Here is a 288,358-nt window from a genome sequence, read left to right on the forward strand (position 1 = left end):
AGGGATCAAGAAGAGAACATCTAGTTAGAAGGGCTGTGGTTCAGGGGGAGGATTTCATTGGCATTAGTGGGGTAGGATAAATAGGTAGGATAGGGACAATAACAATTTATTCGTGTACTATCACATTTAACATCTTGTATATAATAAAGTTTGATTCAAAATCCTACATCACCTTAGTCAAGAGTGCTACCATACTAAGGTCCTATTCTTTACCTATACTTATACTATTTTTACAGACAGATCATACCAGTGGTCACCTTTTGGGGGAAAGATGGTGGAACTGAAGCCTGTGGTTCAGAGGGCATATCTGACCCTGGTGAAGTGGACTTCCTGGGGATGTCCTGATCCAGGCATTTGGGAATCAGGAGGTGGTAATCTCAGAGACACAGGAACATCACAAGTGGTGACAGTAGTGGGGGAATTTGAAATAAAAGCATTTTATTTCGTGGTCAGCTAGAACCTACTGAATGAAAGAGAGTCTTGTTTAGTCAGAAGGAGATGACAGGCAAGGAGTGTACTGGTGAAACAATATATCAAACCCTAACCCAGCTGAGAGAAATTTAAGTTGAAACATTGTCTGTAAAGCAGAAAAAAAAATTCTTGGGAAAACAAAGATTTTGTGTATGAAGAAAGTTGGCTTGATTGATAAACATACACTGTTACATCTCCCCTATGAAGGAAAGTCAGCAGATGAATTAAACCTGATGTTATTAGATTACCTCAGAGGTAAAAGTGCTGGGGAAGCCGAGGGAGTTACAGACAGACCCACACCTATGGAAATGAATCCACAATATTTGGAAACTTCAGGTGGAAATGCAGCAAAAAGAAGCAGAATGAAGCAAATTGAAGCAAAATGAAGAAACATTAAGAGCTGAGTTGGAACAAAAAGAAATGGATAGACAGGTCAAAAAATAAAAAGAGCCAGAATTGAACTTTCAAAGGCAGATGGAGTTAGAAAAACTAAAGCAAAATAAAGAAAAAATGAGAGCTGAGTTACAACAAAAAGGAAAGGATAGAGAATTAGAAAAACTCCAATTTGAAAAAGAAACATTGCTGAGGGAAGAGAGAAGGAGGGCTGAGGAAGAAGCTAGACCTCCAAAAATATCTCCTGAGAATTGCAGCCAGTATATGGTTTCAAGGCCAGTTTAAAACTGTTAAAAGCCTAGGAAGGGAGAGCAGGAGGGGCCTTGAATATGCAGACTGAGCAGGCCAGGGACACAGGTCACCTGATCACAGTCGTCACGTCTAGGGTGAGATGTGTTGTATTTCTGCTCCAATTATTTTATTATTTGGTGATGCATTTCCTCTTGGTTGGTCATACTGCATAAGCGGCCACCCCACATGTAACTCCCCCAATAGAGCTTTTTCTTAAGTTTAACTATTATCTTACTCTGTATGACAAGAGGACTGCACACAGTGATGGGGTGGGCTCTCCTCAGCACTTGGCTTTGAAGTCCACAGTAAAAGGACAAGGTGATGATGAGATATACTTTCCACGTTAGTACCACGAATATACAGCATCTAAAAGATAGAGAACATATAAGCCACCGTTTACCACTTTCCCATCCCACCTGTTAACAACATCTATCTGGTGGTGACCAGATGAGTAATTAGGAAGACATGGGAGACTTTGGGGGGGGGGTTAGGGCCCTAAGCCAGTAGTTTTCAAAAGGTTTAGACCCAGGGTCTAACTCCAACCTGAAATATAATAATATAATAGCAACTTTTATGATTATTTTTACTGTTTACATGTGCCTTCCTCCTTCTCTCTGTCTTTTTTCCTCTTTCTCTTCCTCCTACTTACTACCAGCCTACACAACCACCTGTGATGCACGTGAGAGCATCTTTTAAAAGCTCACTTCCTGTCTCTCCTGAATCTCTGTGGGTAAGTCTCTCCCTCACTCTTTGATTCTTTCAGTCAACTAGGTTGTCGACTATGCTGTATCAGCAGAAGCTGGTGGGATGGAGTAGGCAGTGCTTACTTGACCTCCTGGGAGCGGAGTCGCTGCTGCTTACCAGGAGAGACAGTGAAAGGGGCACGGTGGTAGGAAGGTTGGCACTATGCAAACACACCAGCAGGAGTGCTGTATTGTCTCTGCCTGTGCATTTGAATAATGCCAACCGCTTCACCTCCTTGCCTCTCCCGCTCTCCCTCCCAGAAAGTGTATCATTCTTCTGTTAAGCTGTTGGTGCAGCTGCCTGATTCCTGACTCTGCACACAGACTTTCTGGGAGCTAAACCACAAGAGCACATATGCTCCCCTTAACCCACACATAAGCAAGAATATTGCGTGATGTCAGAAGTCCTTAAAGATACATTCACATCTATCACAATAGTCCCAATATTCTTGTATGGTGGCTTAAGATGGTGGGGAAATTTGGCAAAGCTATCTGATTTGCACTTTCTGAAATGATATGCATACTGAAACAGGGCTACTCTTCAAAGTTTGCATTTGTGTAAATTTTGTCATGCAGTTCTCCAATCATTATGTATAAAAATGTGTATATTAAGGGAAAGTGTGCATATATTCGTGAAAATAGCATCTAAAAATGCATTGTAGTAGGGAAAGTTGCTTGCAAATATGTGCATATTAGGAGAAAATTGCATTAAAATACTGATCTTTTAATCACAAACTGATCCAGAAATATGTAGAGCTGAACTTGAGAAACTGAAATTAACAGATCCGTCCATCCCTAATGGTGGCCAATCAGGGTATGACAAACCGCCTGTTTTTGCTGCTTGCCAGGAACTGTAAACACGCCCACACCACCAGGATGTGAAGTCACTGTCCAACTCAGGCCACAATGGAAAGCATGAGGGCTCCATCCACCTTGGTCGTGTTACATCCTGCAAACTGGGCCTACTGTCTCCTGTGCTTGCATGTGCTGTCTTATTCCCCCAACTCTCTTTTTTCCTGAAAATAGACAATAACAGCTTGATGAAAAAGTCACTTGCAGTTCTCAGCTTATGCAGGCAAATGTAAGAGGTGGCCCCTCAATGAAATCAACAGCCCTCCTCCCAATCCCCCCCATTATAGCCAATTCACCACCATCCCTGAGCCTTCTCAATACTATGTCTCTACTAAGGACCACCACTCAAAAGCAATTTGATCACTGTTCACTTATACAACCTTCCAAGTGTGATCAAGTTATAGATCTTTGTCTGCAGAAGACAAATAGTCCTGATGGTCTACTAACAGCCGAGCGATGAAATCCAGGACCAACTTTATCATTAGGCAGAGTGAGGCAGATGCCTTTGGCACTAGATTTTGAGTGTCATGAAAAGGCAGCAAATTATTAATTGTAATTTGTTGTTGTTGTTATGTGCCTTCAAGTCGATTACGACTTATGGTGACCCGATGAATCAGCGACCTCCAAGAGCATCTGTCATGAACCACCCTGTTCAGATCTTGTAAGTTCAGGTCTGTGGCTTCCTTTATGGAACCCATCTCTTGTTTGGAATTGTAATAATATTTATTTACTTGTTGTTGTTGTGTGTTTACTGACAGGGAGGGGCAAGGTGCTTTGGGGATTTGCCTGTCCTTGGGTTTTATGCATCTAGGCCAGCGGGAGGGGTGAGGGAGCAAACTGTCTTGGGCCAGCCCTAGTAGGATCTTTTGAAATGGTTGAAGAACAGGGAGCATTTACCCCACTGACTGCAGTAATCCTTGGCAAGGTCTAGCTAAAAGGATTACAGTTGTTGAACTGAAGGGGGTTTGGGGAGCTTTTGGGGTCCATTCATTTGCCAAACAGAAAGAAGGTGTTGTATAAAGCAAGAGAACATGATGAAGTTAGTATGAAAGTCTTGAGTTAAAATAATATAGAATCTGAAGTGGCTCGTTAGGTGGGGCAGAGCTGCCCCAGTGCCCCAGTACCTTCCTGGCAGGTGGGTTGCTGTTGCTTCCCGGGAAGCAGAGGGAGAAGTAGCAGGGAAGTCGGTGCAGTACAAAGGCATGGGCAGGAACACCAGATTAGCTTGATGGGTATGTTTGCTGTGTGCTGGCCTGTCCTCTGCTTTGCCTCTCTCCCTCTCAGTAAGCAACCGCAACCCACCTGCTGGGAAGCAAGGGTAGTGGCTTCATTCACCCAGCGAGTCGCTTCAGTATATAATGTAACTATATGTAATCTCTAGAGAAGATCCTTGCTTGCATACATAGTGTATGCAAGATCATGGCCTGAGTAACAGTGAGGTTTGCTTCTATAATCTCTTTTATGCCAATATATCCAAATGGCACTGAAAGTAAATCTTTTTTGTTGTTGTTCATTGCTATGATACCATGCAATATAAATAACTACAGCTTCAAACTGGGGGAAATCATTTTATTTATGCAAGGCACCTTGTGAGCCCATGGGTGCGTGGGGGCTAAAAGTCAGAGTACAGATATTTAATAAATAACCATTTCTGGCCTGATTTTCAGGTGTTCGGTACTGTTGCCTGCCAACCTGCCCTTCCCCTTTGAGGCTGGGGAGTGAGGCAGAATGGGGATCACATTGTGGTTGACAAGCAACCACGATTTGGTCATTCCTCCTTCTGCCCCCCCCCCCACGGCTCATCAAATTGACCTCACTGCCCGATCATTTGACAGGCTAGCAGAAGATCCTATTGGCGAGATCAAGCACTCTGCAGATGTGCAATATTTCTTCTTTTATGGCATTTTTGTTTGTTTCCTGTGCTTCTTTCCAGGAACTCGGGTTTCCCCATGGTTCACTGTCCCCTGTTTCAGAGATGGCCAACATGGCATCCCCAGATGGTTTTGGACTCCAACTCCTTTCAGCCCCAGGCAGCATGGCCAATGGTCATGGGTGATTGGCCTTATAGTTCAACAACATCTGGAGGCACCACATTCGCTGTCCTTGCCCTATTTTATCCTCACAACAACCCTGTGAGGTACGTTAGGCTGACAGACAGTGACGGGCTCAGATTCATGCAGTGAACCTTATGGCTGAGTCGGGATTTGAAGCCAGGACTCCCCAATCCTAGTCTGACATTCTAACCACTATGCCATACTGGCTCTCTCAAATATTTTCTCATCCCAAGCGTCTCCTCTTTGTTTCACAGAAAAGTAAGGGACTCCACAATGAAAAGAGACAGATTGACCCCTTCCTTAAATGTGCAGGGAGACATCCCAGAAGGATTCAGATTGTGTGGGAAAGATGAGGAGTAAAGCATTCTCTTTATAAAGATCTTTATATGCTTTTCACTGGTGCCCATTGGGGAAGAACGCAGGAAATCCAACAGTAGGTGACAGACAGAGCTAACTAATTCTGGTTTTATCCCCAGCCTCCTCCCTGCAGAGTTCTACAAAGGCAACACTGAGACTAAGGAGAACGAGGAGGAAGCTGACAGGCAGTGCCACCCCCTAGACTGATCGTAAGTAAGGATGTGAGCAGGTGAAGCTGCCTAAAGCGCAGACTGGCCTTTGGGGGGTGGTGCCCTGCTTGCCCTAATGGACCGGCCTCCTTGACTTTTCATAGGGCAAGTGCTGCAGTAAGGATGTATACACCCTCCCTGCAAGCATCTATAGAGGCATGTCAAAATCAAACAGAAACAGTTCTTTCTCTGCAGATGGAGAAAAAGTACAATGTGAATTCAATAGGGCTACACATATATGTTACATTGCCTTGAAAACTCTAGAATACAATTACTGGGGACCATTTGATATGATTTTTAAAATATGTTTTATGTAAATACATATAGCTATAACCAGAGTTTAACAGGACAGTAAAACTGCAATATTATTATTAACATTTTTTAAATCCCATCCTTCCTCCAACAAGCCCAAGATGACATACAAACTTCTCCCTGTCCCCTTTTAGGCTTACAACAACGCTGTGAGGTAGGTTAGTCTGAGAGACAATGACAGGATCAAGGTGACTAAAGTCACTTTATGGCTGAGTAGGGATTTGAGGCTGGGTCTCCCCAGTCCTTGTCTGAATACTTTAACCACTACTTCACACTGGCTTTTCAAGATTCCAAAAAGAAAAAGTTGGGATAAATTCAAATCAAAACAATAATTTAAAGAGAGCTTTAACTTTCTCACCAAAACTTGATTCATAAAAGGAGATCACTTTGGATTTGAATGAACCAAACCTTGTCTTCTTCTTTTTTTTTTTTTTACAATAATTTTTATTCAAATTTTCATAAAACATACAAAACAAAATCATAAAACATTCAAAGACAAAAAACAAAACAAAACAAAAACGATTAAACAAAAAAATAAAATGTTGACTTCCCATTTGTCGCCGATCAAATCAGTTATAGGTCTACAATATATAACAATCCTGTCTCTTAAATTATATTATAAAATCACTTTCCTCCAGTAGTTATCTTAATTAATCATCAAATCTCATAAACATTACTTTATTCTTTCCACAAAAAGTCAAAGAGAGGTTTCAATTCTTTAAGAAATATATCTATCAATTTTTCTCCTAATAAACATGTCGATTAATCCATCTCGTTAATAATAATAATAATCTTATTGTCATAACCATAGTCCAAATAAACATATCGATTAATCCATCTCATCAAAATCTGTTAGGTCCAATAATTTCAATAGCCATTATTCCATTATCCATATTAATTCCATCTTCCATCTTCAATAGTCCTGTTAAGTCCAGTAATTTCAGTGTCCAATCTTCCATTATCAGTATTCCATAATAATCTTGCTGTCATAACCATAGTCATATAATAAGAGTCTGATGGGAATTTCCTCTATCCCAAATATTTTCTTGCCATCAATTCTGAATAAGTTGATGAAATATTGTTGTAAAGTCATATCTCTGTTCTTCTTTTTTACAAAATGCACTGGCTCATCTCTTGAGAGTTTTTCCATTGTCACATGGCTGCAGTTAATTCCATAGATTTTCTCTATATCAAGCTCCATCACGTCATTCCAGTCCAGAAGATTATCCAAGCCATTGATAACTTTATCTCTAATATCTTCATTAATTTCTTCAGAGATAACGTTAAATTCCAAACAGTAGATTTTATTTCTAATATCCATAAACTCCAGATCTTTTTCCAATTCCACATTTGTTCCAATCTCCAGGGCTTGTATCTTCCCTTTATTTTTTCTTTTCTCATCTCTGATCTCATTCTCCTCTCTCACAGGATCCCCTATTTCTTTAAGCTCCTGCGTCATTTTGCTCAGTTCAATTTTCAGCTCCTTACTGCCCTGTCGCAGGGTTTGTTTCGTTATCTCAATCTCATCCATTATTTTCTGAGACATAATTACTTCCAGATTCTCAGCCACTTTCTTGATTGCCATTTTTAAAACCACCAAAACAAAACAAAACAAAAATAAAGAAGAACCACTTCTTATTTCAGCAACAATTGGGTTAATATTCCAGGCTTGATGACATCACAGTATAAACAGAGCAGCCTGCCTTATCTCTCTATGTTCAAGAATACAAAACAAATTTAGTTCCCAGCATCAAAACAGTTAGTGGCGTCGTGAAGAAGCAGATTCGTCAAAATAAAATAGACCAAAAAGAGAATAGTCCCAGACAATATAATGTTCCTCGGAATAGAAATCCCTCTTCTGTTTATATCTTTAGAATGCACTTCCAGGACAGCTTTTTGCAATAGAAACAGAGATAAGCTGTTAATTTCGTGAATAACAGAGAAGAGTTATAGCTCACCCAGAAGTTCTTTAAAGCTGATTCATTTGACAAATCTCTTTTTGCTGCAACAATTTAAACCAAGTAAAAAAAATAATAGAAAGAAGGGTGCTTGCCTGTTAGTCCGTTTTCTCTTTGAAGAAAAGATAAACGTATCGCATTAATCAGATAGAGCTTGTTCGGAAGTCCGTCCGGCATTGCTGGCTGGACCTTTTCTCATAAATTAATGAAATCCAGTCCTCCCAACAAAAACAGGCTTTTGAGGTTGATCTCTACGTTTCTCCCTGCCCGGGAGAAATTTCATCAGTCAAAAAAAAAAATGTTCTGACTGATTTATATCTGAATAAGCTTCTTTTGAGGCGGGAGCCCATCTCAAAAGCAGGCACAAGCGAAGTCACCCTTCCTGGAAGTCCAAACCTTGTCTTCTTTTGATGGATGTTAATCTATTCAGATGCTTTTTAACATGTGGTCAATTTTTTCAAACCTGCCCGTTGTAATAAAGCGTTAATATCATCAGATCTATACACAGTCATTTTTGTGGCTAGCAAGGGATTCCCAATCAGTTCTTGATACAAGAATCCATCCAAACAACTTGACTCATTGACAACATGCCACAACTATCCTCCTTTTGAATGATGTTCTTTGAAGAATGTCTGCATGTATGCCAAGAACTTCCCAAACCAATTCCTCTCATCTCTAATTTGACCATGGAACAAAGAGACATTGAACTGAACTTTTTGGACCGAGAGACATACAATAAATAAAGAAGACAAATTGGGGGGGGGGAGGGAATGTAAGGGTGGAAAAAAACTGCTTAGATCAAACAGAAACATATTAACTACAGCACCACCAAGTGACCACATTTAAAACGTCACATGCAGATGTTGCAAAGAAGAAGAGGCAAAAGTTGGCCAAGACCTGAACTGTTTGCTGTGTTTAAGCATCTAAAGAAAATTTATACTCCCCCAGTAAAATTGTACTGGGGGGGAGCTAACAATCAAAAGACTGTGCATAAGAACAGAACATAAGAATGAAATAAGTACCTAGGGTCCATCTAGTCCAGGATTGGGGAACATTCAAATATCGTTGGTCTCCATCACCCATCAGTCCCAGCCACATGGCCATTGGTCAATGGTCAGGGACAATGGGAGTTGTAATCCAACAATCTCTGGAGGGCCACAGGCTCCTCATCCCCACTCTACTTGAGATTTTATGCATCTATTGAGTATGGGTGCATCCCATTTTATGAACAAGCTCAAAGAATGCCTCTAGGTTTTTCTTCCTCAGTGAACAGATCTTGCTGGGAAACTGGTACTTGAAGCACCATCTTGACACTGGAGCTGTTCTCCCCTTTTCTTATTGCATTCCTGTTCCTAGCTTTGCTCATACTTTAAGTCTCTTTCTGGTTCTCTTGACTGGCTGCTTTTGCCTTTCCCTTTGCCTGTTTTAATTCCCCACCAACCTCAGTCTGCCTTCATCCAGCCCCCAACTTCCTGCCTTCTTACATCCACTCCAGGGGGTGGCACTTCCTGTGGCTGCTTCCTCTTCCTTCATCTCAGTGTTGCCCTTACAGAACTCAGCAAGTGACAAAACTGGCATTAGTTGGCTCTGCATGCCATTGGCTGTAGTTGTGCCTGTCATTGGCTCTGGCTTCCCCTGTTGTTGGCCTTCTGTCTTCTGCCCTACCAGTCACAATGGGTACTTACTGCCACTGTCTTGCCTGTTGACATTTGGTTAATGTGGTTCCTATAATCGACTTGAAGGCATATAACAACAACAACAATGTGGCACATTGTCCTTGTTCCTTTATCCTTGGGGCATGAATGGATTTTACAGGACTAGATTGCTAGGCATGGAGATCACCGTATTCCAGGACCCTATATGCTGTGTTCTCTGTCTTTCTTTTCCATTAGCAGACTCACCCCAATGAAGTATACTCTTTCCTTACATGTATAATAACCTTATCCTGTTCTGTTCCTAAAATATTTTGTACTACAGAGGATACTCCTCACGTTGATTAATTCCCCCCCCCGTCTTTGATCTCTAACTGCAACTTTGACTGCCTTGTGACAAGGGAAGACCTATTATGTTTTAGGATGTGTGGAAACTCCCAGATAATCATGCCATAGCAACATCTCCAATTTGTATTGAGCGGCGGGGGAGAGAATAGCAATGCAATAAATCTGCAGCTCATTTAGCATAATGATTAATCCAGCCCTTCATCCTTGTCCTCATCATTTATGCTAACCCACTATGATCTTGCTGGCCTTGCCGCTCTGCACACTCAGGCAAAACTCAGGTCGATTGTGGCAGTTTGAGAGCAATATCTGAGGAAATCATGATGAAGAGCACCTGCATATGTGAAAACAGTAAGTGAACAGCATTTGATTTTCATCTACTTTTCTGTGCATTGTCAGTTTGGGGACAGAGGTGCAAGAATATTTTTAGCCAGGCCTTTTATAGTTTGGAAAGCGAGGTGATTGATTTAAATAATCTCTCCTTCCACTTAGTGAAGACCTTTCTTCATGTATATTCTGCAGTGATGGAAGTTCATTTCTCTGTCCAGATGCTGACATGTAGGGTGAGCATTTGCTCTGAGGAAGGCATCCTGCTTGGAGACAGGGCAACATTTCACTGTCCCCTTGGGGCTATGGATCATAGGAAGGCAGGCATCATAATCAGCCTCTGTGGCAGTTCCCAAGGAGTCAGCTACATACTGATCGCTTGTCAACATCTATCATGATGTCTATGGCCTCTCTATCTTTTTTTTTCAGGTGAAGGAAAGAAATGGGGTGATTGACAGATATGGAAGACCTTTCAACATGATATGGAGTAAAGCTGTTTTCTCTTAGAGCTATACTTGATCTCTGCTAGCATTAATCCAGCACCGGTGGTAGCATGGTAACCTATCCCCACGTGACAGGAGGAGGCAGCTGTGCTGCAGACAGGCATAGCGCTCTGCTGAGGGTGGGTTGGCATTACTCCTGCTTTCCTGGGGGTCTACTGGATGTTCCCTATAATAATGTCATTGTGATAAACCAAATATTAGCCTGCTAATTTCAAAGTGTATATGCATGCATGTACATATGCATGTATACTTTGGTTGAGGCTTACAGCAGGATAATTTTTTTAATCAACATTATTATATGTCTTCAGAGTGATATTCCTTTTGACATTAGTTATGCGAAGGAGCTAACAAGACTGTCAATGTAACAATGAGCTTTGCTCTGGATATAGCTAACACTTGCACTTTTTCCTCCTAACCAAATAAAAATTCTCCTGATTTTAACAACTGGCTTGTAGGGACATCATCAATAGCAGATGGCATGGGGGGTAGAAGCATGCACAGCTGAGTCACTGCAGGAGCACTGCATTGGCTCCACCGGTGCATTTGCACCATGCCATCCTCCCTCATGATTCAGTTGTGAGAAGGTCAGGTGGGTGCCATCACCCCACCACGCTGTCTGCTATCGGACACCACGGGCTCCACATCTATGCCTGGACTTAACTTTCTCTCACACTACTTACAATCAGATGCTGAACATACCAAGGAAAGGAAAAGAAGAGGCCACTGTATATATAGAATGGCTTGCTTGGGCCTCACAGATGAATTGCGATTCAGTTGGCTTTCCTCTTCCTCTGTTGGGCCAATGGAACCAGCAGAGGAGGCTCCACGAGTGTGCTGTGGGATGGTTTCAGGAGCCCCTTGTCTCCCTCTTCTTCTTATGGAAGCTATCAATGGTTACTCACAATGATGACCATGCCCAATCTCCACTGTTAGAGATGTTAAGCCTCTGAATAATAGCTGCTGGGAAGCACAACTGAGGAAAGCACAGTCGCCCTCAGGTCCTGCTTATGGGCTTCCCCCATGGGCATCTGGTTGGCCACTATAAGAACAGCATGCCAGGTTAGATGAGTCTTTGGTCTGATCTAGCAGGGCTCTACATATGATCTTATGACAATTAGAAAAACCAGCAGCTGCTGAGAGACAGGAACCAGGAACAAAGGTCCAAGCCCATCCCAGAAGTCTTAAAGCCTAGGCAGAAAGCAGTGGGAAGGCAAACCAGAAAAGTCAAACAAATCCTGAAAAAAACCTCGAATCTCTCACTCACTGTCGGAAGGCAGAGCTGGGGTCCCAATCCCGGGGAGCTGGATCCCGGAGAGTTGGGAGAAGAGTATTCAGATGGATGGCAGAGGGAAGGGGGAGGAACTTCCCCCCTTTGGAGCGAAGACGAAACAGAGGAACTGCCAGTGATAAGGTCGCTTAGCAACGGGGAGCCTGAGCCCTCCCTGGACATTCTCACGCCTCCCCCTCTTTCAGGCTCAGAGCAAGAGGGGGAAGAGGGAGGGCTGCTCACAGCCGAAAAGCGGGGAGGCAGTTTACCATCAGCCCCTCCCCTATCCCCCATCCTGGAATCGGAAACTTCAGAAGAGGAGGGGGTGATGCTTCCCCCCTCACCGCGCACACGCAGACAGCTGAAAAGACAGGAGAGAAGGGGGGGAAGGCGGGCAGTACCTGAGGGGCAGTTAAGGAGGAGCGAAAGATTGCGCGCCCATTTGGCCCCTTCTTAAAGAACAGGCGGGAAGAAGTCCCTTGCTCTGTCAACTTTCTCCCAATGCCGCAGGACCTATATCCCTGTATTGATTCATGAGAAAACGCAGCCTTTGTTTGGACATTACCCTAATAAAACACGAATTAACTACAATCGTTGGTCTGGTTCCTGAGTCACATCCTGGGCCTGACACTCACAAACAGACACACACACACACACACACACACACACACAGAGGGCAATAGAAAAGGAAGCACAGTGTCTCTCTGAGGCAAGAAGAATGGAGCCCCTTCAGGGCATCTTCCTTCTTTTGGCATCAGTTTATGATTGATGTCCACTCTTTATTCAGTGCGAAGGCTTCATTCTGCAGCTGGGACTGAGGATGGCACGGTGAGATCAGGGTAGGGCTCCAAATTGTCTTGCTTCTGCAAAGGAATGCAGAGGCTTGCTTTGAGGCTCTTCCCGGCTCTGACGAAGAGTCACAGCTGAGCTGCAACAATGCCAATAACATTTCTTCTGTCCCAGAAGAAATATCACCTTTTAAAAAATTTGCTACAACTGTCATTCTCTGGAAACAATAGGGCAACAAATCTCTGTGGAACTGATAGGATGTTTTATTAAGCACCACTGGAAATCAATACAGGTTCAGGAGCTAATAAATTCAGTGGGTTTTTTTTTTAAAGCTACCCTGTAGGTGGAGCTACTCACTTAGCTATCTTACAGCCTCTTTTATTGCTACATGGAAAACACTGACACTGTCTAATGGGCCTCACAGAAGATTTACACTAAGTATTGGCTGAGAATCAAACTTATAAACTCTGTCATATAATGAAAAATTGAAATCTGAATACCAATCTAATTGAATGGCTTAGTAAATGCTGGATGATTTTTCTGGTATTTGTAATTATGAATCTTTATGTTCCACGTTCACAGCCCATAAATTGCAGTTCTGCTTTATTGCAGGGAGCAGATATGAACTTCAAACACTAAGAAGGCATCAGCTGTATTACCATTAGAATGCCAGTGAAAAGTGTGTCGTGTCTAGGAATGTGTGTGGAAAGAGGCCCTGCATATTCCATTGAGATTCCTCCCAAGGATTCCATGCCACCCATGGTGGGTCAGCTTTGACTACATTGCAATGTTTACTACACTTATATGTCACCCAATGGCAAATGTTCTTTTGGGTTGCTAACAATAAAAGTAGAACAGTTATACAGTAAAGGGCAAAACCATAAAATTATGATGTTTAAATAATGGCAGCAAAGGATAAAACCGACATAACAGGGCTAATGGCAGCAACAGCATTTTCACATGTCTGAAAAACTCCAGAAATATCAGTAGGTTTATAGTTCACTAGAAGATTTTAGGATTGGAAAAAATCTGGGAAATTTTTTTAAAGTCTTTATCTGACCCCCAAAAGAGCAAAGGGCAGGCGCCAGGTGAACCTTCTTGGGGAGAGCATTCCATAACTGGGGTGCCACCACTTAGAAGGCCCTGAAGGGTCTTTTGTTAGTAGCCACCTGCTACACCAAATCTGGAAGGGAAAATCAGAGAAGAGCCTCAAAAGATGATCATAAGATCCTGATATGTATATATGGAAGGCCCTGAATGCTGTGCTTTATTTTCACCATATGAGTAGATGGTAGCCATTCACATATTTGGAAGAAAGTAAAGGAATGCACTATAGGGGTGGAAGGTCCTGACCCTTTCCCTGATAATCCCAATGTCAGTAGGGCAATGGTAAGCTTTTACACCACTCTCAGCAATTTTCTAGGTTGAAGATACCTTACTTTGACCCATAGTAACTCAGATGCAGCCACTGAGAATAAGACCATTCTTCATTTGCATAGTCATTTACATGCTTCTGCATATCACCACCTTGGGTTCCATTTCTGCCATGTGACAACAGAGCATGATGCTGGGGCAGTTATTTACAGATTGTATATTACAGAATCCCAAGCTTCCTTCCTACCTTGAAGGCTTTTCAGGTGATGCTTAATGAGAAGATTACTATCAGTGGACAAGCATTCCTGAAAGACAGCTTCCATAGCAATACCAATAACGACTGCTGTGCATATGCACAGGGGAATGTTGGATTTCTTCTAGGATACATTATCAGCTCATGTAGGATTATGGTGAGCACAGTAGGTTTGGCCAGCAGCACCTCAAAGTGTGTTTACTTCTAGGGTCCATGTGCATCCTAGAAGATGCCCAAGAATTGTCGGAAGGCAGAGCTGGGATCCCAATCCCGGGGAGCTGGATCCCGGAGAGTTGGGAGAAGAGTATTCGGATGGATGGCAGAGGGAAGGGGGAGGAACTTCCCCCCTTTGGAGCGAAGACGAAACAGAGGAACTGCCAGTGATAAGGTCGCTTAGCAACGGGGAGCCTGAGCCCTCCCTGGACATTCTCACGCCTCCCCCTCTTTCAGGCTCAGAGCAAGAGGGGAAAGAGGGAGGGCTGCTCACAGCCGAAAAGCGGGGAGGCAGTTTACCATCAGCCCCTCCCCTATCCCCCATCCTGGAATCGGAAACTTCAGAAGAGGAGTTGCTCTGTCAACTTTCTCCCAATGCCGCAGGACCTGTATCCCTGTATTGATTCATGAGAAAACGCAGTCTTTGTTTGGACATTACCCTAATAAAACACGAATTAACTACAATCGTTGGTCTGGTTCCTGAGTCACATCCTGGGCCTGACAGCTTGACAGAGCCACCTAAATCACCCTCAACGCTCTCTTCACTTGACTGGGACAAGATGTCAAAGGGAGCAGCGGGGGGGACGAACCCCACTTCTGAGACGGAAGAAGTGGAACTCCTGAGGACTAAGGTAGCTGATTTGCAGACGGATGTTCAAGCCCTGCTAGCAGCAGTCAAGGCGCTGAAGACGGATAATCAAACCTTGAAGGCCACGATAGACCAGATGCGAACAGCCCCTCCAGCTGCCGTAGTAAAGGTTCCCATTGGATTGCCCCCAAAATACGCGGGACAAAGTGATCAGTTGGCAACCTTCGTGGCTCAATGTGAGTTATATCTGGATGTCAGGCACACAGAATTTCCAGACGATGGGGCTAAAGTAGCTTTCGTGATTAGCCTCCTGGAGGGAGAAGCTGCAAAATGGGTGACTCCGTATCTCGTGAGAAAGGATACTGTCTTAGGAAGGTACAGAGGATTTATACAGGAGATGACCGAGATGTTTCAAGACCCGCAAAGGGCTGAAACAGTAGCACGGCAACTAGGCGCTCTGAAGCAAGCTAAAGGGACTGTTTCCGAGTACACTAATGCTTTTAAAATTCTGTCCCAGGAAACTGGTTACAATGACGCCGCCCTGATGTTTATGTACCGGAGTGGATTAAATGCTGAAATCCTGGATGAGTTGGCCAGGACCTCCCTCCCCCGCTGACCTACCAGGGCTCATCCGGCTATGCCTACAGATAGATCACCAGATGGAAGGAAGGCGCCTGGAAAGGAAGCAGGAGGTCCTGAGATACTCAGCCTCGGCATCCCACAACAAGACCCTTCCCACTGCAGGGATGGCAGGTAATGCAACTGAGGGACAGGGAGGGGCTAGGCCAAGACTGTCGGAAGAAGAAAAGGAAAGACGACGCCGGGAACGTTTATGCTTTTATTGTTCAAAGCCGGGCCATGTGGCCAGAGACTGTGGACTGAAAGGGGGGAAAGCCGAGCCGTCGGGAAACTAGAACACCCAGTCCACGTGCAGGCCAGTGGACTGGGGGCAGCGTTGTATAAAGGCCCCCCAATGTTCCAACCTCCCTCAAAGGGGGTGTTGGTCTTGCCTATTCGGATTACAACTTCCAGAGGAGTGGTGTTTAATTCCACTGCCTTAATTGACAGTGGAGCCTCCACAAATTTTATTGATGCAAAGTTAGTCAAGCGTCATGGAATTTCCCGGTGGAAACTGGACGCTCCCCTAGCTGTGGAGACTATCGACGGGAGACCCCTGAAGTCAGGAGGGGTGACACAAGCCACGGAGGAAGTGAAACTTCAAATCCCTGGGCACAAAGAGTTCATTTCGCTATACATGTCAGATCTCTCGAACTTTGAGGTGATTCTGGGAATGCCCTGGCTAGCAAAGCATGAACCCAAAATAAGTTGGAAGGAGGCGGTGGTGTGGTTCACCTCACAGTATTGCCAGGAGAACTGTCAACCTGAAGGAATCAAAAACACCCTAGCGGGGGCAGTGCAAGAGATCGAGCAAGTGACCCTGCCGCCAAAGTATGAAGAATTCAAAGATGTGCTTGATGAAAACGAGGCAGAGACTTTACCCCCCCACCGCCCTTACGACTGTGCGATTGACCTAGTGCCAGGAGCCAGCATCCCATCAGGGAGAATCTACTCTCTCACAGAGAATGAGAGGGAGGCCCTGAAGGAATTCCTGGATAAAAACCTGAGGCGAGGATTCATACGCCCCTCACAATCCCCTGCTGGAGCACCACTATTGTTTGTGAAAAAGAAGGGGGGGGACTCAGACCCTGTAACGACTATCGCGCATTGAACCAGATCACCATCCCCAACAGCTACCCGCTGCCCCTGATCTCAGAGTTGCTGGACCGACTGCGCTCTGCAAAAATCTTCACGAAGTTGGATTTGAGAGGAGCGTACAATCTGATCAGAATGAAGGAGGGAGATGAATGGAAAACAGGATTCTTGACCGCTTACGGACAGTATGAATACCTGGTCATGCCGTTTGGGCTTTGTGGAAGTCCAGGAATTTTTCAAAAATTCATGAACGACGTGTTTAGAGACTTGTTGGACACGTATGTAATCTGTTACTTAGATGATATCCTGGTGTTCTCAAAGAACCAGGAAGACCACGACCAGCATGTGAAGACGGTGTTGAAGAGACTGAGAGAAAATCACCTGTATGCTAAATTAGAGAAATGTGGATTTGACCTCAAGTCTCTAGACTTCCTTGGATATCGAATCTCAGCGGAAGGCGTGGAGATGGACCCAGGGAAAGTAAGCTGCATATTGGACTGTGGCCAACCTGTCACCAAAAAGGATGTACAACGGTTTTTGGGGCTTGCCAATTATTACAGAAAGTTCATTCCAGGGTTTTCCAAATTAACAGCTCCTCTGACTGACTGTTTAAGGGGGAAGAAGAAGTTTCAATGGACAGAGAACGCCACCGAGGCCTTTGAGGAGCTGAAGAGAAGGTTTGCTACTGAGCCCATTCTGCGCTTTGCTGATCTGAACCACCCTTTCGTAGTGGAAGCAGATGCTTCAGATTTTGCCATCGGGGGGGTCCTGCTACAATTAGACCAAGAAGGGAAGGAGCTGCACCCCTGTGCGTACTTCTCTCGGAACTTAAAGCCTGCAGAGAAGAACTACACAGTTTGGGAGAAGGAGCTGCTGGCCATCAAGGACTCTTTTGAAAACTGGAGGCAATACCTAGAGGGGACCTCTCATCGAATTGAAGTGCGCTCTGACCACAAGAATCTTGAAAGCCTCCAAACCGCCAGAAAGCTGAACCAGAGACAGATAAGATGGTCCCAGTTCTTCACTAGGTTTAACTTCCAGATTACTTACCATGCCCAAGCCAAAAACCAGAGAGCGGATGCCTTATCCAGACAGCCACAATACAAAGAAAGTGAATCCAAGGACCAGCCTCAGTACATAATCCCGCCAGAGAAATTAACGTTGGGAGTATGCCAGCCTTCATGGGAAGAGGAACTCAAAAAGGCACAACAAGAAGATGCAGACATGCTAAAATATCAGCAGGAGACGGGACAAGGTCAAGACTCAGACGTAACCTTTCACTGGAGAAATGGACTGTTATGGTTCAAAACCGCCAGATATGTGCCAGAAGGGGAATTAAGGCTCAGAATCCTACGCCAGTGTCATGATTCCATCACAGCGGGACACTTTGGGATTTACAAGACCATTCAGAACGTGGCCAAGGACTTCTGGTGGCCTAAAATGCGTCGGGATATTGAGAGTTATGTAAAGTCCTGCTCTGTCTGTCTGCGAACAAAAACACAAACAGGGACACCAGCAGGACTGTTACAACCGTTGCCTGTCCCACACGAACCCTGGAAGGACCTCTCCATGGATTTTATAACTGATCTACCCAAGTCCCAAGGAATGACAGCCATCTTAGTAGTGGTGGATCTACTTACCAAAATGGCACACTTTCTTCCTTGTGCAGGGGCCTTAGAGGCTAAAGAAACGGCCAAGTTATTCATAAAAGAAGTCTACCGGCTGCATGGATTGCCAAACAGCGTAGTCTCAGACCGAGGAACTCAGTTCACAGCCAAATTTTGGAGAGCAATGTGGAAACAGTTGCAGACGGAATTAAAACACTCCTCTGCCCATCACCCCCAGACAGATGGGCAGACGGAACGCTTGAACGCTGTTGTGGAAAGATATTTACGAAGTTATGTGTCCTATCAACAGACTGACTGGGTATCATATTTGCATTTTGCAGAGTTCGCCTACAACAATTCTCTGCACTCCAGCACTCAACAAACCCCGTTCTTCGCTAATTATGGATTCCATCCTAAAGTCTTTCCAAGCAGCTCAGAAGGAATGCTGGTACCGGCAGCTGAGAACTTCCTTAAGGAATTGCAAGCGGCGCAACAGACACTGAAACAGCAGTTAAACGAAGCCAAAACGGAGTACAAGCGAGTTGCTGACCTGTACAGGAAGGAGGGCCCCCCCCTTCAACCGGGAGACCAGGTATGGCTGTCCACCCGCTTCTTCCAGATGCCGGGCAAATGTAGAAAATTACAAGACAAGAGGGTGGGTCCTTTCGAAATACAAACTCAAATCAATCCCGTGGCGTACCGACTGAAGCTGCCTGACACGTTTAAAATACATCCTGTGTTCCATCGATCCCTCTTAACGAAAGCCGCCCCTCCCAGTGAGTTACGGCCGGAGGAACCTCCCGGAGCTCCACTCCTGGTAAATGAGCAGCTTGAGTTTGAAGTTGAGGAGATCTTAGATTCCAGGATCAGACGCCACAAGCTGCAGTACTTGATTCACTGGAAAGGCTATGGGGTGGCTGACAGATCATGGGAAGATGCAGCTGATGTGCATGCTCCAGAATTGGTAAAACTTTTCCATCAATGTTTTCCCCACCGTCCCAAGCCAGACAAGGGGAGGGGGGCACAGCCTGGGAGGGGGGATGGTGTCGGAAGGCAGAGCTGGGGTCCCAATCCCGGGGAGCTGGATCCCAGAGAGTTGGGAGAAGAGTATTCGGATGGATGGCAGAGGGAAGGGGGAGGAACTTCCCCCCTTTGGAGCGAAGACGAAACAGAGGAACTGCCAGTGATAAGGTCGCTTAGCAACGGGGAGCCTGAGCCCTCCCTGGACATTTTCACGCCTCCCCCTCTTTCAGGCTCAGAGCAAGAGGGGGAAGAGGGAGGGCTGCTCACAGCCGAAAAGCGGGGAGGCAGTTTACCATCAGCCCCTCCCCTATCCCCCATCCTGGAATCGGAAACTTCAGAAGAGGAGGGGGTGATGCTTCCCCCCTCACCGCGCACATGCAGACAGCTGAAAAGACAGGAGAGAAGGGGGGGAAGGCGGGCAGTACCTGAGGGGCAGTTAAGGAGGAGCGAAAGATTGCGCGCCTGTTTGGCCCCTTCTTAAAGAACAGGCGGGAAGAAGTCCCTTGCTCTGTCAACTTTCTCCCAATGCCGCAGGACCTGTATCCCTGTATTGATTCATGAGAAAACGCAGTCTTTGTTTGGACATTACCCTAATAAAACACGAATTAACTACAGCCGTTGGTCTGGTTCCTGAGTCACATCCTGGGCCTGACAAGAATCCTCTGAACCCACAGAATCCACAGCAGATGCTGGTGGGCTTCCTCGGCAGAAAAAATGAATGTGGAAGGGATTTCCTGGAGTTAGAAACTTTGGAGGGGGTAACTGGAGGTGGGAACTTATACATGTATACCATTACTGAAAAACAAAATGTGGGTCATACTGTATGTAGTATACAAATTTCAGCATACACTGACAATACAGTGTCTTGGCCTAAAAAGTATGGCTATCGTGCACAAATCTGCCTCATTTTTGTTGAATCTGTCACAGATTCATCCTGGAAGGAATCAGGTTCCATGTCTCAGCAGCATTGTAGGCTCCATAGTTATATTTAGATCCCTGTTCTAAATCATTGCACACAGAGGAGATTCCTCTCTTCAAACCTTTCCCTCCAACTGTGAGAGGATGCTGCTACAATCACATAGATGAGAATGCCTGAAGAAGGTTTGTATAACATCTGTTTTCCAGACCTGGAAGGAAAATAGGAGACACAAACTGTAATAATCTAGACAACTTATTTCATGGGTCACCACCACTGTAGTGCCTGTGGGTGCTAGTGTGCCTGCCAGTACTTCCCAGGTCTTATTGAAAGTAAATCCGCTCAAAAGCAGGAATGCCCAAGAGACTATTTTCTCTTTCTGTTCAGTTCCTGTGTGCACTAGCTTGGCCTGTCCTACATTGAACATGGCCTCATTTCATTGGATGCCAGGATTGAACATCCTCCTTCCCTTCCATTCAAACAGAGGAGGGGTGCAAAGAACTTCTCTATTTGAATGAGCATAGCAGTGGCTGATGTGCTTTATCTATTGATGGGGGTAGCTGATGGGGGCATGTCTGCACAATTTTGTGACCCTGTCTCCTTTTCTGCTTTTTTAAGATGTGCCATCTGTTTTGTTTATGCCACACACCCCATGGCAGCCATTTTGTGTTATACCACACCCCCATGGCAGCCATTTTGTGACTGGTGCCCATTGCACATTCTCAAAATTCCGAATGTGTTCCCTGGTCCAGATAAGCTTACTTTGTAACATAACACTATTGAATATTGAGATATTAGAATGAAACTTGGTACTCATGTTCAGGGCAGAGATCTGTTTGGAGTTTGAATACCCATCTGACTCCTGAACCTATTTTCAGACTTGGTGGGTTAATTCTACATTTTTTCAAAGACAAAGCATAACATGACTCCTGCATGTGTTTTTATCTCTTGAAGACTGAAGTATAGAATGAACTGTACTAGTGTTGGTGTGCACATTCAGAGTAATATCCTGCATTTTCAAGACTATCTCCAGCTTGACTCCCCACACCCATTTTCAAGGGGCCCAGGAGTTATGTAAAACACAATTCAGTGAAGCATCTTTATTGAAGACTGGGATATCAGAATGACAGGTAATAAAGATGTTCAAGAGGACACCAGTAAATGTTTCAGCTTTGAAGATCGTACTGACTACAGCATCTTTTGTCAAAGGGGGCTAGGAACAGTTCAGGGATCACAAGGGACTGGCACTCAAGAAAAGGGAGATTGACTGCCCCCAATGAATATCATTTGGCGTCCCCTTTTCCAGTCCCCCAAGGCTACAGTGAAACACATTCCAGAACAATCACAAACGTAGTGCAGTCTTAGATGTGGTAGACACAGGTACATTATGTTATAAGATGTAATAATTATTTGAATTGTTCAGTCCAAAAGGAAGAACAGAGTCTTTTCAACAATGGACCTGGACCTGTAGAACAGGCTGTAAGAGGAGGTATGTTTCCATAGCTCATGATCATTACTTAGGAAACTGTAAAGCCCATCTATTTAGACAAGATTGAAAAGTGGTCCGAGTGCCTGTTAATGTTTCTTGAATTTTAACTGATCTGATTTAGTGCTATTATGACTACCAGCACCAGCAGCAGTTGCATTACGAGCATCATTATGTGAAACTTTAAAGGCTAGCACTATTGCTTTTGTTAAAACTTTTTCAATGAAATTGCGACCTACCTTAAGCTAGTGGATTGGTGGGACAGAAAGATTTTTAATCAATCAATCATGTTACATTCCATTATGTTATTTATTAAACCTGGTATAGTTCGGTATATACAACTCTCTGAATCACTATCTGAATCTGATCCTGTTGTTTATAACAATGACAGGATTATTATTTTGCACGGATTATTATTTTGCACGGATAATTTCTGGCATAAAACACATGCGGTATATTAAAACATTTGTGGGTGCATGTGTGTGTGTGTCTGTGGGTCTTACAGAACTATTTAAAATGTTACATTAAAGAAGAAAATAACAAAAACACTTGGTATGGGAGTAGCCAACATGGTGCACTCCAGATGTTGTTGGACTCCAATTCCCATCAGCCCAGTCAGCATGGTCAATGGTCAGGGATGATGGGAGTTGTAGTCCAACAACATCTTGGGAGCACTCACACTGGCTGCTGCTGCATTTGAAGATATCCAGCAAGCAACAGTTCAACAGGAAACAACAGTTCTATGTATAGTACAATTTTCAACAATTACTTTCTAAGAACGTCAGTTCCTTTAAAGCCAACTCTTAAGAAGATTTCAATTTAGAGTATATGCAGTAGCTAATATTGAGGCAACAATTTAATCTCACCAAAGATTTAGATAATCTGCAAGCACCTGTGTCTGCTATTTTTCCATCTATTGAATATCCATACCTAAGGGATAAAGGTACAGTGCATTTCCTTTTATTTGCAGTTGTGGCCATGCTTCTTTGTATCTGGCACCAGTGACATTGGTAACAGATGACATTTAATGTAGTTCCAATGAAATATGGGTCTATTGTTCATTCTGAACCATCACATTTCAGCATCCCTTTAAGGACACCGTAAAGATTCAGAAAATTTCCACAGTTCAGCTATAAATTGTACCGGTTCAGAATGCAGATTGGACACTAATTAATTGAAGGAGTGTTAGACTTAGGCAGGGGAGACCCTGGTTTAAATCCCCACTCAGTCATGAAGTTCTCTAAGTGACTTCGGGCCAGTCACTATCTTTCACTCTAACCTACCTCAAAGGGTTGTTGTGAGGACAAAATGGGAGGGCAGAACTATGTGCACTACCCTAATATAAATAGATGATAGATTGATGCAGATGTAGATACACCTTCAAGCATGTCAGGGAGAATATGCAGCCTGACATGCTAGTTTTCATCATAGAGGAAAGGGAAGTTTCTTACATGAAGGAGCATTCAAACAGATGATCCTAAGTCTTCATTTTTGAAATTGTACAGGTTGTACTGTGTGGTTTTTCTGAGCATGTAGATTGGCTCTGAGAAAAATGGACAAGAAGTGTATGTCAATAAAATCTTAACTGGTGACTGGGTGTGCTGTTTTGGACTGCTGCAGTACAGTGGGGCAGAGTTCACATCCACACAGTTACAGCTCAATGCTATGAATGTCTGGTCAGAAGTAAGTTCCATTGAATTCAGTTGGACTTACTTCCAGGGAAGAGAATTTGATGTTTGTGGGTCATTGTGTTAGCTGAGCAGCTTGCATGGCTGAATCTGCAGTGCAGAGGTTGTGATTAGAACGAAAGACATTTGTCTTCCCTGTGATCCATGCTGCATATGCCTATCAGAAATGGCAAAAATATACCTTACAGCTGTCTCAAAATTTGGAATTCTCAGTAATGTAGTTCTGAGTAAGAAGAACTTTACAGAAAGCCATTGGGCAGCCCTGGGTTACTATACACAGACCCCTGTACTTGACAAGATCCCAGCACTCTCATTTTTCTCCAAATACTCCTTGTGGCAGCTGCTATTCCCACCACCTCCACCAATGGGATGGGGGAGAATTTTGATTCAGTTCACATTTAAAGCCGAATCTACCAAATTCACACTTTCCAAAGCAATGTGAAACCATCCTTAGAAATGTGCACTTATCTGAATTTTGAGATGCAGTTTTCCAACCAAGCAATGTTTACAAAAATGCATATATTGAGGAAAAGTGGGCCAAAAAAAAGAATAGTGAACATACAAAAATGCAATATATTATGAGGATTTGCTTGCAAAAACGTGTGCGTTAGTCAAAACTGCATACAAAACAAGTGTTTATTAGAATAAATTTGCACTAAAATGCAGAAGAATTTTCATGAGGATTTTTTTTTTAAAAAAAGCTGATTGCTGCAGAAACATAAACTGAATTTAAGATTGGAAAAATGAGACAATGAGAGAATCAAAATTAACAGATCCTTCCATCCCTCACACATACCCCCAAACATACACAATGCCCCACAATGGCGATAGGCCTAGAGTATTGTGAGGGGTGCAAAATGGTGAGTAGGCTGCTATGTTGTTGTCACTTGCAGTGGCAGGAAAAATAAAATCGGGGGGGGGGAGAAGCTGTGCTATTGGCATCTGCTCACTGTGAATCTCACCCCTGGGAAATTGTCAGAGAATTGCTCCTTCCCCTGGAGAAATTCAGTGAAATGGTCTGCCCAATTTATCTGTCCACAAGTAAGGTGGAGAATTTCAAGATGCCATTTGCACACAGCTGTAGAGGAGAATAGGCAGAGAGAAGCACTGAGCCCCTCAGTGTCTAGAACAACATTGTGTGGTTAGTCACTGCTGCAGTAGGAAAGACCGGATTATGCTATCTTTGGGGAAGCTCAGTAGCAGAACACCTGCTTTGCATGCAGAAGGCCCCAGGTTCAGTCCTTGGCATCTTCATGTAGGACTGGGAAAGAACCCTGCCTGAGATCCTGGAGCGCTGCTGCCAGTCAGTGTAGACAGTACTGAGCTAGATGGACCAATGGTGTGACTCAGTACATGGCAGCTTCCCATGTTCCTGTTCTCAGTGGTTTGAATTGTGTTTAATTATGTTGGAAGCTGCCCTGGTCCCAATCACATCTTGGGATGAAGGGTGGGATGCAAATGTACTTAAAGAATGTTCATGAGGATTTTTTAAAAAAATGCTAATTGCTGCAGAAATGTGAACTGCATTTAAGATGGGAAAAATGAGAAACCGAGAGAGAGAAGACGCACAGGCAAGAGAAATATGCATGCCTGAAGTCTGAAAATGTTTGAAATGCTGGGAGGGAGGCAACTACTTTTCTCTGCTCTACTAAAGTCACATTCTTTCATTCTCCCTCTCCTCTCTTTCCCCTGTATTCATGGCTAATCCAGTTTTACCACTGAAAGGTTTTAAAGGGGGAACAATCAAATGCAGAACTTTCCTTGCAGAACTACTGAGTAGTATACAAATCTCAGACTCAGTCAATACAATGTAACCTTATCTGAACATGCGTTTGGCTCTTCCTTCTTGCCTGTAGAATCTCACAAAGCCCCACGTGTCTCCTTAGTTCATGTCTCCACAACAGATTTCCTTCTAGTCACCACAAGTCAATCCTCTGTGCTAAATCTGCAGCCCATTCCAACCCCCTTATACCACATCACCATCAGTCAAGGAAGGAGCAGCTGCAGGAAGATTATTTACCCCTCTCCCGGCTGGAAAGAACACTCTGCTCCAGTTGCCCTGGGATTGCAGAAGCAAAGGGAAAGGTCACCCTGAACCCATCCATCAGCCAAAGGAACAAGAGCCACCAACTACTAGAACACCAGCAAGGGAAGATCAGCCTGGCCCAAACTGGATATAAGTGCTAATACCTCACCAGTTTGCTATGGCCTTGAAGTATTGGTCTCCCTCCTCTTTCCTCTTTTCCCCTCCTCTTCCCTTGGGTCTCTTATCTTTTTCAGTTGTAAGCCTAGTGGCAGGGCCTGACTCTCTTTGATGTGAGCCATTTGTGGAGACAAGTATTATCTGAAAAGCAGGACATAAATACAGCAAATAAATAAACCTGTTTACTGCCCACCGCCTTGGTTCTGTCTGCTTCCATCTCATGTGGGATCTGTAACTGTAGCAATGACAGTTTCAAAATTGCTGTAAGAACCAGAAGCTGTCAGATATGCAATAATCCCTGGTCCAGATCAGCATTTAGGAACCAATGGGATTTCCCTCATCATTTATGGAAATGGAAGACAGGAGCAGTCCTACTGACTTTGTTAAGTCTTCAGTTAGATTTTTCTAGTGACTCAAGCATGGTACCTATGATGTTTAACTTATTCTGTTTAACATATGGAGTTCCTAGCCCTCATGGTGACAGAAATGTAGTTTAAATTATTGTTGTGTGTTTAAATGCACAGAAGTAGGAATATGGGTTAATAATGGAATACAACTTCCCAGAAACAGAGAACTTGGAAGGAATATCAACCAAATTGAAAATTTGGGTTATATCAGAATTATCCAATTATAATATATTGGGATCAAAATTGAAAAAAGGTGATTTTTTTTTAAAAAAAATGCACCAACTCAGTATAGCTCAGAAACTAATTTACATATACAGATGAAAACACATTTTAAAAAATGCTCCTTAAGATATTGACTCTGCATGTTCATACATTTGTCCCAGTTCACTTTGTTTTGCAGTACCACTCTCATGAAATCTGCCATATTGGGTGTACAAGGTGCATGATTTATTTCTAAAACCACAGAATCACATGATTGTAGCTGTGATAGTAATGCATTACAGGCTGTACATTCACTTTCACACATTCTATGAGATATGCATTCAGAAATCACCACAACAGCAAAGCAGCTGGCTCAACCTGCAGAGTGAATTATCTTAAGCTATTGCAACAGACATATTCTTCACTTGGTCATATCATTTTCATAAGACAGACAGCATCTTCAGTATGCATATAATATAGATGCTTTGTTGCTGTTTTCCCCTTGGATAATCTCATTCCTGTCTCAGGCTCAAAAACCTGAGCTCTATAACTTTTAAAAGGGCAAAATGACATCAACTTACAATCTGACTCTTTGCTTCTCTTGTGCCATGATTCATGCTGAATGCTGTGCACTTTAAGGGCAGGAGAGAAGGCCTGCCAGGACAGAAAGCAATTTCCCATGGCAGGTGCAGGGAGCAGGTGGTACACAGCATTACCTGCAACAAAAAAGGTAGCTATGGCCTATGGTTTTTTTTATAGATATATAATTTAACATGGAAATCTTATTGCATCCTGAGCCACTCCTGGTGAGGTGCCAAAGACCCCATGTCTGCAGCATGATTTATTATGTGGAAATACCACCAAACTAATCAGTAGAGTTACTAATTAATACAGATCTGCATTTTTGCATAAGCAATTAGTGCAAAGAGAGGGCGCCCTGGAAAAAAAGGAAGTTGGGCTTGTTTAATCTCAGCACCTATTCAAGCGAAAAGGCCCACCAGGGCAAGGCTGAGGCCTATCCACATTTGGAGTTGCTTTCTTTTGATTAGTTAAAGGAACGTAAAGGTCAGATTATCAATATTTAATTCAAATGGAAATGAGTTTTATTAAAGAGGAAGTTGTTAAAAAAAAACACCACACACAACACTTTATTTAAAGAAGGTGAGACTCTTGGTTAAAAGCCTGGATCAAAAATAATGAGATTGTCTAGCTACAAATCCTGTCTGAGAAGAATCCTGGTTCCTAATAATAGAGAGGGTTGACATCAGTGAAAAAAGCTGTTAGAGAGACAGGTTTTCAGACAAGGCCTTGAAACTCTCTACACATAGATAGATGTGGCACTTGTTTTTAGACTATTGTTTTATTTCTTCTTCTTTATTTAATCAAGTCAAATCATTTCAAAAATGTGTTGTGATTCCATAATTGTGTGTCAATGACCAAAAGGCTCACTTAGCAAGCAGATAATTAAAACCTAGGTCCAGATGTAATTTCCATTAACTAAACAGAAGTTGTCATTTATAAAATTAAACAACATTATTCAGCAGGGGAGGGGAGAAAAGGATATGGGTCATTAAAATGAAGATGTCATGGGGATGATTCCACACACAGACCTATACGAAGGTCTTCTGAAACTGCAGTCTTAAATACAGGTAAGACTCATTTCTGTTTCAGTTTACTCACTTCTGAATCATTTTTGTTTGGCTGAGTGAGCTTACTCTAGAGAAAATATTTCTAAAACTGCTGCCTAACTGTGTTTAGGATCACACATTTAGTATCTTGGCAAATTTGTAATACAGTGGCCAATGCAAACAAGAGCAAATAGGCATCTGGGCATAAGTATGCAATATTTATAACACACACATTCACTTTTTATAACACACACACACACACACTTTTTCCTCTTCATATTTCTTGTATATGTATGCAATTTATCTACATGCAAATCAAAATTACCAGCAAAAATAAAAACAAGGAAACTCGTCCTGATTTGATGGTTTTGAAATTCTAGAGATGAAATGTGGATACAGACAAGATTCAGAACAAATTCAAGGTGTCCTTATTAAAAATGTGTTTTCTTCCTAATTTAATGTCACCATGTGCTATTTGCAAATTTTGCATACAAATGTTATGTGTGGGTTTACCTAATGGAGCTGTTGTGCCTTCAGGAGCTGATGCAGGGCTTCGGAGAACAATATTTTTGCGTTTTTGTCCTGAATAAAATAAAATAATAAAATTCAAGAGAAATATTTAATCAAAACGTCTGAGAAACAATCTATTGTAGACCTTCTTTGGACTTTGACGTTTCCGTTTTTAGCAATGGTTAGCCTCTGGAAGAAATAGGCAGGGGCCAGAGCGGATACTGACCTCCACTTGTCATTTTTTTAAAAAAAATCCTTTTAGTAGTCCATCATGGACCTTACAGGTCATTAGAGACTTCCTAACGGCAAGCACAGCGGCGCCGGAAAAGCCTGTAGCCGCAGGACAATCCGCGACGCTGAGCTGTCCAGGGTACTGAATCTCGGCTTTCGCTTCCTTTAAATTGCTAATTAGCTGGCTGACTACAACCGTTGCCCACCAAGTTAGCTTAGCCCGGGGTGTTTCCAAACCCCCTCCCTATCTCCCCAATTTAGCTTGTTGGGATTAAACCCAGCCAGATCGATAGGTCACCTTTGTTCGTTGTCAAGGCCCTCGTCTGTTACCTGGCTCCGGCTCTCCTCAATCTGTTTCTATGGCGAACAGGTGTGAGGTTTATTTATTTATTTATTTTGCTGAAACTCGTTGCAGACACGGGCACGACTCCATCTACTTCTTGGCCAAAGCTGGATCCCCTTTTTAATGAGCTGGGCGCTTCATTTGGCAAAATCTGCCGGCCTTTCATACATGTATATTTCATATAGGTATATATTTACATGTGTTTTAATCTTTAAAAAACCCCAGAGAACCGAAAACGTTCTGCCCCTGTTGAGCCCTCCTTGCTCTGTGCAAGGGTTAGGAGATTCAAGTAAACAGGAGGCATCCATAGCTGCTGCTGTCGGTCGCGGGTCGTAAATCACTCGATATAAGCCAGGCTTCCTCTTTCCAATAGCTTGAAGCTATGACTAGGGGGAGAGCGGGGGGGAGCAATAAAGAATCGTTTTTTTCCTCTCGTTCATTCTCGCAGGTGCAATATGAATCAATTATCTTAATTAAGATAATGCCGCAAACCCAAGAGATTTCCTTGGGATGGATTTTGCACTCTGGACAACTGTAAAGCATTTTAATAGCATTTCCACCTCTCCCCACCCCGCCTTCTGTAGATCTGTAAGGAAAGAGCAATTCTTTGCAGGTTAGGTCATCGGTTTGATGTCCCCCCCACCTTAAAAAAACAGTAGAGGGACCCTACCCCCAACAGATTTTGCAAATAAACAATAGGTTATTTTACATCGGCTTCTTCATTTGGGAATTTAGATGGAAAGCAAAAGGTATTTTGACTTCAGACAAAAATGGACTGTGTCATAAGAGCTCTGTTTGGGGTACAACAACCCCCCCCGGGAAAAAAACGCGGCAAGTTGTGGGAGAAAACGCGCGCGCACACACACACACTTCTAAGAGGATAAAATGCCAACCGTTTAGAAAAATCTCAATGCTTTAGGAAAGCCACAGAGAACAGAAAGGAAGAAAAAACACCCAAGCATTTTTTTCTTTTCCTCGCGTGCTTCTTTCGATCTGTCTGTGGACTGCTGTTGGGGCCAAGAGCCGGCTGCGGCAGCTGAGCTGGAAGCGGGCGGCAGAGGGGAGAGCAGATTTGGGACGCTGCAAAGGGGCAGCCAGCCGTGAAAGAGGCTTTTGTTGACAACGCGTGCAGCTCGCGTGCCGCTTTGCAGACACCAGCCCTCAAACGGCGGCGGCGGGGGGGGGGGGGAGAGAGCGTAGAGTGGGCGGGGGGGGGAGGAGGGGAGAAAAAGGAACTCGGGGGTGTCGAGGAGAAATGGCTGTCTTGTGCTTCATAACGACAGCGTCTTACTGTGCGTGCTTTTAAAATTATGGGTGCTTATAGTTTTTAGTTTTAAAAGGTGAGGAATGGTGATTGAGGGTATCTATGTCCCTGACCTAACAACCAGAGGCCTCTTAAAAGGTGATATGGGTTGCAACGTATGTTTATGGACGTGACACTGGGGGTGGTATGCGTAACATTCAAGGATTGGTTATTTCTCTGGGTGTGCTAGCTTATGACACAATACGCTATCTTTCATGTGTATTCAGACGTTCGGGATTAGAGACGCTTCGACTTTATGGGCCTAGACTAAAGGCGGGATGGGGTCCTGGCTATGGGTGTTATGGTGATGTCCAGCGAAATGTCAATTAAGAACTGTTTAGTATTTGAGAATATTCCTGTTGGTAGTCAGTTAATGTACAATATATTGTATTCGATCTTAAGTAAGGTAAGTGTTTATAGTACTGTTTATTAGGCATGTGGTGAAGCTTGTTAGTGGAAATAAGGTATTATGTCTTGCTACATACATTTATAGTTTTTCAAGAATATTCATGGTTTAGATATTGTTATGGTTATTATACATAATATGTCTTAGAGAATTATGGTATATATTTTAATAATATTCATGGTGTAAGACATATAATGCAATGGCAAATGCAATTCAATATAAACAAGTGTAAAATTATGCATATTGGAGCAAAAAACCTTAATTTCACATATACGCTCATGGGGTCTGAACTGGCGGTGACCGACCAGGAGAGAGACCTCTGGGTTGTAGTGGACAGCACGATGAAAATGTCGACCCAGTGTGCGGCAGCTGTGAAAAAGGCAAATTCCATGCTAGCGATAATTAGGAAAGGTATTGAAAATAAAACAGCCGATATCATAATGCCGTTGTATAAATCTATGGTGTGGCCGCATTTGGAATACTGTGTACAGTTCTGGTCGCCTCATCTCAAAAAGGATATTATAGAGTTGGAAAAGGTTCAGAAGAGGGCAACCAGAATGATCAAGGGGATGGAGCGACTCCCTTACGAGGAAAGGTTGCAGCATTTGGGGCTTTTTAGTTTAGAGAAAAGGCGGGTCAGAGGAGACATGATAGAAGTGTATAAAATTATGCATGGCATTGAGAAAGTGGATAGAGAAAAGTTCTTCTCCCTCTCTCATAATACTAGAACTCGTGGACATTCAAAGAAGCTGAATGTTGGAAGATTCAGGACAGACAAAAGGAAGTACTTCTTTACTCAGTGCATAGTTAAACTATGGAATTTGCTCCCACAAGATGCAGTAATGGCCACCAGCTTGGATGGCTTTAAAAGAAGATTAGACAAATTCATGGAGGACAGGGCTATCAATGGCTACTAGCCATGATGGCTGTGCTCTGCCATCCTAGTCAGAGGCAGCATGCTTCTGAAAACCAGTTGCTGGAAGCCTCAGGAGGGGAGAGTGTTCTTGCACTCGGGTCCTGCTTGTGGGCTTCCCCCAGGCACCTGGTTGGCCACTGTGAGAACAGGATGCTGGACTAAATGGGCCACTGGCCTGATTCAGCAGGCTCTTCTTATGTTCTTATGTTCTTATGTAAGTCGGTGGAACTGGTTTGTATACTTTGTAAACTGCTTGGAAGCCTTTTGCAGCGGTGTACAAATAAATCACCGATACATCCCCAGCCTCTCTCAATCTCTCTCTCTCTCTCTCTTTCAGTGAATATCTATAGTTACTTGGAAATAAATAAAATAGAATGATACCCCGAGCCTCCTGTTTTGCTCCTTCTCAGGCAGCATCCTTACTGACTCCGAAGGAAGCGGACTGCGGTCTAGCCAGACTGAGCGGAGGAGGCGCGGGGGGACGCGGAGGCTGGAGGTCAGTGGGAAGGAGTCCCCCTCGTTGGCTGAGGAGAGCCTAGTAGCGGCGAAGTGATGGGACGCGACAGTCCAGGAGAACAAACTGGAGGCCTACGGTCATGATCTAGGCATGTCTGCTCGGCAGGAAGTCCCATTGAGTTTAACCTTGCTTACTCCCTGGCCAGTGGGTATAGGACTGCAGCCATGGGCACTTCAACGGGTGTGCGGCGCTACAGCTCTTGTGGCGTGTGGCCTTCTACCCGACACAATGCCACAGCACGCTCCTAAACATGACTACTCAGAAGAAAGTCCTGTTGGATTCAGTGGGGCTGACTCCCAGGTAAACGAGGTTAAGAGTGCAGCCTCATTCCTTAAGGCACCCTGGACTTCTCACAGAAAGGGATCGGGACCCAGAAATAGCGGCGCCCAAGTTCAACCGCTTACGAGACGATCTGAATCCGGGCCCAAAGCGAGCCGTTCGTTTAAACTCGGGTGAAAAGCAGGTGAATCACTCCCAATGATATGCGAGGGGGGATTTCCTCAAGAGGATTTGGCTGAACGGATGAGAGAGCGGCGAAGGAAAAGAAAGTTCGGGGTTGTGGCAGAAGCACTAAATTCCCAAGGGATGAGTGGAGAGGAGAGCCCCATCCCGCTTCCATCTGACCTTACTCCATTGCCACCCCTCACTCACTCAGAAATACCTTCTAACCTCCTGCATCTCTCCCGTTTCTTCTCATCTGCGCATCCCCTCAAAAAAGTTGGCCTCTCCCAACAGACTATTTATTTATTTATAAATATATTTGTATGCCGCTAGTTCATTTTTTTAAAGTGGTTTACAAGTTAAAAAACAAGGGTACAACAAAAACATCAAAAGTACAATAAAAACAAAGGTCAGCTATTGCGAAAAGACATCTTAATTGCCTGCATAAACCTGGGGGAACAGAAAGGTTTTCAGCAGGCGTTTAAAAGGTAAAATAGAAGATGCCTGCTGAATCTCTGTTGGCAGAGCATTCCAGAGAACTGGGCCGATGATGCATTAGGCTCCATTGTGTGTCAATATTAAACGACCGTGGCCAACTCCAGGGAACAACCCACCCTCTCCCTCAGCACACACGCAAACCCAGGCCATTTTCTCACTTGCCAAATTCCAGGGAAAGAGATGCTTGTTCAAGGGAAGCCAAGCATATTAACAAATATAGCAGGATGACCTCTGTTTATGACCTGGGCCACTTTTAATTGCCTTCTGTCCCACTTCTTCTTCCCCAAGCTGGGTTTAGATCCTCTCCTCGGCTCTCCCCGCCCCCCTCCTTTCAGAGGGTATGAAAGTGAAAGAGGGAGGGGTGGCTTCACCTGCAAAAAGCAGGCAACTCCATCCAAAGCAGACATTGGAAAGGATTCTGTTTGAAGGTGTGAGCAGCAGGCTGTCAGAGCATGGGGATCTGTCATTCCCATCAGACCAGGGTCCCAGGGGTCTTAGATCCCTTAATTTTTTGGGACCAGGATCCCTATCTCTCCATTCTGCTTTCCTGCCGATTAGAGCTAATCAGACTGAAAGGAAGCCACCAAGAAGATACTTCTCAGTAGCTAACACATTGTCCTTTCATGCTGATTGGCTCCAAGGGAGGTCTGTTGTGGGAGAAGATGCCTGGGGGAAGGACTGAGGAGCAAAGATGGAGACCAAGCAAGCAAGGGAAAGTGGAAAAGGAGGTAGGGGAGGGGGGAACTTGGACTGAAGGGGTGTCTCCCTCTCTTTCCCTTCTCTCTCTCTGTTGTAGGGCTTTTCGTTTGTTTGTTTGCTAACAAGGATCTTATTCTCAATGAAGCAGCAAGAAAAGGCCACACCGGAGAAGATGTATGGTTTTGTTCCATTCCCAAAGCCATGAATAGTAGGGGAGGAGGAGGGAAAGAGAAAAAAAAATACATGGGGGGGGAGAGAAAATGTGTGTGTCACAGCATTTCAGCTGTTAATGATATTCTATATGTGCGTGTTATGCATGGTAAGGTGAAATGCAAATGAACATGCTGTGTGTGTGTGGTGCAGGCAGCACCAAAAGTTAAGATCAGGAATTTCCATGCTTTCCTCCTAAAACACATAAGGTCTGCCCAAATGCAGTTACTCTGAATCTTAGTGTGACAACCAAGAAGAGAAACTCAGCAAAGGAAGTTCCTTACCTTACAGCATCTTAGCACATTTGCCCATGTATGGGCACAGAAAATAGCTGAAGGGCAACACATAGAGATCTACATTGAGGGAGAGTCCTCCAAACAAAATAAGAGCTTGAAAGCTCCTATTATTGTTTAATCTTAGAAAGGGGTGTGGCTGTGGGGGGGGCGGGACGTGGCTGTGCAGCGGCGTGGTGTGACTATCATGAAGGGACCCTGTACTTCTGATTTGTCACTTTACTACCGGTTAGATTACTGTCGTTTCAAAAAGAGCCGGCTCTTATATTCTTATGTAAGCCTTCCCAGTTTTGAGCCAGCGAATCTGTAACAAAGGGAAGGATCATCCAGACAAGGAACTTCTTCACAAAAAATGTGCCTAGAAAAAGCTGATAGGAGAGCCCTCCAGATCTAAAGAGGGTCTGAGCAAAGCTCAAGAGTGAGGTGTTCTGACTGAGAAACAGCAAAGACCACTTGCATACCAGAATTTAGATTGCAGCTCTGGGTGATATTTGCAGCTCATATTTATTGGTCCCCATTGTTTTCTTTACCTTTTTAGGTTGAACCCTAGAGCCACCGAGAGTGTGGAATTTCGAAACAGCCTGGGGCTGGGCACGTGGGGACCTTTCCGGTTTGCGGTGAGAGAAAGGGAGCGATCAGTTCCTATCTCGATCGATCCATGGATCCATCGATCTCTTTCTGGAACGTTTTTAAAAGCAAGGAGATTGTAGCAGTATTTTCCCAGGTGAAAAACTTTTTTGAAAAGAAACTTTTGAAACTATCGAATGTGGTGATGCGGCTGTGTAATTTTTCGGAATTCATTCATTCATTTATTATTTGATTTATATCCCGCCCTTCCTCCTGGCAGGAGCCCAGGGCGGCATTTGGGATTGCGGTGCGAGGTGAAGAAGAGAGGTGCGTCTCTGCCACAAGGCTCCAGAGCTAGAAATATGATATACAAACCCACCAGGAGATGAGCCCCTTCACAGGCTCTCCTCGGCTTTTTTTTTATTTAAGGGCCCCGAGAATGAGCTGACAACGCTGACCTGCTGCTGAAGCTGAGCTGCGGGGAAGGGATCATACGGGAACAGATTTGACCTCTTTGAAGAAAGCGCTGAGGAGAAGCGCACGAAAACAGTCCATAAAAGCTTTCTAGGGATTCCAGTGATTTTCTCTCTCGCTGTAGGCCAGTGGCAGAGCATGCGCTCTGCTTGCCGAAGGTCCCAGGTAGGGCTGGGAAAGATCCCCTGTCTAAACCCGGGGAGAGCTGCTGCCAGCCAGTGCACAGACTACTGAGCCAGATGAACCAAAGGGTCCGCTTCAGAAGAAGGCAGGTTTCTAGGTTCCTATGTACCATCCTTCCAAGTGAACATAAAAAAGGGTTATAGTAGATATAACCCTTTAGCCGCAGGATAGAATATCCGCATGCCATCACTGGGATGGAAACGCTTGGAACCGCTCCTTTCCTCGCCGCTTTTGGCTATCCTTGGCCAAGAAAGGTGTGTGTGATCAAAACCGCAACTTTGATCACGGTTCTGTATAAAACCGCCTCTTCTGCTCTGTCCGCTAGAATTTCAAGAGAAGATTCTCCGTTTTGGAGAGATCTCCCCACCCCCCACCCCCAGCTCTCTTTTCCCGACCTCTGCTGCAACGGGTTCTTGCCTGCGGCAGCGTTTGCCTCCGAATCAGTTTATTGGTCTTTGCTGGGTTTATGGGGGGGGGAATGCTGCAAAAGGGCAGGCGCAGCGCTCGCAAGGTATGTTAGGTGGCGTCTCTCTGGGAGTTGCGGAAGTCCCCTGCCCCAGAGCTGGAAGAGCAGGCGGCGGTCCGATTGATTGCCTTTTCCCCGAGCGAGCCGGCTGCTTCAGGCTGCTTGGCAGCGGGAGCTTTGCTTCGGGAGAGAGGCCGCAAAAAGGCGGCGAAGGGGAGCGACTTTGCTCCCCTACTCTCGCCGGCGAAAAGCGGCCGCTGAGGTCTGGCGTCGTGGCTGAGGCAACTTTTATACTCCCCGGGAGCTGAGCGACAACATAAGGAAGCCACAGGAGGGAGCATCCTTGACCTTCCTGATGATCATCAGGCTCTCCGCCTCCCCCCCCCCGCATGTGTCATTCGCTACAATCGAGGAGCGACTCGTGAAAGATCCCGGTCAAGCGCTGCCTTTGCCTCCCGCCTCGGAGAAAGGCATCTTCGTCCCTGGAGGAGCACGTGGACAAACTGCCGGCTGCGCCCCTTGGGAGCAAACCAACCGAGGGCTCCGGACAGAGATCTTGGATGCTGACGACTTGGCGGGCAAAGCACGTCGGCGATCTGGCGGGAGACAGGAGGGCCGGCAGGCAGACCTCTCCTTCTGCTCTAGCAGCTCCTCCGTCCAAAGCAGAGGAGACAATCCCAACCTCCCGCGCACCCCCCCGCACACTTCCCCTTCTCTTCCCTGCCAGCATCCCCGAGCCTTGCGCGTCGGCGAAAGGGTTAACCTCTCCCGCGGGTACGAGCAGGTCCGCGGAGTCTCTGGCGGGCGACAGATGGCCACTTTCTTTGGGCCACAAAGGGATGGAATGGAGAGCCGGGCGGCATACAAATGGACAGCTCACGTGACCCGGGGCGCTTGACGCGGGTGACCATATGGCGCGTGCCGGGGGAAAGCTGACGCAGTCGCGAGAAGAAGGGAGGGGGAGAGGGAGGGAGGGAGGGAGGCGGGGCTTGCCACTCGGCCATCCCCAGGGGGCGCCTCCGCCCCTTCCCCAGCCTGACAGCCTTGGCTATATATAAAACCTGAGTTTCCTCCACACCGCCTCAAAGGGGGAAAAATAAAATAAATAAAAAGGAGCGCATCCCTCATTCCAAGGAAAGCTTCCCAGAAGCAACAGGGTTATGAGACCATCACTGCAAAGGACACTCTGAAAAAGGCAAGGTAACGCTTCGCTTTGATCCCCTCCTTAGGCAATAGAGCGCGCTTACAGGGAGCCCCTCGCTCTACAGAATCGGGGGCTTGGATGAAGGATGTCTTTTCAAAATAATAATAATAATAATAACAATGCATCCAGCATCCCATCGCATGCCTGGCTTTATTGATACAGGATGCTATTTACTCGATCTGGATTAAATAAGGAAGAACCACTGGACTGGTTCTCTTCCATCTCATTTTATTTTATCTTTTTAACACAAGGTGCCTTGTTGGCAAATCCTTCTCAGCGCAAGCTGTGTGGGACGTCCTGGGCGATCTTATTCGGGAGTAAATCCCACGGATTCGGGGCTATTTGCCTGCTCCCTAGAAAACGCGCATCGAATTGCATCCTTCCCTTTTATTTCGCCTCCTCTCCTTTTCGGTCACGGAGTTAAGCCTCGCAAGGCACTAAAACGAACAAAAGTCAGAAACTATAAAAAGTATCCCTAGCAATGTCTGTTCCGGGTGGCTGGCACTGACCATTTTGGAGGGCGGGGGGGGGCAGCAAAAATGAATCAAGTGGACCAGTGAGGAAGGCGCCGGCTGCTTTCTAGGGCCGGCGCCCGTGTTTTAAGGGGGGATGGGGCAGGGTGGGGGAAGAGAAGATGAATAAGGTGTCAGGTCACTTGATCCAACCTCGCTGTCATTTGAATCAAGACTGGGAACTGGGGAGTTTCTTGCTAAAAAAAAAAAAGGAAAAGGAAGGGGGGTGTTCATTCGGAGAGAGAGAAAAGAGGCAACAGAGCTGTCAAGTTCTGCTACCTGTTACCCTAGGAGGGAGAGGGATGTGTTAATGGACAGGATGAGCAAGCGCTTTCAGAAGCCACTGACCCAACTGTTGCGTTTGGCTTGCGCTGGCAAAGGAGGCCGGGTTGGCGTCGCTTGCCTAGGCTGCAAAGATCAGCCCGTTCCTCTCATTAGCAAATGCTTCCCCACAAGGTTGAGAATCCTTAGACAAAAAAGGGGGGGAGGCGGTTTATTAGAGCGGCAGCGATTGCACCTGATCCCCCCGTCTCGACGGCAGAGTTTTACTTGACTCTGAACAGTTGGGAAGTCTGTACAGCTATTGTACAGGAAGGACCCGGCTGCGACGGTGGACAGGCGGTGGGGATGAAAAGGAAGACCACACCAACGAATCAATCCTGCCCTGACTGACTAATCCTTGGCAGCTTGCCCTGTTGAATCTGAAGGGTGGTTCTCCCACGCGCCCACCCACCCACTCAACCCCTTTCAGTCCACTTTCTCCTTGTCCATTCTCTCTCTCAAATTTCCTTCTGCCTACGACCTTCTTGGAGAGCTACCGCCACTGGTATAAACAAGTTACATAACGCAATTTGAGACGAGGGCTCTGGTCGTGGCGGAGGGGCTGCAATCCTAACCCCATTCGCCCTGGAGGAAGCCCCGCGGAATCCAGCAGGACTTCTGAGTGGACGCGGTGAGGGTTGCGCTGCAAGCTGTAATTGCTCGGCCATCTTAGACGTGTCTACTCGGAGGTCCGCCTGGCTGGGTTCGGCGGAGCTCGCCCCCTGGCAACTGCGTTTAGGCTTGCCGGCTGGAGGAAGGTATAGCAGGAGCAGCTCGCGAGCGCCCTGGGCTAAACGTGTTTCCCTTGTGGCTTCTTCCGTGCGCAGGACCGACAGCATGACCAAATCGTTCAGTGAGAGCGGGCTGACGGGGGAGCCCCAGCCCCAGGGTCCCCCGAGCTGGACTGACGACTGCGTCAGTTCCCAGGACGAGGAACACGAGGCGGAGAAGAAAGAGGGAGACTTGGAAGCTCTGCACGTCGAGGCCGAGGTGGACTCCCTGAAAAACGGCGAGGAAGAGGAGGAAGAGGAGGAAGAAGACGACCTGGAAGAAGAGGAGGAGGAGGAGGAGGGGGAAGAGGAGGAGGAGGAGGAGGAGGAAGAGGACGATCAAAAGCCCAAGAGGCGCGGCCCCAAGAAGAAGAAGATGACCAAGGCTCGCCTGGAGAGGTTCAAGCTGAGGCGCATGAAGGCCAACGCCCGGGAGCGGAACCGCATGCACGGACTCAACGCAGCCCTGGACAACCTGCGCAAGGTAGTGCCTTGCTACTCCAAGACGCAGAAGCTCTCCAAGATCGAGACCCTGCGCTTGGCCAAGAACTACATCTGGGCCCTCTCCGAGATCCTGCGCTCTGGCAAGAGCCCCGATCTGGTCTCTTTCGTGCAGACCCTCTGCAAGGGCTTGTCGCAGCCCACCACCAACCTGGTGGCCGGCTGCCTCCAGCTCAACCCGCGGACTTTCCTGCCGGAACAGAGCCAGGACTTGCCGCCCCACATGCAGCCCTCTGGTGCTTCCTTCCCGGGCCACCCTTACGCCTACCAGTCGCCCGGGCTTCCCAGTCCGCCTTACGGCACCATGGACAGCTCCCACATCTTCCACGTCAAGGCGCCGCACTCGTACGGGGCGGCTCTGGAGCCCTTCTTCGAAAGCGCCCTGGCCGACTGCGCCAGCCCTGCCTTCGACGGGCCCCTCAGCCCGCCGCTCAGCGTCAACGGGAACTTCTCTTTCAAACACGAACCTTCCAACGAGTTTGAGAAAAATTATGCCTTTACCATGCACTATCCCGCCGCTAGCCTGGCGGGGGCCTCGGGCCACGGATCCATCTTCTCTTGTTCCGCCTCTCGCTGCGAGATCCCCATTGACAACCTCGTGCCCTACGAGAGCCATGCCCACCACGAGCGCATCATGAGTGCCCAGCTCAACGCCATGTTTCACGACTAAGCCCTTCCAGGCGCACGGGATGAAGGACGGGATGAATCGGCCGCCGTGCTTAGAAAGGGTACCCATGCCCACCCACCCCTGAGCGCCAGGGCGGCCGAAGGCAAAAAGAGGGGAGGGGGAAGGGGGAAAAGAAAAACACTTCCAAGCGTCAGAGTCATCTATATGTATTCTCGTTAACTGCCTTGAGGAGCAATTGGGATGCCACACTTTCCTGTTTCCCCTTCTGAAATCCTAACTTTCTCCGCCTCCCCGTCCCGAATGTAAGCCTACACTAGCAATTTTTTTGGGGGGGGAGATTCAGCCCGTCTCCCCACTGATCTGATCGGGACAACAAAATCACAAGCAATAATTAGGATCTATGCAATTTTTTAAAAAACTAGACATGGGCCAGTTACAAAAAAATGGGGGGGGAAGTATATATAAAATATCTATTTTTCAATCAGCATTTTTCCTACTTGCTACCTTTTCCCATGCCGAATTATTTTGTTGTGATTTTGTACAGATTTTTAATAACTTTTGATAAACTATTTTAAACCAAGCAGCTTCATCAATTTTTATATTGGAAACAAAGCAGAATTATATCTAATTTATACAAAATAATTTAAGTAATTTTAAACCAGCAGAAAAGTGCTTAGAAGAGAGGGGGGAAAGTGGTTCTGTTGCCTTAGCACCTCCTCTCCCCGTCCATTTTCCTTTCAAATCCTTCACACGCACAACGCACAGAGACAGCAATGTACCTCCCATGAAATGTTTCGTTTCCCTGAAAAAGATCCAGATCCCTACTTTAAAACAAACAAACATAATGGAAGAAGAAAAAGATTTATTTCCTATTAACACATGTCCTTCCAACAGACGTTTTGCAAAACCTTGTGTATATATACATTCATGTTGTCATAAGGAAATGCCAACTCCCCTGTTTCCCCCCAAATCAAAAGCTGCTTGACTATCACATTCAATTTGCACTGTTCCTTTATGATATTTGGAGGGCCCCTCCATTCCTCCGCTTCGCTTGATTTTGAAGAGAACAGAGATAACTTGAAACATTAATGTTTCCAGGCAATGTTAAATGCATGGGGTTTTTTTATACATAGTTACATGAATCGGTGGTTTGTCATATTTCCGTGCCGAAGTCGAAAAGCCAATCAGGATTATGATGATTGGGTTATTATATAATATGCCGATCGATTGTAGTCAGTAGTTTCAAACCAGTTCAAACCATTTGACTTCGTAATTAGAACAATATAGTTATGCGTGTACAATGCAATTCAGAATAAGTGCTGTCTGAAATGTAACCCTGGTTCAGCCGAAATCAATCTGTACTGTAATTTTGTTCGTAATCCTGTATATGACGATGTAATGCACATTTGGGATTTTAGGAAACACACCTTTGCAACAAAATAGTAAGGAGACGTTGGTCAAATGTTGCAATTCTCCTTAAGTATGATTCCCCCATTCCCTTCTTAGTGTAAGCAATTCCTATGGGATTATTGTAATAGTTCCTAAAAAGGTGCAGCCTTTACTAATTTGTACAATAAATTGAAGTTTTGAAAAAACGTAACACAAATTGAGGTGCAGTCCAATAGGAATCTGGATGGCTGTGAGTGGGCGGTGGCAAAGATGCTAAACTAGCAAACTGATGTTCTCTCTGCAATTTGATCTGGAGCTACAGCGAGCTTGTATTCAGCTCCAATCGCCCACAAGGCGACAGCGCAGTCTCCTATTCGCTAACAAGGACAAGGCCCTGTCCAGCTCTGCAGTGCTGCAACCCAGCAGGGAGACGGCAAGACCGGAGCAAGACTTGGCCGGCAGAGCCAACTCCACGTGTCAATCGATCAGATTGTAGAGGTGCGGCTGCATTGGCCGAAACAGGAAGTTACACGCAGTGGCCTGGAAGCACTTCGCTCTACAGCCCCAAAGGAAAGAGAAGGGGAGCTGATGGTAATGGTTATTCGGTGGAGAGGGAAAGGCTCTGGAAAATACTCTTTGCATTGTACAGGTGTCCTGACTGAGCTGTACCATTCAAACAGGGTATGAGGCTATTAAGCCTTTGGTGTATAAATGCATCTGTAAGTAAAGTGAAATGAGTGGTGGTTGGTCTTCCCTGAAGCAAGATATGTTCCTATCTGAAGCTCTTATTTACGTTGGATGGAGTGGGGCAGTTACCCTCACTTTGTGCTCAAATTGCAGTCAGACAATTTGTGGTCAAAATCCAGGGGCGTTACATCCTGCACACAAATCTTCCCAGGATTCATGGATACCCATTTCCTACACTCCCACTCAAATCTGATTGAAATGCAAATGTGTTATTTAGAGAAGGGGAGGGCATTCCCACTACCCTTGGGTTTCACGCCATATGCAGTTATTTATTAGGAACACATCTATCTGCAGTCATTATGACATACAAAGAAGCAATCAAAACAAACCCACTTTTTTGCAATTAAGTTTCTAAGACCGTTCAGTCCTCAGACCCTTCTTGGGGATCTTGTCCCACATTTCCAACACCATCGCTTTGCTAGTCCTGTTGAATCCTGAAATGGGACTCTTGCTGCTATCCTTGACCTAGGGCATCTACTGACACTGACAGCGCTATTACTAAGATTGGGAATCCTTGAGAATTCCAGACACTTATTTTTCAACCTTTAATGACTGCCTTCCTATAAAGCTTTACATGTATACCACCTCTGTAAGTACATTGAAATAAGTGGTGGTTGGTCTTCCCAGAACTAAGGAATGTTTCTGTCTGAAGCTGACCTTTAGGTATTTAGCCCAGCCCCACTTTTTGGCACACAGTCTGCTGTTTTGCTTCTACTTTTAATTGCTACTGCATGTTGCTGGTGAGCCCAAACCACTTTCAAGTTTATGTTGCTAATGTTTACACTTAAAAGCTCCAATCCAGGGAATGTTAGTTACACATAAGCTCAATTGAAGCCAATGAGGACTCAGTTAATTGGAATGAACTTTGCACCAGTTATTTCAGTGCTGTCAAGAAGTCATGAGTGGATGAAGGTCCCTACTGCATACATACATATTGGTTAATATATGGAAGCTAGCTGTGTAATGTATGAAATGGCCGCCAGTTAGCAGCGTTTGTTAAGAATGGTTAGATTCCTTACACAGAACTGAAAAAGTAACTTTACTGGGAGAGGACAATGTCACCAAAAGTCGTCTTAAGTGATGGTTAAGTTTTGTGCAAAATGCTTGTGCGAGATCCTGCATGCCCACAGACTCTTTTATATACAAGTTGTGTGCAGTGTTTTGAGCACTAGCTGTATGGAATTATTGATTTCACAGTAGGATCCCAAAGTTTCTCCTGGGCAGCTGTCTAACCACTGGGATATGGGAAGATTTGATGCAGGGAGTTATAGTGGGCTCTTTCCACAGCCTGGCATGGCAATGGCATTCCTGACATTTATGCATATTGATTGCTACCTTTTGGCAAGACTAATGTAAGGTCATCATTGATGAACATCATTGTGGTTGGTGGACAATGACATATATTGTTGAACTATAGTTTCCATGTTCTTTGACCATTGGGCAGGCTGGCTGAGACTTATAAGAGGAAGAGTTCAGCAACATCTGGATAGCCACAGGTTTCCCACATATATTTTATGTGGTCTGATTTTTGCCTCATCTAATGGAGCACTGACCATCAAGAACAGACATCATGAGTTGGAGTAACAGTTATGGATAAGTGTGACAAAAGTATGTATGCTTAAAACAGCATTTCTGAGCTTGTCTCATTGCGATTAATTGAGTAATTCTATTGTTTGGTTTGAGTATATCTTATTATGAGGTTCATGCTGGTCACACCATAACACAAAAACACTAAGTCTTCATGCTTGGCAGGATATGCAGAACTGTTCGTGTTACATGATGTGATGCCCAGAAAAAGGGAAGAACAGGGTATTGTGCTTCCTGCAAACTAAATCTTTCTTTTTCTTCTTTCAAAGAAAGCAAATTCCTAGCACTTGATTGCAAAAAGTAGTTTGTTGTTTTGAGAATTTATACTTCACTGTTTGCATTAACATTCTTCAAGGCAGCTCCCAGCAGATTGTAATAACACAAAACAGAACAAACAACAAAGCCACACTCATTCAGCCCACATAAAAATAAAGGTAGACATGTTGGCTCATAAAAGGAGTTGCAGAATCCACACCAAATGACCTAAATGTCACAAAAGAGTGTGCAAGCTTTTAAGTTATCCAGAACTCTTCATCAGGTTAAATGGTAAACAAAGCAAGGGGAAGGAGGGATAAAAATAGTGGCAAAGCCAGGAGTCTGCATCTGAAAAGGGTCTGAACATGGAATGTGGGTGTAGGTAGCAGTCATGCAAATGAGGTGCTGTTAGATATTAAGCAGGTTTCAGGTTGCATCAAGGCCTCCTGGGAAGGAGAAACATACAGCTGCCAGTTCTCTACCTCGGGAGATACAAAGAACAGCTGTTACAAAACACACAGGTTACTTGCTAGGTAGGAAAAAGGAAGAAAGAAAATCCAGGCTGTATTTATATTAACGAAAGCGGAGCTCAATTTTAGGTGGTGTGCTATGTAAAAATATCCAACACAGCAGCCCATGGTCATCCAGAAGATGGGTGGTGACAGACTAGCATCTCCAGGACAACAGGCAGTTTGGGGAGTGGAGAGGGGGACCAAACAAGTTCTCTGCAGTTGTTATTGTCTGACTGATGGTCAGGACCAAGGCCAGTCTTCCCCATGCCTAGCTGAAAGTGTGTGAGCAATGCCTGGTGAACGCTAAGAACCCAGAGGAGCTGCTGCTGCTGCTGCTGATTTCCAATGAACATAAGAAGAACCTGCTGGATCAGGCCAATGGCCATCTAGCCCAGCATCCTGTTCTCACAGTATGCTTATGGGAAACTCGCAAGCAGGACCCGAGTGCAATAACACTAAATGGCAAGCTAACAGTAAAAACTGCAGAATAAAGTATGTAAATTGAGTCAGGCAACTGCAAACATTTATTTATTTCTAAACTGCTTAATATTTTCAAATCTCTGAGTGATATACAAAAATATGACATAGAAAATTATCTTAAACATCTCACATTACTGTTTTTCTTGGTACACATTACTTATCATTGGCACACTTTTTTTAAACATATGGCACAACCATGAGGATAACAGGTAAGATATTCAAGTTGCCTTTTCAAATGCACACACTGATTTTTACTGCTTGATGAGGTGGAAAGGCAGAATAACTTGCTGGTCTACAAGCAGGGCTACCTGCTTGTAGACCAGCTACCTTTGTTTCCTGCCTGCCCTGTGCGTGCCAAATTACTTAGCTGAAAGACTTCCTAGTACCAATCGTTCTGGAAACAGAGAAGCAGCTCTTAGCTGTCTCTCCTTTGTGCCTAGCTACAGTGAAATGAGATCTGCATCCAGGAAAGAGTGTATGCAAATCCTCATGCTATCTCTTGATTCCTCCCTGGGTTGTCTGACATTTGGAAGTGAATTAACACAGTGAGGTCTTCCTACTGCTTACTCTAGGGGGTGGGCAGACTTTAGGCTTTTTGGATCTACTTTTTTGCTTATTTGTTAGAAACTCAAGGTCTACCAACTAGAGCCAAGTACAAAAGACAGAATTAAGGAACAATATATTTCACATATACACTCATGGGGTCTGAACTGGCAATAGCTGACCAAGAACAAGACCTCAGTATCGTAGTGGACAGCTCGATAAAGATGTCCACCCAGTGTGTGGCAGTTGTGAAAAATACAAATTCCTTGCTAGGGATCATTTGGAAAGGAAGTGAAAACAAATGATAGTATAATGCCATTATACAAAATTATAGTGCAACCATTTGGAATACCGTGTACAGTTCAGGATGCCTCATCTCAAAAAATATATTGTAGAGTTGGAAAAGGTATTTCCATAATGGAAAATTATGCAAGGCATGTAGAAAATGGATAGATAAAAGTTTTTTCTTCTACTCTCATAATACTAGAACTTATGAACATCCAATGAAGCTGAATTTTGGAAGATTCTGGACAATCAAAAGAAACCACTTCTTTACATAGTGCACAGTTAAGTTATGGAACTTGGTTCTACAACAGGCACTGGTGGTCACCAACTTGGATGGCTTTAAAAGAGAATTTGGCTGCAATCCAATATGCACTTACCTGGGAGTAAGTCCCATTGAACCCAGTGGAGCTTACTTTTGAGTAACACACATTTGTGACCTACACATTCATGATAATCCTTTCTGAAGTGCTAGCACTGACACCAACCTTTGGATATTTATATCTTAGCTCCCACCTGAAACACTTTTATGTAAGGAAGTTATACTTTATTAAAGCAGATTAACAGTACAGACTCAGGGAAGAGCCACATATAGTCCAAGAGCTCTTCCAAGGTGAAGGGTTAGTAGGAATGAGTCTGATCTAGGTACAAGGGCCAAGATTCACAAGTCCAAGATCAGTAACAAGAATTCCAAGATTGCATGGGAGCTGCAATATTGTTCCAACAAGTCCCCCCACTCACCCATCCACCCAGCTTTTAAGCAGAGGCAGAGACAGCTCAGTTACTTGTGAGAATCCCTCTCCCTCTGGGAATTCCTACCCAGAATGTGTGTGCTCCTCTGGGGGGGGGTTAAAACTCTTCATCCTTCTCCTCAGGTGCCTCCCACTCCTGGTTTGAATCAGAGGGCTCAGGGGGAACCATGGCAATTTATTAAAAACAGATTAAGAATATCATAAGTGCTCCCCAGAAAATAAATCTTGCTCTTGGTAGATTGAGGCATTATAGATATTTTGCTGATTTAGCCTCTATCAAAGCCTGCAGATCAAATCTCACTTCAGATTCTGGCATAAAATTATTCAGTACCCTTTGGCAAGCTACTGTCTCTCAGCCTTAGTGCACCCCCTCCTACGAATCATTCGTGGAACACGGAGATGATCATTCGTTACCTACAATACAACAATGTTGTAAGGATAACGAAAAACAACCTAAGTACATAGATGATTATTTTCAAAGATGACCATTCAACAAAGATAATTTTATTACAGGGAGCACTGCATAAAAAAGTCAGTGTAATAATAGGGTTCTCTAATTTAAGTGTATAAAAAGGACACTGTTGAAAGTTGTTTCTACTTTTAAAAAAATGAGTCTAATTGGTCATTTGTAATATTTGCTTGAGAGAACCAGTGTGGCATAGTGGTTAAGGTGCTGGGCTATGACCTGGGAGACCAGGATTCGAATCCCCACACAGCCATGAAGCTCACTGGGTGACCTTGGGCCAGTCACTGCCTCTCAGCCTCAGAGGAAGGCAATGGTAAACCCCTTCTGAATACTGCTTACCATGAAAACCCTATCCGTAGGGTCGCCATAAGTTGGAATCGACTTGAAGGTAGTCCATTTCATTTTCAATATATGCTTGACACATACAAGAATGCATTAAACTACCTAGTTTCTCTTCGATGCAGCAAAATATTAGAATGCCAACCTAATGGTTTCTCCCATGACATTTGATCTTGGAGTGTCTTCTCTGTGATTGCATGACAAAGGCTCATTGTGTCTCTGAGGCAGTATGAAAGCCATGTGTAAAGCCGTGTATTTATTCCAGTCTGAAAAATTAGGACATGCAACCTTTAGAGAGAAGTACTGTATTATAACAAGGTGTCTAGAAAATAAAGTTTTGGCACCACCCTCTACATATTCAGCTGCTTTATTCCCCTTACTAAATGTGCACAGATTTTCTTCTAGAGACAAGGCCATGATCTCAATTTACTATGCACATTTTTTTTAAAGTCACACATTTGTGTTTATGTTTGCTTTGTCTTGATCTTTCAGGGTTCTTTCATACAGGTTGACCATGAAGTGATCTAGTACAACCACCAAGAACAAACTCATTACAAGCACTGTGTACAAGAGCTTGGGAAATCTTATCACAATTATATGGAAATTATTACAAAACAAATGAGTGAATTTGGGCTACTGTAGGCAACTTGTCCTTTACATTTAAAAAAAGGGGGTTAGAGGTTCTTCTCTCACACAAATCACACTTTTTCACTGATTGTCTGTCAAATCTATGGCTGGAATCCAAAGAATCATGCAACACATTCCATGTGCTGCCAGAGATTTCTCAAACACTAGCCTACATCTGCAAGCCACATTTTAAACTTTCAAAAGCAGTTTGTGATATAGTCTGGGAGTTTGCTATTCAAAGACAAAAAGTAACTGCTAATTAATTATACCAATGTAGTTGCAAGATACATAGTTTCCAGTACTTTTATTTTTTAATTGCAGGATTAGAAGCAACAGTATACATCAAGATTTATATACTTTGTTAACTTTTTTCTGGAGAAGTAGTTCTGAGGGGGGCAGAAGTGGAATGACAATGTCTTAAGAAAAATCTGCCCATGTTTTGTTACTTTTTGGTTAAGTGCTTTCATTCCAAATAGAAGGATTCTTCTAAGTCAAGGGGCAACTAAGATGCCACCATCTTTTATTCAAAGGCAGGCACAGATGTTCCTTCTGCAGGGGAGGTTTTAATTTATGAAAATGATATTGTTTATGCATGAATGCACTCCACATAACACACAGTACTTCCATCTGATGAGAGAAAACTGCAGAACCAGTGCCAATGTCAGGAACATATTCTGCAAATTTAGTCACTTAAATGTTTAATGAATATTTGGAAGGCATTTGGAAGCCACAAGAAAGCTTTTCAATTATTTTTCTTTTTCACAGCTAATAATCATTTTCTCCTCCTCCAGCCAATGCAATTGACTTTAGAGGCCTGACACATGTTTGTTGCTGCAATACTTCAAAAGAAATAATAATTAAGAGACCAAACAAGTTCAATTGGATATTGGTAAAATATTTGGATGGGCAAATGATTAACTTTACACATTTCCTGGGCATTTTTGAAAATCTCAGCCAGCATTTTTCCTCATTAAGAATTTTGTATTGGGATTTGTTGTTGTTGTTTGTTTGTTTTAGATAGCAAAGAGAGATTGATAAGAACTGTGTTTTGGGGTATTATTCCTAGCGACACTGACATAAAATAACCATGGTGCCCAGCTTTGAGACCAGCAATACAAGTAAAAGAATGCCAGTAAATTGATTTGTAAATTGGTATATGATGGTCCTTGAAAGTAAATACTGAACCTTGATTTACAAATTCAGCCTTTTATTTACACAGTCACTGATATTATTTTATCTCAAGTTTATGCAGAAGGCATTTCCTCACTGCTGCGGGCACAAGCTCCATCCAGTTTCCTAAAGGAGCATGGGGAAGAGATAGAAGGCAGCCTATGCTAAATCACCTTTCATTTCCAACACCTATCCTCTCAGGTAACCTTGTTATTTACAAGTGGGAAAATATTTCTTTCAGCTTTTGAGAGGATTATAAAATAAAATCTGATGCAGTCCTTAGAAACTTGTAATATTCATCAAGCATCTACAGCAGGGGTGGCTAATCTGTGGCCCTCCAGACACTTGTGGACTACAACTTCCATCATTCCTAACAATTCACCATGCTGACAGGGGCCGAGGAGAGTTGGAGTCCAACAACATCTGAAAGGTCACAAGTTCTCTGCCCCTGAACAGCGGCTTCCTCACACTGTATAAGTAGCAGACACCTTCCACTAAAAGAAGATATCACTGTCACCTAGTTCTAAGGAAGCTCTTTTTAAAAAAAGGTATAATTATTTATATGCTATCAAATTAGATTACGTTCCAAGTGACTGGAATTTATCATGTCCGACACGACAGCCTAAATATGTCATTTAACTGGACTCCTGTGTTTGGTTCCTCCCACCCCACTCATCAATATAAAATATATTAATATATATTAGAGTAATGGGTTGAAAAATCTAAATGAACTGTTGTTAAAATGCCTACATAAGTCTTTTTCCTAATAACAAAATACATACATACAAACTGTCACAAGTAAGGTAACCCCAAATTAAGCCTGACATCACTCTTAATGCATTCACTAATACTTTTAAATTGCCTACAGGGTATGTTAGGCACTGAATAGCTGCCTTTAATTTTCAATTTCTGGGTTTGTGGCACTTTGCCTCACAGACTGATATTTAATATGGAAAGCATGAATTATATCTGTGATACGTAGCATGCAACATCATTCTGTGAGCACCATCATTTATTTATTTGATTTATATCCCACCCTTTCTCTCAGTAGGACCCCAGGGTGGCAAACAAAAGCACTAAAACACTTTAAAACATCATAAAAACAAGCTTCAAAATATATTAAAACACAACAACCATTAACAACATATTAAAACGAAAAATTTTTAAAAAGCTTTAAAAACATTTTTAGAAGGTTTAAAAATATATTAAAAAGCAATTCCAACACAGATGCAGACTAGGATAAGGTCTGGGATATAAAGGACAATAAGTGTACAACAGGTACAAGAGTGCAGCAGAATGACTACCTCTCCTGTCAGTTAAATGGACCATGTATATAGTCTGCATCTGTTTTGGAATTGCTTCTAAAGATATTTTTTCAGATTTTTTAAAAGATGTTTTATCTTTAAAATGTTTTTTAAATGTTTTGTTTTTCAGATGATTTTAGTGTTTTGTCCTTTGTTTACCACCCTGGGCTCATTCTCAGAGGAAGGGCAGGACAGAAGTGGGCATGTGAAAATTACATTTAGTCAGAGCAAAAGGGAAAAAATGATGTCAGTATCTCTGGGTCGGGATGGTCTGAAACAAGGTGCAATGACTATAATGGAGTTGTGAATCTGAAAACTTGGTACTTACCTATCTGACACCAATATGGAACTACCCCTTTCTCTTCGTACAAATCCCACGCTTTGAAATGAATTATTTGGCTTAACTGCTTAGTTTTTATTGTCAACTGAAAGGGAACCTGGTCCATATTAGAGTAATTCACCCCTACCAGCAGCAATGTAGAACTGCATACTGTTTAATGTAAACTGCTTAGAGAAGTGGTATAATAATAATAATAATAATAATAATAATAATAATAATAATAATAATAATAATAAAGCCTATACATTTTGTTAAATAAATCAAATAAAGTTTGCTGCCCCTCCACAGCCATTCTGGTTTCATATATGAAGGAACCAGGGGGAAATAGTTGGCTGCCCATTTGCTACCGGGCCAAGTTCAAAGTTCTAGTTTTGGTATACAAAGCCCTATACAGCTTGAGACCAGGATACCTGAAAGACCGTCTTACCCCTTATATACCCAGTTGATCACTGTGCTCTGCAGGTGAGGGCCTCCTGCAGATACCATCTTATCAGGAGGTCCGTTCTGCACAATATAGGAAACGGACCTTTAGTGTGGCGGCACCTACCCTGTGGAATTCCCTCCCCTTAAATATTAGGCAGGCGCCATCTCTGTTATCTTTTCGGCACCTTTTGAAGACTTTCCCCTGTCAACAAGCCTTTTAAGTTGAGACTTATCCCAGTCTGCATCTGCGTTGGAATTGTTTTTTAATATGCTTTTTTAAACCTTTTTAAAAAAAACAGTATGTTTTAACACTTTTTAAAAAGAGGTCTTTAAAGCTTTTTAAAAAAAAATGTTCTTAAAGTTGTTCTGTTTTAATGTATTTTAAGGCCTGTTTTTATGGTTTTAAAGTGTTTTTAGTGCTTTTGTTTGCCGCCCTGGGCTCCTGCTGGGAGGAAGGGCGGGATATAAATAAAATAATAAATAAATAAATAAATAAAATAAGTAGTTCCCATGCTGTTGATGGTAAGTGTGAATTAACTCCAGATGTAATTGTATATCTGAAGGCCAGTAGAGCTACTGGGGCATCTGATTCAATTGGCCTAAGGTGATCCAGAAAGTTTGAAGCTGAGAAGGATTGAACCAAAGTCCTACTGCAAGTCCAATGCCTTATGTACCACACCTTATTCACTACACCAGCTTTTGCCAACCTGGCATCATCCAGATGTTTTGGAGTATAACTTTCATTAGCCCCAGCCAGGGTACCAGGTTGGTGAAGGCTACTCCACACCTTATCCATTATACCACCTTGGCTGTCTATAAATTGCCATGTACATTGATGATGCTATTGCATCAGTAAACAATTAGATAAAAACCAATCCACACTAATGGGGTGAAATGGCTACAAACAAGCAAAATCCAGTCAGTAGCTTGGGTGAGCTTCAGTTATTTGCATTAATAGCCCACCTTTCCTTCATGGACCTCAGGGTAGGTTTGCCAAGTGGTATCCTATCCAGGCACTGATGAAACTCAGATATTTTTAATTTCAGCAAGGCATCAGACTCCTTGGATCTAAGAAAATTATTATTATTATTATTAGTCCTATGTTCAAGCAACCAAGAGCTAGAGATTAATATATTTATAAAATCCAAGTTGGATGTTTTTATACTGTGATTGCTTTCATACACAGTCTAATGTTTCATGTGCTTATGTTACATTCATTATGTTACTTATGGATGGAAAGATGTGGCTTTTTAAAACACTGGTATGAATATTGACATGGAGTGAAATCAGGGATCCATTAATGTCAGTAGCAAACTTCCCACTGGTTTTTGTAGAAACAGGGTTTCTCCTACTGTGTGTGTAAATGTCATTTTTAATCCTTCTGAGGGGGAAAGAATATGTATATACTGACATCTTTAAGACAATTTAACAATCACTCAGCCTTTGTGTTGACTACTTACATATTTTAACCGTTAGACTCAGGCAAGAGTGCCAAGATTTCAGCTTTCAATAAAGCTCTTATCTACAGTGCTATGCTTCAGCTCTGTAACTGATTACAGGCACTGCCAGTCAAGTGCCCAATCTGACCTATATTTCCTTGCCATGGCATGTCTACATTGTAGACTTGGGCTGCAGTCCTGTGGCCCCTGCAGATATCTCAGGGGCAGAGCTTGGAAAAGTTACTTTTTTGAACTACAACTCCCATCAGCCCAATCCAGTGGCCATGCTGGCTGGGGCTGATGGGAGTCGTAGTTCAAAAAAGTAACTTTTCCAAGCTCTGCTCAAGGGCTCATAGGATATATTGCAATTTCCTCTCTCTCTCTCTCTCTCTCTCTGTGGCAGTTTTGTAGAGGGAGGATCAGAAAACTGCTTGGATCCAAAGGATCAAATGCTGCATCAGCTGCCCCACATACTCCCAAACTGGAGAGAAATGTAGGATGACAAACAGAAAAACTGCCTTGCTGGATTTTATGAGACAAAAGCCCATCTATTCTAGCATTCTGTTTCCAACAGTGACACACCAGATGGACTGTGATAGCAGACAGTGGGGGAAATGGTAATGTTCATTTCACCTGTCAGATGCTATAGGTGATTGGCCCCATCACATGGCAAATGGTTGTCTGTATCCAAGTGTTGTCACTTAAACATGAATGTGGGATAAGGAACAGTGAGGAGAGATATCTATTCATACAAAAAATGGGCACAAGCAAAATAAAGCACTTGTTCCTGTATGTAGCACAGAACTAGTCCTAGTGCCAACGATCTCTGTTCATGAGAACATGCTTATTTCTGCTCATAAAAGTCAGACTTCCATCTTAGCTCTCACACATAACAGCTTACACCAGCACTATGCAGAAAGCATAACAATACCTCTTGTAGAAGGAACATCCATTCTAGAACAGTCATTCCCAATTATCCCCCCATGGATCTCTTTAAAATTGCCGAGGGTCTTGGTGGACCACTTAATGATTTTTCTGCTTATTGTTGCAATTGTAATGCATTGTGCTAGATGTTGTATGATTTTTTAAAAAACATATCTTTATTGCTTCTTTTATTTCTTTTATGATATTACAGTTTGAATTCTATGGAATTCAGATTGTAATACAATGAAATATTTATATATATAAGATATAAAAGAAGCAATAAAAATACAAGTATTTTATTGTATTACAGTCAGAATTCCATACAATTCAAACTGTCATCCCATATAAGAAATACAAGAAGCAATAACAATACAATAAGAATCAACTGCAAATATTTAATGCAGTGGATGTGCTGTCTCCTGTCTTCAACCACAAATGCAGACCACAGTTTGGGAGCCCCAACTCTGGAACACCAACAACCAATGATGCCTAAAGTTCCGGCAGAGATGCCATTGAAGAACCTCAGGTGCTCCTTTATACCCTATCAGACCAGTGGTTCTTTGAGCTCAGTATTGTCTACACAAAGGGTAGGGAATGTTTGCAGCTTGAGGACCCCATTCCTTCATGGGCAATCTTATGGGGAACATATGCCAATACTGGGCATGGCTAGAGGAAAGAGTGGGTTTGGCACAGAGGCAAAAGTGAGCAGAGCAACAGATATGGCTCTTATTTTTGTATAGCAGTAGGCTACATTTCAGCCTTCTCTGCATATCTCTCCATTCTCCATACAAACAAGAGGCATTATCACAGTTTAAGGACATATTCCACTCAGGCAAAATATACTTGAGAGGTGTCTGAAACAGAGCCAGTGAGGAGTGTGGCCTGGGGAGAGAGGCTGTGGGGAGAATCTTGAGGGCCAAATAGAGCACCCTGGAGGGCTACATTCAGTTTCTGGACCTGAGATTCCTCACCCTGGTCTAAGTTTCTAAGCCTTATCTGGAGATGTCAGATACCAAACCTTTCATGTGCAAAACGTGCTCTATTAATGAGTAATGGCCCTTCCCGCCCCAAATTTTAGAAGGTATGGTCTCTCTTTTTCCCATGTTTGTCTAGAAAATGAACCCACAAAAGACCTTTTGCACCCTAAAGGAGAACCAAGTCACTGCATTGGCCGTGCCAGCACCCTTTTGCCTTTTACAAGTGCATGATAAGTTGGAAATTCAGTGGAAGATGCATCTCTTCCCATCACTGCATCTCACATCTGGGAGTAATAGCTTCTGCTGTGGAATTTCTGCTTCTCACACAGCTTATTAAAGGCAAAAAAGCTCTGGAGAAAATAAGGCTTCACTCCTAAATTCAGATATGGTTACCCTACTAAGTGCAGAGATACTCAGCAGTCTGAGCTGCGTGTGTTTCAGTCTGTATTTACCTAAGTAGCAGGTTTTTATCCTGCATTTAGATCACTTAGTAAAATAAGAAAAGCTCCTTTATTTATAGAAATGCTTAGTAGATAGGAAAGGCATACCTAGTTCTAACTATCTAAGTTGGAGGCGCAATGCCCAGACATGGGTATTGCCCTCATGGCTCAGAACAAAGGCAGAGATGTCTTCTCTCTCCTCGGACAATTGAAGAAAAAAGACAAAGGAAGGAAGGACAGGTTAGCTTGCCTGAGCATATCAGTTTACAACGGAAGGAAGTTAGGTAGAGAACAGCACAGGTAAAGGTAGGCAAGCCTAGCCAGCTGGAGCACCCTAAATCTGTCTTCCTTCTGGAATACAAACAAAAGGACCCAAACAGGAGTTGCTCTAGCCCCACTTCCAACACTAAGTAGATGCATGCATGCAAGGAGTGTAGATAGAGGGATATGCATGAAAAAGTGTGGGGTGGCAAAGAAGGTGAAAGTGGGTAACTAAAAAAAAGGTTAACTGTGTAACTGTTGGAATATATGTGGTTCAACTCCAACTGTGGGTTGAGGCTGCATGGGGTTAAAAAGGGTAGCTAGAGAAGAGACCTCTTGGTTGCTAGGCTATACCTGTCCTTTGATCTCCTGCTGTCTCTTCCTTCCTGCTAGACTGATATGCAAAGGATGTTGATCACAACTCCATCCCTCCTTCTTACTTCTTCTTTCTCTTGAGAGGGGAGCAGACATATTCCTTTGTCTCTCCCTCTCCTCCAAAGCATGAGGGTAAGCACTGGGCTCAGTGTTTGCAGCTCCAACATAGCTAGTTAGCTAGATATAGGACTCTTTCCTATCAAGCATGTACTTCCAGAATAAAGTAGTTATTTCTTATTTTAAGGCTTAAAGTCTCTGTCTGACTAATTTGCAGGGAAGGTAGAATCTTTAGCAAGGATTCAAACACACACACATAGGCTCGCTCAGAACTCTCCGTTCCCAGCATTGCGACTCTCCGGCAATAACTGGCAGAGTAGATCTGTCAGCAACAGTGTAATCGTTCAGGGCCTCGGTGGGTTTTAGACCCCTTACTTTTTGGGGAGCAGGGTCCCAATGTCTCCAGCATCCTACAAGCCAATCAGCATGATAGGGTTGTGTGTTAGCTGCTGAGAAGAGTCTTCTAACATGTTTCCTTGTCCTTTCCTGCATTTTGGAGCCAATCAGAGTGAAAGGAGGGAGCCAGACTTTTCTGAGGAACTAACAGAGCCCCCTTTCATGCATATTGGTTTCTAGGGACTTCTGTTGTTGTGGAAGAAGGAATTAATAAGGATCTCATATTCTCAACTCAGTAGCAAAAAAGGGGTGCATGTGGCTGGGACTATGGTGAAGGGACCCTGCACTTCTGAATTTGCTGCTACACTAGTCTGTCATCAGTATTATAATGGAAGGAAGTCCTTCAGGAGCATTCTTTACAACCCATCTTTATTCAGAAAGTAAGTCTCACTGTATTCAAGCAGAGCTTTCTCCCAGCAAAGTGTACATTTAATCGCAGTTGAGGCGTATGAGAACCTGAAGTGTTCCAGGCATGGTCCTTTCTTAATCTTTGAACTGTTTTTCACGCGTTTGTTTTTAACGGGATTGTATTTTAGTTATGGGCTTGCACATCGCTGGGATGATTTTTTTTTGAGTAGGCGTTGTATAAATTATCTAACTAAATAAATAGCGTCGTGATTGGATAACATACGTGACCTCCCACCCTCTTCTCCTGCAGCAAGAGAGTCGCCCTACTGTGCGAAGGAATTCTTAGAACCGTTCTTAGGTCTCGCGGCTCATATCCCGCCACTCGTAAAAAAGCCAAGAAAAGTTTTTTTCCCCCTCCTCTCCTCCGCGTTAAGCCAGCTCCGTAACCGCGTGAGGCAGGGGTCGGTGGGAGGCGGGGAAGGGAGGTCAAGAAGTAAAGAAAAGGGGGGGAGAGAAGTCGCGAGCCCAATAACGAGTCCAAAGCTAAGTGCGGGCGGGCGCGCGCCACTCCCCGAGCTCCCCTTCCCCCCACTCCTTCAGCTGGACCGGGGACGAAGGGGGAGGAGAGCGGCTCGCTGCCTTGGTAGCGGCCGCGACGCGCTGGGACTTCTTTTTTTCCTTTCTTTTTCTTCTTCCCCTTTCTGCTTCAGCGGCTGGAGGAGGGGTGAGACTGCCTCAAATGCACCGCCGCAGGAGAATAGCGTGGGCCGCCGAAAGCCCGGAGGGCACTTGCGCGGTGAAAACGGACGCTGCATGGAAGGGAAGCGACGACGCCACCACCTCCCGCTCCTCTTCGACGGAGGAGGAGGAAGAAGAGGGGGAGCCCCCTGTGGGGAGAAACGCCATAGCGGGGAGCAAAGAGGAGGAGCCCCTCCTCAGGGGGATTTTCGAGATTGGGAAGAAGAGTTGCGACGTGGTGCTGAGCGCCCAGAGCCTCAGGTGGAGCCCAATCCAGCCTGAGAGGCCCGTAGGTGAGGGCTGCGCGGGTGTTTGTGTGACACAAAAAAATCCTCCTACTTTTATTTCTTCGACTCTGTACCCCAGTCTTAGTGTGCGTATTTCTTCCGACGTAAGGTCTGCAGAATTCAGTGGGGTTTATTCCCGTGTAAGTGGAGCTCTGCAGCCCGACCTTGCGCATGTTGATGCGTCAGGAAGCGCCACTGCATTTAGCGGGACTTAAATCTCCTTCATAAGTGTGCAGAATGCCGCCTCGGTTTCCCTTCTTGTCCCCCACACACTCCCTCCCTGCGCACATTTCTCATCCTCCTTCCCCGCCCCTCTTCTCTTTGTTAAAGCCGTCTAGGGGGGAGGGCACTGGGGGCAGTCAGTGAGGGCGTGACGTCAGACGAAACCATGGCTCGCTGTCGGGCAGCAGTTTAGCTGAAAGAAAACTTTTGTTAACTTTGGGATTGACGTGCAGCCCGTGGTGAACTACTAAGAACCAAATCCTGTTCTTGAGTAGCAGATCACGGACAAATTAAGGAGGAAGAATCTGTTGTCTCCAAAGCTGACATACGAAAAGATTTCCCGTCCTCCTATTTCCACCTGCCTACATCTGGTTAAAACGGATGCCCCTAAAATAAATGGCAGAATAGACATTGGGAAGCATTTGATTCCTTCCAAATGGCCATTGGGATGCGTATAAAACCAGAGTAATATTCTTAGGGAGTGACCATGAGCAGCCAAAGAAAAAAAAATTGGCACTCCCAGATGTCTATGGAAACATGGAATGGGTTATGATTGTGCACCTGTCCTACAAGCTTCAAAATATAGCCATATTAGCACCTCTTTCCAAATGGCTACTCAAATTTTTTGGAATTGCACATAAGCCCTGCATTTATTCAAAATGAATAAAAAGAAAACATATTAACACGCCTGTTTCTGCATGGCTAATTTAATGGATGGGTTGGGAACTTTCCTGTACATGTTTATTGTCAAGTGAATTAAGTGTGCATGGAACTGAAACTGTAGTTGCATGTTTAGGAGAGTAGGGAAGAGACAAGGATGTGGTTGCTAATGTTGTGATCAGGGCAAACACTACAAGGAAGTAATATTATTTATTTATTTATTTATTTATTATTAAATTTATTTGTTATTAAATTTATAACCTGCTCCACCTCCTAGAAAGAGCCCAGTGTGGCTAACTAGTCCAAATAGATTAGTCAGCCAAGAAGTAATTGCTATGTAAAATGCAACAAAATCCTCTATAGGAAAGCAAGCAAAGATGATTACATGAATGCAGCCACAGACTTAAAAGATTTAAAAAAAATCAAATATGGCAGTGTAACAGAGACTGGTAATTCAGACATCCTGAAGAGAATCATGATATTCTGTGTATGTGACAAGGGCTGAATGGTTCATGTATGTTTGAGCTGTTGATACATGCTGAATGCTTGTTATTAGTTTGCATTCAGTCCAAATATTTGTAAATATATTGGTGACCTGGCTGTGGTGTGGGAAACAGTGTGACTTCCTCTGTCCCTCTATTTGCACAACTTTCAGAGTTGTTGTTGTTGTTGTTACAATTATTACATTTATATCCCACCTGTCCTCAGGGGAGCTCACGGTGCCATACACGGCTCTCCTCACTCTCCATTTTATCCTCACAACCCTAGGAAGTAGGTTAGGCTATCCCCCAGATATCACCCAGCTATCTTCATGGATGAGTAGGGATTTGAACCCAGGTCTCCTGGGTGCTAGTCTGACACTCTAACCGCTACATCACTGCTTCCCAACCATTATGAGTATGGGACTCCCTTTGTAAGCTCAAAAAATTTCATGACCCCCCCCCGCTAACTGTAATTTTAGTCACTATTAATTGAAAAAAAATGGTGTGTGGCAAAATCACATCTCCAAATATCCCTTTCCATTAAAAGCTCCCTGGAGACAGGAAGGTGTTGCTTTCTTTTCTTAATGCAAAGGTCCAATCAGATTGGTATCCCCCTCCCCCCCCACAGTCTGAAGATGTACAGCCCTGTCTCCCAACACCAGTGGGTTACAGTGTTGGACTAAGATCCAGGTTCAAATCCCCACCCAGCCATGAAGACCACTGGGTGACCTTGGCCCAAACACAGTCTCTCAGCCTGTCATATCTCACAGGGTCTGTGTAAGGATAAAATGGAAAGGGGGGGGAACCATGTGCACCATCTTGAGCAACTTGGAGGAAAAGTGGGATATAAATGTAATAATAAATAAAAAAATACATTTCAGCTGCAGTAAGTGGATCCCAGCCTCAGCCAACCTGCTGATCTTTTAAAAAATAATAATCAAGAAGCAGCAATGTGGTCGTGGCGGTGATGCTAAAGGGTGAAGACAAAAGGGTGGATAGATTGAGGAGGGAGGTTAGTGCATTTGGGCCTTGGGATAATCATCAGAACTGATGACTTGGTTAGCATGCACTTGGGGAATGAGAGCAGAGCAGAAGACAGGTCAGTGCATGAACACACACAAACATACCTGCCTGTCCTGCAAGCATTTATTTATTTATTTTATTTATTTGTTTCATTTATAAACCTCCCATAGCAAGTAGCTCTCTGGGCGGTGTACAAAAAGGTTAAAATACAAAAATAACACAGTAAAATCAGATTACAAACGGTAAACACAAGCAACAAAACAAAATACTATATTAAACAAAATATAAAAGTTTAAAAGTTATAAACATTAAAGATTAAAATGCCTGGGAGCATAGCCAGGTCTTAACCTGGCGCCGGAATGATAGTAACGTAGTCGCCAGGCGTACCTCTTCGGGGAGGCTGTTCCACAATTCGGGGGCCACTACAGAAAAGGCCCTAGATCTAGTAACTGTCCTCCGGGCTTCTCTGTGAGTTGGTACCCGGAGGAGGGCCTTAGATGCTGAGCGAAGTGACCGGATCGGTTCGTAGCGGGAGAGGCGTTCCACAAGGTATTGCGGTCCCACGCCATATAAGGCTTTATAGGTCAAAACGAGCACCTTGAATCTGGCCCGGAAACAGATAGGTAGCCAGTGCAAACGGGTCAGAACAGGTGTTATATGTGCGGACCGGCTGGTCCTCGTCAACAGTCTGGCTGCTGCGTTTTGCACTACCTGAAGTTTCCGAACTGTCTTCAAGGGCAGCCCTACGTAGAGCGCATTACAGTAATCCAATCTAGAAGTTACCAGAGCATGAACAACTGAGGCGAGGTCGTCCCTGTCCAGATAGGGGCATAGCTGGGCTACCAGCCGAAGGTTGTAGAACGCGTTCCATGCCACCGAGGCCACTTGAGCTTCGAGAGACAAGGAAGGATCAAAAAGAACCCCCAAACTACGAACCTGTTCCTTCAAGGGGAGTGTAACCCCATCTAGAACAGGATAAACATCCACCATCTGGGCAGGGAAGGCACTCACCAACAGTGTCTCAGTCTTGTCTGGATTGAGTCTCAGTTTATTAGCTCTCATCCAGAACGTTATCGCGGTTAGGCAACGGTTCAGCACATCAACAGCCTCACCTGAAGAAGATGAAAAGGAGAAATAGAGCTGCGTGTCATCAGCATACTGATGACAACACACTCCAAAACTCCTGATGACCACACCCAGAGGCTGCATGTAGATGTTAAAAAGCATGGGGGACAAAACCGACCCCTGAGGGACTCCACAATGGAGAGTCCAGGGTGTCGAGCAGTGTTCCCCAAGTACTACCTTCTGGCGACGATCCGCCAAGTAGGAGCGGAGCCACTGCCAAGCAGTGCCCCCAACTCCCAACTCCGCGAGTCTCCCCAGAAGGATACCATGGTCGATGGTATCAAACACCGCTGAGAGATCAAGGAGAATCAACAGAGTCACACTCCCTCTGTCCCTCTCCCGACAAAGGTCATCATACAGGGCGACCAAGGCTGTTTCAGTGCCAAAACCGGGCCTAAAACCGGATTGAAACGGATCCAGATAATCGGTTTCATCCAAGAGCACCTGGAGCTGGCCGGCAACCACCCACTCCAAAACCTTGCCCAAAAAGGGGACATTCGCCACCGGTCTATAATTGTTCAAGTTATCTGGGTCCAAGGAAGGTTTCTTTAACAGAGGTCTCACTACTGCCTCCTTGAGGCTACTAGGGACTACTCCCTCCCTTAAATAGGCATTTATCACTTTCTTGGCCCAGCCGGTGGTACCAGCCCTGCTAGCCTTCACTAGCCAAGATGGACAAGGATCCAGAGCAGACGTGGTCGCCCGCACCATTCCAAGCACCTTGTCCACTTCCTCAAGCTGCACCAACTGAAACTCATCCAATAATGAAGGGCAAGACCGCGTTCTGGACACTTCAATGGATTCATCTGTCATAACATCAGAGTCTAAGTCCCTACGGATGCATGCGATTTTATTTTGGAAGTGCCCCGCAATGTTGTTGCAGCGGGCTTCAGATGTTTCTATGGTATCTTGAGGACCAGAATGTAAAAGCCCTCGTACAACCCTAAAAAGCTCCGCTGGACGGCAAAGAGATGTCCTAATAGAGGCAGCAAAATAAGACATTTTCGCCGCCCTTACCGCTTTTATATACAGCTTAGTGGAGGCACTTACCAAAGCATAACTGCATCCGTCTGGAGTTCGTCTCCATCTGCACTCCAGCCTTCTTCTCTCTTGCTTCATCACTCTCAGCTCCGGGGTATACCACGGAGCTGTATGAGCTCTACACCGAAGGGGGCGCGCGGGAGCGATCATGTCAATAGCCCGGGCCATCTCCGTATTCCACAGTTCGACCAGGGCCTCGACAGGAGTGCCAGTGCTATCAGCTGGAAAAACTCCCAGAGCCTTCTGAAAACCCACAGGATCCATAAGCCTCCGGGAGCGGACCAACTTAATAGGTCCCCCACCTTTGCAGAGGGAAAGGGTCGCCGTGAGTCTAAAGCTCAGCAAGCGGTGATGTGTCCATGACAATGGAGTAGATGAAAAACACCCCACCACCAGATCACCATCTCCATGACCAGTGGCGAAGATCAAATCAAGGGTATGACCTGACACATGTGTTGGGCCCGTGGCAAATTGAGACAGCCCCATGGTTGTCATGGAGGCCATGAAGTCCTGAGCCGCCCCAGATAAGACAGTCTCGGCATGAATGTTGATATCCCCCAGCACCACAAGTCTGGGGGACTTCAACAGTACCTCCGAGACTATCTCTGTCAGCTCAGCTAGGGAAGCTGTTGAGCAGCAAGGTGGGCGGTACACCAACAGGATTCCCAGTCTGTCTCCTTGGCCCAGCACAAGGTGGAGGCACTGTAGACCAGTCGCCATCTGGACAGGGTGCTTGGTGAGAGAAAAAGAACTCCTATAGACCACAGCAACCCCGCCTCCCCGGCCCTCAGATCTACCACAGTGCTGCACCATATACCCGGGTGGGCAAAGCTGGGAAAGAGCAACTCCTCCCTGCTCACCCACCCAGGTCTCGGTTATACAAGCCAGGTCGGCACCCTCATCCACAATTAAATCGTGGACAAGGGAGATTTTATTATATACCGACCTGGCATTCAAAAGCAGCACCTGGAGATCCAAGGACTGGCTGATAGAACAACCAACAGTCCTGTGGCTATGAGGAGAACCGGAACAAGGCACAGACACAAAAGCATCTGCAAGCATGCATGCATTCAGTGACATGGGAGGTGGGAAGCCCTCAACTGCCACAGCACCTTGGAGAGAGAGATTGGGGGGGCATGTAGGTGGAAGAAAGGGGGAATGGTGGTACGCAGCCTCAGAGATGGGGGATGAGCAACTCCTGAGTGTCCTCACTGCTCCTTGGCTCCTTCTGGGCCAAAGATGAGATCTGGGTGGCCTGGCAAATAAGAATAATTTTTAAAAGGAGGTGGCAGCGAAGCAGGAGCCAAGAAAGGCAGGCAGACTGGCTGCCAGTACTTGCAGCCTTGCTTCTTTTGCTTCACAAAAAACCCTCACCCTCTCCTTTTGTTCTGAGCAAGCGAGCAGACGAGTGTACGAGGAGACGGGAGTCAGTGATAGTAATCCCCTCTTCTTCTTGGTACCTTCACCCTCGGTCTCCTTTGGTGTCTGCCACATGTTTTATAGGCAGACACCTGCCCTCAACATGCCTGAAAGACGCTTTGTCACGTCAGCAAAAGTCCTCCCCTCTTATTTGGAGCAAGGGGGAGGTGTAGTCCACAGCTGTAGTGGGGAGCAGATAGCATCCAGGGAATTAAGACTTTTTTTTAAAAAAAAACAACTAATAAATAATTCATTTCTTTACTGTTTGCTGCCCCCTCTGGATTACTTTGCGCCCCCCCTGAGGGTCACGCCCTCCAGGTTGGGAATCACTGCACTACATCATGAAATGGAAATGGACTGCCTTCAAGTTGATCCCAGCTTATGGCCCTATGAGTAGGGTTTTCATGGTAAGCGGTATTCAGAGGTGGTTTACCATTGCCTTCCTCTGAGGCTGAGAGGCAGTGACTGGCCCAAGGTCACCCTTTAGTTCGGTTTAGCTATAACTTGTGGGGAACCTGGGGCCTTCCAGGTGTGGTTGGACTCCCATCAACCCCAGTCAGCATCGCCAGTAGTCAGTGGTGATGGGAGTTGTAATCCAGTAACATCTGGAGGACTACCTGTTGGTTGCAAATTTATCCTTTCGGGGCAAAGGGCTCAAGAGGGTGATAGCCGCTCAGCTCCAAACATGTCTGGGTGATGCAGATTAAGGATTCTAAACCCTTTTCTTCCTTCCTTCCAACTCTGTTTTGGGACTGGAACTACTTTGGTTATGCTTGTTTACCAGCACTGGAAGACAAACATGGAAAGTTCATCCTTGTTGATTTTACTGGACTTCTTGTTGGCTATATTTTTCTCAAGGGCCTTCTGGGGTTTTAACAGGGAAGCCCTGTGATCCAGTGGTTCTCTTTCCTGGTAGGGGACTTGTGCTGTGTCCCATGACATTTAAATTATGGTATGCTGCGGGGTTCTGGCTTGTCCCCTGTGCTGTTTTAACATTTCCATGCAATGGCTGGGAGAGATTAGATTTAGTGATTTGTTATCTGTATGTGGGTGATATCCAGCTCTATGTCTCCCATTCATCTACTCACTGCATGGATCCCAGTTAGCTATCGGGTCCAATGCAAGGTTTTGGCATTAGTTTACAAAGGCCTAAACTGCTTGGGTCCCATGTCTGTTGTTCTTTAAGATCTGCAAGGGAGGGGGCCTATTCACATTTCATTGTGTAGGGATATGGGACAAGGTCTTCCCTGTTGCAACACCCAAACTATGGAAGTGCTCAGAACCCTTGGAAGTGTGCTTGTTGTTGTTTTGACATTCAGGCCATCAACTGAAGACATATTTGTTTAATCAAATGTTCAGAGTGAAGATATTTTAGTGATCGCAGCAATTCTGACCCTGAGAACGTTTGTAATTTAGATATTTTGTTTTAAGGAAATTCATATATGCTTTTATGGGTGGTTGCGTATTGCTATTTTAATATTTGTTGGGCACTGTCCTCTAATTTAGAGGACGGTCGGTATAAAAATGCAGTAAGCCTACAATCCAAGCCACCACCCCCTTATGCTAGACTGTTGGGGGTTTGGATTGAGCAGAGGTGTTCCTCCACTCGCTTGCCACTGATGTGCTACTTTGGTGCAGGCCTTCCCAGGGGCATCACTACGCAGGTGCGGGGGGTGCGGACTGCACCCGGGTGACACCCAGAGGGGGGTGACACCCAGAGCCGCCCCTAGCTCTCCTTTTGCTGGTGGTGCCCACCACCAAGGCCGGTTTTAAAGGACAGCTAGGGCACTGGCCCGAGGGCCCCGGAGCTACAGGAGCCCCTGAGGGGCCCTCCGCTCCAATCCGTGCACCCCCCCGCATGGCCCCCCTACCTGTGTGCTATCAACAAAGATGGCGGCGGAGGCTTCATTCCCCTTAGGGAAACTGCGGCCGCCATCTTAATTAAGGGCAATGGTAAAGACTACTGTAGAGAGGTAGGGGGGCCGCGTGGGGAGCTGGCCCTGGGTGACACCATGAGTTATCGCACCAGGTGACACCAACCCTAGTGACGCCACTGGGCCTTCCCCTTTACATCCACCCACTGAATGTGCAGATGCGTGGAAAGCCTGTTGGTGGTATCCCTACCAGTGGAACCTGGTGGAAAGCACCAAAACAGGTCATTTCAAGAGCAGGGCTGAGCTGACCTGGGATCCATTGGATCCCAAGCTGTCTGCCTGTCCCCCACCTATTGCTGCTCTGAGCTACTGGGCTGCAGTTGTGGTGGTGGATCTGCAGAACCCTCGCAGTGGTGGGGGGGTTAGGATTGCTCTGTAACTCATTGATTGTCTTTCTGTGATGTTTTACTGTTTGTCAAGCCACCTTAGGTTCAGTTTGTAGAAAGGCAACATTTAAGTTTTAAAAATAAACAAATAGGATATCACTCTTGTAGGTTGATTAAATTGTTGTACAAGCTTTATTTTCATGGCTTTTTGTTTTCCGCGGCTAGGAATTCAAGGGATAGCAACATTTTAATACATTTTAAAATATGCCCCTTAATGATCCTTTTTTGAAGTGGCTGGTTTACTTTTTTCGTGGAATGGTGTCCTATCAAAAATACTTAGGTGTGAAAGAATTTTGTTGTATATTGGAAAACTATAAAGCAATAGCAAAATAACTGTTCATTATCTTTGCTTGTTGCTTTGTTTATCATTTGTGTGGGCCTTATTTTTGTGAAGTTCTATTTTTGTTGATAGTGAAACTTAATCATTATCTTTATATAGCATTTGCAGATAAAATCTGAATAGCTGTGAATTCTGAGCAATATGTGCTTGCATGCTTTAATGGGCTGTTATAATCTTATGTAGTTGCTCATGAAAAAAATTGGCATTAATTTATGCTGGTTATGAATTCTTATCAGAACATTCTGTTGAAACATAATGTGTTGTGCATTTGATACATACATTACCATTCTGCCATAAGGGCCTGCTATTATTTTAGACACCAACTGATTTTATGATAGTATTGGATTTCTTTCACATATGCTTATGTTTTTGTCCAGATGAACTCAAAGAACATCTGTCACTCTTGTGGTGGTATCTGCTGTTTCCTTTTAGAATTTGACCTTTTAGTTAATTACAGCTACAATTCTCCAAAGTTTTTCAGTCTTGTTTTTTTAAAAAAACAAACATATTTGGCACTAATCAATTGTAAATAGATAGAATTCAACTGGTATACATTATCATATCTGCATATTAGAACCAACAGTTAAATGGGCATGGTTATTTTAAATATTTTATTGTTGGCAGAGTAATTGTAATGGGGCAGGGTTGCTCGGAGGAGAGAAGCCTTGCCAGCTCCAGCTGGTCAGAGCAGAAGGTGGTGCGTGTGTGCCTTTTTCTTTTTTTGGCTGTGCCAGCTCTACACGGATGCACCTCTTCCACGAGTGGACAGCATCAGATCTAGTGGATGCTTGGCAGGCCCTGCTCCACCCCTGTCACGCCTCATTTCAAGACCTTACTCCAGCTGCTGCTAATGGGAATACCACTGTTGGTAGTTTTACAACAGTCTGAACTTTTGGTGGGCACTGCAGGGGCTTCCATGGTGGCAGATCTCCCTCTCCGCTCTGCTGATTCCTAGCTCCCTCCAGCAGTACTGGTCTGGGGTTAGGATTGTTCTCTTGCTCTTTTATTTTTTTAGTTACTTAAAATGTAGACATTCTTTTGTCTTTCAGTTGTGTGATTTGTCCCCATTTCCCCAACCTGTCAAGCAAATGTTCCAAGGGAGTAGTCACATAAAGTAATAGCCATCATCAATTTTAATTGGGTTGGACCCCATTCTAGGGCCACATTCATATGCATTAATGTGACACTTCAGTGCAAGCAAGGATACAGTCTGGCAGTGATGCTACTGTAGCCTTCATTGCACTTTACACTAGTACTTGATGTACTTTGGGTAACAACTTTGAAGAAACCAACTTTTGAAAGAAGTATGCTGTGTTAATTGGCATGATAGCATAATGTATAATTGCAGGCAAAGCTTCATACCAAGTCTTGTTGAGTTTCACCAGTACCAGCACAAGCTGCTTGCTGCTGCTGTAGGTTACAGCATGCCTCAAGTTGTATGTCACAGGTCTACTGACATCTGGTTGAAAATCAGTGTTGTATGACACAGTCTATCCATATTAGTTGCTGCCCACTAATGATCCAAAGCACTTAAAACTCACAGACTCTTACTTTGCTAAACCCTTTATATTGTGGTTTATTTTAGGTGTTGTATTATAAAAATTATAATATACCCTGCTCTGATTGTTTGTAACAATGAAGAAAGGTAACAAAAATGTTAAATAAATGAAACATTTCTTTGGATTAACTAATGCTCTTTGAAATGTTGAAAATAGCATATTTGCCCTTACGTGATTCCCTAGTTTTTGGAAATCTGCAGGACTGCAAGTATCAGTTGAGATTTTGTAGATAGAGTCTTTTCTTTAGGTACTTTTAGTTCTCTGGTTAGACAAGGAAGCATGTCTTTGATAAGCAAACTTCTAAAAATCTGATTTTGTTTGGGTTCAGCATTTTATTTGTAACTGCATCAATACATTAACCTATTTCAACATATTTTACTGGATAAAATTTTAAAAAGAAAAACTGATTTAAAAATAGATATGTGGATATATTATTTGCTTACATTATGACACGGAGGTTGGAACAGAAAATATTCAGTGCAATGTTTAAATGACATAGCTATATATAGCGTACAACTAGTTTGCCAAGTTCAAATTTATGTGAGTTAAAACAGCATGTGGGGTATAGAAAAATATGCTTAGGTACGTATTGCAAACCTTTCAGTCTCTGAAGCAACAGATGTTATTCGCTGCATAGTAGTGTGTATCTTGGAAACAGAATGAGTGTTAGGAAAAAAACTGAACAAATGATATAACTTCTGATATGAGCAACAAGTAGTTGTCATTGACTATGATGTGATGTGGTTATAGAGAGATCTTTTGAAAAACAAGATTATATAAGAAACACTAAAGTGACAGTGAAAAAGAGGCGTAAATAACAAATATATATCTTGGGCTTGTGTTTCCCCAGTATTTTAAAATAGTGCTGTTAATTACATTGGATTCTATCATGATCTTTGTACATAGATGGGCAACTGCTAATAAGAGAACAATGTCAGGCCCTTCTTACCAGTCAACAAAAAAAACCAGGGGGTGGGCGAGGGCAGGAAAGCCCTGTTTAATAAGAAGCTGTGAGATAATGATGGGGATGTTAACTGGTTTGCCTTGCCCACCACCTAAAACCATAAACAGCCTAATGCCATAAGTGGGGACATGCTAGTGGGCTGCCCTCCCCCACACTCTCTTGCTGCAGTATAGTAATTAAGCAAGGACTCTTCTGCCCCCCCCCCATCATCAACAGTAGGGTGTCTGTGCTCCCCACCTGGATGGACCACACCTTGATAGTTAGCATTGTTGGTCTATGGTCTATGAGATTCCCTCTGCACACTCCTTAACAGGAGCAAGTTGTACAGGTGGCCAGGCTGCCTAATGTCCAGGGGATGAGGGATTCTTGCCATATCATGCCAGGACAAAAAAAAGGGGGGGGCATTTTATTATCACATGTTTTGTATTTACAGGAATCAGATTCCTAGCCAAAATTTCAGAACAACATTATATCCTTTCTGTCATCCTTTCCTTGCCCACTGATTAGTACACTTTCAATGTGTGTTTGTTTGTTTGTTTGGAGGTAGTTGGTAGGAATAAGAAAGACTGTAACTGCAGAGAATAGCAGGATTAATAATTGTGGTTGCCATGGATAAAGACTGCATAGGAATAATGAAATCTGCATACAGGATTAGCTTTACCCCTTATGCAGTTGACACAGATATTACAAATAAGAACACAGACAATTCGTTTTCAGACTCATCATAAGTCAGTACCATCCAGTTTTGTGCTCTGCAATGATTGTGTGTTATATAAATGCACTTTCATTTATGCAACATCTATCATCATCATCAGAAATACGTAGTTTTTATGTTAACATTTCTGATGCATCAACTAACTAGTCTTGACTTGATTGACAAATGTGATTCACAGGTGGATATAATGATTACAAGCACCATGCAGTGTGACACATGGCACAAAACAACGTGGGGGGGGAAGAGTACACAGTTTGAACTGCAAGTAGTTTTGTGGTCTGAATGTTGTGTGCTTGTCCATTGTGTGTAGCATCTGCTACATAAGAAGCACAAATTGTCTTGATGTTTAAGACACATGCAATATGCAAAATGAACTCCTATAAAACTGTCTTCATTTAGTATGTGTGTGTGGACACACACTTTGTTAAAATATTACAAACACTTCCATATGCTTAATACTACTCTGAATGTATACAAAACACTATTTAAAAATATACTAATAACTACAGCTTGTATTCTGCAAAATAAACTTTCAATAACTTTCTTTCACCATTTCTGTGAATACCTCCAGGTAAATTCACACATGTATGTTCATTACTTTATGGTTGCAGCATCACACGATGAGTGGCATGTGTTAGAAATAGAAATAACTTATATATCCACTTACTGTTTATTTTTCCAAACAAAATGTGGTTTGTTCACATGTGCAACTGGGAATCACAATGATATGAAATATCAAGATATGAGCATTCTTGTGTGAATAAGCTCTTAGTGCCATGTGTCTTTGAAGTTTCTGGGCCTTATCATTTAATCGTGCAGCTGTACTTGCAGTAGTTCTGCCAGTATTGGGTGCTGGATCATATTCAGTGCTGCTACATTGTTTATACAGAATATACCTCTGAAAAGAAACTTTCATTCATCCATAAGAAATGGACTTTTCTAAGAGACTACATGCTATTATTTAATACTGTGATTTTTTGCTGTGAGTGAAACGTAGGATTGCTTCAGATGAAGTAGATCATATTGCTGTCAACATTTGTCAGGAAAATATTTGACAGGAGCATTGCCCTGTGCAATGGGATTTCCTTCCAGTTACTTCTAAATTCATGTATAGATTACAGTGTGAAAGTTAGTCTTATTTTTTGATAGCCATATGACTATTATATAAGTTAAAGTTAATGTTTTCTTTTGGTGTATTTTTCTGACATTCAGTTAGGCTACATTATTACTTGTACCCTTTATGACACAGGTCTGGGGTAGAGGGAAGATGAGAAGTGTTCAAATCCAGAGACTGAAAACCTTCAGAGTTAATCATTATATGAGATGTTCTCTCCTCCTTAATAGCTAGCGTGAGGTGTGGGAGGGGTTGGGATAGTTCATCTCTCCTGAAAACAGGTAATTGGCCCTCTCAAAACTAATAACGCTATTTTTGTTCAGTGCTTCATGCGAGGTGCAGGAGCATCTTACATGGATGTGCATTTTTGTTTTTCTGTGCAAAGCCCCTTTGCATGGGCAGAACTCGGTCCACAACAACAATCTGTGTGCTAAATCTGTCTTCATTCTAGTATTATTCTTGTTTAATCATAGTTGATAGGGAAAAAAAACCCCAGTCACTCAACACATATATTTATTCCACTAAGGTACATGCATGTATGAAACAACACATTCATAGGTCCTGTCAATTGCATGGCCCATATACATGGGCAGGTACTTGCAGAACTGCACACCAGAAGAGTTATTTTACCTTACTAATGAAACATTGTTTTAAATTGTTCTCTAGGCATCAAAATAGTGTTAAATTATGCTGCAAGTGCAGACCAGTGTGTATGGGTGGGAATTATAGGAGATGTGTTCCTCAATATGGTAGAAGGCATAGTTTTCAACAGAATGCACAATTAGATTCCCATCTGAGTGTGCATTCCACTGAAAGAGATGCAGCACTGACAGACCCATCTGCATTGTGTATCGTATTTATCTTGGGTTCGATGATGTGGGAGTAGGAAGTTTGACTTATTTATTATTTTTGGTGTTTAGGTTCCACCCATTCCACAAAAGCCCTCTGGATGGTTGGAGAATGTGTGTCCAATGGCATATGTACTCTGAGGCTCAACCTTCACACCCCATACTTCTTTAAGCCCTGTTGGAGTGGGGTCCTAACAGTTGAAGAGATTGTCTGTTGCCTGGTTGATGCCTGTTTTCTGGCACCTTTGGGGAGCCAGCAGAAAAGAAGAATGAGGCAGTAGAAATGCCCTTAAAGTTTGGGATAGAATTGATACCCGGCAGAGACTTCTTGGAGCCACCAAGCAAGAAGACAAAGCAGTGCCCTGCTGGCTGAGGTCAAGCCTAGCCAACACAATCCCTCCTCTAGTGCGTGCACATACACCTCTCTTAACTGTGAAGGATAAATTTGTCTTGCAGCTTAAAGGATTCTGTGGTCAGAATTTGGCTCAGATTATATGTACCTAAGGATGCATATCACCTTTACCCAGATCCTCCCCACCTTCTCCCCTTTTTTGCATCTCAGGCTGAAGGGAAGCAAGGTGAAGAGAATGAGAAATCCTCCCCCTCCCCCATTTTCAGTCTTAGGTTGGAGAGAAGTAAGGTTTAGCAAAGTGTGAGGGATTTTCCAACTGTAATTATATATATTAACTAGAGGAAAATGCTAATTTGTACCCATTTTGGAAGGGCTCAGTTACTTAAGAATATAGTATGCCTTATTCAAGTGCATAACACATGCTGGTAAAAATTAAAATCTTAGCTACACTTATTTTTAATGCTGTATTTGAAAAGAATGGACATGTGCAGAAACTGTGAGTACAATTAGCGTCAAGCGGATAAATCCAACTAATCCTGTTTATGCCCTATATCAGGCAGATGTGCCAAAATTGATGTAGACAAGCTCTTGGCTTATAATAATATTTTTAAGAGCTATGTAGTATTGTTTTTATTTAAACCTTTCTTAATGTTAAGTGTTGTTAAAAAGAGAGAAAACCTAACAAGTGTAACCTACTTTATGAAGGTCCCTCCTCTGCTCTTAGGGTGATGGAACAACCTGGCTGGAAAGATTATATTTATTCCTTGTAATTAAATTCACTTTAAAAAATACAATGGGAAGTGGTTGCTGAATTAAATAAATAGCATGATATCTAATGTATACTTAAACCCGTTGTAAGAACAGATGGTACCCTGTATCCTTCTAGGTAATATGAGAGGATAGTTAATGTTTTGAAACAGCTAGCAATAATCAGTATGATACTAATGAATGGATAGTTCTTGAATGGAAAAAGTTATTCAAAGTTTAATTTTTAAAGCAGATTTCATTTATTTAGAAGATTTTAAATATGACAAGTAAATTTTTTTAAAAAATTAGTTGCAAATGTGTGTTGAAATTCCATAGATGCAGATAGCTTGAAAGCTGAAAATATATTTCTAACGTTCATGATTGATAACTGTTGTACATCACTGTGAGCACCTTTTAGGTTGGAAAAGTGGTTTTAAATTTTTTAAAAATAATACATCGTGATTTCCTTATTGTGCGGGAGGAAGGCTGCAAATCCATTCCAGTAAGTCTTCTCTATAAGACATTAATCTAGAGTTGCAAGGAGAGTTTGTAACATGCTAACAAGATTTATTTATATTTATTTATTTTATTATACTTGTATACCGCCCCATAGCCGAAGCTCTCTGGGCGGTTTACAGTAACTAAAAACATTAAAACAAATACATTTAAAACAGATCTTATAAAAACAATTTAAAACACAATTAAAAAATTTAAACAGTATAAAACATATGCATAAATGCCTGGGAGAAGAGGAAAGTCTTGACCTGGCGCCGAAAAGATAAGAGTGTTGGTGCCAGGCGCACCTCGTCAAATGGATCATTCTATAATTTGGGGGCCACCACTGAGAAGGCCCTCTCCCTTGTTGCCATCCTCCGAACTTCCCTTTTAGTAGGCACCCAGAGGAGGGCCTTTGATCTTGAATGTAGTGAATGGGTGGGTTTGTATCGGGAGCGGCGTTCCATCAGGTATTGTGGTCCCAAACCGTGTAAGGCTTTATAGGTCAAAACCAGCACCTTGAATCGAGCTCGGAAACATACAGGCAGCCAGTGCAAGTGGGCCAGAATCGGTTTTATTTGTTCGGACTGTCAGGTCCCTGTTACCAATCTGGCCGCTGCATTTTGCACAAGCTGCAGTTTCCGAACCTTCTTCAAAGGCAGCCCCACGTAGAGTGCATTGCAGTAATCTAATTTGGAGGTTACCAGAGCATGGACAACTGAAGCCAGGTTATCCCTGTCCAGATAGGGGCGTAGTTGGGCCACCAACCGAAGTTGGTAGAAGGCACTCCGTGCCACCGAGGCTACTTGAGTCTCAAGTGACAGAGATGATTCTAGGAGAACCCCCAAGCTACGAACCTGCTCTTTCAGGGGGAGTGCATCCCCATCCAGGACAGGTTGGACATCCACCATCTGGTCAGAAGAACCACCCAGTAGCAGCATCTCAGTCTTGTCTGGATTGAGCCTCAGTTTATTAGCCCTTATCCAGTCCATTGTTGCAGCCAGGCACCGGTTCAGCACATTGACAGCCTCACCTGAAGAAAATGAAAAGGAGAAATAGAGCTGCTTGTCATCAGCATACTGATGGCAACGCACTCCAAAGCTCCGGATGACCTCACCCAACGGTTTCATGTAGATGTTGAACAGCATGGGGGACAGAACTGACCCCTGCAGAACCCCATACTGGAGAGTCCAGGGTGCCGAGCAATGTTTCCCAAGCATCACCTTCTGGAGCCGACCTGCCAAGTAGGAGCAGAACGACCGCAATGCAGTACCTCCCACTCCCACCTCAGACAGTCTCCCCAGAAGGATACCATGGTTGATGGTATCGAAAGCCGCTGAGAGATCAAGAAGAATCAACAGAGTCACACTCCCCCTATCTCTCTCCCGACAAAGGTCATCATACAGGGCGACCAAGGCTGTTTCCATGCCAAAACCAGGCCTGAAACCCGACTGAAATGGATCCAGATAATCGGTCTCATCCAAGAGTGTCTGGAGCTGGCTTGCCACCACTCGTTCAAGGACCTTGCCCAGGAATGGAACATTTGCTACCGGCCTATAGTTATTAAGATTTTCTGGGTCCAGCGAGGGTCTCTTCAGGAGTGGTCTCACTACTGCCTCTTTCAGGCAGCCAGGGACCACCCCCTCTCACAGAGAGGCATTAATCACCTCCCTGGCCCAGCCAGCTATTCCATCCCTGCTAGCTTTTATTAGCCAAGAAGGGCAAGGATCCAGCACAGAAGTGGTTGCACGAACCTGTCCAAACACCTTGTCAGCGTCCTCAAGCTGCACCAACTGAAACTCATCCAAGAAATCGGGACAAGGCTGTGCTCTGGATACCTTGCTTGATTCATCTGCTATAACACTGGAGTCTAAGTCCTGGCAGATGCTAAAGATTTTATCCTGGAAGTGCCTAGCAAATTCATTACAGTGGGCCTCAGATGGTTCTACCTTGTCCCTGGGGCCAGAGTGTAATAGCCCCTGGACAATTCTGAAGAGCTCCACTGGGCGGCAGAGTGATGATTTGATAGTGGCAGCAAAATACTGTTTTTTTGCTGCCCTTACTGCCTCTAAATACAGCTTTCCGTAGGCACATACCAGTGTATAATTGCATCCACCAGGAGTTCGTCTCCATCTGCACTCAAGCTGTCTCCAATATTGTTTCATCGCTTTCAGCTCTGGGGTATACCATGGAGCCGTACGAGCTCTACACAGGAGAGGGCACTCAGGAGCAATCATGTCAACCGCCTGGGTCATTTCTGTATTCCACAGTTCAACCAGGGTTTCGACAGGAGCGCCAGCCCTATCAGCTGGAAAACTCCCCAGAGCCCTTTGGAAACCATCCGGATCCATTAGTCTCTGGGGGCGGACCAACTTAATAGGTCCCCCACCCTTGCAGAGGGGAAAAGCTGCTGTGAGTCTAAACTTCAGCAAGCAGTGATCTGTCCATGACAGAGGGACTGATGTAAGGCCCCCCACATTCAGATCACCAACTCCATGTCCAGATGCAAAAACCAGATCTAGAGTATGCCCTGCTACATGTGTTGGGCCAATGGCGTATTGGGACAGTCCCATGGTTGTCATGGTAACCATGAAATCCTGAGCCGCCCCAGATAAGGCGGCCTTGGCATGAATGTTGACATCCCCCAGAACCAACAGTCTGGGGGATCTCAACAGTACACCCGAGACCACCTCCGTCAGCTCAGCTAGGGAGTCTGTTGGGCAGCGGGGTGGGCGGTACACCAACAGAATCCCCAGTCTGTCCCGTTAACCCAACATAAGGTGCAAACACTCCAGACCAGTAGTCACATGGACAGGGTGCTTGCAGAGGGAAATGGAGCTCCTATAGACCACAGCAACCCCCCCTCCCTGACCCTCAGGATAGCCCTAAACTAGTTTTTTTTGTAGTGAGACAACATAAGAGCAAAAAATAATTTAAAAAATGAAGAAAAATTATTTTTAGTTGACTAGTCTTTGTCTGTCTAACTCTATCTGAAAGTGGCATATAAAACAAGGGGGATTTGTCCAAGATGCTCTCTTTGCTCCCTTGATTTTGTTGACCCTGGGCCTTTGGCTGTGGCACCACCAGATGCAATACCAGCCTTAATGGCTGAAAAGACACACGAAAACCATTTTACTTAGTAACAGGTGGCTTCCGTGCTATATGGGTACTTAATCATCTACTACAAGATAGAATGTAACCTCTGAGATTGTGCACATTAAGAGAAACGTATGGAATAGGTTACTTGCCTTCAAAGCTTCAGAAAGAGATACCTGACAACCTTGATGAAACAGCTGGGATTATATTTTATTCAACTTTTTCAGTCCTGCGTTTACAGTGGGCCAGACTGAAAGAGAAGGATGAAGGAGGCTCAGCATTTGGGTCCAGGAGGGTATTTTGTTTGTTTTTGCTAATTTTGTCCTAAAGGGGATAACTGAAAGAATGGCTTCCTAATATTGGGCCTGTTTAGTCCATTACACAGTCACAGTGATAGGAAGGAAATTGCTTAGGCTAAGGATAGGAGAATAAACAAGTTCTACCAATGTCCTACTAGGAGGAATGTGACTCTTTTTAAACCAACTATCCATTTTGGAGCCTCAGAGACAATGAAATGTTTTATTTTTCCTTCTGAGCCAACAACTTCAAGTAAGGAATCAGTGGCTAAGTTTGCATTTCATGGTAAACCATAGTTAATGGTTTACTACACTGATAGTGTGGTCACTTTGCTGCTCCCCACTAGGGTACAGAAGAAACTACAATCCTTGACTTAGTGTTGTGTCCAAACCAAGGTGCATGGTTTGTTTTGCTGTATGAACAAAGCTACAGATCATGTTGAGAACGAAATAAAACAATGATCCCTGGTTCAGATATAATGTTAAGTTAGAGATAATACATTTCCACACTCCATGTGCAAGATTGGTGTCTTTACAGTACTGTGACATGTGAGCAAAGCCTATGTCTCCATGATGTCAGGAATTTCTGCCTCTCTGATAAAGTTCTTCAGTGATATATTGACTTCTGCATATGACCTGTTTTGTGAGGGAAGACCAAGAAGAGTAAAGAGTTGTTGAGTCTGTGGTGGAGCTTCCATGGCATATCCTGAAACTGCTTTTTTGAGATTTTGGAGAAGGGATTTAAGAATCACTTTTGTTCCCTTAAAAGGGCAGCTGCTAAGGGAATTAGAAAAAAACTGGGCTCATGCTCATCCTCTGGATTATGGCCAGAGTTTTTTTTACAGACGCTATGGGAAATAGTCTCTTGGCTATGAGAACTATTTTAGAGGGAGCATAGCATAATGTGGAATGAAATAATCCTCTCTACAAAGAAGAAACCACTTTCAAACATTACTGAGTGTGGCATGGAAGCAGATATGCTGCAGTAAATCCCACATTGCTGCTAGTAATATAAAGACTGGGCCTATCTTCACAGATCAAATGTCTCTAAAATTAATTTTTTAAGGGATGCATTTGGAAAAATAATAGTATGAATATATATTTTGCATGTGTACTCTTGTTAGGATATAACCATAAGTTATAGGCTTATGGGCTCCTGCTGGGAGGAAGGGCGGGATATAAATCCAATAATAAATACATTTTATTAAATTATGATGTAGTATGAAACTAACTTCTTTTTTCCCCTTCTTTGGGCAGGAGGTTCTAATGTGGGCTTGCCACAAAAAGAGGAATATGTTGAAATGAAAAATGTATTTTCCATAAAACTGAAACACCGTCGTTTTATCGGGCAGCAAAAAGGTGGCAAATTATTAGGTATCACACTGTTTGTCTGTCTGAGAAAAGGAAACAAACTTAAGGATTCTGTCATCAATTTAAGTAATTTAAGTGAAGATCATTGTTACCTGTGGTTTAAATATTTGAAGGAAATTGTGAATGGTAAGTACTTCTCAGGAATACTTTATTTCTATATTTTCTAAAAGTTCTTGTTTTAAAGAATTACAGTATGAGCCTGACCATGTTACTGAGAAATAAATCCAATTGATCTCAGCAGGACTTGTATCCAGATCAGTATATGCAGAATTGCAGTATATTCTGCTAGCTACATATCCCGGTTAGCTGATTTTAAATTAGGTGAAGCCTCTGTTCATAAGTGACATAAAACCATGATTTTTTTTCCTGGTCTGGTTCTCCAGAATTTAGCATTACATGCACATTTTTCAGGGCTTGTGCACTCCACTCCACTCTTCTCCTTTGGTGCATCTGCAAGGAGGAGATAGGAAGCTTTAGCTTCTTTTCAACTAATTGAAGTTATTTGTTATATCTGAACCCAGACAAACTGTGTCTAGTCTTAACTGTGGTTTAGGGGAAAAAGTAAACTTCAAACCATCGTTTACAAACCTGGCTTGTTTCCCTAAACCATAATTAATATTAACCATATTTCTTGGTTTGGACAAAAGAAGCCATTGCAGTTAGTTGAAAACAGAAGCAAATGCTTGTGAGCTTGTTGCAACAATGCTGGAGGAGGAGAGGGGAGTATTAATTGATTGATTGATTGATATCCCGCCCTTCCTCCCAGCAGGAGCCCAGGCTTGTATGTGAGTATGTGAGCCCAAGGCTTGTTCCCATAGTGCTAAACTGCTTTACTGTTTCATGTGACCATAGTCATTTACTGTGGTGGGATGATTATAATTTAACTATTAGGCCAAGATATGTATGATCTCTTTTGTCTGCATATGCAGCTGTTTCACTCGTTCCTTTGTATCATGCATCAGTTAAACCAGCAAATCTCTAATTTGTTTTGTCTGAAGCAGAAAACTATGATTGCTGGTTTCAGAAAAAGCCAGGATAATAAATCATGATTTGAAGTTCATTTAACATACTGATGTGTTCCAGAGTTGGCAACCATAGTGTCCTGGTTTGGGTGGAATGGGAAGCCATGGTTAATTAGAGATTTCCTGTTGTAACTGTAGCTTGCACGGAAAAGGCTTTTGCATAACTTGGATCAATAAGCTGAGATATGATCATCCAAACTTGCTATTTTCTGAACTCAAGACTACCTGTGGTTTGTAAGGGGACCAACAAAGTTGTGCTAACTCTGGTTTACTCCATATGCCTGTTTATGAATACACAGATGATTTATTATTACTGTTCATGAATTTATACCCTGCCTTTCTGCAAAAGTACCCAAGGCAGCTTACACAAAATTGACATAGTACAAAGTAAGATGTACTTAAGTACAACCTAAAAACGAGACAAAAAGGCAGCCTAAAACAAAACACACAAGCAAAGCCAACAGCAGTTAACAACAAACAGGCAGCTGTGTTAAAAACATATTGCACAATAGAAGATTGGGAGCCATGCAGTTGCACTCTCCTCCCCTTCTCTGGCTCCAGTTTGTTTTGCCATCCTTAACCAGGGTTCCTTCTTAACCAGATTTGAAACCAGATTCAAGTATGCTTCGGTAGTTAAGAGGGAACCTCATTAGTAGTAACTGCTGAAGTAGCAAACCACAGTGAAGGCAGTGCAGGGGAACTTTGATGATCGAGGGAAAGGGACAGTGAGTTAGAATTCACAATCCTGCTGTCTCCTTGCAATCTTGCAGCTATGGTTAAAATACTGGGAGTACTACATATGCACTAGCTCTGTATGTCTTATCCTTTTGCGACACACAATTCATCCAATGTACAGGTTAGTTGATCAAAAACACTGCCTTTGCAGAAACTCCTCTTCTTGCCTTGTAAACCTCTGATGCCATCCCAAGCTGAGGCAAAGCATACTATCCTTTTTTTTTCTAATGAGCAATAAAATAGAGCTGGATGTTGCCTAGAAAGTGGGAAACATTTTAGTGTTATTGTACCTTTTCTATGTGGATTTTCTTTTGTCTAGTATCACTGACAAACCGCTGGAGATGTTGTGGTATTGTGTGTGGTGCAACCAATGTTATGGGCTATAAGCTGCAAATCTAGTAGGTTTTACTTTTCATATTCTAAAGCAAGTTCCTTCTTAGGTTGAATGTACAGGGATTAAAAAAATGGGAGGAGCAAGTGTGAGTGCATTGTAGTAGGATGAGGAAATGCACATGACCTTGTGACTGCCCCCATTCGTGAGTCTCCTATAGACCTATGTAAATCAGCAAATGTGGATCTTGGAGTATACTATTTAAGAGTAGCTCATAACTCTGGAACATCTAGATTTGATTTTTACAACATTCCTTGCTCTGGAGTCATTTCTAGCATGGTGTACACCTTTATAATTGCCTGATGGCATTCAGTGATCTAGATAATAAGGCTAATGTGTTAGGGAATTTGTATATAAAGATATAGGAAATTTGCCTTGATACAGGGGGTTATACTGCATATACTGAACTCTCTCTTATATTGGATTCATTTTATACCTTATGCTTTTAGTAGTTTGTGTGAGTAAAAATGTTAAAAGACAAGCTGGAATATTATACTTTATTTTACAGGGAATTTTCCATAGGAGGACTGCCATCAGCGGGTTATAGCTCCACCTATCGTCCGAAGGCAAGAATGTTTTTGAAGTCAAGACTAGGGGCGTCAGGCCCCTCCCACTCTCCAGTTCATCCTTGCCTTCGTACTGAACAAGTTTGATATTGCTGATAGCGTAGCTTATAGCTAAGTCTTTTGTGTTTTTTGTGTATTTGTCTGACAGGGTGTGGAGGTTTTGTTGTCTGTGTATTCCACGTTCTTTCCTTCCCTCTGTCTTGTATTTAACATCATTTTGTTTCGTTATTCCTGGGGAATTCCTTGGGGGGGGGTTCTCCCTTGCCCGGACCGTTTTTTTCCCAGGTTTTAGCCTAACGGCTCTTAGAGAGACCGCGGCTGCGGTTCTTTCTTTTCTCAGGCGGGAGCTTGCGGCTGCATCTCCCTGCTTTACCTGCCGCTTGTTTCGTACCCTTACGGATTCATGTCTCCCACAGGAGCCTGCTCTGGCGGCTCCCTTTGTTTTTAGTCCCTGGCCGTTTGGGTTGCTGCCTTCCCGGTACGACCGCGGCTTTTTTCCTCGTGGCGGTCCCTTTAAAACTCCCCCTCCAGGAGCCTGCGGCTGCGGCTCTCCTATCTTACCTCTTAGCGGCTCTTATCCTTGGGCTGCCCTGACTTCCCGGACTCGTTCCGCGGCTTTAACAATCTTGCCACGACGGTCTCTGCAGCCGGCGGCTGCGGCTCGTGCCTCTGCTACTGCCTCAGCTGCCTCAGCTTTTCACCGGCCGTTCTGAGTCTCTCCTGCCTGGCTTTTAGAGCCACGATTTCATTTACAGCCCCGCGGCTGCAGCACGTATTTGAGGCTGTGCTTGACAACCCCTTTTCAGTTCGCTGGTGCTCCTCAGTATCCGCCATTGCTCCTTCTTCATATTCCACCATTTTTGATTAAAAATTTTCCCGCTCATTTTGCGGGCGCCATTTTGTTTGTCCCTTTTTTCCTGCCCTTTCTGTTCAGTTTATTCAGTACTAAACAAAGGGGGGTTTAGCTGGCAAGGGCTCCTTGTATGTGTGCTGCAGATAGGATCCTATAGTTCTACACGGACTCCTCTACCACACGACTACGGCTGCTGCTTCTTGCAACTATATGATCACTGCAAGTATTTGAACCTGTACTTTTGTGACTGTATCAGCAAGGCTGTGGCTGTGCACCAGGCTGTTTGAACTGTACATTCTGCCCAATTCATGGCCGTGTACTAAGACTGTTGATATTGTGCACACGCTGTCTGAACTGTACATTCTGCTCCATCCGTGGCCGTGTACCAGGACTGTCTGAAGTGTACATTCTGCCCCATCCGTGGCCGTGTACCAAGGCTGTTGATACTGTACATTCTGCCCCATCCGAGGCCGTGTACCAACGCTATTAACATTGTACATTCTGCCCCATCCGTGGCTGTGTACTTAGCCATCTGCCAGTGCATTCTACCCCATCCGTGGTCGTGTACTGTGCCTGTTAGGGTCTGTGCATTCTGCCCCATCCGTGGCCGTGTACTGAAACCCATAGAAAATATAAGATGGCGGAACAGCCAGCGACTACTCAGATAGCCAAGCCGAAACCATCTAAGGTGGCCAAGCATAAGCACACCAAAGCGGTTGCCAAAACAAAACATCTTTCCAGCCACAGCAAAACCAAGTGCCCACGCTATGTCTCTGTTCCAGCTTCCAATGGAGCAGCCCAGGAACAGCTAACGGATCTATTTCACTCTCCCACTGCTTCCTCCAAGGAGGAGGACTTCGCTGGTTTTCCTGAACAGCCAACTACCAGCCAGCCACCTCCCATATTACCGCCCAGGGCTTATCCATCATCACAGCCTACTGGGCCGCCTCTACAAGCGCAACCATACGCTTCACCGGGGCTGCAGCTGTCTCATGAGTTCCTATCACAACTACAAGGCATGCTGTCATTTTTTACTCAAACACAGTCACCGCCACATGTCTCCGCCATACCTCAGCACAGTATGGACCACTATGTATGTAATGAGGCAAATCCATCATGCTCCCCAAATCCTTTTGACATTGCCAGAGGCAGATTTATTGATGATGTTTCTTGTGGGGAAGAGTCACCCTTTGCTGTACAGGCCGAAGGAGACGAATGGAGTGATCATTTGGAACATGAGGAGGATACATCTTATCGCCTGTTTGATGCCTCAGATTTTCAGCCTCTTGCTCGCAGAGTATTGCACACCCTTGGTCTCCAAGCTACACAACTGGCAGCTCCCGCTCCCTCTATTAAAGGGGCCAGGGTCTTGAAATCCCCCGCGCCAGCAGAGCACTACCTTCCGGTGCCAGATCCCATTGCTAAACTGCCCAACGACGAATGGTCTCATCCATTACAAACTCGCCGCTTCAACGCCCTTGCGGACAGACTTTATTCTCTGGCTCCGGACTTTACCAGCAGACTGGCCGTTCCTGGCATAGACGAGCCGATCTCCAGTCTAGTCTCTAGATCCCTTTTGCCGAGGGAAGGAGATTCCCATCTAAAGGACGCCACTGAGCGGACGCTGGACTTTGCCTTAGGCAAGAATCATGAAGCCAACGCCTTCTCCATGTGAGCCTCTGCATCAGCTTCTATCTTTGCCAGGGCAGCAATGATGTGGTTGGATGACCTTTTAGAGGATGCTAATCCCGATCCTGTATCTCTGAGGAGGTCACTGATAAAATTGCGCAAGACAGCGGTGTTTGTAGCTGATGCCACCTTGGACGCAAATCAACTGGGAGAACGAGCTATGGCAGCTCGGGTAGTCGCTCGACGGACCCTATGGCTCCGTCATTGGCAAGCTGACTCTACAGCCAGAGTTAATTTATCAAGGGCACCTTATTCCGGATCTTTACTCTTCAGCGAGGAAGCCCTAAAGGCAGTGCTTGTTGACCCCAAGGATGCTCGAAAGCCTGTTCTGTCTACTGTTAAGAACGTTGATCACAGGCCTTTCAGACGTTTCCCCTCATACCGCACGACACAGCCCTTTTGAGGAACGCGGCCTGGGGGACGAGGCCGCGAATTCCGAACCTATGATTTCCGTGCCTCCAGGGGGGGCTGGAACCGGCGTTTCCCAGGCAGAGGTCAGTACCAGGGGCGCAGAGGTACCTCAATGTCCTCATATAGGGGAGGGTCTCGCCAGCACAGACAGTACTGACGCGATACCGGTTGGGGGCAGACTGCTTCTGTTTGGAGACCATTGGCTGCATCTGACTCAGATCCATTGGATCAGAGATCTTTTTTGTTATGGCTATGCACTGGAGTTTTGGATGACTCCTCCAGACAGATTTCATCCTTCTCCTTGTCCTAGGGCATCAGCCAGGCATTGCATCATGCAGACAGCCATACATCACCTCTTGGACATAGCGGCGATAGAGCCAGTCCCTACAACAGAGAGGTCAGAAGGGGTGTACTCCCTCCTTTTTGCTGTGCCCAAACGAGATCTGTCATGGAGGGTGGTATTGGACCTCAAGTTCATTAACTGTTTCGTAAAGTATCGAAGGTTCAAAATGGAATCCCTCCACTCCATTATAGAAAGCCTTCAAGAAGGAGACTTCCTGGCTTCTATCGACCTAAAGGAAGCGTATCTCCATGTACCTATCTGCATAGCCCACAGAAAATTCCTTCGATTTGCCTTCGGCTCCCAGCATTTTCAATATCGAGCTATGCCGTTCGGCCTCTCTTCTGCCCCGAGAGTATTTACCAAGGTGCTACTCATACTAGTGGCTTACCTCCAGCTTCAAGGGGTCCATATCTACCCGTATTTGGACGATCTTTTAATACGGGCGAGTTCCAGGGAGCTGGCTCACCGCCATCTAACGCTCACGCTCCATGTTTAGCAGGCCTACGGCTGGCTAGTCAATTTCGACAAAAGCCATCTCCAACCAACCCAACGTCTACAACATCTAGGGGCGATGATGGACACACTGCAGGTGACGGTGTCCCTGTCTCCAGACCGCATAACTGCCATCACAGACATTGCTCGGTCTCTGATGTGCCACACAACCGCAGACGTCATGCTTTTAGCCAGGGCTCTCGGAATGTTGGTGTCCACCATCCATATTGTGCCATGGGCTCGAGCTCACATGCGCCCACTCCAGTGGGCTTTGTTACCATTTCAGCAGGACATCGCCAACTCAAACCATCGAGCGATCCCCCTGAGCTCATCACTGCATCTGTCATTCCGCTGGTGGACGAGGGTTCAACACCTCACCCAGGGCACTCCATTCAGAGAACCCCGCAGGACTGTCATCACCACAGATGCCAGTCTCCTCGGCTGGGGAGCCCACTGCAACTCCCAGTTCGTTCAGGGGGTTTGGACCACAGCAGAGCAGACTCAGAGCATCAATTGGCTGGAATTGAAGGCTGTCCACTTACCTCTGCTCCATTTTCAATCTCTGTTCCACTTGGACCATGTTCTCATTCGAACGGACAACACGTGTGCCAAATCTCATTTAAACAGACAAGGGGGGACCAGGTCCCATCCTCTGCAGAACCTGTCTTCCCTCATATTCGATTGGGCAGAGCAACATCTGCAATCCTTGAAAGCAGAACATCTCAGAGGAATTTGGAATGTGACAGCAGACTGGCTCAGCAGACAACAGGTCTTTCCGGGAGAATGGAAACTTCATCTGACCGTTTTCCATCTTCTCCGGTGTCGGTTCGGCGCCTTCTCAGTTGACCTATTTGCCTCCAGTCGCAATTGCCAACTACTCAGGTACTTCGCTCGATACCTGGACATGACAGCGGAAGCAGTGGATGCCCTGTCGCTACCGTGGCCGGATGGCCTATTGTACACCTTCCCTCCAATACCACTGTTAGCCAGAACCTTGAGGAAGGCACGACGCGAGAGGGCCAAACTGGTTCTGATAGCTCCATATTGGCCCCGTCTACCATGGTTCTCGGAGCTCCTTGCCATGTCAGTGACGGACCCTTGGCCGCTCCCGGTCAGGCCAGACCTCTTATCCCAGGGCCCAATCTTGCATCAGGATCCCAATTGGCTCAAGCTAACAGCATGGCTTTTGAACGGGGACATTTAAGGGCTGCTGGCCTTTCTGATGCTGTTAGTGACATTATCTTGGCCTCGAGACGTCCATCCACTACTCGTATATATCAACATACTTGGGTGGCATTCTCCAGGTGGTGTCAGTCCCAACACCTTGATCCTTCTCAGGCCACAATACAACAGATACTACAATTCCTTCATAGGGGCCTCCTGATGGGACTTAGACCCAACACCTTACGTAGACATGCGTCCACTCTGTCGTCCATCCTTTCAGTGTCCTCCCCTGGTGCTCCTATTGCTTCACACCCGTTCATCAAACGTTTTCTGAGGGGAACCACGTTACGCTCACTGGTAGTCCATCGTTTTCCCTCATGAAGTATGTCAAAGGTCCTACAGGCTTTACAACGCCCTCTGTTCGAGCCCCTTCGGTTTGTGCCTTTACGTCGTCATTTAAGGTCCTGTTCCTGATCGCGATCACCTCCGCGAGACGAGTTTCGGAACTGGGCGCACTGTCTTCTGCCCGCCATCTCTGTGTTTTTCACAAGGACTCTGTTGTGCTGAAAACTGATCCTGCCTTCTGTCACAAGGTCAATTCAGTTTTCCATTGCAATCAGGACATTGTGCTTCCTTCATTTTGCCCGAATCCTACCCATCCTCTAGAGAAGGCTTAGCATTCATTGGATGTTCGGAGCGCTCTCAAGACTTACCTGAACAGGACCCAGGATATATGACGGACTGAGTCTTTGTTTGTATCCTTTCATCCACGTTCTATGGTGCATAAAGTAGCTAATTCCACCTTATCCCGCTGGTTGCAGGCATGTATTACCTTAGCTTATGAGTCCCTTAAGCTTCCAGTTCCAGCTAGTATAACAGCTCATTCCACTAGGTCAGCGGCCACTACGGCTGCTTTTGCTACTAACGCTCCTGTTGCTGATATTTGTAGAGCTGCTGTTGGGTCTACCCCACATTCGTTTATAAGGCATTACAAAATAGATCGTTATGCCTCTGCTGATGCCTCTTTTGGCAGACGCGTATTGCAACAGGTTCTTAATGATGATTAGGATGTGGGTGGTCCCTGCCTGTTATGGGCTGCTTTGGTACATCCCGCTTGATGGCAGTCCTCCTATGGAAAATGGACCATTGGTCTCACCTGAAGGGTGATTTTCATAGGAGGACTGCCATCACGACCCTCCCAGTTGGAGGATATTTAGATATTTTTCTGGGGTTTTTATATATTCCTGTTACGCTATTATATGTTGATTTCCTAGTGAAGTCAAGACTGCTATTAATGTTATTTCGCTATGTTAGAGTCATATTATTATGAATGTTGCTATTATGTTATGTTCTTGCTGGTAGGCCCGTTGGCCTTTTCTCCTGCATCTTTAGATATCTCTTTGGACTCGCTGCAAATGAACTGGAGAGTGGGAGGGGCCTGATGCCCCTAGTCTTGACTTCAAAAACATTCTTGCCTTCGGATGATAGGTGGAGCTATAACCCGCTTGATGGCAGTCCTCCTATGAAAATCACTCTTCAGGTGAGACCAATGGTCCATTTTGTATCTCATTTCTTGACTAGAAGAGTGGTGATTGCTGTAATTGTTTACAGGAGCAGGTTATATGCTAGTACAAGTGGGAGAGGTGATTTTGGTTTCAGAGCAAAGAACAGACATTTTTAAAAAATCAAGAGTGAAATACGTAACCAACGTTGAGGACAGTTCTGTTGACAGAAGGTTAAAAAAACCTTCCTTGAAAGTTACATAACAAGCAGAATTCCATGCCTTTTTTTAAAAAAAACCCTTAAAAGTCTTCTGGTATGAATTTTTCTGTTCTCTTACTGACTCCTACTAGAAAGTCTGCCTTTAAAGAATTATCTTACAGGTTCCATGTATATCAAGAGTGATACTTTACAGGCAAGAGACTGCTTTATGTTTTTAAGAGGACAAACATTAATGTTTGAAGGGTGGTCACTTTGAACATGATTTCCAGGATTTTGCTATAATGGTTGTTGCAATGCTCATCACTAATCTGATTTTGGAATTTAAAAATCTTGTTAAAAAGGACAAATTAGGCATTTTAGTTCATTGAAGTATTCAAAAAAATACTGTGTAATATAAATCTGTTGATATTATGAAGCATTAAGGTAAAACATAACTAGAACAGAAACCTAACTAGAAAGCATTTCTTTCAACACAGCCATATTTTTCTTCTTTATCTGTGATAATTTTAGGTTTCCTTTAAACTAAAACTAGAGAATTCAACCCCTCTTTAGAGAGATTTGCATTTTTGAGTCTGAATTTTTGTTTGACTTTAGCAGTGAGCAATATATAGCTATGCTTTCAGAATAAAATTAAGAGTGGCTATTTTATAAAAGAAATTTGTTAGAGCAACTCCTTCACAATATGTCTCTCATGCCAAGTTTTTATTGTGAATGTCTAAAGCTTCATGCGTGAAGGTTTAATTATCCCATTAATGTTATACATTAACAGTGTAACATCAACAGTGGGTATAACTCTAGTTAGCATGAAAAATGTTTATTCACATCATTACTTCTGTCTCTATGTCGCAATTTTCTTATTGCTTGTTGTATAAAATACTAATAATATGTATGACAGTGACATCATGTCAAGCTCTTAACTTTTATAAACATAAGCCTGGTGCCATAAAACTAAACAGTGAAAATGGCACAGATGTGTGTGTTGTGTGTGAGGGCAGTGTCTCTGCTGACCTAGGACTCTTTGTTTTCAGAACACCCTGATTAACCCCTGCCTTTCATGGTTCATTGATTCACAGATAGATCAAGTTTAAACTAGTGCATATTAGCACATTTGTTACTACCAGAGGAACAGTTGGCTATTTTGTTTTAAAGTGCTACTCCACTTTAGCAGAGGAAGCAACAATAAGATGCTCAGTAGAACTTGGGCTCTAATGATGCCAAAGGCTGCAGCATGTATATGTTGGTAATGAGACCTGAAACTATTTAGCATTATTAGATTATACAGTTGTTTGTTATTAAGACGGCTGAATAATATATTTGTGTGGGGGCGGGGAAAGTAAAGCAAAATAAGGTCCTAGGCAAATCCAGATATCAAAACAAGTTCTCTAAACCATTTGATATGGATTGGAAAATGTTTTACAGTTTCATTGATGTTTTTGCAACATCAGGTTTGCTGGTGTAAAGTAGCAGTTCAGATGTAATACTTTCTGTATGGTAAACTATTGTTTATTGGACTGAAAACAAGCCATATATCCACACATAGTCTTTTGCTGCTCTCCTGTCCACACCATGCATGGCCACTTTCAGGAAAGATGTTGTAGTTTGTTAAACCCATAGTTTTTCCATTTGGATGTCACTGGTAACCATAGTTTAACAAACCACAACATCTTTCTTAGAACTGGGTCTTCAAGGTAATGGAACAAATAAGGAGAGTGTAGAGATGTGAAGGCCTGGGAAAAAATGGAAAAATTTGAGTGTGGGGGGGATTTTTAAAATTATTTTTCCCCAAAACCTTTTTTAGAAATTAAAACAAAAAAAGATGGAAAACTGGTTTTTTAAATTTTTTTCCATGTTTTTCCCAGGTCTTCATTTCTCTAGGAGAGTGTCAGGGCCCCAGACTCTCAACTGACTATTGCAGGGGGCCTGCAATACATGGAGGTAGACTCAAAGGAGGATGAGGTACAGACTGTTCTATCCAGCGAAGAACCTTCAGTGCCTTTTCACTTGCTAGAGGATGTGGGCCTACCGTCATCCTGCACTGTGAAGATAGCAACTTCCTTAAACCCACAATGGAAAATGGATACAAAATTGGACAAAGGGCTTTTCTTTTTTAAAGAAAAAGGGCACCAACTGGATCCACCAGGGAGATAAGGACAATCATAGCACAGCACCTTCAGTGTCACCTGAAGCCTTGTCATTGCAATAGGAGGGAGAGCTCTAGCCAGCTGGGTCCAAAAGGGAGCTGTCCTTTGCTTTAAAGAGATTTGAGGTGATTTGTCCTGTCCAGAAGAGATTTTGCCTAACTGTGTCCATTTCCCCTGCAAGCCTCAAGTCTCAATGGAACAGGATAAAACAAGGCTTTATTTTTGGTGTGATCAACCATGGGCCTTCCATTTGGTTTATAAAGTTCATCAGAGTGGTTTAGTTAAGTATCCTCATGATTGTATTGATGCATTCAAGGAGGTGAAGTGACTGACATGTTTGCCCAATGATTTACAATGTTTTTGTCTGTAGAGGTTTGCTACTATTTCCATTAATCTACAGATTTAATATATATATTCATTTTTTAAAAGGCCATGATCTTTTCCATTTTCATATCTGACAGCATATACGCATGATACATACATTTATTTAATTTCTTTGTTTTTTATCCACCTGTAACCATAACGTCTGAGGATGGGTTACAATTGTATAAAAATACAATATTGAAATGAATTAAAACAATTTGGGGGCCCTAAAACCTATATATATCTTGGGTATCAAAGATCAGGACAAAGAAATGGGTCTTTAGCATGTGATGAAAGTTATAAAACAAAGATGCCTGATGCACCTCTCTGAGGAGGAAATTTCACAGCATAAAGGATGGCACATAGAATGCCCTCTTTTGGCTCACCACCCCATTAAAGTCTGATGGCAGTGGAACTATCAAGAGGGCCCTTTAACTCTCTGTTCTCTGAGGGCCAATGGCTGGACACTCATAAAATTCAGCACATTGCAACGTACCTGGTCTTCACCTGGAATGGGATGCCATATATGCATCCCATAAAGCACTCTAGAAATCCAGCTCTGTCGTTTAGGCTGTTGAGCACATGCAGCCTATATGCATTCACAGAACATCAACAGCTGGATAGGAAGTACACGCAGTCTCCATTCCAGATGAAACCACAAGTCTCAAGCCCCCTAGCTTTTGCAAAAGCTCAGCTTCCATCAGTGGATAATCCTCCTGAAATGAATCTCAAACTGTGAAGCCTTTGGATTCTCAGGCTTTAAATTGGCTAAATATATGTTCAAATCTAAATTCATGATGTTCTAGAATGGGAGAGCATCTCTGAGCTATTACCCCCCTCCCACTTGCACTACAGCCTAGCCCTTAGATTTATGCCAATATAGTATGTTTTTAGCCACTTGGTTTTCTCCATTGATGATTTTTTCCTAAACAACAACAACCCTGACACTTTTAAAATCATCCCTCTGAGACTTCGATTGGGAGAACTTGAAAAATTAAAGCATTTTGGGCAATAAGGTCTCTAATGATTTGCTTTGTGACCTGATTCAGAGTTCTCTCTCTAAGCTGCTTCCAATTTTGATTTTCACTACACCTAGATATTGAAAGCCTCAGTGGCACAGTTTAAGATGCAGCCTCTCAGCTAGGTTGCCAGAGGTGTGTTAAAAGACAGCATCGTGGATTTTGCCCAATTAATCTCCAAACCACAACTGCTGTCAGTTCATTATATAGCATCTGCATAAGTTGAAGTGCCCAATCTATATTGCTCAAAGACAAAAAGGTGCAGACTGCAAAGAGACTGCTAGTTGAACTGCCCCATTTATATTGACCCCCTCAATCCTATGTCTGGATTACTATATTTTAATGAACAACACCTCAAAAATAAGGGCAAAAAGCAGGGGCAATAAAGGGCACCCCTGCTCTGTGACCCTGTGCAACCAATTGGAGATGGCTCAAAACCATTAACTCAGATCCTCACTTAACCATTAATTCAGATCCTCACAAATATGTCAAATACAGTTGCCCTATCAGCTGTTCAGATGTTCGTCCACAACCCAACTTGTACAGCAGCATGGTGAGGAACAACCACTCCACCCTGTCGAATGCCTTAAAGTCATCCCATAACAATGTTACTAGAGCTTGCAGCTTAGAGCGGCATGATATGTTATGTTTAGCATCTGCCAAATGGAGTTGACTGTCTGCCTTCTGGGCATAAAACCTGTCTGGTTAATAATGTCAATAAATGCATAAGTGCTGCACTAAGATAGAGGTGAATAGTTTTGTATCCTGGTTTATTAAAGATACCGGCTAAGATCCTAAATGATCAGGATCTTTATTCAGCTTTAGCGACATGATTATCTGCAACTCCCTCCATGCTTTCAGAATAGCAGCAGCCTCCAGACTTAAGCTGAACAGAATGTGCAAATGTGCATGAACTGTATTTTAAATGAGTTGTAAAGCCACCCACCCCAAACCCATCCACCCCAGGAGATTTTCCATTTTTCAATCTCTTTATCACCTCCTTTATTTCTGGCTCAGCAATTGAGGAATTTTCTCTGCTTTTGAGAGAGCTGTTTAATATCTAGACCTTCTAGAAAAGCGTCAATGTGATCAGGATCAGGGGTATCAGAAGAATATAGTTTCTCATAATACCTTGCAAAAATTCCTGAGATTTCTCTTGTTTTAAAGCATTTGTGACATCTGTCATCTCTTATCCCTGCAATCAGGTTCTTCCTTTCCCCCCCCCATTTAGACCATTAGCCAACTTTTTGAGCATCTGTGCACAAATTCATTAAGGAACAGTACTTTTCAAACACATTAAAGCTTCTTGCACTTTATCTACATCTAGGGATTGTAACCTATAAGGAGCCTAGAGACCCCTAGACATCCTGTCCTTTTGTCCTTTTTGTCTAAACAGGTAATCTCAGTGAGGTGTCATGCCAAGCCCTGCACTTTCTGTTAAGGGTGCCCATTTCTTAATGCAGTAGCCTTGTAGGATTGCCTTTATAACATCCTAGACAGCCCTTCTTCAGGATATTATTTATATGAAAATAGGCTATTATTTCATCTTTTAGTGTATCACATTATTTCTTTATAATAATAATATTTCCATTTATAGACCGCTTACTATCTAAAAGATCTCAAAGCGGTTTACAATACAAAAGAGACAATAAAAACATCAAATTAATTTACAAGGCAAAATACATAAACAATACCCATATACATAAACATATAGACACAGTATAAAAGTCAGAAAAAGTTATGAGCCAATAGCTGGGTTGGAAATCAGCATGTAAATGTTTTTTCCAAAGACACCTTATCATCTAACTGTACCATAAACATGGCATGATGCAACATGGAGATAACTCAAATGTTGTCCTCTGCTACTTTTGTCCAGTCATCCTGTACAGTGAATATATAATTGATGCAGACATGTGTTTTAAATCTTTGGGAGGAAAATGTATAATCTCTTTCTGATGGGTGCTTTTTTCGTCCAAGTGCCCACCAGGTTGCTTTCAGAAATGAGTTCTGCCAAACCCATCTGCTGTCCAGCACCATTAGCAGATCTGCCACTTATGTCCATTTTAGCATCCAAATCCTCATTTATATCCCTTTGTCCCCAGTATCACCATCCTGCTCTTGAACTCATTTAGCTGACTCAACACCATTTTCATGAAATCCACTTCGCCTCTGTCCAGAGCATATACAGAGGGTGTTGGTCTCACCTTCTAAAGTGCCCCGTATAAAAACATATCTACCATCCACACCTATCAGAGAGCATTCAATCATAAGGGGCATCTCTTGGTAAAAATGATTGCCAACCCACACAGTTCTGAGGTTCCTGGTGCGCATATTTGCTCCCCTAACCATTTTCCATGTAGCATTTTTTGATGTGTTTCTTGCAATAGAATTATATCTGGGTGCTCCTTCTTTAAAGTCAGTTCAACCCTAGCTCTTTTGATCATTGATCCCATTCCTTTAGTGTTTAGATTGCTTGCTCCCACAGGACCACTATTCACTATATCAACTGACATCTGGATTGTGGCTTCTTAGACCACAAACCTCCACTTACTGAGAATCATTACCCTACTGCAAATTTTTAACAGCGTGAAAAACTAGAACATGAGTAAGATTGCCACAAACCAGAAATATCCTCTCTTGACTGTTCTTCATATACACAAGTGCTTGCTGGTCATGGACCAAAATAAACATTCATTCATTCATATACACAAGGGCTGCCGCTGCCAGAGTCAAAAGGATGGAGCTGAAGATAACCACTTTGGTGTTAACTGGTACTCTCCCCCCCCCCCGTCACTCTCTTTCTCGTTTCTCGTCAAAGAATGCTTATCTTCTGCAGGTCAAGTTTTCTGCTTGCAGCAACATACTTGCAGATAAAAATTTCTCCTTATGCTTGACCATGATTTTGAAGGGAACCCCACCACCTATAAGAAATTGTCTCTTCTTGCAAAGGTGCTGCAATCTGCTTGAGCTGTGTATGTTGTTAACATCTTGGTGCTGAGGTCCTGGAACACCTGCACCAGCAAGCCCTTAATGTTGCATAGAGCTTTGAAGATTTTATCTTTAGCTCTGAAAAGCTCAAAGTGGGCTATAATGACTCTGGGAATCCCCTCCAGCTGCTGCCTCCCCTTCCAAGCAGTAGGCATCCTTTCAAAGTCATCTGCTGTGACATTGATTCCAATTTGCAAGCTATTAATTCAACTGGCCAAAAATTCAGCTATATCTTTATCTTCCTCTTACTCTGGGAACTCCAGTGAAAGTTCTTCCTGTGACTTCTGTCCTCTTGCTCCACCAGTTTGTTCTGTAACTCTGTGGTCACCATCTTGAGCTCAGCAATTTTAAATGTGTGTTCCAGACTTGAATTTAAAGGTTCGTTAGCTATCTTTGCTATATCATTCAGTTGCAAAGAAACTGATGAAATTTTAGCCTTCAACTGTTCTAGGACTGCTGCCCAGTCTGTGAAAAGCGTTGTTCTGAGTTTATATATTTGTCAATTTCACACTATGCTAACAATTTACTTGACAGTTTCCTGCTCTTAGAGGCCTTACTGCCATTGCATGCCATGTCAATATCACTCTCAAAGTCTGGTATCTCAGAATTGCTATATTCAAATTCTGGCTCTCCTTGCACCCTAGAATTTTTTGCAGGGGTCCACAGTGTTCTTCATGACATTCCCCTCAGGTTCATGCTGTTGTGGCCAGACATCCCACATTATAATCTGCTATCTAATGTGATCATTATTTCGAGGTAGGGAGAGCTGCAGAGTTAAGCCACCATTTTGCTTGCTGGCAAACCATGCTCCCCCCTGAAATAAATGATTAGTAATTTATTTTTATATACTGTAGTAAATAAAAACACAGAAAAACCATAATTTTGGCTCTTGTTTTTTCTCTCATACCCCTAATTTATGGATCCTTTTAATCAAAGGCAGATTTCTTTTGCACCTGTGCTCCTTCTGTGTGACATTATACATAATCTGCAAATCTTGAAAATTGTAGTATCAAATCTCTGCACCAACTGTGAAGGCGTACTATTATCAAATCCTTGTTGAGAGTCACTTCCTTTTTAAATTCTCAGGAGAATATTCTCTTCTCTCTTTATTTCCCTTTCTCTTTCAGGTTTGAACCATGACCTAAAACCTCTTTCATTATAGCTGTCATATAATGCTCTTGATGAGGTTGACTGACTCATTTGTACTAGTTATTCTTAGCTGTAGAAATACACACGCAGGCCAGTGCTCCAGTTGTTCTAGGATTACGTAGGTGTTGTATACAAGCAATGAGCATTTTTGTGCAGGAAAAGAAGAGATGGGCATAGACATCCTAAAATTGCTGTACTAATTTTCAGACTGTATATACATCTGTAGGTGTCAACCTTTAAAATTTATATTTCTTACTACTTTTTAAAGAGCTGTGTGTTAAAAGTTGTTTGAATCACTCTTATTACTATGATGTGATACTTGTTTTTTTGTTTTTAAAGGTTTTCCAAATAGGCCAAAGACATTAAAAGTATTTGTCAATTCAAATAGCCATAGACAAGAGGCTACTCACATTTATTATGAACAAGTTGCGCCTCTCTTTAAGCTTGCTGATATCAGAACTGACGTTACAGGTAAGATACTTTGCAGCCCATGATTTAATCCCATTTTTGGAGCTGACAATAAAGCAAACACAGTCTGCATTTATTGTTTCTTTTTCAGTGACTCTATTTTGACATACATTAGTACATGTAAAGTATTTCTTTCTCTATTAATGAAAATTATTTTATATTTATGTGCAGGCTATGTTTTGTGTATTAATTAAATATTTTTAGTTACTGAAGTTATAAAAATAATAAACATTAATAAAAATTAATAAACATTAGCGTGATTAATAATTTACTAACACTGCAAAAGACGTACTTTCTAGGGAGTAAGACAACAATTCTGTACACAGTCAACTTGGGAATACACATTGAATACCCACTGAACTCACTGGGACATGTTTCTGGGTAGACATGTCCAGGTTTGCACTGTGATAGAATGGAAACAGTCTAGCCTCAATCCCATAGGTAGGGAAATGAAACTTGCCAAACTTTCTGGGGGTTGCATTCCAGTTATGGATGGGGCAAAAAAACCACCCCTCCCTCCCTCCCAAATGCATATCCTTTTATCTTTCCCATTGTCATATACACACAGGTACCAGGCACATACAACTATCTCCCTCTCCTTTGGGCCCTATCTTACACACAGACATACATGCAGTCACACTCTCATACATACACTCTCTCACACCAGACATGCATGCATGCAGGAAGGTCAGATAGTGTGGTGGGGCATAGGCATTTATCTGACCTCGAAGTATATGAGTTGCTGCTTACTGTGAGGGTGGTGTAGTGCAAATGCATCAGCAGGAGTAGTAAATTCTCTCTGCTACTGCATGCACCACACTAACTTCCCTGCTGCCTCACCCTTCCTGATAAGCAGCAGTGACTCACCTGCCAGGAGGCCAGGTAAGCACCTGTGCCCCTCTATGCCATCCCTTACCGGGTGCATGTGTATGTGCATGCACACATACAGAGCATTTCCTCCCCTCTGTACCCCAGTACTAGGATTGGGATGGCTGGAAAGATCCTTCTGCCTGCTCTTTAGAGAGGATCTCTAAAGAGCAGGCAGAGGGATTTTATCTCCCAGTCTTAACGCTAAGCACCACAGCTATAAGTTCAGAGATAACAACCTCAGTCTGTTCTTCTTGTTAGAAGTGGGGCAAGAGCAACTCCTGTTTTGTTCTTTTGTTTATGTTCCAGAAGCGAGATAGAGTTAGGGTCCTCCAGATGGCTCGTCTTGACTACCTTTACCTGTGATGCTCTGACTGACTTCCTTCCATCGCAGACTGATATGTTTAGGGAAGTGTATCTGCCTCTCCTCCTTCTGCCCTTTCCTTCTTCTCTTCTTTGACTGTCCGAGAGAGAGGAGACATCTTTATCTTTGCTCTCTCTCCTGAGCCATGAGGGCAGTACCAACGTCTGGGCACTGCGCCTCCAACTTAGTTAGCTAGTTAGAACTAGGTATGCCTTTCCTATCTACTATGTATTTCTATAAATAAAGTAGCTTTTCTTATTTTACTAAGTCTTAAGTCTCAGTGATCTCAATGCAGGGTAAAAGCCTGCTTCTAAGGTAAATACACACACTGGCACACACTCGTATTTCAGACCGTTGACGATCTCTGCTCATTTATACAAATTTCCATAACACTTCTAAGAGTAAAAAGCAGCATTTCCATTTACCTCAGTGCTGGAGTGGAGGTGGGAGAAATGCTACCTTTTACTGTCAAAGATGAGGCAGAGGGCTTATCTCTGCACTTAGCACTGCGCTGTGGTGCTTAGCAGCAAGAGTGAAGATAAGAGATCCCTCTGCTGCCTTTTACTCTCAAAGAGGACTTATCTCTGACCTTAGCACTGTGCTGCTTAGATTGTGATAAGAGATCCCTATGCCTGACATCATACAGCATCCGGTGATTGGCAGGTGGGCACAGTTTGCCCCAAATTGCATTGCCAGCCAAAGAGGGAAGCATGGCATGCCAAATAAGGCCTGTGGGCCAGAGGCTCTCCATCACTGCTCAATCCAGAGATCCTCTTGGACTTGCTGTTCCCCTCATGTTCACTTAATTGCTCAGTAGATTGTTGACACTGTTAGTTCTGACAGACCAAATAGTGTTAGAGAAGGAGGTGGTGTTCTTATACCTTTCCAAACTGGTGAACAATGCTAACTGTTCAGTGGTGCATGGCTAGTGTATGAGCACTGAATATGTACCCTTGAGATAAATGTGTATGAGGACAGGGTGTTCTTCTACATGCAGGGGAAATCTTGAAGCATTTCCATGCTTTGGGCCATTCTTGCTGAAGGATTGTGTTTTCTTCTCCTTTGTTTTTAAATCCCAAACAAAGAGTTAAAGTATTCAATAAATGCCAACCTCTAAATGTAAGCTGAGAGTAAAAAAGGAAATATGTAATTTAATGTGTTCAAAGACGTTGAATTATATCTATAATTTTTGCTTTTGATTGCCAAAATAGAACATGGTTATTTGTTTCACTTTCTAGAACTATTTCCAAATAATAGAATTCCACCAATTCAGTAACCTGCTGACAACACAAAGGTTCATAAAATGCTCTTTTTGGCCCTCCTCCCAAAGGACCCGGGCTGGGCTCAAAATGGTTGTGAGTGGCATTCCACATGGCACTGGTGCTTTTCAGAGCACTCTCTCTCTACCCCCCCACTATTCCCCCCCCCAAATGCTCCTGAATATCAGAGACTCTGTAGAGCAGCATTTGATGGAGTGTTAAAGGCTGCAGTATTAAGAAAAAATGGTGCCGTTTTTGTGCAGAAGTGCGTTGGGTGCATGCACATGGCTCTTTGGACTCTCACCCTAACTTTTGTTTGTCTCTAAGATTGCTGCTTAAAGAAAGACTGGAAAGTCAGGAACATAACACTGATTTTCACTAATGATTTGAGTCCTTAGTTACACTGAAAACTTATGAATATATATCTTATTGAATATAAATGTATGAAACTACTAAGGAATGTTATACAATATAACTTGAACTAGCCTGCAATAACAAGCATCACTGATGTAACTCGAAGTTTAAGAAAATGGAATGAATTTAACTTAATTTTGTTTTAGATAGGATAAAATTAAATGCTACAGCGCTACATAAAGTCTGTAATTCCCAGCATATTGCTATGTTTATTGGCTAACGCTCCTCCTACAGGCTAATTTGGCAAATGACATGTACTTCAGTTTTGTCAGATATAATTTTATTAAACTAAGTAGCTCTTCTACAGCATAATAAAATCAATTGACATAGATCACATACGAATTTCTGAAATTTTATTCTTACTAATAATAAATTCTTGGAGAATGTGTATCAGGAGTATATATAGAACAGTAGACGAATAAAAACATCCTTCCTGAATGCTCTCTAGAATAACAATGTGCTATCTTAAATTATTTTACCTTTATGTTGCTCAGCCAATAGGAGGCAGAGTGTTGTAAGTCTTTCAGTAGTTTAGGAAGGCTTTAATTAGCAGACTGCCAGAGTCATCTTTTTTGCAGTAAAACCCCTTCAGTCCTTGTGTGTCGCCTCTCGTCACAAATCTGAGTTGAAAAGTCAGGACTGTGTGTACTCTTTGTTACAATGAAAATGACAGAATTTCTCTCTATTGAGAGGCGTAGCAGAGTTGCGTAGCGCTGCGGAACGGAGAGTATTGAGCGAGCTTAGTGTGTGTGTGTCTGAATCTTTGCTAAGATTCTACCTTCCCTGCAAATTAGTCAGACAGAGACTTTAAGCTTTAAAATAAGAAACAACTACTTTATTCTGGAAGTACATGCTTGATAGGAAAGAGTTCTATATCTAGCTAACTGGCTATGCTGGAGCAACGAGCACTGGCTCCAGTACTCGCCCTCATCGTGGTTGAGAGGAGAGACAAAGAGAAGATGTCTGCTCCCCTCTGGAGAGATGAGATCAACATTCCTTTGCTTATCAGCCTAGCAGGAAGGGAAGAGAGGGCAGGATCAAAGGGATAGGTATAGCCTCAACCAGCAAGAGGTCTAGCTCTCTAGCTACCCTTATTAACCCCATGCAGCCTCGACCTACCAAGTTGCAGTTGAACCTCATACATTCCAACAGAAAATTCTGCAACCTGTGTAATTTAAACATTTGTCTATATTTGCTTATTTTGGTTTTGGTGAGTCATTTTAGGGAAATTCTTACTTATCTTGGACACAGTGCTGCTGTCAGTCTTTTTAGTGTATTCAGATAAAACACTAAATTATGGTTTAATATTATAAGAATGACAGCTTGTGCACTCCCTCTTCTCCCCCTTTGGTGTAGTGATGAGGGGGAAATCAGAAGCATGTCTCGCTATTTTGTGTTAATGGTGGTTTGTCATTATGCCTGAAGACGGTCAGACTTTGCTTAGTTTTTATCTATGACTTGTCCAAACGGGCAAGTTTCAAGCCATGGTTTATGATCTTGGCTTGTTCAGATCAACCATAGTTAAAATTGTCTACAGTTCCAGTTCAGACATAATGGAAACAACTGTGGCTTGTTGAAAAAGAAAACAAATGCTTCCAATATCCTCCTCCTGGCTGCATTAAGATGAAAGAGTATCAGGCTCAGGCATGCATAGTGCTCTATAAAGGGAGAGCATAATTGTGTTCAGACATAATGCTAAGCACACACTCACTTTCTTCTTGCCCTCTGTCTCTCTGTTTTGCATTCTAGTTTAGTGTCTTGGTTCATATTTGCCTTCATACTGCTGGTAGAGAGTGTCAAAAAAGCTGGAGGAATGGACATGAGACTGCTATATTTATTAATAACAAACAGGACAGGAATCTATATCTGAGGATGTTTGAAGTACATGATTCTGGAACCTTGCTAAATAGGCAGTGCTAAAGATCTGATGGGTAGAGGTATAAAAGCATTCCAAACCTGCCTCCATTCCCAAGGATTTTAAAAATGTTTGTACCTATGGGTATTATAGGCATTTGCAGGCATATATTGTAAAAGTGGGCCTTGTATCTGCCCATCTTGACAGCTGTGAGAGGTGAGAAGCTTGTTTACACATTAGTGATGGTGCCACAAAGCTGCTTCTGGGTTCTGCACATTGTTCTTCTGGCCTTTCAAAGCTAGGGGTCAAGAGTTTAGCATATGGGCTGATGACACATACCACTGTTTTGTGCCTGAAGCTCCCTATTTGAAGCCGCAGGTGAGTAACTGTGCTATGGTGTTCTGCACATTTCTTTGTTTAAGGACATTGCTACTCATCTTAATGAAGCAGGTGAGAGGCTAACTGTAAGGCTTTTAAACTGTAACATACAAGTAAAGCTGTGTTATAATTTGTTTTTAGATAACCAGCCAGTGAATTAACAATATTTAAAAGCACTGGAGAGTGAGAATGTACTATCACCAAAGACAGACAAGCATGAAAGATTAATTTAATCTTGCATATAATAATGCACATTCTTACACAAAAAATCCATCTGGAAGTGTCATGTCAGTCAGCAGAAATCTTTGATGAGTGGATGCAGCTGGGCTGTCTCTTCTGGCAAAGATGCCCTAGAAAATGCTAAATGTGGTTATGATGCTTTATGCCATCTGCAGTATGCAAGTTTAGTCTTTCTTTGCTGGCATTTACTGTACTGCATAGGGTATCAACAAACAGAGATAGCTATGTAGAGTGACAGATTCATTTCCTCCAGAGGCTACAGACTCTGGTGCATACTTGTACCTCCACCCTCCCATCTTATTTTTTGTTATTGGTATCCAGCTTTACTATTTCCATAGTTAACTTGTCCAAGTTATAAATTTGCATTTACTGAGACAAAGACCATTTTATTTTCCATTAATTCACTTCCGTGTGATGATAAGATTACATATAGTAGAAGATAGTAGATTGTGCAGGCACTTATACTTTATACGTCAGCAACTATAAATGAAACCTATTGTATTGCTGTGAAAAGAGCAGATAATTTATATAACTAATTATGCATCTTAGTTTTCAAATTTGTAAACGTGTCTATTTACATGTAAAACATTTTTTCATGTTCAAAATATGAGAGAGAAATAATGGCCATGATCATGATCCATGGGAAAAAAGGGGTGATTAGTTCTGTATACCCACAGGGAGTTTAGAGTATAATTGTGTTTTTAGCCTCCTATACTGCATGACAATCTGCTTTAGAAAGGCAAACTTGGTGTTTGGCATGGGTATCTGCTGCTCCAAAGGAAAAGACCAAAAGGTCCCCTGGGTACACTAAGTAGCTCTCTGGAATGTGGCTTATGACTTCCAAGACAGATTTGTCTTTTTAAATTGAGAAGTTGGATCCTGTTGAAATGGTCTTTAATTGTTTATGTGTTACAACAAATGATCCCTTTCATAGTTACAGAATATGAAGGACATGCTCTTACATTGCTTAAGGAATGTGACCTAAAGTCATTTCATGGGTAAGTGTACTTTTAACTATTTTCTTCGGCTGTAAGGATGCTGCCAGTTCAGGGAAAAGTTAAGTGATGTAGGAACACAGGTCCCTTTTAATCTATGGGATTCTATCCTTTGCATAATTTCAGTCTTGCAGAAGTTTGCCCCAAACCCACTATTCGATTCAGGAGTTTCTTTGCACACCTGAATTCCCCCATCACCATTGGGCTCCTTAGCAAATAAATGAATGTATGTTCACAGGAGCTCTGTGCATCAGAGCACTCGTAGGTCTTTTCAGTCAAGGTGATTAACTTGAGATTTGCTTCAGATTAATTTAAGAAGTGTAGGGTATAGTAATGTACCCTACTTAATGTAATTCAAGTACTTATGAGGTTTTTTTTATAATATTTAGTGCATACATTAATAATTACTTCATTTTTAGAATATTTTAATTAAGTAATTTGGAATCTTAGCAAATGTTCTTAGTTACTTATAGATTCATAAAACAATACAATAAATATTAGATTTCTCTTTCAAATAGACAGTTTTCTGAAATTGTTAACAATGCACAACTCATTACTACTGAATGCCATTTTAAGACAAGACTGCACCAGTTTGCTTATGCTAGGATGTACTAATCTTACACCTCTGGATGCTGCGCAGGAGAGTTGGGGGTTGTAGGCAAATAAACTTGCTCCAACTAAAATTATGTAATGTCACTAATGTTGGATATCTCCCAGTGACTATATTAAGAAGTGAAAAATAGGAACTGCATGCTTTTAATCATTGAAAGAAGGAAAATGCATTTGGGTGCATTCTTTTGTACATTTTGATGTTCATTCTTATCAGGTATCACTGATTTAGAAAGATCAACTTGGAAATTACCATATTTGTAAAGGTTAGAGAAGTCAAAGCTATGTAGATAATTGTCTTGGGACATATTAGCTCAATATGTTGCCCTAGAAAAGGTAGTCAGTTTCAACTTGCTCTTATGTAATGCCTAACACTAAATTTAGCCTAACACTAAATTGCCTTTCTTGTAATGAAGAGTCTTGCGATTTGTTCTCCTTTAGGGTGGTTTGTGTTGGTGGAGATGGGACTGCCAGTGAAGTCGCTCATGGTCTTTTGCTTAGAGCCCAGATGGATGCCGGGAGGAAGGGTGATGACATATTTGAACCAGTCAGAGCAGACGTTCCTCTTGGAATCATACCAGCAGGTGAGAGTATAAAGTAGTTAATATGAAGAATGCCACACATAGTTCTTATAGTGTTGTAAAAGAATCTCTTTCAAGTTTTATATAGTGCATCATAGTATTAAATTCTCTTACAATGTGGTCTAGTTATAGTTTCTTTTTTTAAAAAAAAATCCCAGTTATTTGTTCTTGCTAATAGCACAGTCCATACACTTTGAATGGCTCTGTTGAGATGCCTTTCTTTTCCTCATAGTTTTAAGTACACCCCTTGTAAAACTAACCTTTGTCCTTAAGTGGAGAACCATATATTGAAGCGTAGCCAATGTGTGGCTCTGTTTACCCGTATGAACAACTTGCATGATTAGATGGTAGCAGACTTAATGTAGCAGCCTGGGTTACTGTGGAGAAATATGCTTGTAAAGAGGGTGGCAGCCCTGAGTGGGAAAGTCCTGTCTGGTATACCACTAGGTACAAGATGTTTCACGTAATTCCAGAGCAGACTTGCAGGGAACAAAAGTGGTTATGGGGGATAAGGAAGAATCTGCTCACGGGATGCTCCCACTTACAGAAGCCTGTCCAGCATATGAATTGGAATAAGATTACCAGAGATTGAGTTAGCAGGAAGCATGAAATAATGCTAATTACATGGAGCAAAAAAAAAGGCTAACACTCTGTCCACTTATCATTTGTAGTTCCTATGAAAGTGGTGTTATGAAATGGAATCTTTCTAGTATCTTATTCTGCACAGTTTAGAAGTTACAAATGAGAGTGATTGCATCAAACTGCAAGGTGATGAGACTAATTTAAATTAGTATCTAACAAATGTTTTAATTAACTTCTTAAATTTTGGTTCTGCACACTTTTCTGTGATGCTTTTATCATGGGCTTTCTAAGTCGGTCTTGAATGAAGTATGTATATGCTATTAGAATGTTAGCCTTGAACAGGAGTCCACTTTACAAAACCTGACATTTAGCTTAGTTGGCTATGAGTCTGAGTAGAACACTACCAACCCAATTCCAGAATGTTAGCAATCACTATTGTGCTAAATTGTAGTCTTCCTTTTACAAAACAAAAGAAATGTGGATGGCAGTTTTTAGAAAAGTTTGCAATCTACAGGAAGAAAGGATTTGCTAGGCCAATATAACAAGCTGCCATACTGTGGTCAAAATAAAACCAGTCAGATGGAGGATGCCTGTGGTGGTACTGTTGGCCATTTAGAAATAGCGTTTGTTGCCATGGCAACTACAGCTAACTGTACAGAGGGATTTAGAGAAAACTGGAAGGACTGGGGGAAAGCAACTTAATAGTTGCAAAACACAGGAATTTTATATATTGACTGTAAAACTTATAGCCCTTTATCATTCACTTACATTATTCCTGTTTCCAATTAATTTGTGGAGAATAAAATATTGCTATGAGACTTTCACTTTCCATGATAGTTTGGGCAAAGAACCACAGTATTGGTGCAATTTTCATGAGACTCTTAGGTATGCTTGACTAGGAAGTCATTACATCACATTTATCTGTTTGGATGTGGGAGACATTAACAGACTTATGAATATTCATGTGTCTGGTTAATTAAGTTAATTGTTCTGCAGGAGTGCTTGCACTTGCAAGGACATTTCCCCCAACAATTTCTGTCTGGTACCTTCATCTGTCATGCTTTACATGAACTGCTGATACTTTTGTCCTTTCCCCTTGCTCCTGAGCATCCTTTAGGAGAAGGGTTGGTTAGCAGGAACAGAAGCCTTTGAACAGAAGCTACATTTTACAGAGAGCACAGTATGTGAAAATGAATATTTTATAATATGATGAGAAGTATCACTACTTAAACAGGTTTAAAATAGCCGTTAAAAAGCATCTTTAAATTTTCTCTGAACTCTGCTGTCACTGGGAAACATAAAATCCATTAGCTTGGATCCTGGCTAGGTTAGTTGTACCTAGTTCCCATTGAAATCAATGAAACATAAGTTAGTCATGGTTAACTTTACATGATTAACTTTTAGACTGATTTTAATGAACCTTAGTGCAATTAAGGCTGCAATCCTGTACACAGTCATCTGGACGTAAGTCCCACTGAACTCATTGGGGCCTACTTCTGAGTGTACATGTTTAGGATTACATTATAATTTATCTTACATCCAATCCATTATCTCCAAGAAATAAGGAGCCTCTATTTACAGTTATTTGTTTGTGTACTAGCATTATTGTTAGCACAAAATAAATGCTGAGCATCAGCATAGTAATAATATGATGGGGAGCTGTAGAAATAATCACCCTCTGCTTTGAGAAGGGAAAATGTATAATGCAAAATATTCAGTTAGGATTTGTATCTTTTACACAAAGATTGCTTAGATTCAAAGGTCTTAAGTTCTTGGGTCTTGAGATAGCATAACTTCTCAGTCAAAAAACACAACTGGAGCTGGTCCAGGTGTAGTTATGCTGCAGTTCTTAGGACATTTCCTGTGGTGTGCATGCCATGGAACTTTGAAGACAGTTCAGAAGCTACAGCAAGTGCAGAATTCAGCAGTCAGATTATTGACTGGGAACAAAAGGTCTGAACATATTACATCAGTTCTGGCCTCTGTACAGATTAGTTTCCAGGCTCAATTCAAAGTGCTGGTTTTGACCTTTAAAACCCCATACAGCTCAGGACTGCAATACCTTAAGGACTGCCTCTTCCCATATGAGCAACCCAGATCTTGAGATCTTCATTAGATACCCTTCTCCATGTGCCCCACCTGAGCGAGGTGTAGAGGGTGGCCACATAGGAACAGGCCTTTTCAGTGGTGGTCCCCCATCTGTAGAATGTTCTCCCCAGAGAGACACACCTGGCACCATCCTTGACAGTCTTAGGTGCCAGTCTTTACCCAGGCCTTTCATAATTAAGTTGCCTTCTACAGTGGTGCTCATCTTTTAGTGGGATGGGTAGGACTTTCCTTATTAATATATTACTGGATGAGCATTATATATATATTGTATTTTTCATCGTTTTATTTTTTTCCTGGTTTTAAATTGCTTTTATGTATTGTATTTTAAGTTGCTTATCAAGTCACTTTGGGACTTTTTCTTTTGTATAAAGTGACTGATAAATGTAGCAATAGCAAAAAATAATATTTTTAAGTAATAAACTTGTTGAGGATCTAGGTATAAGCCATTTAGCTGTCATAGCTCATTCCTGTCCTAGGCTGGAGCCAGAGTTAAATGGGGAAAGGTCAGAGCATAGCTTGCTTTAAAGATTCCAAGATAGGAACCTGGAAAGGAAAAACCAATCCTACAAAATAGTGAATTAACAATTGGAAAGGAAAATCAACTGTATTATACTGGTTGAAATATTTATAGTGGTAAAGTAAAATACCACTTGCCCAAGCAAAATATACACATGAAGAATTACCTTAGAAGAAGTTTTGTGTATGTAATTAAAAATTAAGTCTGAAATAACATGTTTAGCTGAATAACAAGTTTAACTGAATGTTGTCCACTGAGAAACATGGGCCTGGGTCCAGACTTTCTGCAAGTGGAGGAGGTAATTTTTGTTGATACACTTCTTTGCCCTGTAGTCTCCTGTGTCCCCAGAAAAGCTGCTCTTGAGTGTTGGGGGAACCTGTGGAATAGCATCAGAGGTGATACTGTGGGGCTGCAAGGGAAAGGATAAATGGGCAAAAATAGCTTCCCTTTTGTCCAGCAGGAGCCTCTGATGGATCTGAGTCCCTTCCCATATTATTGGTATGTCTAGTCCTAACCCATGGTCAGTGGGCTTTATTTGATTTCTCAGTTCACCACCATCACATTACCAACCCTAACCCCTTAGGTTTCCATAGGGAGACACACCTCAAACTTGTTACTCCTTCCTTAACAACTGGTTGTGAAACAATGTCATTACCCTACACTGGAGATCATTACACTTTTATTTAAGAAGTCCAGCTCCAGCTGAGTGGGTTAGAGGATTCATTTTGAAACCTTATTTTGTATGGTATAGTTGTAATCATTTCACTTTTGTTTTTGGCACACTGTTGAACATTTACAGGTTCTACAAATATTTTGGCACATACTCTGAATGGAATCCAACACGCAGTAACTGCAACACTGCACATAATAATGGGTAGGTATTCTACATCTGAGAAAAGGAATTGGGTTTTTTTAACTGTGTTCTTCCATCAGGTGGAATATGTGCACTTCTAATACATCCAGATAAAAAGACTACTGTGTATACTTTTTTGTATATTGAAGTTAGTAAGATAAATTTATGAGCGTGGCGGGCCCTGTTCACATAGTCCTGCTCTCCCCACCGCCCTTGCCCTGCTCCCAACCCCATCCAGTGATGCCAGCACTGGGAGGGCAGCTGTGCACCACCACATTGGCCACTACTGAAGATTACATTCTTTAGGCATTTGTGAGAATTCTGTTATATGGTTTGAACTAGTATTACAGTATGCTGAAGGAATATGAGTGAGCTCTACTGTGCTTCCTATTCAGCATTTTCTGGCTATGGCCATAAAATGGGCAAAGCTTGATGCAAGCAGGTGAGAGACAGAGCATGACATGCAGCTGAGGACTTTGTCAGTATCACATCTACAAATTATCTTTTCTGTTGCAGTGAGGAGGATTGAGGGAGTTAATTTACAGTCTGCTGGGTATCTGGGAGGATGGTACTTCCTTCACCCCCTTTCTTATTCCTGTCTGTGTGCATGTGGGTTGGGGAAGTGGTAAATGGGTAATGGGTGGAGGAGGAAAATTTGTATTCAAGTTACTTCAAAACTTTTTGCATCTAGTAATATAAGTTTTCAAATAACAAGGTAGCACTTCTTAATGAGATGGTTGGCATTGCTTCTTCAACATGAATGCACAATGCCATTACGTGTTAATTTATAGTATAAAATTAACAATAACTTTTTTCCAGTATGCATTACAGTTAGAGGACAGGTTTTATGTATTATAATTACTGCTAAACTTGATACCTGCCTTTTAGAGAAAGGTTTGTTTTGAACATTTTTGCCATTGTTCTGGAGGAGGACACATGGTCCATTTTACACACACATATACAATATCTGCCTTTGGCATATTACTTGCATACTGTCAAGTATGCTGGGACTCCCACTGGTTCAGTATCCCACTGTGACAATGGCTAAGAGGACTCTGAGGAATGCTCTTACTTTATGTGTTCTGCCTGCCCCCATTTCTAACCACTGTTCCATTGTCTCACATCACCTTGTGAAAGGGTGCAGTGCTTGCTACTCTTACTAGCAGAGCATTGTGGCAGTCTCCTGAATCTGGAATCTATGAGTATTTCCGATTCTCTGTCTCTCTCTCACACACACACGTCTGCATACACTCTGCATGCTGTGTGCCTAAGGTGTTCTTGTTATAATTGGTGGGTAAACTGTAACTAGAAAAAAATGATCTTCCTGCCATATTTGCAGAACTGATGGACCTCTCCATTTATTGGGAATCAGAGGATATGGGAGTAATTAGAATTACTAGAATCTGCCCTGGAAATTTGTATGAAAGGCCGAGTACAAATGCCCACAATCAGTACATGTTTTGCTCAAAATAAGCCATGTTTATTTGCAAGAGAACTAATGTAATAAAGGTACACTTAACGTGATGAACTCTCTTTGTATTATACAGCCACAAGAGTGGCTGTATACTATAGTCAGCATGGATTTTTCACATTCCGCAATGTTAAATTGAAAATACCCCCATACCATTCTGATGCCTCCCATAAGCTCATTACAAAACAAAACCTTACTAAACTTATAGTCCTGAACTCAGAAACACTTGCTTAACAACCCTCTAAATTTTCATGCTGATACACAACACAGTCAGAGAGAATAGAGAGTTCAAAGTGTAAAAAGAGAGAAAAAATCCAGACCCCTTTTGGACTTTTTTCTGTCAGAGTTCTCATAATCTGTTGAAATTAATTGAAAATCAGCCATGTTCACAGAGTACCTGTAATCCTATTACTGACCTTTAAAAGTTAAAAAAAATGCCTGGCTGATTTTTAATTAATTTAAGAAATTTTGGCTGGAAGCCTATGATAACATCGGGCATGCTCAGTAAGAATCAACTGTCAGTGTTCTAAAAGCCAGACTCACAGCTGCTGGGCTTGCCTAATCAGGGGGCCACGCCCACATCAAACTTTGATTTCACTTGAGACAGTCATGGCTTCCCCCAAAGAATCCTGGGAAGTGTAGTTTGTGAAGGATGCTGAGAGGAGAATCCTATTCCTCTGACAGAGCTCCAGTGGCCAGAGTGGTTTAACATTCAGCTGTTCTGATTGAAAGTCTGTGAGGGGAACAGGGCGTCCCCTAACAACTCTCAGCACACTTCACTAACTACACTTCCCAGGATTCCTTGGGAGAAGCCATGAGTGTCTAAAGTAAAATAAAGGTCTGGTGTGGATGTGGCCAGGGACAGCTTCGGTTTAAATTTGTGTGGGAGGCTACATGTACCTGCTGTAGAATAAAACCCTGAAAAAGAATGATACTGTTCACAATGTTTTCCTTTTGGAAAGGAAAGGGGCTTCCCCTCTGCCCAGGGCCCACCCATCCAATCTCCGCCCCTTCCCTCCCTCCCTCTCCCCCTGCCCTCCCCCAGGTCAGTTTCACCTATCCTAAGCATGATTGCACAGGAGTAAATCCCACTGAACTCAAAAAGCATACAAATGATCAAACCTATCCTCCCTCCTATCTCCTCCTTCTTGTCCCTTCCCTCCCCCTTCCTTCAGCCCTCCCATCTCCTCCCTCATCCCCTTCCAATTCCCTCCCTCCCCCCTCCTCCTCCTCCTCCTTTCCCTCCCTTCCACACTCCCCCTTCCCCTTCTCCTTTCCCTCCCTTCCACCCTCCCCCTCCTCCCCATGGTCAGTTTTACCTATCCTAGGACTACAGCCTGGGAGACCAGGGTTCAAATCCCCACACAGCCGTGAAGCTCACTGGGTGACCTTGGGCCAGTCACTCCTCAGAGGAAGGCAATGGTAAACCCCCCTCTGAATACTGCTTACCATGAAAACCCTATTCATAGGGTGGCCATACGTCGGAATTGATTTGAAGGCAGTCCATTTCCGTGACTGCATGGGAGTAAATCCCATTGAACTCAATAAGCATGCAAATGATCAGACCTGTTCTTTTACTTTACTTAGACTGTTCTGAATACACTGTCTCCATGAAGTGGACAAACTCCACATGTGTTTCACATGTAATACTTGCTTTGTATCCATTGGCTGTGTGAGTAGAAGGCTGCTCCCTCTTTCCTATTGTCTTCCCTACAGCTCCTCAGCCCCGCTCCCCAAATACTCTCTGTCTAAGAGGGTTGGGGGCCTTCTTGAACAGCATGGGCTGTGGAGCACATGGGCAGCATTGTGTGGCAGGAATCTGCTCAGATCAGGCCAGTTGAAGGTTATAAATTTTCCGTCCTTGTGGGTTTGTTGGAGTGGCTTGTTGTAGTTAGAAATTATAGCCTTTTTACTTGGATAGGAAATTAGTATTGAAAGAGTAGTACATATAGAGGTCCTGGCTTTGTAGATAATCTGTCATCTTTTAATCGATTTGTTAAAAACTGAGTATTTTGGTTTAGTTGTAGGTCACCTCAAACTCTGTGATGAGGAAAAAATAAACACATATACATATTTATATTTATGTTATCATTTCAGGGCACCTACAGTTGGTGGATGTGTGCACTTTCAGTAGTCCAACCAAACTACTACGCTTTGGATTTTCATCAATGTTTGGTTTTGGGGCAAGGACTCTGGCATTGGCTGAAAAGCATCGTTGGATGCCATCAAATCAGCGAAAAGATTTTGCTGTGATTAAGACACTGGCAAATCTAAAGTATGATAAGTTTGCATGCTGTTTTTAGAATTAAGAAAGGGGTTGCATTATTTTGACCAAAACCTGTGGTTTTACCAGTTTAAAAACCTTTAATGATTGTGGTCAGATAGCTTCAGTAGTTATTGTAGAGATAGTAATGATCTAGGGGTAGCTTAACCTGTGGCCCTTCAGATATTGTTTGATCATTTTCCATCTTCCCCAGCTAGTGTGACCAATGGTCAGGGACAGTTGGAGTCATCCAGCAACATCTGGAGAGACACAAGTTGGCTGCTCCTGGTCTAGATAACAATTCAGACTAGTGAGTAATACTAGGCTGCAAACATATACCCAACTAAGTGTGAGTAAACCTTTAAATTCAATGGGATTTATAGTATTGCACTGTAAATTATATATATCAATATATGGGGGGGGGGAAGGCCACGGCCATACTACCCTGAACACACCCAATCTCATCTGATCTTGTAAGCTAAGCAGGGTCAGACCTGGTTAGTACTTGGGTGGGAGACAGCCTGGGCATACCGGGTGATGTAGACGTAGAGGAAGGCAATGATAAACCACCTCTGAATACCTCTTACCATGAAAAGCCTATGAATATATAAAAAAAAGATTCATAGGGTTGCCATAAGTCATAATTGACTTGAAGGCATATAACAGAAACAAAATAAGGAAAATATGTATTTAAAGCTAGATATAGGCATATTTAATAAATCGAGCATCAGCTGTAGTAACTAATCTTGTTCTATCTTTAGGCCAGAAGACTGTGAATTATCATTTCTACCTTTGAAAAACTTACAACAAGATGCTCAGGAAATTGATACGTAAGTGAGAGTTAATCAATCACAAATCTTTGTATTCCAAACTTAATTTATCTCATAAGAGTTCCAGCTCAGTTGCAGCTAGTTGTAATGAACTTGCACCATTTGATTTCAATGCAATTGAACTGTGATGAACATTACTGTAGTGAGCAGCAAACTAAACATGTTTTTTTAAAGTAAAGAAAGTAAAGTTTTCTTATTAACACTTATTAACTGTATATAAAGGAAATGTTTTAATCTCCTTATTGGATCAGGTTTTGTTATAAGTAGTTTAGAGCTGTCACTAGCACACTGTCTGAAAGCTTTAATCAGAAGTAGTCCCTATTGATTTCAGGGGAACTTGTTTTCAAATAATGTGCTTACGTTCAAAATGAAAGCCCGCCTTTCTTTCAGATAATAGTTTTTTGCATTCCCTTACTCAATGTCTTTAATTTGCTTCCATTAAATAACAAACATGTTTTATTTTCTTGTCTGTTGTTTTTCATTGTTTCGTGCATTTTAATTATTTTATCCTACACATTTATTTTTAGAAAGAAGCAAGAGAGACTTAAATATGGTAAGTTTTCAAGTTTAATCACTTAAGGAAGAGAATTAGGTTTTACTTGAAGTAATACGATATGATGTTTATATTTAGACAACAGAGATCAGCCCCACAGGATCCAGGGTCACTTCCTGAACGTGAGCATTATGGCAATCCCTTGTCTCTGTTCAATGGCACCAAGAGGCTTGGCACCTGATACCAGGTCAGTAAGGATTTATAGATTTAGAGTAATGTCTCTAAATTCTGACATCTTATTCTAAAGCCTTGGCTTTCCCCAGAATGCATGCTTGTGTCATGAGCAGTAGATCCTCTGAGGTTGGTAGAGGAGGATGAAGATGGCCCAGTTAGACTGCAGTTGCCTCTCTAATCTCAGGAATTGTAATCAGTTTTTGGATCAGGCAGCTGAGGTCATCAACCTAGAATAATCATTGGATAATTACAGTAATTAAATTAGTTTACAAGTCTGACTTAAGTGGTAGTCATCAAGTAATAGTCTCCCTTGAGGTCTGTTAATAGGAAACCTAGTTACTTGGATTTGGCTGATAGATTGATTTTTGTCTATTGTTATCACTTTATTGTAGTAACACATACAACATGTAAAGGTTCCACTAAAAACGGTGTACCAAAAGAAAAGTAACAGCAATACAACAAAGGGTCAGAACCCTGTATCATTATTAAAACAGCCAACTCTGTTGTTATTGGAGAATCTTTGACATTATCTTATTGCGGTATTTGCTGATTCCTATGGGTCTCCTCTAACAGATAGTTTTTTTAAAAAGGGATTGGACAAACCTAATTCAATGTAGAAGCTGGGCTGGGTACCAATTCTTGATGTCTTTACAGCAAAAGAAAAAAAATGATGAGGGAGGTCTTCCACCTCTGCAGAGGACTTTTCCTGAAACTGCCATCTATGACTGCTCAAGGCACCAGTTGGAATCTTAAAGTAAACACTCTTCCAATATGGAATACAATGAGTTTAAATCACGGATGGGAGATCTCAGGGCCAGGTGTTGAATATGGCTGTCCAGGCCTCTCTATCTAGCCCTTGACTCTCTCTCATGCCACGCCCCATCTCTGGCCCTGTTTCACCCACCCCTTGAGTGTTTTTGCCTGTCTGGAGTATGTTCTAGAACTTTTGATAATGTGTTTTGCTTGCCTGGGTGAAGGACAGAGAGCGGTGTGCAAAGGTAAGATTCACATTCATTGCTCTGCCCACTTTTGCCTCTGGCCCTGCTCACCAGTGACATGTGGCCATTAGCAGAGAATGTGGCCCTCAGGCTGATAACATTTCCTGACCTCTGGATTAGATAGAAAATTTTCAAATGCTTAAGACATTTGTTAAGGTTTAAGATTGTTCACAGTTTACACTTCATCCAGAATGATTTAATTTCAAATCCTTTTCCATAATCACTATAGGTTATTTTCATCTTGGTCAATTGGAAAGGTTTTATTAATTATCTTGTACAATAAAGTCTTTATAAAGCTATAATTTACATCTTTTCACAAGGTTAAAATTACAAATTCCAAGGAAATACATAGTGCAGAAAACATGTAGTTTAACAATTTTCTACTGTAGCTCACAATCTAAGTGTAGCCTAAGTTTGATCATTATTACGTATTTTAAACTATAGTTGTAAGAATTAATGCTTTGGGGCCCTTATCAGTCCTGTTAGTGGTCCCCAGTGTGGCCTCTAGGGGTCTTACCACAATCCACACAATTACTGAATCTTCTTCAGAACTAGAAAGATGAAGCCCTAAAAAGGGTAAAGGGATTTAATTGCTAATAGCTGCCACTACATGCTACAATATCAGCATCTCATCCCCTGTGGGATTGTCAAGGAGTGTGGTGAGTAAAGAGAGATGCAATTTCTTAGAAGATAAAATACCACTCTCAAAATTTACTACCATCGTTTGGTCTCTTGTTGACTTCTTGGGCATTCTGGGCAGAGACCTCTTAAAAGACATCAAACATTTCTGTGGGCCAACGTTTTCAAATGCATCATCATGGCCAGTATCACAAATACTGTTTAGACTCCTAACCCACACACCTTTTTGTAACATCTGAACCAGAGCTTAGAAAAGTTACTTTTTTGAACTACAACTCCCATCAGACCAATCCAGTGACATGCTGGCTGGGGCTGATGGGAGTTGTAGTTCAAAAAAGTAACTTTTCCAAGCTCTGATCTGAACCCTCACCCATGACACAACACAAATTACTTTTGCAACCCCCATTCCCTAGTTTCAAATGCAGTTTGCAATATAGCACTAAGGGCTGCTGTTCAAGAAAACCAAGCCCAGCAGTGCAATCTTAGATGTGTCTACCCAGAAGCAAGCCCCACTGAGTTCAATGGGATTTACTCCCAGGTAAGTGAGTATAGGATTGCAGCTGGAAGTACCCTTGGACTTACCCAAACTAGTTACACAGTTCTTTGGTGCGTGGTCCATAATTGGTAATAAAGCTGGTAGCACATGTATAATTTGATTCTTTCAAAGCATCTCTAACCTGATACTTGCTTAGAAGAAAACGTTATTTATCACATTCCAGTTCCTTAAAAACCATTTTATTGCAAGTCATGATTATTAGTAATCTTCGCAAGAAGTGGTCAGAACTGTCCTCCTCTTTTCCTCTGAAAGTGTTTATTTGCTGTATTACAAGATGTTACGTTCTCATTATTTGCTAACTTCAGTCAGTGAAACCATTGTTTCTGCTAGCTGGTTGACTGATCCCTACAGTATAATTTCAGTATGCTTACTCCCAGGTGAGTGCAGGATTGCAGGCTTAATCTGTCTGGCTGAAATATTTTTATATGTCAGTTACTCTGAAGGAATTTTGATGAGGAGAAACACAAGAAAATTCCTATGCATTTGCAAAAGGGAAAAAAACCCACAAATACACTTGAAGCTACAAACTTGCACACACCACTGAATTCAGCGAGACTGATTTACATGTAATTGCATGTTACATGTAATTCTACTCCTTTGAGGAGTGGATTCAGCATGTGCATCCTTTTCTTATAGTGCCTCCTACCTTTCACTATCAACAAAGTGTCTTTTCTTTAGGCTGAATTTGTGGCATGCATTGCATTTAGTAACAAAATTAAAAATCATTAAAGGGGACATGTAGAAATGGTCTTTAGCATGCAAAGCTGTACAGATGAGACTTCCTAGTTTGGAATAGAAAACATTTGGTTATTGTTGTTTTTGCTGAAGGAGAGTACTTTGACTCTAAGTTTATAGTCTTGCCAGTGCTCACTTTACATCTACTTGGTTTTTCTTAAACAACATGTTGATAACTTTTAGATTGATGTATCTTACTTTAAGGCTGAAGCACAGTGGCTTGGATCCACATGTGCCTAGCCCTATGTGTGTGGAAAAGCACTTCCGACCATGCAAGGTGTTGCATGTTTTGTAGCAGGCAAAAATATTGCAATACTCTCAGCTGGCCGCATTCCTCAAAATCATCACCAGGCTAGTTGTCATCTTTGATTTGTTAAGTCATTCAGTTCTTGCCTAGGACAGGCTACATGTGATCCATGTATGTTTATACAAACAGTATATATTTCTTTGGGGCAATGACCTGCATAGGACATAGTCATTTGAATGCAGTCTGTAAATGATTTCCCATATTCCTTCTATCCATGCAAGGTCCATTAAGGTGCCCCTAATTTCTGCCACCCTGGGCTCCTGCTGGGAGGAAGGGCGGGATATAAATGTAATAATAGTAATAATAATTTCACCCCACTTGTTGCAGCTATCTGCACCACACCTCACACTACTCTCCCAACTCCCAGGAGCAGATTTTTGGAAGTCCAGGGGAGATGGTATAGGAAAGCCCCACTACATGGGTGCAGTTCCAACCTGTGCTTCTTTGGATCCAAGTCCCTGACTGTCATTAGAAGCCATTCAAATAAGCTGGTGATTGCACAAGGGAGTCTACATGCACAGACCCTATCATATGCAGATTCTGTATAAGCATAACTCAGAACTATAAATCCCAGGCTTTTACACTGTAGGACTGTCATGTTGAACCAGTGGTACAAAAACTCTCTGGAATGCTAATCTCTGTGCAGGAGGCAGAGAATCTGTACTGGAGCATTTACTTTGAGAAATAATGTTATTTTAAATAATTTTGAAATTGTATTTGTAATGATGATTTCCTCCTCTTTGATGATTCTTTGCAGCCCCAGGGTACAGAGGGCTCGGACACTTTTCCATGTCAATATAGGGTAGCAACTAGTTCTGCTGTTACACACTGTCATGGTGTGCCAGCCCTTGCCAACTAGATGGAGAATGAGAGGCACAATGGGAGATCTGAGCCAAATGAAGGCAAGCTGGCACCCCCCCAGCTCTGCCGTAAGCTCACTAAGTGACCTTAAGCAAAAAGCTATCTTTCAGCCTTGCTCCCTCCCCCATCTATCATATGACAATAGATAATATTATTTTACAGAGCTGTTGTGAGGATTACCAAGATAACGTATGTGAACCACTTTGAACACTTTAAAAGCAAGGGTGGGCAGAAGGTAGATTGGGGTCTACTGGTAGATCTTTGGGTAATTTGCAGTAGATTGGCATGGATTTCTGGACTCCCGAGTTGTTTCATAACAGCAGCATCAAAATGGCCTTTTCCACCTAAATCAGGCTGCTCAAGTGAAGAAAGCTAACAGGGAAGAGGGACTGTTTGTGAAAGGACTGTGAGCTCAGCTTAGTTCAATTCTGATACTAAAAACCAGTTCCTAGGCACAGAATGTGCTCAGATGCACCCTATTCTGTCCCCCATGCTGTTCAACATCTACATGAAACGGTTGGGTGCAGTCATCTGGAGCTTTGGAGTGTGTTGCCATCAGTATGCTGATGACACGCAGCTCTATTTCTCCTTTTCATCTTCTTCAGGTAAGGCCGTCAATGTACTGAACCAGTGTCTGGCTGCAACAATGGACTGGATGAGGACTAATAAACTGAGGCTCAATCCAGACAAGACTGAGATGCTGCTAGTAGGTGGTTCTTCTGACCGGATGGTGGATGCCCAACCTGTCCTGGATGGGGTTGCACTCCCCCTGAAGGAGCAGGTTTGTAGCTTGGGTGTTCTCCTAGAACCATCTCTGTCACTTGAGGCTCAGGTTGCCTCGGTGGCATGGAGTGCCTTCGACCAACTTCGGTTGGTGGCCCAACTACGCCCCTATCTGGACAGGAATAACCTGGCTTCAGTTGTCCATGCTCTGGTAACCTCCAAGCTAGATTACTGCAATGTGCTCTACGTAGGGCTGCCTTTGAAGACGGTTCGGAAGCTGCAGCTTGTGCAAAATGCAGCAGTCAGATTGGTAACAAGGACCAGATGGTTCCTACACATAAAACTGCTTCTGGCCCACTTGCATTGGCTGCCTGTATGTTTCCAAGCTCGATTCAAGGTGCTGGTTTTAACCTATAAAGCCTTACACGGCTTAGGACCACAATACCTGATGGACTGCCTCTCCCGACATGAACCCACCCGTACACTACGCTCAACATCTAAGGCCCTCCTCCGGGTGCCTACTGCGAGGGAAGCTGTGAGTCTGGCAACAAGGGAGAGGGCCTTCTCAGTGGTGGCCCCCAAATTATGGAATGATCTACTTGACAAGGTGCACCTGGCACCAACATTGTTATCTTTTTGGTGCCAGGTCAAGACTTTCCTCTTCTCCCAGGCATTTTAGCATGTTTTTCAAATTGTTTTTATTTATTTTTAAAATTGTGTTTTTAAATAGTTTTTTGTGTTTTAAAATTTGTATATTTGTTTTTATTGTTTTTAACTGCTGTAAACTGCCCAGAGTTCTTCGGGTATGGAGCGGTATATAAATGTAATAAATAAAATATAAATAAATTAAATAAATAAATATTGTTTAAATCTGACTGTATGTCTTTGGCATGTGGTACTGGTTGGTAGAATTTAGGACTGTGATGAAACAGTGCATCTGGCAAGTCTAAAGTCTCCACCTCTGCTTTAAGGCACCAAAGCACTGTTATTGATGTTTTATTGAATATATAATTTTAAAATGTTGACATGGCGTGAATGATAGAGCCACTAAAAGAAATGTGTAATTTAATATAAATTATTTAATTCTGAAAATAAAGATAATCTATAATCTCACTGATAATAAAAAATAGCAATTCTGAATGAGTTAAGTATGTGATCAGGATTAAGTGTGTTAATTCTCTACTTTAACTGAACGGTGTCTTTTTAGATTGAATGATGGAAGCATAGCTCTTATTGTTGTGAGGAACACTTCTCGTCCAGAGTTTGTTAAGCACCTGAAAAGATATGGTAGTGTGAAGAATCCGGTAAAGGTTTACTCTTACTATTTTGCAACCCAAACTTGTTTAGATTTGTTTAACCCAGCAAAGGCCACAGCAAAAGTACGTAATACATAACCCAAAATAAAATATCTAAAACGTAATGAAATAAAAACAGACAAAGGTTTAAGATGGGAAGTAAATGCTCCAGGAGATATTTGTGCCTTTGTAAGGAGACTTAACTTCCTGTCAGAGTACATTAGCCCACTTTTATCTGATTTTTGAAAATCACCAATGACTAATACCAATTAGCCTATTTCCATCTATCTGCTGTGGTTTAGTTATATATGGCTCTTATATATATATATGAGTTACTAGAATGTAAAGCTGCTAAACTGATTTTAAAACAACAACACAAACACTATTATATTTAAATGTAGACAACATTGAGATTAAGGACAAGTGGAGAGTTGTAACATTTTGTGGATGTTGTTTTTTTAGTTTCACCTATATGCAGAGCACAGGTGGACAACAGGCACAGAGAGCAGTCAGTATAGTGGTAAACACAGTATGTTCACAGAGCTTTAATGCATGTGTGTGCATGCATGCACATGCATGCACGCACGGACATATGTACATGGGATGGGATGGGGGAGAGGGAAGATGATGGGAGTAGTAGTCCAGCAATATCTGGAGTATCACAGGTTCCCACTCCAAGGATCGCAAAGCAGGGGTTCAAGAGTTATGGGGAATGAAGCACTGCTTTCAATTGTGTTGAGTCTTCAGGCTAAGGCTGCACTAAGGCAGATCCTCTTACAAATTGTCTTTGGGCACGAATCCTGGCTGCTAAAGTGAACTGCTATGGGAGTGTTTGGGCCCAAATAGGCCTTCCTCAGGGACACTTTCCACAAAAAATAAAATGGGACAGTTAATAAACAATACTTAAAACATATAAAAATCTTAAAATGCAATCTCAGAAGTCGCATATTTGTAAAATCCTTATAATTTACCAAGAAATCCATCAAACAATTTTTCTTTTTCCAACGTAAAAAATTATAACTTATTACCTTGTAGACAAGCTCAAACACATCTATTCTGAAATCAGTGCAAGACAAAACTGCTAAGGAACCCACAGAAAAATATTAAAATATGTACATTAGACAAAAAAAGGTAAGGTGTCATTACTTTTTGGTATAAAGACTTTTGAGATTATGCATTAAGGATTTTTTTATGTTTCAGGTATGTTTTATTAATCTCCACTTTTTGTAGAAAAGCCCCAAAGGAAGACATGTTTTGGCCAAAATGTATTGGGTATTAATAAAAAGTGCATTACTCTTTGGCATCTTGACATTGGTTGCTTTTATTATTATTATTATTATTGGTTTTTTTCCAAATTGAACTTCCAAATTGAAGTAACTTACAACATTAGAAACAGATATAAAAATAATACAAGAATAAAAACATCCTAAAATAGTCGGACTACGTAAAAACAAAATCTAACTTCTCCCCACCTGACTAAAAACAAACAGAAAATTAAGCTCCAAAGGCCTGGGTGAATAAAAATGTTACCTGCCACCTAAAGACAAACAGTGATGGTGCCAGGTGTGCCTCCCTGGGGAGACCATTCTACAGATGAGGGGGTAGCACTGAGAAGGCTTGTTCTTGTGTTGCCACCCTCTACACCTCCCTTGGAGGAGGCACATAGAGAAAGGCCTCAGATGATGAACGCAGGATCCAGGTTGGTTCCTGTGGGGAGAGGTGGTCCTTGCACTATTGGGGTCCTGAGCTGCATAAGGCTAATTACTTTGAAAACTCAAATAGAGTCATTTGAGATTACCCCAAAATATTTATTCTGTAAAATGAAAGCACAAGATAATACTGATTCCATGAGAACAAAATGTAAAACAGGCCAGTCAGCCTAACATCAATCCCTGGAAAAACTCTGCAGCAGATTATAAAGCAGTCTGTAAGCACCTTAAAAACAATGCAGTGATTACCAGGAGCCAACATGGATTTATGAAGAACAAATCCTGCCAAACTAATCTTGTTTTTTGATTGGGTAGCCTCCCTTGTAGACTGTGGGAATGCTGTGGACATAATATACCTCGACTTCAGCAAAGCTTTTGACAAAGTGCCCCATGATATTCTGATTAGCAAGCTATCTAAATGTGGGCTGCGATGGAACAACTATCAGGTGGATCCACAGTTGGCTCCAGAATCATACTCAAAGAGTGCTTATCAATGGTTCCTTCTCAAATTGGGCAGAAGTAACAAGTGGGGTACCACAGGGCTCGGTCCTGGGCCCTGTGCTCTTCAACATTTTTATTAATGACTTGGATGAGGAGGTACAGAGCTTGCTTATCAAATCTGCAGATGATACAAAATTGGGGGGCACAGCTAATACCGTGGAAGACAGAAACAAAATTCAAAGGGACCTTGATAGGCTGGAGCATTGGGCTGAAAACAACAGAATGAAATTCAACAGGGATAAATGCAAAGTTCTACATTTAGGAAAAAGAAACTAAATGCACAGTTTTAAGATGGGGGATACTTGGCTCATCAATATAACATGTGAGAAGGATCTTGGAATTGTCGTTGATCACAAGCTGAATATGAGCCAACAGTGCAATGTGGCTGCAAAAAAGGCAAATACTATTTTAGGCTGCATTAACAGAAGTATAGTTTCCAAATTGTATGAAGTATTAGCTTCCCTCTATTCAGCATTGGTTAGGCCTCATCTTGAGTTCTGGTCTCCGCACTTCAAGAAGGATGCAGACAAACTGGAACAGGTTCAGAGGAGGGCAACAAGGATGATCAGGGGAGTGGAAACAAAGCCCTATGAGAAGAGACTGAAAGAACTAGGCATGTTTAGCTTGGAGAAGAGAAGACTGAGGGGAGATATGATAGCACTCTTCAAGTACATGAAAGGTTGTCACATAGAGGAGGGCCGGGATCTCGATCGTCCCAGAGTGCAGGACATGGAATAATGGGCTCAAGTTGCAGGAAGCCAGATTTCGACTGGATATCAGGAAAAACCTCCTAACTGTTAGAGCCATACGACAATGGAACCAATTACTTAGAGAGGTAGTGGGCTGTCCGACACTGGAGGCATTCAGGAGGCAGCTGGACAGCCATCTGTCGGGAATGCTTTGATTTGGATTCCTGCATTGCGCAGGGGAGGGGGTTGGACTCGATGGTCTTGTAGGCCGCTTCCATCTTTCCTATTCTATGATTCTATGAAAACAGTAAAGCTTGTCCTAACTATTGTATTTACAAAATATTTTCTTGTTTTTGTGTGTTAGTTCAATTTTCCCTTTGTTGAAACTTACATTGTCGAAGAAGTAAAACTCCAGGCAAGAACTAGAAAGGAATGCATCTCTAGAGACAACTTGAATTCTGTAGACTCTGCAGAAAAGAGCTACCCATGGAATATAGATGGAGATTTAATGGAATGGCCATCAGAAGTTCATGTTCGGTAGGATAAAGTGTAGGACAAAGGAAAAACATTATTCTGTGATGTATTGTTTAACTCTTGGAGTCAATAAACACTTGAGGCCATATTTAAGTAAACTGCAAAGTTTTGCATATCCTGCAGGCCAGAAAATGTTTGAAGTTAACTACAGTAGGGCCCCACTCATACGGCAGGTTACATTCCAGGCCCCCGTCGAAAAGCGAAAACCGCCTGAAAGTGGGGCCCTACTGTATTCCAGCTGCTGCACTCGAGCTGACAGCGATCAGCTGTAGCACGCAAGCTCCCCGCACTCCAGCTGATTGCGCGGGGAGCTTCAGCTGTCGTGTTCCAGCTGACAGTGATCAGCTGTACTGCGGGGAGCTCACGCGCTACAGCTAATCACTATCAGCTGGAGCGTATCGGCTGGAGCTCCCCAAACTCCAGCTGATCGTCCCACTGGCGCTGCTGTATTAGCGGAACGCCCAAAAGCAGGGCCCTACTGTATAAAATTGCAATTGACTGTTACACTTACTGGCTGTATCATGTTTTAAACAAGATTGTGGAAATATTGGGATAGTCTTTTCTGTGTCTATGTTTTGATTTCATAACAAAATGTTCAGCAGGCCAGTGGAACTAGCATGAGATTCCAAATCATCAGAAAAATGTATCTACAGAAGCTATTCCAGTTTTAGTTGACCGACGTTTATTTGTCATGAAGGATAGACAGACCTCAAATTCTCTGTCCTTGCAAATTTCGCGTGCTGTGTTTAGTATCCATGTTATATAGTTCAGAGTCAACTCAATTTAAGCCATCCTGCTTAATGCATGAATAACCAACCCCAGAGACTAAGATAAGCCCATATAATCTAAGAAAGTAACTTTCATATGAGAAATGTTTAGATAGTAAAAGGAGGATTTTTTAATTTTCTGTAGAGTTGATCTTACATGTAAATCTGCTGAGATAAAGGGTCATAGTAATACTACAAAAGTAATGGATTTCTTGTTTTCTTCCTATTTTCAGGGTACATCCCCGATTAATTAATCTATATGGCAAGAGTGTCGATGCAGTGGATAATCCAAAAGGATCATGCAGCTGTCTTTAGAAGCAATTTATGCAGAGAAATTACATCTTTTGCAGCTAAATCTAAAACCTCAGTTGCCAGTTGCTTATGATATGATAAAATGGAGCAGATTGAAAACAAAGCTTGTATGAGACAAATCCCAATACATAATATTTCTGCAGGAAAATTGAGTAATTCTTGGAAGTCTGGATCCTGTTCTGCTTAATAAACAATTTCCAGTGATTAAGGAGGGAACTGCACAGTAGAGTGGGAGGACGTGGGTTTGTATGTGACCTTCAGGAGAAGAGTCAGGCAGCAGAATATGGTTCTGCTGATGTGTCCCTGCTTCTTTCAAAGTGGATGTTTGGATGCAGATTTTTGAGCAGGCCATTTAAGCTACATGCTTCTCCCCCACCCAAGCTCCCATTTATTTGCTCAGTCATTCTAGCTTTTCATTGCTATCTTATTTTTTATTATTTTGATTGCTTTAGTTCTGCAAACCATCCTGGAAATTTCAGTATCACACAAAATAAGTGTGTTCCATTAGATATTTAATGACATCCTTAAGCTTTACACTACTTTCCATCCCTTCCTAATGCAAATCAAAAAGGCTTAATTTTTTTATTATGGCCTTGTGAGAGTAAGTAATATTTGAGTAAACATATTGTGGTATAACGGTACTTAGCTATATATTTAAGTTGCAATCCCATGCACACTTAACTGAGAGCAAGCCCAACTGCATACAGTAGGATTTACTTCTGGCTAAACATGATTGCATTGTTAATCTTCGGGGGGAAATGGACTCAACAGAATTAGTTTTGTCAAGTATTTCCTCTCCTAGCAAGTATTTTGAAATAATTTGACCATTATTTCAAATATAAAATGTTCATTTTATTGCAGCTGGACTCTGAGTAGTTACAATTGATATTATGTGAATTTTTATTTAACTGGCAGAAAGTTTTTAAGTTGATTGGCTATCAGATCTTATTTGTACTCAAACTTTTCTTGTGATTTTTATAAGAACATTTGATCTTTGTTTATAAGTTAAGTTATGGCAGCTGTCTAGATACTTATTTATGCATTGTTTCTTTGGTTAAAAAGTAGATCCAGATCACTTTTGTACCACATTTCAGAGTATTTAACACTGTTTTAAACTTTGACTTGTGACAACACAATGACTTTGAAAGTGCAGTATTTCACCTTTGTCTTGAATCCTATTCTTAAGTTGCAAGATGATGCTTAAAATATATTGTATTGAACAAAAAGTCTGTTCTAAAAATAATTTCAGACCTCTATATAAACTTGTTCTTAACAGTTCAAAATAAATAGAATGGAATGAATTGAACATTACACTTCTCTGATCAGACAAATTAATGGGAGAAGACAAGACTTCATCCGATAAGAAAATCCATTACCTGCAATCTGAAGACTCCACCTGAAAAAAGTTCACAGAGGCCTGGATGTGAAGGTATTGCTTCATGAGCACAAGGGCCTTCCATTTATACAAGGAGAGTTCTGCATAGGGGAGGGGAGCAGAACAATTATCCAAAGAATGGAAGTTCCTTGTATTCACAAAGCAAATACTTAGGATCTGGCAGTCGTAACTTCAGTAAGGAGCACAGCAATGCAAACTCCTGAACTGTTGTGCTGGAGGGGTGTGGATGGGATGGAAGCCCTCCACGCAGCCCAGTCCAATCAGCAATGGCTATGCCGGTCCATCAAGCTCCACTGCTGCCATCCAAGGGTTTGGATTTACTCTTAAACCACTATCTTTTACAATGTGCAAAATAGATAGTGTTGTGGTACAAGGACTAATTGTACATGTATGTGTTGGGGTAGAGGAGGATTAAACATCTGCGCTTATGTCGTGTCTTGGGTCCAGGTTTGCCTTGGAAAAAAAACCCCAGTTTGTTTTTGCAGTCCCTACAGGCCATAATAATTCAGGGAACTTACAGAGGAGAAAAAGGCTACATGCTACTGGCATGAGTGACCAAACTTGTCTAATTTAGTGCCATGCATTTCATACAGTTGCATATTAGATAACTTCAATTCTCTTGTAGACAAAAAAAAAAAAATGTTAAGAACTGAAAAATGTGTTCATCCTGCATGGTTCTTAAAAATCATAGAGAAGGTACTATCGAGTGCTGTGTTCCAAGTCTATTAACAATATCTTTATTATATATATATAAAACTTGATTAGCTGAATTCCTAGACAGTGAAGCTATGCACTCTAATTCAAGTATGATTCACACTACTGGCCAAAACGTTTTAGCAAGTAGCAGCTCTTCCATAGTGTTTACTTGTTTTCATTGGGTTTCTTTGCTTTTGAACCCAGAGACTGGTGATCTTGGTTATCTTTGCTGTTCTCCTTCACACATTCTATCTTTTGTAGCATAGAAAGCTGACGAAGATGAAATCCTTCTTCTCACTCAGATACATGACAAGGACTTAGGATTTGTCCATTCTTGTAATCGGTGCCTTTGATAAAAATGATCCAGTACTATTTAGGTAGAAAATCTCTTAATCATCACTGCTGCCATTTTGTTTGCTGTTTACATAGCTCCAACTTTCCCTTCCATTCGGTTCTTGAGGGAGAAGTTTATACTTTCTTGTAAAGAAACCAACCTGGAATACACAATATCAGAACCAATTAAAATTTTGGTGAATTCACAATTCCAAATTTTATTTTTTCCTGTCTGCAGAAATGTTTAGTAAAAGGCAAATGACTTATACAGACTGAAGAGAAACCAGAGTATTCACAATACTAACTTATTAAATTTTATTTTTAAAAGAATGGGCATGATTCATCCAAAAGTAAGCACTTAAATTTTCATTGATTTCAATGACATGTTGAAACATGTTTAAAGTCTTGTATTGAAATAAATGTACTGAACGTTGTCTCAGTTGTGCATAAGTTAGAACAGAGTCTCTCCAATTCCATTTCTAGCATATACTAAACATCTTTCAAAACAAATATGTAGACATGGACGAAAATGTTGAAGATGGTATGTAGCAGCATATTCCAAGGTATTTTTGGTCCTGATCTGTCTATGTGGACAGAGCCCTCTTCCAAAAACAATCATGCTGAAGCACCCCAATCAGCTTTTGGAAAAGGAATCTGCATACAGTGAAACCAGACCCTAAATACGTGGGTAACCACCTTGCAGCTGCCCTCAATTTTTCTGGAAAACAACTCCCATCATATCTGACCATTGGCCACGCTGGCTAGAGCCAATGGGAGATGGAATCCAAGAACATGTGGCCGCAGCTTAGTTGCCTCTGGTCTGAACTGTATCTGCATGTCTGCCCCTCTCCATTACACTTTTTGTAGTAGTTCTGCAGCTTCACCAAGATACAACAGTCCCAGTAGCTAGAAGAGGTTCTGGTGCCTGCTTTTGCATGCAGATGAATTGTGGTACTTGACATGGTGTACTGAACAAAAAAATGGAAGATGGCCTGTTTTTAAAAAAGTAATAATGACTATGGATACCAATATGCATATTATGGAAGGACAAAAAAGAAGGCAAAACTAATTTGCACTTTTTATGGTTTCTGACAACATTCAGAAGTCTAAGAAGTTTTTCCACAACTTAAAAGGAATTAATGCTTCTGCTGCAGTAAGAATTAGTGGTTTTAAAGCCCAGACCACTGCACAGGCAAAACACTTTCTTTAATTTGGATGTCTAGTTCAGAAAGGTATCTCCGTTTCCAAAGAAGATCTTTTTTCAGCTGTTGCCAAGAATTATTAACAACATCTACATAAATGGCACTGTAAACTCTAGAATGTCGATTATGCAGAAAAGACAATAAGTTGTTCAGTTAGATATGACCTAGGGGCTTTGTTTTATTTATTTATTATTTGATTTATATCCCGCCCTTCCTCCCACCAGGGGCCCAGCCCTTTGTTGCCTAACTTCCACAAGTGTCTTTACCCAAGAGGTCCAAAAGTCTGATCCAGCAGCCATGTGATAACTCATCAGTGGGCTGGCTGTTTTGGAAGTGAAACTAGGAACTTTTCTGGGAAGGGGGGTTGGGGAACATTTATCCTTTATAACACATTTCTCCAAATCAAATAAGGACTAAAGCCGCCTCCGCCGCCACCACCACCCTCAGATTAAAAAAAAAAAGGACTTAAATCACTCAGTGTAAAAACTGTTTTTTAGAATAAATTTAAGGAGTATTGTTTGTCTTCGGGGGGGGAAGCAAAAGCAAGGATAACTTTTCCATTATGATGAGATCTAGAGAAGACAGACAAAAACAAAGGAACATATGAATTACAACTGAAGTACTTGCCTTCCATAAAATAAACGCAAGAAGCAAAAGCAAAGTAATTCCAACTATTGAACCTATTCCAATAAGCAGCACTGTCACACTAACTTTTGTCTTTTGGTTATGAAGTCCCTCCAGAATGACCTGCACAAATAAAAAACATACCACAAAGGTTGTATTCAACATAGCACAAGGATTCGTTCTTGTGCAACAAAACAATCTCTCCTCCTCCTCCCCTGTCGTGCTCCCTAAATCTCTTCTGGGGGTTCCACCAACCCTCCAGAGCAGATCTGGGGACAGTGTGGGCCTGTGTGAGGAGAGAAGAGGGGGAGGGCAATCCCATTATGCCAGTGCAACTTTTTAGTTGAACACTGCCCTGAGTTACCATAAGTAGACATGAATTCAGAATTGTTCTGTTTCGCTTCTCATACACCTACAAACAAATATGGCTTGTATACATATGGCATATTGCCTTCAATTGGGTCTTGTTGAGTTTTCATTGATTTCAATGACACTTTCTTCTAAGTTGTGTTTAGGATTTCCAGCTAATAATCATACAATAGAGGACCTGAGTTTCTGCATTGTAGATACAGTTTTCAGCATGGTATCTTTCAGGTTCCTGAGCATACCTCCTCCTAATAATCTTGGACCAAATGCAGAAGAAGGTTATGCATCTAATACTAAGACCCTACCACTACAAAACTGATGATCAAAGCATCTGACCAAAACCAGGTTAAAAGTTAACACTGAGTACCAATAGTCCAATCATGTAAGGATGCTTAAGAATATTTCCAGTCCACGTTTTAAAACAAACTGACTTGATTTGCACTTCTCAGACTAATACGAGAACTGGAACACATCCTTCACTTTCTGCAATACAGTTTTGACTAAAAAAATTATATCAAAATGCATATATTAGGACAAAATGTTATATATCCTTATTTCTTTGTATGAAGCCCAGTCTAATCCCAGCAGTCCTTTCCTTCGTTGCATTCTTACCCAAGCTAATTCTGGAAGATGCTGCAAAGAACTTCATACTGAAGATATTTCAGCTAACAATTCAAATTTGCCTGATTTGTTAAATCATCTAGCAATTTTATAATAAGTTAAATAATTATCATGCTTGCTCATGATGAACTTGAAGAAGCCAGAAGTTTTGGGTTTGTAGTAAACTATGATAGTTTACTGCTAATCAAATGCCATTTAACAATACTTACGTAAGTACTTTGCTTGTCCTTGTGCAGTTCAGTGACTTTGGGATTTTGATCTGCTGAAACTTTCCCTTTTACTTCAAATATAAGTGCCGAAGCTTCATCCTGTTTTTAAAAGATATGTTTATGCACTCAAAACAAATGCTATGTGGAGGATCACATGAAAGGAACTAATAAAGCTAAAGAAGACCAACAAAGCAATCATAATGCCAAAATACAATTTAAATAACATCCCAGAAGCATATAAAGATCAAATAAGGAACAGGTTTAAGGCTTTAAACATAGTTGACAGAGAACCAGAAGAACTAGAATGAAGTCAGAGACGTTATCAGGGAAGAATGCAAAAAGACAATACCTCTAGTTAAAAAGAGAGAAAGACCTCAATGGATGACTGAAGAAATTCTTAAAATGGTTAAAGAGAGAAGGAAAGCAAAAGCAAAAGGAGATAGAAAGGCTGTTAGAAACCTAAATGCAACTGTACAACGACTAGTACGTAGGGCCAAAGAAAACTATTACAATAGTTATTGTACAGAAATAGAAAAGGACAACAAAATGGGAAGAACAAGAGCCCTATTCCAAAAGATTAGAGAAATTAGAGGGAAATTTAAACCAAGAGTAGGGATGTTGAATAATCAACAGGGGAACACACTGACTGACCGAGATGAAATAAAAGGAAGATGGAAGCAATACATTGAAGAACTCTATAAAAGAGATGCCAGGATGACAGATTCATTCACAGAGGAACATTTTGATGAAGAACCAGAAAGTTTAGAATGTGAGGTGAAAGCTGCTCTTAAAGTTCTTGGAAGAAACAAATCACCAGGAATAGACGGCATACCAATAGAGTTGCTACAAGCTACTGAGACTGAATCTGTCCAAATTTTGACAAAAATTTGTCAAGAAATATGGAAAACTAAACAATGGCCCACAGACTGGAAGCGTTCAATATATATCCCACTTCCAAAGAAAGGGGATCCCAGAGAATGCAGTAATTACCAAACTATTGCCTTAATATCCCATGCAAGTAAAGTAATGCTCAAGATTCTACAACAAAGGCTCTTACCATATACGGAGCGAGAAATGCCAGACGTCCAAGCTGGATTTAGAAAGGGAAGAGGCACCAGAGATCATATCGCAAACATACATTGGATAATGGAACGGAGCAAGGAATTTCAGAAGAAAATCACCCTGTGCTTTATAGACTACAGCAAAGCCTTTGACTGTGTAGATCATGAAAAACTATGGAATGCTTTAAAAGAAATGGGGGTGCCACAGCATCTGATTGTCCTGATGCGCAACTTATACTCTGGACAAGAGGCTACTGTAAGGACAGAATATGGAGAAACCGATTGGTTCCCCATCGGAAAGGGTGTGAGACAGGGTTGTATTTTATCACCCTATTTGTTTAATCTGTACGCAGAACATATCATACAGAAAGCAGGATTGGACCAAGATGAAGGAGGTGTGAAAATTGGAGGGAGAAACATCAATAATTTAAGATATGCAGACGATACCATATGACTAGCAGAAACCAGTAATGATTTGAAACGAATGCTGATGAAAGTTAAAGAGGAAAGCACAAAAGCAGGACTACAGCTGAACATCAAGAAGACTAAAGTAATGACAACAGAAGATTTATGTAACTTTACAGTTGACAATGAAGACATTGAACTTGTCAAGGATTATCAATACCTCGACACAGTCATTAACCAAAATGGAGACAATAGTCAAGAAATCAGAAGAAGGCTAGGACTGGGGAGGGCAGCTATGAGAGAACTAGAAAAGGTCCTCAAATTCAATGATGTATTACTGAACACCAAAGTCAGGATCATTCAGACCATGATATTCCCGATCTCTATGTATGGATGTGAAAGTTGGACAGTGAAAAAGGCGGACAAGAGAAAAATCAACTCATTTGAAATGTGGTGCTGGAGGAGAGCTTTGCGCATACCATGGACTGCGAAAAAGACAAATAATTGGGTGTTAGAACAAATTAAACCAGAACTGTCACTAGAAGCTAAAATTATGAAACTGAGGTTATCATACTTTGGACACATCATGAGAAGACACAATTCATTAGAAAAGGCAATAATGCTGGGAAAAACAGAAGGGAGTAGAAAAAGAGGAAGGCCAAACAAGAGATGGATTGATTCCATAAAGGAAGCCACAGACCTGAATTTACAAGATCTGAACAGGGTGGTTCATGACAGATGCTCTTGGAGGTCACTGATTCATAGGGCCGCCATAAGTCGCAGTCGATTTGCAGGCACATAACAACAACAAGTGATAAATGCAGGCTCAGGAACCCGCTTAAGCCATGTCCAGTCAAAGTTAAGCACTGTTCCGTTGATTTGAGAGAGAGAAGTGCATGTTTGAATCCCTGCCACTGAAATTAGTGGGACTTCCAAGCATAGTTTTATTTTGTCTTAAGAGAGGTATCTGACTCTTGGGGACATGCGTTTAATTATAATTATTTAAATATTAAAATATTTACCATGTTCAACAGTGAAGGAGTTGCTTCCAGCTGAATGTGAACAGTTGCTTCTTTTCCATTTTCCATGTTCCCAAAATTGCAAAGTATTTGCAAACAGAATGGGTCATGTTTCATACAGTACTTCAGAAGAGAGAGAATAATAATATGAAATGCAACTGCGCACAGCTATTAATTTTTCATTAAAAAATATTGTGACTGACTGCCCTCAGGCAGGGATTAACAAGTTTTCTATGAACAACTGTGACAATTCCTGAGACCCTTGAGGATAAGCTATAATTGTTCTTTCTAGTACTGTTACTATTTTACATTCATTCAGGTATGACTAGTTAGATCGCAGGTGTCATAAAACCTATTGTACTACATTCCGTCAGTTCAGGGCAGCATTAGAACACACACATTTAACTTTGTGTTAAAAAAAAACTTTAGCAAGGACTTGTCAGGTTTATGCAATTTCTCACAAAAGACTACCAGTACTGTTGTTAATCACATAAAATATTCCAGCACTATTTCTCCTAGTTGTAGCCACAAATGTGGTTTTATTGTTTTTAATCTATCCTTACAAAAGCTTTCCAGTCCTTGCAAGTCCCATCTTACAGATGGAAAACGGGGGGACTTTCTAGTCAGGAAAACCACATTGGCTTGTGCATTAATTCCAGGTTGTAGAGAACACACATGAACATAGGAAGCTGCCTTGTTCTGAGTTAGAGCATTGCCTACACTGCCTGACGGAGGCTCTCCAGCAGCTGCAGGCAAGATTTTCTTCCAACCCTACCTGGAGACGCCAGGGATTGAACCTGGGATCTTTTGCATGTAAAGCAGATGCTCTCCCACTGAGCTACAGCCCTGCCCACAGTCATTTAGAAGTTTTGATAAACCTACAATAAAGGCCTGGTGCACACAGAATGTTCTCCATCTCCTAAAACCATGATTTGGAGCCTAGGAATAATACATTGCACTCCCTCTTTTTCTTCCCCTCCCCTGGAGCTACACATATAATTTTGGCACTGATCTCACTAACCATGGTTTGTTCTGAATCAAAACTTGCAACCAGAGTTAAAAAGCTGGTTTACATATTTCTGTTTACACCTTCCTAACGGAGGGGGAATTTACACATGGAAGAGGAAAGAGTGTGCGAGCCCATAGCCTGCTCATGATCTCTAAACCAGAATTAGGCCTGGCACAGACACAATGTTTCCAATTTTTCCTCACAGACTTACAGAAACTTCTAAAGCACCAGGGTTATGACACAAACGCATCAGACCCAGGTGTCTCAGCTACTCTGCGCTAGCTTAATTTGAAATAATCAGTTGCATGAACACAGTGAATGTCATGCCATTTCTGACAAATATGTTACTGTTCTGGCAATTGGGTAAACCTGTGTAACAGCAGGACTGGCTACAGAGGTTCAAGCACTCCCACCTCCTTGTATCGGAGTGGGGAACCAGACCCATCTCCTTCATCAAGGAAGCAGAACACACGGTTACCATTAAGCTGAGGATGCGGGGATGGGGAACAGCACAGAAGTCCACACAAGAGCCTTGCCAGACATGTGGAAGACAAGGGTGGAAAGCAGAAAAGGTTCCAGGATCACCCAGAGCCTCTTGCTGCAGGATTTTAAGAACTGTTGTCAAAAGATACAGTCTGAACATATAAATTAAAAGTACATAATAGAAAGGCATAATGGGTTTGATCCAGAGTGTTCCTTCTGCAAACAGAAGGGCTTCTTCTGTTTATGGAAGGGCCTGAGATCCAGCAGGAAGCCATTTTTACCAATTCCCTCTCCTCCTTGCAACTCCTTTCCACACTGCTGGTGGTTCCTCCAGTCATCTGGATCAGCCCTATAGAGGACACAAAGAGCTGCAGGGGGAAAGAGGCAATGGGGGAGGGGAACAGTCTCTTCCCCTTGAAGTGGATCTGCTCACAGACATTGTGGATTCAAACCCATATCTTTAATGAAACTTTAAAAAAATTAAACAAATGATTGAATAAAGTCAAGAAATTACCAGTTGCCTCTTGTCAAGCTTTGTGAAGAATGTAATGAAATCTCTCAACATATGTTCATTTGTTTTTTGTAAAGTGCAGTTTCTTGTATAATTTTTGAATATACAGTATCCGTCAGTTGTCTGCAAATGAAAAACAAAGCTATATTTTGGTTTTCAGATACAAAGAAGGAGACATTTCTAAACTTTGAGTGTACCTTCCTTCCAAATACTTTTAAGCTGCAAGCCTAACCATGTCTACTCATAAATCCTATTGAATTCATTGGAGTTTACTCCCTGTGGGGTTAAGATTGCAGCCTTACTTAGAAATAAAACCACATTATTTTAACAATATATTTAGTTAGCAAAGTAAAGGTAAAGTTGTCTCCGCACTTATAGTGTGAGTCGTTTCTGACTCTTAGGGTGACGTCTTGCGACGTTTACAAGGCAGACTGTATATATGGGGTGGGATTGCCAGTTCCTTCCCCGGCCTTTTCTTTACCCCCCCAGCATATGCTGGGTACTCATTTTACTGACCACGGATGGATGGAAGGCTGAGTGGACCTCGACCCCTTTTACTGGAGATTCGACTTCCTCCTTCCGTTGGAATCGAACTCTGGCTGTGAGCAGAGCTTCGGCTGCGTTACCGCCGCTTACCACTCTGCACCACGGAGGATCTCTGGTTAGCAAAGTAACCAGTTCTAAAACAGATTAGCTTTGGGAAAAGAGAAAAACAGGTCTAGCATATACTCTTTATCCATGGCTAAATTTGACCCACCTCTTTCTCTTCCTCATATTTACCTTCCAACTATGTTGTGTGGGGGGCTTAGGTCTGCAAAGAAAACTAGGCTTGAACCAGCTTTTATGCAGGGCTCTGTGCCACCTCAGCTAATGGGGATGTGGCATCTAGAGTAGAATGTTCAGACCTTACTGGGAATTTTTATTAATATTATTTATCAGTCTGTGTCTTAAGGGATAGGGAAGAACGTGAAGGGGTTGCATAAAATAGCACATAGTGCCCATTAACACAACTGCAGGACCCAAGATATCTGCCACATGCAAATCTTCATGCCTACACTTGGCATATATGACCACTTGTGTGACACAGTAACCCAATCCCACCTGGCTACACAGCTGCAACCTCAGTGTTTTGCTGCTTTTTTTTTCCCCATTAATTTTTTTATTCAAAGTTTCAAAAAACAAAACAAAACAAAAACAAATTAATAACTAATACAATAAAATAAAATGTTGACTTCCAATTTGTCGCAGATCAGTTATAGGTCTATAATATATAACAAACCTGTCTCTTAATATATTACAAAATCACTTTCCTCCAGTAGTTATCTTAATTAATCATTAAATCTCATTAACATCACTTTATTCTTTCCGCAAAAAGTCAGAGAGGTTTCCAGTCCTTGAGAAATATATCCATCGATTTTTCTCCAAATAAACATGTCGATTAATCCATCTCATCAAGTCTGCTAGGTCCAGTAATTTCAATAGCCATTCTTCCATTATCAGTGTTAATTCCATCTTCCATCTTCCATCCTTGCATCCATAATAATCTTGCTGTCATAGTCATAGTCATATAATAAGAGTCTGATGGGAATTTCCTTCCTCACAAATATTTCCTTGCCATCAATTCTGAATGTGTTACTGAAATGTTGTTGTAAAGTCATATCTCTGTTCCTCTTTTTTACGAAATGCACTAGCACATCTCTTGAGAGTTTTTCCATTGTCACATATCTGTAATTAATTCTATAAATTTTCTCTATTTCAAGCTCCATCACATCATTCCAGTCCAGAATTTTTTTCGAAACATTGATAGCTTTATCTCTGATATCTTCATCAATTTCTTCAGGGACAACACTGAATTCCAAACAATAATCTTTATCTCTAAGGTCCATAAACTCCAAATCTTTTTCCAGTTCCACATTTGATATATCTGTTCCAATCTCCAGGACTTGCATCTTCCCTTTAATTTTTCTTTCTTCTTCTATTGCTTGTCTAGTTATATGTTTGATCTCATCAACCTCCTCTCTCATAAAATCCCCTATTTCTTTCAGCTCCTGCTTCATTTTGCCAAATTCAATTTTCATCTCTTGTTTGCCATGTCTAAGTTCTTGTTTCATTATCTCAATCTCATCCATTATTTTCTGAAACATATTTACTTCCAGGGTCTCAGCCACTTTCTTAATTGTCATTTTTAAAACCAAGAAGAAGAAAAAAACCCTTCAATTTCCAATATAGCACTATTCCCAAGCAAAGAGCAATTTATTTCTTTTTCCAGCAACAAAGGAGTTAATATTCCAAACCTGATGACATCATAATGTAGACAGCACAAACTGCCTTATCTCTTATGTGTCCAAGAATGCAAAACAAATTTAGTTCACAGCATTCAAATAGTTAATGGCATAAAGAACAAGCAGATTCGTCAAAATGAAGTAGACCAGAAAAAATAGTCCCAGACATATAATACTCAAAAGTTCATATAAATCAAAATTTTTCTCCTCAGATTAGATATCTCTCATCCGTTTGTATCTTTATAATTCTCAATTCCAGGCCAGCTTTTTGCAATAAAAACAAAGATAAGCTATTTCGATTTCCTTCCACCTTAATTCCGTGTATAAAAGAGAAAAGTTATAACTCACCCAGGGATTCTTTACTGCGGATTCTTTTAAGAAATCTCTTTACTGCAACAATTTAAGCCAAATGATAAGGATAGAAAGAAGAATGCTTGCCTGTTAGAATCTGTTTTTCTTTGAAGAAAAACGTCTCGCTTAATCAGTTTGAGCTTGCTTGAAATTCCTTGGCTCCGTCCCATGTTGCTGGCTGGTCCTTTGTTCATAGGCAATCCTAATGAATTCAAGTCCCCCAACAAACACAACGAAGCTTGTGGATGATCTCTTCGTTTCTCCCTTGCCTGGGAGAAAGTTTTTACCAGTCAAAAAAAACCTTTTGACTGGTTTTAAAACTGAAAAAGCTTCCTCTGAGACGAGAGCTCGTCTCAGAGGCAGGCACAAGCGAAGCAATCCTTCCCGGAAGTCCAGTGTTTTGCTGCTTTCATGCAAGACCATGACTTTCCAGTTCTGCATAGGCATACTGGCCCTTCCACCTAATCTTGCCCATTTTTTGCTATGGGCCACAGCACTGAACCCAGTGCATTTTAATGCATTTCTGAGTCACAATCATAATTGCTGGAAACCACAGAGTGCTGTTTCATTCAGTTCTTGCTTGCAGGATTCCCATAGGCATCTGGTTGGCCACTGCGAGAATAGGATGTTGAATTGGATGGGCCACTGGCCTGTTCCAAAAGAACGCTTCTGTTCTTAACATGTTTGCAACCATCAGATGCTGCAGTACTTCAGCTGCAAATGCTCAGGGACCAGTTATGCACTGCCAAACTAGACAGCAGGTAGGAGAAGAAAACTATAGGCATTTTGGGCCAATTAGCAGCAACCTCCAGGCAGAACCCTTCTAGTTCCAATTGACCACTGGAGGCCATCTTTCACACTTCCTCCCATAAAATTACCAGGGCTTGCTGCAATTTTTCAATCTGAGCAAATCATCAGAGGAAGACACTCAGGTCCTCCTCAGTACACCTCTATAACCTGCTGTTTCTGCCCAAGCACTTGATCCTCAACTTTGTTCCGATCTACATTTCCTTATCCCATTTGCCCACTTTTCCATGGTCAGATCTGTTGGGTTTGATCTCTCACTTGCCCATGGATGTCCACCATCACCAGAGCCAGCTCTTGTCAAGGCCCAGGACACAGCACCTGACCATCACAGAATTATATCATTTGATTGTAGCACTATGTGAGGAGTTAACACTTGGGAAACTTGAAACAATATGTCACATAATGAACTCCTGGTTCATAATGTAAACCAAGCATACCTTGACATCCAGAACATTAAACAGCTTGATGTCTCTTGGAACAAAAGAATTGGGTATCTGTATCATCATGCTTACATTAGGAGCCATACTTAGTCCTGGATTACTGACCTAAGGAGTAAAGTATACAATTATGGCTGAACCTCGTCTCAAATTAGAATTCAAACCAGGCACACGCTGTCATGCACACACACAGCACGCACAGACAGACACACATGGAAATTTCAGAAGTTTCCCTTTGAAAATGCTAAGAGTAAATATCTGATATTTTTGTACTCTGAAATAAACACTGTATGATATATTCAAGTACCCAGGTTGTATATTTTTACATATTTTAGGTGTCGAGTAATTTTTAAATGAGGCAAGTATCATAAGCCCACCAGAAATGGAGTAAATTCAAATTTTATAAAGGTTATAGAAGAACAAGTAGGGCCCTGCAACAAAACATTGCAATGCAGTCTTGCTATCTAGACACTCCCTTCAATTCCTTCCTGGTTTTCTTCTCCCATTCCCAACAGTCAGTCAGCATTCTGTGCCCACTGAGCACGGTTAATCTGCACTGGGCATTTTATTTTATTATTATTTCTGGAAATGGGAGGAAATTAGGGGGTGGAGTGGAGACACGTGTTAAAATACAGCTATATTTATAAAATCATTTCTCCATTGATGTTTTATGGGCAGTGCTCCCAGTCGTCATCCCCAGTGCCTAGGGACATTTAACAATAGTTTGTCAGCTTGGACCAGGAAGAGGTATTTTGGAGGAGGGGCAGGATAGAATTAAATTGTTATTGATTCACCCCATGCTTAATGTGCCATACCACTCTATACAGTGTAAAGTGGGTAGTTTAACAACAACAACAATAATAATAAAAGTGTAGGGAGAAAGCCAGGCCAGTCAAAGGCCACATCCACACCAGACATTTATTGCACTTTAAACAGTCATGTCTTTCCCCAAAGAACCTGGGAAGTGTAGCTTGTGAGGGGTGCTGAGTAGTATTAGGAGACTCCTATTCCCCTCACAGAGCTACAATGGGCAGAGTGGTTTAACAGTCAGCCCCTATTCCCAGAGAATTCTGGGAACTGGAGCTCTGTCAGGGGAATAGGTTTCTCCTCTTAGCACTGTTCACAAACTGCACTTAACCAGATTCTTTCGGGGAAGCCATGACTGTTTAATGTGGAATAAATGGCTGGTGTGGATGTGGCCAAAGTCCAAAAGGTTAACAAGCTGTTCAGTGGAAGTAGCCAGAGGGGATAGGGAAGATATCTATTTCGCAGCAGTGCTAAGAAGGAGGTGTTGGTGGTTGGTTTGGCTGGTTTACGTGCCTCCCTCGCCTTCTCAAGGTGCAGGCTACAACCCACGTTGTCACAGAATACGTTGTAATATTCTTAGTATCTCAGCATTCCATGAGAATTATTATAGGGCTGATGATGAGGCCCCCCCAAAACTTTTTAGTTTTTCCCCTGCAGATTTGTTTGTACTTGTACTGTCTTGTGCATGGGTGGCAACGTTTTGGCTACATAAGCACAAGCATGGGAAGACTTGAATCAGCATTAGCATATAGATTACACCTCTCAGTTGCCATCCATTTCAACTTTTTCTCCTCCCAACTCATAGCTATGGTAAACAAATTAAAAATAAGGAGCAAAATTGTCCAAAAAAACTATTTTCAAGGGAGGTGTTTCACTCCGTGCAAATGTGGCTTTGTAATTGGAAAAAATGTAAATACCATATATTTTTTAACTGAACCTTAGAAAGCAACTTGGACACAACAGTTTTTTCTCCTCATCTGGGGAAATATTGAAGGAATTGTGTTCCAAGAATCGTTTAAGGAGATATAATTGCAAGAGGCACTATAGGCAGAGCCTCGCTGGCCCAGAATGTGTAGCTTTACTGAAATCAACTTCCTAGCAAGGAAAAGCTTTTCCCCATGAAGTGATGGATTTAATTTTCATTTCATTCACTTTTCAAAAACAGTGAGAATAGAATATGTTTCTGTAAGAAATAGCTCTTACATGGAAAGTGAAGTTTATGTTCTCCTTCATGCAAACTGGTGAATTTTCCTGACTGGGTCCATATACAAATGATGTCGGTAATACAGACCTGCAAGAAATAGTTTCCAAAAGAAATGAGAAAAAATGCATCTCAATTAAAATCAGTCACCACCTCCACTGTCAATTAGCTTCCTCTCGTAGCATTTGATGCACAGTTCTAAGAATTGGATATCTGTAATTCCAGTTCAATGGAAAGGAAGTCCTGGGTTATAGTAGCAGCCTGCATAGGGCAAGTGTGACATTGTTCTCCAACTCTAGGAACATAAGCAGCTGTCTTATACTAAGTCATACCATGGGTCCATCTAGCCCAGTATTCTCTATACCAGCCTTTCCCAACCTTTGGGTCCCCAGATGTTGTGAGACTACAATTCCCACCATTCCTGACCATTGCCTATGCTGGCTGGGGCTGATGGGAGTTGTAGTCCAACAACATCTGGGGACCCAAAGGTTGGGAAAGGCTGCTCTATACTGACTGGCAGTGGCTCTCCAGGGTTTCAGACAGGAGCTTTTCCAGCCCTACCTGGATATGCCAGAGATTCTGCATGAAAGCAGATGCTCTACCACCAAGCCTCTCTTCCCTGTCAGAAATCCTCTAATCCCTCTTCACTTATACAGACTTCTTGATTCAAATGCATACAGACATCCATATCTTTTCTTTCAGACATGACTACCCCCTCTCCCAGACAGCTCAGTATTCTAAGCTCTTCTGAGAATTTCTAAGCCATGAAAAGATAACAACGTCATAGAAACATTAACAGTGCAACCCTAAAGTGGTGGTGGAGAGAAATATGAAGTGATTTAACCACCTTATCCAACACCCTGCTGGACTTTTCCAAAAGGCCGTAAGAATACTTTGTGTTCCTCCTGCCATTGCTTTTAGTTTTTCCTCTTACTTGAAACAAAAGACATAGAATGTCCTGTTTTGGCCCTACTGATATTAGAGCTGAGATACCGGTTTAGCCAGGGGGTTGGGAGGAGCTCATGCTATCAGAAAGGGAGGCTCCAACCTTGAAGATCTGTCTCAGATGTTGGAGGGATGATGGTGATGATACTTATTACCACCTTCACCACAAGGTCCCAGGGTGTGTCACAACAACGTAAAATGCAACATTTAAAATAGTTTTTAAAAGTTACAATCATACCTAGTGCAGGTCCCAAAAGTATACATCTCAAGTGTCAAAGGCCAGGGGCAAAAAGAGGTGTGACTTCCCCCATTCTCTCAAACCCATGTAAGATCTGTCAATGTTGGTTCTCTCAGTTTCTAATTTTTCCAGTCAGTTCTTCACATTTCCACAGCAACTTGCAATTTTTTAAAAAAATCCTTAGGAAAATTCTCCAGCATTTTAGTGCAAACTTCTAATAAACACATTTTTGTAAGCAGTTTTGACTAACACACACATTTTTGCAAGCCATTTGTCACTATATAATGCCTTTTTGCATGTTATTTTCACTCATATATTCATTTTTATGCACACTTTCCCTTAACACATGCATTTTTTTAAATATTGTTTGGCAAACTACATTGCAAAATTAGAATAAGTGCAAATTTTGAAGGATGGCTGTGGACCAGTTCCGTATTGTTTCGGAAAGTGCCAATTTGATGGATTCATCTTGAAATGCAAACTGAATTGAAATTCTCACCCATCCCTAATCCTATGGCCCCTCAGACATCCCCCCATGGACCACAGGACTACATCCTAAGAAGAACAAACTTTGGGGGGGGGAGGGATTAAGTACATATCATAATATTTGTAGTGGGACCTCATGGTTTTAAAATGAACAGATTTTAAATATTTTCAATACGAATAATATACCTTTTCAGAAATAACAATTTTGCTGCTTAATTAGGCCTCAACTCTGCATCTTTAGAATACGTAAGGGCTATAGTTGCCTGCAGGGCCAGCACCAGGCATGACTGGGCCTTTGGGCACCAGCCTGCCCCAGGTTTGTGGCTCAGTAGCCCAACTCACCCATATAGGCAGCGCAGGGCTAATAAGCCCTCCCACCTATCTCTCCTGTCCCTGTGAACGGCATGTACACTGTGCGCACAAGTCTCCCATCAACCCCTTAGGGAAGCCCCCATCACCATCTTGATTGATGGCAGGCATGTGCACACAATGCGCATGTCATTCGTAGGAACGGGAGAGGTGGGTGGGGCTTGCATGTGGGTTTATTGAAGCCCACACTGACTGTATGGTGGGGCTGGGAGCTTCCTCTCTGCAATCTGCAGCAGGGTTGGGAGCCACCCTGCCACAGATCGCAGAACGGGAGCGCTACCCTCCTACCCTCGACCAGGGCCCAACCTGGCTGCCCTCTGGCGCCAACCCTGGATGCCTGTTTAGAGTTTCCCCACACACCAATTCTGCATCTAATCCACTTATTTATTCATTTATTATTAGATTTATATCCCGCCCTTCCTCCCAGTTAGAGCCCAGGGCGGCACTTATCATGCTACAATTTCATTTCTTTGAAAAGCTTTTATGCTGCCTTTTCACAAAAATGCACCAGGAGGCATACAACCAATTTTTTAAAAAAAGACACTGACCAACAATAATAATTAGTTTTTAAAAGTGTCATGCCGGCTTCCTCAAAAACCTGAGGATTCAGCTTAGATCTGTACATTGCTTTGCAGTAGATCATCAGCTCCACGCACATTTGAAAATTCATTAGCTTACCCATGAGCATTCAGCTCAACCTCATACTTCTGAGGCAAAGTTAAAATAAGGCTGTTATCCGTCAGTAAGTCACTGTCCACTTCATTTTCACTATGGAAGGAAACAAACATTACAATGCATCACAACACACAATAATCATATTTGGTTAGATACTTTTTCTAATAGTATCACTAAGGGAGAGTATGACCCAGCCAAAGGGAAGCACATTCAAGTTCCACTGGTTTCAGTGAAAGAGTTAAACACATTTGGACTACAGTTTATGTATTTTTGCAACCAAACCACTTTAAAAGGTTTTATTTGCTTTTTGAGGGCTTCTGCAGATTATGTAATATATGCTTTCCTTTGCTTCAGTAACTCCTTGTATAATTCCCTGTTCTGTCTTTCAAATGCAAAGACAGTATTAGTCTAAGGCAGCAATCTGTAGCAAACAACATTTACCAGGTTGCATTGATGCTGATGCTGAGGTCATCTCCTGCCCTGCTAAGTGAGCTTGCATCCAGCCCAAAACTAACATCCATCTGTGGAATAAATGAAATGTTTTAAGGTTAAACGAATGCATCTGTATTTTATCAGTAAGCATATTATATACTGTATTAGTAACATCAGTAGAAAGTATATTGTTGATATTTGAACTGCATGCTGCCTTTGTAACTCATTTAATCATCAACTCAATCCTCAGCATGCATGCTGGGAAACAGGTACTATTAAGTTTAACTGTGGGGGTTGCCATTTTATTCTTTTGGTTTTTACTGGAATGATGTTTTTGTTTTTAACAGTGTTATAAGCTGCTTGAAGACCTTTGGGTAGCAAGCGACTTAACAAACAATAATAATAGAATTCATTTCCTAGTAAGCGTGCTTAGGAAGATTGTTGCTATCTTCAGTCTTGCTTGTCGTCTAGGCAAGCTGCAAGTTTGTGGCTGCATCCATTCCAAATACTTACTTGACCAAGTACACATATACAACATATGGTAAATCAGGAGTGGTGGGACACCAGCCCTTGGGACAGATCTGGAGGGTTTTTTTACTGGCCCTTCAGCCTTCAACCCAATTTATCATGGAAGCAGCACTGAACTCGCTACTGGCAGAAGATTGCGGCACTCCAGACACAAGAAAGAACTCTACTGGCGATGGCCAAGCACTTGGGAAACATCAGAGCATTCCAACCAGATCTGAGTGACAAGGGTAATGGAGAGGAGTAGAGCTGATGGTAAATTGGGTTGTGGGTGGGTGACACTGTGGCACTGTCTTAAACCTCTTAATGCAGCCCGGAACCATAAAAAAACACCACTCTTGCTCTTCTGCTGATCTACAAGGATACAGTGGAGGAGCTGGGGAGGCTCCATGCTGTCTGGACATGTGTGTGTGTATACACATGTATGTTATGCATGCAGGCTAAGTGCGCACATATGGAGTATGCGGCAATACACAACCGTGTGTTGTCTAGTGCCCACATACCCATTTTTGATCACAGCATTGGCATTTGACCCTGGGATTTTTGGACAAGGGTAAATAAAGCCCTTGGGCCAAAATAGTATAGCCACCACTGTGGCAAACAATCCACAAAGAACTACATAATGTGGCAGCATCCCATACCATATGCTGCCATCCTCCTCATCAATGATTCCTTCATTTTGACATCATAACCTAGTCTATAATTTTTATTTCTCCCCAAAGCTCTGTTGCCAGAGAGATGGAAGTATTATGGAAGTAATGTGTGCTGCCACAGAACCTAGCTGCAAGACTATATGCTATTTGTTAATAATAAAAAGGATGGTTTAGATATATTCTTGTGAGAAAAGTGCATATTTGAGGTTATTCATCATATTACATTGGTTGTGTTCCTTGGTGTAAATCAGGGGTGGAGAACCTGTGGCTCTCCAAATATTTTTGGACTCTGAATCAGCCCCAGTCAGCATGGCCAGTGGTCAGGGATATAATGGGAGTTTTAGTTCAACATCATCTGGAGGGTCACAGGTTCCCAACCCCTGATGTAAATGATGCTGAAGAAAGGAATTAATTTAAAAATATATAAGATTTTTATCTTTAATCTTACCTTTGACAGGTGATCTAAATATAAATATAAATATCCAACACTGCAGTCGAGTCTCACGGAATGACTTTCTTTTTCCGACACTTCACAATGTGTTTGGGTTTCTCCCTGTGATAACATACAATGTCCTGTTCCTTATGCCCAATTTAAAATATTCAAGGTGCTCTTCATATGTCACTTAATGAATTGATTTACTTGTTCCTTACACACTAAAATATAAATTCTTCATCTTGGTAAGGAAATAAATGCCCTTGGGATGGGGGAGAAATTTGGTATGATTCGCATTTTAATGCAAACGTATCTAATTTGCACTTTCTGAAGCAAAACATATTGTAGGGATATCGAAGGAAAAAATGTGAATAAAATGCATATATTAATGAAAGATCTATTAAAAAGTTCTAGATCAATTTCAACTGTGATTTAGATATTTTATGTAGACAGCTCACTAAGATTTTTGCTTACAGCCTGGGATGATCACCCTTGGCTTTAAAAAAAGTAGTAGGCTATAACTGAAAACGTCTTAGACAATATTATAGAATTTCTTTATTTTTATAAAAGATATTATTAAATTATAAAGAACATATACAATTAGGGGCAAGATTTATATTGTCATATTTGCTCATTCTGGGTAATAGCTCACAACACACACACACACACACATATACTCAGTTCTTACCTGCTGTAGAATTTTGGTGAAATAAAGTCCTTTAGGGAGTTGGATATGAAGGGCAGTTTTATAGGCATCATCACCAGCATTGTACAGGGTAACATTCAGAGTTAACGTTTTCATACTTCCCACTGCAAGGTAAGACTTCTTTTCATGAGGCCTATAGGAAATGAAAACATTGCTTTTGATTTAATATCAGCATATGCAAAAAAGTTACTCAAGAAATGCTCAGGCTTTCCTCTTAAGCTCAAGGTTTAAGCTCTAAGTCAGTGGTGGGGAACCTTGTAGCCCTCAAGATGTTGCTGGATTCAAACTCCCAGCATCCCTGGCCACTGGCCATGTTAGCTGAGGCTGCTGGGAGTTGGAGTTCAGCAATGCCTGGAATGCCAGAGGGTTGCCCACCACTGCTCTATAATAAGGTTAGAAAATTTCACTGGAAGAAAGGAACTTTGCTGCTAAGGGAACAAACCAACGCTTGTAAAATAAATCTGCTACACAGGACTACTTTGTGTTTGTGGGGTAAGAAAACAGCTTCTCTGTATAAGAATGTGATTGTTATTATTATTAAGTTTATTATTACCGAAGATACTTTGGTTGTCTGCAGGGATGTGAACAGGATTTCCTGGGCCCAGTACACTGTGTATGTGGATTGGGCCGCCTATGTCCCCCTCCCCCGTCAATCTATTGGCAAGATCCAGGACCAGCTCCTGCTGTCTGGGGGCCTTGGGCACAGGGTATCAGCGAGCCCTTTGTTCCCTCCCTTTCCTCCCCAAATCACACCCTGCCTACCTTGTGGCCCCATTCCTTTAAAATAAAAGAAATTTTGACCAATACAGCAACACCCTCTTGTCAAAGAAAAATATAAACAAATAGAGTAAATGTACCTATTTTGTATGCCTCAACTCCATAGGATTCATTACAGTTTACCATGCTAATTACAGGCACGTTATACTAATAGACCGGAATGTTCCTGGAATCTTCCACACAGTGTGCAACCTACTGAGGAATGATGCTCAGTCTTGGCTGTTTCTGTTTGTTCACTTTTCTACTTTAATGTTTTCACACTAAAAAGAACTGTGTGTAGGGGCATAGAATCCACCCTTTACTGTTTTTTTGCAAAATACTTTGGGGAAAAAAGCATTTCAAATAAACATAACATTTCAGTTCCCCATAAGGATTTTCTGCTCATGACTTATCCACCAGTACTGCAATATTAAAAGGTACTCTAGGACTAATCTAATAATACCTTATTATCACATGGCATCTTTATATCAATGCACCAACGTAAGCCAAAGATGGGATAGTAAATGGAAGGCTGTACCCTTAAACTAAACACTGTTTTAAAAAAGGTTCAATTCCATTTCTCAATAAAAGCCTTTCATAACAAGTCAACTACAGTTTACCCCTATATTAAGCAAATGTGTATACAGTAAACAAAAAATGGCATGCAGAGGATACTTCCACATCACAGGGCTTACATGCAGAGGAGATAAAGCATTCAGATACAAGATCCATATAAACAGATGTAGCACAATATTCTGGCATGCCTCGTTCTATCAGAAATCTTCATAAAAAATTCAAGCAAGAGGAATTTCCTTTGACATGTAGGGCAAACAAAACACACATCACTTGTGGATGTAATGCTATTAAAACTACTAACAAGGAAAGGTTGGAAAGGGGCCTTTTGAAGGACAAGCTATTAGTCAGAAAATGTAGTGCTACATTAGCCTGAATTACCGCACAAGGTTGTTGTGAGGATAAAATAAGGGAAGGGTGAACCAGATATGCCACACCACCTTGAGCACCTTGGAGGAAAGGTGGGATATAACTGTAATAAACAAATCAATATACAATTTTCCAAAATGAAGATACACATAGGAACTTCCCAGCAATAACTCTGTGTGTGTGTGTGTGAGTGAGTGAGTGAGTGAGTGAGTGAGTGAGTGAGGAGTGAGAGAGAGAGAGAGAGAGAGAGAGAGAGAGAGAGATTTCTCTCTATATATGGGGGGAGGTTTTCACCACCCTCTCTCCCTACCAGATCAATGGGACAAATAGAAGGTCGGGTGAAAGAAGAAAGAGGAAAATATTAAGGGCTATTCTTTCTAAAGGATTGTCAAAGGGCAGATAAGGTCCCAAGCTGTTAGTTTTCCCATTCTTTATAAACAATCTAAACCAGTGTTTCCTCAACCTTTTTTTAAACCCTTTTAGCTAAAATAAAAATCCCACGCCCCACTTGAAACCTCACTCCCCTAATTACTTTATTTGAATTTTCAAAAGGATTCAAATATCATGACTTTTAATGAGTGTCATCTTGCCTGAAATGAAATGCACAGATAATAAATTTGGGGGAGTTTCATCACCCTCAGAAGTTATTTGCTGGATACTGTAGTTTGGAAGGGGGGGGACCAGATTCTCCCACTCTGGAGCAACATATAGTTATACTTTATTCATTCAATCATTTATTTATTATTTTGATATATATCCTGCCCTTCCCTCAACAGGAGCCCAGGGCAGCAACTTTCAAAACAAAATGATTTTTTCCCTTTTAGTTTGCAAGGTCTTGCCAGAGCAACAGCATGTAATAGCAGAGGAGAGACTGCTTAGGAGAGGAACAACGAAGCGGAGGAAACTCTGTGGGAAAGGGTGACAGGAGCAGAAGAGCTAGAAAACACCCATCACCAGTGGAACTATGGAACTGCTTTCAACCACTCGAGGAGGAGACTGGAGGACAGCCTGTGGTGGAAGAATTACAGGAGACCCCATGCGAGAACGAGCAAGAGGCTGAAGCTCAATCAAGCAGGGCCAATGAAACCTCGCCCCACAAGAAGAAGAAGAGAAGAGTACTAGCAGTGGGAGACTCCCTACTGTGTGGGATTGAAACCCAAGTATGCAGAGAAGATCCGTGGACTCACCAGGGATGCTGTCTACCAGGAGGACAGATTAGAGATGTGATGGAAGGGTTGCCATCACTTATCAATCCCACCGACAGGTATCCCTTTCTCCTCATCCTTGTGGGAACAAATGATACTGCCAAACAGAGCTATGAAGAAATCACATCAGACTTTGAAGCTCTGGGAAGGAAACTCAAGGACTTTGGGGCCCAGATAGTTTTTTCATCCATCCTTCCAGTACTTAGAAGAGGAGTAGAAAGGGAAAGAAAAATACTCTGTGTGAATGAATGGCTATGAAGGTGGTGCTGACGTGAGAGATTTGGATTCTGGGGCCACGGGCTATGCTTCCTGGAAGATGGATTGCTGGCAAATGATGGGTTGCATCTCACAAGAACTGGGAAGAATGTGTTTGGCCACAGCATGGAGAAGTTCATCAGGAGGGCTTTAAACTGAATCCTAACGGGAAGGGAGACGTAAACTTGGTGGTAACGACTGATAAAGGCTTGTGCACAGTAACGGGAACAGAGAGATCGGCTCTAATAGGGACCAGTGACAGTCCTCAGAAAAATGTAGTAAGGAAGCCAAGCCATAAATCACATGGTCTTCGATGTCTGTATACTAATGCGCAGAGCATGGGAAACAAGCAGGACGAACTTGAACTCTTAATACAGGAGGGCAATTACAACTTGATAAGTATAACTGAAACTTGGTGGGATGACTCCCATGACTGGAATACAGCAATTGAAGGATATAACTTGTTCAAAAAGAACAGAAGGGATAAAAAGGGAGGTGGAGTCGCACTATATGTTAAAAATATATATCCCTGCATAGAAATACAGCAAGATGAGCTTGGTAGCTCCACCAAGAGTATGGATTAAAATTAATGGGGCAAGTAATAAAAGGAGTGTGGTGCTTGAAGTCTACTGCCAACCACACAATCAAGGAGAAGACGAGAATGTAACTTTTGAAAAGCAAATTGCCAATGTTTCGAGGAGGCATGATGTAGTAGTAATGGGGGACTTCAGTTATCCTGATATCTGTTGGGAGACAAATTCTGCCAAACATGGCCCCTCCAAGAAATTTCTGACTTGTGTTGGAGATCACTTTCTCCTACAGAAAGTGGATGAAGCAACCAGAGGATCAGCTATCCTGACTTGATTCTAACCAATAAAGATGATTTGGTGGATGAAGTGGCAGTTACGGGAATTCTGGGGGAAAGTGACCACACCATCCTTGAATTCTTCATTTTAACAGAAGCAAAAGCTGAGAGTAGCCATACGCACACCCTGGACTTCAGGAAAGCTGATTTTAATAAACTCAGAACAATTGTAAGTACGGTTCCATGGCAAGCGACCCTAATGAGAAAAGGAGTCCAAGATGGGTGGGAGTTGATAAAAAAGGAAATTCTAAAAGCGTAATGGCAAGCAATTCCAACAAGGAAAAAAGGGGGGAAACCGCAGAAGAAGCCAATGTGGCTTCACAAAAAGCGTAGAGATGACCTGAAAACAAAAAAGGACACATACAGGAAGTGGAAAGATGGCCAGGCCACAAAGGAAGAGTACAGGCAGGTATCACGGAATTGCAGGGATGGAGTCAGGAAGGCTAAAGCTGAGAATGAGCTGAGGTTAGCGAGGGATGCTAAAAGCAACAAAAAAGCTTTCTTCAGGTATGTCCATAGTAAAAGACAGAGAAAAGAAACGGTGGCACAGCTACTCAATGAGGATGGCAAAATGATAACAGATGACAAAGAAAAGGCAGAAGTCCTCAATTTCTACTTTGGCTCAGTCTTCTCCCAAAAAAGGATCTGTGACCCTCCCGGGAAACATGAAGTAGAAGGGGCAGGATTGGAGCTTGAGATTGATAGACAAATGGTCAAGGAATACCTAATCACTTTGAACAAGTTCGAATCAGCAGGGCCCGATAAACTGCAGCCTAGAGTATTGAAGGAACTGGCTGAAGAACTCTCAGAACCGCTGTCTTTTATCTTTGCAAAGTCATGGAGGACTGGTGAAGTGCCGGATGACTGGAGGAGAGCTAATGTTGTCCCTATCTTCAAAAAAGGCAAAAAGGAGGAACTGGGGAAGGAACAGTTTTACTCACCAGAAAGGTGTTTCTCAGTGGGCGCCAGGACACCGCCAAATGGGATGTTCCAGAGCTGACGTATTGATTGGGTGGGTACATAAATGTTCAATGATCACTCAGGACCTGCTGAATAACTCGCCTCCCAAAGGCTGCTTCAGCTGAAGCATAAATATCTATTTTATAATGTTTAGTAAAAGTATTAGGGTTTGCCCAAGTGGCCGCCCTACATATTTCTTGAAGAGATGCATTTGTTGAATAAGCTGCAGTGGCAGCTGCTGCTCTAGTGGAATGAGCAAGGATGCCTATAGGTAATGGTATGTTTAGAGAACTGTATGCTAAGGCAATGCAGCCCTTAATCCATCTCGCCAAAGTAGAGGAGGACACCTTTTTACCGAGAGTAGTTGGGTGGTAATAAACAAATAAAGAATCAATTTGCCTTATTGGCCTAGTCCTATAAATATATATACTTTAAGTGCTCTCCTCGCATCCAATGAATGCCAAGCGTGCTCTAGAGGATGCTTTGTCGAAGGACAAAATGTTGGCAATACTATTTCCTGCTGACAGTGAAAGGCTGAATTAACTTTTGGAACGAAAGTAGAATCTGTTCTCAAAATGACTCTGTCAGTATGGAAGACACATAGATGTTTTGCCACCGAGAGAGCTCCAAGTTCAGATACTCGTCTAGCTGATGTTATTGCTATGAGAAATAATACTTTGAAGGAAAGTATTCGTAACGTAGACGTTTTCAATGGTTCAAATGGTGGTTTTTGAAGAGCTGCCAAGACCTTGTGAAGATTTCATGTTGGAAAACAATGATGAACAGGTGCTGACAATAGTGAAGCCCCTCTTAGAAATTATTTCATATAGGGATGAGCTCCCAGTGATGCATAAGAAGACTTAGACAGGACTGTTGACAATGCAGATGCTTGTCGTCTCAAAGTATTGGGTCTCAACCCATTCTTCAAACCAGCATTTAAAAAGGATAACACCTCTGTAATTCCTGACTTCCTAGGTGTAACATGATTCCTATTACACCATTTCAAAAAGGCCGCCCAGGTATACTGGTAGCTTCTTATTGTGGACTGTCTTCTAGAAGCCAATATTGTGGTTACCACTTCCGTTGGTAATCCAGCCCTCAGCACTTTGCCCCGCTCAATTTCCATGCGGTTAAGCTCAACCATTGGAGATCGGGGTGGCGAAGCGGTCCTTGTAGCAGCAAATCTGGTCGAAGAGGCAGACGCCATGGGGGCTCGACAGATAGGTTGACTAGCTCTGAGAACTATGGCCTCCTTGGCCAATCTGGTGTTAGTAGAACACCATTGGCCCTCTCCATCCTTGCCTTTTTCATCACCCCAGGTAGCAATGGAAAAGGAGGGAAAAGATACAGTGTTGCCTTCGGCCAAGGAGAATTTAGGGCATCTACACCCTCTGCTCTGAGAGATGGATAGCGAGTGTAATACCTCTTCAGTTGATGATTGACATCTGAAGCGAAAAGGTCCACATCCATCCTTCCGAACCTTCTGCATATCTGTTTGAACACATCTTTGTGCAACTGCCACTCTCTCGGCAACATCTCCTGTCTGCTTAACCAGTCCGCTTATACATTGTCTACTCCCTTTATATATTCCGCTGTCAATGATTGTAGCGTGTGCTCTGCCCAGGAAATTAGTAGAGATGACTCCTGATGAAGAACCAGTGACTTCGTCCCTCCTTGATGATTTATGAACGCTTTCACACAGTTGTTGTCTGTTCTCAGCAGCACATGTTTGAGATGGAATAAAGGCACAAAATATTACAGCGCCAACCGTGCTGCCCGAAGTTCTAGTAAGTTGATGCTTTGGTTTGATTCGTGAGGGGACCAAGATCCCTGCAGGATTTGACCTCTGCAGTGAGCTCCCCACCCCTGGAGACTCACATCTGATGTGACAGTCTCCCATGGTGGGTCCTTTAAGGAAAGTCCTCTGCGTAGATTGCAATCCTTTGTCCACCAATGAAGAGCGGTTCTCAGTCATAACGTCAGAGGAACCTGGAGATGCATGGAATGTGCTATCTGCCACTGGTATGGTAACAGTGTCCATTGTAGAGGACGAACATGAAATCTGGCCCATGCCGTAACTTAGATAGAGGAAAAAAGCATGCCTAAAAACTGTGCTAAGACCATTAAGTCCTCTGCAGGCTTCGCTAACAATGGTTGAACAGCCAGCTTTATCTTTTGAACTCTGTCTTCCGAAAAAGAAATTGTCTCCAGTTCCGTATCTATCATTGCTCCCAAATGCTGTAAACGTTGTTGAGGGAGCAAATGACTCTTGGGTATGTTGACTAAGAATCTGTGATCGTGGAGAACTGCTAGTACGGTGTGAATGTCCTGATAAGCTGACTGTGCTGTGTGTGAACGAATCAGAATGTCGTCTAAATATGGGTAAAGATTCAACCCATGTTGACGGAGATGTGCAACAAGGGTCACCATAATTTTTGTGAAGACCCTCGGCGCTGACGCCAAGCCAAAGGGCATTGCCCTGTACTGATAGTGTTGATTGTTGTAAACGAAGTGGAGGAACTTGCGGTGCTGCAGATGGATTGGCACATGTAAATATGCTTCGGTTAGATCTATGAAGCTAGGAAGTCTCGAGGCTGAATAGCTTCTTTTATGGACACCAATGTTTCCATGCAAAATTTCCGGTATCTGACAAATCTGTTTAGAAATTTTAGATCAAGCACCGCTCTCCAATTGTTTCCTTTTTTGGGCACAAGAAAAAGAACAGAATAAACCCCTTGAAATTTCTGGTGCTGCTGAACCGGTTCTATGGCTGCTATCTGCAACAGATGTTGTATTGCCTGTTGTAGTAGCCTGCGCTTCTCGGGATGCACCGAAACAGGTGACGGGAGAAATCTGTTTGGAGGCGTAGCCTGAAACTCTATCTGATACCCATACTGTAGAGCATTCTTTACCCAGCGGTCTGATGTTGTCATCTGCCAAATGTGTGCAAATTTCAGCAGGCGGCCTCCCACTGGTATCTGCAATAAGTCAGAATTGTCTTTGTTGCCTTCCACCTCTGTGCGTAGCTGAGAATGTATTTCGCGCTGCTGATTGTTGTTGGTTGCACAACTGGAATCTTGGACGACTCCAAACTTGTCTGTTAACACGGAAATCTCGCCCCCTTCCTCCAAACCTAGATGGACAAAAGGACTGGTATGGCTGAAAACGGCGAAAAGGTTGCCTGTCATCTCGTCTTTTACTTGTTACTGGCATTGCCTTCTTCTTGTCTCTTGTTTCAACTAGTACTTCACTGAGCACATTTTCACCAAATAATTTCTTGCCTGCATATGGTTCTGTCGCCAACACCATGTGAGAAGAAACGTCCGTCTCCCAATGACGAAGTCCACAAAATACGCCTAGCTACAACTTCAGCAGCCATAGCTCTAGCTGCGAATTGAGTAGCATCCATTGTTGCATCTGCAATGAAAGCCTGTGTCCTTGATACCTTCAAAATTGTTTTCCTAAGTCTGTCTTGGTCTTGATCTGGATTTTCCAAAACTTCATCTAACCACAATAATGCAGCCCTTGAAAACACAGATGCTGCTATTGATGCACGTACCGACAAGGCTGATGCTTCATGGACCTTTTTAAGTGCCATATCTAACTTTCGTTCTGTAAGATCTTTCAATTGAGCATCCCCTTCTCTTAAAAGGAAGTTTCTAGAAACTAAGGCAGAAATTGGAGAATCAATGTCTGGAGTTTTCAGCTGCTCCATAAACTCTGGCTCCAATAAGTATAGTTTCTTAGCATACGTCATTGACTTGGTAGACTGAACTGGTGAGTCCCATTCAGATTTTACTATTTGTCTGAGCAGTGATGGTACCTTAATGACCTTATCGGTCGACTTTGTTTCCGGAAGGACAGATGCTCCTCTGGAGGTAGAAGGTGCCTGTTCTGTAACAACATCATTCAAATCTAAAGCCGCCATAGCCTTGCATAGCAGAGGGATATAGTAAGTGCTATGAAACAACCTATTGGAATGGGGCTCTTCTGGTTGTGAAGTATCACTCCATTCATCTGATTCGTCTTCGAAATCAAGCACTGAATCATCGTGCATAAACTGTTGCCTAGCAAGCTTAGATCTGTCTGGTCTGTCAGCTAATAAGCCCTGTGCTCTACCCCTGGCAACATCATGTGGATCTGGTGATCCATTTGCAAGTTCAGTGTGGAGCTCATGTTGCTCAACTTTGGGGAAACCTGCCTGATTCATCTGATCACTGCACTGTCGTATATTGTGTTGCCAGTGACTTTGTCCTGGTGCATGACTGCGCTGTTGTGCCTGTACAGGAACCACTTGAAAAGATTGGCGAAAAGCAGCTAGTTCTGCTGATATATCACCCAAGAGAGCCTTTCTAATATAATTTAATTCTGCAGCTCCTAAATGAAAAGACTTCACCTGTTGAAGTTCCTGATCTGAACACGAGGTGGCAAGAGAGGCCATCTGTGTGGAGTTGAATTGATGCTGGTTATGATTAGTTCTCTCACGCAAAACTCTGTGCTGCTGTTTATGACTGTGCCCATTAGGCGCAATATCACTTACAGGCTCTATAGCCCCAGTGCTCTGTGGAACCTCAGGGTAATGAATATTAAAACCTGTAAATTCCTCATCATTTTCCTCAGAATCTGAGCAAAAAAGGACTGAGGGATCTGGAATCTCCTCCTGCTGTGAGGGCAATTCAGCATTTACTGTACTCAACTGCTGTGATTGCTGTCCTAGATACAGCGCCCTTCTGCTTTGTAAGGAAGCATTTTTCTTATATTCTGTGGCTCCCTCAGCAGCAACCCTTCCTGATTGCTCTGCTGTATGGCTAACTGTATGTTTTGTTTTAGTCATATGCTTGCATCCTGATTGCTCTGCTACCGCAGTGCTGACAGACTTTTCTGCACCTTTAACTGCTTCCATACTCTTACGTCCTGATTGCAGTGCTACCGCACCAGCTACAGGGTATGCAGTACCGTTAAGTGCTTTTAAATTTTTCCACCCTGATTGCTCTGATACCTCATCACTTACAGGGGAAACAGGTGCATGTTGATTAACGGCCGTTCTCTGTGCTACTGCAAGAGTGATTGGGCCGCGCGGTGCCTGTGAGGCTGTTTGATTAAAATGGTGACCGTCTTCAAGAGCGCTGCAACGGCTCGTCTTTTTAACCGCTGGTTCATGCGAGCGAGCTGTAGGTGCTACCGCACCAAGCGCTGCAATCATTCGTTTGGAAAGCCTTGAAGAGACACTTTTTTGCTCCTTAGGCATTTCGCTTTCAGCAGGAAAGACCAATTTATAATGAGAAGAAAGCTACTGTTCAAATCATTAAACGAGGGAAAATCACCGCGGAATTCATTAACGTAGGGAAATATCATTAACAGAAAAATCCACAGAGAAATTTATTACTGAGGAAAACCTCCCCGGAAATTCATTAAATGAGGGAAATATTAACGGAATGCATAAATTGAAAAATCACAGAGAAATTCATTAGTGAGGAAAATCTACCCGGAAAACCATTAAGTGAGGGAAATATCACTAAGGGAATGCATTAATTTGAAAAATCACAGAGAAATTCATTTCTGAGGAGAAACATTGTACTAATTAATCTTAGGACTAACACCTATATACAACACTGAGAGAAGAGTTAAGTGAACATTAACTGCTAATAAATAACATAAATAGAGAAAAAGATAAAGATATAACTCGGCCAGACTGAAGAGCAAGGCGAAAATCAGTACTGCTCAAGCGAGGCAGGAAAACGAACTAGCACTCCGTGGGAGGGGCCACATTAACAGTCGGTTTGGAGTGTTAACTCTTTCCTGCCTCAAGCACTAGCAAGGAACACAATACCCACTTGGGGGTGTCCTGGTGCCCACTGGAGAACTACAGACCAGTCAGACTAACATCAATCCCTGGAAAAACTCTGCAGCAGATTATAAAGCAGTCAGTCTGTAAGCACCTTGAAAACAATGCAGTGATTACTAGGAGCCAACATGGATTTATGAAGAACAAATCCTGCCAAACCAATCTTATCTCATTTTTTTACTGGGTAACCTCAATTGTACACTGTGGGAATGCTGTGGACATAATATACCTCGACTTCAGCAAAGCTTTTGACCAAGTGCCCCATGATATTCTGATTAGCAAGCTAGCTAAATGTGGGTTGGATGGAACAACTATCAGGTGGATCCATAGTTGGCTCCAGAATTGTACTCAAAGAGTGCTTATCAACGGTTCCTTCTCAAACTGGGCAGAAGTAACGAGTGGGGTACCATAGGGCTCAGTCCGGGGCTCCGTGCTCTTCAACATTTTTATTAACAACTTGGATGAGGAGGTACAGAGCATGCTTATCAAATCTGCAGGTGATACAAAATTGGGGGGCATAGCTAATACTGTGGAAGACAGAAACAAAATTCAAAGGGACCTTGATAGGCTGGAGCATTGGGCTGAAAACAACAGAATGAAATTCAACAGGGATAAATGCAAAGTTCTACACTTAGGAAGAAGAAACTAAATGCACAGCTATAAGATGGGGGATACATGGCTCAGCAATACGACATGTGAGAAGGAACTTGGAATTGTCTTGATCACAAGCTGAATATAAACCAACAGTGTGATGTGGCCGCAAAATAGGGAAATGCTATATTAGACTGCATTAACAGAAGTATAGTTTCCAAACCACGCGAAGTATTAGTTCCCCTCTATTCAGCACTGGTTAGGCCTCATCTTGAATACTGCGTCCAGTTCTGGTCTCCGCACTTCAAGAAGGATGCAGACAAACTGGAACAGGTTGAGAGGAGGGCAACAACGATGATCAGAGGACTGGAAACCAAGCCCTATGAGGAGAGACTGAAAGAACTGGGCATGTTTAGCTTGGAGAAGAGAAGACTGAGGGGAGATATGATAGCACTCTTCAAGTACATGAAAGGTTGTCACACAGAGGAGGGCTGGGATCTCTTCTCCATCGTCCCAGAGTGCAGGACATGGAATAATGGCCTCAAGTTGCAGGAAGCCAGATTTCGACTGGACATCAGGAAAAACCTCCTAACTGTTAGAGCCATACGACAATGGAACCAATTACCTAGAGAGGTAGTGGGCCCTCCGACACTGGAGGCATTCAAGAGGCAGCTGGACAGCCATCTGTTAGGAATGCTTTGATTTGGATTCCTGCATTGCGCAGGGGATTGGACTTGATGGCCTTATAGGCCCCTTCCAACTCTACTATTCTACGATTCTATGATTGAAATAATAAGGCTGCAGTTCTATGCACACTTACTTCAGATTAAGTCCGATTAAGATGAATGTGCTTTACATCTAAGTAGACATGCATAGGACTTGCTTATTAACGTAATTAAGGTTGCCTCTCACTTTCTTACAAGGTTTTTTATTCTTTTTCTGTCACCTTCTGTGGGTGCCTCCCTTTGCCTCCCTCACAACCATCTTGCCTGAAATCAAACTTACAGAAAATAAAGGGGAGGAGGGGGCAGATTCTCCCACTCTGAAGCAATATATAGTTGTACTTTCAAAACAGAAAGTATTTTTTCTTTTAGTTTGCAATGTCTTGCAATTTCACCATTTACAAATCAGAACTGAAATATTAACACACTTACTTGAGAGCAAATCCTGTTTAAATGAAGCAAATGAGAAAAGTCCCTTCTGAACCCCAAATGCCCTATTCAGGGAGTAATCCCTACTCACCAACACAATCTCTATCCATCCGCTTAATGGGGGGTGGAGATATAAAACCCCAAGAGGACTCCCTTCCCCATCTTTGATGCTGCATGTGCAAAAAGAAAGGGGAGGGGGCTCAATCACAGCTCTGACTTCACTCATTAGCTAAACCATGAAAGGCAAGGACTTGGAGTAGCCCAGCTAGGCTACTGGATTCACATTTTGGTTTATACTGCTTATAAGGACTTGCTTTAAAAAAGGGGGGGGAAGAGTTTGGGCCCCCTGCTGGATCTGGGCACCCTAGATCCTAATCCTTTCTACCCTTCCATGGTTTTCTGTTATCCACACTTTTACTCCTTCCTCCAATGTCCTGTCCTCTTTTTTAGCTACTGTGTGCTGGGCACTGCTGCCTGTAAAAAAAGACCCACTGATGAGCTCTTTATCATGTGTAGGGGCTTGTCCGCACGATCAGGGTACCTGGATGTGTGTTGGTGTCCCAATCAGGTGGAGCCCCTACACATGAGCAAGGCTTGTATGATTTTGCCAAGAGAGAAAGATTTCACTACACGTTACATGTAGAAGGACTAGGAAGACCCAGGTTCAAACCCCCAATAAACTATGAAGCTCACTGTGTGACCTCAGGGTCAGCCACTATCTCTCAGTATCTCTCAGCCTAACCTATCTCACGGGGTTGTTATGGGCATCCAATGAGGGTGGATGGGTAACAGACATGGCATCCTGAGCTCCTTGGAGAAAGGGAGGGCAGGACAATAATGGTAAGAACTAAAATGTCATATATATTCTCCTCTCGCTGGGCCTTAACAGGCAGGCAAACTGTCCTAGAATAAACTCCTCTTGGGCAACCCTCGTTGTCTGCACCTCACGGGCAAAATGTAAGAATTATTTCATCACACATGCAGATGTGTAGCAAAGGTGGCATCTTTATGGTCTCTGTTGTCCTGCTACATAGTGGGGAGAATTTTAGCATTCCCTGTCTGATCAGGATTGTGTGGCACACAATTTTCCTTGCCATTTGGCAGTGCAATTACAAATGCTCAATTACCATGTGGTTTTACACATACACCACGGAGATGGTTGTCTTTATTCATTGATCCCCACTCATTGCCCAAACATCCACTAGTCCAGCATTACCCAACGCCCCTTTGCAAAATGTTTTTGTGCCCAACGCCCCCCTCAGATTAAGTATATGCCAATGCTTCCTATTATACTTAATATACTTAACAAACTCATTCAGTTTACCGGCATTGTTTCGTTAAACAAGTTCATTTAAACATTACAGAAACAACGGGTAGCGAGTGTGTCCCATTCCTGAAGAAAACCAGCGAATAACTGACTGTCTGTGTCACCCGTTTGCACACGGCACTCATCCGTTGGAAGAATGTGCCCTCTTTTAAAATGGCAATTAAGAAAGTGGCTGAGAATCTGGAAATAACTATGTTTCAGAGAATAATGAATGAGATTGAGATAACGAAAATTGAATTGAGTAAAATGAAGCAGGAGATTAAAGATATAAGGGTCCCTGTGAGAGAGGTGACCCTGGAAGGGGTCCCTGTGAGAGAGGAGACCCCGGAGATTGGAATAGGGGTCCCTGTGAGAGAGGAGACCCTGGAGACTGGAATAGGGGTCCCTGTGAGAGAGGAGATCCCGGAGATTGGAACAAACGTGGAACAGGAACAAGATTTGGAGTCTATGGACTTTAGAAATAAAATCTATTGTTTGGAACTCAATGTTATCTCTGAAGAAACTAATGAAGATTCTAGAGATAAAGTTATCAATGGCATGGATTATCTTCTGGACTGGAATGATGTGATGGAGCCCAATATAGAGAAAATCTATGGAATTAACTGCAGCCATGTGACAATGGAAAAACTTTTAAGAGATGACCCAGTGTATTTTGAAAAAAAGAACAGAGATATGATTTTACAGCAGTATTTCAGCAACTTATTCAGAATGGATGGCAAGAAAATATTTGGGATAGAGGTAATTCCCATCAGACTCTTATTATATGACTATGGCTTTGACAGCAAGATTATTATGGAATACTGATAATGGAAGATTGGATATTGAAATTACTGGACTTAACAAGACTACTGAAGATGGAAGATGGAAAATGGAACTAATAGAGATAATAGAACAATGGCTACTGAAATTACTGAACCTAACAGATTCTGATGTGATGGATTAATTGAAATGTTTATTTTGACTATGGTTATGACAATAAGATTATCATAATTAGTAATGAGATGGATTAATCGATATGCTTATCTGGAAAAAAAAATTGATAGATATATTTCTTAAAGAATTGAAACCTCTCTTTGACTTTTTGTGGAAAGAATAAAGTAATGTTTATGAGATTTGATGATTAAGTAAGATAACTACTGGAGGAAAGTGATTTTATAATATGACTTAAGAGACAGGATTGCTATATATTATAGACTTATAACTGATTTGATCTTTGACAAATGGGAAGTCAATATTTTACTCTTTATTTTTTATTTTTGTTTTGTTTTTGTTTTTTCTTCTTTTCTTTTTTTCTTTTTGTTTAACTATTTTTGATTTTGTTTTTTGTCTTTGAATGTTTTATGATTTTGTCTTGTATGTTTTATGAAAATCTGAATAAAAATTATTGAAAAAAAAAAAAGGAAGAATGTGCCCTCCACCAATACACCCAGCCTACCAAACACTCTCTCGTGATTGGTTCCAACATTCCTCAAGACAGCATCGGAACATTACCTAGTGCCGGGGCGTGGCTAATATCCCCATTCCTTGATATGACACTGGCCGCTATTCAGAATTTCTTTACTAAAGAACACACACTATTTATAGTGTTATTTCCATGAATTGAGACGATTATATACATTCTAACTAGGGACAAAACAGTTTAAAAATTAATGATTTGTGTATTAAATAAAATTAAACTTAAATGCTTCAACTGTCGCATCAGACTGCCAAATGTCAACGCCCCCCTAATGAACCCAAACGCCCCCCTAAAGTTTGTAGTCACACCAACGCCCCCCTGAAAGGCTGTAACGCCCCCCAGGGAGGCACTACCGCCCACGTTGGGAATCGCTGCACTAGTCTCTCTCTTCAGACATCCCTGTTGCAGCTTTTGTTTGACTGAAACTGCTCAGTCTCATATCACTTTGCTTTCTATTTACATTTGCACTATTCTAAGGCACACTGCTAAGTGTGTCTGAGTTTAATGCCGTTTTTATATCACCTTATGCTGCACACAACTTCTCATCTTTTAAACTCTCAGGCAAGGTTAATCTAAAGACAGGACTCATGCACATGAGCGAACATGTCTATCTTACGTTCCACCTCGTGTTCCCTGATCACGTTAACAAGCAAAAGGAGACCTAAGAGGATTTAAAAAGTAAACTTCCATTTGACATTAAAGTTTAATTAAGACTTGCAGAAGAGCTGCCTTGAAATAGACATTTATCAAATATTCTGGCTCGAGACCAACACATTAGTCACTGAACACCTTGGGGAGACAAGTTGGCACTTAGGCAGGCAGCAGAAGGTAAAAGCCCTACATAAGCAGCTAAGTTTCAAATTAAAGAGAGAAACGCAAATGTTAACATTCCAGTGGCTGGATCTCAGCTTTATGGTATGCTATGAAGTTAAATAGTAGGGTGTTGCCCCCTTTCCTGTTGTGTGTGTTCACAAAGCAAAATGCAGCAACAGTGTGCCATAAAGCGGAGGGGAGAATGGAAAAAATGGCCACACATATAAATGCGGTTAGAGAGGCACCTTCCTTCTTGAACTTCAGGCAAATGACAAAAGCGTTATTGTTCCAGCAGGCATTTTAAGGTAATGTTTCGTTTTATGTTTGGGTTTGTTTTTATGTACACTGCTAGAAATTCAAATGATTGGGTGGTATATAAATGTTTATATAGTATCACCAGGTGCAAATCTGGGAACGTGAGAAAACTGAACTAGAGATTTCCACTTGCAATTCTAGTTCATTATTATTCATTAATCAAATGCAATATATATCAAAGAAAACTAAGTTATTTGAACAAAGCAAGATAAGGAACCATGTAGATAAACCATAAGCTTACAATGAAGCAGGGATGGAATCTGTTGGCCAATGCCAGTTCAAAAGCATTCTGTCACCCTAACAGGCTGGTATTGATTCAAGTTTGTCCGCTAGCCACTGCTTTTACAGATCTGATTTTTCCCCTCACAAAAAGTATTGATATTAATATTGATAATTTTAAAATATTGATATTTTGATGGAAATATTGATAAATTAAAGGAAATATAAATAAAATTATTGTTCTTAGTACTGATATTTTAGAGGCAGATTTTTTTTTTTTTAAAATCCATTTTCAAAAATAGCTGTGGAAAATCACTACATAAAAAATCCAATCCACAACACTAGAGAATAACTGAATTGATGGAAAACTTGGTACCAAATCTGAATTGGGAGGGATTCTAGCACATCCCTACAATGAAGTAGAATGACAGCCTTCGCTATCTTTAATAGGAAGGGCATTAGCAGTCTGTGGGTTATAGCCAATGCTAATCTGACTCAGAGCAGACCCACTGACATTAATAGACATAGAATCATAGGATAGTAGAGTTGGAAGGGGCCTATAAGGCCATCGAGTCCAACCTCCTGCTCAGTGCAGGAATCCAACCCACAGACTGACTAAATTAGGTATATTAATTTCATTGGGTTTACTCTGAGTAGATTGGATACAACCGTGTCTGTGTGTGTATATATATATAAACAGATGGCACTCTTCACAGATGAGGAATGCAGTCTGTCTAGGGGAAATAAAGTCATGCTTCACAGATAACCAAATACACTGTTTCATACTTTGTGTGCTGGCCAAAGCAGATGCAACAGCAACAAAGCCATTTGTTTAAACCTCAGTCTGCCCCAATCATATGTAGGGCAGAGAGAGGTGTAGGGGGATTTTAAAAGTCAAATAGAACCATGGCTGAGGGATGCTAAACAATCAAACAAGCCAGAAGAAGTGAGCTCATGTGGGATAAAAGAATTTTGCAACAGGATAATGACAAGGAGGATTCAGCTGCTGTCACCTGCATATGCCTTTTGCTCTAAAAAATTATACCCCTTCCCCTGCTTTACCCATGATCAGAGCAGACCCATCTAGTTTGCCTAAGCAAGCTACATAGCCAAAAAAAATTAATACCTGTAGTGGGTCAACCATGCAACCTGATACAGAAGCTCTGCTCCACCCCAACCCTAAGAAGGCAAGTCAGCCAACTGAATCCTCAACTGATGCAAAACAAGCACCATGAAATACTGAACTGACACACTGATGTGTATGCACCCATACATCTTTTCAGCAACAGGCATGAGACCTCCAGTGCACGAGGTTCTTCTGCCCACAGGAAGTTGTCTCCATAAAAGTATTCACTTGCATATTCATATTGAAATGAATGGAGATGCCCGCATGGGCAGGTGTTCCATGAGTGCATGTGGATTCTAGAACATATCTAAATTGCTTGCTAGCTTATAGCATTATAAAATGTTAAACTTTAGGACAATCTAACCCAGTGCTGGGGAATCTGTGGCTTTCCATATGCTATTGGACTACAACTGGTATAATCCCTAACCATTGGCCATGCTGGCTGGAGATGATGGGAGCTGCAGTCCAACAACATCTGGAAGGCCATGGGTTCTCCATCTTTGATCTAGCCAGAAAGCATATCATTTCCACATTTTAATTTATTTTTGTGGCTAATTTTTGAGATCACATCATCATATCACCATTTTCAATGACTTTTTTCAACTCTTACCAAGACAGGTTTGCTTCCAAAATTCCAATACTAATTTTTGTAACCATCAATACCAAAACAAGAACTCAAAGTTTAGCACAAGCAATCTGATGCTAAATTTCGGTTAAAATATGCAGCTATATGTGTGTGTGTGTGTGTGTTCATATATATAATGTTTTAAGTAGTATTTTGATGGTTTACAAATTAATTTAGCAAATTGCAATTGCAAAGCTAGAATGTTTCTGTTTGCTTTCTCTCAGTTCAACAACAGCTTTAGTAGCACCTCCCCCCCCAAAAAAAACCCTTTACTTTTTTTTAATAAACTAAAATAAAAGTGCAGTGGCCCATATTTATAGAGATATAACAATATCAGCAAAGGTTCTATTTATGCAAACAATCACTTCAACATAAATTGCTGAAAAATGGCTCTTGAAGATGTAGTACATCATGCAGTGCAAACTTTCATACTGATTTCCAAGGGCTTCCCCCTGGTAAGGAATGTAGCCTCACTCACTTTCGTATGTGTGTGAGATAATTGGGAGTCCCATTCAAACTATTCCATTCCAATAATCTAAATATGTAGATAAACTTTTTGATAGAAAGTGGTGAGAGTGTTGGACTAGGACCTGGGAGAAGGACCCGAAGCTGACCGGGTGATGTTGGGTCAGTCGTTATCTCTCAGCCTAGCCCACCTCACAGGGTTGTTGAGAGGATAAAACGGAGAGGGGGAGAAGTCTATACCATTCTGAACGCCTTGAAGGAAAGCTGGGATACAAATGTAATAAATAAAGTAAAGTAAAGTATATTCAGCTTTTTACACCACACAGAAATTACAATTTACTTACTTTGGAAATATAAGTGTTCCAGAGACTCGCAAGTTAGCAGAACAATTTTCTTGAGAGCAAAATCTTGCAAACATGAACTATGAAAGAAGAAAACAAAAATTATTCAAGTTTAAATAGAATACCATAATTGCACATATTCAAAAATTATTTATTTTGCCCAGACTATTAACATAAATAGTATTTTACAGGTAGATCTTTGCTTCTGTTTCTTTACACAGTGTCTGGTAACACTGGACACCAAACCATGTCTGGACACCAAACCATGGGACCCAAACGTAGACAACTCTTTCTAGGCAACCACTTTAATGAATACCTCAAGGAGGCTCTTAACACTGCAAGGAGACTTCAGCCTACACACTGCATGCATGGTATTCCTGCAAGAGTTTACAGTGGCCATAAGCAGCACCAAAGGACCATCTACCCTAGTATCCTGTTCTCATAGTGGCCAAACGGCTGTCTTTGGAAAGCCTGCAAGTAGGACCTGAGCTAACAGCACTCTCTCTGCCTGTGATTCCCAGCAACTGGTATTCAGAGCCAACCTGCCAGTGGCCTGATCCAGGCCAGCAAGAGCATTACAAGACACCCAAGTGGTTTCAGAAGACATAAAGGTATGAATCTGATATCCTAAGTCCATCCATCCTCCAGAAGAGTTTGTTTAGTTTATCGGTGACTTCTACTGGCATGCAGCTCTTCACATCGTTCCACACTTCCTGTACACCTAAATAAAGTATATAACACCACCACTGGATGCTGAGACTTGTCTACAAAGTAAAATGGTCTGCAAAAGCAAGGGGATTAAGACTGAGCAACAAAACTAAAGCTGTTTTCCCACTTAACTGGGACGCTAGCACAGGCTAAATCTTTCTTTTACTTCTTTCCTCCTTCTAGCTGGCTTGATGCTACTCCGACGCTTCATAAGGTATGGAAACAAATCAGTTTGACCTCTCATTACAACAGTATTTGCCTAGGGAAACCTCTATTAATTTGAAGGGCATTATTATGCCCTTAACCATTGCCTTTAATGTCTCTGTACTGGAGAACTTAAAATTAGATCAGGGAACAAAAATATTTGCCAGGACCCAGAAAACTATGCAAGCAGCAGAAGGCTGCATACAAATGCACATTCTTATGGATTAATTTCTACTTCAGGTTTCCTTTTGGGTCTGTATCCATAGCATTGCCTCCACAGCCAACATTTTAGAAGCTATCCTTTCTAGGCTAGAAGTGGTCCTAAAACAGTAAAAGAGCATTTATTGGATGAACACACAGTGTGAGCTCCTTAAATCTGGAGGATATATTTATTTAATAAATTTGTTCCCCGCAGTTCAACTCTCAAAGAGTTCCTAGCAGAAAAAAAATGCATAAATAAAAAACATAAATATTAGGAAAAAATAAAATACACACAGAAGGAATTTGAAACTTATGTCATAATTAAGTTGCTTTCACTTACAAGCCTTCAAGAAAACTTAATGTTATGGGGCAGCATACAAAAGTTGTAAATACAATAAATATAACTATGCAAAATCTGTTTGAGTTACATTTGTTTTACACAAACATAAACGAATTCACAGTCTTACCTTGCTGCGTATGACATCATCATATTTTCGTTGTTGAAGAACAGGCTGGAGCAGTGGAAGTTCATCTGCACTTTCGTTCTTTGGAACATTCTCTCCAAGGCCATAGGTGGCTTCAACTTGTATAGGAGCCAGGATATCCATTACATTTTTCTATGAAAATTGGAAACCTAATGAGTTAATTACATAAAAACAAACACACATGCAAGTAAAGAACACCCTGTCTTTTATGAAAGCTAACACTATCTTGAGTCACAATGGGAATGGAAACAGCAAATTCCTGATATTTTCGAGGCTGCAAGTATGGTAGCCAGTATGGTAGAGTGGACACACCCTCCTGACACTTGTTGCTTAGCTTACCTGGGTGACACTGTGGAGAGGCAAGGCAGCAGTGAGGTTAGGGCTGCGCACATGTATCAGTGAGGTTGTGCAGATTGGCTCTGCTGGTGTGTCCACACAGACCCAACCTCATTTTCACCCTGCCCTCCCCCAGTGCTGTCCAGGCCACCACACTGGCCACTACTGGATTAACACCACAGGATCTTTCCACTTACAAGTTCTTCTTTTCCTATATATAAAACCTTCCATAACTGAGTTTAATTATTATTCACCTGATTCTTTAAGAGAAATTGTTATACAGCCACAAGAGTGGCTGTGTACTATAGCCAGCATGGATTTTTCACGTTCTGCAATGTTAAATGGAAAATACTCCCGCATGCCATTCTGATACTTCCCATAAGCTCATTTCAAAACAAAACCTTACAAAACTTATAGTCCTGAACTCAGAGACGCTTGCTTAACAACACAATCAATTTTCATGGTGATACACAAAACAGTCAGAGAGAATCGAGAGTTCAAAGTCTAAAAAGAGAGGGAAAAAACCCAGAGCCCTTTTGGAATTTTTCTCTCTCAGAGTTCTCATATTCTGTTGAAATTCATTAAAAACTAGAGTTCACAGAGTGCCTGTAATCCTATTACTGACCTTGCCCCATACTCTGACCTTCAGCGTCTGCAGTTTAAAAGTTAAAAAAATGCCTGGCTGATTTTTAATTAATTTAAGAAATTTTGGCTAGAAGCCTATGATAACATCGGGCATGCTCAGTAAGAACCAACTGTCAGTGTTCTAAAAGCCAGACTCACAGCTGCTGGGCTTGCCTAATCAGGGAGCCACACCCACAACAGACTTTGATTTCACTTGAGGCAGTCATGGCTTCCCTCGGAGAATCCTGGGAAGTGTAGTTTGTGAAGGGTGTTGAGAGGAAATTCCTATTCCACTGACAGAGGTCCAGTGGCCAGACTGGTTTAACAGTCAGCCACTCGGATTGAAGGTCTGTGAGGGGAACAGGGCGTCTCCTAGCAATTCTCAGCACCTTTCACTAACTACACTTCCCAGGATTCTTTGAGAGAAGCCATTACTGTCCAAAGTGAACTAAAGACCTGGAGTGGATGTGGTCAGGGACAGCTTTGGTTTAAATTTGGGTGGGAGGCTACATGTGCCTGCTGTAGAATAAAAAGGTGGGGGAAACACTGAAAAGCAATGATACTGTTCACAATGTTTTCCTTTTGGAAAGGAAAGGGGCTTCCCTTCTGCCCAGTGCCCACCCACCCAATCTCCACCCCTCCCCTCCCTGCCCCTCCCCTGGGTCAGTGTTGGACTACGGCTTGGGAGACCAGGGTTCAAATCCCCAAACAGCCATGAAGATCACTGGGTGACCTTGGGCCAGTCACTGCCTATCAGCCTCAGAGGAAGGCAATGGTAAAACCACCTCTGAATACCATTTACCATGAAACCCCTATTCATAGGGTCGCCATAAGTCAGGATTGACTTGAAGGCAGTCCATTTCCATTTTCAAACATGATTGCACAGAAATAAAGCCTATTGAACTCAAAAAGTATGCAAATAATCAAACCCACCCTCCCTTCTCCTCTGTCCTATCCCCTCCCTCTTGCCCCTCCCCTCCCCCGTCCTTTGCCCCTTCCTCCAGTTTTACCCATCTTAAGCATGATTGCATGGAAGTAAATACCACTGAATTCTATAAGCATGCAAATGATCAAACCTGCCCTCCCCTCCCCCTTCCACTGCCCCCTCCAATACACTCCTTCCCCTTCCCCCTCCCCCATGGTCAGTTTTTCCTATCTTAACCATGATTGCATAGGAGTAAATCCCATTGAACTCAATAAGCATGCAAATGGTCAGACCTGATTTTCCCCTCCTTCCCCTCTCCTCTCCCTCCTCCCCTCTTCCTTCTTCCTCCTCCCCTGCCCACTCCATCCCTCCCTCCCTCCCCCTGGTCAGTTTTACCTATCCTAAGCATGATTGCACGGGAGTAAATTGCACTGAATTCAATAAACATGCAAATAATCAAACCTGTCCTTCTTCTCCCCTCCCCCTCCTGCCTGCTCCCATCCCAGTCCTCCCCTCTGCATTTCCTCCCCTCCCTCCTCCTCCTCCCCCCCTCCCTATCCCCTGTGGTCAGTTTCACCTATCCTAAGCATGATTGCAGGGGAGTAAATCCCACTGAACTCAATAAGCATGCAAATGATCAATCCATTCTCAGCAAACTTGCACAGGATCCCATTTCTTACCTCCCAGATTAAAAAGCAGGGAAATTCACTAATAGGCAAAAACCCTTGCTTTTTTTTACCTATAGCCCACAGATATTTCTATCAAACTTTAAAAAGCAGGGAAATTGGGCAGCTATAGTGAATGCACCAGGGGAGCAGGAGACCTGACCTCCTCTCTGAGATATTGGACTGCCCTACAAATTTGTCAAAATGCAAACACAATTTGGGTTGGTCTTTCACAGTCCAATCCACTTCCTGTGTAGCTTGGAAGAATTTGGTAACATGTGCCTCTGAGCATATGGTGAGTGGTGGCAACACCTGCAATCAGCTCAAATAATAGAAAGAAGTCATGTACTGTGCTGATCTTGTTTTAGCAGGGAGGAAGCAACATTATTAAGATAGTTGGTATAGTTCAGATGGTCACTTTGAATATGTCTGTTTTACTTTGTAATTTCAGTGAAGTTTCCTATAGGAAATCATTTTCTTTTATTTCTGTTTCTGTGAATATGTGAAGTACAGCAACACTTTGCAAAATTTACACTAAAAAAACTCCAAACATAATTGTGGAATAATGGCACTGACTTCTGCAGAATAGTCTCCAGTGGGCCTCAGGAGTGTCTCAGTTTGCAAAGATAAAACAGTGGGAGGTGAAATATATTCTAGCAAAATTCTAGGTGTGCTCTATGTTTTTAATTGACCATCCCCACCTTGCCTTAAATAAAGTGGTTTAAACATAGCAGACTGAAAACATGTATCCTCTTTTTTCCAACAGCTAAAAGTCATTGCTGAAATAGCAACATATTGTAATCAGTCTGATTTTACATCAAACTGCAGTTTCAGATTCAACTGTTAATGCACCCAAAATAGAAATAGAACATAACACAAAAGGCTATCTTCACCATCATATGACACTGACCAATAAAAAGGCTTTGAAATTAATAAAAATAAATTTGACACAGATTTCTAGGATGAATAATGAGGGAAATAAAATTTTCTCATTTAGATTCTCTATAGAAACATTAGTAACACAGGAAAGAAGCAAAGCAAGAACACCAACAAATATACGAAAATATAATTATCTTTGGAAATGGCAGGTGTTGCCACCACTCACCATATGCTCAGAGGCACATGTTACCAAATTCTTCCAAGCTACACAGGAAGTGGATTGGACTGTGAAAGACCAACCCAAATTGTGTTTGCATTTTGACAAATTTGTAGGGCAGTCCAATATCTCAGAGAGGAGGTCAGGTCTCCTGCTCCCCTGGTGCATTCACTATAGCTGCCCAATTTCCCTGCTTTTTAAAGTTTGATAGAAATATCTGTGGGCTATAGGTACGTTCTTAAACTGCAAGGTTTTTTGCCTATTAGTGAATATTTTATACCAATCGTCTTGTACTGTTTATATTGTATTCCTTGCTTAAACTATGACATCATCATGTCTAGCATCAACACATACATCTGATTGGTTGTGCTCTCCCCACATTGCCGTCAGTGATAAATTCCACTAGGCTTGCTCCTGTTTTATTCTGATTGATTTTTTAAAAACGTTTTAAGGGTTATTTCTAAGTATTATTATATTTTGTATTAGAATATATACTGGGTTCCCTTTGGAAGGAAGGGTGGGGTATCAATCTACTGAAATAAATGGAGCCAGGGTATCACTTGTAAGTCTTTAAATGTCTTACAGATGTTCGTACCCAGTTGAAGGTGCAGGTTTGGACTTCCAAACAATGCAGTCCTACACATGCTTATGCCCAGGCAGGTGCATATAGGATTGTGGCTTAAAAAACTGGGGCACTGCATACCTTAGAATAGTGATGGGGACCTTGTGGCCCTTTGGATCCCTCCAACTCCCATCAGTCCCAGCCAGCGCGGAAAAGAGTCAGAGATGATGGGAGTTCAGAGTCTAAAACATCTGGAAGGCACCAGGTTGGGGAAGGCTGGTCTGGATTATTTATTTATTTGTACTTACAGCCAGTCACCAAATGGGTGATGGCAGCTGAATTAAATTAGTTCTTGAATCAACAGTTTAGTTCAGTGGTTTCCAAACATTTTCCCCCCACAGATTATTTGAAAATTGCCACAAGTCTTGGCAGATCACATAATTATTTTTCTGCCCATTGCAGCAATTGTAATGTACTGTGCTACATGCTGTATGGTTTTTAATTTAATTTTTACAGACATACCACAGACCACCTAAATGAAGCTAGTGGACCACAGTCTAGGAACCCCTGGTTTAGCTGATGTGGCCTTTCCCTCTTTCTGTTTAAGGCTGCAAACAAATTCAGTTACTGGGGAACTTAAACTTGTGCTGCCAGTTCAAGGTATCACAGGCAGGGTCTACCAAGGGTTAGGGAATCTCTTCTTAAAAACCTAGCACTGTGTTGGAATAAGTAAACCTGGAATGAGTCTATTCATTTTCCTTTCATGTCTCTGCAAGATATACAAGGTTTCATGTTGGACTACTGTGTAGTAATGCTCCAGATCAAAGTTCAATTCCCAAGCAAGCTATTCCCTAGGTGTATGAGATAGGCAGGTACTGATTGTCCTTCCACATGTCCCCTGCTTTTAGTTCTTATCTACAAGCTAGCTTTGACCAATTTGTATGTTATTCAATTCATTTAATTTTCCACAGGGCTCTCCCTGCATCTGCTCTACATTACTTTCCATTATACCAATTAGCTATTAATTATTATTTTCTGAAGATATTGAGAATGCACATGGTCTGCTGGAAGGATTATGCTCGACACACACTCAGATTTATTTAACTGATGCTTTCAGTATTAATATTTCAAAGTACAGAAGGAAATTGCATCAAAAAATAGGGATGGCGCAAGTGTTTGTCCAAACCAGGAGGTTCAAAAGTTTAGAATCCAAATGGATGTGAGCCTTGCAACCAACAAACTTCCTTTGCCTAGTGCTCAAAATCCAAGTGATTAGGGAAGAAACCACACCATGGTTTCTTCTATCTCCAAAGTAGCTCAATTAAGCTTGCATGGGACTAGGTGTTGGGGAACCCTACAAGGGCAATATCAGGAGTGGGGGAGGGAGGCCCAGTCCTTATTGAGGACCAGTCCCTCAGCTTCACTTCCACCTTGCTTCTTCTTTGAGTGCAGAGAAGAAACAGTTCCATTTGTTTCTATGGAAGTATAGAAAGGAAGCTAAGGAGGTGAAATAGAGGTGTGAAAAAGAAATCAGCCTTCTATGGATCATCCATGAGTGAGTGCCTTTCCAACCCCCCCTCCCAACACACACACTCCAATTTCAGCACAGCAGCATTTTTTAAACATCTCCCTATAGGAACTGATGATTCCACTAGTTCCTTGAAAAGTGGGAGAAAGGCTCCTGAGAAGAGCACTTGAATTGTTTTGAACAATTACTTGAGTGCTTCTGATCCCCCCCCCCAGAAGTATTCAGGTGAACTCCAAGTTAATCCAAGAGAAGCTTTCAGAAACTTTTCCAATAACAACTTTAAAATAATACTCATATTCTGAAGCATGAAAATCCAACATCCTTTAAATAAGATAAACAGAGGAAACTTTGCTATAAACATTCTTTGGGCATGGCAAGATGTGGAGAGCTTCTTCAAAGAAACAAGGAGATGCATGAATACATGAAGCTGCCACTCGTCTATCTACCTCTGCATTGTCTACAATGACTTTCTGCTGACCTTTTAAGGTCTCAAGCAGAGACCTTACCCAAGGTGTCTTAATATAGCCTTCACTGATTTGGTGCTCTCCAGATGTTTTGGACAACTTCCATCGGCACCAGGCAGAATGGCTGTGATGGTTGGAGCGAAGTTGAAGTTCAAAACTTCTGGATGGCACTACGCTGGCAAAGGCAGCTTTAACTAGAGTTTAACTTGAGACTTACACATGCAAAGTCATGTGTTCCACCACTGAGTTATGGACATGGTAAGCACCGTCTATATATAGGAATGTTATTTTTAGCATGGTAGCTACAAACGAATGGCTACTGATTTGTGCTCTGAAGAACCTACCAATCTAACAAACCAGCTTCATTTCTGATAAGCGTATGTAAATGAATAAAAAAGATTTAACTAGAGTCTACAACCTTTTCATTTATTTAACAAATTTCTCTGCTGCTCTTTTAAGTGAAACCTTTCCAAAGCAGCTAACAACATTAGAAACATAAATCAGCAATTTGATTATAAACTAACATAAAACAGTAGCAGAGATTTTTTTTAAAAAAGGTGAAAATTGTGCTTTAAAATGCCTGGGCAATACAAAGTTTCCAACTAGTACTAAAATTTCATCAGACTTAGCCCCAGGCAAACCTCTCCTGGGAAGAGTACACCAGAGTAAAGGTGCCATAGCAGGACCATAGCAGGGTTACCAGCCACTATCTCTGAAAATGGGGTGGGTGGGAGAGAGGGCCTACGAAGATGGATAGCCTTCATGAATTTGCATAATCCCTTTTAAAGCCACCCAAGCTGGGTGGTTGTAGGGTTCTCCACCAACTTAGATGTCTTTAAAAAGGATATTCATTGAGGATAAGGCTATCAATGGCCACAATGGCTATATATTATTTCCAGTATAAGAAGCAGTATGCATTGCCCTGAATAGCAATTGCTGTTGAACATGAGCAGGAGAGTGCTGTTGTGCTCACGTCCTGCTTGTGGGAAGCCCATGAGCAACTGGTTGGCCACTGTGAAAACAGGATGATAGACTAAATGGGCCTTTGGTCTGATCCAACAAATGTTCTTAACAGGCCCAGCACCAGTGGGTGGCCAAGTTGGGCACTGGCTGAGGGCCCCTGTAGCTGGAAAGGTGTAGCTCCTGCTCCGCAATCTGCACAGGTAACACCCTGCCACCACTGGCATGAGCTGGCTGAGCCACTTCCTACGTCACACTGCCACCACCGGAGGCTTAAACAATCATGTCCACATCAGCAATTATGCACACACAGTGTGCTGTCACCCAAGATGGCAGGTGTGTGCATGGAGCGTGCTGACAAATCTGGGCCTATTTAAGCCCCATGCCAGCGGCAGTAGTGCTGGCGCACTGCCACAGCATTTCAGGGCCCGCTGCAGTCTGGTGCTAGCCCTGGTTCTTATCTCTCTAACTGGGAAGGTTCATGTGGGCAAAGGCTGTCTTTTTTAATTGGGCTTTAACAATAGGCATCTGCTGATGACAATGCTCCTCTTTACAGGATTCTACAGATCAAGTTCCTGTTGAAGTCACAGGAACAGGCCAGGCCAGTTTTTGGCAATCCTTCTCCCATCGCTGTTGACATCTCAGTGAAATTATTTCAACTCAACCATTTTATTTGAGGGAGAGAGAGAAGATGGAAAATACATTACCCTCATAAATGCATGGTGAGATGTGCAAGTAACATTGTTGCTATTGTAAATTTTGATGCTTCCAGAGGTTGTTTCAGATGTACCATTATAGGAAAAATAAAACCTTGCTGCAGTATCTGACCTCCTGCTAACGTCCAGGCTCAGATTGTAAAGCAATACTATAAAATATGAAGGGGGGGGGGGAGAGGCAATGTGAAGAGCAAGGGTTTGGAAAGCAACTTTAGAGGCTTTTCATATTTATTAAACTGAGGGTGATATACAGCACTATTTCTTTAAAATGCCACACAAAGGGTTTTTTTCTCCAGTCAGTTTACAGAGGTGGGGAAATCCTCAAACCTTTCCTCAGTACCACATATACTACTCCCACCCTCTTATACTAACCCTTAATTTCTATTGGATTTTTCTCCATATATGTGGTGGGTCAGGCTATTTTGTTATTGGCTTGACAGCTTGACAGGAATAGCCATGGTCTTCTCCCAAGCTTTCAGATGCCATGTTCTGCCACTGTGATAGGTATCACAGTGCAGTGCCTTACCTCATTAGTTCTTAGCAGATTAGGATGGAGCCTAAGTCATAGCTCCCTGTGTCTCGGGGCCTGCACCCTGGCACCCTTATCAGTATATTACAGCCTGTGCCTTCAGCAATAGTAATTAGCTGATTATCAGAATAAAGCCATTTTGCCTTATTCTGATAAAGTCCAGAGGAGGAGCAGCCAATGTGGTGCCCTTCAGATATCTGTTGAACTCCAATTCCCATCAGCCCCATCCAACATGTCCAAGTGTCATGGGTGATGTAGTTCAGCAACATCTGGAGGGCACCAGGTTAGCTACCCCTAAGTCTAGAGGGTCATCCAGAAATGCACAACCATTCTATGCCATGCAGTAAATTTTTTGAGAAGGATCGGAGTTGTTCCATGACATAGGCAGGTCAGCTAATTAATAATGTACCTAAGAATAAGTTGTGGAACTCCCTTCCCACAGAAATGCATCTGACAACTTCACTATACAGTTTTTGGCAAATGCTAAAGATGCATTGCTTCACCCTGAACTTCGAGACCTAATATGTATATTTTTAGGACCCACCCTATTTTTGTGACTGTAAGTTGTTTCAAATTGCTTTTAAGATTGTATTTTAAGTTGTTGTGACCTGCCCTGGCACCTCAAGGTGAAGAATGGGGTTGTGGCTGTTTATGTAGCTGCCTCTGCCACTTTCATTTGCTTTGATGGCAAGAGGGAAAACTAAACAGCAACTCAGGATATGCTAATAAAAAGGTCAATTTGATCTTGTCTACTGTTGAGCTACACACAGTAGAGCTATCTTGGGACAGTTTTTCCTGTCTAACACTTTATTCAGTGCCAAAAATAATGATGCTACCAATTGGCTTTAATCTGATGGATAAGGCTGCAATCCAATACATGTCTACTCAGAAGTAAGCTCCATTGGGGTCAATGGGACTCCCAGGTAAGTGGGATTGGACTGCAGCCTTAGTAAGTAATTAAGTTCCCTTTAACCATGAGCAGTAAGCCATTAAAAATGAGAAAAGCTGATGCACATACACCATCAATAAAATGTACAGAGAAGGGATGGTGCAGAATTTGAACAAGCATCTTACCTATATAACCTGGAACTGTTCGGCCACTATAGTTAAAACAAAGCATCAGATTCACACACACAACAGGCTGTCCATTTTCCAAACACTCCAATTTAGTTCGATTCACTGAGGTAGGATGTTTTAAGGATGCTTCAACAATGACTACTGCCCTCGTCCTGGAAAGTGAGAGGAATTCTTGATCACAAGATGCTCCCTTACTATTCTTTTTTTTTTTTTTGCATGATTCTCTATCACTTCTACATCCCAGTGTTTGTGAAGACAAAACAATTACACACCGTGGTTTGGATCCCAAGATAAATTAAGGAAGCTCATAGAAGGAAAGCTTCCCACCCCTCCTCCTCCTCTTCCCTACAACCATCTGTGCCTTGTGCAAAGCATCTCTGGAGGGTTGGGGTGGGCTAATGAACTTGGGATGCGGCTCAGGAAAGGAGACAGGAAACTTCCCTTCCATTGCCTTCCTAAAATGTAGCTGACCTTAGGATCCATGCCCTGTAAAAATTGTTTGTCACAAGGATTCTGAGAAGATCACAGCTCAGATAATTTCTTAGCAACACTGACACAATGTGTGGCTCCAGTGTTGTACAGAACTCCCAGAGTCATACTCCAGAGCTTAATGACCAAGTTCAGAGCTTAATGAAGAGCTTTATGAGGTCAGCAGCACATGGCAAATTTATTTAATTGCACCTCATAATTTACCATTATGTCCACTTGTCTCTAATCACTAGGGTAGGGATGGTGGAGGGAGTGTTGGACTCACCTCAGCAGCACAGCAGAATTCGACAGGAAAGCACCAACAGCTACGTCTGTAGGGAAAAAAGCCCCCCACAGATTGATGATGATCATTAGTCACCAGAAAACTTTCTCTCAGGCACTATTCCCTTATTGAATATTCACCTCTGGACTGCATTAAATCACTGTTTGCACATTATTAATTAGAGGGGATACGATGATACATTAAGCCACATCTATCATTGGAATTTCCTAAACAGAGTCATTGAGATGTAACTGCATTACCTTTATTCCTGACATTAAATAATTCCACAGCAATTGTTTAATACCATACTTAAGCTGCTGCTCAATCTCCACAGGAATTCTGAAGCTAAAGAAGATTAACTGAGAACTATTCAACTGGAACAAAAATATTTTTTTTAAGACAAAAACACTGATAGGAAAAAATAAAGGGAAAGCTAACAACAGATAAAGGATGTGTCTCTCTCTCTCCAGCAAAACTGGGCACTGTAGGATTGGGATCTTTGATAGAATTCTCAAAAGTGCAGTTCCCAGGATTCTTGGAAGAAAACAGTGACAGTTTTAAAAATTATAAAAGCCAATATACAGTTGCAATATAAATATGCTTCAAATTTTATTTTCATCCCTGTTTTTATTCCCCTTCCTAAGAACGTAAGTAGGATAATGTATTCATCTGGGCTGGCATTTTATGCCTACAAATGTGTGCCTTGACCAGGTGTGTCAGCTGCTGTGCCACAGGGCAACTACATGGATCAAGGTTATACAGGAGGATAAATGCTATAGCAAACAGCAGTAACACTGGCCCATAGGTCCCAATCTATACACCTGTTGCAAGTTCCAGTTTTATACCTCAAGACTACTTGGAGCAAAATGGGAAAGAAATACAATTAATAAAAACAAAATCAAATTAAAGAACTGAAAAGCTAACCTCATTGTTCTTTTGCATTTTCCCTTTGTCAAAACTGTTTGTATTTCTATATTATGAAATACAGCCCAGCCTGATCATGATTACTCAGACCTAAGTTCTGCCAAGTTCAAAAGGACTTACTTAAGTGCAGGAGTGTTTAGGGTAACAGCATTTGGCTGCAATCCTATACCCATTTACCTGGACAAAAGTCTCATTTAACTTAATGGAGGTTACTTCTCAGTAGATATGTATAGAATTGCATAATTAATGCCCTTCTCATTTGACAAGTTGCTACTATTTTAAAACTTATTGAATGTTGTCAGCACTGGACAGTGGAGGATGATATCATTCATAGGCACTATTACTACCAAGTTGGCATGTAGCCATAATAAAATACTCATGTAGTATAATTTTGGTTTCCATTTTCTCATTTCCAAATTGCCAGGCTCCATTATATGTCAGGGATAGCGGGACTGTTGAGAAATTAACATACTTAATTCATTCACATGTAATCTTGTAATTTTTAACCTGTGCTGCTGTTGTTTTTTACACTAACCTTTCATGGACAGATCTAATGTTTTGTGGGTTTTTTTTACTGTTTTAATGATATTGGTTTTATTAATTTGTTATCCTGCCTTGGGAGGTATTTTTGAGAAGGTTGGGTAAGAAGTAACAAAACCAGTGTTGTTCCTACTGCTTGAAACAGACAAAAGCAAAGCAAAATGCTTAACTCACCTGAATATCCATTGTTGTCTACGTCAATCCTTCCAGATATGGACTGACCAAACATTCGTAAAGTGTTGCTGATCTGATGCCCTTGTATTCTCTAAGAATTAAAAAAACACAGGCCTGATATTTTTTAGGACAGCCAAAATTTGGGAGGGTTTTTTTTAAAGTACTTATTCGTGAAGGCATTTGACTGAATACGTTATGATCAGTTTTGATCATAGATGAAAGATGGAGAGCCAGTGGCCCACCAGATGCTGATGGACTCCAACTCCCATCGTTCCTGACAACTAACTGTGCTGGCTGATGGGAGTTGGAGCCAAGCATCTGGTTCCCCTTCCCTGCGATAAATCACCCCTTTTTCATTGTACTTACATGCAATATGGCTTTTAAATAATGCTTCTTCCAGCTCTTCAGGAATGCTCAGAATCAAAGAAGTCTTGGAGAAGGTCTGCATTTGCCTTGATTGGAATGGCGATTCTCCTTATTTTAGCTCTACTATTAACCTTGCAACATTGCAACAGGGCCCAAGGTGCACTTTTTGGATGATGTGCTGATTTACTGGTTGCCCATTAAAATACTGCTGACCCAGGCAACATCTTGAGCTGTTCCTACAACTTCATGTTATTTTAACAGAATTTGTGTATCACTTAAACAGAAAAAAGCTCTAAGTAGTTTACATAAAATATACAGTATCAACATTATTGATAAAAGCCAGAAGTTAAAAATATGTTGACCTTATCTATCGATCGATAGATGGATAGGAAATCAGTGGTTAAAAATATACATTATAAAATAAAATTATTTATAATTATTTAAAAAGTAGTCAGCCACTGAGGCTTACCTAGGCCTTCAGTGATAAAGCTGGATCCAGAAGCACCTGCAAACTGCATACCTGCTCCTTCAGGGGGAGTGCAATCCTCTCCAGGGCAGGCAATTGGCCAATTACCCAGACACGGGGGAGGGGGGCATTCAATGCTAGTCCTACCCAGAGCAGACCCACTGAAGTTAAAAGACATGACTAACTTAGGTTCATTAATTTCAACGGGTCTACTCTTTGAGTACGACTTAGTTGAATACAACCCGGGATCTAATCGCCCTCAGCTCCATCAAGCTAAGACCCCAGAAACTTCCAACCTCGTTTCATACTATGATTCATTCCATTTGCTTTCTGTACTTTCCTACAAGAAATACTGAATTTATATGAAGGAAGACTGAAGCACCAGCAGCCTCTCCTTTCCTAAAAAAAGGAAGAAGGAAGGAAGGGAGTGAGCTAATGATTGTCTTCCTTCCGATTTCTTCCTTTTCTGGCCACTTCCCACTCCTGTCCCCTATCTACTTCTGGTTTGGTACTCCAGTGGTCCCTCTGGTTGCTGGGGAAACTGTTGTGTCTCAAAGGCACCCTAAACTGCAATCTTTCTGGGCAGGGATGGTGTCGCTTCTGTGCTCTCTGTTAATGCCCTACTTGCTATTACAATTGAATCTCTACCAAAACATAACAGTGACAGCCTAAAGAGACGTACCTGTGAGAAGGTTGCTGATATTCCATCTTTCCTGCCATTATATATGTAAATTGCACCTTCTAAGTTATTTTCCTGTGGAGCCCCAATGGCTACATCTGTTAAAACAGGTGTTATATATTTCAGTGGAATGTTAGAGACACACAGCAGTTCATTACCTACACATTCATTTGGATAATGTGTGCTCCAATTTTTTTTTTAGACAGAAAAATAAAGATTTGCTCATGCCAATTGGGAAGATGGCAATATAGTTTTCCCATCTCTGTTAACTGTTTATAGAACAGTCACATATGTTAGTGAAAGAATGGTGGCTTGACAGGGAGGGATGGGGGGAAGCAACATTGGACAGGCAGGGAAGCTCCAAGGTGGGGGAGGAAGCATTCAGCAGGCTATAGTTTGCTCTGCTTTGCTTCAAATGGTTTTCCTCCTGTAGTTTAATGTAAGAAAAGTATTACAGGTAGGGACAGAACAATCTGTCAGTTATGGTTCTTTCTCATTTTGCCAATCTTAAATTCAGTTCCCCACATTTCTGTAGCAATTTGGGATTTTTTTTTAAAAAAAAAAACCACATGAAAATTCTCCAGCATTTTAGTGCAAATTTCTAGTAAAAAACATTTTGGTAAGCAGTTTTGACCAATTTGTTCAAGCAATTTCTCATCATATAATGCATTCTTGTATGTTATTTTCACACGTGCATTCATTTTTATGCACACTTTCTCCTAGCATACGCATCGTTGTAAACATTGTTTGGTTGGCAAAAACTGCATTGCAAAATTCGAGTAAGTGCAAATTTCAGTTCTCATATGGCTTCAGGAAGTGAGAATTTGATCGATTCGGCTTTATATGCGAACTGAATCAAATTTCTCACTCATCCCTAGCCCCAGTAAAATGAGTAGGGCTTCTACAGCACTGTGCATGCATTTAGGCTTTCCAGTTACTCGACACTTCAGCTGCTTCTGTAATAATCAGCTGCCCAGTCTGCTCACTGCCTCACAAGTTATGCCACAGTGAATGTGATTATTTGATACTTAATTTCATTTTGCATTCAAAGGGAAATGTAGAAGGGTCCCCCAGTAACTAAGAGAATGCGATAAATGTTGGTGGCATTTGATCATTATGTTGTCAATAAAGAGTTCTAGGCAGAAGTTTTATGTGCAAGAAACACAAAACAATTTTAGCAGACCCAGCTGAACTTAAAACAGCAGTTTTGGTATTCTATATGTATATGCCATTTAACACAAAAGCCAGTAATTTTTTAACACCATTTACTGACTCAGATTTCCTGCCCATCCCTTATTACAGGACACACTTCTCATCTGTTCCATTTCTTTCTCAGGAGTGCAACTTTGCGTTCAGAATTTAATCTTATTACACTGTAATAAAGGGAAAGTGACAAAGCATAGTGGCTCCCTCTCTTGTAACAACTACACTGACAATCTATTCAGGAGGCACTTCTGGTCTTATAGAAATAGCAAGTGCAGTTGCAGATTTACATGAAGCACACAAACATTTGTAATGGTACTTCACAATCTTTTAATTGAGAGTTATCTTTGTTTAAAAGAATTCACAGAAGACATGCCCATCACCCCAAATAGCAAAACAAGCCCAGCTAGCATCCTCATGACCCCTAGATGAAGTCAGCATTCTTAAAAAACGAAACACCATGGTCATTTCTTGCATAGACTACTGGAAGCATTCTGTAGTCAGGATTTTATTTTCAATAGAATTAAAATCTATTTTCTACCTAACCATACCAGATGTTGTTTTTTTCTAGTTTAATGCTGCATCCTATCCCAAGTTTTCAGGTTAGAATGGGATAACTAATAACTTATTTTCCCTCTTCTCATTCCTTCTTTCTTCCTAAATCTCTGCATTCTATCCATGTCATCTTCAAGTTCAATGTTTTCCATCTCTCTAGTTACAGCCCATTTCAAATATTAATTTTTGTAGACACCATAGCTTCTGAAAAATCCTCTTTGATATGGTTGCTCTTGATATCAAATCGTATAACATGGAAGGGTCAATCACACAAGTCACCAGAATTGTGTAACTATTTCCCAGCTCATTAGTATATGGCCCAAATATCTGAGAGATATTGACACGAGTAAAAAACAATGCAGCCTATGCAGAGTGCAAACTGCAGTCCCTAGCCTCCACTACTAAGCGACAACTAAGTCCTGTCAGCTCTCATCACAAAGGTGCCTGGTGAAAGGGAACAGTTTGTACAGTGCAGGCACATTCCTCCAACTGCCTGTGCAGGGCAGGGCATCACTGTGCACCATCAGAGTCCACTATAGGCCACTCCTCATAAGCAAAACTCTGAACTTCATGCATCACGTGAACAAGACCTTCTCTTCCCTTGTCAGCCACACTTGCCAATGGTGGCCAGTAAGTGAATAGCACCTTCTTGGTGTCTGCAGCAATAATAACTAGGAATAAGAGTGCATATTACTGCAGACACTACAACATATTACATTCTCATAGGAACATAGGAAGCTGTGTGAGACATAAGCTGTATGAGTAGACCACTGGTCTAGCTAGCTCAGTATTGCCTACACTGGCTGGCAACAGCTCTCTAGGATTTCAGGCAGGGGTCTCTCCCGCCCCTACCTGGAGATGCTGTGGATTGAACCTGGAAAGGCAGGTGCTCTGCCACTGAGAAACTGTATCTCCTTATTCTCTCCCTCTCCCCACACACAATTTTTACTAAATAATTTGCTACTGGCCCCTTCGTTCTCTTTCACCATTCATATCTCACAGACATATCTCACATCTTTCCATGCCTGTGGGTGATAATTTTGGGGGTTTCCCCCAATATACATTGCAATTTACATCAGAAAATATGAATTTTCTCAAATTTCTCACTAGCCTCTTACAACGTTAAGAATTACTGATTATTGTAAACATTTGCTGGGTTTTTGACATGACATAAGAACATAAGAAGAGCCTGCTGGATCAGGCCCGTGGCCCATCTAGTCCAGCATCCTGTTCTCACAGCGGCCAACCAGGTGCCTGGGGGAAGCCCGCAAGCAGGACCTGAGTGCAAGAACACTCTCCCCTCCTGAGGCTTCCAGCAACTGGTTTTCAGAAGCATGCTGCCTCTGACTAGGGTGGCAGAGCACAGCCATCATGGCTAGTAGCCATTGATAGCCCTGTCCTCCATGAATTTGTCTAATCTTCTTTCAAAGCCATCCAAGCTGGTGGCCATTACTGCATCTTGTGGGAGCAAATTTCATAAACTATGCGCTGAGTAAAGAAGTACTTCCTTTTGTCTGTCCTGAATCTTCCAACATTCAGCTTCTTTGAATGTCCACGAGTTCTAGTATTATGAGAGAGGGAGAAGAACTTTTCTCTATCCACTTTCTCAATGCCATGCAAAATTTTATACACTTCTATCATGTCTCCTCTGACCCGCCTTTTCTCTAAACTAAAAAGCCCCAAATGCTGCAACCTTTCCTCGTAAGGGAGTCGCTCCATCCCCTTGATCATTCTGGTTGCCCTCTTCTGAACCTTTTCCAACTCTATAATATCCTTTTTGAGATGAGGCGACCAGAACTGTACACAGTATTCCAAATGCGGCCGCACCATAGATTTATACAACGGCATTATGATATCGGCTGTTTTATTTTCAATACCTTTCCTAATTATCGCTAGCATGGAATTTGCCTGTTTCCTCCGAGGAGCTCAAGGTGATGTACAAGCATGGTTCTCTCCCTCCCGATTTTTGTCCTCACAACAACCCTGTGAGGTAGGTTAAGCTGACAGCCAGTAATTGGCCCAAGGTTACCCAGTGAGCTTTATGGCTGAGCAGGGATTTGAACCCTGGTCTCCCGGGAAACAGAGGGAACCAAAACTGACATATCTTTCCATTCCTAATGCAGAGCAGATTATATTTTTTATTTATTTATTTGTTATTTGATTTATATCCCGCCCTTCCTTCCAGCAGGAGCCCAGGGCGGCAAACAAAAGCACATCACATCAAAACATCATAAAAACACATCAAAACCACAAAAAATATGTGGCATAAAAACACATCAAAACATCATAAAAACAGACCTTAACATACACCAAAACAAAACTTTAAAAACATTTTTTTAAAAGCTTTAAAAACATCTTTTAAAAAAAGGTTTAAAAACATATTGTTGTGTTTTTTTTAAAAAAAAACATATTAAAAAGCAATTCCAACACAGACGCAGACTGGGATAGGTCTCAGCTTAAAAGGCTTGTTGAAAGAGGAGCATGTTCAAAAGGCACCGAAAAGATAGCAGAGATGGCGCCTGCCTAATATTCAAAGGGAGGGAATTAAGAACATAAGAACATAAGAACATAAGAAGAGCCTGTTGGATCAGGCCAGTGGCCCATCTAGTCCAGCATCCTGTTCTCACAGTGGCCAACCAGGTGCCTGGGGGAAGCCCGCAAGCAGGACCCGAGTGCAAGAACCTTTCCTCGTAAGGGAGTCGCTCCATCCCCTTGATCATTCTGGTTGCCCTCTTCTGAACCTTTTCCAACTCTATAATATCCTTTTTGAGATGAGGCGACCAGAACTGTACACAATATTCCAAATGCGGCCGCACCATAGATTTATACAACGGCATTATGATATTGGCTGTTTTATTTTCAATACCTTTTCTAATTATCGCTAGCATGGAATTTGCCTTTTTCACAGCTGCCGCACACTGGGTCGACATTTTCATCGTGCTGTCCACTACAACCCCGAGGTCTCTCTCCTGGTCAGTCACCGCCAGTTCAGACCCCATGAGCGTATATGTGAAATTAAGATGTTTTGCTCCAATATGCATACTTTTACACTTGTTTATACTGAATTGCATTTGCCATTTTTCCGCCCATTCACTCAGTTTGGAGAGGTCTTTTTGGAGCTCTTCGCAATCCCTTTTTGTTTTAACAACCCTGAACAATTTAGTGTCGTCAGCAAACTTGGCCACTTCACTGCTCACTCCTAATTCTAGGTCATTAATGAACAAGTTGAAAAGTACAGGTCCCAATACCGATCCTTGAGGGACTCCACTTTCTACAGCCCTCCATTGGGAGAACTGTCCATTTATTCCTACTCTCTGCTTTCTGCTTCTTAACCAATTCCTTATCCACAAGAGGACCTCTCCTCTTATTCCATGACTGCTAAGCTTCCTCAGAAGCCTTTGGTGAGGTACCTTGTCAAACGCTTTTTGAAAGTCTAAGTACACTATGTCCACTGGATCACCTCTATCTATATGCTTGTTGACACTCTCAAAGAATTCTAATAGGTTACTGAGACAGGACTTTCCCTTGCAGAAGCCATGCTGGCTCTGCTTCAGCAAGGCTTGTTCTTCTATGTGCTTAGTTAATCTAGCTTTAATTATACTTTCTACCAGTTTTCCAGGGACAGAAGTTAAGCTAACTGGCCTGTAATTTCCGGGATCCCCTCTGGATCCCTTTTTGAAGATTGGCGTTACATTTGCCACTTTCCAGTCCTCAGGCACGGAGGAGGACCCAAGGGACAAGTTATATATTTTAGTTAGCAGATCAGCAATTTCACATTTGAGTTCTTTGAGAACTCTCGGGTGGATGCCATCCGGGCCCGGTGATTTGTCAGTTTTTATAGTCCATTAAGCTTAGAACTTCCTCTCTCGTTACCACTATTTGTCTCAGTTCCTCAGAATCCCTTCCTGCAAATGTTAGTTCAGGTTCAGGGATCTGCGCTATATCTTCCACTGTGAAGACAGATGCAAAGAATTCATTTAGCTTCTCTGCAATCTCCTTATCGTTCTTTAGTACACCTTTGACTCCCTTATCATCGAAGGGTCCAATTGTCTCCCTAGATGGTCTCTTGCTTTGAATGTATTTATAGAATTTTTTGTTGTTGGTTTTTATGTTCTTAGCAATGTGCTCCTCAAAATCTTTTTTAGATTATTGTCTTCTTGCATTTCTTTTGCCAGAGTTTATGTTCTTTTTTATTTTCTTCATTCGGACAAGACTTCCATTTTCTGAAGGAAAGACTTTTTGCCTCTAAGAGCTTCCTTGACTTTGCTCGTTAATGGTTCATGGGATGTGCTCGTTATGGTTCATTTTTTTCTGTTTCTGTTATTTGAATGCTATCTAAAGATAAAATCTGAAAGGGACCCAATTTGTTAAAAGTTGTACACATGCATAGTTCATCATTCCTATTTAAAAAAGCTTACAATAGGCAATGAAACGAGGTATGTATAGATAGTTCCACTTTCAGTAGGTTTAGGAGAAGGGGGGGAAATAATTCCCAGGAAATAGCTCTAGTTTAATATTGTACAGTTTTACCTACAAAACAAATGTTAATTAAGCAGATTCAGAGGAGACTGTGAAATGTTAATCTTGCTCAAGTTGCCTAGCAAATATATTTAGCTATTCAGTACATTAATGCTCATATAAGGAGACCAGAAGATGATAAAAGAAATATTAAGGGGCGAGAATGAAAGTCATTATGCAAGCAATGCCTAAGGGTTATGATTAAATCAAAATGGCAAGTGCTATAGATTAAAGAAAATTAAAAACAATGTCAAACAAATACAAATTTATTTAGCAGAGGCTGTAGAAATACTACAGCCAGCTGATTGAAACTCATTTATTCAAAATCAGTCTTCTTAGAAATGGGTTTCTCTCACTTTCTCTTCGTGTGTGTGTGCGTGTATGTGCCCACGCGCGCATCCAGGAACATTCAATGACTTATGGAATTTGCTGCCACATAATGCAGCAATGCCCACTACCTTAGGCAAGCATTTACAGAATTAGACAGAGCCATGGATGATGGGCCTGTCAAGGACTATTAACTACAACGGGGCTCTGGAGTAGGGATGTGCTAGAATTCCACCCAATTTGGATTTGGTACTGAATTTTCCATGAATTCACTTATTCTCTGTCACTGAGGATTGGATTCTAATGTAGAAAATTTCAGCAGTTATTTTTGAAAACGGGCTTTTAAAAAAAACTACCTCTAAAAGAATGGTAATTTATCAATATTTCCTTTTAAAATATCAATATTTTCTTCACAATATAGGTATTTTTAAAGCAGATGCAGAACGAACTCGAATCGATGCCAGCTTGTCAGGTCGACACAATGCTTTCAAACTGGCACTGGCCAATGTATCCCATCCCTATTCTAGAGATGGTGACAGATGAAGGAGTTTTACTGGGGCAGTACACTGCATTCAATGCAGGTTTCCTAAGGCAAGCCCAGGGAGGAGAAAAGCCTCTCTTGGAGTAAAGGATTCACATGAACTTGATTTACAAGTTTAACTTATCCCTTCTCTTTTTTAAAGGTTTAAGTAAAATGGTGACATAAATGTTCTGGGAATAGCTGGAAGAAGAGTTCAACAGAAAGAAAATGTAAAGAGCCCAGCACAACCCTCAGTGCTTCCAAGACCATGCCTCTGCACTTGGGCCGTTTCCCTCTTGGAATACCAGAGTCACAAACTTCCAGCTTGACATCACTGCCGTTATCAGGGATGGACAGATCATCCTGTTTCTGTTCCATGCCAGTTTGTCATGTGTTTAATCATATCCATTCCATCTCATGTTCTGCGGATTTTTTTCAAAAATGAAAAATCCACATTTAAACTGTATGCAGTTTTGCATACACTTTCCTTTAAAATACACATTTCAATAAAATATGCATTTTTATATTATTTTTTAAACTGAAGCTGTATTGCAAAATTTAGAGAAGTGTACAACCTGATTGTTAACTGTGTTCTGATCTACGTCAAAGTCCAGAAACTGCAAATTAGCTCAGTTCACTTGAAAATGCAGACTGAACAAAATTATCTATCCCTAGGCCTTATCAATCTGAGCTCTTACGGGGGATAAGTCAACTGCCTGTTCTGGACAGGGTTGCACTCCCTCTAAAGGAGCAAGTCCGCAGTCTGGGGGTATTCCTTGATCCATCTTTGTCATTAGAGGCCCAGCTGACCTCTGTGACCAGGAGTGCCTTCTACCAGCTTCAGCTGCTTTGCCAGCTGCAACTCCTGGACTCGGAAAGCCTGATCACAACAGTCCATGAATTAGTAACTTCAAGCATCTCTTACTGTAACTTGCTTCATATAGGGCTGCCCTTGTATCTCATCTGGAAACTGCAGCTAGTGCAGAATGCAGTGGCCAGACGGCTCACAGGTGCAAGTTACTTGCACCATGTTTCTCTGCTGCTGAGAGAGCTGCATTGGTTAGCAGTTTGCTACCTGGCCAAGTTCAAGGTTCCTGTGTTAACTGACAAAGCCCTAAACATCTTATGGACTATCTAATTTCTTATGCTCCACCTTGTTCACTGACATCATCTGATGGGGCCCAAGGTTCAGATGACTTTTACCAGGGACTGAGCCTTTAGTGCAGCAGGCCCTGCCCTGTGAAACTCCTTGCTGATAGAGGTTTGGCAGGAGTCATCCCTGCTTGCTTTCAGATGTCTTCCGGAAATAGTATTATTCAGATGGGCCTTCCAAACCTGAGATGCTTTGTTAATCAGCTTTTACTGATGTGCTTGATGTTCTTATTGTTTTTATTGTAGTATTATGTTTTTAGGTTGTATACCACCTTGCAATATTTTATATGAAAGTGTGGTTTAAAAATATTTAAAACAACAAACAAATAGACTGAGCTACTAAAGGTAAGGAAAAGAAGGCTGCCATCTCTAAGTGTTGGTGGCTACTGTTTTTATATCAGGGGAACAGGCAAGTATTCCTTCCCAAAGCAAATCATAATTCCTGCAGCAATCCTGCATGCTGGTTAGATTAATACCTAGCCACCCATCCCAGGCTAGTTTCCCCAAGTGCCATGCTACTGGCCCTTCAGAAATGCATGCTGGCACACTGAGGTCCCACATGCTTTCAGCACTAACCCGCTTTGCATTTTTCCCTCCTCAACATTCCAAGCCTATCTCTCATCCAGGGCCTGCTTAGATTTATGAATGTTTCAGTGACTGTCACCTCTGTAGCCTAGTTAAAGCTGGAGAATGTTAAGAGCTGTACACTCTGAGTCCTAACTGCTGAATATAAGTTTGCCACCACTCTCTCAATTAAACTTCCATACATGCCCAAAGACACCCTGGATGAGGATAGCATGTGAAGTGTAGGGAGCTTGCTCCAAGTAAAATGTCCCAACAGTTTTAGGAGAACTGTCCCTTATTGGTCTGTAATGGGTTGATTCCACAATAAGAGGCTTCAAAATCACAATTATGCTTTATGTTCTTCCAAAACTCTCCTTTAGAATGAACTCTCAGAATTTATTCTTCATATCTGGATACCTGAAGGCGACAGAAATGATAGCAAAATTATCACTAGAGTCACTCTAGCAATCCCAATAGATAATTCTGCAGTATTCCACTGTTGTCTCGGGTATGAGAAAGGACACTAATTTAAACATCTCTAAGCAGCCAATTAGAACTTTTGTTATGGGTAGGGCATTTAAAAGGTAAATGAAAGGAACTGGTTTTAAGCAAACTAAAATTTATTTATGCGCCTGAGTGGTTTTATTCCTACAGAAAACTCAAAGACATAAAAGTAACAGTCTTCACTATTACCTAAAGCACCAACATGGTTGTCTGAATAGCTAAAGTAAATGATCCAAGCAGAAAGAGAAGTAGAATGTGTTGCTTCAAAATGCATCAAACTTAAAAAAAAATCAGGGTTTTATTTACAAAAGTAGTTTTCAGTCTCTAAAAGAATGGTGTCACTTCATGCACGCAAAATGCAGAAAATGAAAATATCTATCAATTAAACATTTTGCAGTGCAAGCCACAAGCCAGACTAAGGAGCTTAAATTAACCGAGGCTTCAATCCTATACAAACTTCAGTAAGCTCCACTCAATTCCATACAACACACACACATACACACCCCATATAAAGTTTCATAAATGTTGTATAATAATAGCTAGCATAATAGTTTTAAATCATTAGTAAGTTATGCCTCTCTCATACTTAAGGCTTATTGTGAATCACTTCCATCTTAACTAAATCAATATGAATAATACTTTTTTCTATTTATACATATTTACAATTCAGAACCTCCCAAATTCAGTAATTTAACATCTACATTTACCCTTAAAACTTTATATTTTATTCCATAATAGTTCAGCATTCTAAAGTAGACAAATCACAAGAAAACTAACTGAAGAACCATACATAAGAATAATACATAAAATCCTATGTGTATGTACTTACATGTGTGCATATAATATTTATCAATCTGGCAATGGTTACCTTACTATAGGGGTTCTCAAACTGTGGTCCGTGGACCACCAGTGGTCCATGAGCTTCATTCAGGTGGTCCATGGGATGTCTGCATTAAATATTCATATTGATTTTTAATTGTATTTTTATGGGTTCTTTTATTTCTTATATTGTAGTTTATGGTATCACAATTTGTATTCTATGGACTATAAACTGTAATACAACAAAATATAAGAAATAAAAGCAATAAAATACAATTAAAAATCATTCAGCATCTAGCACAGTGTATTACAATTGCTACAACAGGCAGAATTTTAATTAAATGGTCCACCAACATCACTGGCAATTTTCAAGGGGTCCTTGGGGGGGAAAGTTTGGAAACCACCGTCTTACTAGACTGTACACTATATTTCATCTGGTACTGTATATGGATTGTACCTTGCGCTACACTGTGCCAGTACAAAATGAACAGATTCAATTTCTCAGGAAACTGATCATCCCTCTGCCTACAATTCTTTGACCCATTAATTTGTTAATTTAGTTATATAAGCTATATTTCAAATTCTTATTAGCCACACCTACACTAAATGTGGATCTGATTTTTCTATTCCCAATATGTTTATTTATTTATTAAACTTCTGTCTTGCCCTTCCTCCCAGTGCAGCAAACAAAAACACTAAAAACACTCTAAAATATTTTAAAAACAAAAGACTTTAAAACACATTAAAACAAAAATCCTTAAACTTAAAAAAAAAGCTTTAAAAACATTTTAAAAAGCAATGTCAACACAGATGCAGACTGGGATATGGTAGCCATACAAGTTGCTGTTAATAAATGAGCAGTCACCTTAAGATCTCTTGAGGTACAATTCTTTTAAGATATTTGAACAATTTGACTTCCGGGAAGGGTGACTTAGCCTGTGCCTGCTTTTGAGACGGGCTCCTGCCTCAAAAGAAGCTTATTCAGATATATCAGTCAGTTTTTTCTTTTTTTTTTGACTGATTAAACTTCTCCCGGGTAGGGAGAAACGAAGAGATTAACCTCAAAGCCTATTTTTGTTGGGACGACCAGATCTCATTAATTTATGGGACGAGGTCCAGCCGACGAAGGTGGGACGGATTTTCAACAGCAAGCTCTATCTGTTAAAGCGAACGTTCATCTTATCTTCTAAGAGAGAACGCACTAACAGGCAAGCACCCTTCTTTCTATATTTTTCTTTTACTTGACTTAAATTGTTGCTGTTTAAAAGAGATTTGCCAGATTGATTGGTTTTTGACATCTCACTGGGGAGCCGTAACTTCTCTCTGCTACGCACTAATTAATAGCTTATCTCTGTTTTTGTTGCAAAAAGCTGTCCTGGATTTGCATTCTAAAGATACACACAGAAGAGGGATTTCTATTCCAGATTTTTATTTTGAAAAATATTATACTGTTTTGAGACTACTCTCTTTTTGGTCTATTTTATTTTGACGAATCTGTTTCTTGACGATTGCCATTAATTGCTTCGATCCTGGGAACTGCATTTTGTTTACTTAACTATTGGAGAGATAAGGCTGTCTGCTCTGTTTATACTGTGATGTCACCAAGTTTGGAGTATTAACCCAATTGTTGCTGAAATAAGAAGTGGTTTTCCTATATTTTTCTTTTAAAATGGCAATTAAGAAAGTGGCTGAGAATCTGGAAATAACTATGTTTCAGAGAATAATGAATGAGATTGAGATAACGAAAATTGAATTGAGTAAAATGAAGCAGGAGATTAAAGATATAAGGGTCCCTGTGAGAGAGGTGACCCTGGAAGGGGTCCCTGTGAGAGAGGAGACCCCGGAGATTGGAATAGGGGTCCCTGTGAGAGAGGAGACCCTGGAGACTGGAATAGGGGTCCCTGTGAGAGAGGAGATCCCGGAGATTGGAACAAACGTGGAACAGGAACAAGATTTGGAGTCTATGGACTTTAGAAATAAAATCTATTGTTTGGAACTCAATGTTATCTCTGAAGAAACTAATGAAGATTCTAGAGATAAAGTTATCAATGGCATGGATTATCTTCTGGACTGGAATGATGTGATGGAGCCCAATATAGAGAAAATCTATGGAATTAACTGCAGCCATGTGACAATGGAAAAACTTTTAAGAGATGACCCAGTGTATTTTGAAAAAAAGAACAGAGATATGATTTTACAGCAGTATTTCAGCAACTTATTCAGAATGGATGGCAAGAAAATATTTGGGATAGAGGTAATTCCCATCAGACTCTTATTATATGACTATGGCTTTGACAGCAAGATTATTATGGAATACTGATAATGGAAGATTGGATATTGAAATTACTGGACTTAACAAGACTACTGAAGATGGAAGATGGAAAATGGAACTAATAGAGATAATAGAACAATGGCTACTGAAATTACTGAACCTAACAGATTCTGATGTGATGGATTAATTGAAATGTTTATTTTGACTATGGTTATGACAATAAGATTATCATAATTAGTAATGAGATGGATTAATCGATATGCTTATCTGGAAAAAAAAATTGATAGATATATTTCTTAAAGAATTGAAACCTCTCTTTGACTTTTTGTGGAAAGAATAAAGTAATGTTTATGAGATTTGATGATTAAGTAAGATAACTACTGGAGGAAAGTGATTTTATAATATGACTTAAGAGACAGGATTGCTATATATTATAGACTTATAACTGATTTGATCTTTGACAAATGGGAAGTCAATATTTTATTCTTTATTTTTTATTTTTGTTTTGTTTTTTTTCTTCTTTTCTTTTTTTCTTTTTGTTTAACTATTTTTGATTTTGTTTTTTGTCTTTGAATGTTTTATGATTTTGTCTTGTATGTTTTATGAAAATCTGAATAAAAATTATTGAAAAAAAAAAAAAAGATATTTGAACAATTTAACTGAAGGATCTTTTGGTAAATCATAGCCAATGCATTGTTTTTTAATTACTATTATTTCTGTCAATACTAAATATCAGTATCTTACATATAGGACTTAGGCTGCAATCCAATATATGTCTACTCATAAGTAAGCGCTATTGGGTTCAACTGGACTTACTCCCAGGTAAGTGTGTATTGCATTGCAGCCTTACTTGTCAGTAAACATGCATAGGATTGCACTGTCAGTGGACTTTGCTCCCATTACGTCAGAGTATATCCCACTGATTTCAATGGAACGTAACTTTCAAAGATCCTCAGTCCTGAAGCCTGAGCATGCTTTGCACTCTTCAGATCCCAGGTTCAATTAGAAATGAAACTGATCAGACTAAAAATAATTCTCAGGTAAATTCTCCTAGCTTAAAGCTTTCTTGTAAAAATTTGAGCATTTCTGTCATTTTTCAGTGTTTCAAGAATGCTTTCAAGTCTACAAAATGTAACATGAGTAGCAGGTTCCATTTCTACATAGGCAAGTCATAGGAATAATACCTGGTCATCCAAAGAAAATTCAGACTTCAATCTCCCTTTCTAAATCCCCTACTATCCATCCCCTTCCTTTCAATTGATATTACCATTGATTTTTAAAGAAATACCTTCAAATCCATCATTATCAATGTCTCCTAAGTTGGCAATGGCATCTCCAAACCTCGCTGCATACAAATTGCTCCCAGCCAGTGCCATCTCCAGCTCTAGCATCTTTCCTTCCTAGAGAGAAACAAATAGTAATTCTGAATTATAATGGGATTTCTACTGTATGGGGATACATTAAGGATTCAGAAGAGAAACAGCCCATGCCAAAATTTTCATCACACGAGTGACCAACATGCTACACACACACAAAGAACATACTAGCCTCTGTCCTCCATAAGAGGAAAACAAGAGTTTCTGTGCGGAGCATGATTCAGCTAAAGACAAGTACTTGGAAACCAATGAAACTTCAGGCAAGAGAATGAAGTAGATGCTTGAACATTCCCATGGAAATCAATGCAGCAATATATCATTATTTATATATTGTAATCAGCATAAAGCCTTTATTTTACGCATTTCACCAGATTCATATGAAATCCTGCTACTCTTTAGATATTGTTCTACAAATAAGAGGTTAACTGGCTTTTGCACTACACGGCATATATAACCCCATCCACTCATTCTCTCTCCTGACCTGTAGACAATTACTACTGTGCGAGGGGGAAACTGGGGACAAGCTTTTAGCCCTATTTGCATATCCCTATCACCAAACCCACAGGCTCCCTCCGGAACATCCCTATCACCAGTTCCCCCTTCACATGTTGGGGAGCTGAATGTCTGTAGCAGGGAGCCTGTTCGACTGCCAGCCTTATATTCTATAACCTTTAATCATGAAGAGAGTCTGTTTTGATAGAGCAGGTTCATCTTTGCAGACATTCAGTCCCTAGCACATTGGGGAGGTGGGGGAGGCTACAGGTAGCAATGGATTAATCTGTTAATTTCAGTTTCTCATTTCTCCACTCTTAAGTTCAGTTTTCCTCATTTCTGCATTAGTTTGCAATTTCCTTATTGTCAGGGGTCTGTTGACATCAACTCCAGGAAATGGAGTTTTAGACCCTTCGGAGGCCCACTGTGAATTGTTTGCACATTTTTGAGGGTAGAATTGCTCACCTCTATAGCAGTCTTGATGCCCCATCCACACCTACTGTAGTCCCCAATGAGGTGTCCAGTGCAACGTCTGCTGCAATTTCTTGGGAACAGATTCAGTTGATGTGGCCTGATGACGTGGACAAAGTGCTTGCAACAATACGGCCAGCAATGTGTCCTCTCGACCCTTGCCCTTCTTGGCTTATTAAAGCTTGCCAAGGGGGTTTGACCGAGTGGATCCAGGGTGTGGTCAATGCATCATTGCGGGAGGGAGTGGTTCCAGCTGCCTTGAAAGAGGCGGTGATTTGACTACACCTGAAAAAGGCCACCTTGGACCCATTGGTTTGTGACAACTACCGCCCAGTCGCAAATACCCCCTTCTTAGGGAAGGTGATTGAGAGGGTTGTGGCACAGCAATTGCAAATACTCTTGGATGAAACAGATTATCTTGACCCATTCCAGGCTAGGTTCAGGCCTTGTTTTGGGGACTGAATCAGCCTTTGTCACCCTAATGGATGACCTTTATCGGGAGAAGGACAGGGGGAGTGCAACCCTGTTATTATTGATTTCTTGGCGGCTTTTGATACCATTGACCATGTGGTGGGCTGTCTGAGGGCCAATAAACTGAATCCCAATCCTGGCAAGATGGAGACACTGTGGGTTGGTGGTTCCCATGTTTGGATAATTGGTTAGTTGCCTGCTTTGGATGGTGTCATACTTCCTCTGCGAGAGCAGGTCTGTAATCTGGGTGTGTTCCTGGATCCATCTTTGTTGCTAGAGGCCCAGGTGACCTCCGTGGCTAGGAGTGCCTTTCACCAGCTTCGAATAGTAAGACAGTTGTGGCCGTTTCTGGACAGGGATAGCCTGACCACTGTTATCCATGCACTGGTAACCTCCAGCTTGGATTACTGTAATGCACTCTGTGCAGGGCTACCCTTGAGGTTGGTCTGGAAGCTGCAACTGGTGCAAAATGTGGCAGATAGACTGCTCACTGGAGCAGGTTATTGCCAACATGTCATCCCACTACTGAAAGAATTGCACTGCTTACCTATTAGCTACTGGTCCAACTTCAAGGTTCTAGTTTTGGAGTACAAAGCCCTATACAGCTTGGCACCAGGATACCTGAAAGACCGTCTTACCCCTTATATACCCAATCGATCACAGGTGAGGGTCTCCTGCAGATATCATCTTATCAGGAGGTCCGTACCGCACAACATAGGAAATGGACCTTTAGTGTAGTGTTACCAACCCTATGGAATTCCCTCCCCTTAAATATTAGACAGGCACCATCTCTGTTATCTTTTCGGTGCCTACTGAAGATCTTCCTCTTTCAACAAGCCTTTTAAGTAAAGACCTTATCCCAGTCTGCATCTGTGTTGGAATTGCTTTTTAATATATTTTTAAACTCTTTTTTTGGTTAAAACTTTTAAAAAAATGTTTGTAAAGATGTTTTGTTTTAATATGTTTTTAATGGTTGTTGCTTTTTAATATATTTTAAAGTCTGTTTTTATGATGTTTTAAAGTGTTTTAGTGCTTTTGTTTGCCGCCCTGGGCTCCTACTGGGAGAAATGGCAGGATATAAGTCAAATTAAAATAATTTAAAAAATAAATACAAATTTTAAAAATCCTCTTGAAATTCATCAGCATTTTAATGCAAATTTCTCCTAGTATGTTTTTGCATGCTGTTTGGCCTGTTGATATACACATTTTTTGCAAGCAATTTCCCCAAACTTATGCCTTTTTGTACTCATCATTTGGTTGGAGAACTGCATCACAAAATTCGAAGAAGTGCAAGATTTGAATGACAGGCTGTGTTTTGGTTTGCATATCATTTTGGAAAGTGCAAATTTGTGCACATTAAAATCCAAACCAAATTTCCTTCCCCATCCCTAGGTGCAGGCACAGTGACAAGGAGGTGAGGGGTGTGATGAGGCCAATGGGCTCATCCTTACTAGCCCACTTACATGACAGTCATCCTGGCAAGGGAGGGGGTGAGAATAGGCAACCAGGGTTAAAGGATATCTGAAAGAGAAGAAGTGCCAGCGCTCAAGCTGCTGGGTGCCCAAGAAGGGAGGAGGAATGGCTACTTCCACTTTAGGCAACCAGCTGTGAGGCACATTTCTTCCTAGGTGAAAGAAGAGGAAGCAGTAGAAGCAACCAGAGGAAGTGAACAAGTGGGAAGCAAAAATTCAGGATAACAGGGTTTGGTTCTCAGGTACAACAGGAAATTAGAACTCAAAGGGTATTCACAGTGCAGTGAATTTCTCTCCTTTATTAAGTGTGCGTCTTCACAGTGTTTTTTAATTATTTTCCCCTATACTGAGAAAACTCAAAGCCAGTCTACAAAACCATGGGATAATGTTGCAGAACTGCTTGCATATTGCACCACCTTACAGTTCAGGTAGTAAACTGCACCACAGATGGGGTGAAAAAATCCCTACACAGAGGGGAAAAACCTAGATCTCAAGCAGAGTAGTTCTAGCCTAGCACATCTAGGCTGATGCACCACTTTTCTACATTTAGTGTGGGGAGGATTAAATGATTCCCCGCCTGCACTCTGAGGTGCAGAATATCCAAAAATAGGCTTACTGTGTAATCTTTCATGTGTGTAACTGAGGCTGTGGCTCTGTATTCCAGACAGGCTCCAGGTCTTTGCCCTTATTTAAATTAATCTTGGTCTTTTCTGTACAGATTCCTATGAGATAAAAGGTTTGCTCCTAATATATGATGGGTCAATGAATGCCTAGGATTCCCAATTTTTTGCTGGTAGGGTTTCTGTGATAAAACAAGTGAAATTCATCAGGGCAAACTTTCCCCATTACCTCATCTCCATGTTAGAAAAGCCTTTACTACTTCCATCTCTGCCTCGAGGGAGCTGTCAAAGGCACAAGAGCCCAGTGGGTAAAGCTGGTCCTATGAATGGGGCATCAGTCATCCCTTTGAATCAAACTACAAAATCTTCATTTTAACACAAAGCAATACTTACAGAGCCTGAGTTGATGTAAACATAAACCCTTCCTTCTTCCCTAACTTTACTGTGCATTGGAGCTCCAACCAGTAAGTCTGAGAGTCCATCCCCATTGAGGTCCACTGCGCAGACAGTAGCGCCGAAATAAGAACCAAGCTAGCCGTACACAGGAGAGAGAATCAGCCATTAAGTCATCAAAGCAAAAACACTGCAGACACCACTCTCAACCTTTAACAGTATAGTTACCTTGTTACCCTTCAATTCAGACAAAATCGATAGCCTTTTCTCTTCAATTTTTAAAATGTATGCCTAAAATAAAGAGAAAAAGAAGTTAACTGTGCCATGGGGGTTCAATATGCAAAGCAAAACCAACAGGACAAGAAGGAACACTCTTTCTCTGTTTTCAAGCTCGGACAGGCAAGGACCCTACCTTTGGCAATGGCTAAATATGGACGCCTAGCATAAAATACAGCAGGAGTGGGGAACCTCTGGCCTGGGAGCAGGGCCGGATTATCCATTAGGCTTAGTAGGCTGAAGCCTAGGGGCCCGGAGCTCTTGGGGGCCTGTGCATAAGCTAAAAAAAATTATCGCGGGACAAGAGATTCTGAACCGCCCGCCTTCCACCTGCTTCACTTACCTTTTTCTCTGCTGTTTTTTGTGGTTTGCCATCAATTAAGATGGCAGCTGAGGTTTCCCTAAGGGGCTAAGGCCTCTGCCGCCATCTTAGTTGACGGCACGCATGTGTGCTACACGAGAGCTTTGCTGCCATCAACCAAGATAGCGGCAGAGGCTTCAGCCCCTTAGGGAAACCTCGGCCGCCATCTTGATTGATGGCAAACCTGCGTGAATAAAAGCTGAAAGGTAGAGAGAAGAGGGCCCCAAACACCAATCAGCCTAGGGGCCCTCCTCAGTTTAATCCGGCCCTGCCTGGGAGCCAAATATAGCCCTCCTGGCCTCTCTTCAGGCTGCACCTCTTCCTCAGTCACACACCCCATTCCCCAGCCCTACCTTGCACCCTCCTTGAGTGTTTTTGTCTGGCTGGGATGTGGCCTTGAACTCCAATAACGGCTCTTACTTGCCTGGATGGAGGAGTGTGTGAGTGCATGTGGAAAATAGCCTATTGTACAAACAAATTGACATTAATTGCTCTGCCCACTTTTGCCTCTGGCTCTGCCTACCACTGACACGTGCCCCCCTGAAATGTGAAGGCCTAGGGGGAAAACAACTGGACAACACCTGCCCCCACTCCTGGGCTACGCATCTCTAGCTTGCCGGAAGAGAATGCGGCCTTCCCTATTCCTTGTTTACAGTACTAAGCTAAGAAGAGCACACCACTCCCTCTGTTCCCTATTAAGACCTGCTTCACAGGTCCTCCCACTCCCAATGTTTCCACCATGGATTAATTATAGCCCTCTTCATAGATTACTTGCAAGTGGAGTTTAAGTGTGGCAAAAAAGGGACTGTGTGCCACACATTTAGATCCACCCACTCCCAAAGTTGTGCTGCTGCTCCTGCTGCATGGTTGCTGTGTTGAGGATCACTTGTGGACTGGGGAGCTCTCTATATGTATCAAGGCTCCCCCTCCCCACAGTCTAGAACCCTGGTTGTCCAGGGTTCTAACTTGGATAGGACACAGAGACAGCTCTCCAGTGTCAAAGTGCAATGGGGGCAGGGCTAAATAATGCACAGTCCTGCAGGGCCTTGCACCATGCTTGGCCTCTACAAGTGTGCGACATAGGAGAGGGCTCCAACCTGTCTTCATTCACTGGAGCACTGCAATGCATGGGCTGATAGCAGCTCCTGCAATTTCTATTGTCCAGTGTATAAGGTTTTGAGCGTCATCAGTCACTTCTCAGCTGAAATGTGCACTGACAGCTGCAGTCATAGGAAAACACACACACTCATAGACAATAAAATCTTCCCTTTAATATTCAACTGTCATGGAAACTGACAATCATCTCTTCATCACTGCAAACTGTAAATGCATTTCTAACCCTACCACCACTGTGAGAAAAAAAGTATTAGCTCTTACTTTACCAGTCTGTTCCTGCTGGGGAGCACCTCCAATTACTTCTGAACTACTCCGAGACAAGAAATGGCCAGCTCCAACAGCGTACCCTGTCCATTAAAAAAGCCATGAGCGAACAGAAGGGGTTTCTGGTACTATACAACACACAGTAATATTCTGCGCAAACCTCAATTAACATATAAGTAATGAAGTTAAAGGGATTCTTTCACTTAACACTATACTGTTGATTCACACAGCTATTTGGGATCACGACAATGGCTTGAAAATGCCCAAGCATGTTGGTTCTGTGCCACAGTGGGGCGACCCCACGTGGGGGCAGGAAAGCAGGGGGAAGCTTTGGTGACCCCGCACAGGGGTGGGAATGCAGGAAAGCAGAGGCGGCAAGCTGTGATGTTCCAGAACCTCTATTCATGTAAGAGCCTAGCACAACCTGCTACAACAGAAAGTGTGGGTGATCTTTTTTATTGTAGCCAAGTGCAAAGAAAACACTCTTCATTCCCCTTTGGCAGAAGTGTTGTTGTTTCAACAAGTATTACAAGTGTTACAACCCAGCATTAAAAGTGTTTTCCTGCCACTTTTGTCATGGAAAGCAAGACCAATCACTAACAGTGAGGAACAGCATGCCCCCAGAAACTGTATCAAAGTTTCATATAAAAACACACTGATAAATTATTTCAGTTACCTAGATAACTCCCAGACTTTACTTGATTATTATCATCTACATACGAAAGGAAGATATTTGCAGTTTTATTGTATACAAAGATGGATCCAGTCCAATAATATGATCCTGGAGCTCCCATAATAATTAAATCCTGGAAGAAAACAAAAGGCTTAAGTCTTAAGTTCTCAAACATAATCAGGGTGAGTCATATTTATTCCTGCTCTGTCTGCTTTAAAGCCTGTGGCATTACCTAGCCCTATCCAAGTTTGTTCAACTGGTGTATTGCTCAGTAGGTATGAACTCAAAGCGCATTATCAATTTTTTTATATATATCAGTTCTTCCAATGCTCAAGATTAACACTGCAAGAAATTCCAAGAAGACTACAAGCAAATGAAAATCTGCCCTCCACTGCAGAATATTTTAGAACTCTCAGTTTTTATACAGAACAAAAAGGTGCACAGTGAAGTACATTGATCTTTCTAACCCCAGAGAGAATGCTATTACAACTTATTACTGCTATGAATATGATAATCTGAATCAGGCAATAAAATCTTATGTTCTATTATATTATTTATGTCTTTTCAAAACACAGAAAGTAATTCCATATTAAAAATAGGGCCCATGGCATGTGTTAAAAAACTTGTCACAGTGAATTCATCTGCTGAAAAATAGATTGGTATTGGAATAGCAGCCTGAGACTATAGTTTGGCTTAAACTTGCGACAGTGCAAGTAGTCACTTATACTACTGGCCCTGAAGCTTGACTGTATTCTTCAGGAAAGGAGCAGAGCCAGAGCAGGGGTCAATGCCTTCTCCCTTGCAATTACAGGGTGTAGCTATGGAGCAAAAATGCAGGGATGAGACTATAGAATGCTGCATAATAAGGGCTGCACCCACCCACCCAAGCAATACAATGGTCTCTGTGTGTTCACTATGGCGTCCCAGGAAAAAACCTTTGGCATAGCAGCAAGACAATCGTGCAGTTGTGGGAAATCTTAGCTTGGAGGCTCTCCAGCCATACCCCTCCCTGGCCCAGCTTCGCACCCCAAGTGTTTGTACCAGGATGGAATACATCCTTAAACTTTGATAATGCTTCTTGCTTGCCTGGATGGAGGATACAGATGAGTGAATGAGGGTGTGTGTGTGTGTAGAAGCTAGTCTACTGTACAAAGTTAACATTTATATTCATTGCTCCACCCACATTTGCCTCTGGCTCCAGGCTTCACTGGCATGTGGCCCTCTGAAGTTTGCCCAGAAGGGAAAGCAGCCCTCAGGCTGAAAAACATTCCCCACCCCTGCAACAGTGACTGGACCACCACACAGGAAGGGTGGGAACTGGCCACTCATGGTAAATAAGAACCTCCTTGCCGTATCATAAGAGCGATCCATATAGCAGTACTCCCATTTCCAATATCTAAGAAACTCACAAAGCAGGACAACCGTCTATGGTTTGTTGCCAGCACGCTGCCTCCAAACAAGGAGATACAATTTATCTACCATGGCTAGCAGACAATGACAACTCTATCCTTCAGTCTTCATGAATTTGTCCAAGGACTTTGTGAAGACAACATAAGATGAACCCTGCTGGATCAGATCAAAGGTCAGTCACTGGAGTATCTTGTTTCTCACAGTGGCTGATGAGATGCCTCCAGGAAGCCCACAAGCAAGGCAGGAAGGCAACAGATATCTTCAGTTGTGGCTCCTCAGCAACTGGTATTCAGAGGCAGACATACAACCTCTGGAGTGTGCATATAGCCATTGCGACTAATGACCTGCTGAAGTGCAACATTAAAAGGATCTAAAAGCTGAAACCTCTTGTGTTTCAGAAACATAGCACTGTTGTTAAGACAGACTGGCTGTTTATTTAGGATTCCGATCCAGCTTTTCAAGCAAGACCTTTGCCCTCAAAAGTGGTTTAGAGTCATAAAATGCATCCATAAGGCTCACATTACAACAATAAAAAATCCATTAAAACCAACATAAATAAAAGAAGGCAACAGCATAAAACTAAAGCTCGGTTCATTTTAAAAGTAGCAGGAAACAAATTTAGGAACTAGAGGGCAAAAGCCTTTCTACTGTCTTGGTCTTACCTTCCCTAAATATGAAACATAACAGAAGGGAGATGCAGGTCTCACACACAGTTTATCTAAACCAAGGGTGGGCAAGCCAGGCCTGGGGGCCAAATATACCCCTCTAGGCCTCTCCACCTGCTCTCAAGAATGTTCCCAGGCCACACCCCCTTCTCAGCCACACCCCCACTGCCCAAGCCACACCCTTTACTGGCCTTGCTTCAGTCCTTCCTTGAATGTTTTTGCAAGGATCGAATGTGTCATTGGACTCTGATAATGCCTCTTGCTTGCCTGGATTCAAGATAGAGAAGGGTGTGTGAATGTGTATATAAAACTAGCCTGCTGTACAAAGATTAAATTTACATTCATTGCTCCACCTACTTTTGCTTCTAGCCCCTAGAAGGCTGCCCAGAAGGGAATGTGGCTCTCCTAAAACAAATTAACAGCTTTACCAGAAAAACACGCACCTGTGTGTAAAATGTTGCTATCCCAGCCTGGCATGATCCATATTTGTCTCCAGATTTTTGCCAGTGATCTGAATATTCATAACAAAATATAGAAAAAAATAATATGCATTTTTTTAAAAAAAACAAGCAACTAAAAACTATAATCCTCCATAAATAATATCACAAATTCTCCACAGCTGTTTGACAAAGGACCTGGAATTAACTACTGGCATCCAACAGCAAAATAATATCCTGCCTAATAATATCAGAAAAATAAGGGATTTTAAAACTGTCCAGTTCAAATGTGTTGTCATTGCTCAGCCTTGCTTTAAAAACTCTGGCTTAAAGGATTCCAATAAAACCAGCACACTCCTTTTGGAAGCTGTTCATTCTAATCAACTAAAATACCAATGCAGCCATTTTTAATAGGCTTCAGAAATAAGTTTGTGTTGGTAGCACTGTTGTTTCTTCCCATCCCATCTATAATTTCAGGCAATTTCTAGCAGAAATAACAATAGCACAATAGGAAATCTCGCAAGAGTACAGCAAAAAATAATTTAAAAGCCCATGCCGGGCTGATGAGAGTTGTAGCACAAAACATCTGGAGAACACCAGGTTAGGGAGGCTGGTCTAGAATATCATCTAGAACCAAGTGTGGGAAGAGGGAGCGAGGGAGGGAGACCAGGTCTTTCCAGGATGCATAGTGATCTGGTGGGACATTACTTCTTCCTGGCCTGTGCTATACCTGAAGCAATGGTGGGCTGCCTTTGCCACCAGCTCTCCTCCACTCTGGACTGAGGACACGTACTCTTGTCAGGGTAAATCAGACACAGGTCCCTGGGGCTGCTGTCTCTCCTGCCTTGCATATGCCTGGCAGGAAAACCACTGGGCTGGGAGGGTGCAGCAAAGTTGCTTCTCTGTCCCTCAGACTCACTAAAAGTTCTGCCTCCTATATGGTTGATGCCTGAATTACTGTGAGGTAGGTGAACAGTCCTTTAATTAATCCATGGTTGCAATCATAATAATTGCATAATCAACTTCCATTATACTAGTGCATTTAAAAGACTTAGCCCCTGCCTCATTTTTGTTTTTTAAAAATCATTGTTTATAGCAGTCATGGCTGCCACAAAAAAAGCTTTTAAAAGATGGAGGCTAAATTTTGGCTGCAAGAATGCTGAGCATTTGTCTGCTATACAGTACTCTTCATAACGTATTATTTTCTTCTATCAGTTAGCAGCATCTGTGCTTACCCTTATAGCAAGGACATATTCTTTGACTCAACAGTGTCCGAAAATTAGAAGGTATCTCATAACAAATGCCATTAGGAAGTTTGTCCTTTGCAATATAATATATATTTTTCCACCGATGCCCACAGGCCTACATAAAAACAAAAGAAAAGTGTGATAATCACAAAAGTGGTTGGAAGAAAAAGCACTTAAGACACAGGAAGCTGCCTTCACCATTAATCCATCTATCCCGGTACTGCCTAGACTGTCAGCAGCTCTCCATGGTTTCAGACAGAGGTCTTTCCCAGCCCTACCCAGAGATGCCAGGAATTGAACCATGGACCATCTGAATGCAGAGCAGGTGCTCTACCACCAAGATACAGTCAGTTTCCTCAAATACTTACATTTGGGGAATGTAAGAGAATACTTACAACAATAGCTCCATTTTCTCCTGGCTGCCTTGACAAGCTCACCCCCAGCCACTGATTATCTCTTTCTTCTGAACAGGTTTTTCCACACCTTTCTCCTTTTGGATCACCTTTAACAACAACAACAAAAAGAGAACAAAACAAACACACACACAGAGAGAGAGCAATCTTTCAGAACACACGGACCACACTTATCACTACTTTCCTATTTTTAATGGTCATCATTTCAAGTGACACCAGCGTAGTGATGTAATGGCAGCATAGCATTCACATTGCACTAGACAACTTTAAGGTGGTTGTAAATGCTTCACCATCATAACTATGCCAGTGTAAGCAGGGATAACCTCGGACCACAGCGAGGGAGAAGCAGTGGAGTGGCTAGTTTGAATTTGTCCCACTTCCTATGCTAGCAGAAAGTTACACCTATAAAACAAGTGGCAATCCTGTTGCAGTCAACGGAGATGTTAGAAGATAGGATTTATTTTACTACATGCCAATACAAAGCTCATTCTCCAAGTGAGAATCCTTATGCCAAAATATCACCATCCACTCACAAGGAGGAAGTATCAGCAGGTTCAAGGAATCCCCCAAGGATTGCATAAGCAGCGAAGACTGGTGGCTCCAATGTCAGTGGGGCAGTAAATCTGCTCTGAGTTTTAGTCCAAACTTTCAAGGAGCTTTCAGCACTGAAATCTGGAGTGGATTAACTGCCCTGCTGACATTGGGGCCACCGGTCTCCACCTGTGAGTAACAACAAACTGTTGTGGACGGAGTGTGGGAAAAATGGAAAACCAGAAAACGGGGGGAAAATGGAAAACCAGAATGATGAAGTGGAATATTTTGGAAAAGCGCATGGCTGGCTGGCTCTGAACAAGAGTACTCCACATTGCTACAGTGAGTCACATTATTAGGGAAACCACTACGCAGAAGTACTCTAGAATTACACTTTGTGAAGGAAACCCCCTTGATAAAATTGTCCATTGAACTAAGTTTGACTGGAAACGAAGGCTTAGAATATCATGCAGATTATATAATGTATCCCAAGAAATAACAAACATGTTATAAGAGCTCATGGAATTGGAGTAATAAATGTAATACACATATTGTTATTAGGAGAGAGATGGCAAAGGTGTGGTATGTGGTGTGATAAGAGTGATATAGTACGGTAAGGGAAAACCCCATTAGATCACTATTGGCAGTGATCCTGTGATAACAATCCTATGACAGCTCCCATGTTAGTCCACGAAGGAACTCACGCTCTCATCGTCATCAAGGGGCTCTCCTGCCATCAGAGACACCTCCCACCCACATTTTAGGCTCAGGGAAGAACGCACCAATTAATTGGTTTGATCAACCAGTCTAGTAAGGCTACTTAAAATTTGCAAAGATTATTAGAATAGGGATATGGACATCTGCAGTGCCATGAAACAGAATGGATGCCTGCAAAGTGTGAATAAAGAAAAAGCAATCTGTGTCTGTCCTCCTTGGGTTATTGATTATTATCGTCATCATCATCATCTATTTCACTTATTAGTCACCTAATACCAAATGGTCTCTACGCAACTTACACCAGATTTACTAGGGTTGGTTAGCATGGGATTCCAGTTGTCAATGGGGCCTTAAAACATTCCCTTTGGTGCAATCAGGATTGCTGTTCATGAACACCTGAGTGAGTAACATTGTGACATTTTGCTGCAGTTTCCACTTGTATATACTACTAGTGAACTCAGAAGCTGAGTTACTATTGCTAAGTATCCAAATGAGGCTACTGAGAAACATGAGGGAAACATGCTCAGAGAAACCCCAGGGTTTGCAAAAGGAGAAAAAACTCCTTTAGGAAAGAACACTCAAGGGGGAAACCTCACAAACATACCTCAAACATCACAATGAAGAAGGAGCATATTTAGTGGCCACAGAATGCTGTGATGAGGGATGGAACAGAGTATCCTGAAAGAAGGCACAGCTGACTGATGGTCATCCTGCACAGGAACACTCCACATCACAACATTTGCTGCAGGTCCCACTTGTACTAACCATTCACAACACAAACCCAAGAATGTGTGTTCCCTTGCTGAGGTTTTACAACTCACATATCAAGATGTACAGCATGGGGCTATATTACTCTGCTCTAGTGTCCATAGTACAGAACTAAGAACTTTGGTGTAAATTCACTCAGCACAAAAGGGAGCACTTTTCATAAACAAAGAGACAAGGCTAACAAAGAATGAGCAGCATGTGGGTACTTGGGTTCATAGTCAAATCACTGCAAATGTATTTTTACCACCTCACATAATTTACTGTAGGCAAAACACAGCAAGTTCACAGCTGGCATAACAAAAACCTCACCGGAAGTTATCTACAAACTTAACAGTAAACAGGATTTGGGTCTCTTGGATTTCCAGAGAAATGTACATGTGCTGTTGGTGGCAGCTTGTGACCACATGGGACCACACTGGCTTCTTCAATGCAGTGTGAGGCAAATCCATGTAATTACAACCAAGAGCAAAAAAAAGTAAGACATGTGTAGTTTGAAAACATTTACTTTGCAAGCCCAGCCCTTTCTTGTACCAACACAATCAACTGCTTATAGAAAACATCCTCCAACATATCTGGCATTTTCAGAGAAAATGCAAACCCAAACTGCACAGATCAATTTCTGCTAATTAAACTGGTTTTACTTTTCACCTACACTTAAACGACATACTTACAGCACAATCCTATACATGTTTACTCCCATGTGAGGATGCACAGGAGTGCAGTCATAATCAGTAGTCTTCCAATATAATAAATCACCCATGAGAGTAGGAGATAGTTTGAGGGTGTAAAGTGATAGTCCTATGGGACTTCCATCTTCCTTATGAGAAGCTGAGACAGGTACGTAAACATGCATTCATATATTATTTCAAACCCAGATTTTCCCAGTATCAACACAAGTTGTGAGGAACCCTACAAGCAACCTGAAGGCAGCAGACCCTTCCATGCTGTTAGGAACTCTGGTTCTATCAGACTTTTCATTGTGATGTAAGGGGGACAGGAGCAGAAGAACTAGAAAACACCCATCACCAGTGGAACTATGGAACTGCTTTCAACCACTCGAGGAGGAGACTGAAGGACAGCCTGTGGTGGAAGAATTACAGGGGATCCTGTGCAAGAACGAGCAAGAGGCTGAAGCTCAATCAAGCAGGGCCAATGAAACCTCGCCCCACAAGAAGAAGAGTACTAGTAGTAGGAGACTCCCTACTGCATGGGATCAAAACCCAAGTATGCAGAGAAGATCCATGGACTCACCAGGGATGCTGTCTACCAGGAGGATGGATTAGAGATGTGATGGAAAGGTTGCCATCACTTATCAATCCCACCGACAGGTATCCCTTTCTCCTCATCCTTGTGGGAACAAATGATACTGCCAAACAGAGCTATGAAGAAATCACATCAGACTTTGAAGCTCTGGGAAGGAAACTCAAGGACTTTGGGGCCCAGATAGTTTTTTCATCCATCCTTCCAGTACTTAGAAGAGGAGTAGAAAGGGAAAGAAAAATACTCTGTGTGAATGAATGGCTATGAAAGTGGTACCGACGTGAAAGATTTGGATTCTGGGACCATGGGCTATGCTTCCTGGAAGATGGGCTGCTGGCAAGTGATGGGTTGCATCTCACAAGGACTGGGAAGAATGTGTTTGGCCACAGCATGGAGAAGTTCATCAGGAGGGCTTTAAACTGAATCCTAACGGGGAGGGAGACGTAAACTTGGTAACGACTGATGAAGGCTTGTGCACAGTAACGGGAACAGAGAGATTGGCTCTAATAGGGACCAGTGACAGTCCTCAGAAAAATGTAGTAAGGAAGCCAAGCCATAAATCACATGGTCTTCGATGTCTGTATACTAATGCGCAGAGCATGGGAAACAAGCAGGACGAACTTGAACTCTTAATACAGGAGGGCAATTACGACTTGATAGGTATAACTGAAACTTGGTGGGATGACTCCCATGACTGGAATACAGCAATTGAAGGATATAAATTGTTCAAAAAGAACAGAAGGGAGGTGGAGTCGCACTATATGTTAAAAATATATATCCCTGCACAGAAATACAGCAAGTTGAGCTTGGTAGCTCCACCAAGAGTATGGATTAAAATTAATGGGGCAAGTAATAAAAGGAGTGTGGTGCTTGGAGTCTACTACCGACCACACAATCAAGGAGAAGACAAGAATGTAACTTTTGAAAAGCATAATTGCCAATTTTTCAAGGAGGCATGATGTAGTAGTAATGGGGGACTTCAGTTATCCTGATATCTGTTGGGAGACAAATTCTGCCAAACATGGCCCCTCCAAGAAATTTCTGACTTGTGTTGGAGATCACTTTCTCCTACAGAAAGTGGATGAAGCAACCAGAGGATCAGCTATCCTGGACTTGATTCTAACCAATAGAGATGATTTGGTGGATCAAGTGGTAGTTACGGGAATTCTGGGGGAAAGTGACCACACCATCCTTGAATTCTTCATTTTAACAGAAGCAAAAGCTATGAGTAGCTGTACGCACACCCTGGACTTCAGGAAAGCTGATTTTAATAAACTCAGAACAATTGTAAGTACGGTTCCATGGCAAGCAACCCTAATGAGAAATGTAGTCCAAGATGGGTAAAAATGTAAATGTACTGCCTTCAAGTCAATTCCGACTTATGGCAACCCTATGAACAGGGTTTTCATGAGGCTGAGAGGAAGTGACTGGCCCAAGATCACCCAGTGAGTTTCATGGCTGTGTGGGGATTCGAACCGTGGTCTCCCAGGTCATCGTCCAACACTTTAACCACTATGCCACACTGGGTAGGAGTTTCTAAAAAGGAAATTCTAAAAGCGTAATGGCAAGCAATTCCAACAAGGAAAAAAGGGGGGGAAACAGCAGAAGAAGCCAATGTGGCTTCACAAAAAGCTTAGAGATGACCTGAAAACAAAAAAGGACACATACAGGAAGTGGAAAGATGGCCAGGCCACAAAGGAATAGTTACAGGCAGGTATCATGGAATTGCAGGGATGGAGTCAGGAAGGCTAAAACTCTTATCTCATTTTTTGATTGAGTAACCTCCCTTGTACACTGTGGGAATGCTGTGGACATGATAGCAAAGCTTTTGCATAATATCTCAACTTCAGCAAAGCTTTTGACAAAGTGCCCCATGATATTCTAATTAGCAAGCTAGCGAAATATGGGCTGGATGGAACAACTATCAAGTGGATCCATAGCTGGCTCCAGAATCATACTCAAAGAGTGCTTATCAATGGTTCCTTCTCAAACTGGGCGGAAGTAACAAGTGGGGTACCACAGGGCTCGGTCCTGGGCCCAGTGCTCTTCAACATTTTTATTAATGACTTGGATGAGGAGGTACAGAGCGTGCTTATCAAATTTGCAGATGATACAAAATTGGGGGGCACAGCTAATACTGTGGAAGACAGAAACAAAATTCAAAGGGACCTTGATAGGCTGGAGCATTGGGCTGAAAACAACAGAATGAAATTCAACAGGGATAAATGCAAAGTTCAACACTTAGGAAAAAGAAACCAAATGCACAGTTTTAAGATGGATACTTGGCTCAGCAATATAACATGTGAGAAGGATCTTGGAATTGTCGTTGATCACAAGCTGAATACGAGTCAACAGTGCAATGTGGCTGCAAAAAAGGCAAATGCTATTTTAGGCTGCATTAACAGAAGTATAGTTTCCAAACCGCGTGAAGTATTAGTTCCCTTCTATTCAGCACTGGTTAGGCCTCATCTTAAATACTGCGTCCAGTTCTGGTCTCCGCACTTCAAGAAGGATGCAGACAAGCTGGAACAGGTTCAGAGGAGGGCAACAAGGATGATCAGGGGAGTGGAAAAAAAGCCCTCTGAGAAGAGACTGAAAGAACTGGGCATGTTTAGCCTGGAGAAGAGAAGACTGAGGGGAGATATGAGGAACTCTTCAAGTACATGAAAGGTTGTCACATAGAAGAGGGCCGGGATCTCTTCTCCATCGTCCCAGAGTGCAGGACATGGAATAATGGCCTCAAGTTGCAGGAAGCCAAATTTTGACTGAACATCAGGAAAAACTTCCTAACTGTTAGAGCCATATGACAATGGAACCAATTACCTAGAGAGGTAGTGGGCCCTCCGACACTGGAGGCATTCAAGAGGCAGCTGGACAGCCATCTGTCAGGAATGTTTTGATTTGGATTCCTGCATTGAGCAGGGGGTTGGACTTGATGGCTTTATAGGCCCCTTCCAACTCTTCTATTCTATGATTCTATGTCTTGAGGCTGCAATCCTCTGTAAAAGTACAACTTATTTACTCTTTTATTACATTTGTATCTGGTTTGTATTCCATTTTGGAGCCCAAATAGGTTGTATATGCAAAACCCAGGTGGTCTCCCATCAAGGCATTGACCAGACCTAGACTTGCTTAGCATTAACCATGTGGTGGCCTCATGTGCCACCGTTAGACCATTCCTTGAACCTCATCACACTCAGTGAGACTTACTTCTGAGTAGACATGCATAGCACTGCACTGTAACACAATAGCATTTTTGTTAAGAGTTGTTGGCATTACAGATTCAACACAGACTCAAACTGTGGATCTTGTGGGAAGTGAACTGAAAGCCCTGATCTCTGAGCCCTCTCCAGGCTCTCGCTTCACTGTCTCTCGAAAGATCTCAGCTGCACTCTTGAGGCTGTTCCAATTCCAAGAAGTCAGTTTATTTAATTCATTGCTCATAACACTAACATTCATATGTAAAACTGAAAAGGAAAAAAATCACAAGCGATAAAATCTTACCTCTGTGGTGAATAATTCTGAGGAGATCTTGCAGTGCCATGACTTCCGTTACCCCACTGCTGACAGACATGCCAATTTACAAATGCATTTTTCAGTCATCTCCCCAATTTGAAAATTGTCAATTTTTTAAAAGTCACATCTCCAGTTTTAGACTTACATGCTTGGAATTTTACAGCTAAGGTTTGGTTGTGAGAATGTGTGTACATTACACACATGCACATATGTATGCATACACCATTGCTCTACTGCACTTGAATTTAAATAGGTTCTCTCACAACTGTTTCAGCTCAGCAGCATCAGAGTCAGGCCCAAGGGAGGCATAGCTTTGTTTACAGGCTAAGGAAACTTGTGGAGGCTTATCTAACAAATATCTCTAAATTAGTGAGATATAAACATAATGGTTTCCATCAAGAAGGTAAACAGATGGACAATATGGTCCTTGTAGCAACATGGCGTGACCAGTAGGGTGCTTTGGCCGGTCAACATCAACTCCTTGAATAATGGTCCTGTGTTTTCTCATAGAATTAATAATTCCCTCCAGCTCTGTACCTGTCCAGAGAATGATTTATTTTAAACAGGCATGACTGTATTTACATACTTTTCACTTCTTACCAGAGTGTATAAGACTTTTCACGTCTTACTGGAGTGTATAAGGCTGCATACAAATATACCTAGGAATAAATCCCATTGAATTCAACTGAGCTTACTTCCAAGCAGACAGAGATAGAATTGCACTGCATATCTTTAACCAACCATTTAAAATACATCTAGTTACAGGAATTCACAACTATAAAATGGAAATAACTTCTCTCTTAGCTTCTCTCCCCTTCTTACTATTAAAAAATAAAATGTCTTATCAGCTAATTGTTTGGAAGTTGGATTTGGGAGGTAATATTTAGGAATATGCAAGAGAAATAATGTGAAACATTTGGGGAAATGTTTTGTGCTGCATATGGGCTCCTCATCCAAAAACTTGCTGCCAGGTGGGGCAGCTTGCAAGGCTGATGAGAGCAGACATGACCAATGGGGAGGCAGGGGTGCAGCGATGGGGGGGGCAAATGAGGGCATTTCCCCCAAATGATAATTCTGCCCCCACCAAATGAAATTTTCCTTCAGTCTCCAAATTTCTAGTATTGCAGTAATTTAAAACTTCACTTGAGCTTTTAGAAATACAGTTTAGGCATCCAAAGAGAGGGGTAGGGCAAAGTTACCAAGGAATGCAAACACAGTAAACGTAAAAGTTAAAAGTGTGAATGCAAGTCTTGATGGATGGGGGAGGGAATTGGCAAACTTGAGGGTTTGCGAGGAAGAAAAGACAGGAAGGTCAATATTGTGATGCACTGCAGAACATCTCCCCCTCCCCTGTAACACCCAACCAGCCTCTGGAGGTGGTGGGTGTTATTAATGCATCTGGAAGGTTGCCTAGACTTTTGAGCCTAGACTATGCAGCAGCCTAGCCTATTCCAGGGCAGGACCTGAAAAAAAGCAGAGAGTGAGCTGGCTCTCCAAGGCCCAGGAAGCCTAAAGAGACCTTACTAACTTAGCCCAGGCAATGGGAATATTGTGTGCGCATGTGTCTTGGGGGCATTTCTTCCTTAGCTTGTTAAAAAAGTTGAAAAATAATGATGCACCTTATTTAACTTTTCTCATGCAAACTTCTGTACTATCAAACTAGGGTATGTGAGGTTTGCTGGTAGAGCCGTCAGAAGCAGTGTTAGCTGGCCGGCCTAGGGCCTTTCTGTAGAACAGAGATTGTGTGCTTGTACGGTTGATTCTAGCACCTGTAGTTCAGAGAGACATAGGGCACATCCAAACGACTGTATAATGTGCAATATGATCGCTTTGTGTATTCGTTAATTTTCCATGGTCCATACGACGTCACCTGTTTTGGCGGATTTTCTCGCAGTTAAATCCGCATCTGCAGTAATGCAAAAAATGCTATTTGCTTTTTTAAACCGGGAATCATCCGCTTTACCTTAAGGCGCTCGGATGCAATACTGCAGATTTTAGAGCTGTGGGCGGTCCGTGGGCTGTCCTTGAGCGTTTCCCCATACCCCTTCCCTCATTCCCATCCAATCATGCTTTTTCACTTTTGCGCATGTGCGTGAATGTCTGGGGAAAAGCCCAGGAAACTTAACCAATCAGAGCAATGGGGTGGTGTTGGGGGCGCTCTGCAACTTCTACTGTGCAGATGCAAAAATGTGCATTTGCGCAGAAGCAGCTACAGCCGTTTATTTTTAGCCACCCTGCGAACTGGACGGCCGCTCCGTGTGAGATCTGCAATTGCAGTTGTTTGTAAAGCCCCCCTTTTCCTGGCTGGTCTTGCTCAAGTGTGTCTGGTTGGTGCAGGGAGCTCGCTTTGCTCTTTCCTCCTTGCTTGGAGACAGACAGACATGCACAGGCACACACAGAGGAGAAAAGCGAGAGCCTGGCGCTTTGCAAAGGGCCACGGGAGGAAAGGGAGAAGGAGGGGAGGTGAAGGCAGCAGAGCAAGTTTTGCCCTAAGTGGTTGGGAAGCTGCTGGGGAGGGTGGCTCTTCCCTGATGGTGTCACTGCCACTGCTGCCGCTCCTGCAGTAGAGCCGCCTGTGCATGGGCAGAGTGAGAGCGTGAGACAGAATGGGGAGGAGTTGGGAGCTGCCGCCGAGCGCTGCACTCTAGAAAAGCTCTCCGTTCTGGAGAAATATTTGGAATTGCCAGCCGTGTGTATCTCCTCCCTTTTCCAGCCTCTTGCTTCACACATGGCTGAATGTAGTGGTAAAAGTTCTAAAGCAAGGCTTTAAATCGTGAAAAGAGCCGAGCAGAGCCCCCCCTTGCCTTTGTCCATCTTTCTAAAGTAGAAGAGCGTGTTTCGGATTTTTTTTTTTAAAAAAAGAGGTAATCGTGGCATTCAGCAAGACTTAACCACAGGGGATCAAGTAGCTGTTTACTGCTGTCGTTCTGGTTAATTCCTGCCCCCCCTCCCGTTGGTCAGGTTCATTCTGCGTCTCTTCGGCACCATAAAATGGACAAGGCAGGCTATATTATTAGACTCTGTATCTCAGTTGCACACATTAGCAAAATATCGCAAATACAAGCAAACGACAATACAGGAATTAATGGCATATAAGTGGCTTGCTAGAGCATCTCAGCCACCCACAACCATAGAGACTGGTGGTCTACCTTCCTAGACATGACACGTCAATACTTGCTTGCAGTTCCAGGAGAAATAAGTGGAATTGCCAGCTGTGTGTATCCCCAGAAAGTGTAATATGCACAAAGGCAAAACCACATACATTCCGTTTAGCAAAATATCGCAAATACAAGCAAACAAAAATACAGGAATTATTGGCATGTAAGTGGTTTGCATGTTTCTTTTATCAGAGGGAACACCACAAAGCCTGTGCTGGGTGCTTCAGTGCAGATTGACACAGCAGCGCGTGGGGATGTTTGCCCGCATTCCCTACCCGAACCCAGAGCGGCCACCTGCTGGGGGGGCTGTTTGCTTCCCTCGGGGGCATTCCTGCGGCCGAGCTGCACGACACTCTGGGGCTGAACCCTGCAGTGAATGAGCCCAGGGGTTATGGGGGGATTCACCCAGCGATTACAAGTACTGATCCCTTGCACAATCCCCCTGGATGGTCAGGGGCACCTAGAGACATGCCCCCGGCCGGCCCCGCTCCGGAGTGGCGAGTGGCAAGGAAGGTGGCTGCGGCTTCCACAGGGACACCCTGGGCTTTGCTGGAGGCTCAGTGGGTGGGAAATCGTGGTGTTGGATGGTGTGAGAGGCATCTGCGTCCCCCAGCAGTCCAGGGCAACCTACTGGCGGCCTGCTCCGTCCTCAGCCCTGTCGAGGTGGGCAGAGTGGGCATGGGCTTGCTGAGCATCAGTCTGCCCAAACTGCAACCAACAGCAAATTCAAATTTCACGCTCTTGCGTCCAAGTGCCTGTGCGTTAGTGTGCTTGGGTGCAAGGGGGGGAGAGGACACGTCATATTTTGCGGACCAATTGCCTCACGGGTGGGAGTGAGGTGGGGCTTTGGGAAAAACCGAAAATAATGTGTTTAATGTGTGGGCGCAAAAACAGCAGATTTCTTTACATTGAAAAAAGCGAAAAAACAGCAGAAGTGGGACTATCCAAGCACAACGCGAATAGGGAAAATGTGGATTATCCAGGTGAGTTTGGACGAGCCCTTAGTCTGCATTCACACAATATATTTATTCTACTATTATTCCACTTGAAACAGTTATGGCTTCCCCTAAAGAATCCAGGCAAGTGTTGCTTGGTGAAGTGTGGTGAGAGTTGTTAGGAGACCCCTATTCCCCTCACAAAGCTACAATTCCCAGAGTTCCTGGGGGAGAGGGATTGATTGTTAAACCGCTTGGGAAATTGTAGCTCTCTGAGGAGAATAGGGGTCTCCTAACAACTCTAGGATGCAGTGCATCAGGCCCTACAGATCTGAACTCGTTCAAAGTGATTGACTGTTTGTCTATCAATCTCAAACTGCAATCCTGTCCCTTCAATTTCACATTTGCCAGGAGGGTCATAGACCCTCTTTTGGGAAAAGACAAAGCCGAAGTAGAACTTGAGCACTTGTGTCTTTTCTGTGCCATCTGTTATCATTTTGCCATCTTCACTGAGTAGCTGTCTTTTACTATGGATGTACCTGAAGAAAACTTTTTTGTTGCTTTTGGCATCTCTCGCTAACCTCAGCTCATTCTCACCTTCAGCCTTCCTGACTCCATTCCTAAAATTCCATGCTACATGTCTGTACTCCTCCTTTGTAGCCTGGCTTTCCTCTATTTCCTGTATGTGTCATATTTGAAGGAATTTCAAGTGAACAGCTCCTCTTTAAGTTTGCACAAATATCATGGTGCATTAGACTTTATTAACAGTTCAGATCATTATGGTAGGATGACTTGCACGATATACATTTACTTCCTAGTCATTGTTATTTAGTTTACATAACTATTCTGCATGTGGAAAATATTGTATTTTTATTTGATTTACTCTTTTGTAAACTTCACAAATCACAGTTCCTAATTAAATTGGTTTGTTTTTGTCATTACCTTAGAAATTACCTAACTTCCCCCCAAAAAACCTCTATTGTAGTTACCCCAAACCTTCTGCTCCCCCCAATTTTTGTCTCTGCCCACCCAATGAAAATTGTCTCCCTACACTGCTGTGGGGAGGACACATGTGATTAAAAGGATTCTGTTCTGGGATTGGTGGATTTGAAAGGGCAGGAGGTTTGAGCATTGTGATTCCACCCCGGCCGTTTCGGGGCTGTGAAGCATATTGGCATAGGAAGATTACCCACCCATCCACCCTGTTTTAGTGTCTGTTTTGGGGCCACTGTTTGGGCCCAGGAAGGCATTTTTGGCACACCTTCCGATCGGCTAGGAGGGTGCATGCTAAAAATGCCTTCCCCGGTACTATAGGCCAGGATGGTCTATGAACACTTCAAGGCGTGCACATTTACTTACTGAATTTATTTCCCACCCTTCCTCCCAAAGGAGCCCAAGATGTGCTGTTTTTATTTCATCATAAATGTGGCAGGTGAACTGGTGGTGGAGGAAAAGCGAGTTAAATACGAACTCGATGGGCAATGTCCTTAGGCATCATGTAGGGGGAAGAAAGGAGAGGTACCTGAGCTATTGACAAATAAACATGGGAATAGGGACAGCTGACCTGGCTGCTTGGTCTGGGAGGCAGCCAGAGGGCTGGAGCTCACCTCCAAGGACTGGCAGCTTACCATACGGCCTTAGGCAGCTCAGTAATGAGGTGGCCCCTGGGGACCACTCAGTGGGACAGACAAGCCAGGTCTTAAGGGATTAGGGATATTAGGAGGCTCTCCTTGCATCTCTGGCCTTTGCAGTTTCTGCAGTTGTTAGTTTCTGATTTGCAGAATTTGCATTATTACTTAACAATAAAGTTGTTGTAGCATACTTTATTCCAATATATCGGTCTCTTCTCTTCCCTCACAAAGATCACTTCTGCATTTCATAGGCATGAATGAATAGTTCAGTGCTCAGTATGACAGTGCCTGGGATCCAATGCCTGCAGGTACACAAGCTCTCTAATTACCAACAATTAAGAGAATGCAGAAATCTGTATACATCCATTTAAATAAGGGAGGGTGGAAAACTTATGGATGCAAGTTCTTCAGCATCATCAGCTTCTTCTTACAGATTATTCTTGTGGAACACAGTGTGTTACTGCTTTCTTGATTACAGAACAGTTACAAGTCATACAGGCTGCATGACAGACAGAATGGGTTGCTAGTGCAATCAGCATTTGGATCCTCACTGGACCAAGAACAGTGTTATCCCAGAACAAGGTGGTAGATGCTTTTGAGAGGTGAACGTGTTGAAAGACAGGTTATCCTGCAACAGAGACCAGGGGCTGGCATCAAGGCCCACGTCATGGCAAGGAGCACGTCTCCAACCCCTCCAAACTAATGGTGCCTGTTCACTTGCTCCCACTAGAAAGCCAAGCTAATAGTGACAGGAACAAGGAGAAGGAACAACGCCCTCCCCTCCGGGTTACTGGGTGGACTGGGCCCAAGAGAGACTAAGTCACAAGTAGCCAACATAATGCCCTCCAATGTAATTGTTGGACTACAACTCCTATTAGACTTATGGCTCCGATCCTTCCCTGCAGGGGTGGTGGACAGATTAAGAGGGTCCACCCACCGAGTCTAATGGAATCCACTGGATTCCTGAATGCCCTGGGGGAGTTCCCAGTAGATACAGCAGGTAACCCTGTTGAAGGCTTTGTCATGCTGTGGAACAGCGAGGCGCGTCGGGCTCTTGACACAGTTGCCCCCGAGAGCCCTCTCCGGCATTGTGGAGCCCGGCTTGCACCTTGGTACACCAGTGAGCTAAGGGCAATGAAACAGGCTGTACGATAGCTAGAGCGCAAATAGCGAAAGATGTGCTGTGAGGCTGATCGGGCACGAGTAAAACATCATAACCGTGCCTACTGTGTGGCGGTGAAGAAGGCCCATTTCTCCATCGCATCCTCAAGTAGCTGTCCAGTGGAGCTTTTCCGTATTGTCAGGGGTCTGTTGACATCAACTCCAGGAAATGGAGTTTTAGACCCTTCGGAGGCCCACTGTGAATTGTTTGCAAGGCACTTGGAGGGTAAAGTTGCTCGCCTCCGTAGCAGTCTTGATGCCCCATCCACATCTACTGTAGTCCCCAATGAGGTGTCCAGCGCAACATCTGCTGCAACTTCTTGGGAACGGTTTCAGTTGATGCGGCTTGATGACTTAGACAAAGTGCTTGCAATGATGCAGCCAGCAATGTGTCCTCTCGACCCTTCCCTTCTTGGCTTATCAAAGCTTGCCAAGGGGGTCTAACTGAGTGGATCTAGGGTGTGGTCTGTGATGTTCCTGCTTATATTGTAAATATGGTAAGTGCTGGTTATATAGAAGATAAGTGGTAAGAAGGTAAGTGGAGTGAAAGAGGAGGGGGAGTACATGAGCAGTAGAATGCTGAATGATTGGCTGAGCGTTTGAATGGCTGGGAGTATAAATGGAAGAATGACAGTTGAATCGTGGTGGAGGTTTGGTGGTGAATTGAGGTGGTGTTTGGAGGTGGTGGTTGTTGTTGAGAGTGAGTCGGAGTTCTGAGGCAATTAGTAAGAAGTAAAGCACATGTCAGAACATATATGAAACCATAAGCTTGTCAACAAAGTAATTAAGTAATCTTGTTATTTCTAATTCTTAATGAATATTTCTTGGTTAAATAAAAGCCTGATTCCTTCAGCTGGGATACACATACCAGGGGGAATAGCAAAGTAACCAAGGCTGAACAGTTTGTATCGAATGGTGGCAGCGGCGGATCGGAGGAAAGTGTATCCATTCCCACAGAGAAACCCAGGGCTGTATGCTTCAGAGTCAAGGGGCTGCAGGAGGGTTTACAAATTACCTATACCCATTGACACAAGGTATCGGAATAGCCAGGCAGAGACTAGGCACAGTCTATTGGCTAAAAGGGTTACAGAGTGTCAGGTGGTGCTGCCTAGCAGTGGGATCTTTTGAGATCGGTGCTAGTGCTGTAAAGGGTAAGAATAAACCTGACGATCCTCTCTGCTGGTAGCCACAAGTGAGAGCGTCACAGGTGGTGCTGGGGAAGGACGTCACATGGTCAATGCATCATTGCGGGAGAAAGTGGTTCCAACCACTCCTGAAAGAGCCCACCCTGGACCCATTGGTTTGTGACAACTACTGACTGGTTGCAAATACCCCCTTTTTAGGGAAAGTGATTGAGAGGGTTGTGGCGCAGCAGTTGCAAGTACTCTTGGATGAAACAGATTATCTTGACCCATCCCAGTCTGGGTTCAGGCCTGGTTATGGGACCGAATCGGCTTTGGTTGCCCTGATGGATGACCTTTATCGGGAGAAAGATTGGGGGAGTGCAACCCTCTTATTCTTACTTGATCTCTCAGCGGCTTTTGATACCATTGACCATGGTATCCTTCTGGGCCGACTTGGTGAGATGCAGGCACTGTTTTACAGTAGCTCTGATCCTATCTCCAGGTCCACTCTCAGAGAATAGCATTGGGTGACTGTCTTTTGGCTCCCTGGCAGTTGTGCTATGAGGTGCTGCAGGGTACCATCTTGACCCCCATGCTGTTTAACATCTATATGAAGCCCTTGGGAGCTGTCATCAGTAGCTTTGGGGCAAGGTGTCAGCAGTATGCTGACGATACCCAGCTCTATTTCTCTGTAACATTTGAATCAGGAGAGGCCGTGCAAGCCCTGGACCGCTGCCTGGACTCAGTGGTGGGCTGGATGAAGGCCAATAAACTGAGTCTGAATCCTAGCAAGATGGATGCACTGTGGGTTGGTGGTTCCGAAATTCGGATAATTCGTCAGCTGCCTGCTTTGGATGGGGGCGTACTCCCTCTGAAAGAGCAGATCTTTAGTCTGGGGGTGCTCCTGGATCCATCTTTGTCGCTAGAGGCCCAGGTGACCACAGCTGTGGCCATTTCTGGACCGCGATAGCCTGACCACTGTTGTCCACACACTGGTAACCTCCAGGCTGGATTACTGTAATGAGCTCTATGTGGGGCTGCCCTTGAGGTTGGTCCGGAAGCTGCAGCTGGTGCAAAATGCAGTGGCGAGACTGCTCACTGGGGCAGGGTATCGCCAACATGTCACCCTGCCGCTGAAAGAATTGCACTGGCTGCCCATTTGCTACCGGGCCAACTTCAAGGTTCTAGTTTTGGTGTACAAAGCCCTATACAGCTCAGGAGCAGGATACCTGAAAGACTGTATTACCCCTTATATACCAAGTCGATCACTGCGATCTGCAGATGAGGGCCTCCTGCAGATACCACCTTATCAGGAGGTTCATTCTGCACAATATAGGAAATGGACCTTTAGTATGGCAGCACCTACCCTGTGGAATTCCCTCCCCTTAAATATTAGGCAGGCGCCAATCTCTGCTATCTTTTTGGCACCTTTTGAAGACTTTCCTCTTTCAACAAGCCTTTTAAGTTGAGACCTATCCCATTCTGCGTCTGTGTTAGAATTGCTTTTTAATATGTTTTTTGTAATATGTTTTAACCCTTTATTTAAAGATGTTTTTAAAGCTTTTTTTAAAAAAGTTTTTAAAGTTGTTTTGTTTTAATGTATTTTAAGGTCTGTTTTTATGATGTTTTAAACTGTTTTCAGTGTTCCTGTTTGCCGCCCTGGGCTCCTGCTGGGAGGAAGGGCAGGATATAAATCAAATAATAAATAAATAAATAAATAATCTCTGACCATTGGCCATGCTGGCTGGAACTGATGGGAATTAAGAGTTCTACATCATCTAGTAAATAATGAATAGTCAGTGGCAAAGGCAGATAAGAGGAAGTCTCATTCAGGAAGGGGCCATACTGAAAGCATCTTGTCCAAAGGCTTGCCAAAGCCTGGAGCCAGCCTTGACAAAGATGCAGACACAAGATGAGAACATCTTGGGATAAAATTGCTTTCCCCATAGTAAAAACCCATGAAGCATCATAGATCAGGTTTCCCTGATTAGCACTCCATTTCTCAGTTTCATCTCACAAGTTACTACCTCAATAATGAAGCATTAACTCCCATAATGTTCTGTAGACATCATAAGGAGCACCATCACTGAGAGCTTGCCGCTTAAAACAGCAGGAGAGGGCACCCAATTATGACCAAATTAGGTTAGGAGTATTCTCTTCATCCTGTTATTATCAAGCAGCTAGTTAGATTAACTTGTGCATATCTGTGCTGCCTGCAAGTAAACACCTTAATCTGTCGCTTGAAGGGTCAGGCTGGGAAACCTATCTATGAGAAAGGGACTTGCTTGACATGACATAGGATGGTGTCCTTTCCTCAACAACAGATCTACACATAAGTAAGCACCCCAACTCACTGTTTTGTCATGACAGGCTGAGGCTCTCACTTTGCACTGAATAAAATGCTGTTCTTTGCACATGTGGGCAGCACACACAGAAAAGCATTACAAGGATGAATCTGGACAAGAGGAATGTTCATAGAGTCAGTTCATAGAGTCGGCTGCAATTCATCAAGTAATGAGCAATGCAAATGAGGACTCAGCAACACAGCACATGGTTTTGCATGCGGAAAGGTCCCAGGTTCAATCTCCAAACTTTTAACTAGAAAGAAATTTGCTTGTGTGGATACAACCTACAAGACACAATTTCCGCCATTCGCATGGAATTGAACTAGATAACCTTTGAGGTCTCTTCCACCTGCATGGATTCCAAGATTCCTTTCACTGTTACAACACAAATTGGTACCAAGGGTAGAGCATTCAGAAAGAGAGCATCAGCACACTTAAAGAAGTTTGCACACTCTCTTGGTACACCCAGCCTATGGCCTCTTCATGGGGATGCTTCACACATCACAGGAATGTAGGAAGCTGCCTTATACCAAATTAGATAATTGGTCCACCTATTTCAGTATTGCCTACTCTGACTGGCAGCGTCTCTCCAGGGTTCTGAATACTTTTGGAAGATGCTGGGGAATGAACCCAGGACATTCTGCATGCAAAGCATGTGCTCTACCACTGAGCTATGGCCAGTCTTCCCATTTATATCACATCACTTCATAAATTGCAGCTATGTGAATGTGTGAACCAACTCCACTGAAAAGCATTGCATGTGAGGCAACATGAAAACTTTCTCTGTACTGGTTCCTTCTTCATACATTCATGTTACCACTGGATGCATCAGCCATGAGATTCTGAACACGCATGGGTGAACCCGCCAGTAAGCAATTCTTAATTGGAGAAGGGCTGATCTTTCATCTCACTCTTCAAATCATCAGCATATCAATTTTCAATAGTACACTGTTTTCAGTAAAGAGCCTGAGGCTACAACACTCAGTGTGACCCTTTGTCTTGAATGACTACATTTTCTATAAAACTACATATTTCACTGCTAATTTATCTATGAGGCTGGCCATTTTCAGCAACTATCACTCATTCATGTGAGGGACATTCCCTCCAATTTTTAAAATACAAGGGGTTTCCCCCTTTCTCTTATCAGTGACTGCAATTGTAACTGGCCTTGGCTCCAAAACTCTTGAACTCTTGTTTCTATAATAGCTTAAACGGGTTTATCTTAAGCTCACACAAGATTGTAAGCATTCCACGACTGTTGGGAGCAAAAGGCGGGAAACAGGACCATGCATAAGGTTTTCAAATATCATTTTCAGTCATAAGAGCTAATTCAGTCTTAAAACAGCAGACTGACTTGCCATCTGCAAACTGTCAAAAGGATATTTTGGTAGTTGACATTTTAAATGACTCAGCCCTTGTAAGAACACACATTAAAAGGCCACTATCCAGTACAGAGTTAGGTACACATGAGTCCTTTGATTTCAATGGGCTTAAGTGCACCTAATTCTACACTTGGTTGTATGCCATCATTTTTGCCTGCAAATACTATTATACCCAAATGTTTGATCCAAAATAATTCGCTGTGTTCTGGCTTACTGGCTTTTATTTCATCTTCAAAGATTTTGAAAACACAATTACTTGAGAGTAAGTCCCATAGAGCACAGCGAGACTTACTTCCAGTTAAACAGACTTAGGATTGCCCTGTACATTGCGATTGCTTTACTCTTACTTGATCTCCATTTTCAATTGGCACATGTTGCTTTGGGCACCTTTTTGGGGAAAATGTCATGCAAATATTAAGTAATTAAGAAATAAGTGGCAATTTTTAGAGATATAAACAAACCGAGACCTGGTGCATCAAAAAGGGAAGCACATCATTTGTTGAATATTCACCGAGGAAAGCCATTATCTTTCGGTACTAATAAATCAATTAAGATTAAAAAGTAAATTTGTATTGTGCTGATCTTGAAGTTACAATCTTTCCCCAACCTGCTAGCAGACATCTTACCTCTGTTAGAGCCGGGAAGAGGAACAGAAAGAGTGAGAAATAAGTTTTCAATAACTCCCTTATTTCAGTACTTTGTTAGTGTTACTGAGCAAGGACAGAGAAAAAGAAGGAACAACATTATAGAAAAGAGATGCAGAATGAGCTCGGCCAACAGCTGCATTAAAGCTGGTCTTTGGTAAGGATTTTTGGAGCATTTCACCGGAGCTGGATCATCACCTTTGGCTGCCAACAAGGCAAGGTCACCAAGTCCCACTTCCACTCACCCACTTGGAGCATTTCACAATCTCTCCCAGGATTCCTCCCTATCTGGCATCGGAAAATTGCACCTGGATTCACCACTGAGCTATTTGTAGACCAGTTGGCTTTAGGAGCTCCCACTACAAGCCTGGGGAGGAAGAAAAAAGCAAAGCAAAGCTAAACTGATAGCAAGAGATCAAACCCATTAGAGACTCAGGCATTCAGTGACAATCCTGCTGGCTGGGACCAAGGGAAGTACAGAGGTGTATTTGAATTGAGTGACTCTAGTCCACATGATGTTTATAAACACACAAGCTTTTCTGTCTGCTAGGATCCTGTGTTTGGGAAGGGGTGGTCAAGAAAAAAGTCTGTGCCTTGAAGGACAGCTTGATAACTATAACAAAAGCATAATGAAGGAACGGTCTGGTTCCCTTACTACAAGCTCTGGCGGGGGGGGGGGCAGGGGAGCCAACGTTGACTAGCCTGGCTCAGAGTAAACGCCTTTTATTAATGGTGACAGTTAAAAACAGGAGTCAGGAAGATGTTAGCACTTGGGACTGGCAAAACGTAAGAAAAGAAACGTCACCCGAAGGAGACAACCTAGGCAGCACTTCTAACCCCACTTACTTGGGAGTAAGCCCTACGGCATTCAATAGGACTTACTTCTAAGTAGCCCGGGTTAGGCTCGCGCTGTTCAAGAGAAAGAGCCGCCGCACTCACCATCTGCTGTTGCCAGAGCTGTGCAGCAGGACCGAATAGCCAAACAAGGTCCCATTCAGCCCTTGGAAGACCAGCGCGCTCTGCGGGTCCAGGTTGTAGGGCCGGCCGCCGGTCGCGCAACAGCTGAGGAACAGAAGCAGCCGGGCAGCCCCCGTGGAGAAAAACCCCTCCTTCAACTTGGTCCAAGAAACCCTCATCATCACTCTTTTTCTTTTCTTTTTGGTCAGCTGAGGTATAAAAAGTTGGCAGCTTTCCCCTCCAAACTGGATGGTAAAGACTCTCTCAGTGCAAACAGCTAGGAGGCGCGCGGGGGGGGGAAGAGGGAACTCCCTTCAACGCTACACAACAGCCACTTGGAGGTGGGAAGGCGCAAAAAGTTGAGAGGGCTGAAACGTCCTGCTGGTTGTTACTGCTGATGCTGCGCTTTGCTGGAGGAGGTGGGGGCTGCGAGTGTGGCTCACGCCGAAATGCTGTAGGGGGCGCTACTCGCCCTATTCGCCGAGCGCCAATAGCGTCCAGAGTTGTACCACCAGTTGCTCCTAATTAGGAGGTGCTGGGAATGCGGATGTTAGTCAATAATGAGGGGGGGGCGGTTGGCTGTCCCAGCAGGAGACTTGCTTTAAAAAAAATGTGAAGGACCCAAAGGAATACTGTAGGAAAGAGTTGGACGGAAGAACAAATTGAAGGAAGAAGCTATCTTGGGAGAGGATGGAGGAGTTGTGTGGGAAAGAAGGGAGGGGTTGAAAGAAGCCCCACGTGCGGCAAATTCTTTGGGAAGTTTCCATTACCTTCTGGACTTTGTAACTCCTGTATCAAACGTTCTCCCATCCCATTCAGTAGCTTCACGTATAAAAAGCAAAGGCAGCGGTCTTGATCTTTAAAAGGGGTGTGGGATCCAAAATCTGCTGTTGGACAATGCCTTTATTAGGCTCAACCAAAATACCATAAAATACGGAGCAAAGTCCTGTGTTTTCCAGCATCACGCTACAAAATAGCTAGCAAGCTTTTGTGTTCTACAGGCTCTTTGTCAAACTGAAAGTTAAGCTACTTAACATCCAGCTTGATAAAGACTTCTGTGGAACTCGAAAGCTTACTCACTTACACGACACTGGAGAATTCAACATCTTGCTTGCTGTTTTGTGACATTTTGGTTGGGCTTAGTAAAGGTATTGTCCACCTGTGGATTTTGGAATGATTTACCACAGCAAGGACCATTTTGTGTGGTGTGTAGGGAGAGGAAATGCATTTTCCTACTTACAAAATTTATTGATAGGGAAATGTGATTTCCCTACAAAAAAAAGTGTTTCCTTAAGAATATATCATGATAGAATCCTGTATAGTAAATGATGGATTGGACTGCGGGGGAGTCCAATCGTCACATGGAAATGCCCCAAATCAGAAGAGATGTGGGGTGAAATAAAAAGAAAAATAGGACTTTCGTTTAGCACAGACTATAACACTGCCACAGTAAACAACGGTACATTAATATATATATATAGTTAATTGGGACAGAAGGGTAGTACAGTATCTACAGTGAAAACCATCTTGCCTTTACAAGAAGGAAGAATATAGATGGGTAAGGTATCTTCTTTCCCACAGGATGCACTGTGATAACAGGAGAAGAGCCTCTGCATCAGGTGATGAAAAGTTGTGGCTGATTCTACTGGCATCACATACAGGAAGAAACATTTCAGTTTGGTAACCCAGCTTGATCAGCACTGCTTTTGTGGTTATGTCATTCACTGTCGGAATTTCTCTATTGAGAGGCGTAGCAAAGTTGCGTAGCGCTGTGGAACGGAGAGTATTGAGCGAGCTTAGTGTGTGTGTGTGTCTGAATCTTTGCTAAGATTCTACCTTCCCTGCAAATTAGTCAGACAGAGACTTTAAGCTTTAAAATAAGAAACTACTTTATTCTGGAAGTACATGCTTGATAGGAAAGAGTTCTATATCTAGCTAACTGGCTATGCTGGAGCAACAAGCACTGGTCCCAATGCTGGCCCTCATCCTGGTTGAGAGGAGAGACAAAGAGAAGGTGTCTGCTCCCCTCTCGAGAGAAAGAGAAACACTGAGAAAGGCGGGAAGGAACTACATGCCTCATAGTTTCTGGTGTCGGACTTTGCCCTATGGTTTGGTCAAAGCATCAGCTGTCATCTCTTCTGTTGGACAGTAGGTCATCTCTAGAAGTCCTTTCTTCCTTATGTCCTTGAGGTAGTGGAACTTCACATCAATGTGCTTCATGCGAGAACTTTGCCCTTCTGATTCTGCGAGTCTTATGCAGGCTTGATTGTCCTCAAGTATTCTGATAGGCTCTGGTTCAGATACGCCCAAGTCTCGTAGAAGCTTGCGTAGCCACAGCATTTCCTTGCATGCCTCATCAGCTGATGTGTACTCAGCCTCAGTAGGTGAATGTGCTACAGTCTCTTGCTTGCGACTTGTCCAGCAGATAAGTGACTGCCCATAGTAGAACAAGTTTCCACTGTTTGACTTATGATCTTTGGTGTCTCCAGCCCAGTCAGCATCAGCATATCCTAGAAGTTTGGGATCTTGAGTAGCTGATAGCTTTAGTTTTAAGTTTGCAGTGCCTTTCAGGGTTTCCTTTCCTGGTATTTCAAAACCTGGTGGTTGTTGCATGGAGATTTCCTCTTCTATTTCCCCATGCGAGGACGCTGTTTTTATATCCATGTGTTCTACCTGCATTTTCTTGTTAGCAGCAACACTTAGGAGAGTTCTGCTTGTTGTATGTTTGACTACAGGAGCAAAGGTTTCATAGTAGTCTTGTCCATACTTTTGAGAGTATCCTTTGGCCACTAGTCTTGCCTTGTATCTCTCAATGTTCCCTTCAGCATCTGGCTTTTTCTTGAATACCCACTTGCAACCTACAGCTTTGCTTCCTTGAGGAAGCTTGGTAAGTGTCCAAGTTTTGTTCTTGTGTAGAGCTTCCAGCTCTTCCTTGGCTGCCTGCCTCCACCTCTCAGCTTCAGCTTTGGGTAAGGCTTCAATATCTTTCCAGGTCTCAGGCTCTGGAAGTTCATCAGCTCTCACTAGGTAGGACAGTCTCAGTGGAGGTACACCTCTGTTGGTGCGGTTAGAGCGTCTTGGTACAGGACTCTCTGCTGCCCCTTCTGGCTGTCCAGGTTCCCCTTCTTGCTCTGATTCCTCACTGTCCTCCAGTGCTGACATGTTGCTGTAATCTGTAGTGCTGTATGGTATTTCTACTTCATCTTCTTCACTGTTGTGGTCTTGGAATGATGCCCCTTCTGGTTGGAATGCACCTTGACCTTCATCAAAGTAGACAGCTCTTTGGATTTCAATCCTTTCTGTTTTGGGATTTAGGATTCTGTATCCCTTTTGCTTTGAATAATATCCAATGAAGATTCCTTCCTTTGTAGTGTTGTCCAATTTGGTTCTCTTCTGATGTGGAATGTGACCATACACTTTTGATCCAAACACCTTTATATGAGCCAAACTGGGTATGCGCCCATACCATAATTCGAATGGAGTCTTGTTGCCATTCACCTTTGTTGGCAAACAATAGATAGGTGGCAGTATACACTGCCTCTCCCCAATGCTACTGTGGGAGATTGGCATCTTCCAGCATGGATCTCACCATCTCAGTAAGGGTTCTGAATTTTATCTCCGAGACTCCGTTCTGCTCTGGGTTGTGGGGTACAGTGGTTTGATGCTCAATACCATTTTCAAGCAGAAACTGCTGGGTAGCATGTGACATGTACTCTCCCCCATTATCAGAATGTAGAATCTGTGGTTTTCTCTGAAATTTAGTGGTCACCAATGCCACATATTCTTTGAGTTTCTGAAGCATTTGCCCCTTCTCCTTCAACATATAGATTACAGTGAATCTTGAATAATCATCAATAAAGCTCACAATATATCTATTTCCACCAGTTGAAGTTATTGGCATTTCACAAATGTCACTGTGAATCAACTCTAGGGGGCGCTTAGTCTTCCTTTCACTCTGCTTAGGAAAACTGGGTCGGGTCCCTTTCGCTTTAACACAGCAAGTACACCTCCCCTTTTCTTGGCAGGGTTCAACTTTCATGCCTCTTACTAAATTATTCTTTTGAAGGGTATTTATCTTTGCAATGTCTCTATGCCCTAATCTCCGATGCCATAAATGTAAACAAGACTTGTGACAGCATTCTTTCACAACATTAGCTTGTGGACTTTCCTGATCCACTTCATACATGCCTTTTCTCTTGGTAGCTGTGCATAAAATTTCACCATCTCTAGGAATTATGCAAGAATCTTGTTCAAATAACACTTTGCATCCATTATTTGTCTCTTCACTAACAGACACTAAGTTGTTTGAGATTCCTGGGGTCCAGAGCGCATTCCTGAGATAAATTTCCTCAGTGCCGCTTGGAGTCTGGCAAAACAGCTTAGCATCCCCTTGCGCTTTTATGGGCACCCCCCTCGAATCCACCACCTTGACTGATCCTCCACGTGGGGTTAATTTCTCAAACAAACTTTTTTCATTTATTAAATGAGCACTTCCCCCCGAATCAATATAGAATTTATTTTTATTGTAACATTTTTCAACATGGGTTACTTGAAAGCCCTTTGCACTTTGCTTTTCTGTCCCTTTAAATTCTTTATTTCTTTCAGGCTTCCCTTCCTTATCACATTGGTCTTTAAGGTGTTTTTCTGAATTGCATAGATAGCAACGTTTGGCTTTCACACCTTTGGATTCCCTTTGTTCCCAAAATCTGCATTTGAGTGCCTGTCCAGCAGCTTCTTTGCTAGCTTCTTTACTTAGGAAAGAGGAGAGGTGTCCTTTTTCTGTAGCTGCTTTCTGAGAGAACTGCTCTCTCACTTCAGAAATAATCTCATTTATAGTTTTGTTTTGTTGTTGCATTATAAGTACGGAAGCCTCCATATATTTTGGAAGGGAGTCCAGAAATAAACCTATTTGAACTGGTTCATGTAACTCTGTTCCTACTTCCTCTATCCCTTGGACTAACATCATGAATTTTGTAAGATGTTCCTCAAAAAAATCATCCCTCATTTGCAAATTAATAAGGCTTCTTAACATTGCAATCAGATGTCCCTGGCTTTTCAGATTATGATGGGATTCAAGAGTTTTCCACATCTCTCTGGCATTTTTAGAATTCATAATCAAAGCAATCTGCGCATTACTGACACATTTAGCGATGAGGTCTTGTACGGTTTCATCCTTCTCAGTCCAAATTCTTTGTTCCTCCCGAGAAGCACCTTCTCCTGGTTCCGATCCTGTAATTACTTCTAACAGCTTCTGTTGTTTTAGATGTTTCTTCATGCGAAATTCCCAGAGTTTCCACTCTCCGGGCTTGAGTTTCTCGAGACCTAGCCGCTCCCTCACGGTAGCCATCCTGAAGTAAAAGCCTCAACTCTTCACTAACTAAAAACTCTGAAGATTTCTATTTTAGCTTCCTTGATTCAAACACAATAGCTCCTTTAATTGCTCAAATCTCCATTTGCATGGCTGGGCCCATAACCTGTCGAAATTTCTCTATTGAGAGGCATAGCAGAGTTGCGTAGCGCTGCGGAACGGAGAGTATTGAGCGAGCTTAGTGTGTGTGTGTTTGAATCTTTGCTAAGATTCTACCTTCCCTGCAAATTAGTCAGACAGAGACTTTAAGCTTTAAAATAAGAAACAACTACTTTATTCTGGAAGTACATGCTTGATAGGAAAGAGTTCTATATCTAGCTAACTGGCTATGCTGGAGCAACGAGCACTGGTCCCAGTACTCGCCCTCATCCTGGTTGAGAGGAGAGACAAAGAGAAGGTGTCTGCTCCCCTCTCGAGAGAAAGAGAAACACTGAGAAAGGCGGGAAGGAACTGGGATCAAACATCCTGTTGCTTATCAGTCTAGCAGGAAGGGAAGAGACGGCAGGATCAAAGGGATAGATATAGCCTCAACCAGCAAGAGGTCTAGCTCTCTAGCTACCCTTATTAACCCCATGCAGCCTCAACCCACCAAGTTGGAGTTGAACCTCATACATTCCAACATTCACATACCACTACTGCATGGGGAACAACACCATGGAGAAGCAGCTGGCTGAGGGTATGAAGGAATCCTGAGGTTAGGCTATCAGTGGTCCTGGAGTAATGATAGACTAGGGAGAGCCAACATGGTGCCCTTCAGATACTGTTGGATTCCATCTCCCATCTGCCGCAAGCAAGCATGGCCAGTGGCCAGGGATGATGAGAGTTGTAGCCCACATCTGGAAGGCACCAAGTTGTCTATTCCTGCAATAGACCACCATTCGTCAACCTTGAGTCTCCAGATGTTGTTGGGCTGCAACTCCCATCAATCCCCGGCAGCTTAGCCAAAGACCAAGGATGATGGAAGTTGTAGTCCAACAACATCTGGGGATGCAAGGCTGAAGAACAGTGCACTACGCCAGCCTTTTTGAACCTCTGGGCCCCCAGATGTTACCCAGAATTCCTGACCATTGGCCATGCTGGCTGGGACTGAGGGGAGTTGCAGTTCAGCAACATATGGGGACCCAAAAGTTGGGAAAGGCCGCACTAGACCATCTTATCCCATATATAATGCTAACCCCCCAGGCTTGAATTTTAAGAGATAATGCTCATACTTTGGTGATATTACATGTCAGTCCCCTGTCCCTTCCCCCATCTCGGTGGGCTGTATGTTCAATGCATGGTGAAAGCATATCAATGTGAAAATAGCTTGTTCTGTAGAGATTTAATTTTGAAGCTGAATCTAGTTGAGCAATTTAAAAAAAGAAACAACAAAAAGCGTCTTTGAGCAGTTATTCTTTCTGAAAGTGCTTACACAGTAACATGCGATGATGCTTCACTTCCTCTTTCATTTCTATATTTTCATACAAACACACCCAAAACCTTAGGTATGGTATTTAGCCAAACAAGTGGTTTTAAAATGTGTCTGTGGTTTGTAAAATAGAGTAAAAGAAATGTATCCTGAGGCTGAGAGCAATTGTTTTCTTCCACTTCAAAACAATCTACTTACAGAGAGAGAGGGGTGAGAGTAACAGAGGATGCTTAAATTAATTTTGAATGCTTCATCTAAACTTTGTAATATGCTGGTATGTTCTTGTATTTGTTTAGGTTTTTCAGCCTTTAGCAATGAACATATGGATATTGTGGAGCACCGCGCTACATTACATTTTTCATGTGCGCGCTTAATATCATACAGGCATACTAATTTGAGAGCTAGTATTTGCTTCCACTGCCTCTAAAGTTTATAATGTGTGAGATGCCAATGAGCATATAGACTTACTGTTCGTGCACATTTAAGATCACTTAACATGGATGAGATGTTCACACATCAGGTGGTGCAACCCTCCTGTACTTCAAAAGGCAGGTGGAGAATCATATCACCTGTTTGAACTGTTCTCCCCGATATGCTAGCTTTCTAAAGGCAAGCTGTTTGTTTTTAAGTGAGAAATCCAATTGTGTGAACCCCTCCACCTGAATTCTGAACTGATACAGTCCTGGGAGGATATTTCTGATTGAACATGTAGTCTGAATTTTTTTAAGTCCTTTTCCCTAGCTTGTTTGCCTCCCTGCCTGGCCTGAGTACACCTGATTCTGATCTTGCCCAAACTTTTATCTCCAGATCCTGACTAAACTATACCAGCAACTTTCTCCTAAGCCACTAGCACATGGCAGCTTTCATTTTATCTAACAGCTAGGGATGGAAGAATGATGTCAATTTCTCTGGTTCTCTCAGTCTCTCATTTTTCCAATCTTAAATTCAGTTCCCCAGATTTCTGCAGCAATCTGTGATTTAAAAAAAAATCCTCATGAAAATTAGTCAGCATTTCTCCTAATAAACTAATTTCTCATAATAAATTAACAAATAAGGTGAATTTAATAAATTTCTATAGTTTTGACTAATGTACACATTTCTGCAATCAGTCTGCAAAGTGGATGTGCTAGACCTATGTCTTGCCTCTGTAATGGACTGGATGAGAGCCAGTAAACTGAAGCTCAGTCCAGACAAGACTGAGGCGCTGTTAGTGCATGGTTCCTTAGACCAGATGGACTCAAGGTGAAATTCTCCCTTCCCCCTGCACAACTTTTAAAGACCTCCAAGAGGTCTTTTGTATCTTTAAAAGTTGTTCAGGGGGAAGGGAGAATTTCACCTTGTGGTTTTTCCCATTACAGCATTGCAAGAAAACCTGCACTTGGCTGAATTTTCTCTTCTCTTAAAGATACAGAATCATTCTCAGGCCCTGAGCCTGGCAACCCTAGATGGAGGGGATGTGGCCTGCTCTTGGTGGGGTTACACTCCCTCTGAAGGAGCAGTTGCATAGCTTGGGAGTACTTCTGGATCCATTACTGTTGCTTGAGGCTCAAGTTGCCATGGTGGTGTAGAGTGCCTTCCACCAGCTTCAGCAGGTGGCCCAGTTACACTATCTGCACAGGGATATCCTGACTTCTGTTGCTTATGCTCTGGTAACCTCTAAGTTATATTACTGCAATGCATTATGCATGGGGCTGCCTTTGAAGCCAGTTTGGAAACTGCAGCTGGGGCAGAATTCAGCAGCCAGACTGCTCACCGGGGCAAGATGGTCTGAGCACATAACACCAACTGTGGCACAACTGCACTGGCTACCAATTAGTTTCAAGGCTAAATTCAAAGTGCTGGTTTTGACCTATAAAGCCTTACATGGCCCAGGACCCCAAACCTCAAGGACCGCCCTCCCTCTGCCTCTCAACCTGGACCCTGCACTCAACATCAGAGGAGCTTCTTTGTGAGCCTCCTCCGAGGGAGGTGTAGAGGATAGCAACATGAGAACAGACTATGGAACACTCTCCCCAGAGAAGGCCACCTGGCACCATCATTATCTATCTTTAGGTGTCAGGCAAAAACATTCCCCTTCTCCCAGGCTTTTGACTCTTAATTTTTTGGAGGGTTTTTGGAGGTCTTTTGACGTAGCCGCTTTTAGGGGTGGGTTGTTCCACTATCTTAACCATGGATTGTGCTTTTAAAAACTTTTTAATTGTGTTAGTTTTATATTGGTTTGAATCTTTTTATTGTATGTCACTTTGGATTTATTTTTATGAAGAAAAGCAACTAATAAATTTAATAAATAAATATAATTTCTCCTAATATAATGCATTTTGTATGTTATTTTCACTAATATATACATTTTATACGCACTTTCCCCTATGTGTCTTTGTAAACAATGGTTGGAGAGCTGCATTGCAAAATTCTGATAAGTGCAAATTTTGAAAGATGGCTGTTTTCTTCCCATATTGTTTCAGAAAGTGCAAATTTGATAAATTTGGCTTTAAATATGAACTGAATTGAATTTCTCCCCATCCCTACTAATAGTATTAATTTCTGCCTCAAACATAAACAGTATGGTATAAACTGTTCCCATAGAATCACTGTAAGATATTGCACATATTACTAGGTGCAGTTTTTGAAAAATGCAGGATGTTAATGTTTTCTAAAATTGTAAAACATGCAAGTGAATCAATAAATTTTATTCTAAAGTATTTTATGTCTGTGACAGCTTTCATTCAGAGCCTGTAGGGGTAAAGCGGTTATAAGAAACATAGTTTGCTATTTAATTGACAATTATCTAGTAATGCATTCATTTCTTGATGGCCAAACTTTTTGGGTTGCTTCAGATAAAATCATAAGAGTAGACCCATTGAGACCAACAGACTTGTTAGAATTAAAGTCAATTTATTTCAGTTAGCCTACTCTATGACTTGGTCAGATAGAGTCCATAGTCAATGGTGGCTGGTGCCCGTTGGGACTAGCAGGGTGAGAGGCCAAGAGTAGGTGGAGCTAGACCCACTGGTAGGCAGAACCAGAGACTCATTTGCCCTAATGGACTAGCCTCCACTGCCCATATTTCATCATACCTTCATGTGCATTTGGGTTATATTTATTATACACTTCATGTAACAACTTTAGAAAGGATGTCCTCCATATGAGTAGGTGATAAATTGTAAGATTATTGTAAAAGCTACAAGTAAAATAGAGAGTATGTCCCTGACTAAATGCCAAAGAGGAAATTTATAAATCAATACTACACCGTTATAAATGGCACAATTATTTTTTAAAAAAATCAACCTCATCTTTCCATTAAAAAATGTTCCAGATGGCTTGCAAAAATAACAGAATAAAATAGGATAATAAATACAAAAATATAAATTACTAACACTTGACAGATGAAACTGCAGGCAAACATTGTTCAGATAATACACAGATAAATTTTGCAAATCAACAGATTGGATGCTTGTAGGAAACAAAAAACCTTTACACGGGATAGGAGGCTATTAAAGAGGGAGCAATGTCAGACATGATTCAGACACTGGCAATGTAATGGAGACCCTCTCCAGAAGGTCTTAACAAGTAGACAGGTTCATAGCCTGGGAAAAGAAGATATTCAGGTATCCTGGTTTCAAGCCATTTAGTGCTTTAATGATCATAACCAGCACTTTTAATTGGCCCCAGAAATGGACCGGCAGCCAGTGAAGCTTTTATAATAAGGGACTTGGAAGCTCTCAATAACTAGCTCTAGTTAACAGTCTGGCTGCTGCATTCTAGACCAGATGACGCTTCCAAAAACTCTTCAGTGTAGAGCACATTGTAATAGTCAACATGTGACAAATGCAGCCTCTGTCTAACACTTCCCATATATACATACCCCAATCTTGAGATCTTCAATGGAGACCATTCTCTAAGTGCCCCCAGAATCTGATATCTAACCAGTGTCTACAAGGAAAAAAGGGCCTTTTCATCAGTGGCCCTTTGGTTATGGAATGTGTTCCCCAGAGAGGCTCACCTAACGTTAATGACACTATGGTACTAGGCAATACCTTTTTATTTTTAATCTTTAATGTTATGTTGTGATTTGATGTTATGTTGAGATTTCATCTTGGGTAAATTAATTCTGTGGAACTTATTAGACTGCATTATTTGGCAGTTGCTGTGATACACACACATTCCCATTTTACTTTGTTAAGTGCTGCTATTTAATTTTTGTCTATTTGAAATTGTGTTTTAAAATTGCTTTCATAAACTCTACATCACCCAAAGAAACATGGATATAGAGCAGTTGAAAAACACAATAAATAAAATAAAGCATGGCCACATCTGACTTCTTTAATCAACCAGTCAAATTACAGTGAACTGAAGTAGAAGAGTGAAGTAGAAAATATAAAGATGGATTAAATGATTGATTGACTGATGTCTTCAGGAATAAGTCCAGTTAGGATACCAACTTAAACTGGGCGAAGGTATCCCTAGCCATTCAAACACAATAAGTTCCAAGATTCCCCTCTGCCAGGGAAAGCAGAAGTGATAGCCACATATTTCAGCAAATAATATTGCCCCAATCTAAAGCCCTATATCTGTATTCCACAGCGTACAGGGAGCTCCTCCACAAATCAGCTGTTCTATTCACCACAATGGAGGGATAAATCTTGTTTTTGTAAGCCGCCCTGGAAACACTGCTGATGGGTGGTATATCTACATACATTTATTTATTTATTTATTTATTTATTTATTTATTTATATACCGTCCCATAGCCGAAGCTCTCTGGGCGGTTTACAGCAATTAAAAACAATAAAAACAAATATACATATTTTAAGACACAAAAAACAATTTAAAAACACAATTTAAAGAAAATTTAAAAAACACATGCTAAAATGCCTGGGAGAAGAGGAAAGTCTGCACATTCTGATAAAACAATGAGCTGCTGCGTTACTATACTATACCATAATTAAGACAAGACTGCCTCTGCCTTGAGTAGAGGTAGCAAATTTCCAATCCTCTTTCGACAGGCCACACCTGGGAGAAAGGGCAGGATATAAATTATTATTATTATTATTATTATTATAAATGTTGGTAGAAGCCTTCCTGAGATGCCCTCCTGGGGGAGATATTTGATTCAGTTCATGTTTAAACTAATTCACAATTTCTGAAACAATAGCAGAACTGAAACACAGTGATCCTTTGAAATCTGTGCTTATCCAAATGTTGCGATGGCATTGGACAACCCATCAGTGTTTACAAAAATGCATATATTAGGGGAAAGTGTGCATAAAAATGAATATATAGGTGAAAATAACACTAAATGCATTGTTTCAGAACAAATTACTTGCAATAATGTGCACATTAGTAACAACTTCATATGGAAATGTATTCATCAGTAGAAATTCGCACTAAAATTCTAATGAATTTTCATGAAATTTTTTTTTAATCACAAATTGCTGTGAAAGGTGAACAGAATTTAAGATTGGGAAAATGAGTAAACACATAACAGTACAAACCAATAACGCCCCCACACACAAAATTTGATGTAGTGATGGCCACCAACTTGGATGGCCTTAAAAGAGGATTAGACAAATTCATGGAGGATAAAGCTATCAATGGCTACTAGCCACAATGGCTCTGTTCTACCACCGCTATTGGAGGAAGTATAGCTTCTGAATACCAGCTGCTGGAAATCACAAGAGAGTGCTGTTGTGCTCAGATTCTAAATGTGTGTTTCCCATAGATATCTGGTTGGCCACTGATCCAGCAGGGCTCTTCTTATGTTCACAGATCGCAATGCCCTATAATGTTCTGCCATATAAGGCACCCAAGACTGCTCACAACATAATGAGACAACAACAAAACAGATCAGTAACAAACTAAATTAAAACACTAGAAACAGCAGATTAAAAAATAAAACAGACATGCATGCACAAAAACTATCATATAAAGAGCCAGGTAAAAACTCAAAAACTTCAGAAGCTAAAGGAGTTGATATCTTCTAGAATGCCCTCTAAACTGTATAAACGCTTGATTCCTTAACAATATAGTGTACTCTGGGATGCACACCTTAATGTGGTGAGGGGGTTTGAGAGTGTTGAAGAAGCTGAGAGCAATGCTGTCAGGAGTCTAGACCAAGAGGCTAGACTCCTAGCAGGGGCACCCAAGGCGGAATGGTCAAAGCTGAAACACCAGACTAAGATGCATCCATACTCAAAGGAAGGCAATGGTAAACCACCTCTGAATATCTCTTACCACGAAAATCCTATGAACAGAGTATCCAAAATGCAACACAAGATAGTGCTGGAAGATGAGACCCCCCAGGTCAGAAGGCACTCAATAAGCTTCTGGGGAAGAACAAAGGACAAGTATGAGTAGCACTGTGACAAATGACGCAGATAGGTCAAAGCCGAAAGGAAGCCCAGAGGCTGATGCACACAAAGGCAAAAGGGGAGCCTGGAGTTGTACTACACATACAAGAGGAACATGGAATGTGAGAAGCATGAACCAGGGAACGTTAGAAATTGTCAAGAAAGAAATGGAACATATTAACATTACAATACTTGACGTGAATGAATTAAAATGGATGGGAATGGGACATTTTCAATCAGGCAACTATAAAATATTTTATGCAGAAAATCAGAAATTAAGAAGAAATGGGGTTGCTTTAATAGTGAGAATGTAGCAAAAACAATTAAGAGCTATAATGCAAGGTCTGAGAGAGTTATATCAATGAGATTTAACAGGAAACCAATTAACATAACCATCATCCAAGTCTACGCTTGAATGGCAAACACGGAAGAAAAGAAATTGGAGAGTTTTTACGCAGAAGTACAGGAAGAAATTGATCACACACCAAAACAAGATGTGCTGATAATCATGGGGGACTGGAATGCAAAAGTAGGGAACAGAGAAGAACTAGGAATTGTGAGGAAATAGGGCTTAGGAGATAGAAATGAAACAGGAGAAAGACTTATTGAATTCTGTGAAGCCAATAATTTGTTTCTTGCAAACACATTTTTTGAGCAACCGAAAAGACGACTGTACACGTGGACATCACCAAATGGTCAATATAGGAATCAAATTGATTATATAATTGGTAGCAGAAGATGGAGAAGTTCCATACTTTCTGCAAAAACAAGACCAGGAGCAGACTGTGGTACAGATCATGAACTGGTCATATCAAAAATCAAAGTAAAGCTAAAGAAGAATAAAGCAATCATAATGCCAAAATACAATTTAAATAACATCCCAGAAGAAAATAAAGATCAAATAAGGAACAGATTTGAGGCTTTAAACTAATTGACAGAGAATCAGAAGAACTATGGAGTGAAGTCAGAGACGTTATCAGGGAAGAATGCAAAAAGACAATTAGTTAAAAAGAGAGAGAGACCTCAATGGATGACTAAAGAAACTTTTAAAGAGAGAAGGAAAGCAAAAGCAAAAGAAGAAACATGGTTAGAACCCTAAATGCAACAACACAGTGACTAGTATGTAGGGACAAAGAAAACTATTACAATAGTTATTGTATAGGAATAGAAGAGGACAACAAAAAGGGTAGAACAAGAGCACTATTTCAAAAGATTAGAGAAATTAAAGGGAAATTTAAACCAAGAGTAGAGATGCTGAATAATCAACAGGGGAACACACTGACTGACTGAGATGAAATAAAAGGAAGATGGAAGCAATACACTAAATAACTCTATAAAAGAGATGACAGGATGACAGATTCATTCATGGAGGAACCATATGATGAAGAACCAGAAATTTCAGAATGTGAGGTGAAAGCTGCTCTTAAAATATTTGGAAGTAACAAATCACCAGGAACAGACGGCATACCAACAGAGTTGCTACAAGCTACTGAGACTGAATCTGTCCAAATTTTTACAAAAACTTGTCAACAAATATGGAAAACTAAACAATGGCCCACAGACTGGAAGCGTTCCATATACATCCCAATACCAAAGAAAGGGGATCCCAGTGAATGCAGTAATTATCAAACTATTGCCTTAATATCCCATGCAAGTAAAGTAATGCTCAAGATTCTACAACAAAGGCTCTTACCATATATGGAGCGAGAAATGCCAGATGTCTAAGCTGGATTCAGAAAGGGAAGAGGCACCAGAGATCATATCACAAACATACATTGGATAATGGAACGGACCAAGAAATTTCAGAAGGAAATCACCCTGTTTTTATAGATTACAGCAAAGTCTTTGATTGTGTAGATCATGAAAAACTATGGAATGCTTTAAAAGAAATGGGGGTACCACAGCATCTGATTGTCCTGATGCGCACCCTATACTCTGGACAAGAGGCTACTGTAAGGACAGAATATGGAGAAACCGATTGGTTCCCAGTCAGAAAGAGTGTGAGACAGAGGTGTATTTTATCACCCTACTTCTTTAATCTATATGCAGAACATATTATACGGAAAGCAGGATTGGACCAAGATGAAGGAGATGTGAAAATTGGATAAGAAATATCAATAACTTAAGATAGGCAAACGATACCATACAATTAGCAGAAACCAGTAATGATTTGAAATGAATGCTGATGAAGGTTAAAGAGGAAAGCACAAAAGCAGGACTACACCTGAATGTCAAGAAGACTAAAGTAATGACAACAGAAGATTTATGTAACTTTAAAGCTGACAACGAGGACATTGAACTTGTCAAGGATTATCAATACCTTGGCACAGTCATCAACCAAAATGGAGACAACAGTCAAGAAATCAGAAGAAGGCTAGGACTGGGGAGAGCAGCTATGAGAGAACTAGAAAAGGTCCTCAAATGCAAACATGTATCACTGAACACTAAAGTCAGGATCATTCAGACCATGGTATTACCAATCTCTATGTATGGATGTGAAATTTGGACAGTGAAAAAAGTGGATAAGAGAAAAATCAACTCATTTGAAATGTGGTGTTGGAGGAGGGCTTTGTGCATACCATGGACTGCAAAAAAGACAAATAATTGGGTGTTAGAACAAATTAAACCAGAACTATCACTAGAACCTAAAATGATGAAACTGAGGTTATCATACTTTGGACACATCATGACAAGACCATAATGCTGGGAAAAACAGCAGGGAGTAGAAAAAGAGGAAGGCCAAACAAGAGATGGATTGATTCCATAAAGGAAGCCACAGTCCTGAACTTACAAGATCTGAACAGGGTGGTCCATGACAGATGCTATTGGATTCATAGGGTCGCCATAAGTCGTCATCGACTTGAATGCACATAACAACAACGTGTTATCTGTCTTCCTTTGTAGCAATGATTTGGTTTACCTGCTTAATTGTCATCTGGAGTTTTTTGTTCTGCATGCATTTTTATTAGTTCCTGCTTTCTGCTTGTGTCAAAACTGTGGTGTGATTTCTGTTTGCTCTGCCTACGGTTCTGCCAAGCTCATCTCCTGGCCCATCTAGCAGTGTCCCTTTTTTCATCTGTCAAATACTGAAGATGATGCCTTTCCTATAGCTTCCATTTTCTCATTGCCTACTCTGCACCCTTTCTTTATACTCCCTGCCCCTGAGTTTCCTTACCTCCTAGGACTTCTTTGTCCTCATACCATCCTGTGTGTGATGGTTTAATCTCAGCTAAACTCACAATTCTTTGCTTCCCACACAGAATTAGGACTCAAGCTGTTCAGACTGTTCCTCAATTGAACATTCTTAGGCCATCACATCAGCTTATTCAATTACTGACAAAGGCTTCATTTCCCAAACTGCAATACTTGTTATTCAGAATTCCTGTAGCTCAAATTTACCTTACTACCGCACTATGAATCTGCAAATGTATCCTATATTCCTCCAGGCAAAGTATTATGTACAGTAAATGATATTCTAGCTTATCCCAATTTCCATGAATCAAATGTTTGGAATCTCTCTCCTCCCTCTCTCATGAACAATGTATTATGTTTGCCATATATAATGAACAAAATTAGATATAGGTTATATAATTTAGATTTAGATAATTTAGTCTAGATTGGGACCATCCATCCATCCATCTCTTCAGACTGTGCTTCCCAGCTGTGGTCATTATGCTTCTTACATTCTTTTCTGAGGTCTCCGTACGGCTTGTTTTCAGGTGGGAAACTAATTCTAATACTTTTATGAACTAATCAGGTAGGCTGCGTAGACAGATTGTGTGGATTAATCAACATATTTTCAAATGCCGAGGTTTAAAAAAGATGACACTAAAAGATCTGTCCTATAATGTGCAAATGAAGCATCAGTGAAGAGACTGCTGGCACTTTCAGACTTTGGAAAGAAGCGGAGTGTAGCCTCCAGTCCTCAACTTCTGCTTTCATTGAAGGGAAATTGCAAAATATATAATTCACATTTATTTTACTATAAAGGCAATGTGAAATTCTCATCATTCCAACGGGCCTCTGCATGGCATGCTCAGATTTCATTCAGCACCATGAGGTGTGCCTCAAACCACAACAGTTGTGAAACTGGGTGGCTCCCTAGTGTGAATGCAATTTTGTCAAAAAATGCCAAGCAAGCATGTTCTCATAAATTTGTTTCAGAAAGGAAATAGCAATATTTTTTAAAAGCTGGGAAGCTGTTGTTCTCGAGGAGGCAACATTCTGCTAGATGGTGCTTTTCCCATTGTGACAACAGTATGAATGAAAAATGTGCACCTGCTGAAATTCTCTATTCTGTGCAGTGTAACAGTACCGTGGTGCTCTTGGTATCAGGATCTGGGTAGAGCTTCCTAAGAAGCAAGGGAAGGGGTCAAATATGATTTGAGCTAACCAGCCATTGTAAATAGTTGCAGACAGAGCTGAATTGCTCCAGGGAGGCCTCCTAAGAATGCAAGAAAAGCCTCATAGATCAGGCCAAAGTCTTATTTAGCCAAGTATCCTGTTCTCAGAGTTGCTAACCAGATGCCAGTGGGAAGCCCACAAACAGGACCTGAGCACAACAGCAGTTTCTCCAAATGCAGTTCCCAGCAATTGATATTCAAAGGCAAATTGCCTCTTACAGTGGAGGGAGAAGACAGCCAGCATGGCTAGTAGTCACCATTAGCCTTGCCATCAATTAATTTGTCAAATCCTCTTTTGAAGCCATCCAAGTTGGTGGCCACCAGTATATCTTATGGGAATGGATCCTACAGTTTAACTGTGTACTCCACAGAATAAAAAGGACTGGAATATTAGGAGGCCATGCTGGCACTGGGCTTGGTTTTACACCTCACTCTGGCAGTGATAGCTTTGCCACTGGACAAGCACAACTGAAAGTAGTGAGTGAGGCAAAGAGCAATCTTAACTCCCTTCTTCAGAATTGACAGCCTATAGATGGGCTGCAGTGGCAGCCTTAGGTTGCAGTACCTGAAAGTAAGCCTGCATCACCACTACCACCTGGATCACGCAGATGGAAAAGTAGGACACAAAACATATTAAATAAACCAGCGGATTTAAGAATTCATAACTGGGTATCTAACAGCCACAATAACATTTTGTCATTGAAAACTGAGTGGAAAATACTCAGGCAGATTGCAGGAGAAGGTAGAGGCTAGGTACACAGAACCTTTTATAATGTACCATTGTTGATGTTGACAATGAGAGAGAGGTGAGATTTTGTTCCTCTAAAAGTAAATTATTTTCTTCCTCTAAAACTGAGGGAGGGAGAGAGGGAGAGAGATTGGAGAACTAGATTCTTGGATGATGACCACATTTCTGATTGTCCTTTGGGACACATTTGCTGCAAGGACACATGGACTCTTCCTGAAGGTTTGTTGCAAAGCCACAACCCAACCTGGAACAAATTACAGTGAGGACAATTTCCCAGTCTTGGAGAGATTATACTGTGATGAAATGAGACAAGACAGAGGACAATAGTTCAGCACTGAAAAGGAAAAAAACCAGATTATTTCATAAAACATTTGATTGGGTTGTCCTTAGCTGCTCTGATTTATATTGGTGGGAGTGTTAAGTCGGTACAGATTGGAGGTTTGCTCCAAACATTTGTTTCTTCTCTCATTTTGTTTTGAAGCATGGATTTGTTGTTTTTACCTTTCCGATACTCCTAGTATGGTAAGACAAAGATGTCAGCTCAAAACTCATAAAAAATGGGGCATACTAGATCTACTCCGTCAAATGCCCCAGAGCCTAATTAGTTAGCTGTGCTCTACAGATGGTATTAATTAAAAAGAGGGCATTATGTTGATCAAGGCTACAATAGTTCCTTGGATTTAGGCCGCATTTATCAGGGCACTCCTCCCACCTGCTGTTTGCTGAGCTGCGTTGTGCTTTCAAGCCTGCCAAAAAGTTTGCCTTATTAAGCATGCAGACTCTGTTCAGTTGGGTCTGTTCAGGTCAATAAAAAGCATCCCTTTGGTATGAGATGGATATAGATGTTCATGGATTCAAGGCTGTTCTTCTTCTTCATTAAAAATATATACAAGAAAGCAAATGTTCTTGCTTCTTTCAAAGCATTGCAATCGGCTCAATTTTTACCAGATTTTTTCCATGATTATGCCACACCTAGGAGCATTTGTACGTGAAAATTCTTCCTGTTATCACAGTACACCAAAGTAATGGAACCTAAGAACTGTCTTGCTTGGTCAAACCAATATCTGTTTAGTCCAGGGATGGGGAAACTGTGGCCCTACAGAGTCACTTAGCAAGTGGTCTGGGATGATGGGAGCTAGAATCCAACAGCATCTGGACAGACACAGGTTCCCCATTCCTGATTAGTTCTGTCATTCAGTTACCTATGATGGCCAGGCAGATTTCTCAAGGAGGGTAAGTTGGTGAAGCCAATTATCTAGTCAGAATGTATATTGCCTTTCAACATGGATGTCCAATGAGGCTGTTATGGCTAGCAGCCATTATTTGTCAACTCCTTCTAAAACTATCTCCATCCTTGGCCATCAACACATCTTATGAAGATGTCCATGCTTCAGAACTGGCAACTTACCTTGTTGCTATCATCCAGGAGACATAGATGGGAAGAATCAATTTAAGCAACTGATCAAGACTGCTAAGGAAGTATATCTGAATGGACCTACTACTTCAAAACAGGCAAGCAAATGACTGAAAAGAAAGAAAATAAATGTGCCAACTCAACAGATTTCTTCTAAATATTACAAGAGATCTGGACTCTAAAGACAGAGAGCAATTAACTATGTTTCAAAGGTGCTGCCATTAATTAGATTGCTTCTGCATAAAAAGAAAGATTTCTGGAATATGGGCTCAGATGTTTGCTCTTAAACCACTACATGAAATGAGAAAGAAGCCTATTACAATGGAGAAAGTAGCACACTGGTGGTACTTTATGCCACATCAGTTCTGCATGTCACAAAATGTTTCTGTGCCCTGCTGGAGAGGTTGCCAAAATATTGGGGCATACCACCATAGGTGGTGGGCCTGTCCTAAACTACCTCCTGGGACAGGATATTTTAAGAAATACAAAACATTACTAACCAGACAGATGATAAAATCTCCAAATGAGATTGGTAGATTTATCTGAAAAAGAAAACAAGTATCTTAAAAGCAAATGTTTAATTGGGCATTTGCAGACAGCTGCACGAATTACTATAGCAAAGCATTGAAGGGATCTGAAGGGGGCCATGTTTGAGTACTGTTATTGGAAGGTCTGGCATTTGGCATTAGCAGAATGCTTAGGTTCTGAATGCTTAGAGGGCAACAAAAATTTGACAGATTTTGTTGGGGGTTGGTTTATTAGTTACACAAATAAAAAAGAGCATAAGCAGATTCCACCTCGAGCAGAGGAGGCTCATCCATTAAACCTCAGTCTGCCCTCAACCAGCCCCCACATGCCTGCCTTCTTAACTTATGACTGGTCCAGGGTGGTGATGGCCCTGACTGTCATCCTCCTCCTCCTTGGTCTGTGTTGCCTTTGAAGAATTCAGCCAGAAGGATGATGAGGACAAAATGAAAATTAGTTGGCCCTGCTTGTCATTGGCTCTGATTCCACCTACTGTTTGGACTCCCTGTTTTCTGCCCTACTAGTCCCAATGGGCACCAGATATTGCACACACACCCAAGTATGTAAGGCTTTGGAATCTGTAACTCTTTCACTTTGTGCTTTGCTCCATCTCAATCCCTTCTTCGTTTGGCATAAACTTACCTGCAAGGCATGTTATCCTTTTTTCTTTAGTAGTCCTGCAAAGATGGAAAACAGTAGGTGATTTAATGCACTTGGACTTGATGTTCTCTTTTGATAAGTGTTCCTAGTGTAATGCCTAAAATACGTGGTGATTTGTAATTTGGTGTGGTTGTACCTTGCTTCTATGTGTCTACATAAAATCAATAAAAAAGGAATTCAAAAAGAAAGAAAGAAGCCGATTCAATCATTTTTATTTGGGAAACTGTATTTTATTATAGAATCCCAGTGCTGGAGGGACTTCTTGGCTCATCAGATCTGATACTCTGCACTGCAACTTTATTAACTAGAAATTATACTTTTTAAAATAAACAAGACCTATAGTAGATTAGATTCCACAGTCTCTGCAGGCAACTTGTTTAATGGCAGGGTCATCCCAAGGACAAAAAAGGGCCTTCTATTCCATGCACAGAAGCTAACCAAACTGGCTGTTGAATCTTACTTTATAGTAGCAGTGGAACATTTTGTTTTCAGTTCTACTATGTCTGCTGTCCTGGGCTCCTTTGAAGGAAGGTGTGGGATATAATAATAATAATAATAATAATAATAATAATAATAATAATAATAATAAATTCACCAAACCTAAGATACCAGGCTAGTTTAATGGGCATAGGGCAAGCTTCCCGGCACACACACCTCTGCCCTCCAACAGAGGGTAATAGCCAGAGGGTTCAGGAGGTACAGCTGGGGTGGGGGCGCTGCCAGTGCAGATTATTTACTTCTCCATTGGTTAAGCTGTAATCTAAGGTTGTGTACACACCACACCATATATTTAAAACACATGACTTTTCCCTAAAGAATCCTGGGAACTGGAGTTTACAGAGCTACAATTCCCAGCACCCTTAACAACTACAGTTCCTAGGGATTCAGCGGCGGGGTATCATGTCCTTTAAATGTGCTTTAAATGTATAGCATGTACACAGCCTACGTTTCTTTGGTTATAGTAACAAGCACTTGAAAATAATGAACTCTCTCTTTATTACACCCTGTCACAAATATCAAATATGTTTAAAAAATTATCCTGGAAACAAACAGTTTAGAATACCATTTTGCCTATTTCCCCCTTCTAATAAAAGTAACACCTGATGCTACAAGCTCTGTAGCCGTTGCTTCATTCAGTGATAAAAGTAGTACCTATTGTTGGTGTTAGAATGTTTATTGCAGACAAAGGATTTGTTCTGGACTGCTCCTAAAGTGTACTTGATGTGCTCATAGAGCACAACTGCCTATGCAACTCACCAAATAGCCAGATGTTGTTGCTGGAGTGTTCCAGAGCTTGGCATCTGAGGCTCAGCATGACTGAAGAAAGGCCTTAGGTGTGCTAACCCCATTGTTGGAGTAGGTGAAAAGAAGAGGGAAGCAGTAGACGAAGAAGCCACATCTGAAATTGTACCTTATTTGAAGCAGAAGCTCTTTAACTAGAAATGCATTTTTTTTTTAAAAAGTCTGGGAAACCTATGAAATAAATGCTGTCAGTGTAAAATAGTCCTTGACAAATATGTATGTGTGAGAGTCAATGCAATTAAACTGCTTTACTGTCTGTTAATTGCACAAAGAGGTGAGTGCATTTTGTTGTCACTCTGATGTTTTCCAATGGTGGTACTATCCTTGAAATGGGGTTCTGTGGTGTGAGCTGGTGCAGCCTAACGACAAAGGGCAGACTGTGATGACAGATCTGCCACCCTTAGCTGCTGCCACTACACTACATTACAAGGGCTATGCATGTCCACCCCCAAATCCAGCAGTTTGGATCAGTCCTGACTTAGGCTGATCCGGGACTGAGCCAACCCGGACCCAACCCTGAATCGATTCAGGAACCCCTAATGTTTGATTAGAGTTTAAAACCCTAATTAAATATATGGTTGGGAGGGATGTGTGGGAAGAAGGAGACGCTGCAACTCCTCTCCCCTCCTGACTGCACTGTAGCTAGCTGGCAGCAGAAGTGGTAAATCCTGCTCAAGTTTGCTGGGGACAAGCACATGCAGCCAAAGTGCAGGACACTTTGACAGTCCTTTTGCAAACAGGTCTGTACTGCTCTTTCCAGAGGCTACCACTTGCCACTCATTCCCTTCCCCTCCTCCCCTCCACTGGCCAACTACCCCACCTTCTGACAGCCCTGGATCACTCCAGGCGGGCTGACCCAACCCAATGTGATCCGGGGCTGTCTCAAACCAATTCAGCTGAAGCCCAGTTCCCCTGAATCAGTCCAGTCTGGTGCACAGTCCTATGGATTACAAGCCATCCAGTACCGTACAACTGCTTAACGCAGCAACCCCTTTCCTTCCTCTTTCCCCTGGTAATGTGTAGAGCAATGGCTCCCAGTCTTTATGAGTACAGGACCCCCTTTGTAACCTCAAATGTTTTTGTGACCCCCACATGCTGATTGTTTTAATTTTAGTCTCAATTGAAAAAATACATAATGAAATGTTTAAAAATGTCACTTTTTATGCATCACAAAAACAAATGATGATATTTATTGCATGCCCTTCACCAGAAGGTCCCAGGGCAGGTTACAGCAATATAAATAACTTTTAACAAATTTTGAATGAAAGGAAGAAGATAAAAGTAAACCACCCAGAGTGGTGAACAGATGCCAGGGCATTTGGACTCTGGTTTTCAGCCTGTATACAATGATGTCTTCTCTTCAGCACTTGGCTCAGGAAGCTCCATATAACAGTAATAATACAGTAGGCCCCACTCATACGGCGGGTCACTGAAAAGTGAAAACCGCTGAAAAGCGGAACATTGAATAGAATGGCGCACGACGCCTGAAAACAGCCATAAAAGCAGAACAAGCGCTGTATGAGTGGGGCTTTAGTCTAATTGCATCTAATTGATGCATTAGCGAAGCGCTGTAAAGCGGGGACCTCCTGTATGTTTAACAGACAGAATGTCAACAGGTGAAGCTTTCCCTGTCATCGTATATCCATGCTAGAAAAGGCTTTATTTAATTTCTGTTCAATTTCTGCCTGCGACGGCTGTTAAAGGCACAGGATTCCTGCTCTCACCCAATGCCAACCCTGAACCATGCAAAGAACTCAAGTTAAAACAACAAATGTGGGTAACTTAACATATTTAAATATATTTTAAAATATATTTAAAGTTAACCAGTACACAGTGGTGTAGTCGTTTGGGGTCCCAGGAGGTCTCAGACCCCTTGCTTTTTTGGGAGCCAGGCACCAGCAGGGTCCCTATATCGGCAGCATCCTACAAGCCAATCGGCATGAAGGGGGAGTGTTTTGGCCACTGAGAAGAGTCCCAATGAGTGACAATGGCCAGCAAGCCTTTATTAGTTCCTACTTCAAAAAGCCAAGACAAGTTGTGTAGAGTGCGAATTCTGTAAGTGAAGAAGAAGAGACAGTGAATCCAGATGACAGCATCCCATCTGCACTGAATTAGGTATTCAAGCAATATCTCTTAACACTGAGATCCCTGGCCAGATTATCCTATTTTAGAATATAGCTTAATCTTAGAAGGGGGTGTGGTTGTGATGATCATAAAGGGACCCTGCACTTCTGAATTTGCCACTACCCAGTGGCGTCACTAGGGTTGGTGTCACCTGGAGCGGTAACTCATGGTGTCACCCCCCCATGGACCTCCTCTCGTACCAGACTTAGGGTGCCTAGGGCCGGGGCGGCTCTGGGTTAGGGTTGCCATATTCCAGTTCCACAAATCTGGGCAGGCTAATTTGCATATTATGCAAAATATTTGCATATTATTTGCATATTATGCAAATATTTGCATATTAATATTTGGATTGTCCAGTTGTTTTGTTTTTGTGCCTAGGAATTACCACCAAAAACTGGGGAAAGATGTGAGAAATCTTTTTTGAAAAAAACTTAACATTTTCAGCCTTAAATGCCTAGACTCTAGTTTCCAACACTATGGAATGTTGATTGATTGATTAAGAGGATTTATATCCTGCCCTTCTTCTGTTAAAAACAGAGCTCAGGACAGCTTACAAATATAATAAAAATGCACAATCAATATAAAAACATAATAAAAACACAAAATAGCAACAAACATAAAGTAAGTCAGGGCAGCAGTACGGTTAACCATTACATATACGATATATTGCAGAGATGTGGTGGGTGGAGAAAAACAAGCCAAAATGTTAGGAAAAGGATTCTTTCACGCCACATGCTCAGTTCTAAATACTGTTGCAGCAAGTTTTACAAGTTCCTCCAGTATTCCACTGGTGCAGGCACTCAGACATTCAAAGTATCTGTATGTTTCTTAGGTTTTATAAAAGCAGAGCTTTGCTTAACTCAAAATTTCTTCTCCCTTTGATCAACCACATCTACACAGGTTCCACCTCCATACTCAAAATGAAACTGGGCCTGGAAGTGTGCAACAACCCCACACATACCTTGCTAATTAGATTACCAATGCCAGGATGTCTGTCTTATCGACTACTCTCCTGCTCTCCCCCCCCACCGGGCATCATGAAAGACCCAGTCCTGGGCTCAGAAAGAAAATAAATATCTGGTCCTCTTCAAAGTACTGATAAGCCTCTTGTTTTAATGAAAATAATAATTATAAGTTCTTGCTCTTATCACTAATGGGAGTTAATTATCTTGCATATGCTGCTGTTGCTTCTATGGCTGTAACGGAGTGAGGTTAAAGATAAGTGAAATGCAAATAGGAAAAAAAAACACAGAAGGCAGTAACACTTTCCTAAATGTAATACCATACCAACCACAACAAAATTCCTATGAGTGAGGCAGAAAACTAAGCATCTCACAACCAGTCAGGATTCCTAACCAAAAACCAAAAATATGATAAATGAAGAAATATTTATATAAGCATGACTATCAAATATATTTATTATTTACACAAACTGTAAAGATATTTATAGTGCAATCCTAGGTTTATTTATTCAGAAGCAAGTCCCAGTGTATTCAGTGGAACTTACTCAAACAGAGACAGAACTGCAACCTCAAGTGATAAGCAACTTCATTCATACAACCCAAAATTCTGAATCATGCCACTTTACGCTGTTTTGCAACTGTTTATACTTGTTTTTATGGTTATTGGATTTTAAATGGCTTTATTTCTTGTTGTGAGCTGCCTTGGTTTCCAACCCTACTTCACAGGGTTGTTGGAAAGACTACACACACACACACACACACACACACACACACACACACACACACACACACACACACTGCAGATGTATAAATACATACAGCCCATATAATAGTTTATTGTCAAACCAGTTGGTCATTGCAGAAAAATCAGTATTAGTTTTTAAAAAATCAGTATTAGTTTCCTACAGAATAAAAACTGTAATACCTAAGTAAGCCCTGCCTACTTGCTTTAAAATAGGACTGGAGGGGGGGGGACAGAAAGAGAACACAAACACAATTCTTTTTTACATTCACTCCAAAGTCCCATTGATTTTCAGCACATTCATAACCATGTCTACAAAAGTAAATCCTATTGAATTCAATGGGATTTACTCTGGACATATGGGATTAGCAATGCTTTTACCCCCACAAAAGCAAGTATTGGGAAGGTTTTCAAAACACTGCCCAGGATCTGACTCCTACACACAAGAGGGGGAAAAACTGAAATGTATATACTTACCCAATTTATGAGATTTTCAGATAAACAGGGGGAGAAACCACCATTTTCTGGCCTTGCAATGAGGTTTACTAGACACTGCCACAGGTCAACCAAACACTTCACTGATTGGCTGCAATCCTGAACAGGCGGGGTTAAAGCTACGAAGTGCTATACAGTAGTTTAAAAAAAGATTTAACGGGGGGCTGACGTTTTTATGTATATCTCGAGAACTGGACCACCTAGAAACTTAATTTTTTTAAAAAATGAAAGCTGAGAATCCGGGCCAGCTAAGGGGCTAAACAGGCGCTGGGTGGCATGCAAAGAATCTGGGTAAAACCCGGCTAACCAGGCAATATGGCAACCCTACTCTGGGTGACACCCCCCTCTCATGGTGTCACCTTGGTGCGGTCCGCACTCCCCGCACCCGGCTAGTGACGCCGCTGACACTACCCTACTGCATATACAACTGAAAACACACTCAAAGCCTTGATAAACAACAACAAAAATACACTGAGCTTGTGTAATTTCACATTTTTAAGACTTGCTTTACCCATCATTTTTTTTGCTCACTTGCTGCTGTGGGTCAGCCATTAACTCTCAGGCTAGCCTATCTCAAATGGCTGTTGCTCCATTGAATTCTATTGGACTTACTTCTCAGTAGACCTGGTTAGGACTGTAGCCTGTCCATAGATATTTTTTACTTCCTTTAACCAGAAAGATGCATCTTTGTATTATAAAGCCCCATGTCCTCCCCCCAAAAAAGTAGTACAGTGTCAAAGCTTCAACAGGATCTTTGTCCTGTCTGATAACTGCCGTTTGATTTACCTGGGAGTAAGACCCATTAAATAGGAAGACACTTACTTCTGAGCAGACGTGTATACATTGTGCTATGTTAACTATACAGTGAATTTTTAGTGAGTGCCCAGGTGTGCATTTGTGGGGGTCCACTCCAGGACTCCGTCACGTTACTTTTTTGGCAAGTGGCCCCCTTCCAGGCTCCCTTTGTCTCTACAGGCAGAGCCGATCAGTTCGATCAATCTTCCCTCACTGACACTGATAAAGGGGGAGGGGCTGGAGCTTAAATAAGCCCAGCTGGTCCTTTCTCTTGATGTACTCACTCCAGTGCTGTGCTGCTCACTTCTCTGTATGGTGGGAACTGACTGTACCACCTAGAAGGAAGAAAAGGGAGCAGAAATGGCTGTGTGCACAGTTGGTGGAGACCAGCCAATAATTAATTTTTTTAATTCATAAATAACTCTTCTCTTGGCTCTTTGTGACTCCCCTGGGATTACTTCATGACCTTCCCCCCAGGGATCCTGACCTCCAGGTTGGGTACCACCGAGGTAGAGAAAACACAACATGGGTGCAATGGTATCACTCTCAGAGTCTCTCAACTCACAGCCCCAAACAGTGGCCAACATGGATTGAGCTGAGGATGTGTGGTGAAAAACATGGAAGCTGGTGATGTTACTTCCCACATTTTTTTCTCTATATTTTATGGGGGGGGGGAGAGACGAACATTACATTCTTATGAAACCCTGGAAAGCTGTTGCCAGTCTCTGTAGACCAGGGTAAGGAACCTTTTTCAGATTGAGGGCCACACTCCCTTCTGGGCAACCTTTCGAGGGCTACATGCCAGTGGTGGGCAGGGCCAGAGGCAAAAGTAGGAGAAGCAACAAATGCAAATGTTACCTTTGTAGAAGAGTGCAGTTTCTACACATACTCCCACACCACTCTCCTCCATCCAGGCAAGCAAGAGGCATTGTCAAAGTCCAAGGACACGGTCTAGCCAGGCAAATACAGTCAGGCTGTGAAGCAGGACAAGTGAGGGGTGTGGCCTGGGGAGAGTCCCAAGGCCAGATAGAGAGGTCTGGAGGGCAGCACTCCACCTCTAGTGTAGACAGTGCTGAGCTAGATGGACCACTGGTCGAACTCAGTATAAGGCAACTTCCGATGTTCTGATGAAAGGGAGACACGGGGCTGCTCCAACAATGCATTTGTTTCATTCATTTCAGTGGCTCTCCTTTCGGTAGGACTTACGTGAACACCACCAAAAAAGTTCAACTCCACCAAAAACAAAAAAACTCAACACTGTTTTTTAGCTAAATAAAAACAAAAATTGGGAGGGGAAGGAGGTCTTGGTGGGCACCACGGAGGTATTTCAGGGGACCATGGTGCTCACAGGCTGGTAAATGAGAATATACTGTCCAACTTTTATTAATTTATTAATTGTGCTTTTATACCGCCCTTTAGCAATAAGCTAAATTGACAAATGAGGCTCTCATTACAAGGAACAGCCGCATAGCTACACACACACACACACACACACACAGAGAGAGAGAGAGAGAGAGAGAGAGAGAGAGAGAGAGAGCAGGGTTTTCCCTTATGAAGCAAAAGTACTCCTATTGCAGTAGCAGAAACCACAGTACAACAGAGGTTCTTACCTCACTTCCTGGTAGATGAGTTGTGACTGCTTAATGCAAAGGGGAGGGATGAGGTGGTGGTGCAGTGGTGATTGGCTGAGCCAATCCAGTGCTCCTGCTGGTGCATGTGTACTGCACTGCCCTCCCCATTGCCTTGCCACTCTACTCTTCCCTGTAAGCAGTAGCAATTCACCTGCTGGGAGATCTTGTAAACACAACCACTCCACCATGCCATCCACTACTGTCTTATTCCATTCCATTTGAACAGGATATTGTTCTGTTGCCTTTGAACCTGGCTTTGCAGGACTATCCTACGATGTCTGCAATGTAAGAGTTGCATGCTTGGATAAGCCTTTGCCTGGACTTGGAGGAAGACTGATGCACCCCCTTTCCCTGCATAATCTATACTGACATCAAGTGCCCCTCTACTTCAAATGAGAGAGTTTATCTGCTAATATATGATGAAGATCTCTCCAGCACAGAAACATTTTTTTAAAAAATGTTACCATTGCTGTAGAATCTGGATGGATGTTCCATGGATGGAACTATCCAATTTATAGTCCTAGCACTAAAACCATGGACATGGACTTGGCAGTGCCGTTTTTGAACCTTGGCATTGGGACAACAATATAAAATCAATGTCTGTCTTTCGATGGAGGGCAACATTAGCTCAGCTGTGACAGCAGTCTGCAGCAGAAGCTGTGAAAAACCATCCATGGAGCTACAGACAACTCTGGTGATCAGCCTGATGAAATTACACTGATCTGATTTGCACGCTGTGAAGCCATTTGGCATGGGCTGTATGTGAGCCTTGACATCTTCATTGGAATGAAATGTACGGTGACATTACATTCCCGTCTATTTCAACAAGGCTGCAGTCTTCCCTTGTCCTCCTCTTTAAAGGGATAATTTCGAGAATGTCGCATTTAGCTTGGGAAAACAGTCTGCCATTTTGCTGCACCTCTGTGTGCCAAGCCAGAAAAGCTCAGCTGTAATAAAGTTTGGCACCAATGGCCCACCATATACCTGCACCATCCTGTGCAATTTAATTGGCATTCAGTGGGTTGATAAATGGATTGGCTTAATGAGACAATATACTTGACATATGCAGGGCTCTCCTGAGAAATAAGATTCATTTTTGCACTCTGCACATCAACATGCTACAGATACCAACACAGCCACCTCCAGCAGCTGTGCTATAAACAATGACAATGCTGTCCCCTGTGCTGACCAATAATCTCCTTTAATACACTCATAGCCAAATGTTATTCTCACTCTGTAATGCATTTCATTCATTTATAGCTGTAACAGCATGACCCTAAATAGGTTTACACCAATGCAAATCTTACCAAGTGTTCAGAAATATATAAAGGAATTCTAGACTTTTATATCAAGTGCATATGAAGTTCTAGGGTTCCTTCAAATATTTCTGAACAGATCAGGCTCCCAAACTGGGGGTTAGCCACCCCTGATATGAAGCAACAAACCAATTTATATTTATGAATGAAGAGCAGGATGTTGAGCTCATGTAAAAAGCCGAAGTTGGATCAGCTTCAGTAAGAATACTACTACCGTTTGAACCATGGAACAAGAGGTTTGACGGAATCTAGTCTAACATCCTACTTGTACAGAGGGTGCTGGATAATCTATACTCAGAAACCTTACCAGAATCACTTCTAATACCAGAGTTCAGTATAGAGGTGTTTTTTTTTCAATCCAGGGGCCACATACTCTTTTGGGCAATCTTGTAAGGGCCACGTGTCAGGGTGGGTGGGCTCAGAAGCAAAAGCGAACAGAGCAACACATGATGTGACTCTCAACTTTGTACAGTATGCTAATTCCAGACATACAAAAAGTCAGAGATTTCAACCCACACACAAACACACACACATATCTCTCCATCCTCCATTGAGGCAAGCAAGAGGCATTTTCACAGTTAAAGGACATGTTCCATCAGACAAAACCACTCAAGGAGGCCACAGATGAAGACCAATATGTAGGGTGGCTGGGGAAAGTCCTGTGGACTGAATAAAGAGTGACCTGCATTCAGCATGATGGAAAGATCTGTCATATTTTGGTTCTCTCAGGTTTTCATTTTTCCCACCTTTAATTCAGTTCTCCACATTACTGCAGAATTTTGCGATTTTTTAAAAAAAATCCTCATGAAAATTCTCCAGCATTTCAGAGCAAATTTCTCCTAATAAATATATTTTTGTAGGCAGTTTTGCAACTCACATTTTTGCAAGCAATTTCTCATCACATAATGCATTTTGTACGTTATTTTCACTCATATATTCCTTTTTATGCACATTTTCCCTTAACATATGCATTTTTGTAAATGTTTGGTTAGCAAACTGCATTGCAAAATTCAAATACGTGCGAATTTTGAAGGATGGCTGTGTTTCAGCGCATATTGTTTTGGAAAGTGCAAATTTGATAGATTTGGCTTGAAATGTGAATGGAATCGAATATCTCGACCATTCTTAATTCAGACTATGGCCCAAAGGCTCCCCACAACTGGTTAAATATATCCCTTCCAGAGTGCAAGAGGTACCACGATGGATGAGCTTAGAAAGAAACAAAATCTACAGATTAAAGGAAAAACTTGTCCTGGTTGAAATCCCCCCCCTCAATTATAGGAGTTCTGTTGTTGCTTTAGTGCTTTAGAATGCTTGACTCCTGAACCCTCACAACCATTACCATCCAGCTTTACAGTTTGGGGCGGGAGAGAGAAATGGACTTGCCAAAAGTAATTTGGGCTGCAATCTTAGGCATTCTTTTTGGGAGTAAACCCCAACAAACACAGTGTGTTGTATCTAAGTCATATTCAAAGTAGACCCACTGAAATCCACAGACTTCAGTAACTCGGGTACATTGATTTCAATGGGTCTACCCTGAGTATGATTTAGTTGGATACAGCCCAAAGGCATTTGCTTCCAAGTAAACATACATAGGGATCAAGCTATACGACACAATATTTGAGCAAAAATTGGAACCCATACTTCCCAGATTGGAGTCTAGGACACTGTCTTATTAGAAAGTTACTGTGTATGGGGGACCTAAGGCCCCTTTGGGAGGCAGGGTGGGATACAAATGGAATGAATGAATGAATGAATGAATGAAGTGGCCACTTAAGGTGACAAAATACATCACCACCTGCAACAACAACTGTACAACAAAGAAGCACAGACTTGCATAAAATTTACATGTGGTAATTTACAGATGCAAATTTGGGGGGAAATATAATTTAAGCAGAAATGCTTAAATCCCACTGTATTGGAGAAGGCTGTGACCAGGTGACCTGTGTGCCCGCAAAGCCTGCTGTCCAGGAGCTGTTGATGCCAGGTCCCTTCCTGCTCTTCCTTCTTAAGGACTTGGACTCAACAGTCCTTCAAATAGAGGACTATTTGTAAAAACATATCTTTCTGTGTTGTTTCTGTTATGTTTCTGTCTGTATAAATTTCTGTTTTTATTTGATTTTACATTATCATTTTACTGGTCTTACGTTGCACTTCTGTTTTAATGATATTCATGGCTGTTATTACGCTGTACGCAGCTTAGAATTTCCTAAAATGTTTATAAATGTTGCAAATTAATAAATAAAGTAGGATCCATGACGTACTAAGCAGACTTGATCCCATTTAGGCCCACTATAATGAATACTGCTACATATTATTTTATTGTAGACAAGAAGATCATCCTAGAAAAAGGACAAAGCCTGGCTGAATATGGCTACTGCTGAGTGGTGCTCAGGGCTGCTACAGCACCTATGTGTTATGTGCCTTCAAGTCGATTATGATTTATGGCGACCCGATGAATCAGTGACCTCCAAGAGCATCTGTCAGGAACCACCCTGTTCAGATCTTGTAAGATCAGGTCTGTGGCTTCCTTCATGGAATCAATCCATCTCTTGTTTGGTCTTCCTCTTTTTCTACTCCCTTCTGTTTTCCCGGTATTATTGTCTTTTCTAGTGAATCATGCCTTCTCATGATGTGTCCAAAGTATGATAACCTTAGTTTCATCATTTTAGCTTCTAGTGACAGTTCTGGTTTAATTTGTTCTAACACCCAATTATTTGTCTTTATCGCAGTCCATGGTGTCTGCAAAACTCTCCTCCAACACCACATTTCAAATGAGTTGATTTTACTCTTATCCCCTTTTTTCACTGTCCAACTTCACATCCTTACATAAAGATTGGGAATACCATGGTCTGAATGATCCTGACTTTAGTGTTCAGTGATACATCTTTGCATTTGAAGACCTTTTCTAGTTCTCTCATAGCTGCCCTCCCCAGTCCTAACCTTCCTCTAATTTCTTGACTATTGTCTCCATTTTGATTAATGACTGTGCCAAGGTATTGATAATCCTTGACAAGTTCAATGTCCTCGTTGTCAACTTTAAAGTAACATAAATATTCTGTTGTCATTACTTTAGTCTTCTTGACGTTCAGCTGTTGTCCTGCTTTTGTGCTTTCCTTTTTAACTTTCATCAGCATTCGTTTCAAATCATTTCTGGTTTCTGCTAGTAGTACAGTATCGTCTGCTGCCGGCTTTTTGTCCATGTGATGGAAGAGGTGCATGTGTCAGTGCCTCAGATTTTAACTGGGTGCCAGTTTGATGCTTGAAATTCTGCTCTAAGGGAAGCCTCATCCATGCAAATAAGCTCAAGGAAACTTAAAAATGAAACAGTGTGTGACAGTTTCTAATTACTGTGTAAAAAGAACATATGGAAACTTCATTGTCCATTTCATCCCTCAACATGTACTATCAAGTCAGATTTCTTTTGCTCAATCATTCTCTCTGGAACATTTAGAGCCTGTTTGCATGTGTTCAAGGGCAAAAAAGACCATTCAGTAGGAGTGGTTTTGGAGTATTCATTTGCCAAATTCAAACTGGGTTCTTGTCTTACTCAGAGAATTTCATTTTAAAACCCTGTTTAGTTTGAAAATATTGAAGCATATTAAGGCATCCTGTTATGCCTCACAGAAGAGGTTCTATTTACTGAATTTCCTTGGGAGCATTTTAAGTCCGTTATCTGGAAGGCTGATCCAAAGAATATCAACACTGTTCAAACAGACAAAGTCATTTTGCTGAAGTGCAGATCAAATGATTTCAAAGCTAAGCAAGGCTTGAACATTAAGTAATATCTTGCCACCAATTTTTTAAAAAAAGAACATCGGGCAATCTTAAAATACAGTTTTAATTCTCTCCCATATATGTGTGTGTGCGTACACGCTCTCTCTCACACACACTTTCCCCCCAGTATTCACATTTAAATACTAATAGTGTAGACATTAGAGGAGATTGAAAAGGCTATGTTTGGGTCAATGAAGTGAGGCATACATCAAGGCCCTATTTCTGAGGAGGAAAAAGCCTTCCAGCTTTTCCTAGAGTAGCCTCTGGCCACTGAAGCAGAGTCAGTTAATGAATCAGAAAAAAGCTGGTTACCAGATGTCCCAGCTTATTAACACACACTCTGCATTCTGTAATGGCATTCCCTCAGCAATCTGTGCTAAAGGAGACTCTTTCTCAGCAAAAGGCACCTCAAAGAAGCCCTCAGATACTTTCCCTCCTCTGTGCTTGATTTCAGGGGATGGCTGTTGTTTCCTTAAGTTTGTTTAAGATGCCATCAACCATTTTGAGGAGCAGATATTTCATACACACAAATACACAAATCCTCTGCAAATGCTAAAGAGAGGTGTCAGGAGAGATAGCGGCGTACATCCCTTTCCACCTCACTCAGCAGGGGATTCCCTTGTGGGCTAAATAAATTATATATACACACGCACACAACCCTGATCCAAAAAACTAAACAAGGGCAAAAAGAAATCAATTCTCCCTGATTGGTTTCCCCTGCTGCTGGTAATGCCACCCATTGTTCAGCTCGGAAGTCTAATTTTATGTTAATGTCCTGAAAGTTGTCAAATCTTGGCAAAACCTATGCATAAATTACACAGAAAGTAGCTCACAGGAGGGGGAAAGTAATGACTGTCATGGTTAGCCAAACCCATTAATAGTCTGACAAGCAATAACCCAAGAGTTCTGGTCAACTGCTGCAGACATCTGTGAAACTTTTGCAATTAATTTTGGAAGGGGAAGGGGGGAGAGAGGGTATCAGCTGCAAAATAGCGTACTGTATAAGTAACTGATTATTATCGGGGCCTCTGGTGGGGGCATAGCAGATCAACACCAAGCTTCCCTTCCCATTTGGATGGCAACTTCTGTTGGGTTTATGAATACATATACACTTTATACTTCTTTATTTCTAACCCAGTTTGGGTAATGGAAGAAAACAGGGATTATTCAACAGGGACTGGACTGAACTGGAAGTGTTTGACAGACAAGGAGGGAGAAGACGAGGAGGCAGAAGGAGCAAGTGATCTGGAGCCAATCAAGAGTGAGGAAAAGGACCCTACCCCTTGGCTTAGGAAGTTAGGGATGAGGCAGTGGAGTCTGTGGCTTTCACCCCCACGTTGCCCCAGAGCAGAACGCAACAGTGTGTACTGGGGAGGCCATGGATTCAACAGGAGGGGCTGCAGAGCAGGAGGGGGGGAGCCTGAGGGGGCAGGTCCTGTCGCCAAGGTCTTGACACCGCCTCCTCCAGCTCCAATAGTTGCAGCCTTCTCACAGAAGTGCCTGCCTCCAAGCACAGTTTCCCTGTGCGGCGTGAGTCCCCCCAGTGAGCACGCCACACCTTGCTCTTTTAAAGGTAGGTGGGAAGAGCAAGGAGACTTGTTGGGACATCTTTGTTGCTATGGTCCAGTCTTGAACTCTGCTCTTAAACCCAATAATCTGAACCTTCCACTAAACGTTTATTGAGCTTTCATCAATACATCTCTCACTGTTACTTGAAAGAGAAGCCTTGTCGTGGTGTTTTGGGACGGGAGCTTTGACAGGGATGGGCAATCAGCTGTGTGAATCAAAACAGATACCGCAGCAAGCACTTGCTTGCTGTGTTTGTGTACCTGGGGGATGGGGAAGCACCATGTCAGACTTCAGGAAGGGAGGAAAAAATTCTCCATAATCCGACCTCATCTGGAGTACTGTGTCCATTTCTGGGCATTTGCCGCATGTGTACTATTCATTTATAGCGGTATCATACCACTTTAAAATGTTGTGGCTTCCCCAAAGAAGTCTGTGAACTGTAGTTTGTTAAGAGTGCTGAGAGTTGTTAGGAGACCCCTGTTCCCCTCACAGAGCTACAATTCCCAGAATTCCCTGGGCAGAGTGATAGATTGTTAAATGCCCCTGTGAATTGTAGCTGTGTGAGGGAAGGAGGGGTCTCCTAACAACTTTCAGCACCCTTAACAAATTGCCGTTTCCAGGAATATTTGGGGGAAGCCCCCACAGTTTAAAGTGGTATGATACTGCTTTAAATGTGTGGCACAGAGGCAACCATCATATATTTGAAGGAGGATAGAGAGACACAGGAATAGGCTCAGAGAAGGACAGCAACGATGGCTAGAGGTATGGAAAACAAGTTCTATGAGAAAAGCTTGGAAGAATTGAGTATGTTTAGTCTTGAGAAGGTAAGACTCAGGGAGGACATGATAACACTCTTCAAATACCTGAACAGCTAATCACATAGAAGAAGGTAAAGACATTCTCTGTTGTCTCCCAGAGGGCAGGACTAGATCTGTTGGGCTTACATTACAGAGGTGTAGATTTCAATTAAACATTAGGAGATACACAGGGATGTAGTTGTCCAAGGACTCGGGTGTGTGTGTCTTAGACCACCTACTTTTTTCAGAGCAGGGTCTTAGCAGGGTCCCTATGTCTCCAGCATCCTATGAGACAATCAGCATGAAAGGGGAGTGCATTAGTCACCGAGAAGAGTCTTCTAACATGCTTCCTTGTCCTTTCCTGCTGATTGGAGCTAATCAGAGTGAAAGGAGGTGAGTCAGCCACTGAGAAGACTCTTCTCAGCAGCTAACACACTCCTTTCATGCTGATTGGCTCCTAGGGATATCTGTTGTTGTGGGAGTAAAAAGGATCTCATTCTTAGCCCAGCAGCAAAACAAAGGGTGGGCATGGCTCTGACTAACATGAAGGGACCCTGCATTTCTGAATTTGCCACTACACTACTGCAGATACGTCCTGATGGCAAGAGAAGTTGGACAATGGGACCCACAGGCTCTTCCTCACTCGAGGTCTTTAGTCAGAGACTGGAGACTCTGTCTGGGTATTTCCTGCATTGGACAGAGGGTTGAACAGAGGGTGGGCTGGACCCCCTCTAACTCTATGATAAGAGGAGGGCTCTGCTGTCCAACGAACAAAAATAAAATATAGTAAGAGCCCAGTGGCCCATCTAGTCCAGCATCCTGTTCTCACAGTGGCCAAACTGATATCTATGGGAAGCCCATAAGCAGGCCCCGAGTGCAAAGAGCAAAGAACTCTCCCCTTGTGTGGTTTCCAGCAACTGGCATTTAGAACCATACTGCCTCTGACCATGGAGGCAGACCATAGCTATCATGGCTAGAAGCCACTGATAGCCTTATCCTCCATGAATTTCTCTATTCCTCTTTTATAGCCATCCAAGTTGGTGGCCATCGCTAGCTCTTGTGGGAGCAAATTCCATATGCACTGTATGGAGAAGCACTGTCTTTTGTCTGTCCTGAATCTTGCAACGTACCCAAATGAGTTGAGAAATGCACAATGTTACAACAGGTGATAAGTTACTGCTTATTACAGATGGAATTTTGATATGGGGTGCCATTGTTGGTTGCATCCTCATGTTTGTAAAATGTAGGTCTATCCCTAGTAAGATTAGAATATATACCCTTTCCTCCACTGAGTCTTGTAGTTCTCTGGCCACCTCTCAAGAATGCCATCTTCTCATGTAGTTAGCCTTCTTTCATTAAAACTCATTTCAAAGAATCTGAAACAATGAACTTTAAGTGTAGCTGTCTGGTTAGAACTGACCTAAGCTTCAGGGTCAGTCTAACAGGAACAAGACTAAGCTGTCTGAACCACGATCCACTGAATTTCAAAGAGACAAAGGACTCATTGATACAATGCACTGTGCATCTCTTGTGCTGTCCTATGCCCATCTGTGTTTAATTTAATCATTTTAATGATGCTATCCACTGCAAAACTCTTGTAAAAGCTGTGATGTTAAACTAGGGTGGCCACTTATGAATCAGAAAGAAAAAAAGGGGGGAATGCATCACACGCACAAAAGGACAAAGAGGATACAGATTAGTATAAAATGTGCATATGCTCGTTTATATGATCTCCCTTCTTACGGTTCTTTATCTTTAAACCAGACTGCAAAGAAAAGATGCCTTCAGCTAGAGGATGGCCCTAGGACAGCCTTTCAACTAGAGGACTGTCCTCTAGTTGGAGTGGCTACCCTATCAGGCCACTCTATCAGAAACATGCATGCAAATAGGGACACATGTAATCATTAACTCACAATTCACAGTCTTTCAAATAGCCTTTAATAGTCTGATAATTAGTTACTCCAAGCCACTGGAATCTGTGTCATAGAACAGCAAGAGTCCAGAGCTTTCTAGAAAAGATGGTTCTGGTTGGCAGAAATAAGTAACTTTCTAGAATTTAGGGGGTGCTTTGGGGTTAATACTGCCTGCACAGGCATTTGCTTCTCATCTGCTCAACCTGTACATTTGAAAATTAACAGTTTAGCAAAAGAAAAAGAAAGGGAGGGTGCATTATATTCCTTATCCTCTTTTGATAAGGAAATTGATCCTGGTTAAGGCTTCCTACCTCTTACACACCTCCTTTCCTCAAGAGGTAGGGAAGCTGTTCTCTGAACATTTGGGTACTGTGCTACTCTAACAGACAGCAGTTTCCATTAATAAAGCTCTCCAGACCAAAACAACACAACCAGCTCTATAGAAAATGTAATATGGAACTTAACCATGTAAAAGTGCAGGTTGGATAGAAAAGCCAACGTCAATCATACGTGGGGAAAGCTTAAAGGCTTATATTGTCTTTATTGTTTTAGATCAAACTACTTAGAAATCCAAATACACCTACGGAATGGAAGCCCTTTAAAAGAAAGTGTCTGTCTTTAAAACTTGAAAACAGAAAAGCAAAAATACCAATATCTTTATACAAGACAGGTATAATCCTTTAAGATGTATATTAAGAGCCATGTGAAAAATTGTGGGATGTCAGGTGTTTCTCCATGTCTTACTTTTCTTTGTGACTCTGTTTGAACCTTAATATACGGAACAGTCTTAATGTGTGTGTGTGTGTGTGTGTTATCATTATTAGTAGAATTAGTATTCGTATTATTGCTATATTGATTCATTACCCACCCTTCACCCCGAGGTCCCAGGGTAGCTCACAGCAATTTAAAAGACAATGTTAAAGTCAGTTTAAAACAAATTACAATCACAAGAATATGGTGGGTCCTAAAAATATACATCCCAAGGCTAGGGCAAAGGGGTGTGTCCACCATTTGACAAAAACTGTGGAAGTGCCAGACATACCTCTGAGGGAAAAGAATTCCATACCATAATAGCTGCCACAGAGAATGCCCTCTGCCACGCTACCACCTGCCAAACTTCTGAGGGCAGTGGAACTACCAAGAGAGCCCCTTCTGCTGATCTTAACACCTGACAGGATCTGAAGGGAAGGAGGCAGTCTTTCAGGGGCCTGAATTATTTAGGGCTTTAAACACTAGTGTGAGCAACTTCAACTGGACTTGGAAATGAACTGGCAAGTAACGCAGCTGTTTTCAAACAGAGGTTATATGTCTTCTACATGGAAACCTAGCCAGTATTTTGGACCAGCTGACGTTTCCGTAGAGTGCCCTTGCATTTAGGGATGGAAAAGTAAAGGTAAAGGTGTACCCGCGCTTGTAGTGCGAGTCATTTCCGACTCTTAGGGTGACGTCTTGCGACGTTTACTAGGCAGACCGTATATATGGGGTGGGATTCCCAGTTCCTTCCCCGGCCTTTCTTTACCCCCCAGCATATGCCGGGTACTCATTTTACCGACCACGGATGGATGGAAGACTGAGTGGACCTCGACCCCTTTTACCGGAGATTCGGCTTCCTCCTTCCGTTGGAATCAAACTCCGGCCGTGAGCAGAGCTTTTGGCTGCATTACCACCGGTTACCACTCTGCGCCACGGAGGATCTTAGGGATGGAAGGACCTATCAATTTCAGCTCTCTCTCTTTGTCATTTTTCCAATCTTAAAGGCAGTTCTTCATATTTCTGCAGCAATTTGCATTTTTGTTTTTAAAAAATCCTAATGAAAATTCTTCAGCATTTTAGTGTGAATTTTTCCTTATTTATTTATTTATTTATTTAATTTAATTTTCTATTTATTTATTTATTTATTTATTTAAAGAACTTCTTTCCCATCTTCTACCTTACAATATGGCACTCAGGGTGGCTCAGGATAAAATAATACGCAGTAAAAAGACCCACAAAAAACATTAAAATGGATAAAAATATATAAGATACAGTTTAAAAGTCTAGGGGAGTGATATTAAAAGGGACTAAAGAAGTAAAACAGCTGGTATAGCAGAGTGGGGAGGAGAGCCTGGCTGGGGGTCCAGAGTCTGTGAGTTCAAATCCCTGCTCCTGTCTCCTGGGTGTCAAGGGCCAGCTAAGGATCACCCCCACAGTGAGTGGCTCAGGGGTTACATACCCTGCCACCTGTGCAGCCGTGGGCAAGCTGCAAGTCCCAAGGAGCCCAGTGGCCCCCCAGCTGGCAGTTGTGGACAAGGAAGGGGCCGGCTTGTGCAGCTGTGGCAAGCTGAGCAAGCCCTAGCCAGCTGGGGAGGACTAGCCTCAGAGGGAGGCAATGGTAAACCCCCTCTGAATACCGCTTACCATGAACACCCTATTTATAGGGTAGCCATAAGTCGGGATTGACTTGAAGGCAGTCCACAGAAGTAAAACAAAAAGCGAGAAAAACAAAATCATTTTCAGGCTATACCTTTGGTCCTTTTCCAGAAAGAAGATGGTTTTCAGAAGTCTCCGCAACACCATCAGGAAAGAAGCAGAGGGGGCTTCTTGGAGTAGGGTATTCCAGAGCTTGGGGGCCCTGGTTGAAAAGGCTCTCTCCCAAGTGCCTGCCAGTCTAATATGTTTCATTCCAGGCATTCAAAGGAGACCAGAGCCAGCTGATCTTAAATCACAGGCAGGCACATATGGATGTAAGTGGTCCCTCAGGTATATTGGTCCATGGCCATTTAGGGCTTTAAAGGTCAAAACCAGCCCTGAATTGGGCTCAGAAACAAATTGGAAGCCAGTGGAGTCGATAAAGCACAGGGGTGATATGATCGCCATGCCACAATCTAGTTAACATTCTGGCTGCTACATTTTAAACCAACTGCAATTTCCGAACCATTTTCAAAGGCAGCCTCTTTTAGAGCACGTTACAGTAACCAAGCCTCAATGTCATTAATGCACATGTCACATGTCTTTATGTGGTTTTGAGTAATGTACACATTTTTTCAAGCAAATTCTCCTACTATAGTGCATTTTGGTATGTTATTTCACTAGTGCATTCATTTTTATGCACACGTTACCCTAATATATGAATTTATGTAACAGTTGTTTGGTTGGAGAGCAATAGATTGCACAAAATTTGGATAAATATGATTTCAAAGGATAGCTGTGTTTGAGTTCTTGTATTGTTTCAAAAAGTGCAGCATATGATATGTGAACTGAATCAAATTTCTCCCTCAATCCTAGTTGCAATAATCCAGCCTGGAAGTTACAAGAGCACGGAGTATAGCAGCCAAGTCATTTCTGTCCAAAAGGGTGTGTAGCTGGTGTATCAGCCATAGCTGGAAAAAAGGAGCTCATAGGAAGGGATGTAAAAAGGCATTGTTTTCTGTCCTGTCTTGTATTTGTTGCATTCAGCACTGTTTCTGTTCCACTGCAGTTTGTCTTCCAGCAAAAACAACACTATTTATCTCACTATCCACCATGGCAAAATTATGTAACTTATGCAATTAATTACATAAATTACATTGTCATTGCATTATTCCACCCCATTTATTTCAATGCAAAGGAAACACAATGCAAATAGAGAACACAATCTATTACATATAATTTCTGGACTGAAATAACACCAATCATATTCGCTGGATTGATTTCTGTTCTGGACATGGGACAAATAAGCGAACATCAACCATTTCTGCTCTTGTTTCTATTTTCCTCAGAAGTCCGACATCCCCACTTCTAGCCTCAAATGAAAGTGTTGCATATCCAAGCTATGGACCTCCTCCTTCTAGGGAGTGCAGCCATGTTCAGGATAGGCTGTCCCAAAACCTCCTGGACTCCAGAACCCAGGACACATATCACCGCTGCCTTTTCAGGATTCAGCTTCAATTTATTAGTCCACATCCAGCCCATCACCACCTCCCAGCACCAGCCTAACACCTTAACTGCCTCTCCTGATTCAGATGGAACAGAGAGATAGAGCTGTCATCTGTATAGTGGTGCGCCTCACCCCAAATCTCCTGCTGATAGCTCCCAAGGGCTTCATATGGACATCAAACAGCATGGGGGACAAGATGGAACCCTGTGAGGTACCATAGGACAACTCCCATAGTACTGAAGAGTGGGCTCCCACAACAACTGTCTGGAAATGGCTCTGGAGGGAGGAGTGGAACCACCAAAGTGACCCTCATGATATGGGCCATTTGACACACTTCCTCCTAGTCCCACTCCGCCTTTAGCAGCAAGAGATGCCCCTTTTCACTGCTACATGTTGGATGAGGGGTATGCAGTTGGCCTCCTTTAAGCCAGTTTGCACCCACATCCCTTTGTTGGAGAGGAGGGCTGCTCTCCCCACCCACTCTGAATTATTTATTTATTTACAATGTATGTCTATTCCACTCTCTCATAAAATACCAGGGCGGTGTATAGCAATACAACCTATTTGTAGGTAATATGCTTCTAGAGTGTGTTGCCAGGAAACTGGAAACAAGTTATTAAAAATATGTATATTGATCTGTGCCTTTTAATTAGGGTTGGCACAAAGCATGACTGGGCCCTTGGGCACCAGCGTGCCCCGGGCCTGCGGCGCCATAGCCCAACAATCCCTCAGTACAGGCAGCACAGGGCTAATAAGTCCACCCGCACGCCCCACCTGCCTCTCATGTCATGTGAATGACGTGCATGCGGTGAGGGCGTCAGCCTCTTAGGAAAATCCCCGCCACCATCTAGGGTGATGACAGGCATGTGCGCAGAGCGTGCACGGCATTCACACTAACAGGAGAGGTAGGTCGGGCAGGTGGACTTATTGAAGCCTGCACTATCTGTATTGGGAGGGTGCCTGGGAGCTCCTTCTCTGTGATCTGTAGCAGGGTCGGGTTGCAGAACTTGATACTGCTACAGATCACAGAATGGGAGCACCACCCTCCCACCCTGAGGGGCCCTACAGGGGCCCTTTTAGGCCACAGGGGCCCTCAGCCAGGGCCCAACCTGACTACCCTCTGGCACTGGCCCTGCTTTTAATTAATAGATCTGTTGCTCATCCTTTGTCATTAGGCTGAATATTGTGGCTAGACCTCAAGAATGTCAGTTTAAAGTTAATCTTTGAAAATCAAGCTGGAGTGGATTAAAAAAAAGAAAGGGGTGGGGGGAAATACCCTTACTGCAGGTTAATGAAATGGACATGATCTAATCCAAAAGAAATTTAAGTGATTATAAACTGGAGATTACTATGGAATAAATCCTTTGTAAACCTTTTATACTTGACATTGTTATGTGTGACTTTCCAAAGGCAACTTTGTTTGATTTTGATTCATAGTGTTTTTACTACTTTCTAATGTTTGGACTCTGTTTGTTTATTTAATTTTAGATCAGTAGTTTGTATATAATTTTAATAATAACAAGGACCCTTTTACACCAAGCAACAACAAAAAATTAGTACCTTCAGAACAGCATGAAGAAATGCCATGTTTATCCGAAATGTTCTATCCCTATAAAAGCCAATGTTTGTTGAATTTCCACAGTGAAGAAAAAAAAGAATTTGCCTGCCAAAGTAATGATTTTTCCATGTAGAAGTATGATCTTTTTGTGTTAACAAGCGCTCCAAGCGAAACTCTGGACTTCCAATAATTGCTTTACATTGTTGCTGAGACTAAAGTTGGAATATTACACAAACATTTTGCAGACAGTTAAAATCTGGGCACAGAATATCCTTTCCATCTACGTTTGTTTCAGGCAGTTTGTTGCCATCACATTTCCTTTTTTTACTTTATTCTGTATAGTGTTCATTAGCTTCCAAACCTATTGAGCTCATGGGGCCGTTTAAACCCTGATGGAACTGCAGTAATTTCACTAGAATTCATTGGGGATGAATTTCACCCAATAGGCTTAAGTCTAATGAATTAAGCTATAATAATGTTGGAGCATGCAGCAGGGGAGTAAATACGGAGTGGATCTGGGAAGGAATGGAGTCCACTTTACATTGAATGTTAAGGATTGGTTCAAAATGCATTCATGCAGCCTGTTGTTTATACCAGAGCTGACATCAGGAGGTTGGATGCCAGTAGTTCTGACAAGGCCCATTGCTGACACATGCCCTGGATCCCCCCTTCCTTTTTTTTTTATTTAATCAATACAGTACTCTAAGCAACTTGGTCTAGGTGCCATTTGAATTTTCTACAATGCCCCAATGTATCATCACTCCAGAACATTCTTGGAAATTTATATTCCCAGAATATAATAGGAATCTAGACCCAAATTCCTTTCACTGTTTGCAGCTCTGCTTGGAGTATTGTTGCTCCACTGCAGCATGGTAAGCTCTCCAGGACAGAGAAGGAGACCCACCAGAGGGCATTTAACCTGAAGCTGGCCATGGTTTATACTATGAGATTATTTCCACCCAAATGTATCTGGCAAAGTCCAGTGAATGTTAATCACGTTAAGGTCCCACCAATTTCAGTGGTGCATTCAAGAGATGTTCAAACCTTTCACTGAAAAACAATTAGATATGGAAGAGTTTAACTTTGGTTTTATCCAGGGGTGTAGTTGTGCAGGGTCTCAGGGGGGTCTTAGACACTTTACTTTTTTGGGAGAGGGTCCCAGCAGGGTCCCTATGTCTCCAGCCTCCTACAAGCCAATCAGCATGAAAGAGGAGTGTGTTAGCCACTGAGAAGAGTCTTCTAACATGCTTCCTTGTCCTTTCCTGTGGATTGGAGCCAATCAGAGTGAAAGGAGGTGAGTCAAAAACTGAGAAGACTCTTCTCAGTAGCTAACACTATCCTCTTTCATGCTGATTAGTTCCTAGGCATTATCAAGGATCTCATTCTCAACCCCACAGCAAAAACACGGGAAAGGGACATGGCTGTGATTAACAGGAAGGGACCCTGCACCCATTGCTTGAATTGAACTGAGAAGGGAGCTGCATGTCTATAAGTCTAGAATTTCCACAGGACTGGCATGCTTGTTGCGTGAACAGGCCCTCATGTTCTAAGCAGTTTACAGGGGAGATGAAGTAAGATATGCTTTCATTGTAGGGATTTAACAACCAAGTGCTTCAGGCCATAAATCCCTAATCCTGAAAACACTGAATTGATTTTTTTCAGCCATCAATCTGATATTTTATCTGCAAGGCTTTAAGAGAAACTCAAGCATTATGATATTAATGCAGTTTGATTTTTTAAAACAGGAGCCACTTTCATAGCAAAAAGTCAAGAAAATTACTTAAATTATTTACAATAATCACAAGGTTTATTTAGGCATTTGTGAAAAAGACAATGAAAAACTTTTAAGACAATGGGATATATCCAATGGTCTCTGTCTGCTAATGCAAGGGCTCTTGCGCTAGTGGATGGGTGAGTCTGAATGTTGCACAAGGAGGAATCCTACACAACACTTGCACTAGTGGAAACTCATACAACAGATTGCACAATCTATTGTGCAACAAAGTTACCAGCAACCTGGTACCAAACATTTCACCAGCAGAACAAGAATACTGCTAAGTGACTTCAACTTAGTGCTACATTGAATATAACCCATTGTCACAACAGAACCCCAAATAGATTTCCTTCCTTTTCCCCTTCTCCCGCTAATCTTACATGAAAAGAAAGAAAGAAAGAAAGAAAGAAAGAAAGAAAGAAAGAAAGAAAGAAAGAAAGAAAGAAAGAAAGAAAGAAAGAAAGAAAGAAAGAAAGAAAGAAAGAAAGAAAGAAACAGACAGAACTATAATTCTCCTGCACAGGTAGGTTACCACTAAAGATGGTGTGTGTATTTGGAACAGGGGGTGGACTCAAAAATATTACATCCTTCTCTCCATGAGAATAGGGCATCTAACGCATTTTGAATCAGATCCAAACCCATTTAGAGCTAACTCCAAAAGCAATTTTAAAACTGTACTGGCAACCTCACCAAAAGTGGATTGGAAAATAAATGTCTTTAAAGGTCCACCAAAAAGAAAAAGGGGGGACAAATGTATCTCCTGTGGCATTCGTAGCCACCATGCTTCCACAGATAGTACCAAGTCCATGCGGATCCTCAAGCTGCAAACTTGATCTTTCAGGACGAGTTCAACCCTATCTAGAACAAGTCAAACACCTCCATTCAGGCTACATGGCTTCCCTGCCGAGAGCATCTCCATCTTATCTAGATTAAGTTCCAACTTGTTCACTCTCATCCATCCCAGAACTACATTTGTTTGTTTATTTGTTTGTTTATATCCCACCTTTTCTCCCAGATCTACCTTCAGACACCTGTTCAGGAGTCCCACAGGCTCTCTAGAATTAGTAGATGGAAGTGAAAGGTAGAGCTGTGTCTGCATGCTGATGACACACACCTTACTCCATACTGTTGATACTTTACCCCAAACCTCCAGGTTATTTCCCTCAATGGTTTCATGTAGACTTTAAAAAGCATAGGGGGTAGAATTCACCCAAAAAGCCAGTGGCCGAGAGGTGGAGCAGAAATCCCCTAGCACTAATAGCTGCCCTGCCAAAAAAGGACCAAACCCACTGCAACACCATACCTCTCACGCCAAGTGACCCAGAAGTATGCCATGATCATGATACTGAAAGCTTCTGAGATGTCCAGGATGTTATGAAAATATGCAGAGATACTCAGAGTCTGAGCTGCGTATGTGCCAGTGTGTGTATTTACCTAAGTAACAGGCTTTTACCCTTGAGGAAGGATTTCTGACCTATGACCCTTTTCATCACCCTCATTAAAGGGATTGCTGCTTGTCTTAGCATACTAGCTATCTAGGCCTCTGCAGGCCTTAGATATAAGATGCTTGCTTATGAAATACAATTTATTCAAAGCAATATTTTGAGGAACTATGATTTGCCTAAGAGTAAAAGTGCATATATTTAGCAACCATTGGGAAAGGTTGCATTTATTTATTTATTTTATTTATTTATTAGGTTTATTAGTCGCCCATCTGGCTGGTTGTCCAGCCACTCTGGGAGACGTACAGAATAAAAACATACAAATACATTAAAACATAAAATCTCAACAGTAGTAATAAACCTAACCCACCCCAAAAGCCTGTCTGAAGAGCCAGGTCTTTAAGGCCCGGCAGAAGCTCATCATAGTGGGGGCATGACGGAGATCATTTGGGAGGGAATTCCACAGAGTGGGAGCCACAATAGAAAAAGCCCTCTCCCTAGTCCTCACCAGTCTAGCTGTTTTAACTGGTGGGATAGAGATGAGGCCTTTTGAGGCTGATCTTGTTGCGTGGCATCCTTGATGAAGCTGGAGGCGCTCTTTCAGATAAACTGGGCTGAGACTGTATAGGGTTTTAAAGGTCAAAACCAACACCTTGAATTGGGCCCAGAAAATAACTGGCACCAGTGCAACTCCTTCAGCACTGGAGTGATGTGATCATGCTGGCGGCTGCCTTTGATCAGACGAGCCGCACCATTCTGTACCAGTTGCAGCTTCTGGACCGTTTTCAAGGGTAACCCCACGTAGAGTGCATTACAGTAGTCTAGGCGAGAAGAGACGAGGGCATTTACCATCGATGGGAGCAGATGGTTGGGAAGGTAGGAGTGCAGCCTCTGTATCAGATGGAGTTGTTACAGCGTTGCCCGGCTCACAGCCGACCTGAGCCTCCATGGACAGCTGGAAGACGAGAATGACCCCCAGGCTGCGGACCTGGTCTTTCAGGGGCAATTGTACCCCATTGAGGACCAGATCAACATTCCCCAACCTTCCCATGTCTCCCATGAACAGTACCTTGGTTTTGTCAGGGTTCAGCCTCAGCTTATTCCTTCCCATCCAGCCACTCACCGACTCCAGGCACTTGGACAAGGTTTCTACAGCCAACCTCGGTGAGGACTTGAATGAAAGGGAGAGCTGCGTGTCATCCGCATACTGGTGACACTACAGCCCAAATCCTCTGATGATAGCCCCCAGCGGCTTTATATAGATGATGAACAGCCTCGAGGAGAGGATAGAACCCTGTGGCACCCCACAAGTGAGAGGCCAAGGATCCAAAACCTCATTCCCCAATGCCACTCTTTGGTACCTACCAGAGAGGAAGGAACGGAACCACTGCAATATAGTGCCCCTTATACCTAACCTCTCCAGACGGATACCGTGGTCAACTGTATCAAAAGCTGCTGAGAGATCAAGGAGGACAACGAAGATGCATTCGCCCCTATTCAGCGCCCTCCTCATATCATCCACTAAGGCGACCAAGGCCGTTTCAGTCCCATGTCCAGGCCTGAAGCCTGACTGAAATGGATCCAGATAATTCACTTCCTCCAAGTGCGCTTGCAGCTGCTGCACCACCACCCGCTCAACCGCCTTGCCCAAGAATGGCAGATTTGGGACTGGGCGAAAGTTGTTCAAATCTTAGGGATTAGGCATAAGCAAGAGTGAAATGTCACAGAGGGATGTTATAAAGCCTGAAATGATGCTGCAAATGATTTGAGTTGTTTATGATTTTAAATGCATTTCTGAATAATGTAGGTACTTTCCTCTTTGACATATGGATAGGCAAGGCTGAAACGTGCTAAGTGACCACCCAAGGTGGGAGGGCATGGTTATCTGGATTGGTAAAGGTGTGCTTTGATTATTAATAGATGCATGATGTGTAATTGCTTTAAAAAGCTATGCACTGCCTTTCTCAGAGTTAGTTCTACGGAACTTCTCTCTCAACAGCGCTATTGGTATATGTATTTCTCAATAAACTCTGTCCTCTGGAGCACAATAAATTGACTGGGAAATTTTTCCTTCCACACCCTGCATTTTGATCACTGAGACTTAAGACTTAGTAAAATTAGAAAAGTTACTTTATTTGTAGAAATACATAGTAGATAGCAAAGGCATACCTAGTTCTAACTAACTAACTAAACTGGAGGCGTAATGCCCAGACGTGGGTATCGCCCTCATGGCTCAGGAGAAAGAACAAAGACAAAGATGTCTCCTCTCTCCTCAGACAGTCGAAGAAAAAGACAAAGGAAGGAGGGGCAGGTCAGCTTCCATGAGAGTATCAGTTTACAACGGAAGGAAGTTAGGCAGAGAAGAGCATAGGTAAAGGTAGGCAAGCCTAGCCAGCTGGAGGACCCTAACTCTATGTTCCTTCTGGAATACAAACAAAAGAACCCAAACAGAGTTGCTCTTGCCCCACTTCCAACACAGAAAAACTAACAGGACCACATTACTCCTGTCCATTCCCCAGCATAAATCAACTGCCAGGGTAACAAAGGCTACTTCTGTCCCACACCCAGGTCAAAAACTGGTTTTGTAGCTAATATATCATAGCATTTCTCCGATAATGCTATTTCATGTACTACATTCATCATTAGCATTATTAGAGATTAGAAGTCCAACATAATAAAATTAAATCAATTTCATATCCTCACATGTTAATATGTTAACAGCTACCAAGGCAGCTAAATTAACATAATGGAATAAAATCTGGAATCAATATAACCAACAGAGTATTCAAAGTTTAAGCATAGTTTTCTCAATTTCATTTTTTTTGGAGAAACAAAGTTGTTTACTTTAATCTACTGACATTTCATTTTGTGATTAATTTTAGACTAACAATATAAAAACTACAAACTCATTTTAATGTGACAAGCATTTGGTAATTAATTTTCCAACAATGCTATGGGATTCTAAAAAGCACTCCTGATTTGACATGTATTTTATAATTTATTTTAAAACAATGCTGCACAAATCTGCAAAGGCATTATTCATCGGAGAGTTCATTAATTATGCAAATGCACTGCAATTAACAAATCTGTTCTGAGGATAGTATTTGCATAATAATGAACTTCATGTTTGTGACATTATTTAATAAGATACCTTTGTGCATTTCCCCTACCCCCAACAAAACACTCCTGTGAACACTTTTAATCAGGAGGTGGTTAAAAATCGACCAGTAGTCTTTGAGATTAAAAATGTGATCCAGGAAACACAATTAAAAAAAGAAATTATTTCCAAAACAAACACAAATAATAAATACAGATATTGGTTTAAGAGCATAACTTTTTAAAAAATAAATTAACCTATGACTTCTGCATCAGCATCTGGCTTTAATTTATATTTATGAAAACAATGTAATAAGAACCAGAGCTTATTGAGACTGTTGGAAATCAATACAAACTGCATACAAACGACTGTTTTGTATTGCCAGTGTGCAACATAAACAATTTTTAAATGACAAGTACAGTAATAAGGCCCTCATTAGGAAATGTGGAGCCAACTAACTGATACAAGGCAATACCCAATCAAAAGCAATGGATCACTACTAGACATACAGAATGGCTTTCAGTTCCTCCCCTCTTCCTTCAAGTATTCTATCTCACAGAATGACTTCACGCATTCCAACAGATGGTGAAACAGGAAGCACCAATCATGCTTATCTGCTCAAATCCACACCATACATTTAAGGCACATGGATTCCTTCAAAGAATCCTAGGAACTGTAGTTTGTTAAAGGTGATGGGAGTTGTTATGAGACCCCTTACAAAGCTACCATTTTGAGCACCCTTAACAAACTACAGTTCCCAGGATTCTTTGGGGAAAGCCACGACTGCTAAAGTATACATTTTAAATGTATTGTGTGGATGTGACCAACGACGTCTAAGTTACACAATGTGCTCCTGAAGGTGGCCTGCTTGACCCCACTATTTCAAGATTTCAGATCAATTGCAAGTCAATTATTTTTTTAGAACAACTCTGTAATGTTTTCTTCTTGATCACCTGCCATTTAGCATGTTTAGCCTTGAGAAGACTGAGGGGAGATATGATAGCACTTTTCAAGTACTTGAAAGGTTGTCACACAGAGGAGGGCCAGGATCTCTTCTCAATCATCCCAGAGTGCTGGACACGGAACAATGGGCTCAAGTTACAGGAAGCCAGATTTCAGCTGAACATCAGGGAAAACTTCCAAACTGTTAGAGCCATACGACAATGGAACCAATTACCTAGGGAGGTAGTGGGCTCTACAACACTGGAGGCATTCAGAAGGCAGCTGGACATCCACCTGTCAGGTGTGCTTTAAGCTGGATTCCTGCATTGAGCAGGGGGTTGTACTCAGCCTTATAGGCCCCTTCCAACTCTACTTATTCTGATTCTATGATTTACACTCTGTAGAATCTCACATCTTTCTTCATGCCTACACTTGGAACAAGGTAATCAGCTATCTCTACCATTTTCTCTTTCTGGATAGATTAAGCCACAGTGTTTTCATGAGAGGGTGACAGAAGAGTTAAGTATTCTTAATATATATCATTTGAGCGCTGTAAGGCTTCAGAAGCTGAGAAGAGCACACCTAGCTTTTTCTCTTTCACTTGAAGCATTTTGAGAAAACACCAGATTATTTGCCCTTTGCTTAAGAAGACGCAGATCGCCCACCTATATGTTTACCTGGGAGCACATCCCATTAAATTTTGAGAAGACTTGTAAGAAGTCATGCACAGGATTGCATCATCACAGCCTAAGCCTAATCATGGTTGACATCGCTCAGAAGAAAGTCCCATTAACATCAGTGGGACTTACATTCAAGCAGAGCTTGGAAAAGTTACTTTTTTGGACTGCAACTCCCATCAGCCCAATCCAGTGGCCATGCTGGCTGGGGCTGAAGGGAGTTGTAGCTTTAAAAAGTAACTTTTCCAAGCTCTGCTTTCAAGTATGTATGCAAAGATTGCAGCCTATAGTGAGGTGTGGTAATAGGAGTTACCCTTTTATAGTTAGTGACATATAGGGAGAGCTTTGTCCAGTCCTGCTTGACTTTCGTAACATAGGTGAAGAGCCATGGCTCAGTGGTAGAGCACATCCTTTGCATGCAGAAGGCCCCAGGTTCAATCCCTGGTGTTTTCAGGTAGGGCTGGAAAAAGACTCCTGCCTGAAACCCTGGAGGGCTGCTGCCAGTCAGTGTTGTCAACAATACTAAGCTAGATGGACCAATGGTCTGGCTTGGTATAATGCAGCTTCCTACGTTCTTATGATGCTATAGCTATTGTGGCACAAATCATTCCTAGTTCCACAACAGGGAATGGCCTGACACAGGATTAAGCTGTCAACCACCCAGTTGCACCCCTAAGACAGTTTAGGACTTATGCCTGCTGGAACTTACATTTGATCACAGTTTTGCAAGAAGCAACCTGTGTCTCAGTCTTCCTGATAAATGAATCTGATCAGCAGAGAGCACGGATATTTGAGTGGTGATGGTAATATTCAGCCTGGATCCATCTAACTTACATGCAGAAGTGCATAAAATGTGTGCACATCGGGTTTTTTTTAAAATTCATGTTGAAATCTTCAGAGTGGCATTACCAGCTAACAGGTAGACTCCAATGTCAACAAAACTAGCTTGCCTCTCCCTTTGAATATTAAAATGAAGAGGGGCTTGGGGGGAACTGGGCATAAATCTCATGACCTGATCAATTGTGTGTTTGTTATCCCATTGAAGGGAAGAAAAAAAGCCTTATGCACATAAAAGTTAAAGCCTACGCTTTGGAGTCTAAAGAGATGAGAAAATAAGCCATGTAAACAATCATCAACTCGTGTAATGGAATTAATAACCCTAGACCGACTGCATAGGAAATAATATATAGGCTCTGGTGCCTTCTCATTTGGTTCCTATTTGCAAGCTTTAACTGCTGGAAAGGTCCAGAGGCACTTGGGACAATTTTTAGTTCCTACAACCTTCCCAAGTAAAGCAATGAGAAGTGAGAGGCCACAAACTAACTTTACTGCAAGATATTAAAAGGCAGCAAAGATAGGCAGCATCTTGGTTCCTAGACAAATTATGGCAATCTTCACCTGTATGTTTCCTTTCCTTTCCCCAAATTTACATGTATAAATTGAAACGCTAGACCAGCCTTTGCCAACCTGGTGTTCTTCAGATGTTTTGGACTACAGCACTCATCAGCCTCAGACAGAACAGCCATACTTCCATCAGCCCCAACATCTTATGGCCGTACTGGCTGCGGCTGATGGGAGCTGTAGTCCAAAGCATCTGGAGGGTACCGGGTTGGCAAAGGCTGCAAAAGATTGACTCACTTTTTATTATAGTAGAGGGACAGGAGAAACGAGTGCATAATCTCTAAGACAAAATACAGGAAAATAATAACCCTAGCCCATAGGTTTAAACAGGTACATTTACAGCCTGAGACTAAATTTCTTGGAACTTAAATCCCACAGGGTTCCACATCATCGAACTAATGAACACACACATGAATACAAATACTTGTCTAGTATTTCCATAACATCTCACAGAACTTGCCCATCTCTTGACATAGGACATTATTTGCATATAGAAGGTCCCACGTTCAATTCCTGGCATCTTTGCTTAAAAGGATCAGACCTAGGAGAGTTGCCACAGTAGGCAGTATTGGGTTAAATGAGAAATAGTCAGAGCTGGTATAAGGCAGCTTCCTATGTTCCTAGAACATCAGGAGTAGAGGTGTGCCTAAAGTTTCTTTTTTTACCATTGGCCGTGGGGCACAATGAACCCTCCCAGCTGAAAGCTCATGGAAGGAAGAAATTTCTCTGAAATTTTCGGGAGAGGTTTGCCCCTTACTTTACTTAGCCTTATGAGGCGGCATGCCACTCACAGCAATGCAAGGCTCTCTCCACAACTTTCCATTGGCCGTACTTCCTGGAATGCCTTGGGAACAATGCCACAAGATGTCACATCACGTCACTCACAAGGCATTCTGGGAAGTGTAGCCACTGGGAAGTAGTGTGAGGCTCTCTCTCCACAGCTCCCTGTCAGCTACACTTCCTGGCAAGACCTGGTAAGGTAAGCAGCAACAACACCTCCAGAACTTTGGAGAACGCACCCCAAGAAAATTGGCCCTTATTTTAGTAGGAGCGGGGATAGTTTTATATGGAGGGGGTAGATTTTGACCCAGCCATATTCATGACACTTTGCATTTCCCTGCTTCCCACCTACAGCATCCCTTAGTCTCTGCTTAAATAACTCCAGGTAAGGAGAGACCAGCACTTGTCAAGGTAGTCTGTTCCCTTGTCAAACAGCTCCTATCATTAGCAAGTTTCGTCTAATGTTTAGTCAAGATTTGGTTTCTTGCAACTTCCACCCATTTGTTAGAGTCATGCCATCTGCAGGTTCAGAGAACAAGCACTAGCCTTCATTGGTACCCTCAACAAGGATACACACGGAAGCTGGTTATTACATGTGTAGGAAAGCTGGCTCATGCTCTTTAAAAATAAAAAAGACAGAATATAGTACACTGTAAACTTGCATGTTTTTCTGAAGGACAACTTCAAGTCTTGATTAGTTCATGTTCCAGTCCCTAAAACACTTATCTACAACTAAATTAGTTTCTTCAAAAATCATATATTTATAATGAGACAATAGTTCTTTGTCTCTGTTGTGTCTCTGTCTCTGAGTTTTCTAGTGGGATGATATTATGGTTAGTACAATGTTTTTTCACAAAGCACAAAGAAATGACTAGATACCACCGGTTTGTCTCTTTAGTGTTCCCTATTTTTATTTTATTTTATATGCAAATATTTTTAAAGGTTTTAGAGTAGCGACCTTGCATCATTTTAGTGTTCTTTTTCCGTGTTTTTGGTTACTTCCAGATGGGGGCTTAATGATGCAAAAATGTAACATTCAAACGGGTAGCTAGCAATAGGCTTTTGTGAAGTCTAGATGTTAACAAAGTGGAAGCCCTTGAGCTAAAGGAGTGGTGAGGAGGAGGGAATGGTATCTGTGGCATTAGGAATTGCTGGCAAGACACTTTGGGATCTCAACAGAAGTTGTGGATTTGGCTTGCTCTAATCTTTTCTAGCAGGGGTTTGCCAATCTTTTTGGGCCAATGGGCACATTTAGGATTTTGAGAAAGTGCCATGGGTACCAGTCATAAAGTGGTTGCTGTTGGGGCAGGGCATAACACAAAATGGCTGGCACATCAAAAACAGGAGAAAAAGAGATAAGCCCAGAGAATGCTGCAGGATATCCCCCCCCCCAACAATGGGGAAAAGGCGCTACATCAGCCACCACTCACAGAGAGCTCTGTGCAATTCTCCTCTGTTCAGAATGGAAGGGAGGGTGGGCGACTAATCCTGGCATCCAATGAAATGTTAGGGGGGAGGGTGTTCAGTGTAGGAGAAGCTGAGCCAATGTAAACAGGAACAAAGTAGGAAGAGCAGACAGTCTCTGGTGCATTGTGGATTTTTGAGGGGATATTTATTGAGATCTTTTGTGGATGCCATAGAAACATAGGAAGCTGCCTCATACAGAGTCAAATGATCGGTCCTGCAGCTTGGTATTCACTCACTGGCAGTGGCTCTCCAGGATTTCAGAAATGGGTCTCTCCCAACCCTACCTGGAGATGCTGAGGATTCAGATAGGAAGTACTGGCATGTGCACTCACACCCATGGGCACCACAATGGCAAGCCCTGATTATATATGTTGCTGTATCTTTAAGACACAGCTTGTCAGTTAGCTTGTTCTCTTAGAGAAGGTTAAGTTCAGTTGATGGATGTTGTACATATGTGGGTGTGTGCTTGTTAATAAAATACATGTTCTAAATTACTACATAGAATCTGGTACTTCATGTTGAGGACAACACATGGTACCAGGAATGAAATACATGTTGTGAAGGTACTATGGAATATTTGAGGGCTCCATATCCTTTATCTCTCATAAGGCAGCTGATGAATGGAACAAGGAGATGTTTGAATACAGTGGGAAAGGAGGGACACCAAAAGGAAAAAAGTGGCCGTTTTAAACTATGGCAGACATCTGAGTGAAGCAGGGATTGAGAGACACTGAGAGATACATGGTGGTTTTAAACAATGGCAGAGGTTTGAGTGAAGCAGGGATTGAAAGACACGGAGGAAAATGGCAGTTTTAGAGAATGGCATAGATTTGAGTGAAGCAGGGATTGAACGACACGGAGGAAAATGGCAGTTTTAAAGAATAGCAGATGTTTGAGCAGAGTGAATACAGCGAGAAGGGAGTTGGGAATTACTCTGTTGCGTAAGCTCCTGTGTTGTACCCATCTCTGCTATTTCTCCTTGTTCAAACTTTTTTTGAACAACAACCTGTCAATGTTCCTCCCTTTCCTATCTATTCAGACCACTCTTAGGGCTCATCCAGATGACTGCAAAATGTGTGACACGCCCGCTATGTGTGTTCATTATTTTTCAGTCATCCAAATGACGTCTCGCGCTGTTATGCATTTTCGCGGGTTAAATCCGCTCCTTGCAATACTGGCAAAAACGTGATTTGCTGTTTAAAATCAGGAATCATCCGCTGTGCCTTCAGGAGGTAGGATGCAATACCACGGACTTTACAGCTGATGGGTGGTTCTTGGGCGTTTCCCCTTGCCCCTTCTCCTCATTCCAGCCAATCACGTATCTGCACTTTTGCGCATGTGCGAGAATAAGCCTGGGAAAATTGAACCAGTCATCACAATGGTGGGGTGTTGGGGCGTCTGCAACTACTGCGCAGATGCATTTTATTTTTTGCCAGCCTGCAAACTGGGCGGCCGCTCTGGGTGAGATCTTCAATGCACAGCAAGTGAGAAAGGGGCTGCTGGTTGGTTTCACGCCTGCCTCCCGAAAGCTTTGTCAATTTCATTCTACTCCCTGGGTTTTTTTGTTTCAAATCATTTCAAGCTGGAAGGAAAGGGAGAAGGAGGGGTGTGTGACACGTTTCTTGCTTTTTTGGAGAAATAAGTGCAAGTGCCAGCATGTGTATCTCCTTAAATATCCATAAAGGCAGAAAAGCATACATTCCATAAAGGCAGAAAAGCATACATAAGCGTAATATCACAAATACAAACAAGAAAGCAAGCAGGCTTCAAATGGGTAGACCTGCTGGCCTGGTCTACCCATTGAAATGCATAGACTTTCCGGATGCCAGGTCCACCCTTTGAAATGCCAGATCTATTCATTGAAACGCATTGGCTGTTGTGACGCCAGGTCTACCCATTGAGACGCATGGGCTTTTCTGCCCCCAGTTCTACCCGTTGAAAGTAATGAGCATTCCCTGCCCTGCATATGAGTGGTTTGCTACAGCGTCCCCGCCGCCCGGAACCATAGAGACTGGAGAACCATAGAGCAAGAAACGTGATACCCCCCCTCCTTCTCCCTTTCCTTCCCACAGCTAAATGATTTGAAACAAAAACCCCAGCCAGTAGAATGAAATTGACAAAGCTTTCCAGAGGCAGGCATGAAACTGACCAGCAGCCCAGTTCTTGTTTGTATTTGCAATATTACGCTTAAACGAATGTATGCTTTTCTGCCTTTATGGATATTTAAGAAGATACACATGCTGGCAACTGCACTTATTTCTCCAAAAAAGCAAGAAATGTGTCACCCCCTCTCCTTCTCCCTTTCCTTCCGCAGCGGAATGATTTGAAGCAAAAACCCCAGCGAATAGAATGAAATTGACAAAGCTTTCCGGAGGCAGGCTGAAACCGACCACCCCTTCCTTCTACTTTCCTTCCACGGCGAGACCTCCTTTACATTTTTTGCTGACCAATTGGTTGATAGGGGGAGGTTTTAGAGGCAGAGCTTGGAAAAAGCGAAAAGAATGTAGGGGTCTTACCGCTGCATGTGCGGGTGCAAAAAAGTGTTTTTTTTAATTGGGAAAGAGTGAACTAAAAGGCAAAGTGAGGACTATCAGATGACAGACCGAATATGGAAACCGTGGATTATCCCACTCCGTTTGGATAAGCCCTTATTGTTTTAAACCACCACTTTCCCCCTGTCAGTGTCCTTTCCTTCTCACTCCCATGTCACAGCCATTGGTGTTCTGCAACCTGCTTTCTCTTTTCCTCTCCTACTTTCTGCAAATCCAGGATTTGGGGCTGTGCTCTGGCTGTGTGATGGCACTCCTATTTTTTTTTATTATATATAAGATTATATCTTACCTCCTTATCTTGAATCATTCTTGCTTTGGGGTGGGGGAATGCCCAGTTTTCAAGAGACCTAAATAAAAGTTATGGAAGTCCTTTTTTTGCCATTTAAAGTCACTTCACATCAGAACACAAGAAGGAGGAGCGTGTGTGGTTTTTAAAATCTTGTTCCCATTCTTTATTAAGATGCTTTGTGTAATTAGTAGTGTTTCTATTGGAATAAATGGTAATTTGGAATTCGTCCAAATTGAAAAACCGAAATGAAAAAGGAGCATTAGCGATGAGTTGCATGTTAAGAGAGGCAAATGTCTCTGGGGTAGATGCGTTTGGTGTTGTTTGGCCCTGCTTAAATAAAATCTATGGAAACCTTGTGGAATTTAAGATGAAATAAGAGTAAGTTAGAAGAAAGGGAATGCAAAGCAAAACAGATTTGCAGCCAGAGGGGCAATTCACTTATAGTCTAATGAAAACCCCCTAAAACCAGACAGAATTATGAATGCTACACTGAAATCTGTTTTGGAATTAGAACGCCTATAAATAAATGCAGAAATGTGACTACATATTTTCCATTATTGGATTCCTTTTGCATCAAGAGGAGCTGATGCAAAGTCCTTGTTGCAAAATGAAATTATGTTGAATTTCTTGGTTGTCGTTGTTGTCTTTTTTAATGTTACTGTATTATAATAGCTCTCCTGAAGCTCTTCTGAGGAAGACTATGTCACTGGTTACGGATTATGGATTCTAATGTGGCAGTTCTTAAAATGTTTTCTTTCAAGATGTCAGTACCAAATGCATACACAGCTGGAACAGACATGATGGCACAGGAAGCCTCAGAATAAATGGTCATAGTCCATTGTATCAGGTGTTTATGAGTCTCAGGAACTAACAGGTATTGTCTTTTAATCTCACAACGTAATGATTTGTGTTTAACTGCATCATTACTATTTCTTCCAAAAGCAACATTTTCAAAATATACAGTGATGAGGGAGGGACTGTAGGTCAGTGGTTGAGGTCCTGCTTAGTAAGCAGAAGGGATTAGGTTCAGCCTCTCCTGCCCAGCAACTCTAGTTAAAACATCCCTGCTTCAGATGCTGAGCTGCTGACTGACTAAAGAGCAGACAACACTGGTCTAGAAAGATCAATATAGGTCGCTTCATACATTTATAGTATTTGACAGGTACAAGACAATCACAGAATGGGGCATAATCCGTATATTTCATGTGGTTTAGTCCCAGCAGGCCTATGCATATAGCAGGTATGGGGAACCTTTGGCCCTCCTGATGTTGCTGAACTACAACTCCCATCAACCCCAGCAAGCATGACCAAGGGCAATGGGAGTTGTAGTTCAGCAACATCTAGAGGGCCAAAAGTTCCCCACTTCTGGCATACAGGACTGTAAGCAACTCAAATAAGTGGTGTAAACAAGAAAAAGGAAGACTTTTCCAGATGGTTCCAAAGGCAGGAAGCATCTAAATAACAGGGATCACAAGTGGGGAAAGTGCTCTTGCACTCAAGAGCTGCTTTCTGGTTTCCCATAGGCACCTGGTTGACCATTGTAAGAACAGGATGCTAGACTAGATGGGCCTTTGGCCTGATCCAGCAGGGCTCTTCTTATGTTCTTGTGTTGATTTTTAAGCTTTATCCTCCCTTCCTTTAAAAAATAAAAATAAAACTCAATCAAAGAAGATGGTGCATTTGCCCTCAACTGCCTTTGGGGTCAGCCCACCAGTGGTGACCCACTGCATTGTCTGAAAGGCATGTTTTATACCTCAGTGGATCCAGTCCTGTTAAGAGTCACAACTGCCCTGAGCATCCTCATTGTCCCTGGCAACAGGCTGGTCTTTGCTGCAGATGTTTTTCAGCTGGGCAAGCAAGGGTATTGGGAGTTATGTAGACAAGAATTCTAAATAACAAATAGCCTCTTCCCCATTTCGCTTCACCAGCCAGCAACTGTCAGAGTTCTTAGCCTGGGAGCTATGTCATAGCTCCATGGGCCCAGTCCTGACTCCTGATAAGAGTCCCAACTGCCCAGAGCTTCCTCATTGTCCCTGGCAACAAGCTGGTCTTTGATGCAGATGTTTTTCAGCTGGGCAAGCAAGGGTATTGGGAGTTATGTAGACAAGAATTCTAAATAACAAATAGCCTCTTCCCCATTTCGCTTCACCAGCCAGCAACTGTCAGAGTTCTTAGCCTGGGAGCTATGTCATAGCTCCATGGGCCCAGTCCTGACTCCTGATAAGAGTCCCAACTGCCCAGAGCTTCCTCATTGCCTTCTGAGAGAGCTGGTCATTGCTACAGGTGCTTTGCATCACACACCTGTCCCCCCCCTTTTTTTTTACCAAGATCCATTGCTAAATGTCACAGAAGCTGTGCCATTTAAATCTCAGATGAAAATGAAATTATTGATCTCCTCCTACAATCATCTCAAGGTGATGTACAATAAAAACATCATAAAACAGTTTTTTAAAAGGCAGCAGATATATTTAAAACAAAACAAAATTGACACCCATGGCAGAGACCCATTCATCCAGCTGGGAAAGCCTGTTGAAACCAAAATGCCTTCAGTTGTTTGCAGAAAGGGCAGATAATGGGTGCCTGTTGTATCTCTACAAGAATGCTATTCCACAGGACAGGGGCAACCACACTGAAAGTCCTGCTCCGAGTTACATTTATTTATTTATTAAATTTATATCCTGCCCTTCCTCCTAGAAGGAGCTCAGGGCTTCTGATATCTTTGGAACTTGCAGGAAAAACTCTCCTGCACACTGCAGTGATCTACTACTTAGGACTCTAGTCTATCCAGCAAGAAAATAATTCCCTATATTTCTGGTGTTCAGGCTATAAGCACCATTGGAGGGAAAAACATCCAAAATTGTCCAATGACATAAAAGGGCTTTGCTCTACCAAACAAGAGAATCAACCCCTCTATTTTCAGTTTTCAGGCTATGAGCACCATTGCTTATGAAGCCAAAACAGCACTACTTATAAGATAGAGGTATCAGCAAGCTTGTAGGTATCCCAAGGCTTGCCAGAATTACAAAAAACTCTTTTGGGGAAAAATGAGGGAAAACCTCCAAAGCTGCTCAATGACAGCTGAACATGCTCTGTGGCCACATACCACTCACTGATGTTGAGGTGTGTGTGACAATGAGTAGGAAGGAAAAGGGAACGGAGTGGTTAGGATTCTGAACAGCAGGATTCCATACTGCAAGATTTTGTTACAGGTTCCACTTGTTATATCTGTGCCTCAGATGAAAAAAAACCATTCTGCACATTGCAGTCTGTTTACACGCATCCACTCCTGCAGATGAATTTCACTGGCAGTTCTGCTTTCACACAGAGACTGCAGTGTTCATTGTACTTATCTAAATGAACCTTTGGAGCTGCCCCCTTAGTAACCTAGCTGCCTGAACAAAAGTTCTGTGGCAAAAGAGGAAATAAAAGCCAAGGCCATGAGAATTCTCTCTGGATGCAGAATCTATGCAATAATGATGAGACAGATGTTGGTTTTTTGAGGCTTCTGTTTCACTGTATAATAGTCAGCTTGCGTGTGTATCATTCCCTTCTTTTTCACTGCTTCAATCCCACACATTTATTTTCAATATGTTGGTTTAAAAAGATTTTTTTTAAAAAAAGATTACTAATGCAGCAGGCACACGTGTGTTTGTTCCGAAGTGTCGAAAGTAGTGGCATATAGTCTATTATGTTTGAACCACGCCTTGGATGATATACCACATTTATTCATCAGGACAAAATTCAAATTCAAATTCTTTATTGTTACAGTCATAGACCAAAACATTTATATAAATAAAGCTATGTACATTTATAACAAAAATACATCTATACAAACATAGAGAAGTATAAAAACAATAAAAACAGTTACATGGAGAGGGAAACAACTGAAGGGGTAAGTACCCTCCGGACTGATTGAGCCGCAGAAATATATTTGGCTACAAGCAAGGTAGTATCCCTGTTAGCCGCAGACAAAAGGTAGCAGAGTAAGCAGTCAAGCGGTTTATTAGGGAATTTATTTATAATAGGAATTATAAATTTAGAGCGAAATGCAGCATATAAGGAACACTCAAAGACGACGTGGAATAGGGTTTCTATGGCGCTGACACCACATGGGCATAATCGATTTGCATAAGGAATGCGCTGAAATCTCCCTTCTAGTAAGGCAGATTGAAGACAATTAAATCTAGCCTTCATGAAAGCTAGACGGTATTTGGGGATAGTAAGGTATTCCAGATAAGAGGTGCTGGATGATGGCGCGAAACTCAAACCAAAATGAGTGGGGGAACAAGTCGAAGTGGCTGCAGTGATGGAACTTTGAAGGTCCATATCACTGATACGAGTCAGGATTGAAAGCTTAACTGACTTTGGATCCTGAGTCATCAGATGTTCATTTGAAAGGCCAATATTTGCAAGATAGTTTATAAATGTTTGGGCCCATTTTGAAATAAAAAGATCTTCCCGGAGTAAAGGGAGATGACCAGAAGAGTATTCATAAAACATTTTAACCCAAACATTTAGGGCAGTCATCCATGCTTGGGACTTAAGTGAGGCCAGACCGGTTTCCAACCTGAGGGCAGCCGAAGGTACACATCTGGGAACACCTAGAATCTGTCTAAGGAATAAAGATAGAACTGCCTCCATTGAGGGGTTGAAGGCGCCAATCCATAAGGGAGCCCCGTAAAGAAGTTGGGAAATAGTTTTAGATCTGAAAACCTTGATGGCTGCTGGAATATACTGTCCTCCTTTAGTAAAGAAAAACCTTCGGATGCCATTGGCTGAATTTCTGGCGGTAGCAATTGCACCTCTAATGTGAGGAGTCCAAGACAGAGAAGAATGAAATAATAACCCAAGATATTTAAAATGGGAAACCTGTTCAATTTTATGAGTATTGATCGTCCATTCATGAGCAGAAGAATGTTTAGCAAAGGCTAAAATCTTTGTTTTGGAGAAATTTATAACCAATTTATTTTCATTACAATAGCTCATAAAGACTCTAATTAAACGTTTAAGTCCTACTCTAGATACTGATAGAAGAGCATCAGCAGCAGCATACAGTAGCAATGGGCAATGCAAATTCGCTAGTTTGGGGGGATGAAAATCCGGGGATTGACAGTGTAAAGACAAGTCATTCATGAAAAACTTGAATAATAGCGGGGCAAGGATACAGCCCTGTCTGACTCCTTTTGTAGTATTAATAGGATTTGTAAGGTGACCATCGTGACTGCACCTAACCCGGAGAAATGTGTGTTGGTGAAGACGACTAATTAAAAAAAGGAGTCTTTTATCGATTGTAGATTTAGCGAATTTAGCCCAGAGTATCTCCCTTGGGATGGAGTCAAAAGCCGATTTCAAATCGACAAAGGCAACAAAGAGACCGTTGCCCCAGCGATTCTTATATTTTTCGGCTAAATGATTTAGGATCACACAATGCTCGATCCCAGACCTACCTTTCCTGAAGGCTGCCTGCTCCCTCCCAAGAATGTTTTCCTCCTCTAGCCATGAGGAGAGCCTCCCTTTTAAATAGTAGGCATACAGTTTACCGATAGTGGAAAGGAGACTGATAGGACGATAATTTGCAGGGTCTTCATTGTTCCCTTTTTTAAATATAGGGATTACAATGGATTCAAGCCAAGACTCAGGAATACATCCCGAGTTATTAATTAAAGTAAAAAGATTTGCAAGAAGGGGGACCCACCAAGCTTGGTGAGCTTTCAGCATTTCAGAGGAGATATTATCGAGACCAGGGGCTTTACCAGGTTTCAAACAGGCAATCAGGCCGGCAATTTCTTTTTGAGTTACTGGTTGCCATATGGGGAGATTTGTTGGAGTATCAATTAAAAGATCCACATTAGCAGATTCATTGCAGGCAGAAAAATATTTTTCCCAAAGATAAGGAGAGATGTGACAAGGGGCCGGATTTAATGGTCTCATGGAGCCAGCAACAATCCTCCAGAAACACTGCGAGTCTTTTGTTCTGGAAGCTTGGATTAGGGCTTCCCAATCTTCATGCATCACCTGCTTTTTTTTTAGTAGCTATCAATTGCTTGTAATACTTTTTAATAGAGTAATACTCTGGGGGAAGGGAAGTTAGATTTGACTGACGGTAATGTTGATATATCCGTCTCAACTGTCTCTTGACACCTAGGCAATCCTTATCGAACCATCTGGGAGTAACAAAGGAAGAAGGGGCCCTTGAGGAAGAAGATGACTTCATAGTGGAGTCTTTAAGGTTTAAAGTTAGGGATGTATACGCTATTAACGTTAGATTTGGATCAGTGGCAAAAATAATCTCCTTCTGCAGGGACAAAGCAGAGGGAGAAGCAAGAAAAGAGGTCACTTTAAGGGCTACAGTGGATGTCCAGAAGGTCCTTTTGTGAATAGAAAGGTTTGGAGTGGCCATTGTATTGTGGGTTAAGAGCAAACGGCCCTCTACCGGTAATAATAAAGAAAAAGAAAGGGGAAGATGATCGCTGTCCTGTCTAAAACCAACAGAAAAATTTGAAATGAACTCAAACAAAAAATGGGAAATTAGCACATAATTGATGACACTACATCCAAGGCCAGAAATGTAGGTGAATTCCGCACATGGGTCTATCTGACTGTGACCGTTCAGCATTATCAAGTTATGTCCAGCAAGGAATCGATTTAAACATATGCCACCATAGTTTATCTTGAGATCCTTGGAAAACCGGTCATGGGATGGAAAATAGGGGGAAATATCCTCACCCCCCCAGAGGTTTGATGCAAATAGAGCATCATTGTGTGGACCAGACCTGGCATTGAAATCACCCATCACAATACAGGGAGCTCTGGGAAATTTAGCCTCAAGTGATGTTAAATAGTTGGCAAGATCGTCCCAGTCCTGATCAATTTGTGCCCTGGAAGAGTGGGGGGGGATGTAAACATTAACTAACAGAAGAGAAATTGTGCTAAAAACTAATAAAACAGCCTGGGCAATGTTTTTACAGGAAAGAACACTTAAAGGACGTGCTGTTAGAGAGGCGGAAATAAGTATGGCTAGACCTCCTTTGGGTCTGCCTATTGAGTTAGGTAGGGAAAAGGACGCCGGTAAACATAAGCAAGAGAAGCCATCCACAAATAATTTCTGAGAGCACCAAGTCTCCTGTAAAAAGATTAAATCAAATTTGTTCAGGAAGGAAACAAAGTCTGGGTTCTTTTGTTTAGCATTCCACCCTGCAATATTCCAGGAAAGAAAGAGGAATGTAGAGTTAGGTGTGGGAGCAGAAACCTGGCATGCATTAGTAATAGGACTCAGTGGAACAGAGAATTCCTTTAAGGAAGAGGATTTACAGGGTGAATGGTTTATATTCACAGGATAATGATTTATCGTTCTTTCATAAGTTTCACAGATTGGTATTGGGGTCTCAGAATTTAATGGGGATTGTCAAATTAATTCAGGAGTCTCATGTA

At 42.2% G+C, this 288,358-nt stretch overlaps 3 protein-coding genes and 1 pseudogene across 5 annotated transcripts; 3 read left to right on the plus strand and 1 right to left on the minus strand.

Annotated features, from left to right (window-relative positions):
* Positions 1 to 38,755: 38,755 nt before the first annotated feature.
* On the plus strand, positions 38,756 to 39,859 carry NEUROD1 (neuronal differentiation 1). Its single transcript, XM_061612904.1, has one exon. The coding sequence runs from the start codon at positions 38,756 to 38,758 to the stop codon at positions 39,857 to 39,859; it is 1,104 nt and encodes a 367-aa protein (XP_061468888.1).
* A 16,919-nt stretch (positions 39,860 to 56,778) lies between these two features.
* Positions 56,779 to 123,666, plus strand: CERKL (ceramide kinase like). Of its 2 annotated transcripts, XM_061608291.1 has the most exons (13): positions 56,779 to 57,281; positions 77,351 to 77,590; positions 94,852 to 94,983; positions 101,292 to 101,355; positions 102,403 to 102,545; positions 106,550 to 106,624; positions 110,172 to 110,349; positions 111,099 to 111,167; positions 111,695 to 111,720; positions 111,799 to 111,907; positions 117,921 to 118,017; positions 121,272 to 121,444; positions 122,442 to 123,666. In XM_061608291.1, the coding sequence occupies exons 1-13, from the start codon at positions 56,990 to 56,992 to the stop codon at positions 122,521 to 122,523; spliced, it is 1,680 nt and encodes a 559-aa protein (XP_061464275.1). In that variant the 5' UTR covers positions 56,779 to 56,989; the 3' UTR covers positions 122,524 to 123,666. The 2 variants fall into 2 exon arrangements, with proteins under 2 accessions (XP_061464275.1, XP_061464276.1); XM_061608292.1 differs by lacking the exon at positions 94,852 to 94,983.
* Positions 110,765 to 110,883, plus strand: LOC133378549 (5S ribosomal RNA; annotated as a pseudogene).
* Positions 123,667 to 124,630: 964 nt separating the features above from the next.
* Positions 124,631 to 223,456, minus strand: ITGA4 (integrin subunit alpha 4). 2 transcript variants are annotated; one of them, XM_061608289.1, is made up of 28 exons: positions 222,742 to 223,455; positions 222,048 to 222,169; positions 202,613 to 202,719; positions 202,206 to 202,332; positions 200,977 to 201,044; positions 198,462 to 198,591; positions 197,783 to 197,868; positions 195,997 to 196,059; positions 195,769 to 195,906; positions 191,762 to 191,873; positions 178,043 to 178,137; positions 176,529 to 176,619; positions 174,894 to 174,939; positions 174,137 to 174,291; positions 172,525 to 172,682; positions 164,640 to 164,789; positions 163,063 to 163,139; positions 143,785 to 143,935; positions 143,112 to 143,216; positions 141,495 to 141,574; positions 141,057 to 141,146; positions 138,343 to 138,430; positions 136,333 to 136,440; positions 132,459 to 132,578; positions 130,456 to 130,575; positions 127,968 to 128,066; positions 126,775 to 126,894; positions 124,631 to 125,106 (listed from the first exon to the last, which is right to left on the minus strand). In XM_061608289.1, exons 1-28 carry the CDS (start codon positions 222,939 to 222,941, stop codon positions 125,002 to 125,004), a joined length of 3,111 nt encoding a protein of 1,036 aa, XP_061464273.1. In that variant the 5' UTR covers positions 222,942 to 223,455; the 3' UTR covers positions 124,631 to 125,001. The 2 variants fall into 2 exon arrangements, with proteins under 2 accessions (XP_061464273.1, XP_061464274.1); XM_061608290.1 differs by lacking the exon at positions 195,769 to 195,906 and having other exon boundaries at positions 222,742 to 223,456.
* Between the last annotated feature and the right edge of the window lie 64,902 nt (positions 223,457 to 288,358).

Source organism: Rhineura floridana, chromosome 2 (genome assembly GCF_030035675.1).
Source record: "Rhineura floridana isolate rRhiFlo1 chromosome 2, rRhiFlo1.hap2, whole genome shotgun sequence".
In the NCBI taxonomy this organism is placed as follows: Eukaryota; Metazoa; Chordata; class Lepidosauria; order Squamata; family Rhineuridae; genus Rhineura; species Rhineura floridana.

Excerpts from the sequence above, each read along its gene's own strand:
- NEUROD1 (XM_061612904.1), top strand. The coding sequence starts at position 38,756 with ATGACCAAATCGTTCAGTGAGAGCGGGCTGACGGGGGAGCCCCAGCCC.
- ITGA4 (XM_061608289.1), bottom strand. The coding sequence starts at position 222,941 with ATGATGAGGGTTTCTTGGACCAAGTTGAAGGAGGGGTTTTTCTCCACG. Across the intron at positions 174,292-174,893 it reads AATTCTGCTGTGCTGCTGAG|GACGAGGGCAGTAGTCATTG; the intron begins GTGAGTCCAACA and ends CTCACTTTCCAG. Across the intron at positions 126,895-127,967 it reads AGGACAAGCAAAGTACTTAC|GTCATTCTGGAGGGACTTCA; the intron begins GTAAGTATTGTT and ends TTATTTGTGCAG.
- CERKL (XM_061608291.1), top strand. The coding sequence starts at position 56,990 with ATGCACCGCCGCAGGAGAATAGCGTGGGCCGCCGAAAGCCCGGAGGGC. Across the intron at positions 101,356-102,402 it reads GACCTAAAGTCATTTCATGG|GGTGGTTTGTGTTGGTGGAG; the intron begins GTAAGTGTACTT and ends GTTCTCCTTTAG. Across the intron at positions 121,445-122,441 it reads CCATCAGAAGTTCATGTTCG|GGTACATCCCCGATTAATTA; the intron begins GTAGGATAAAGT and ends TCCTATTTTCAG.